Source organism: Micrasema longulum, unplaced genomic scaffold, assembly GCF_059751315.1.
Source record: "Micrasema longulum isolate JH-2025_06_02 unplaced genomic scaffold, ASM5975131v1 h1tg000340l, whole genome shotgun sequence".
In the NCBI taxonomy this organism is placed as follows: domain Eukaryota; kingdom Metazoa; phylum Arthropoda; class Insecta; order Trichoptera; family Brachycentridae; genus Micrasema; species Micrasema longulum.
This window is the reverse complement of record NW_028277543.1, coordinates 1-288358: the sequence shown is the minus strand read 5'-3', so window position 1 is coordinate 288358 and position 288358 is coordinate 1. Positions and strand designations below refer to the sequence as shown.

Here is a 288358-nt window from a genome sequence, read left to right as displayed (position 1 = left end):
AAAATCCTGCAGGTCTGCACCGAGCACGTTGGATGGCAAAGTCTATCTACTCTCTGAAAATGTTCTTGTTTCGAGAACAATTCCGACTAACAAAACAAGAGGAAAAAGGTTTGCGAGAAATCTGTATTTTTACAGTCTTAATCTATATAAAGTATTGGTTCCAAGCTCCATCCGCTTGTTCAGCCCCAAGAAACGACTTAGAACTCCTCAAAGATTTAAAGAAGTATGAGGATGTAAACCCTGTCATAGCTAGAAAAGCAATAAATAAAGTATGTGGCCATTTATGGTATGTCTCAGAGGAACTTATCGCCTTATCATTTTTTGACGACAAAGTGAGAAATGAAACTAAGAAGAAAATGGTGGAAGCTCTAAAGAAAGAAGGAGCTGATTTTTGCCCGAAAAGAATTAATGTAGACATTGATAACATTGGTAATAAAAATCTAGAAGATTTTGTCACTAGTAACACCAAACGATTCTTTTCTATTACCGGATTAAGCTCCGATTTCCTCAAGAAAAAAGTTGAAGACTGGATCAAAGACAAGGAATATATTCAAAGTAAGGAGATAGTATCCAAATTTAAGGTAGTCAATGATACAGCAGAGAGAGGGGTGTCCTTAATCCAAGAGTACAACAAAATACTGACCCTAGTTGAAGACCAGAAGCAGTATATTTTGCTTCTTGTGAAGTCCTTCAGACAAAAGTTCCCGAACTACAAAAAAGCAACTTTGCTGTCTGCATAATGAGTTTTTTACGTGTTAATTGTGCATCAAAATCTTTTTAAGGACTCTAAACAACTAATATAAGCTTATATTAATTCTGTAATAAGTTTTTTTTTAAATTGTGACAGTTAAAGACATTTTATAAAAATCTGTGTTTTTTGTCTAATTTTCCTCTTGTTTGTTCACATCCCGAAAGTAAATTGTAACACATATATGATACAAAATTAGCTTTAAGTAACATATATGGACCTTATAACCTCATTTTAGCTTTTATTATGTAAAAAAAAATAAAAAATATAATAAATTCATTTTTTTTTAAATAATCACTTTTTGGGAAAATTTTAGATTTTTTAATCTTCGGTAGCGACCTTTAAATTTTTCTCAAAAAATCTCAAAAAATTAATTTAAGTTTCTCTTATTAGGTAGAACAAAACGGGAGGGTGAATCAAGAGAAAAGAAACAAAAAAATTTTTTGGGTCTTTTAAGCATCACCCTAATGTACATACATTAATTATAAACATAAATACGTAGTGTTTAAAACTGTCTGAACATTTCGTTAATTATTTCTGTTTATTAAGTTTCCTCACTGGGAAAACCCGTGCCGAGGAAGACATTTTACAATTTTATTTTAGTGTGATATATATATTCTTTACATAATTTTTATTTATTACTTATTTATTATTATATTGAAAACATATTATACATAATTATATACAATATTCCCAAGGTGTTTTTAAAAAAAAAACTCATTTAGGGACATACAGATAATACTTTTTTTAGAGACGTTTTTAAATTTTAAACTATAATATTATTTAACAAAAGCAGAAAAATTAAAATTATGATATACTACAAATTAAAAAGGGTATGAAAAATACTTGAAAATAACAGAATAAACAGAATACTAGGCATGGAAATAAATTCAAAATAATGTTTACATTATGCAATCTGGGAAAGAAAATTGAAAAAGTTTAAAAATTACATGGATGTATATATACATACTGAACTAGTACAAAATAAAATCTTTTTTTTTAATTAACAAAATATGCGCACACCCAATACAGGTTAATTTTTTTTATCAAAAACGTTGAAAAAATTGAAATTATGTATACAAGCCAAAAAAAGTATATAAAAAGAAAAAAACACAAATAACATTTAAATAGTATTAAAAATTACATATACAAGCAAAAACGGTGAAATATTAAAAGGTATATGTTCAAGATGCGCATTCTCTATAAACTAACATTATTTATTCAAAGTACTTCTGGAAAAAATAATTCTTCAATTCGCACGTCCTGTTTCTATATTTTGAAATAGGTACTTTAAATTTTTGTGGCAATTTATTAAATTCCTTGAAACCTATGTATTGTAAAGATCTAGTACCAAACTTCGTAGACTTCACAGATCCAATATATATATTGTTTTTTGATCGAGTACTGTACCCATGGATGTCTCCAATGAAAGCTGGCTTTATGTTACTGTGCATTGAGTCGAGAGTAGTATTAATGATAGTGTCAGTTATCTCGAAATAGGAAAGCATGCTAAAAGGCATGATTTTTGTTTCAAAATAAATGTCCCAATGAATTGTTTTAGATTTTTTACATAGATATACCGAAAATAATTCATTTCAAATACAAACACATTGTTACAAGCATCAACTAAACGTAGGTAGCTGATTGGTTCCATCCGGGTTGATTCCATTTCTGTCCATTAACATAATTTTTATTTTCTCTCTGAATTTTGAATATGTTGATATGTCGCGAACAGTTTTTGGCAGACTGTTGAAGGATTTGGGCCCAAGATATAAGTCTTCTTTGTTTATTCTCTAATGTAAAAAATATTTTTAAGAAGTATATTGTTAAGTGTCTTCGGCACGAGTAACCCCAGTAAGGTCACATTATTTTTACTATTAATAACAGTTTATAATGGAAAAAAAATCTGAATAAATAAATAAGGACTACATGAATTCACTCCAAAACAAATAAACTAACCAGCTAGAAGTCAACTGTCAAACTGAAGAAACGAACTTTTCTGTTGAATGCCGTTTGCTTATAGAAACAGAAAAAAATGGAACGTACGAGTACTTAAAGATACATGTACTTTTAAAAAAAAACTCGCTGCTTTTGAATTGCGATAGGTACGTTAGTAAATACATCTTGAATTTTTTGTATATTTTAATAAATATCTGAGCTGATAGGGTTGACGAATTACATTTAAATCTTAATTCGTATTGATGTTGGTTTGAAATATATATTTCACTACTTACGTATTTAAGGAGAGAGCTGTGACTTTTTATATAGGTAAGCTACCAAAAAAAAACATACTTACATTATTTTCTAAGAGAATCGCGACCCTCGGGTTGAGGGAGATGTTTTGTGTATTTCATTTACTTTTCTCGTATTTCCTCCATTCACTCACTCTTTATAACACCCCTTTATCGCGCTGCTCGTTCATTTCCTCCATTCTTCTTCCTCCGTGCTCTTCTTTTATAACTCTTCGCGCACCATTCTTATCCTTCCCCACCACAGGTGTTGGGTTTAATGGACCGGAAGAAAGATGTTGTGGTTTGAATCCCACCGCCTCAAAAACACAATAAAACACAATTCTGACACGGCAACAGCGAGGAAACAAATATCCCCACATCTGCAATGACATCACTTGATCCATGCAAATAAACTGAATATGTATTTACTTTAAAAATTATATTTTCGTAGTAATGCGATAAATGTGACGTATTTTAATAAAGTTTTGGTGTTTCCTTAGTCCATAATAATTTTACGTTCGTAAAATTATTATAAACGTTTTATATTTTAAACTGCACAAAATCATTCTTCGGATTTTATTTTTGTGCTTGCGAAAATGGAGTACGTTTCATTGTTTTCAAATTATGTCTAAAATATTATTTTTCATTCTGCTACAGTGCGCTCTTATGTTTAATGAGCCTTTTTTTATATGTTTTGTTTGTATGTAGGCATACTAATTTATTTCCTTTAAAAAACGTTCGTTCTCTCACACATCAACAAATGTTTATTAAATATTTGGATGCACTATACCTGCATATTTTCACTAAAATGAATAAATACATAAGTACTAGCAGACCCGACAGACGTCGTCCTGTCCGAACGTTGGATAGCCTGCTATTACCTTGGGAAAATACTTTTCACTGATACCTAGGTACTTGTTTATGATTGAATTTCAAAACTAAAAATTATTAATGTTCAAATATTGAATTTAAGTAGGTACCTAGGTACTTGTTTATGGTTGAATTCCAAAACGTCAAATAATTCATTTTCAAATATAGAATTCTTCCAGCAAATGTCTAACTTGGCTTTTCTCGCCAACAGGGGTACACTTTATTCATATATGCAATTTTTAAAAACGTATTGAATATCAGTTAATATTATTTTAGTACCACCACAAATCGAGTAAAAAGAAATCAATGGGAAGAAATTATAAGGAATGTAAGGAAATAATCTGATTGGCATCCATAAAAAGCGAATGTTGTTTGTAAACATTCAAAAACAAACTTTTTTTAAACACAAAAAAACAGCATCCTTCCACTTTTTTGGGTATGCATTCTCGTCGAATGCAACCCTGGTAGGTCGATGAAAAAAAGATTTATGCTTCCAACTTTTTTGTTACAGATTCGATTGATAATTTTAATATTTACGAACACGCGCATCGCAAAGATCTACATTTCGATGAAAACCGCACGTGAATCGGTTAAGCCGTTTAGGAGTTCCGTGACATCACACGTACGGAAGAACTATATATATATAAAGATGGTTACTTTGTAAAAAAAGTTTTTGTTTATCTTGTAAACTTGTGTTTTCTCGTAATAAACCATAGCCTAAATATACAATTAATTTCAACCAAATTTATTAAAAAACAATAAAAAAAAAATTAAAAATGTTTTCACGAATTTTGTAACGAATTCGTTAGTAACATAATAAAACCTACACGCCGTTTGCGTTTCAGACAGAGAAGATAGAATGCCATAGAACTCCTCATACCTATCACTCAAACAATAAATTATCAGATTCGCTTTTCATTTCACGTTAAACGTTTTTTCCGCCTTATTCTATAGGGCACATGCCATATCTAAATGCAGAAAGTAAAACGCTTTTAAGCATCCGAAATGTGTCGAATATCTGTAAAATCAGAAAACGTAGTGCATTATAAATATATTATTGGAAATTTAATCAAGCTATTTCAGGTTTGATTTTGATTCATTAGTTCATTAGTAGATTAGGAACACGTTCAAAATTTCATGTTATTAGATGTTATAAAAAAATTCTACAACTTCTTACGAATTGCAGCTTATTTCAATAATTGGTTACATTAATGCTTTCTGTTTAAAATGAATAATATTTCATGTCGACCTTGTCAGATATCGATTCTGGAACCTCGTGCATAACAGTTAAAAGCGCTGACTCTTAAGTCACGTAGATACAAATATTTTATTTATTGCTTGTGCTTTGTATATCTACACGGTGACTCGGTATTTTTTTTTTCACTGTATCGATCTAAAATAGGCCTTCGCATGGCATTGCGATCACTCACACAATAATCGGATTCGCTTTTCATTTCCGCGAAGTATTAAAACTTTTCTTCGCTTTATTTCTACAAGGCACAGGCCAAATCTAAGTGCAGAAAGTAAAACGCTTTCGAGAATCCGTAAATGTGTCGGATGTCCGGAAAATCGAAATAATTTGGAAAGAGATACGTAGAGCGGCTCTGCTTCGCTTTAGTTTTTCGGTCGTTTGTCGTTCTACTTACCTACTCTGTAGATTTTCAAAATAAGTGTTGCATTTCAGTATGGTTTTTCTTAGTTAAATGCGGTTATTGAAACGAATGAAATGTATGCACAGACTATGGTATAGTAGACATCATGCACGGTCCGTCCATAGATTGAATGGAACCAATGCTTCCCTAAAAGTTTCACTTCTAAACTAAAACAATCGGTACCAATTTTTTTTGTATAATAAAATCTGTAAGCTGTGAGTCAACTAATCAACAAATATCTTTTGTTGATTAGTTTGTTGTTAATCGTAGCGATGTCAAATGGGTTCTATGTTTTTTATTCAATAACTTCTAAAAAAATTGCGACAAGCCCACGCACAACCATTCAAGTGCGCAGTTATGCGCGGACTGAAGTAAAATGAACTGCGCTCCATCTTATTCTACAATATGGAGCAGCGTAAGTCTTTTGGTTCCTTTAAGGCGGGCGCCTAGTACTGAATTCATAAGTCCGCACGTGCGCAAATTGAGATCTTTAGTATCTCTGTGGAAGCAATTCTAACAAACAAATCCATGATTATTTTTCATATATTGTGACGGTTTTATAACAAAATTGCCTTTTAGTTTATTTCAAAGCATTTGATTCGAATTACTGTGTAAGTAGTAGACACACATTTTACTTGTGCACCTATTACCAAGTGACTGCTTCCCTAATGGAAAACCTCACCGCACGCCCCTGGTAGACATGTTGTAACTTTTTTTTAATTTTCAGTGACAGTGTAAACCTACGCATCTGTTCAGTAACTAACGTTTGCAAATATGAAACTTTAATAATATTCAGACTACAATTACTTCTATAAATATTTCATAGAAATTCTTGATTACTATTTTTGAGTGTTAATAACAATTTTAATAAAAAAAAATAGCGGCCCTCGTATTAAAATCGCAAAGATGTTTTCCTTATTCGATTCCGTTGAAATCGCAATAATTAAATGTGATCATGCCCAAGCCTATTTTTTTTAATGATATCTACGTTTAATGTCACTGTACTCCTCCTAAACGGCTTAACCGATTAACGTGCGGTTTTCAGAGAAATATAGATCTTTGCGCTGTGCATGTTCGTAGAAATTAATATTTTCAACCTAATATGCAACAAAGAAGTTAGGAGCATAAATGTTTTATTCATCGATCTACCAGGATTGCATTCGAGGAGAATGCATTTGCAAAAAAATGGTAAAATGTTATCTATTGGGTATAAAAAAAGTTTCTTTTTAAATGTTTCCAAACAGCATTTGTTTTTTGTGGATCTCAATCAGATTCTTTCCTTAAATTCCAAATAATTTGTGCCCATTTATTTCTTTTTATCGGATGACACCAAAATAATATTAAATTCAATACATTTTTAAAAATCGTATTCCTACATAAGTACACCCCTTTGTTGGTGAGATGACCGGAGTTTGACATTTGCAAAAAGAATGCCATATTTAAAAAAATATATATATACTATGTTTTGGAATTCAACCATAAACAAGTGCCTACTTAAATTCAATACTTTTTTAATTTCAACAATTTTTAGTTTTGGAATTTAATCACAAACAAGTACCTAGATGAAAAGTATTTTTCCAAGATAATAGCAGGCAACCCAACGCTTAGGCAGGACAACGTCTGTCGGGTCCGCTAGTATTATATATGTTTCTAAAACGGTTCACGGGTATTCGTCAATTCTGTGGCCTTGAATTACTCTACCTACACGCCAAAGAATCCGAATCTTTTAAATGAATTTTACTCGAACGTGTTTTAAGAAAATATGCCTAATTTCAGCATAAATGTTTCACGTAAATTCAGCGTCTGATATTCTGTCGAATCCCAGTGTAAAAATAATAATTCTCATTCGAAATATGACCCAGTTTTTCCCGTGAAACAATTTTATACCTTAAATATTTTTAGTTATAGTAGCGTATGCCAACTGTCAGAACGTGTATAAGTGATCTTTTGTTTTTATTTGTTACTGCACTGTTACAAAACACTAAGGTTATTTTTTAAACTTGCATAAAAGCTTTAAATGCGCTTTGTCACGAAAGGACAATACAATTTAACTGCTAAGCGTTACTTTTCCTCATTATAATATGAAATAATTAGCAACATTAGTTTAAGTACATCTAAATCTTTTAGTTAAGTACTAAATTCAAATTGAAATCTTCAAAGGGATTCAAACAACTGAGATGTAGAAATACCTACTCTTACGAGTACAATGCAATTATTGGCTGTTTTAAGACATCCACGATTTTTAATGAAAATTCTTGGTCAAATTTAATTAAAATTTAATATAGAAATAAAAGACGATTGATACTTAAATCCACAAATTTGAAATAACTACCTACCGGTTTCGTCGCTTTTGAATTCTTTGTCTTTACTTATTTTGAATAAATACATTTGATAAAGATATCAGTCTCGAAGATGTCACAAATGCTAATGAAGATTTCTCGTCGTTTGATGATATTCCAATAGTTAAGTTGAGAAGATTTTGACGTCTGTTTTATCCTTTGTAATTTTCCTCATTTAATAAATATCACATTTTTATTAACTACCTATTTAATTAAACTGTATTTCATAATTATATTTCTTTCGTTTACATTTTTGTACATTGTGCAACAAAAATCCCACATAGCCTGTGCGCAGACCACATTATGAAATCAATGGTGTAGATGTAAATATTAAAAATAGAGACATATGTATAAAATTGTAAAAATCAAATGACAGCCTCCGTGATGTAGTGGTTAGTACACTTGGCTCACGCACGGAAGGTTCCAGGTTCGATTTCCCGTGAGAACTGGGCGTTCTGTGCCGTATTTAGACCTCCTGGCCTATTGTGATGAGAAAAAAAAGGAAAGTTACGTTCCGGTTTTTTTAATACAAGTAAAAAATAAGAGCATAAGAAATAGGAAAATAAAAAGTAAATGAAAAAAAAAGTCAATTAAAGTAGATAATTAAATTAAGAAAAATTACAAAAGCATAGAAAAAAATTGTCTGGAAAAGAAATCATTGATATTTATATTTGTGACCCAGTTTATAAATAAATTATTAGAAGAAGAGGGGCTTAATTTTTCATTCTCTGACGCGTCTTTAAAGTAGGAGTTATAAAGTTTAGAGGCTTTTATTTTTCTATTATACGTCTATTTTTCTTTGGTATTCATACACATTATATATCACTTTTTGGTATTGGATATATATTTTTTTGTATAAATTTGATATTTTCGAACCCTGTATGCAGTAATATTTTTATTCATACTACAAGACCGTTGAGAATATATTGTATGAGAAAAAATACTTTTTGTTCAATGAATAAAATAAAATGGGCAAATAGACAAATCGAGTAATTTAATTATTGAATTTTATAAGTAATAAGTAAGTAAACCGATCTAACATAATACATAACAACCGTTAGTAAATTTCTCCTTTCTCCACCGTAAATAAATTTATATTTACATACGATATTATTCGATACATATTATTATGTCGAACGATGCGTGAGGTCTACGAATGAGATACAGGTAACCTACCTTCACATGTTACTCGATTATTTTTATTAAATGATCTAGACAAATAAAAAATTCACGCAAGAACTCAACATTTTCACAGATTAATAAAGCAATTTTCACGCAACAAATTGATTATATAAAAATCATAGTTGTCCCGTTACTAAAACGCTAATTCGTTTATATTATTTTAATCTGAAAATACTTTATTCGAGTTTATCTACAAAACGCAGTAACTTTTTTTTTCAGTTCTGTGCCAAAATACGGTGTTTATTGGGAAAAAAATAACATAATTGCAGTACAAAATAAGTGTTAGACATGTGAAAATTGCAAAAAAAATCGTAGCCGCTTCACTAGATAAGAAATACCGGTTCTAACGCTACGTATATTATATATTAGAAATTGCAAAAATATATTACTTTAAACATTTATGAAAAAGTTAAAAAATGTAAAGCAAAGATAAAAAAATATATCACAAACTAATAAATAAAATAAATTAAAAATTAATAAACTGCATAGTCACAATAGTTTTTTTTTCTTAAGAATAAAAAATTACGAAAATCAAAGATCAAACAAATGAACTACAAACTATTAAAACTAATCAACATCGGTAAATAAATTTAGAGAATTTTCGAACCCGAGTAAAGCCAACTTTCTATTTTTATTAGTATTACTGTATTATTATTTTCTATTTTTCTTTGTATTTCGTTTTATTTTACTTTTTTTTCTCACGTTTATTCGAAATTATAAAACTTCAAATTACTAAATAAATATAACAGTGTAAGTCAAAGCCGTCCAAGCACAAGAGCTAGATTTTTTTTGGAAAGTTACAGTTAGCTAAAAGTAGATTGTAATATATAAAAACACACGTGTTGTTTATGTAACTATATTAATTGATTAAAAAAAATGTTTTTATTTTAAAACTGTCCAACCAAGTAAAGAAAATTTCAGATTATAAATATATAAGAATAAAAAAATAAATTTAAATGATATTAATTCAAAATAAACATCGATTATTAAAGACAGCATTCAATTGTTATTCTTTAGACCTCGTCCGGCTGACTTCTTCCGATTCTGAGCAGCCACTCTTTTATTTCAATTGCGAATTTTTTGGAAGAATTCGTGATTTTTTGGGGTAGTTTATTATAGCCTCGAGGTCCTATAAAACTGGCGTGTCTTTGGGCAAAAGTTGTCTTCATTTGAGGAACCGCGAGTCTACCTTTAGTTATGGCTTTGGTTCTTTTGGGGTGTATTTTGACTAGTTGAGATTTCTTATCACGGACATCTTTTAGCGGAGTAACTAAATAGTAACTAATCTCTGTTTTTCTGTCTTCCTCCAGAGAACGGGCTGCTGTCGTACGAGAACCCCAACTACCACCTGGATCCGGCGCGGCTGGACGATGCCCTGAACCGTAACTCGGCCGCCTACGGGCCACGCTCCCTGGGCATACAGCGCAAGGACGGCTACGACGATGACGACTTCACGGACAACAGGAGGTGAGTGCCTGCATTTTTCATCGTCGACCTCAGATGGCTCCTGACCAAAAACACTGGCGGTGCATTTCGATCGAGCGATTATATGCGCAAAGACAGCCCACGCATCGGAACGCTAAATACGCCATAGCCTTTGTCTGCATACTTATTTATTTATTTGTGTATTTATTTATTAACGGACATTGTCCATGTACACAATTTATAGGGTTAAAATATTACAATAAAAGCATAGTTTAAATTTTTTTTAAAAAAAAGAAGTATTGACAAACATAAGGGACATCAAGACAAGATCTGGACTATTTATTTAGTGCTCGTTTAAATCGTTGTAAACTTAAACCAAAAAAGTCCAGATCTTGTCCTGAGTTAACAATACGACAAAGACGGGTCATTGGAGAATTAAGGCCATAGTTTGTTCTATGCTGATCGATGAACAGTACTTCATTGTTTCTCAACCTACGAGTCGGAATATTGAATTTTACTTGTCCCAGTAATGATGGAACATCGATTATACCATTTAGTATGCCGAACATATATATGGAGTCAATATTAGTTCTAGGTTTTTGTAGACTAGAAATATTTAACATTGACTCTATATCAGCAAAAGAATAATTACCTCTCTCTAGTCCAAGCATCCGCGCTATTTTTTTAAGCAAGCGATGTTGGACTGATTCAATGTGATTTGTGCGATTGACATAGAATGGAGACCAGACCACGGAGGCATATTCTAGAAGAGGGCGAACAGTTAAGCAATAAAGAGTTTTGATTGTACGGACATTAGTAAAATCAGAGGATATTCTGTTAATGAAGCCAAGTAATTTCATTCATTTATTTACTATATTATCTATATGCTCGTTGTATGTCAGTTTGTAGTCCAAAACATCTCCTAAAACTCTGATGGAACTTAACTACATCAATTTAGGAGTTTTTTAATAGGTACTCGAAGGAAATCGGTTGTTTTGTTCTATGAAATGACATTATTTTGCATTGTTTAATATTTAGTTCTAATTTATTGACTTTACACCATTACTGTTTTATTCGCATATAATGGACATAGACTATTGTGATACAAGTAAATACAGTTTTTGCTACCATTCGTGTTTGCAATATGGTCCTGAAGATGAATGACAATATCCGACAAAGGCCCTCCGTGTAATTTGCCAAACACCCAGTGAAGAGGCAGTGAAAGTAGAAAAAGTTAAATTAAATTAAAATCGCGATGTATGAAATTAAATTTTTGAAAACAGTATCTGGTTTATTGACAAAAAAAACATAGCGTTTTTCATTTATCATTTGTTTTTTTATTTATCATATATGTGTACATTACAAAAAAAAAATCGTACATATAGAAATCTTCTCTTCTCTTAGTGCCCTGTCAGGTATCCCCAACGTTGGCAATCACTCTGGCAAAAGTCTTTCTTTCCTGTGCTGCCCGGAAAATCTGCTCCACAGTCCTGAGGCCAGTCAAGTCTCGTATTACATAGCCAGAACATCTGTCTTCTTCCAGCCCCTCGGTGACCCTCAATCTTGCCCTTCAAAATAATAAATTAAGCAAGTGGTACTTTTCTCCGCGCATAATATACCCCAGATACGAAATTTTACGAACTTTTATGGTGGTTAAGAGTTCTCTGTTCGTTCTAGGTCGACTTCAGACTTCTGAGTTCGTTATCAGGTATTTCCAAGATATATTAACCATTCTGCGATGCAACCACATCTCAAAAGCCTCCAGCCTGTTCACAGAGTCCAAGTCTAACAGCCATACAACAATACAGACCACATATAACACTTTACCAATCTTTACCTTTTTTTAAAGTTCAGATTATCATTTCAGAAGAGGGATTTCATTTTTTCAAAAGCAGCTATGGCTGCCTCAATTCTGAATTTAATTTCTAAATCTGTATCGAAGGTCTCTGTTAGAATGCTGCCGAGGTTCTTAAACTTGTCCACCTTTTCAATGTCACTACCCTTTAATTTGAGAGAAAATGCGAAGTAATCAAGTCGGCCATATCTGGAAATAATAAAAATATAAAGTCAGTAAAATTAGGTTTATATAAAAAAACACGTAGGTAAATATAATATCTTGAGAATAATATGTTAAAAAAGTAAGAGATCCCGTAACAAAAAACTCCCTCAGAGACGTGAAAAGTGTCGATATCCAAAGTAATATTGTTTAACATAGAGATAGTCCTTCCAACCGGCATGAGTAAAGCCAATATGGGTGTATGAGTGAAGCCAATAGAAAGACCCACGGTCTTTAAAACGAGTATGTGAAGGAATGCACTTTCAGTGTCTTATACGCGATAAGAAGAAGAAGAAGATGAACGTATTAAGCTCTCAAGAACAAAATCTATTTTCAAAAGAGGAGTTAAGTACCGGATTTTACTTGGTAGGACAGATTTGATTTTGATTTTGAAACTCCTTGATGATTTTCCGAACATTTGAATTTGCTGTTTACCACATTGATGTGCCATATATACATATATATTTTTAATTATTATAATATTTCTGATCCTGTATTATATTTGTGGTGATAAGCACGTTTGTCTGTGTTAACTAATTACTCGTCCCAACCCAACACAGGACTTTTATTCCCATGGAGTTGGGACGTATGTCTCAAAAGATGTGTAATAAACTGTTTTTAAGTAAATAAATTAATAAAATGAATAAAGTAAATAAATAACATTGTACGTAACTAAATTAAAAAATCATAAATTCTAACCAATATTCTTCTTCTTCTTCAATACGCGTGTTCAAAATTCGGTTAAAAGCAGACTACATCTACTCTTAGATATAGATATAGTCTTCTCACACCTACGCGTGATTTACCGGTATGAAGCACAGTCTATCTCGCTAAATTCACGATTTTACTAGATTCGGTATTTTTCATTCAAATTAAGGGTTAAAGCTCGTGCAAAAAAATGCATGTTAACAGGATGCATCCGTGAGATAAAATAATTACGAAGTCGTCCACCAGAGTCGCGATCTCGCTAGATCTTTTGGCGCTAGTATCAAATAAAATACACATAAATATAAATGTTATGTCGAAATGAAATCATGTTCCTTTGTATTGCATGCATATTTTTACTGTCGATTATTATTTACATATTTTATTATTTTTTTACTTGGCAGTGCACTGCACTTACTGGTGGCACTGCACTTTTTATAAGCTGGCGCGTGCGCTATACTTACACATACGCATTGTGTAGTATCCGTAAATAAGCCAATGGTGTGACATCGCTCGGTATACGCATTATGAAAATAATATCTGTCTCTGTTGCGCTCAGACGCGCTTATGAGCGTGACATAGCCAACTATTGCTTTATTAGTTGCTAATGATATGGTAATACAATACACCCAGGGTGCTTCTGCGTTCGTCTGAATTTCGCTGTGATTCTTAATAGTAAAAATATAACAAAATGTACGAGTATTATGTTAGTAATTACGTTTTTTTATTGTTATTATTATGTTAACTTTGTTAATAGCTAATCTTAGGCATGTTTCTTATTTCGTAAAATGTTTCTCTCCGCACGGGACACTCCAGTGAGGGAATAATATTCTGTATAAAAAAAAGAATACAAACAACGTAAAAGTATAAATAAATAAATAAATGCATAACAAAAAAAGTTTTTTAAAAATAAGTTATAGATATAAATTTTTCAAATCAATATGATTACTCGCATTTATCTAGTCTTAAGAATTAAAATCCTAATACATACTAACCAAGTTACATATTTTAGTATTGTTATTTATAAACCTGTTGTTTCTAAAATTAGATCATTTTATTCATATCAGCATTCTGCTCGCGCTCTGATGAGCAGATGATATGATTAAGGTCGATCGGGCCCTTTGAGGCCCACAGTAATGACGTCACAGTCTTGCACTTGTATAGAGATAGGCAGACGTGTTTAATGAAATAAAATAATCCATTAACCTATTATTGATATTTTTCAATATGTGTAAAATAATATAACTACGTTTTTCATCATCATCATTCCCTTTCCGCACCTAATGTCCAGGGGCTATGAAATATTCTAGTGTAAAAACACCCTTTTAAATAAATATTTCATATCAACCATGTCGGGAATCGAACCCGAGACCTCTTGCATGGCAGGCTTACGCGCTGACCATTACACCACGAGGCCGACGTATTAACTTTGTGTAAAATCATTATTTACATATATTTAATATTCCGACCGGTTTCAGAACATGACTATTATTTTTTAAATATATCTATATATATATATATAGATATAAAAATAACACAAATCTATGATAGGCGCGGACTTAACAGTATAACCGCATTTTTTTCATTTTACGATTTATCTGAAAAAATTTCAATGGTATAAACCATAAATTATTTTAGTCCTTAAAATGTAACATGATTAGAATGACAGTTGTCAGGAAAAGTGACGACACACGAAAAATCATTTGTATCTGGCGTGTTAATTTATTTTTTTATTACAATTCTTGAAACATAAATCAACATCAATCTACAAAATCAGCTTTAAAACTAAAATAAACCTAATTATTAACGACGTTCTTACAAGGTTACACCATTTTGCAAAAACGTTAAAGATGGGACAAATTGATCAATGTAAGTTGATCGAATAAAAAAATAATTCATTTGATGTTGTTCATAAAATAAAAATAATGTCTCGTTTTTTGGTGAATAATTGTGTTAAACACACTATAATAGGCTTGTTTTTGCGTTTTCGGAAACAGAGTATCATGATTGCATGAAATAACTGATAAAATCGATTTGATCCAGTGATCAGTAATTTCCCATCACTAATGAAATTAGTTTGACAGCTGTCATTCTAATCAAGCTATATTTTAAGGACTATAATTACATATTGCCATGTATAATTATATAACTTTTCTGTATTCCATTTTTCGACATGTATAAATTGTTATTATTTATATTTTTCTATTATTATATTGTTTTGATTATTTTGTATATTGTTTTGGTTATTTTGTATATTGTTTAATATGTTAATAAGTGTTTTTGATTTATATATAGAAGAGTTCCGACTTAACACGGAATTTTCTAACAAGTCGGGACATAAAAAAATATAATTGTGCTCTATGATAAAATTGTGTATTTTGTGCATTAAATACAATTAACTAAAACAGTACACCTACACGACCGCAGGCACGTTCCGGAGTGTCAGTGTATTATTGATTTTATACAATCATAATAGTACACACTCACATCAGTTGTGTGTAAAAATTTAAAAGAAATATGAAAAAAGATTCTAAAACATACCTACATTCCTAAAATGAGAAAGAATTTTCAAGAAATTAAAATTATATTCTGATATATGAAACATATTCCTCAGCTTTCTGTCTATTTAATGTTTACATTCATTTGAAAATGCCCTAAATAAGGCGAAGCAATTGTCTGATTTTTTTTTGTGTTTAAAAAGAAAATAAAAGATTTTAAGTAGACTCAAATCAGTGTTTAATTTGAACATCAAAATTAAAATATGGAGTTCTACAAAATTATAATATAGAGTTCTTCGATTAAGTCCATCAAATGTCAAAAGTAGGAATAATCTGCGTGCGTGCATAAGAAGATGTATTAATGTAGAGGAAGCGAGATCTGTATGCAAAGATAGAGTGATATGGCGTTCTATCCTCTCTGCCTACTCCTACGGGGAAAGGCGTGATGGTTTGTTTGTGTTTGAGTTCCACAAAATTATAATATGGAGTTCTACAAAATTATAATTTGGAGTTCTTCGATTAAGTCCATCAAATACTTGAAGATGGTCATGTTCAAAGAAGGAATAATCGGCGTGCGTGCAATGAGAAGATATATGAATGTAGAGGAAGCGAGGTATGTATGCAAAGATAGAGTGTTATGGCGTTTTATCCTCTCTGTCTACCCCTACGGGAAAACAGCGTGATGGTTTGTTTGTTTGTTTGTTTGTGTTTGAGTTCTACAAAATTATAATAAGGAGTTCTACGAAATAAACACTGAGTCAATAAATAACAATATATCATTTTTGCAATATCTTGCACCAGTTTAGGATAAATATATTTACAACAAGGTACCTATATGCAAAATGTTTAAGTTTCTTTTTCAGTATATTATATCTGGGATATAGTACTACTTGTACGAGGTAGTGTGAAGTATGTAATTTGACCATAATCCCTCGACCGCAGAAAAAAATTATGTAGCTAATCCGATTATAGGTACTGAGCCGGGCTTAATTCTGCTTTCAGTAATTTTATAATTTGTGTCTAATAACAGTAACTTTTTGCAGGGTTCTTGTGTATCAAATGTTACATTAAAAAAATACATTATTTATTCAATACATTCTACGCTCAAAAACCTCTCATGGTCATGAGGTGCATACAAATACATAGCAAAAAGCGCGACTGGGTAGATGCAGAACAAATTCGTCAAAAAACGCTACGATTAACCGTATTATAGATACGTATAACAGGAAATTTAACGAAATAGATATATTTACCAAAAATATTAAATTTATCAAAACTGCCATAGGTAATAAGTTGTCTTTGTCCGCATCCTCCTCTCCGTTGCTCTCTATCCCTGAACAAATATAAGTTTTATAGTGAGAAGATCTTTTAATATAATTATGTATCCCCGTTCTGCGGGCCAACTGTTTCTGACACCTGATTTTTATAATCCGAATCATTTCTATTAAACTTATATGTTATTCTTATTTATATATTATGTAGGTGCATATAATATGCATTTGTGTGTTCGTTTTGAATCAACGTTCGCGTATTGTCAAACCTTATTTTATTGTTGTCATTATTTCGTATTTACTGCATTTTGTGGTTACCTACTGTATTGTATAGGACTCGTCGCACATTATTCATTCGATGTGTATCAGTTAAATTTTAAAATAAAATGCTTTTTTTTTTCAGAATACGGTTTTGAAATTTATCATACTTAAAAAAAAATACAATTTATATCATTTCGTCATTTGAATTTTAACAAAAAGGTTTTTAACTTTTTACTAAGCTCTTTATTGTACCATTTTTAATACAATTTACAAGTTTTAAACAATTATTTTTTTCATATTTACGCACCCTCTCCCTCATTCATTCCCACACGCACATGTATCCTCTCCCTCGTTCATTCACGCATACACACATTCACATACACATGAATACAAACGTCACACAAATACAATTACTAAACTTCTTTTCTTATATATTATGTGTCATTATATTTACAGTGGATTTTTTTAATTGGCTTTAGTATTGTTAAGATTTTTCTAATTATTTTGTTTATGTAATAGCTGTAAAAATCCCAAATAAAATAAAATAAACAATTTGGTGTTTTCGAAGTACATATATGTATTTTACAATACGTTTGCGCGCTACATAAAAGTCTTGAACTGTTGTACCTACGTTCATCATAATATTATTTTGTATAAAGAACCTTACCGTTCTATTAAAATTGTGCTTGTATCTGACTATATTTGCACGCAGCCTAGCTATATCGCTAGCAGCTGGAAGGCGTGTCATGTGCCTGAACATCGCACGAAATACTGCCGTGCAATCCCAAAACCGCCGTAACTCAAAAATCCACTTTCGAGGAAAACGCAATAAACTATTCAAATACGTAAATCACAATGATACTGATTAAATCTTGTTTTTTGTCATCAGGCATGATGATGATGATTGGTGATTGATTGTGAGAAAAAAGTGTCATATAAGTCATTAAATTTGTTTATATTTTTTTTTATACGCATCAGTTAAGTTTTTGCTAACAAAAAGTTGCCCAAAACTATTTAAAATACAGCATTAAAAGATGATACTGTAAAAAAAAATTTTTAGTCATTATTACAGCCTAAAATGCAATATTTCAGAAGGTTTACTGCATTTTCATCGTTACTGGAACAAGTGGCATTCAATGTTCCAATCCGCCGGTTGCGAAATAATAATGTGCTGTTCCTCGATCAACACAGCACAAACTATGGCTTGCATGCACCAATGTCCCGATTGTGTCGTACTGTAAACTCGAGACAAGATCTGGACTTTTTTGGTGTAAGTCTTAATAGATTTAAAAAAATCACCAAGATAGACCGGAACTTGTCTTGAGGTAGTAATTTTTTTATTTTTTTGTCCAAGCTTTAATTTTATTTAGTCGTATTTTATTTTATAAGTGCCTGTATTTATTATAAGAAATTGTATTTACCAGCGTTAAAATGGACTGCATAAGTCCGTCAAATAAATAAATATTAAATTTTAGTTGATTTTTAGAGACAACCGATAGCAGATACTTCTTTTTCGTAAAAGCAGTTTTAATTAAAACACACATAAATCTTTAAAAATACATAGTGCTCAACATAATCAAGCTTAAAATATATTGCAAAACCCGCATTTTAGTAATAAAAAAAATATGCTCCTGACGTCACTGCGACCTATAAAGATCTAGTGTGACGGATCCCCATGAATAGTTCTCGCCCTCCAAACCCAGGTCTATAGAGCCTGACTACTGTGTGGAAGGCGAGAGTTCTCATTTTACTAAATCTCCCCCTGTAAGTCCAGATCCGTAAAGTATCACGCTATTAGGTAGGGGGTTAGCTCTTTAGCATCCTAAGGTTTATCCAGTGGTCCCCCGAGGATGAGGCTTCTTTTAGTTAGTCTTTTAATCATTTATGGGCTAAAAACTTGATACTACTGCATGGATACATGAGGTAATGCGGACATTATCCATGGCTTTATCTCACTGAGTTTCTCCAGGGTATGCTTTGTAACAGCAGTTTGAAGACCAGAAGTAATGTGTATTTAACTACGCACTTCTTTCGATTGTTGCGTGGTATTATTGACAACCCTGAAATTATGCGGAGCATTAGCTATTATGTTCCGGATAATTACCTTAGACAGCGTCAGCATAGGCTGTTTCACATTCCAATATACAGGACCAGCCTGCCAATGGTTATAAACCTGTTGTAAGGGCCATCTCTATGTTAAACAATATTACTTTGGACATTTACATTTTTCACGTCTCCGAGGGAGTTTTTCGTTACAAGATTCTCTTACTTTTTAAACACATTATTCTCTGGATATTATGTATAATTATGTGTTACTTTTATATATACCTAATTTAACCTTATTATTTTTATTATTTCTATGTCTATGAATTAAGATATTCCATTTTTTAATGTACATATATATGAATAAATAAAATTGAAATAGAATTTGAATTGAAAGATATGTATTTAATTTACAACCTTCCATCTGTAGCGAAAAAAACTTGGATACACCTATAGCTAATTAAATGCTGATTGCGAATCAACAAATAACCTAAAAACGACAAAATGTGAGTTGCGGCGGTTTAGACTGCAGAATACTAGACCGGCCAACAGAATGCTGTGTTAGAATTCTATAAAACACGACCTCACGAGATATCGTTCTATTTTCCACGCCGACAACCTCTCGACGAATATGTGACCTTGTAATCTCTAAAGCTTAGTGAAAAATGAATCTCGTGTAAATAATCTTCATTGCGAATCATTTCATAATCATGACTTACATTATTCTAAATATTTGTAATTAAATAATATCAAATCGGGATGATTTTCCGACGGATCATATCCCGACGTGTTTTAGTAAATGCCCTCTGTGTGTACTAATAAATAACATATCTAACAGTTTGCCTTAAACAGAGCTGAATCCGTGTTCTTTAATTAATAAGAAACCTCAACAAGACACTCCACTTTACGGCGCTATATTAAACGTTTTCTGTGAAAGCTCTTCAATTAATTCTACTAGACGCCGCAACGCCGACGCCCGACGCTCCACTCTGCCTAGCCCTACTCCGACGTCCTGTATATAGGTATAAAAATAAAAGACTTGAACTAGATTCTCTTGCGGGATATTCCTACTTTATATTTAAGTTTTCTTATCTAGCACGCAAAATTCAACCTCCTCTTTAATGATGTTGTCATAATTTTCTTTTATTCTTTTTAGCATCTTCTTTTCTCTATATTTTTATAAAATATTTGCATACTTATATTTTACTAGCTTTTACTCGCGGTTTCGCTCACGTGGTATTAGGGAGAAATTATTTAGGTAAATAATTAAAAGTGCCGTTTATCAATAAGAACTTTTATTTATCGATAAAATATTATATATTTATATGTTATAATTTATCGGTATTAAAAGTAGAATGGTCTTACAACTATCGCTATGAAAGAAATATGATGATACGTTAGTCTATGGTGACGTAGCATCGTTATCATGTTCACAAATCCAAAATCCTACTTCTAAACTAAAACGAAAAACAAACTAAACTAACCATAGACAATATAAATATATTCGTATGTTTATAGAGATGTAAAATAATCAAAAGATTACTTCACCCATAAAATTAATATCTTTTACATAATTATAATTGAATAATTAATATATATTTTTTTTTATTTCGTAATTTTACTACGCACAATTATACGATCAAATATAATTCCATATCACGGTGCAGCGAGATTAGAGACTTAGGAGTTATTTTTTATAGTAGATTGCTGTTTGGGTCTCACATAAATTCTATTGTTGAAAAAGCTTACCAAATGCTGGGCCTTATTTTAAGAATTTCCAAACCCTTTATTTATATTTATTTTTTATTATTTAAATTCTTTTGTGTTTCTACAACATACATAAGAGGTAAAACAGAGTATTCAAAAAATAAAGCATGATTACATAGAAATGAAATACATATTAATAGTAAAAACAGTAAACAAAGATCACACAAAGGCATGGCCTGTTCGTGGGTAAACAAGAAAATGTTAATGAATATTTGCTCCTATAATAAATAATGGACAGTTATAATATTTTTGTGTAACATAAGAAAGAGAAAATAAAGTATTCTGTAAAAGATTATATGGTATTTTTAAACATAAAAATATTCCTTATTATTAAAGGACAACAAAATATGAAAAAACAAATACATTGAAGACTTTATACAACACTTTTGTACGCAGTATCTTGGAGTTTGCATCCGTTGTGTAGAGCCCACAATACATAACAAACATTGTTAGAATTGAAAATGTTCAACGAAAACTTTTTTAAAAACCTAGATTATAAAAACAATAAAACGTTTTGCACTTACAGCCAATCTGCTAAACAAAATGGATTTTTTACCCTTGAAAATAGACGCATTATATCTAAATTACGCTATTTATATAAATTATTAAATGATACAGTAGACTATTTTAACCTACTTTCCAAAATTAAAATCTTAATGTCCCCTTTCGCGTGACAAGAAATAACTATTTATTCCGTCTGCCAGTCTGTAGCACTAACTATGCACAACCCTCTTTCCTCTATCGTTCTTGCTCAAACTATAATCCTTTTTTTTATCTATTGATATATTTAACATGCCCCTTAATTTATTTCAAAATAAATTAAGACTCATTATTTCTGGCTGCAATACGCTCCCACTTACTATTAAATGATGCTCACGCTTACACATACCTAGGATGCTATTCTGAACCACGCTCGTGGCACGAGAAAATAGTTTTTCTCGTGTATTTTGTATGTAAATACACGAGATAATACGGCCGCGAGAGCGTTTGGAATACCAGCCCTGAACACTTACTCCCTCACAAATACTCATACAAACACACCTCTACACTTACTCTTATACAAACACACACAAACACACCCTTTTGTTGTAGCACAATTTAACATGTATGATTTTTATTTAGAAACTTCGCTGGTCTGTCTTTAAACCGTATCTTTTTTATGTTATTATATCATTGTCGACTGTTTGTTTCTGTAAAATAAATAATAATACAATTCACCTGAAATAGGCTTACTGGGGAAGTTCAGTGGTTTATTATATTGTTTTATTTGTTAATAAACAATAAGACTTTTTTTATGCATCATCGATATGATTTTTTAAAGTTTTTTATTTTTAAAATTACACCACCTGTGACGTCACTAGTTGTCGTTGGTGAGTTTTCCTGAAAATCGGAAAGTGAACCCCGTACGTATGAAAACACGCTTAACTTTACTTCCTGGAAAGCGGATATATTTCAAAACACGTAGTTGATTAGCTATTCTAAACATTCACTTGTGACGTTTTAAAGTGTATTTTTATTCCTTTTTTGATTTGAATTTTGCATTGCATTTTCGAGAAACTTTACTTTCTGTTAATTAATTGATCTAATTTTTACCGCGAGTAAGAAAACTTTTTTATATCTAATTTCCCGTAGCACTGAAATCCCTCATTATCATATTTTCCCCCTTTTTCATATTTCAGCCTTCGATGTTAATATCTCTTTATGCAAAACTAAAATATGACTTTGCGACCGCAGCACTTCGCTGTACGTCAAGTGAGTACCTACTAGAGAAGGTGGTAGTCCTGTCCTATTTCTAGTGCCTACACCCTACTGTTCCACCCCCGCGGCGGGTACAGTTCACCCCTGGAGCGGGGTGATTGCCCTTTTCTAGACATGCAATATGCAAACCTATTGTTTCCGACTATCATAGATGTACATTTGAATATGGCGTACCTCAGGGGTTGATTGTTGATCCTTCCTTAAAAAATTTTTTTTGTTGATAAATATCTTTTTTTTACAAAAAAAAATGCATAAAGCGTAAGTACACATGAAGAAAACGAAACGAATACCACAGCAAAAAGAGGAAACCTCTTGTGCTTGGTGAGGGATGAATAGCTAAAGAACAATTTTATTTTTTTGTTCATGTTAAATTAACACATTTTTTATTTACGAATGACTAATATCAATACCATTTTTTATTGTAATCTGTTTACACCTGGGCCCCATTTACAATGGGATGTTTACTTTAATTGTCTATTTAGTAAAATTTTCTGCATGAAAAATTGTGTTTTCGTTTTATTTTTTAAAACTGGCGAAAATAATTCAATTTTTTGTACAGAAAATTTTATTTTACTTTTTAAACAATTGAATTAATTTTGGTAACTTCCGGCTGCTAATATCGGAGCCCTGGGCCCGTGTAACATTGGGAAGCTAACAGAATCTTCAAATTTACGCATTTTCCTACTAGAAATTCGTTTTTAGTTTACAGACAATTGAAGTTGATTTTGTCAACTTCTCATTTTAATTGGGGCCCGGTGTGGGAAGTATTTTAAGGGGAGCACTTTATTTTAGTACGCAGTTAATTAATGCTCGGTAATAATACTTTGGAATATCACGGAGACTAATTTCCAAGAGGACCTGACCGTTAGATGTGACGGCGGTCGTCCGGACAGGCAGTGGTGCTAAAAATAACCCGGTAATAACTCCAATTTGGCAACTTAAGTATCTTACGAAGACGTACTAAACAATGTTTATTTATTTAACACTTTATATACATATACAATATGTATACATATAAGGGCGGGCATTTTATTAATTTTTATTTTCTTTTATTTAGGAAACATACAGTACAGTTACTAAGTTTTAAATTTTACACAGTTAGACTTAACTCTAATGGACCAGCGAAGTTTCCATATAATAAAGTAATTATATGTAAGGTTATTAATTAAAGTACAAAAAAGAGAAGGAAAAAATAAATAAATAGAAGTTGTTTAAAAATTTAAATTAAAGTAAAAAAATAAAGAAAATTTGTAAAAGTAATTAAAAGTTAAGAATTAAAATAAAGAATGAAAAACATGCACATATGTAAAAATAAAATAAAATAATAATAACGTTTTTTTTTAAAGGAAAAACATAAATATACACATACATATTTTAAGGGATTCAAAGAAACGATGAGACGAATATTTAAAGAACCTTTAAATAAGAAAATAAATTTAAGTCAATTTAAAAACATATTGCCTTAAAGCAATTTCTTCCCACCTACCCAAACCGTTCAGTTTGAGAAAATTACAAATACATGGACATATTGAATCTTACAATTTTATACAAAAATTATAAACAAAGATTAACAAAATAAAAATATATAAAAAAATAACACTATACTATGAAGAGAGGAGAGGAAAAGAGAGGGATGGGAAGGAAAGAAGAAGGATAAAGAAACAATTTAAATATTTAGATAGTGACATTTCAATCTTGACTTTAATGTAAATAAAGAAGGGGCGTGTCTAACATTAGTGGGTAGATTATTCCACAATCGAACGGCCACTACTGTGAAAGAGAAGGCAAGAAAATTAGAGCGATGACTGGGTATTAAAAGGGTTCTCTCGTTACTAGAACGAAGAGATAGTCCATGTTGTGAAAGAGGTTGGAAGAGCTCTCTCAGATAAACAGGCGAAGTAGGATTATTTAAGATGTTGTGAAGAAGTGATATAATGTGAATGTTTCTTCTATGCCTGATACTTAGCCAGTGTAGTTGCGTGCGATACTCGGTTATGTGGTCAAATTTGCGAAAATCAAAGATATAACGTATACAAATATTCTGCAATCGTTCTAACTTATCAAGTAATTCAGAGTTAGCATCTGTATAACGTACATCCGCATAGTCAAGGAGTGGAAGAAGTAAGCTCTGGACTAATGTTTGCTTAACATTAATTGGCAAGAAATTCTGTAATCTTTTAAGTGAGTGCAAACTGCTATAAAGTTTACGACTAACTTCGTTAACCTGATCGTGCCACCCTAAATACTTATGAATAATAATATCTAAGTTTTTGACTGAAGTCATGAATGGAATTTCTTTACCATCTATTTTGAAAAGAGGAAGTGTGGAAAAATTCGCTTTTGAATACATTTGTTTACTACCAACAAGTACAATTTGGGTTTTGTTAGATTTATGAGAAGCCCATGTTTTTTTGCCTATGTTGCTACTTTTACTACTACCATCACGCCATTTCCCCGTAAGGTTAAGCAGAGAGGATGGACCGCCACACACATCCATCCTGACATACATTCCTAGCTTATTCCACGTTTATACATCTTGTCACACATGCCCTTAAGTTGTGTCCGCTTTTTACATTACCAGACTTAAGATTTTGGTTTATCTTATCATACCACGTCTTTTTTGGTCGTCATTGTCTTACGTTACCGTTCATTCTCGTCGTATATATCTGTTTTACTATTATTTCTTCATTCATTCATTCTGCATTACCAAACTATCTCAGTGACCCTTTCTTAATCTTGTCAATTCGGAGGGTTTCTGGCACAAGTTGGTAACTACAAATTTTCAAACAACGAGAATGATTCATAATCTTTGATTAAAAAGCAAATAAAAAAAATTGTTCTTTCCTGCTTGTGATTTTACTCATATTGTTGATTTGAGATGACCTTTTTACTTAAAAAGGGCAACATGTCACAATTTGTGAAATGTTAGTCCCAACCTATGCCAGAAATCCGACGAATTATATCTGTCTCAGATTGCACTCTCGCCTGATTTCATCATTCGTAAGCCTCGTTACCCTCACATATTCGCCTAAGAGATCGCATTTTGATCACGTTCACTCTGCTTCCATTCTTTCTCTGCAAATTCCATGTTTAACTTCCAATTAATAATATATAAATGCCTTTGCATACCAACAATATTTTGAGTTTGTCCAAATTTTTGTACACAAGGACTGGATTCAACTCCCTGGGGAGCTGTTTATGTTAACATATTACAACAGAGATGAAGAACATTTAAGAGATGGTAATATAGAATTCTAGGCATCTACAGGACTTATGACCTGTCAATCCAGTCGTTGAATCCAGTCCTTGTCTACAAAAATTTGGACAAACTCAGAATATTGTTGATAAATCCACCTGGTCCATAAAGAAGTATAGAAATTGAAAAAATAACATTTTCAGGCGTGGCCTAGTATGTAGGTGAAATAATTCAATTAGATGAATCTCACCCGCATAAATAAAGGTTTCAGCTCTTTAACTTCACAAACATCAACAGATGAAAGATTTGAAGGAATATAGATGTTCAAATATGGACAGAATAGTGAATGTTACACAGTGTGTATAGTGGCCACTTTAACCAGCCATTGACAGGTCATAAGCCCTGTAGATGCTTTTGCATACGTTATTACTCATTATTATGTATTTGTATTTGACACAAAACGAATATATCTTCAGGGAAGAAAAAACTATGTCATCCCGCTTGATGTGTCACGTTCTGTACAATTCATTTCGACGGGAATGTTTATCTGCGCTGGCAACCCACGTTGCTGGCTGGCGTTGTAGTAGATTGCACTTTGGGGTTGCCGGGGGGTGAAAACATGCTACGTTTCCGGGAAAATGGGAAGAAAATTCCATCAAGACAAAAGCTCTCGGTTAGATAATGACATCTTCGTTTTTCTTATGCAATTTTGTGGTGTGCCATTTCCTACATAAGTAAAACATTTGTTTTTGTGATTTTACAACTGAGGGCAATACTTGCGAACCCGGCAAAATCCAAATTCTTAAAGTGAGATATGAGTTATTATAACTTGTTCAGAATACAATTGTTTACAACAATGAGGAAGTTCAGTAGTTTTTTTAATATTTTTTTTGTTAATAGACTGTTAAACTAAGTCAATTTTTTTTTTTTTAAATTTTTATATATCGTATTATCGGCGCTACGATTTTTCAAAGTTTTGTATTTCTGAAATAACTCCGCGTGTAACGTCATAGGTTCATTCCCGCTTATTCTCATTCAGTTCTTCCTATTGGTCCAGAATCGACAAGCAGACCGGAAATCTTCCATAGCTCTCAGATCATAGGTTGATTCACATGAACCAGTGACGTCATTTAAAGTAGTGCGTTTTTATCAAAATATTTTTTATTATTTTTTCTGTACATTTTCAAGAAACTTTGTTCTACAATTTAATGCTCTAATTTTTACCCCGCGCCCGCGTAAGAAAACATTTTTTGTATCCAATTTCCCGTAGGGCTGAAGTTCCTCATTGTAACATTTTCAGTTGACTGACATGACTTTATTTGTGAGAATCTGACATTCAATTTTTTGGGTTTGTTTTAAACATGGCAACCTCTACTTGAGTATTGAAAAGTTGACAATCTCCTAAATAAAAATTATCATTTTCTTGACACACTAGTTTCACATAAAATATTAACAGGTGATAATAAAAAAGTTGAAGCTTTTATTGTATCAGTTTTTTGTGATTTGTTTAAAATAAAAAAATAATTTTGCCGGGTTTGCAAATAGTACCCTCAACTGTTTTACTATGAAATATGATTATCAAATAATTGTATATAACCTCTTACTGACTTTTTATATCTACCGATTTCTAGACGAATTCGTCTCTTCGTCAGGACACTAATTACACTAACACGCAAAACTCAAAAGCATATACATTATATGCCTCTGCGCTACTACTACTTACTACTTTATTGAAGGTCCCTTTCTTTTTCAATATATTTTAATCTTGATAACTCCCTAAGATAAGAAAATTGAATCCACGTGCCTTGTCTATAAACATTTAGGCATTATTCTTATTCTTATTTTTAGAGGTAAGAAGAATAAGGGAGTTAGTGCTATGCAAGCTCCTGACGTCACTGCGACCTGTGAAGATCTATTTTAACGGGTCCCTGTGAATAGTTCTCGCCCTCCAAGCCCAAATCTTTAAAGATCCTGGCTACTGTGTGGAAGGCGAGAGTTCTCATTTGGCTAAATCCAAGCCCAGATCCGTAAAGTATCGGACTATTAGGTAGGGGACGAGCTCCTTAACATCCTTGGGTTTAACCAGTGGTCCCTCGAGGATGAGGCTCCTTTTCTGATGTAAAGCATCATATTCACGTAGATTTTTTAAACATTTGAGCGTCCCCAAAATATTGTTGATTATTATTATTTTTTTTTTTTATTTGAGACAGGATTTGGTCCCGTGGGTAGTGTCGCGGACTCTGTTTCAGGAAATCCGAAGTTCGAACCTCGCTCTGCTACAACTTATTTCCTATTTATTGCACGGTTATTTACAACTAAAAAAAAATAGCCCAAAATGTATGGGTAAATCATAAGAACGCAAATATTTCATTAAATAATTAATTGCTAAAATAATGAAAGGTATATGTGCTTGAAATTTTCAGATAAATATTTTGTCAATGATATTTTGAGTTTGTCCAAATGTTTGTAGATGACTAGATTTAACTCTTTAGAGAGTTATAAAAAAATAACATATTACAATAGAGATGGAGAACATTTTAGAGAGGGGAAATAAAGAAGTCTAGGCATTTACTTGGCTTATGACCTGTTATTAGCTGTTTTAAGTGGTTAATCAATTCCTTATTCCCTTTTTTTATATTCTTCACATCTGTTGTAATCTCTTGGTCCTTATTAATTAAGATTTCTAATCTAAATCTTATTTAAACACAAATTAGATGATCAAAAATTGTATACGTACATCATGTGAAAAATTATTTTATTTATTGAATTACTTTAATTTATTTTTTAATAGAGGACAATAATTAAAAATAAAAATCGGTCCTATATGCTGCAATAAATACACAAAAGGATGCAAATAAAGACAATTATAAATACAAAAATTGCAAACAAATTATATTAATGGTTTAAAAAGTATTAAATTACATAAATAATGTTTTCAGTATGCTCAAGTTTGGATTTCCTCCCAAGGGAGTTATTAATATCTACATTTGTTACAACAGAGAGAGGAAAACATTTTTGAAAAGTGAATATGGAAGTCTGGGCATATACAGGGCTTATGACCTGTCATTGGCTGGTTTAAGTTGCCACTTTACAGGAAGAAAATCCAGCCTGTTTGCAAACATTTAGACATACTAAAAAAATGTTTAAATAAGTTTTTACTATCTCTATCTGAAAATCTACACAATAAACTATAGTATATAGATTTTTATAAAGAAAAAAAGTGATATGCTTTTATAAAAATAAACTCACTCACCAGTTCGTCGGTTCTAAATGAAATTATCACACTTTTTTGAAAAAAGCATCCGTTTTCATTTGCTTTGATTGTTGCTTCCTTTCGTGCAGAATCATAGCATAAACTACAAATACTTGAATATTCTTTTAATTTTAGTAATAATAAAATAAAAAATATAATCATACCTTTTTATTTTTCTTAAGAACATAACGAAAACTAACGCGGAATCAATTTCACACACACAAAAGGCTGCTCGTGTACACTTTAATAAAATAAAACAACGTGTAAAAGTGTGTCGGCTATTAGAATCGCGGCGCCTACTGTCGTCTGGTGTCGGCCGGGGAATCCCACGCCGGCACCAACCGGCGTAATTGTAAATCGGCGTAAATCGATCCGGCGCAGAACGACGTTTACCAGTATTGCAATAAATACAGAGTGGTATACCTGTGTTCGCAAGCACGTCGATTATTCGGACTTTTCACATGTCCACTCTCGAGAATTGATGGTCGTGATCGTGTTAGGTCTCTTCTATCGTCATCGAATCAAATTACAATAAATTGAATGCGTAATAAATTAAATAGGATTCATTTAAATCGAAATGCCCACAATGCGAATTCCCGTATCTCATTACTCGAACTGCAGTCGATCGAGGCTATGATTCTGAAAGCAGTTGATAAATCTTATCGTTTCCTTAAATTTTCCATGTGAACGCTCGAGTTATCTCAGTCGATACGATTTGTTGGTTACGTTCCGGATCGGAGCCGTGATTTTCGTATCCATGTCACGATTTTGGATTCATTTCTTCAACTTCGAAATCTTCGAATGCAAAATTTACCTGGAAAAGCAAATTCGCAATCCGTGATTAATCTTCTACGAAGACAAGCATTGCATTATCGATAAAGGAAAACGAGTCACGTTATTATATAATCTACTGCTTGTACATATCGCACCTCCGGAAGTATACTGTCGTATGTCTAAATCTGGCTGTTTTTTTTTTAAATTTAAATTTTTTGTTTTTTTACAATTAACATAAATGATAAAACAGAGTATTAAAAAAATAAAGCATAATTACATAACAATGAAATACATATTAACAGTAAAAATAGTAAACAAAAATCACACAAAGGCATGGCCTGTTCGTGGGTATACAAGAAAATGTTAATGAATTTTTGCTCCTATAATAAATAATGGACAGTTATAATATTTTTGTGTAACATAAGAAAGAAAAAATAAGATACTCTGTAAAAGATAATATGATATTTTTTTATAGTAATTAAAAAAGGAAATAAATAATATTTAAAAAAACACAAAAATATTCCTTATTATTTAAGGGCAACAAAATAAATCCTAGAAAAAAAGAGTTCGTATCTTTAGTTTGAATCCAGGATAGTGCATGTTTTACAATGTGTTTTTTCTAACACACGATTCCTTCTTTGACTTGATCTATTTGAATTACTTGTAAATAAATTTTGGTTCTTAAATATATATTTTAAACATTGAAAACAATATATTGGTCTTAGGTCTAAAAGTTTAGCTTCTTGGAACAATTGGAAAGAGGGAAAAGTGCGATTTTTGTGAAGCATTATTTTTAATATAAATTTTTGAACAGTTTCTAATGGTTTAATATGATTGTTGTAAGTTCCCCCTCATCCAATTATTCCATAGGAAAGCGATGAATGTACAAGTGCATAATATACCATTTTAATCGTATTTAGCTGGATTTATTTTGAGTTACTAATGCAGTTTAACTCTTTTCTTCTTGGGAGACCACTGACGAACATATCTCTAAGATTGTTAAAAGCGAGATATACCACAAACCTCGGCTGCAACTGTGATGCTACAGTGTTATTTTCAAATTTTAACAATCAAATGAGCAAACTTTAGATATCTTTACCAAAAGATAACCAGATAGCGGAGTTACCAAGAAGAATAGGGCTAAGTTGGGCTGCTTTCGGCAAACTTAAATATATTTTTGAAAATAAAGAAGTTCTTATATGCTTGACAAGACAAATATATGAATCGTGCATATTGCCGGTGACAACATACGGACTAGAAACCATGTCTATAACACAAAAAAGTAGCCAGAAACTAAAATGCACGCAACGATCCATGGAAAGACAGATGCTCGGTGTATGTCTAAGAGACCGAGTAAGAAATGAAGAAATAAGGCGCCGAACCGGAGTCGTGGATATCATGGATCGTGCAGTGAAATTGAAATGGCAGGGGGCAGGACACTCGGCGAGACAAAATGATGGCGGTGGACACCCAGAATAATAAAGTGGAGACCATGGCAAACAAAAGAAGTGTTGGAAGGCCACAGAAAAGATGGGTCGTCGACATTGCCTCTACTGCCGGTAAAAATGGATGATGAAAGCGGGTGATAGTAAGGAATGGAGACGTTTGGAAGAGGCCTTTATAGTGGAGAGAATAAGGCTGAAGAAGAAGAAGTTAGCGTCAAACTAAGGGGGCTAGTAAGGGGAGTTTTTAAATTCTATCTGTTGATTAATTTAAATTCTGTTGCTATTGTTTTTAATTCTGTTTATTTCTAAAATTTCTGATCTATTTTATTTGTTGACCTTTATGCTCTACGTGTAAATTTTTAATATATTTCGATTCACCAAAATTGTGTTTTAGTTCATTTAAATGTGATGTATAGTTTAAGACATCGTTAGTTACACTATGTGAAGTTGAATGTTCCTTAAGTCTATGTAAAAAATCAATATTTAAAAGTGCGAAAACACGTCTTTGAAAACAAGTTGTTTTGAAACAACGCCTTTTACAAAAAAACGAGAAAAACTGGTCTTAGTGCCTCGGCATTAAATGACATAACAGTTTTCTTTAATTAAACTCTGCTTACTGACATTATTTTAGAACTTTTCAAAGATTAAATCATATTTTTCCCAAGTGGAAAAATCTTGTTTTTGTTTTAATTAGTTTATTTTTCTTACGGGATGGTAGGTCCCAGTAGATACTACTGCCATATACTGGTATCACTAAATCGCCACAAGTCTCAAAACAGCTGCACCTTTAAAGCTGGTTACAAAAGGGGATGGTCACATTTGGTGCTCAATTTACAAAGAAAAAAATATTTTAATAAATAAAATTCCAAATTTTTATATTTATATTTTTACGCGTCAACTATTAAAATGCGCTGAAACTCCGGTAAACAAATACAACGTTTATAAAGTTAAATGATATTAGGGCTTTGTTTTAACAGTAAATGAATATGTCTACTTCTTATTTGTATTTCATGTCAGGTCGCCCCGACACGACTCGACTTTCATCTGAGTTTAGTTTAGTTTAGTTTGGTATATTCTTTACATAGGATTTATTGAATCACTTAAAAACGTCGATAAATTATAACTATATAAAATAATTCAACAATTAATGTCAAAACTAAATTTTTGAAACCTGACAAACGAATAAATTTCAATCAACAACACTATTCGAATCAACAAACTAAAATCAATAAACACGAATCTAATGCCAAACCGTCTTGCCCTGCAAATATGTTTCGACTCTATAGTAGCTCTTTCCAAACAGCTTGTGCTTGTTGACGAAATCTTTTTTTTTTTTTGTTGGCAAAGCCTGAATTTCAAGAGGTACCTTTTTGTAGAATCGTATACAGTTTGAAGCAAAAGAATTATCATTTTTTTGCAGTCCAGTAGTGGGCACAACGCACAACTAGCATATCTTTATTTCTCGTGTTGAACCTATTAAAATCTCTGTTCCTCTTGAAATCGTCAATATTTTTATGCACATAGATCAAGTTTTCATAAATGTATTGACATGTGACAATTATTGAATATCGATATTTTATTGAATACCACGAAATCAACGGTGTGACACAAATTCATCTCTCTGTTTCTCTATCCCGGTTCATCCAGGGTCGGGCCTCCTTATACGAAAGCGCCAGAATCTTCTGTTCTGGGTTCTCATAATGGAAACATTTTCTGCCACCAACTCCTTAGCTTGTTTCACTTTTATATTTTATCCGTACGAGGAGATTTTTGTTTGGCAAGTGTTTTTACGGCAGGTTGTCACATAACGCCAAGGCCACACCTGCTCAAGATGTGGGTGCCACAGTTGACCTTAAGAGTTCTTCCGCCGCCAACCCTGCTATGAGCTCCAGTCTAAACTCACAACGCTGTCCCAACCTTTACTCCAATTATTTTGGAGAAGCCCAAAGACACGTGTTTTATTAGGAGTGTCGGTCTCCTGCCTGTTGGTCCGCGGGAGCTTTTTTATTTTACCCCTGCCCCTCAAATGCTCAAAAAAGAAATGCCGATGGGTATTCCCCTATACGACACCTAGGGACACGCTCTCTTAACGACAGGCTCCTCCACAGACGCGTCTTGGAAATCAACGATGTGTTTTTCACAAAAATGTTCGGGAGTAACGAAAAACATTGCAGATTTAAATATATATGTCTGGTAACATCCATTTTTTTTAATGTATACTTAATTACAATATTTTAAGTTTGTCCAAATGTTTGTAGACAAAAGACTGGATTTCACCCCCTAGGGAATCATTACGATTAACAAATTACAACAGGAATGGAGAAAATTTTAGAGAAAGGAAAATGGAAGTCTAGGCCATTACAGGGCTTATGACCTGTCATGGGCTGGTTAAAGTGGCCATTTTACATTTCTTTACATACTTTTGTAATACGTCTATGAAAATTGATACGATATCATTTTAATTTTGGTTCAAATTTTTTTTTTCATTTTAGGCGTAAAAAACTTATTTAGTAAAATCAATGCACATAGCCGGTTTCCAAGGCGCAACAAATATAATGTTGCATTAAAAACAAATTAATTTCTAAATTATTTTAATTTCAGTTAAATCTCACTGTTACATTTAGTATTCATCGTATTTCTAACTTGCAAAGGTTCACGACCTCCCCCTTAAAAGGCGCCCTCTGCAATGTACAGTGTAGCCTGGTTTTATTACGGCCTGAACTACCCCCGCCCGCGCTTGTACGGAAGCCCTAACTACATATTCCGAGATTTACCATTTAGCACAAGAGATTGTCGGGGAGGGGGAGTTTTATGGGCACCGCCGCGCCGCGCCATGGCCACGGACAATATACTCTAGTTTGATTCGTTTTATTTTTTTGGAAAATTTACGGAATGCTATTGTGCATGTCAAAATTTGTATTTTGTAAAAATATTATATGAGAAAAGAGAAAAATGGAAACTAAAACTTCAATACACAAAAAAAAATGTAAAAAGATAAACTACGATGAACTAAGACTAAAGAAGATAAAGATAATCATGTTCGATTTCGAAATGTAAGCACGAAGAAAGTTACTGTCAGCAGTTATTAAGATTCTGTAAAAATCTATAAATCGTCATCTTCATTCCCTTTCCGCACCTAATGGTGCATAGGGCACTGCATTGGTACACCAATTGCAGCGTTTCTTGATCAGTTGTAAGTTACATGACGGTAAGATGATCAGTCTTAGGTTTCAGGTGCCAGTCCAGGAATTATGAAATATTCTAATGTGAAAACACCTTTTGAAAAAATATTTCATATCGACATGTAGGCAAATGCGCTGACCACTACACCACTAAGCTCTATAAATCGTGGAACCTCTAAATAGTTATAGTTAATTTTATAATTAGTCTATAATTTACACATTTAGGTACAATATGTACATCAAACTCATATCGTAAGGCTTTTACTGCATAGGTCAGGAAATGGTACAAGACTTTGTGCAAGACATGATCTAATGAATAATGTGTTGTGTAATCCACAAATTGTGTAAAATCTGTAGTCAAATTTAGAAAAAATAAAGCTCTATTATCCTATTTTTAACAAATATTTGAACCAAGATTTGCGCGCGCGTTCCACGCCTGCGATGCTATTAACTGTCAACTTCAACTGTCAACGCGTATTTGTTGCTGCTTATATCGGCTTAATTTTTCTCAATTTTAATTTTTTCACTTCTCGCTTGCCTTTCTTTTCTATAAATACTGATTTTTAATAATGTTTACGATCCGTGTTATTTTAAAAATCTGATGTTGAATGTTGTTCGCACAATTATATATTGTTAGCCATCGGTACATCGGTAGAAGCGTCATCACAATATAGCTCGTTTTACCATTTGTGAAACAGTTAATTATTTTCAAATTTCAATTTCATTTATTCATATAATAATATATACATTACAAAATAGAATATCTCAATTCATACATATATAAATAATGAAAATAAAAATGTAAAATTAGGTGTATTAAAACATAGGTATACATAATATCCTGTCGGCCTCGTGGTGTAATGGTCCGCGCGTTTGATTACCATGCGACAGGTCTCGGGTGCGATTCCCGACATGGTTGATATGAAATATTCATTTAAAAGGGTATTTTCACACCATTATATTTTATAGTCCCTGGACTGGTACCTGAAGCGCAAGACAGATCATTTTACCTTCATGTAACAAAAATGATCAAGATACGCTGCAATTGGTGTACCAATGCAGTGCCTTATGCGCCATTAGGGCGGAAGGGGATTGATGATGATACATAATATTCAGAGAATAATATGTTGAAAAAGTAAAAGAAGAGAATCTTGTAACGAAAAACTCCCTCAGAGACGTGAAAAATCTAAATCATCTGTCGTGGCAAAGAAAATATCTACGTACTGCGCATGTTCACGCGCAATTTTTAATCCCAGAAACTGCCCCATGTTGAACAGCAATTGAAATGGCCCAAGGTTTGAAAAAAAAAAAAAAATACAAGAAACTGCACAATATCTTGCGCAAGATCTTGTAACATTTTCTGATCCATGCCATACGAACTTAAATGATGAAATAGTTCAAATCAAACAAAATTATTATCACAATATTTGAGTTTATCCAAATTTTTGTAGACAAAAGACTGTATTTCACCCTCTCGGGAGTCATTAAGATTAAAAAATTACAACAGGGATGGAGAATACCTTAAATAAGGGAATATGGAAGTCTATGGAAGTCCTTGTAAATGGCTGGTTTAAGTGGCCACTTTACACACTTTGTAACATTCACCATTTTGCCTATGTTTGAACATCCAAATTTCTCAAATTCTTCCATTTGTTTATTTTAGTGAAGTTAAAGAGCTGAAACCTTTATTGTTGTGAAGAGATTCATCTGACTGAATTATTTCACATACTAGGCAACGTCTGAAAACAATTTTCAATTTTTAAACTTCTTCTTGGACCAGTTGGTTTTATTACAATATTTGAGTTTGTCCAAATGTTCGTAGACAAAAGACTGGATTTCACCCCCTCGGGAGTCATTAGGATTAACAAATTACAACAGGGATGGAGAATACCCTTAATAAGGTATTAAATAAATACTTCACTAAAATCAACAAATGGGAGAATTGAATAAATTTCGATGTTCAAACTTAGGCAAAATGGTGAATGTTACACAGTGTGTAAAGTGGCCACATAAACCAGCCAATGACAGGTCATAAGCCCTGTAAATGCCTAGACTTCCATATTCCCTTATTTAAGGTATTCTCCATCCCTGTTCTAATTTGTTAATCTTAATGACTCCCGAGGGGGTGAAATCCAGTCTTTTGTCTACGAACATTTAGACTAACTCAAATATTGTTATATATGTATGTGTTTATGTAAACAATTAAAAAAATATATATATTGTTTAATATTGTGCCTGCTTCCACTTTCCATTATGTTGTATCCCAATTCAACACAGGGCTCTTGGCCTCATAGAGTTAGGGATACGTTTTTTTTTTTTTTTGTAATATGTATGAATAAAATAAAAAAGTAAATAAAATAAAATATGGTACTGGGCGTTTAAACTAGTGAAAATTATAAAATGGATATGGAATGCATACGAAAAATAGTGAATATTTTTTTATTATTCGGGTAATCGGATTGTCCTTAATAGTTTAGAAGTGCCCAAAATAATTTAAACCAATTCACAGGTACGTTGAATATGGACTAAAGTGATAATTGGATAAATGGTTTATCCTAGCTAGGAGAATTAACAGTGAACATTGTAGACTTGTGAATTATTATCTTTGTTAATTTTTTAAAAACGATAAAATAGTTAAAATGGAAAACAAGATCAATCCAAAATAATTTTTTTTCTTCTGCATTTTCCAATAACGTTGGGGACCACGAATCCCCTCTAATGTAATAATAAGCACCTAATCACATTTCCACAAGTTGTCTTTTAAAGTGTAATTTAACGTCGCCGCTGACCTCTGCTCCACCGCAAAGGTCATTGCTTTGTGTATCGGAAAATGTTCCATGTTCCATTTTGTGTATTTTTATCGAAACGAGTTCAATTTTCATTTCTGTCTCGGTCGCTTTTTCCCAAACTCGCATTAGAGCGACAGAGGCGACGACAACGTCATACACAAAATTAATATCTGGCGTAGAATGGGGTGAACTGGATTTTTCTTTAAAATAGTAGATATTTCATTGTTACAAAAATATTAGTAATTTTTTTATATGAATAAAAGACGAGTGATGATGATTTAATCCACAAATTTGAAATATCCAGTGGCCGGTTTCATCGCTTTTGCGATATCTTCGAGACTGGTATATTTGTTAAGAAATTCTATGTATTTATACGAAACAGAGGTAAGGATAGAGGATTCAAAATTATATTAAAGTTTTTTTTTTTGTCTTAAGGATCATTAACAGTGTTTCGGGTTAAGTAATGATTTGATATAATGATATTGTAATGAGTTTAAGTACCGTATAAAATATATTATTTTTAATTTTTAATACAATACTATTTACAATATTGTATAAGTATATGTAAAAGTATTTATTTTTTGTTTTAATTCTTTACAAGTTATTTACAATTTGCTTTTTAATTCAATTACTTTTCTTATATCCACGTAATTTTTTTTTTCTTTTTTACTATGTAAAGCTTCCCTTTTTATTTTGCATAGCAGTATGCTTTTTATTGTTTCTACATGCATACAAAAAAGCGTTGTTTATCTTTTAAATTTTTACTTACTATATTTGTACTTACCTGTATATTTTTTGTAAATGCCCCTTGGGCGTATTGTAAAATTAAGTAAATAAATAAAAAATATACGAGTATATATATATAATATACACGATACCTAAACTCATTAAAATATCATTATATCAAATCATTAGCCAACCCGAAACACTTTGTTGATGACCGTTAAGACAAAAACAATTTAATTTAATTTAATATAATTTTGAATCCTCTATCTTTAATATATATAGATGTTTGATATGATAAAAATTTAATGCTATTTTTTCAGATTATTATATACCAATCTACCCACTTTGCCTTAACAAATGTTTTCAAAAATTCATCACCATCATTCCCTTTCTGCAACTTATGGTGCATAGGGCACTGCGTTGGTAAACCAATCGCAGCGTATCTTGATCATTTTTGTTACATAAATGTAAGACGATCAGTCTTACGTTTCAGGTGCCAGCCCAGGGACTATGAAGTATTCTAATGTAAAAACGCCTTTTTTCAAAATTAATATTTCCTGTTAACCTCGTCAGCCTTTTGTCGGCCGAGTGGTGTAGTGATCAGCGCATTTGCCTACCATGCAAGAGGTCTCGGGTTTGATTCCCGACATGGTTTTTATAAATTACGTACCGTTATAAGAAAATAATTTAATGTATGAATCCTACGTTAAATCTTAACTATGTCATATGATTCCATTATAGGGACGGGCATACGGCTTACCATATTTAACTCTAACAGTAGAAGTATATAAAAATACAAAATAATTAAATATTAAAGACGCTCAAACAAATTGAAAAAATATTTATTTAATTAACTTACCTACGGACACTAAATTAAACATGACAAAAAATAGTCATTTACATGAAACAAGATCAGCTGGAATGTACTATATCATCATCCTCATCAATCCCTTTCCGCACCTAATGGTGCATAAGGCACTGCATTGGTACACCAATATCAGCATATCTCGATCAATTTTGTTACATGAAGGTAAGGTGATCAGTCTTACGCTTCAGGTACCAGTCCAGGGACTATGAAATAGTCTAGTGTGAAAACACCCTTTTCAATGAATATTTCATATCAACCATGTCAGGAATCGAACCCGAGACCTCTTACATGGTAGGCAAACCTGCTGACCATTACATCACGAGGCCGACAATGTACTATATACAACTCTCAAAAACAATGCAATTGCAAACAAGATACATAAATCAACAGCTAAAACTTTACAACTATCTACTAGACGAAATAAAAAACAAGAAAAAGTCATCTTTTTCCCTTGGAGCAAAACAGTATTTATTTTATTTTATTTGGGAAATCAACAGTTCTACGTACATATTTATAGTAAGCAAACAAATATATATGTATAAACTCATAACTAATAACAGATTTCCACAAAGTATACAAAGTTAGTAAAGAAAATACATTACATATTAAATAAATACATATAAGTTTATTCATATAAAAATGTTATTTTCATGTACTTGTAAATATTTTTCAATAATCAAAACATTTTTTTTTTGTTTTTAGGAAAGTAAGTTATTGTAAATTGGGCGGGATTAGGACAAGGATGCTTGAAGAAAGGATAAGAAGGGGAAGGGAGATGTACATATTTATTATAATAATATCTACCATGTTACATAATGCATTTTTAGTGTAAATTTTAAATCTGACAGAGTAATGTTTGTGTAATACATATCTTTAAATTTTGTATTGTACACTGAAAAAGTCCTACGAAAAAAAATTTTTAACATACGATGTTTTACTTAATAAGTAAAATATATTAAGTGTGTGATATAGATAATAAAAAGATATAATTAACAAATTGCGCAATATTGTAATAATACGCAAGGGTTTTTTTGTCAAATTTATTTCAAATAAAAAAATAAAACATTCAAATGACCTTGAACTTTTTAAAACTTGACTTGTGGTTCAACTGACCCTTATATTTTTAAAGTTCATTTTTTTATTGATATTGTTTTTGCCGTGGTCAATGTGATCATGTCTACCCCGCGTTACTGTAGCAAGATACGCTTGTACCTTGTACATACTAAACTAATACATAATAATGGCGGCCATTGAGTTGTGTTTGTTCAATGGTGCATTGCGAGCGCTTACCAGAAATACCAGACCACAAGTTCATAAAATACAGAAATAATTACGAATGGTTTAAAAGCGATCCACTGTGCACTGGTGCGGTCTACTGATATCGCTTATTACGTTTTCAAAATTTGACCTCTCAAATAACAAGAGACGATTTAGGATGGGGTGAAATTTTCAATTACAACCTACTATGAGCCAGTTTTATAAACAATATAGGGTCAAAGCACCAATAAATGACCGTTTAAGGTTCAGCTTGTAGTGAAATCCCCATTAAAGGTAAAAATTTCATTATTTAAGCGTACAAAATAAAAGAAAACAATAAAAAACACATTCATTTTTCTAAGTACTTTTACTTTTTTATGGAAATACGAGTATTACAATTATAGCATTCTAGCTATTGAAAACATTCAAAAGAAATTTATAAGGAGCCTGGAATATCGTTTTGGCAACATTGAAAATGATTACGGCGCATCTTTGATCAATTTTAATATAGAATCACTACAAAAAAAGCGCCTTACATATGATTTAATTTTTCTTTTCGAAATTCTCAATAATATAGTTAATTCGCCGTATCTTTTACAAAATATTGGTTTCCGTTGTCCTCTTCGCTATACTAGATTAAATTCCCTTTTTATGTACCAACTTGTAAAAACAATTATACCTCAAATTCATTCATTAGACGTACCTGTAGAAATTATAACGGACTCAGTATTGATGTAGACATTTTTAACTGCACGTTGCATTTGTACAGAAAATTTCTTCATGGGGTCGATTATTTGGGATAGTTGCTGAATGTGCATCTTGAGTGGTTTATGCTATGTATATGTGCCGCATGTAATGTATATGTTTGTGTATGTTTTATATGTGCGTTCATGTGTGTGCGTGGATGTCTCGGAGTGTACATTCGGTATTTTTATTTATTTTTATTTATTACCTCCATGGAAAACGCAAATGTCAACAATTATTCTTTTCTCACTTAAAATTCTTATTAGTTTTTTATTTTTTGTCACATTTAATGTTTATATCTTTTTAATTTATGAAAACTGAATTGGTCTTTTTATGTTAAAAAATTGTTGTTTTTAATACTTATTTTGTATGACTGTATGTTTTCTGAATAAAATAGAATAAATAAATAAATAATAGCGGTGACTGTCAGTTGACAAAATTGGTTATTAAAAAATGCAACCGTCAGTTATCGTTAAGTGCTTGGCCATAATTGGCCATATAAAATTATGTATTGTATGGTTTCAATTAAAATAAAAAATATATACATAGAATGTTCTGTACAAATAATATTTTGAGAAAATATTGTATCTGAGTCTTGGAAAAAATGTATATATCTAGGCTTTGAAATGATTTTGCGGAATATTAATGCAGTTAGGGCAATTTTTATGGTAATTTACTATCAATATTCTTTCATTTTTATTCCCGATTTTAATAAAGAAAATCTCTGGACGATATCAATCATTAATTCCATTGTTCGCAACATGTATACCGGAAAGAAAATCGCCGTTTCTCGGGAAAATGTATGACTCGGCGGGTTTTCCACCCTCCCGCACCAGTGAGTCCCCCCACCCAGAAGCGGTATCTGTATAACATCTACGATCGTGGCTACATACATAACTGCATATCATTATCTGCGCCTCTGTAATATCTATGCATCTATGGGGGCGACGTATCTATCTGTACGTCGATGTTAGTGATGTCAATATATAAACATACCCGCCAGAACAGCTGTTCAAATGCATGAAGGTGCTACTTACTTACGTCACTGAGACCTGAGTGGATCTATTGTATTCTATTTATTTATTTAAAAAATAGCACATTACAAACTTAAAAGAGACTCATGTCAAAGTAGTAGGATAATCCTGCTCCGGAAAACCCCTTCGGATACATGGAACAGATCAACATCCAGAGTGATCTTGTTCAGCATAGCGGCAGCCCTCCCAACAAGCATTACTATCGGCAGGTTGGTCCTGTGTATCGGAATATGAAACAATCTGTGCAAACTAATGCTCATCATAATCTCAAGATTATCGTCCATACCGCGCAACAATCGATAAAAATGTGTAGTCAAATACACACTTATTTCTAGTCTCTAAACCATTGTAGCCATGCATACCTTGGAGAAATTCGGTCGGATAGAGCCAAGGATATCCGCACTCTCTCATGTAGAGATATCTCAGACACTTATTTTGGATTTTCTCTGTCATAAGAGACTACTTCAGTTCATGTGGCCCCCAAATCATCGAGCCACTCTTTAGTCTACTTTGCACCAAGGAGTTGTGAAGAGTTCTCAGTACGCGGATATTTTCGAAATCCCCGGCAGTACGCAGAACGAATTCTAGCATATTTAATGCTTTACTACTGATGTATCATGAAATGTCAGGGTGCTCACAAATCTAACACCCAGATCCTTAACATTTGATGTAATGAGTATCTGTAAGATAGTTCTCGCCTTTCAATGCTAGATCTTTAAAGAACCTGGCTGCTGAGTAGAAGGCGATTATTCTCTGAATTGCTAAATCTCCTCCTCTATTCTCAACTCCTCAAAGTATCAGACTATTGGGTAGAGGACTACTGCTCTCGCATCCTCAACCAATGGTCCACCGAAGAAGGATAAGGGATAAAGATAGATGGGCTTCCTTTGGATATAAAACATTGCATTACCCGTATGGGTGTTTCATTAACTGCACTGCAGAACCTACATCCAGAAGTTTCATATTTCAACTTGAATTGTCGCGCGTTCGTTACATATTACTACCAACCGATATGCTCACAATGTTTTATACGATCAATCCAATTTTCTTCTGGAACTTTCAAATTGTACATGAACTATTTTGGTGACCTATCTCCCGTAGCCTCGCTTATTTGTTCGGTCCATCTAGCTGGTATAATACCCTGGCTTCTACCTTCAACTCAGATAGACATTATTATCTTTTTTAGGTGGTCTTACACTAATTTTGCAATATGTCCAATGACAGTATCCTTCCCAGGTACACCACTGACAGACGAGTTGTAATTTGAAGCTCTTCTAGTATCGATACGATATTTCTTCTGGCTGTCCAAGGTACAGTAGAACTCCAATTACCCGAATCAATTAGGAATGGACCCCATTCAGATAATCAAAAATTCGAATAGTTTGATTTTTTATGAAAAAAGGCTCCATTTTAATAAATTTCTGCATGTATGTCGAAAATGGGAGGAAAAACTATTTTTTTAAAGAAAAATAGCTTTTAACTAAACAAAAGAAAAGGCAACACTTGTACATTAATTAGAGTGGGCCGATGAATGAAGTTTTTAAAAATTTTTAGACATCAAAGTGAAAGGGGTCTAAAAAGTTGCATTTTGTATCACATTAAACGTGTTTTTTTTTAAATCCATACTATTTTTGGCCCTCAACCGAGGATTTAAGTTTATAACTCTGAATATTTTGTTAATTATCTATATTGATAAAATGATTTATTTGTTAGTAAAGATATAACTTAATCACATTACAAATTCAAACAAATTTCAAAACTACCGAAATGCAAAAAGTTTACACTCCGCGGAACTGATTTTGTTGAGCGCCTGGCGAATATTGACGGAAACAATGGCTCATTAAAACAATGCTACCCATTTATTACAAAACAAAGTGCAACACACGTCCTTAAATGCTTATTTAATAAGGTTTAATGCACATTACAAAATTTAATTAGACTGATTTTCTTACGCCTTACGGTTTAGCGCAACAAATCGACTTTTTCGGAAACTTCAAGCTCTGGTTGAGGGCCAAAAGTAGTATCAAATATTTTTTACATTCTGAGTAATCCAAAAGGCAACTTTTTAGACCCCTTTCGTTTCAAAATTAGAAAGAAAAAATTTCGCCCACCCTATTGTACATGTTAAGCGTAGTTAAAAGTGCTGTACATTAGAACAGTATGTACGTGCCGTACTGTAAATGAAAGTCATTGCTTGCTGAACATCTTGGTCAAAGTAAGCTGTTCGACTATCATCGTCCGTTTTCGGGCAGCCAATCGCGCATCCGCTTGACAGTGAGTAGTTGCATGTGGTCACACTCGGGCTGACGCTCCATCCACTTCAACGCAGTTTCAATGTCGTCAATACTTCACTAGCTGAAGGTCCCGTGTCTACTTCTAAAACTTCGACATTAATGTCATCTTCTTCCTCGACACCTTTTTCTCTTACATTTTCAATGAGTTTATTATTATTTAGAATTTGAAACCCTTGGTCTGACGAATATCCAGAAATTTTCAAAATACTGTTTCTGAATTTCTCAAGTGATTCTCCTGTCTCTTCTCTTTCACTTTCTTAAGCTTGAGAATTCTAAAAGCAATTCGGATAATCAGCGATTCGGATAGTTGTAATTCGGATAATTGTAGTTCTACTGTACCTAAACGAAGCGGCCTTCTCTAACACTACATTTCGAATGCAACGTTCTTTTTCCTCTGCAAATAAATGTTAAAATAATTTATTTTTTTGAAGTGCTCTTTCTTGCTTTGAGGTGGCAGTGTTAAAAAAGGTTCAATTTTATTGTTTAACTTTACCCTTCATTCTAATTTGTCCTACCTTTCCCTAAAAGTGGTTTCTAGGCGCAGGTCGCGATCGGCGTAACAAGATTTAAAATTTCAAACTTACATTTCTAAACGAGCGGCTAGATGCTCAATAAGCCGAACTTTGGAGCAAACGAACGCGATCTTTGAATTTGAATAAAATGGAACACCCGGTTGGGAGAAATTGAAGTTTGGGTAGTTTTGTTCTATGGAAATGTTGCCCTGGATTGCCATAGAGAATGTTTTGAATTTCATATTACACTTTATTGACAGTTCCTACCAGCCTTTCCAGAGTTTTATTATCTTTTATTTAACATTTACCTTTCATCGATCTTACAAATTCTGTAAGGTTTTTGTACCTAGTTATACAAAATAGTCAATATCATACTTCACTGTTATTAGTCATGTTGGTGTTCGTATTTTATTTATTTAACACTTTGTATACATATACAGTATATATACATATAAGGGCGGGCATATTGCCTTAAGGCAATTTCTTCCTACCTACCCAAACCGTTCAGTTTGAAGAAATTACAAGTACATGGACATATTGAATCTTATGATTTTATACAAAATTAAAAACAAAGATCAACTAAAAAAAAATATAAAAAAATTGAATAACACTATACTATGAAGAGAGGAAAGAGGATGGGAAGGAAAGAAGAAGGATAAAGGAACAACTCAAATATTTAGATAGTGACATTTCAGTCTTGACTTAAATGTTAGCATCTCTATCATTAGTAGATAGATTATTCCACAATCATGTAGTGCGTTTAGAGCGAAATTAGAGCGATAAAAGGGTATTAAAAGGGTTCTCTCGTTACTAGAACGAAGTTATAGTCCGTGTTGTGATAGAGGTTGGAAGAGCTCTCTCAGATAAACAGGCGAAGTGAGATTATTTATTTTGAAAAAGTGATAGAATGTGAATGTTTCTTCTATGCCTGATATTTCAGTGCCCTATACGCCATTATAAGTGCTTTAAATAATCTTCAGTCTTTCAAGTTTTTGTTAACATTTGAATATTGTTAAAGTTTATTATACTTTTGTTTGTTTCACCATCTGTGTGCAGGTGCAAAAAAATACAGGTCTGAGCGTAATATAGAATTCGGATAGTCAGAGTTCGGATAATTGGAGTTATACTGTACGTAAACGCAGCAGCCTTCTCTAACACTACATTTCGAATGCATCGATCCTCTGAAGAACCCTGGACGAGTGTTTCCGACTCGGTGACGGTAAATATCCTGAATAAGAAAATCCAGTGGTGATAAGTCCGCCTAGTTGTGTATTGGTTGGCGCGTTCGCCTAACATTCTTGAGATCCTTGGTTTCGATTCCTGGCAGGGTGGGTGGACATGAAATATTTATTTCAAGGGTTTATCAAACTGCAATATTACATTGTTCTGGACTGCAATTTGAAGCATAAGACTGATCACCTTATCTTCATATCGAAACTTCTAGATGTAGGTTCTGCAGTGCAGATGAGAAAACACCTATACACATTCTATGTGAATGTGATGCTCTACATCACAAGAGGAGCCTCATCCTCGGGGGACCACTGGTTAAACCTAAGGATGTTAAAGAACTTGCCCCCTGCCTAATAGCCCGATACTTTACGGATCTGGGCTTGGAGGGGGAGATTTAGCAAAACGTAAACTCTAGCCTTCCTCACAGTAGCCAGGCTCTTTATAGACTTAGGCTTGGAGGGCGAGAATTATTCACGGGGACCCGTCACAACAGATCTTCACAGGTCGCAGTGTCGTCAGGAGCTTGCATAGCACTTACCCCCACGACTAAGAAAAAGAATAAGAACAAAAGTTTGATAGTCTATTAACAAATAAATCATTTTTTCAAAAACACTTACTTCTTGATTACAACAGTGTTTAACAATATGAAATAGTGCTTCTCGTACGAATTTTAGCGGAGTTCCACACGTCTGTCTAATGAGTTATCTTCCAGAAGTCCCCTAACTATTAAATACTCTTGTTATCTAATGCATTCCATGACTTCGCAGTGCGAGCGTCGACTATATTATAAATACTTAGAATGCGGACTGCCGACAGTAAGCCGGCCGCATAGTATAGACGCTGGAATACGCGAAGTTGATATCCGCACAAATATTTATGTAACAATATTAACTATTCTACAGGATTACAATTATTTAAAAAGAGTGTATTGAAAACTTTTGAATAAAACTCCGGTTGGTCCCTTTTTCTCTTATATCACTCAAATTACATACATTCATATTATTATTATAAATTAAATTTCTCTTTTGAAATTTTGTATTACTTCTAAAATCGCTTTAATGAAACTTTATCGACTTCTCTTGGTTTAAAATCTTCTCCTTTTATTGCTTTTTCAAATTTTAAATGATTACTTGCCATACTTGTTATTCCTTCTTTATTTTTTCTTTTTCTCTGCTGCCATTGGCATGTTTTTATACTTGTTATACTTTTAAACTACTTTTAATTACTTATATTATATATGTTAATAAAATCAATATATTGCTGCTCTTACTATAATGTGTCATTAATTTTGAAGATGTTTTTTAAATTGACCTAAATTTAAATTTACTGTCTTATATTTCACTTAAAGATTCTTCTCATCGTTTCTTTGAATCCCTTAAAATAAATATGTGTTTATGTTTTTCCTTTTTAAAAAAAAAATGTTATTACTATTTTATTTTATTTTTACATCTGAGTATGTTTTTCATTCTTTATTTCCATTCTTAATTCTTAATTACTCTTACAAGTTTTCTTCATTTTTAATATTATTTCCATTTGTAAATACTCACTACAAACTACAAACCTTAAAATATATTTTTTTTTCACTTAAATTTAAATTTTTAAACAACTTTCATTTATGTTTTCTTTTTCCTTCTCTTTTCTATACTTTCATAATTAACATTAGATTTAATTGCTTTTTAATATGGAAACTTCACTGGTCCATTAGAATTAAGTCCAATTGTGTAAAATATTAAACTTTGTAACTGTACTGTATGTTTCCTGAATAAAAGAAAAAAAAATATTTAAAAAAATACGTAATTGCTCAATACAGGAGTTCCTATGTGTTACTTTGTAAGTCTCTCATAGTGCATGCGACATAACTAAAACTATCTCCCTTCTTGAAGCTGCTTATTCGGCGTCCATTGAGACCTTATGTACGTTCAAACGAGCGCTAACTTTGAGATTTTATTTTTCCCATAATAAATTTATTTATTTACTTAAAGACAGTTTATTACACATTGTTTGAGCCATAAGTCCGAACTCCATGGGACTAAAAATCCTGTGTTGAGTTTGGACGAGTAATTAGTTTACACAGACACACAAGTATATCATCACAAATATTATATAGGTTTAGTGGCTCGATTATGAACGCTATCTTCATCTGTATATATCGAGACGGTATACTTAACTTCTGTACTATCTGTATCTTACCTCGGTATGTTCTACCTACTTGTCATATCGACATCATATGATCGAAACAAGCCAATGGAATGACCGCAAACAATTAGTCCGCGTTCCTTACATCTTTAACATTTAAAATAGTTCTCATTTATATTTTAAACAGGCTTCTGTAATAAAAAGTGCTCACTTCAAAGCGATTATAAACTCTAATAAATACCAATGGGCAAACTTAAAATCAAAATATTGTTAACTTAAGTGATTGAAAACTAAGCAGCTAAGCATATAGTGTTTTTGATATTATAATTTTTATATATATAATTCTTCCGTACGTGTGATGTCACGGAACTCCTCCTAAACGGCTTAACCGATTTACATGCGGTTTTCATCGAAATGTAGATCTTTGCGCTGCGCGTGTTCGTAGGTATTAAAATTTCAATCGAATTTGTAAAAGAAAATTTAGAAGCATTTTTCATCGATCTACCAAGGTTGCATTTGATGAGTATGCATATACAAACAAATGGAAGGATGTTGTTTTTTTTGTTTAAAAAGTTTGTTTTTGAACGTTTACAAACAACATTCGCTTTTTATGGATCCTAATCAGATTATTTCCTTACATTCTTTATAATTTCCACCCATTTACTTCTTTTTACTGGATATTTTTACTTTTTGGTAATACTAAAGTAATATCAAATGACATTAAATTCTTTTTAAAAAATCACATTCATGAATAAAGTGCACCTCTGTTGGCGAGAAGAGCCGAGTTGGACATTTGCAAAAAGAATTCTATATTTGAAAGTTGATTATTTTTAGTTTTGGAATTCAACCATAAACAAGTACCTAGGTACCTGCTTACCAAAAAAAAACCCAGTTAATAACAGGCAAGCCAACATTCTAGCAGGATAACGTCTGTCGGGTCCGCAAGCACTATATAAAATCTGTTTTGTACAAACTTAATTTATGGGTCCTCCTCGCTAAGGAAACCTGTTTTAAGGAGGACTGTACAATGTTTAAAATTATTCACATATCGCTCAAAAAAATCGTTTTTCTTTTGTTTTTATATTGTTTATTATCAGCTAACTTAATTTAATGGGGAGGCATATTAAACTATTTTTTAGTCACAAATAAAGTTTTTAAAATTGAGAATCGCAAATTAACTTACATTTTATTTTCTTTTCTAGGTATACCTATTTAAAAATATGTATAACTCTTTTAACCAATGGTGTAAAGTATATAAATTAGAACTGAATATTAAAAAATGCAAAATAATTTAATTTCATAGAACAAAACAACCGATTTCGTTAGAGTACCTAATAGAAAACTCCACAATTGATGTAGTTAAGTCCATCAGAGATTTAGGAGTTGTTTTGGACTATAAACTGACATACAACGAGCATATAGATAATACAGTAAATAAATCACTGAAATTGCTTGGCTTCATTAACAGAATATCCTGTGATTGTACTAATGTCCGTACAATCAAAACTCTTTATTGCTCAACGGTTCGCCCTCTTCTAGAATATGCCTCCGTGGTCTGGTCTCCGTTCTATGTCAATCGCACAAATCACATTGAATCAGTCCAACGTCGCTTGCTTCGAAAAGTAGCGTGGATGCTTGGACTAGAGAGAGGTAATTATTCTTATGCTGATATAGAGTCAATGTTAAATATTTCAAATCTACAAAAACGTAGAACTAATATTGATTCCATATATATGATCGGCATACTAAATGTTATAATCGATGTTCCATCATTACTGGGACAAGTAAAATTCAATATTTTGATTCGTAGGTTGAGAAACAATGAAGTACTGTTCATCGATCAACGTAGAATAAACTATGGCCTTAATTTCCCAATGACCCGTCTTTGTCGTATTGTTAACTCAAGACAAGTTCTGGACTTTTTTGGTTTAAGTTTACAACGATTTAAACGAGCACTAAATAAATAGTTCAGATCTTGTCTTGATGTTTCTTATGTTTGTCAATGCTTCTTTCCTTTTTTTATGTTTTAAAGTATTATTTTATTGTAATATTTAAGCCCTATAAATTGTATACATGGACAATGTTTGTTAATAAATAAATAAATTTACCATTTTATTACTAATCATGTCTGTAAACATTTACAAAGTAGAGTTTAGCGTCTCTTTAATCTGTCCCGCTATATTATTTAACTTTTTACCTGGCTTAGACTTCACATAGTCACATGTGTGTATGCCGTGAGCGCCTCTTGTACTGAGTACGGGGGTGGGTAGGCAGATGGGAGGGGTAGGCGTCTCGGCGCCCGCCTATCGATCTCCCCAGCACCGGCACCGCCGTCGGCTCACTAACTCACACAGGCAGATACTAATACACAGCTACGCACGACAGGTGGCTTCAACCGCAATTGTTAAATATAAAAGTTAATAAAAAACAACTTTTCATCACGCCTTTGATAATAAGGAAAAAACGCCACACCGCTAAATTTATATCCATATAGTCTTATATCTTATCTTCTTTGATTTTTCGATCATTTCTCATACACGCGCTCTGATTATTATTATTCCGTTTCCGCACTTAATGGCGCATAGGGCACTGCATTGGTATGTCAACCCTGGCGTGTAATAATAATTTTGGTTTTATGAAGAAAAATTATCAATCTTACGCTTCAGGTGCTATGAAATATTCGAATGCAAAAACACGTTTTTTATTAATATTTATAATGTCAACCATGTCGGGAATCGAACCCCAGACCTCTTGCGTGGCAGGCGAATTCTCCAACTAGTGCACTACGAGGCCGACTAATGCATTTATTACATACACATTCATTTGCTAATTAACACATGAAATGTTATTGCACCCTGTTTCTTTAAGATCCTAGCATTATTTCTACACTTTAAAAGGACACAACACGGCACAGTTGAATTTAAATAAGGAGTTGCGTACCGAGCGACGTCTACAAAGACACTAATGGGTCAAAACGTAAAACTACTCACTTTTGAGTAGTTTAGTCGCCTTCTGTTTGATGCTCGTATGCGGTTTCTGAACTATTCGAGTGCAGAACCTATACCTAGAAGTTTCAGAAAGGTTAATTCTAGCAAGGTGTTTTTTTTTTATCTACAGCGCCCTGTAAGGCCTCTTGTGAAAACCCTCCCTCGATTTCGGCTAAACTTCATTAGTTCGAAAGAAAGTCTTTGCGAGTTCCTGAATGCATACAATATATATATTTATTAATACTTGTGGCATTCACGAATGAGTCCATGTATTGAGCTCCGCTGAAATAAAAGTTCCACCCACTTAGTAGAGACTAGTGAATATCGCTCTTGTCAGGCGATGAAACTGTAAATCTTTAAGAATGGCTTTCTGTACACTCTAATTTACTTTTGATCGGGCCGTTTGTCATTGTATTTTACTATATTTTACTGTATAGACTTTGATACTGTACGCGCTCAGAGCTAAGGCCACATTGAATGCCTCAAAGTCTCCATTTTTACATGGCTCTAAGCCAAATATTAAGAAGCTTATTTAAAATATAGTCGTAAAAATGATTCATTGTTTAAATCTTATTTTGTTTGTTTCCGCTGAATCCATTAACCTTCTCCTTATTTCTTTCATCCACAACAAATGGTGCATAAGGCATTGAAATTAGAACATTTACTTAGTATTATTTTAGTAAATAATTATGTAAAAATAAAGTGCTCATCAAATAGCTCCTGACTTATAACTTATAACCCGAAACCTCTAAGGACTTTGAGGATTGGTTCCTCTCTAAATTTCTATGGTACAAATCGAGTTTTTTTTTATTTTCAAGAAATTCAATGATGAAATTTGTCAAATCCTTACTATCGAACATTAAACTAAAAAAAACATGAAAACTACACTTCCAAGTATCGATTAATCACAAAAATTACTATTTATTCTTCTTCTCTTCCTTCCCAATTTTCCCATCGCACTTCCTTTCCCCCTAGCGAAATGTACGTTTTGTTTTTTTTTTGTTCCTATATGAAACCCATAATTGGTCTTGTTATCTGTTGTTATTCTTTATGTATTTTTTATTACCGACTGTGTTGATTTCAAAAATAAATAAATAAGAAAAAAAATAAAAAAACAATCTCCAGAAATAAAATTATTTGACTTGATCATTTTGTGAAATTAATGATAATTATTTTTTTTAGGTTATTTTTAAATGAGGTTTTCTCTTTGTTTTTGATGTTTTCTTTTTTTTTAATGGGAGTTGCTTATTTTTGCCTTGCTTAGTATGTACAAGGTTTATATTTATTTATTTATTAAGGAAATAATAAAAAGGTACAAAAGAACATTTTAAAAAGTAAGACCAATTACAGATTTCACACTAATTTATTATGAATGCAGGAGGAGAGGGGAAAAATAATTCAATTCTAAAAAAGTAAAAATATGAATATTAAATAAAAATTACATAAAAAGGAGAAGACATTGTACAGCTCCAACTCTACTTTCCTCCCTCTCTGTCTGCTTCCTGAACATTTATATTTCTTTGTAAAAATTCACAACCACAATAATTAATTACATGCAGGTAGTAGATGTACATATGAATAAGTATAAATTAAGAGTTGAAATTAAAAATTAAAATTAAAAGTAAAAGTTTAAATTAAATACTGCAAAAAGTATGTTCTTTCTAACTGCTCTAACTATTGTGTGAGGATCTGGCGGAATAGGCTGCGGGCTTGTAAAGGAACTTCTCCGCATTTGCTTTAAGAAGGCTTTGCTTTTAAAAACTCATTCAGGAGAAACCGGACTATTGACAGACATCAACAGACCTTCCGTCCGGTGTTCGGCATTTTGTGACAATTACCTTTACTATTTTTACAATATATGATATAGCCTCATGTCATAAGTCCTTATGGCTTATTACGGTTGCGATATCTCCCAGGTCCTCATTCAGACTTCTACGTCGCGCCTCTTGCTGCATTCGCTCTTAGCTAAATAAGGGACAGCGCATCTAAAAATGAGGGACATCTTGGGGTGTCCCGTCATCATATGGACAGCTATTGATTTCTCAAAGCCTAAAGCGGTGAAGATATCTCATAAAACCACCTGGACCAGTGAGGATTTCCATCAGTTCGTAGCCAACTTGCTGCGTTTTTCCGAAATCAAAGGCATGATCAATTGTTGGGAAAAATATTTTAGTTACCAGTCCAGTAGTTTCACTTAAATACCGTTCGTTCCAGAGCGTGAGAGTTCTGCTTCTTATTTTCTTTTTTGCACAATTAATAACTGGTTTCTTGAGAGTGGCTTCGCGAGCCATTTCATCTGCTTTTTTCGTTGGCTTGGATTCCGCAGTGTTGTCTTATCCATCCGATATACACATTCTGTGAACTTAATATTAGTCTATGTATATCAGTATGAATGCTGATGATGCAGTTCTGTTAGCAAGCAGCAAGGATGATTTGCAGCAAATAGTCTCTAGAATGTATGATATATGCCTGGAGAGCGATTTGGCGATGAACGAAAGTCAAAAGTGATGGCATTGGAAAGGGATAGTGAGGTTACTGACTGCATAATAATTGTAAACAACGAGTGTCTCGAACAAGTAGAAGACTGTGTATCTGGGAAGCATGTTTTCAAGAGATGGAAGAGTAGAAAAAGATGTTGAAAGAAGAATGAATGCGGGCAACAAAATGAACGGAGCAGTAAGCACAGTAATTTATAATAAAAATATGTCAATCGAAGCTAAACTGGCAGTGCACAACGGAGTTTTAGTCCCAACACTTATGTATGGAAGTGAAACATGGAACTGATAGAGGAAGGATGAAAGCCGAGTGAACGTGCTTAAAATGCGATATCTTAGACGAATGTGTGGGAAATCAATGTATGACAGGGTTACGAATGATAAAATCAGGTCAGAGTGTAAATCTGAGTCAAGTTTTATTGATAAGATTAAGAAAGGGTCTCTGAAATGGTTTGGTGATATAGAACGAATGGACGACGAAAGAATGGTAAAACAAGTATATATGGCGAAAATGAACGGCAACGTGAGACGAGGACGACCAAGGGAGACGTGGCATGATCAGATAAACCAAAATCTTAAGTCTGGTCATGTCAAAAGCAGACAGAACCGAAGGGCATGTATGACAAGATGTATGAATGTGGAAGAAGCTAGGAATGTATGCCAGGATAGGCGTGTGTGGCGGTCTATTCTCTCTGCCTAAATGGCGTGATGGTAGTAGTAGTAGTAGTAGTATATCAGTATGAATGTCCATAACGATTGGGTTGACCGAATTTTGATCAGCTATTGCTTGCACCCTTGATTTACAATCAGTCAAAATCGTTATTTGATTCCATCTGTTTGGTGGTTTCTTTAGGACATAAACTAAAGCTCTGATTGCAAATATGTATTTCCGCCTGAAACACAGAACAGAAATCATCAAGTTTTAGCTTTCTTGCCGACAACTCTCTCATGACGTCAACGGGTACAAATGGTTTTTATTGTTTTAAAGCATGATCGTGCCACTTGCCAGTTCGCAGATGAACGCTCGAATTAGTCTGGTTCGCGGAATGCCGGATCAACAAATGATAGTGTTGTGATAGATTTCCGGTTTCCGGCAAGCGAATTCATCAATCAGCAGAACTCACCGACGTGATATTGTGACGTCACGGGCGGTGTAGTTACAAAACTTTAAAAAAAATCGAAGCGCAGATAATCCAATACATAAAAATATTTAATAAAAAAAAAATTGACTTAGTTTGATAGTCTGTCAACAAATAAAAAACTTTTTCTTCCTCATTATATCAAATTATTCTTAATAGTTTTTTGTGCTAAACTATTTTTTGAGTGAACTACCGCTCTAAAAATAATTCCAGTTAGTGTAGTAGGTACCTACCTTTGTATTTTGTTTTTTTTTCTAATCCTTCGCCGGATAAAGGGTAGCGAATTTAGGGATGGCGCACTCTGGGGTAACGTTGTGAAAATCCCATTAAGAATAAGCTAGGAATCGTGTTTGTCGGAAACTTTAATATTGTGCTGAGAGATCGTATCATAGTCGTGTTTCGCTATATAATATAATATTACGTTTATGCATCAGTATAACGCGTATTGGATCCATTTTAGATTTAATTTAATCATGAATTTTTACATATTATTAAAATTGAAACATTAAATATAATGTGTCCTCACTGGGGACACATGAGAATACACAACATATAGAACATAATATTTATTTATTTATATATACGCCCAATGGGCATTTTTAAGGACATATTTATACATAAAAAAATATTGTAAAAAAAGTAGAAAGACTCGATGGTATATAGTAGACTTTGTAAGAATGGAAGCGGGAGAGGGGTGTTTATAATTGAATTTGATTCAGTGATCGTTTGAAAGAAGACAACTTGTTATCAGAGAAATCAAGACTGGTATGTTTGTTGGCAGACCTAAGAATTCTGGGCATTGGGGAATAAAAACCATAGTTAGTTCTATGGTTATCAGTATGAAAGAGTAAGTTTTGTCTGAGGTTTCTAGTTGGGATATTTAATTTTATCGAGCTCAGCAGTTCAGACGCATCAGAGTGAGTTGAGAATTTTAAATAGAACTTGAAGGTCGGATTTATTTCGACGGTCTTAAAGAGAAGATATATTTCAGATATACTTATATCACAATCATCATCCCACCTTTCCGCACCCAGTGGTGCATAGGGCACCACACTGGTAAACCTATTGAAGCTTAGTTCGATCATCGGTCTCATGACGGTAAGGTGATCAGTCATAGATTTTAGCTGCCAGTCTAGGAACGATGAAATATTTCAGAACATCCTCATCATAAACTCGACAGCCCTTAGTGGGCCTTGGCTGAATCCAGGAGTCTCTTCCACTCTTGCCAGTCTGCTGCCCTAACTCTCTAGTTCTTCACTTCCAGCGTTGTCGTATCCGCACCGATGGAGTCCATCCATCGCATTTTGGGCCTTTCTGGTCTTCGTCGTCCTTGTGGCACAGAGTTAGACGTTTATGTGGTTTTCGTCGTCCATTCTAATTATATGGCCAGCCCACCTCAAGCGACCCACCTTGATGGAGTTAATTTTAATTTAACTATATTCAAATACCTATTCATCAAACCGCTCTTTGACTCCATATCGTCTTAAGCCACGGGAATCAAATAAATATATAAATTAACTTAAGCCTCGCGGAAAATTGGATATAAAAAATGTTTTCCTACGCGCTGTAAAAATTAGAGCATTAAATTGTACGGCGTAGTTTCTTGAAAATGTATGGGAAAAATATACATCTATAAAGTATTGAAAATAATTGAAAGTCCTTTCTCGTTTTATTGATGTAGTTATGTTTCATTTTTTTTGTTTTCTTTTGAACTTTTACACAACAATTGATGTGAAAGTATGTACAATCATGTTTAAAATAAGTAATACACTGACACTCCTGAACGTGCCTGTAGTGAAGTGGCTATATCCATAAATAAAAATAAAGTTATATTAAATTTGTACAGACATTTTCATTTGTAAACTATGTATTTGTATTTTATATTGGATTAAATAAATAAATAAAAATATTCTATTAAAATCAAACTACTTTGAACGACGTCACTAGTTCATATGAATCAACCAATGAATTGTGAAAGATTTCGATTGAAAGAAGTTGGGGCAAGTCGTTCCTGGGGTGCTATTTCAAATTTTCTCGCGGGGTTAGAGAAGAAAGAAAGGGTTGGCTGGAAGATATTTATTTTAGCAATAAGTCCGCCAAAGTACTTATTCTTTGTATTTGATGTTTTAAATAAATAAATAATAAAGAAATTTGAGGATATTTTTTTTTTGCATGCGAATACACTTTACTGCAATAAGGCCACACTGATGAATTAACGTCAAATAATTACGAATGCGTTAAACTAAACATGACGATTTTAATTTAGAACATTATTGCGACCTTAAACACATAATAAGGTTGAATTGGCCGAACCGTATTAGTTTGTTTCCGCTTTTTAAACAGCTTTATTATGTCGGACTATAAATGTCAATCATTGAACTGCTTATTTTACATCATTTGGCGTTAAATCATCAGTGTGGCCATGAAGCAAAGTGTAGTCGCATGCAAAAAATAAAAATTCACAAACAAACCATTCTCCACCCCCGCGAGAAGATTCAGAATAGCACCCCTGGTTGCGTCACTATAAGCCGGGGACGGATTCTCCTAATTAACTATTATTTGCAGCTTACCATATTATTTTGACATGAACATTTTTTGAAGGTAATGTTTTATGTTACATTTTTATTAGGAAAAAATACATCACAAGCCATCGTTTGCATTTCTTGGGTTAGTAAATTTATATCATATTCCATACAGCGAGCCAGTCCGCCTCTATGGGCCGAAATGTTTACTACTGGAGCTTGTGCGGCCAAAGATAAAACATGAATCTTATTACGTCTTAAAACCCCAAATTTTAGATTTAAGTTAAAAAAATACACTTACGATTACAGTTAAATCTTGCAGCTTTCCCAAATGCAATTTAGTATTTCAATACTTGAAGATAAGTGCTATTATTCTTTAAATAAAACTGTTTGACTTAAGACCGTGCAAGGGAGGTGGCAGTATACGTACCGGCTATATGTGAGAAAGAGATAACGAATACATTATGTCTTAACAAGGTTAGATTAGAATAATACTCGGTAAGTCCTATTCGGTGGTTTAAAATAGATTTTGTTGTAAAACAAATAATATTTCTAATTTTAATTTTAATCCTTAATATCTGCGTATCAGTAAGAATCCTTTGGTGGGTTTTGGAAAACAAAAGTAAAATATACATGAATTATAACATGTTTTTATGTAAACGATGACAGTTCAATTGTAGGTTATTCTTCAGTACCTATTTAAACTTTAAATGTTTGAGTTATTATAAAAACGTTACTAGTGAATTAATAGTGAATAGTGTTTTAAGTAAATACAAATAAAGAATTGAAAAAAGTATAACGTACACCGTTTCGTGAATATTAAAATCGATGAAAGAATGATTCTAAAATACAATTATTTATATTTTTTCAGTGAACTATCGTACTCGATGAGGAACACTTTTAAATAATTTTGCTTTTATCACTATTCACTAAGAAATTGTGTTTTATTTCAAGACAAGTTTATTGTAACTAAGAAAATCGCAAGTAAGAAAAGATGTATCGGTACGCTAATGAATAATACAATTATATAAATAGTTTTTTTGACGACCGGGTTAGTACATGAAGTAGCCTTGCGGATGAATCGTTTACTTTCTAGTTTCGAGTCCTCGCGGGTTCCGGTTTTTTTGCAATTACGTTTTTTTAAAGCATTTTTTTGTTAATCAAACGTTTGTGTTAAATTATAAAATATTTTAACCAAAAATATTAGCCGCTAGCCCATTTTTTATGGATTATTTATCAATTATAAAAAAAGCCCTTTGTTTTATGTGCCATGCTACCGCTATGGACATTTTATCTGAATTTTCGCAGCTTACCAATCTAAAAACTCACCGATCGCCACTCCTATAACTGTCTTTATACTTTTAATATAAATTTGAAAAAAATGCTAATATAATTGTTTTTTTTAGTTGAAATATTCATTTGAACGTTTTTGGTTTTCTTGACCAAATTGTTATTAAAAATTATTTTCGCCACTCAAATGTTGGCTTCCCTTCTACAATATACGAGTTCATATATTATCTCATTCAGAGTTAGAAAACAAGAAATTCAACTTGCAATTCAACGTTGACTCATTTTAAACCATTTAAGAAATTCAAGTATCTCAAGTAGGTAACATCGCAATTTTCCACTCTTACATAAAGTTAAATGCCTCTAATTAACCGCGCATACAACACGTACTACATATATGAAGGCAAATAACGAGTTTTAAAATATTTTTCATACAGTGTTAACACTTTTAAAAACGCAGACAACACTCGTTGGGCGTTTCGAAGTATGACTCAGTCGTGGAATATTCCAAAAGAAAATTAAAGTGAGGTCAGTATGCTAATTCTTAAGCTAGGGTTTCCTAGGACAGCGGTGCCCGTATTTTAACGGCTGTAGTGAACGGTGATGCGGTGGACAGCTGTCGTAACGGTGACTAGAGTGTGGTTTCCTAGGAAAACGGTGTTATCAACACCATTTAACACCGTTTCCCTAGGAAACCACTCTCTAGTCGACATTATGACGGCTGTCCACCGCATCACCGTTCACTACGGCCGTTAAGATGCGGACACCGCTGTCCTAGGAAACCCTAGCTTAAGTATTGAAGAAGTTGTAACATGAAGCTTTTGCAATAGGGCGGGGGTGCAAAAAATTGAGGTCGTATTTTCAAAGGCGCTCAAATGAAGTGGCCAATCTCGATTCTTTACTTTGAAGCTGAAAACCTATCATTATAGCTGGCCTATTGATTAATTTGCAGATTCTTGAACGGAGAATACTTTCGATTGATCAGGTTGGCTACACGAAAATAATAATAATAATAAATTACTCGTTTTCTAAGTTTTTTGTGTCCAGGCGGATGAAGAATACTATGATTTATTTAAAAAAAATATTTTTTTCAATATTTTAGGTGGTTATGTAGACAATATGTTAAAAAATACAAGAACACGAGGAAAATAGGAATAAACGTTTTCTATGAACACATTTTTATCAAATAATGATAGTTGCGGAAGAGATTTGTTTGTTTATTGTTTTAATTGTCTTAAATTATTAGTATGTTTACGTTTATTATTTTAATTATAAATGGTTTATTTTCTAATTTATATTTATGCTTCAATTTTTACTATCATCGGTATGTTTTCTAATTTATATTTATTTTCATTCTTTGATATTATTATTATAACTTGCATTTTTAAGCATCATTTCATTAAAAAAGAAATCCTGCCCAATAACAGGAATTTTCTTGCTAGTCGAAACCCGAAACAAAGAACCTCTGTACATTTTAAAACTGTGAAATAAATAAATAAAGTAAATAAATAATAAATTCAAAAATAATGCAAAAAAACACCATTTGAACATTAACTAAATTACGCTTTTGACAGAACACATGCACTAACTTTTTGTATCAAAATTTATCGAGCAATTTTACCCTGGTGGCGATTTTCGCAATAAAATAAGGATTGCGTACAATACAATGCACTAATCGCATAGTAGTAAAAAATCAAAATAACTTATATACTCCCATTATCGGTATGTAGCAGATCGTCTACATCAGGCAGTGTAGGGTTAAAACATATTGTTTACTTCCTGATATTTCGTGTCTACCAGTTGCATAAATACACAAAAAATATTTACTATAACTTACGCTTAAACCATTAACAGAAATCGCTCACGAAACGTAACTGTTTTCTTTGTTTTACTTTGTAATTGCAACGGTTGATGTGAGATCAAATTATCGGATGAAAAGGCCGAAGGGCCATTCGGGTACCCGATATTTTGTTTTCGTAGATGTCAAAATAAATCAATAAATAAATAGCGAAATAGGTTTGTTTTTCGGCGCTGTTATTTGATCCTTAAGGTGACCCGGGTAAGTAAAACATGACGCGGCCTAGCGGCGTAATTCGGCGTAATGGGACTCATAAAAGGCTTCGTTAGGGGAGGGTGGAGGGTAGGGGAACGTTACGGGCGGGGAGTCGCCGATAGAAAACTACTACGTCTAAGAAAGTATCCATTCGTCACTCAATTCTGTTTTTTATCTGTCTGTTGTCAAAATAAATACATCATCGTCATTCCTTTTCCGGTCCTGAACGTTCGCTGCATTAATACACCAATCGCAGCGTATCTAGATCATTTTTGCTACGTGAAGGTGAGATGATCAGTCTCACGCTTGAGATACCGGTCTAGGGACTATGAAATATTCTAGTGTGAAAACACCCTTTTGAATAAATATTTCGAATCAACCTTGTTCGGAATCGACCCCGAGACTTTTTGCGTGGTAGGCAACCATTACACCACGAGGTTGCCATACATAAATAAATACATGCACGGTGTTTTGTGGCCAGACTGCGAAACATCAGTGAAACATTCCGCATGGAAAACATTTTTAAAAATTCCGTTATTTTTTTCAAAATCCCAATTTTTTCAATGAAAATAATTATTAATTGTAATGAGAAAATCCTCTGTCTTGGTCTAGTATCCCTTCCACAAACCCCTACCCCTCCCCTATCTAACCGCTTTTCGAATCCAATGCGTATCGTTTCGTCGATCAAATACGTTTTAAATCCTTTTTTTTATTTTTTAAATACAGTTTTCCAAAAAATTCATTAGGATGTGAACTTCTGAAGTTTTGGCCTAAAAAACTGCGTATATCGCATTTCGGAATGCGGTTTTTATTGCCATTTCACAGACTGTGTGTTATTGACATTCTGCTTACATTAAACACGGTTTTTCATTCCTCATGGTAAGCTTAAAAAAAATACTAATATTTTTTTTCCAAAAAGTCATTTAAAAAAAAAACATCTTAAAATGTAGTAAATCTTTCATTTCTCTGACAAGCAGTCCCTCCACAAACCCCCACCCTTTTCCTACCCAGCCGCTTTACTTGTCCGCGTCTGGTCCGTATCGCTTCGTTAGTCAAATACATTTTCGTCTCAATTTTTTTGTTGTTAAGGAAGGGTAAGGGTTTGCGGAAGGGATGCTAGTTCAAAAAATTAAAGATTTACTCCATTTTGAGATCACTTTTTTTAAAATTACTTTTTGGAAAAAAACGTTTTTTTTTAAAGCTTACTGCGAGGAATGTTCCTCTGAAGTTTTGCGGTCTGTTTTTGAAAAATCGTGTATATCGTCGGTGATATTCCAATACCGCTAACTATCAATTGAGTTTTTTAGTATGGATCCTAAAAAGCCTTCTGTTAATATATTACTTACGATTTTAATCAAACTAAAATATCGTATGCATACATAGTATTAGAAAAACTGTCATCATTTACAGTAAAAATAGCAATAATTAAAAACTTTTTAAGTCGGGACTCTTCTATATATAAATCTAAAACATGTATTAACATATTTAAAAAATATACAAAACAATCAAAATAATATACAAAATAATAATAAAAAAATATAAATAATAAAAATTTATACTTGTCGAAAAATGGAATGCAGAAAAGTTTTATAATAATACATGGCAATATGTTATTAATAATTTATAGTAATATTATAATTCAATTCGGTAATTTATTGATAGTAAAAATAAATACAAAATAATACAATAAAGTAATAATTGTAACACATCTACATATATGGTAGAATATGTAATTTAATAAACATAATAATAAAGTTATTTATATATTTACAAATAATTATGCATCACTATTAAGTTTATTCAAAGATGATATACATATATATGTACGTATATGGATAATAATGAAGACAGCATCGATATTATATATTTATTCCCGAAGAAATCTCATACAGTGGTCTCTACCCCTCGATAAAATCTAGACTATCACTCCCTCTCACTTCTGTTCCATGAACTTCATAATCCTAACGCTCCTATATACCTGCGTGAAAAATTTCAACGCTTATCAGTTCATGGTTTACCTCTTCGTTTTAATTCTCAAGGCACTCTCTTAATACCCATCCACAATTCCTCTTTCTTCTCTAACTCATATATTGTCTATGCGGCTCGACTGAGGAATCATCTCCTATCCACCATCAAAGATGTTACTACATTATCTCTGTTTAAATCACGTCTGAAGAAACATCTCCTGTCTCTTCCTTAATCTCTTCTCCTTTCCTTTTTCCTCTTTCCTCTTTTTTCCATTTTCCCATTGAGTAATAATTTTGATTTAAGGTAATTTAATTTATAAACAAATACGTTTATAATAAAATAAATAAAACAACTTTGTTTTTAACCTCTAATTTTTATTTTTCACCGACCGGTTTCATTAATTATAATGAATAACCACAAAGTTAGTGCTTCAAATATAAACTTTATAAAATACGTTTATTTCTATTTTTATATATCTTTAGCTTTTTAATCTTTTTTTTGTTTTGAATATGTTCTGTAACTTGCATTATAAAAATAAAACTTTCATTTTATTGGTTGGTTGGAAGAAATTGCCATTTGGCAATAAGCCCGCCAATGTACAAATAACATTATGTTCAAAAAGTAAAATAAATAAATTAAAAAATCCAATTATGGATCTTCATCTTAAATATGGACGTTGTTTTGGAGAACTTAATATGTTCATCCAAGACGTTAAACACTCTTGGAGCTATATATGAAAAGTGTCTCCGAGCAAAAACATCATTATGTATTAATAATATGTCAATGGCATCTAAATAATGACATGGGTATTTTGATTGCGGGTCTCAGAGCTGTGCCTATTGCAGAATTTAGGCGCCTGGTCCCCTCGCCTCTAAATAATAATTATTGCATTCAAATATTACTGTTTGATTTAATTTAATTGTAACAACTCTACAAAATATTTTATTCGATTATTAGTATCTGGATAAAGTCGCCTAGCTGTGTGGTCATATCCCGCGAAGGTGTGTTTTAAGCCTCGGTCCGTCCTTGACCGTGCGCCGCGGCGCGGGACGACGCGACGCCGCCGCTCACGGCGACGCTCGTACGTCAGAATACGCATAAAATGTTTATACAGACAAATTCGGATCGGTCGGGAGGTCATAAACTCGAGTTCGAAAGTTATGGGAGCAGTAATGTCTGAATAGAGCTACGCACTGCCGTAGTCGGCAAACATTGTAAATACTTTAATCCCTGACTGTAAAATGATTTATATCTCTCGCGTCTTACCATTTTTACCTGCTATTTATTTGTATTTTAACGAAATTAGACTGCTTTTTTACGAATAAATTATTATTATGGACAATGTATATAGTGCCATTTTTGTAAAAACCACGTCAGGGGCGCTGTACAATAAGTATTTCAACACGTCTTATATGTATATATATATTTGGACAATTTATAAAGTGTCATTTTTGTGAAAATCACGTCAGGGGCGCTGTACAATAAGTATTTCAACACGTCTTATATTTAGATATATTTGGATAATTTAAATAGCGCCGTTTTTTGTGAAAATCACCTCGAGGGCGCTGTACAATAAATAAATATCCCAGCACGTCTTGCAGCTACAAAGCGCATGGATGGTTGGGATTCTAGTTCCTCGTCTCCAATTATGATATTTAGGAGCTAGATTACAGCACGTATTGCAGCTACAGAGCGCATGGACAATAAGAAATCTAGCCCCTATTTACATTTTTTATTTGTCAATGAAGTTTAGAGTTTTAGTGATATTTAAAAAAATTAAATTAAAACGAATTTATAAAAATGGAAGTTAGATTACAACAAGTCTTGCAGCTACTGAGCGCATGTACGGTTGGAATTCTAGACCCCATTTACTAATTTGGATATTTGATAGTTGATAACACTTACCTATTTAAGCTATATTACTAATCGTCTTGCAGCTACAAGGTGCATGCACGAGTGAAATTCTAGCAACTTAAAATTACCAATAAATTTACAAAAATAAACATTGAGCATAATAGTAAATTTGCAGATTAATAGCGCATAGACAGTTTGGATTCTAGTTCCTCGTTTTCAATTATGATAGAATTTAATAACAGATAGGAGCTAGATTTCAGTACATTTTGCGGCTACAGAGCGCATGAAACCAGCACCTATTTACATTATTTAAAAATTGACTTTTAACTGTTTCTATTAAAAAAAAACACTTTTCCAATAAGAGTTGGACACATTCTGCAGTTACAAAGTGCTTGGACGATCGGAATACTAGACCCTATTTATGAAACAATTTGACATTTATTGACATTTACACACTGAAGTTATGTACCTAAAAATGATTTCAATAAAAAATAAGCATTGAGTACTGATCTGAAGGAATGTCTCGATCAGATATTTTTTTTTATTTAAATCCTCTTCTTGATGCTTAGCAATCGCGATGGGAATCTTTCCCTTCGAGGTGGGTAACTTTTTTTCCCCCTCAATCCGTCGGCACTTGAGTCCTGATCACTGAACTACCCAGTCAGGTCATGGTAAATTTTATGAAAAATATTTGTTTTTAATATTGTTAATTCCCGTCTATGCTGCTGCGGCTGCTGAGGATATTCCTATCAATCTTCTGAACACATCCTGTGGTCTTGTCTCTTTCCCATTCTCTATGAGCTTCTACCGTGACTCTTACCGTGGGTCCTGTTGGATATACAAATATGGTGGCTTCCAAAAAGTTTTATTATCATTTCGACGAATTCAGCATGTCCAATAAATTTATTCCCAGGCGGAAAATTATTAGGAAGTTCGGTGTTTTTTTATTTTTTTTATTTGTTAATAGACTGTTATTTCCGTTAACAATTTAGAAGTATTCCACTCCACTTTCCAAATTTAAGTTCCTTATTAACAATTCTTGGTGAAATTCAAATGTAAAAATAAAATAACCTATATTAAAATATAGTTATAAATGATTTATTTTATAACTTACAAAAAAAATATTGTTTAATTAGTATAGTTTAATTCGTAGATAAATGGGTTTAGTCAATTATATTTGGATATTTATCGAATATTTTTGCCCAAATTTTACTTTAGTTTTTTCATAATACATAATACCTACATAAACAATTTTTTTCATGACATAATATTTATCCAATTTTTTTTTAAAGTAGGTATCAGTGTTTTATAATATTCAAAATTGTTTTAATTAGTTTTTTTCCATTTAATTTTCTTACATGACTTAATTCATATACTCCATAATATTTTTCTTTGTATTTTAAAAATATTTTACTGTGTTTATTTAATTTGTTCCCTTTGTTTTCCTTTGCATTTCATTAATATATTTTTAACACTTTTTGAGTATTTGTAAATTGTTAGATTAATTAAAATCTCCATTTACTTGTATGTAATTATTTTTTCCCTGCCTATAAATAAAATATTTTAAAAATTCGTTAGACTAAATAACCGATGACGTTCTATGTATACATTATGCATACACTGAGATACCATCCATTATTATGATGTTGCTTGATGTCATTTACGTTTCTGACGGATGAGGTTTGTTCTTAGAGTAATATACGGTAATGTACGCGTACCGTTTGAATAGTCGGTCCAGATTTGGGCATATAATATATCCGCAGTCCACGGCACCCGCGGGACCTCTCGCCTTGCGGGCGTCAATCACTGGCCGCCCGCGCCCGCGCCGGGCGTTGCGTTCGCGTGAATATTAATCGCGTGTTTAGCTTAACCGCCGCTCAAGCAGCGCCCCTAAACTCGCCCGGCGGTAACTGAACGCAGCTTAAGCGTCATTACGGAAATGGGCCGAAAATAAACCATCCCATTGAAAAACTGACATTTCTATTACAGTAAAACTAACTATCCGGATTAATGAGCGCCAGATTTTATAGCTTTTGAAAAAATACAGCGAATTGGAATCACTTTAAAAACTTGCTTAAAAATGTCCAGTAAAATTACTTGCGCACCTAGGAAGTTCATTAGTTTTTTTAAATTATTAAATTATTATTTGTTAATAGACTATTGAACTATAACTTGATTAGATAGAATGACAGTTGTCAGCAAAAGTGATGACATAACTTTGTAGTAACGTCTAAGGAGTGATTTATCCTGACACACGAAGAATCATTCGTATCTGACATGTTAATTTTTTTAAATACAATGATTGACATATAAATCAACGTAATTATATAAAATCGGCTTTAAAACAAAAATAAACTGAATTATTAACGACGTTCTCACAAGGTTACGTTATTTTGCAAAAATGTTAAGAGATGAGACAAATTGATCAACTTAAATCGATCGAATAAAAAATAATTCATTTGTTGTTATTCATGAAAAAAGTATTTAATGTCTTATTTTTTAGTAAATAATTGTCTTAAACACACTATGATAAGCTTGTTTTTGCGTTTTTATATCAATTTTCGGAAACTGAGAACAGAGTCTCATGTTTGCATGAAAAAACTGATAAAATCGATTGGACCGGTACATGATCAGTGATCAATAATTTAGCATCACTAGTGACATTAGTTTGACAGCGGTCATTTTAATCAAGCTATAGTTTAAGGACTAATCCACTTTTAAAAAAAAAAATGTATCGTATCGATTTTCGGGCCAGGAGGCCCAATTACAATGGTGATTACAACAGAGAACACCCAGGCTTAAGAAAAGTCAAATTTATTTTTTGTATTCTCACCGGGCATCGAACCTGGAACCTTCCGTGCTTAAGTCAAGTGTCTTAACCGCTACACCACAGAGGCCGCCTTTTTTCGGCCTTTTTTTTCTGAAATTACTCCGCGTGTGACGTCTTAAGTTCTCTTCCGCTTCTTCTCGGTCAGTTCTGCTGATTGGTCATTCGCTTTTATGAAAATATATTTTATGATTTTTTTGTACATTTTCAACAAACTTTGCCGTGCAATTCAATGCTCTAATTTTTACCGCGCGCAAGAAAAAAATAGAACCCAATTTCTCGTCGGACTGAACTTCCCTCATTGAATTGCAGTTTTGCAAAGTATCTTGTAAATAATAATGTACTGTTCCTCGATCAACACAGCACAAACTATGGCTTGCATGCAGCAATGTCCCGATTGTGTCGTATTGTAAACTCGAGACAAGATATTGTCTTGAGGTAGTAATTTTTTTTTTCTTAGCTTCTATTTTATTTTATTAGTGCCTGTATTTATTATAAGAAATTGTATTTACCATCGTTAGAATGGACTGCATAAGTCCGTCAAATAAATAAATGTACGAAAACAATACTAAAACATATTTTAATAAAAAACAACAACTTTGAACGACGTCGCTAGTTCATATGAATCAACCAATGATAAGAGAGTTAGTAAAGATTTTCGGTTTACGGTAAGTCAACGGAGCAATCGGCAGAACTGACCGATAAGAAGCAGAAGAGAACTTGTGACGTCACACGCGGAGTAATTTCAGAAATACTCAACTGATAATACGATACATTAAAATGAAAAAAAAATTGGCTTAGTTTTATAGTCTATTAGGAAATATTTTTATTTTTTTAAAACTGAACTTCTTAATTGAATTGCTTGGGACATGTTGCCTTTTCCACCTGAAGAAATACTGATACGCGTTCTAAAGGTAAGCGTGGCTACCTCTTCATCATGGTATACTCTGTTAGGGCGGCAATTTGAGCTGTTCGCATTAAAACTTGTGTCGGCCGATTTGATTGCCCCCGGCCGCCTTTATGGGCCACTTTAGTGTGGTACTAACGACCTTTTGGTAATTTGAAGGAAAACCCTCGGCGAAAAAACGGCCCCGTTATTCTTTAGTTTTGCCTAATTTATTCCCGCTCATTCCCCGGAATGGCGTCATTAGCTTCCAGAAACTTCTCCGAGGGAAATAATAAATTGTAAATAAAACATGATTAAGATGATAATGAGATTGTCCAACAAGTTTTTACCATAAATATTATGAATATGGCTCTTGTTACACACACTATTACTGAACAACGCTACTTTATTTTTTTAATTTTAAAAGTTATCGCTTCGGAGTTTATCACATACATTTCCATACGTTTCCTTACATTGTCGGTTTTAATTAAATGAGCGTGGGTGTGAAATTGTAGTTTTTTGTGTTATTTTGCTGTTATTATTTTTATTTACTGCCGACGTTTCGGACAGCATTGTAGTGCCATCTTCAAGGCTGATTTCATTAAGATTAAATTAAGATTAGTTAAGATTAAGTGTAAATCTCAGTCAAAATTAAGTTAGTTGACAAAATTAAGAAAGGTCTCTAAGACGGTTTGGTCATGTAGAACGAATGGACGACGAAAGAATGGTAAAACAAGTATATATTATTTAATTAATAAATTTATTTTTATATGTGTATTTGTGTAAACATTACTATACTCGTATATCCTTGGAACCCTTACCTCCGTTCAATTTATTGTTTTTTTTAAAAATATATATTTTATTCCTATTCTTTCCTTGGTTCCTCTTTCTATCTCCTTCCAAAGTCATTACTTGATTCCACATTATTTTAATATGTAAAACATAATGTACTTTTATTAATTTAGTTAATATGTGCAAGCCTTATCCCCCCATAAAAACGCAGCTCTTATTTTAATTAATTAAGTTTTTCATGTAAAGTCTCTTGATAAATATTTTATATATTTCATTACAAATTTTTTGTCCAACTGTTTTTTGACCAGCCTGTTTTTTGGTTGGCTGGATTATATTGCTTTTAGCAATAAGTCCTCCAAAGTACTTATTTTTTAATAAAATAACTTTGTTTTTAACCACTCATTTTTTTTCCACCCACCGGTTTCATAGCAAACAAGCTTCTTCGTCAAGGTTTACGTAACTAATGAATTAATTCCTATTTTATTTTTATCATGTTAACTTAATACTACACGTGGACCCAATAAATCAAGTCTTTTTTTACTTTAAAGGGTGGTAATTTGATATCAATATTTTCGAAGCTAGACAGGAGAGGACTAAAATAAATATTGTTTTTTTGGTTATTAATTATTTTTTTCTTATAATTTTTTTATTAAAGAAGGTAAAAACATGAACAGAAAATATAAAAGGAAAAATAATGAAACCCACTAAACCGCGAAACCGGCTTGTCAGCAGGTTTCTTATTTTTCCTTTACAAAGAGAAACGTTAGAGAAATTATATAAATTTAAAAAGTAATATAAACATTATTAAGAACTAAAAGCATACCTAATTTTCACACAAAATTTATTTATAAAAATTAAAATAGATGACATTAAATTATAATCAATATAAAGCTTTGTTACACATTAACCATTTAATTATTTTTTTCTTAAAAGCTCTGTCAACATTTTCTTTTAAAATCATCCTAGGAATCTTATTAAAAATTTTAATAATTTTATAATGAAGTGTTCTTTGGCCATACTTGTTTACAAACCTCGGTACTGACAAGCTTTCACGTAAATAAATCGCTTTTTTAATTTCTAAGATTTCCAAGTTATCTGTTTTTAATATTTTATTTTCAACATGAAGTACTTTTAATCCAGTGTCTGTATTGAAGCTATGATTACTTTCTATCAAATGATTTGCAAATTTAGAAAAAATATTATTATTTAAGCAACGTAAGTGTTCTTTTACTCTAATATTAAAGTTTCTTTTAGTTTTTCCAATGTAGATTGAATCGCAATCAACACAATTTAATAGGTATATCCCAGATTTATTATATTTATGGACTTTGCCTTTGTGATTTTTTAACAATGTTCCTTATATTACTAATTGTGTAGAAAGCAGGTTTAATGTTTGATGGTAGGGAATTAAATAATTAATAATAAAAAAATAGTGGTTAAAAACAAAGTTGTTTTATTTATTTTATTATAATGAACAACCACAAAGTAAGTGTTTTAAATATAAAAAAATATATACTTATTTTTTGTTTAAAAATGCGTCCCATCGAAGTCTCTAAATGAAGTGGGAAACTAAAATGACGCATAACGAAATATAATAAATAAACGCTGTCCTGCAGCACTGAAAGGAAACAATTAAAAAACTTAACGATAACGAAAAGTTTTATTCATTTGAAATTATTTGCAGTAGGCCCCCAGAGCAGTTTGGGTGGATACTGGAAACCAGTCCAAAGTTCCAGAATTGAACACAAAAAACAATTTAGCCTACCAAACAATTGAAATCGTTACGCGCTGACGTCTATGGGCTCGCGGAATGAAACACTGTTTTAATCCACTTTACTTGCTTCGAGCGTAAAATAACAATAAAACCAGATTAAAACCTTAAAATTGTTTTTGTAATTCGCGTAGTCCTCTAATGGGAATTATGGCTGAACATTTCATTCCGTAATATTATCACTCACGTTCATTTCGGGGTAACAATGAGAGTGACTCAAAACGTTCAACTCCGTTTCAGGCGGTTTGATTTTTACCTTTTTTTGCCACTGGTAAATCAAATAATATTACAATCCTCTAAATGCATTATTGCCTATTTTGAGAATAATCTATTTGAATGTTTGACTCAACTAAAGTATTTTCCGGTCTTCCTTATGCATATTTTAGACATGATACGTACGCATGAAACCACCTTAATAGGGAAATATCACGTTTTTTTATTTACATTTTCAAAGTAATAAAGGTCTATGAAATACTGTCCGATATTTTTTTTTTCTTTGTTACTTATTAGTAGCATAAAAAATATTTTTAAATTTGTAATTTTGAATTTTCGCAAAAACGGTCATTCCATTGGCCACGCCTCTAATACGTCACGATTCATGTTTATTTGTTCCTGGCCATTCAAATTTGTTTAGAACATTGTCACGACTCTTAACGTCACAACTATCGAGGCCAAAAATGTCGCGTTTTTCTACTGACGTATTTTTAAAAAATATATATAAATTTACAAATGAAAACATTTCTTCACAGTATTCATATTGATTTTGAAAATACAATTAATTATTCCAAATACATTTCATATATTTTTATCAGTATTCGTAGTATGTGATATTTCCCTATGCCTTTAAATTTTTCAATAGTTCAGAAAAAATATCTGGTAAATGGAATTAATAATTAGGAATACACCAAAATACACTTTTAAAGGACTTTTAGTAAACTTTTATACATGATAACTTTGAAGCTAAATTGAAGAATTGAAGCACAGAGAATCTATCAGTTGGTAAAGCTCAACGAATTACATATAACTTGTTAACTTGTTTTCTCAAATGTTGTCATTTAAAGGGTTTTGAAGACCTCGGTATCAAAGGCCCTTTTCACACATGCCACGCCAATCCACCCCGCGCGGTAACTTTACCGCGTTCATCCTTCAAACGCATACACAACGTGTCACCTTTTGTAGGGTCACCCGGTAAAATTACCGCGCCGGGTGGATTGGCGTGGCATGTGTGAAAAGGGCCAAAGTGTGATTATAACCACTTTCATAATTTTTCAGTAGAGATGATTTTCTGTTTCGGATGTACAAGAAACCAATGTTAAATATTTATTTATATTTACTGTTGTGCACATGTTGGTATAATACAATGATGTTATTACAAAAAAACATAAACCTAACAAAGCACCAATTACGTACACAACACAATATATAATACTATTTCTGAACAGGACAACAAAATGTGACGAGAATATGTTTAACACGTGACTCCATTTGTGTTGGTATCTCCATTGTTGCGAATAAGGAGTGTGGTTTATGGAGTGATGTGTGTAAAATGTGGTGTTTGTTATATTTTACTTTTATACTTTCATAAAATAAATGGGTGTTCACAATTTAAAAATGTCTGTCCGGTTTTAAAATCAAAACATGCAATGGCGTAATTAAATAGAGAAGATGCTGTATAGAACTATAGTTTGAAATTATTTTCTGAAAAAAGAGCTTTGTCGCGTCAACATTGCCGTGCAAAACGCGTAGTAGAGTAAAAAAGACTTAATTGTCTATGCCAGTTTATTTTTTATTTTATTTATATAATTTTACAATACGCCCAAAGGGAATTTACAAAAAATATATAGGTAAGTACAAAACATTGTAAGTAATAACTTAAAAAATAAACAACGTTTTTTTGTCTACATGTAGAAACAATAAAAAGCATACTGCTATGCAAAATAAAAAGTGAAACTTTACATGTAAAAAAGAAAAAAATATGGATATAAGAAAAGTGATTGAATTAAAAAGCAAATTGTAAATAACTTGTAAAAAAATTAAACAAATATATATATCGGTAGTCAGATGGCAGAAGGGACCATCTGTAATTTTCAAAAATGTTCATGAGAGCTGAAATACGTCTCAACTTCAAGACTTTAATCCACAAACTAAAATATTTTAGTGTTGATTTTAAATAATAAATTACCATTCTAAATGACGCTGATTTTTTTTTCCTGCGTGTATTTACTGAAATATAAATTAAAACTTTAAAAAAATTAAACATAGCCAAAAATACAGATGGTCCCTTCTGCCATCTGACTACCGCTATATATACATATATGTATACGTATAAAAAAATGGTATTAACAAATTAATGTTAAAAACAAATTATAAAAATTAGTTTACAGTAAGTATATAGAAGAAATAATTATATTATATGGTACACAAAAATGTTTGATACATTAATTTCAGAAACGTTTTACTTTTTTATTTTTACTGTGAATTTAAAGCTGTATGCCGCGCCTTTTTACGCTACTTCACATTTACTGACTACAAATTAAGTTCCGGAACTTAAGTTGAATGGAACACAAGACGGGTGCTTAGTGCTGCATCTAGTGTATGCATATATATCATTGGCAATCGTCTGTTTTTGAAACCCACGGAACCGCAAGTGTCCGTTTTTGAAAGGACGTTTACTATGGTAAAGATCATTTTATTTTATACTTATACATTTTTATTTTATACTTTTATTACATAGTAACACTCTCTAAACTCAAATGACAGAGACTCTCACTTCGGCGGTTAATTTTAAGCTGTCAAAAGATGACAAAAAAACGCCGTTATGACACTTTTTATTTATTAATTTAAAGGCAGTTTATTACACATTGTTTGAGACGAAAGTCCCAACTCGTGGGACTAAATGTTTTTTATGAGTTGGAACTAGCAATTATTCAACACAAACACATGATTATATCATCACAAATATTATATAGGATCAGAAACACAACAATAATAATAATAATTTAAAAAAACAAATATATGGCTAACATGAATATGGTAAACAGTAAACTCAAACATTCGGAAAATCATCAAGGAGTTTCCCACTCAAATCTTTCCCACTAAGAAAAATCCAGTCCTCAACTCCTCTCTTGAAAATATCTCTCACTATGGGGTCCATAATGTATGGAATGCCCGGTTTTGATACAAAGATAGTGATTAAGTGTCCGTTTTTGATATTAGGTACATATTTAATACTTAAATTTCTACGCCAAATGGCCGTTTTTGGTATCTTTAGTTTTTTGTTAAGAAAGTCGTTTTTCTATCATCCTTTTTTTTGTTTTTGTTTTTTACATTTATTCTTCAATTGTTTAAACTTTTTAATGAATATGTTGTATAATTTTTAGGTTAATTATTTTTACAAATCTTGAATAATTTTTAGGTTTAACCTTTTTATAAATCTTGGGTAAAACAAAATTTATGTTTTTAAAAAAATATTAAGCCAAATATGTTAATATTATAATTTTTTGTAAAAGACAGATTTTCCGTTTATGTTAATAAAATAAAATGAATTATCCAATAAAAAATCCGTTTAAAAAAAATGGTGATTGTCCGACTTTGATACTACGGTCCTCTTTTACCCGTATACCGACGATAATAAATATCTATGCCGTTGTATGAAAATTTAGAAATTTTAACTAACGCTATGAATTAAATTTTAATTCTCTCATCAATTATATTATGAGTTTAAAGATTTTCGCTTCAACGACTGAATTAACTATTTTTATCTACGAAATTTCGTTTGAAATATTCTTGGGCAAAGGGGGGAAAAATTGCGATTTTTAGCATTAGTGTCAATGAGGCCGAAAAGCATATTTAATCACTAAAGGGAATATCTTTTGCATTGATAAATCTCTGTATTTCAACAGTTACACATTGGTTACATTATTATCATATAGATGATTATCTAATTAGCCTAATGTATTTTGTTTCAGACGAGAAAGCATAAATGGCAATCCAGACCCTCTCCTGGGTTCCGCTAAGTCTGATCCACAAATGTAAGTATACGTAACTGCGATTTCTATACCTTTGCCATAGTTTTCCACACTTTTATATTTATTTTTTGGGCATGATTTTGTAAAAAATCTGTATTTGCGTCCTTAAGTACCTTTTTACAATATTTTCATTTTAAGGCAAAAAAAAATTTGTATATTTTTTTTCCACCACAACAGGCCAGGGGGCTCAATTACAGTGCTGAATTATAGAACAGAACATCCAGGCTTGAGAAAAATCACATTAAATTCTTGCGTTCTCACCGGGAATCGAACCTGGAACCTTCCGCTTATGAGTCAAGCGTCTTGACCATTACACCACGGAGGCTGCCATTTCCACTATACATTTTTACAGGAAGACCAATCGATGAAACAAAAAAATAATATAAACTAATGCCTCCTATTTTTTTCTACTTAAATAAAGTTAGTTGAGTGAACAAATTTAATCGATATACGATCTACTGCAGTAGTAAGTTTCTTCGTCAACACATGACAGCACTGCAGTCGCTTGTAAAATGGCCAACATCGATGTTCGTATTAGCGTTCTGTGATTTAATTCTTGAATGCAGAAGGTGAAACACCCATTCGCATTCATAAAAGACTGAAAAATGCGGACGATGATGCAACAGTGGTTTGTCGCTGTAACGAAGCCGAAAGACAAACACCGTTTGTTGACAAAAAGCGGAGCGGCAGGCCGTTGACTGCAGTGAGTGGTGGTTGGTTTTTTGAAACAGTGTTGCACAATAAATCCTGGGATTCACTTTGAAGAGGCCGTGAAAACGTCCGTGTGTCAATGGTTTAGGATTACATGCCCTTGTTAAAAGATAGACTAAATCTGTATAAATGGGCGGAGATTATATTGAAAATTGACAAATTAATAGTCAATAATGTGGCTTTCAACCTGTATAATTGCATTTTAATTTCTTTACAGTTAAAGGGAGAAAAAAATAGAAGGCATTCGTTTTTGAGTGACCCCCGTACGTGTCTCGGACACCATATTTAAATTTTACATTTTTTATAATTTTATATTTTATAACTTAACTAAGAAAGTCCGGTACGCTTTACTCGTAAGAAATATTATTTTTTTATATATCTTTATTTATATCTTGTTATTTTACCTATTCATTTGTATTTATATTTGGATAAAGAAGCCATGTTCGAATATTTACGCACATTTGAATGTGGTGGGATATTTATTATGTTCGTTTATTGGTATTTTATATTTAATTTGAATGCTAAGTACCGTTATATTTCTTATAATCAGGTAACCTAGAAAAACCCGCAAAGACTGATTGCCGTTGGAGCGTGATGGGTCAGCTCTAAGCACCCCAATCGTGTTTGAATAAATTCTTAACCACCCACGGCGGGTCAGAATTGCGCGAACGAACTCATTTGAGATCAATAGTAGAGATCGACGTGTTTTAACCCGCTTCATATTATTGAAACGGACTGCATTACCCACGCTTGATTTACAGCACGTTTGTTTATTTGACTCGGATGGGCTCTGACGTCCATCATTCCAGTTTTTCCAACTATTTCTTCCCCAGTATATCGGACAAGGAGTACGCCGCCGCGGGCGCGCCCGGCCACGATGCGGACTCGCCGCCGCCCGAGAAGACGAGCGCCGACGTGGCGGCGAGCGAGAAGGGCGGCGGCGTGCGGCACCGCGCCGCCGGGCCGCGCGGCGAGCTGTACGCCGTGCCCGTGCGGCGCCGCCAGCAGCAGCCCGCCCAGCCGCCCGACCCGCTGCCCCCCGGCTGGGAGAAGCACGAAGGTGAGAGAAACAGTTCCACTCCACCCAGCGTTGCCGAACCTAATGATAGATCTGCAGGATTTTATGCTTGCGGATGCGGGAGTTCGTACCCCAGTTGGAGAGACCGAAGAAAACGACGCTATGCGTTGATTTCTATTTATTACATCTTGAATAATATATATAATCGGTGATGGACTACTGACTAAACTGAAGCTACGGTTTCCTAGGACATCGGTGCCCGTATCTTAACGGCCGTAGTGAACGGTGATACGGTAGAAAGCCGTCGTAACGGTGACTAGAAAGTGTTTTCCTAGGAAAACGGTGTTGATAACACCGTTAAACAATAAAAGCTTAGCTTAGCCATTAGTCCACTGGGACCGCATTTTGATTTGATTAATTAAAAAAAAGTTCCGCTTGCACGTTTAGCGAAATTTTGTAATGAAAAAGGTAGCGAAAAGTTTTCTGTCGTGATCTTAACCAAAAAAAATCTTGTAAGTATTTGTTTCAATAAACATTTTATATCAATTAGAGAAAATTAAATTATTTAACCACTTTTCTTTCAATTTAGCATTTAGGCATGGTGCTGAGTATCTATTATATTTTTTTTACACACAGGGTTTTTTTTCACTCACTGTTTATTTAATTTATTTATTTACGGTTCTATGAACCTTTTACATGATTACAATAAAACCAGTGAAAACAAATACAACGAAAAATAGCATAATATTATAAAATAACAAAAATATCGATAAAAGTATAGAATGGTAAACAGTATTTAATTATAAAAAAATAAATATTACATATGTAACAAATATAAATATTTACCTATGTTAAAGAAAGGTAAATTGAAGAAAATAGCAGTTTTAAAAAAGAGGAAGAGAAGAAAAAAAAAAGAAAGAGGAAGTGTTTTAAAAGGAAAGTTAAAAAGTTTACTTCATGGTTTATATAAATATTAATACTAAACAACAATAAATTTAAAAAATAATAATACACACAAGAGTAAAGAGTTAAAACAAAAGTGAAGAACTAATCATTATTTGAATTGTTAATTGTTAATTCTTTTTCAAAACACAGGACTTGATCATCACTGTTGATTAATCTCTGTGTAGATAATGATGGTCCCTACTACTGGCACATTAAGAGTGGCACGATCCAGCGCGAGGCGCCCACTGGAGGGGCGGAGGGCGGCAGCCCGTCCCCCTCGCCCGCTCCAGCCTCCGCAGTGCCCAGGAGCACCACCAGCTCGGCACTGGATTCTGAGTGTGACGACCGCAAGAGAAGGGAAGAGTTGGCCTACAAGTGAGTCTGAATTCTATAAAATCATTTTTAACTCATTTTCTGTACTGTATATTTTTATATTTTATTGAAACTTTTTTTAATTTGTTAATCTTCGTAATTTAATGCAGATATATCCCCTCCTACGCATAATGTTGTAACCTACAATTTGTCGATTTTGAGTTTTACATGTATATCGTCTATATATTCTTACATATTTAGTTCCAACGAAGAAAATAAAACATTTTGCAATTAGTTACGCTTTTTTGGGACGCACATTGTCGTATCTCATATTTTTTTAGAAAGTATATAATTATATGAACCCTCGCGATAATTTTCGCGGGACAATAGAGATGAACGGAAGCGGCGTAAATATCAGTTACGCTGGTGTTCTCCGGACTAGATGGATGTCTGCTGCGAGTATTGGTTTTATTTTTAAATATGTTTTTGTATATTTTTCCAATAACGAATCTCGCTTACGCGAAAAAATAAAAGAATTCGTTTAACTAGAGCTCAACAATGTGAATGTAGAAACTTTTTCTACATTTTAATCTTCGAAACTTAATTCGAACTCCATTACCATATTAATCGTATAATAACCGAAGCCTATATTTCCAAAATTCTCGGTAAAACAAATCAATTAGTATTATATTATATATTTTTTATTTTAATATTTGTTAGAATATACAGAATAACTACGTATATTATTCTTAGTGCTTATTATGATTACATACACAGTTTGTGAGTATCAAAAATACATACGTTACACACATGTTAGTTTCAAATTAGCCAATTTTTATTTACGTCTTTAACGAAGTATAATATCGTATGTCATTCATAAGATTAATTTACTTAGCATCTTTTCCAAAGTTTAATATCGTATGTGCATTTTTACAAAACCGCAAAATATTTCAACCTTCTAGTAAGCTCATAAGAATAAAGATAGTATTTTGGGTTGCGATATTATACGTAGGAGATGTCGATATATTGACATAATGCCCAGTTTTTTGTTATTGCGGTATTTGCTCATTTGACTAAAAATATGGTAAGAACACTGTTGCACTTTAGTTCCTGAAGTATTCTTCTCGATGTTTTTCTTAATTTATTTCAAAGAATACTGAAGTTTTTTTTATTTATTCATATAAAGATGTGTATTACAAAAAATATAATAACGTATCCCTAACTCTATGAGGTCAAGAGTCCTATGTTGAGTTTGAGTTTGTGGTATCTCGCTTTAAAAAATCGTAGTGATACATCAGTGGTCTCTTAAGGGAAAAAAATGTGGCTAAACTGCATTCATAACTCAAAACAGCCAAATTTAGACTTGCGACAGTGTACTTTTGGGAGTGCGAATTTTATGAAAAATGAGTTGGTTTTTACTGACATTTTGGCAATTATTTTATATTTTTATTACCATTAAATTTCGACTGCTTTTACGGCAATGGCTTTAAACCACAATTTCAACCAAAGTTGTTTTATTATTGTGATTTTTAACCAATTGCTTGGGTCTTATACACACTTTTGGCAAAAGGATTTAAACCTTAAACCAATAGACATTTGCAGTTCGAATCCTTTTAGTGTAAGACCTGCGCAATTGGTTATAAACACACTTAAAATAATGAAACAACTTTTTCCAGAATTGTAGTCTAAAGCCTTTGTCCTGGACATGCTTGATTTTCTGAGCAGACACCACAATTACTAAAATCGCGCTTAATGAAGAGTCTCAGGAGCATATCTGGTAAGAGTCTCCGAGACAGAATAAGTAACTCAAAGACATGCGAGACCGAAGATATGGTCAGGTTACGGAGGCAACGGAGAAAACACTGGTATGGACATGTGATGTCACATTGCATTGACGGCCAACCCTGAGGTAAATGACTCCAGGGCAGACTACCCAAGAGATGAATCGACAGCTAGAAATCCACCTTGCAGGAGGCTAATCCCTCGTGATAAACAGGGCACAAAGCCTACACTAAGAAGAGGAATAATAATTTATCCCCTCTATCAGGATCACGAAAGGCAAAAATCATTATGGTGATTTTTTTTCTTTTACAGGCGCCGCAGTTACCCCGCTAGGCCGGACCCCGACGCTCGCGCTGTGCGCTTCTTCGTTCGCTCCTTGGGCTGGGTGGAAATCGCTGAGGAAGACCTGACTCCGGAGCGAAGCAGCCGAGCAGTCAATAAGTGCATTGTGGACTTGAGCCTCGGGAGGAATGATCTTCTGGATGTTGTCGGCCGTTGGGGAGATGTAAGACTTTAGATTATTACATTTGCTTAAAGATAGTTGAACTCCTTTAAAGCTTGTTTTGGCTTTCTTAGCTGTCCCATCTATATTATCTGTATTTATAGGGTAAGGACCTCTTCATGGACCTAGACGAAGGAGCCTTGAAGCTGATGGACCCAGAAAACTTGACTACTCTTCACACACAACCTATTCACACAATTAGAGTCTGGGGAGTGGGCAGAGATAATGGAAGGTAAACCTGGCTTTTTTATTATACCTACCATTAAGAAACTAAATTATATTTAATTTTTCCATATAACAGCTTTATAAAATGTAGAACCAACTAAATATTTTTGCAATGTTTTTGCTGCCTTGGAATAACTTCGTTACTGTCAACAGAGAAAGGTAAGATTAAGTTTATTTCATAGGAACTTTAATATGTTCTCGCTGTTTCCCGAAACATGGTATTATCTTAGCCTTTTTACATCGATCAATACTACTGTCAACTTTATCGTGAAGCTCCACCATTAGGCTTGAAATAACAGTATGTGTTATTCCGCCGAAATGTAAACATGTTTTTATTGCGTTGAACATGTCAAATTTCGTGCCAAAAAAATAGTGTTTGCGTGGAATTTCACATAGAATTCTTGTGGAAACTTACAGTGACCATGCTCTTTCGGAACATCACCGAACATCATCATTATGTCTGCTCCACACCATGATCAGGCGGGCGTAGTGTATTATGAGCTCCTAAAACCCAAAGAAACCATCACAGGAGATCGTTATCGATTACAATTGATGCGTCTTAGCCGAACATTGGAGAAAAAATGGCCGCAACACAAGGAAAGACAGGACAAAATAATTTTGCAGCATGACATCGCTCGGCCACATATTGCAAGGCCAGTCAAAACATACTTGGAAACGCTCAAATGGGAAGTCCTACCCCACCCGCTGCATTCACCGGACATCGCTCCTTCCTTTCCAGGTGGTATTTGTATGCTTCCAGAAAGATGGGGGAAAGTAGCAAAGGACAATATGCCAATGATATATTCTTTACTAATTTTTAAAAATAAAGCATTAATTTTCAGGAAAAAACAACGAAATCCCTTTCAAGTCCACAATATATGAATATTTTTTGTGTCTCGGCAGATTTAGGGCCTTACTTACAAACCTGTTATAAAGTTACACCTAGGCATAGTGGCAGATAAAGATAGAAATACCATCCTTATTACAGTGGTAGAATAAGGATGGTATTCCCATCCTAATTTTACCACTATGTCTAGGCGTAACAACATACCAGGTTTATAACTAAGGCCCAAAGCGCACAGTTCTGCGTGTAAAATAGAATCAAAACTCTGGATGAGTGTTTTCGACTCGATGGCTACTTCATGTAAAAAAATAGTACATCTTACATCTGAAGCGTAAGACTGATCCCTGTACCTTCCATGCATCTAGATATACTGCAATGAGAATGTTTAGTGCCAAGAGAATTTAAAAATTAGAGCATTTAATTGTACCTCAAAGTTTCTCAAAAACGTATAAAAAAAATAATAAAAATGAACTACGTCATGAGTTCTTAAGATTCAACCAATAATAGAGTGTTGTGATAAATTTCCGGTTTCCGGGAAGCCAACTCACCAATCAGCAGAACTCTCCGACTAGAACTTGTGACGTCACAGACGGAGTTATTTCAAAATTACAAAACAAAAAATCATGACGCTGATAATTCAATTTATAAAAAATAATTTAAAACCATTGTACTTCCTCATTAATTATATTATTGGCATTGTGGCTTTGTGATTTATTGCATCGTAGAACAAAAACATTTTTGAGAAGGGTATATGGAAGTCTAGCCATTTACAGGGCTTATGACCTGTCATTGGCTGGTTTGAGCGGACACTTTATTAATGATTTATTTTTTTAATACACTGAACTTCTTCATTTTAAACATTGCATTTATTTGTTATATAGGGATTTTGCGTACGTGGCTCGCGACCGCGTAACACGGCGTCACATGTGCCACGTGTTCCGCTGCGACATGCCGGCGCGCACCATCGCCAACACTTTGAGGGACATCTGCAAGAGGATCATGATAGAGCGCTCCCTGCAGGGCCCCCCCGCGCGCCCCACCAACCTCCCCACAGAACAGCGGAGGGCTAAGCCCATGCCGGGTGAGTATATCCCTGTTTAGGTTAGGTTAGTCACTATTCCGCAATGACATGCCGGCTCGCGTTATCGCCGACACTTTGAGGGTCAACTGCAAGAGGATCATGATAAAGTGCTCAAACGTGTGTAGCAGTTTTAACTGAATTAAACTCTGGCTAAACCAATTCGACATATGCCTCTGAAACCTGGCTTATCACAAAGAATATTGAGGGAGTCATTGCAGCTTCCGAAAGAAGAATCCTCAGAATTATCTATGGCCCTATGAAAGAAAACAACCATTGGCGTCGTCACTACAATATAGACCTATAGAAATCTACGGAGCGCCCGATGTAATCAACTCCATCAAAGTGGGACGCTTAAGGTGGGCTGGTCATATAATTAGAATGGAAGACGAAAACCCCATAAAACGTCTAACTCTCTCTGTGCCACAAAGACAACGAAGACCAGGAAAGCCCAAAATGCGATGGATGGACTGCATCAGCGCAGATATGACAATGTTGGAAGTGAGGAACTGGAGAGGAAGGGCAACAGACTGGCAAGAGTGGAGGACACTTCTGGATTCAGCCAAGGCCCACCCAGGGCTGTCGAGCCTATGATGATGATTAGTTTTAACTGAATGCTGTTGTACTCGTGTTTTAGTTCATGAGAAAAAATGAGATCAAATTAATCCTATAGGATACATTGCCAAAAAAAGGGTTACATACTTGGAACGAATTTTTATGATTCTAATGGTCGAACTATTAATCTATAAGAAACAAGTTTTCATTCATAATTTTCGGTTTAAAAACGAGTACATATTTGTACGACTCGCAGTTGGTGTCATGTCGCCCCATTTGTCATGTTTCTTTACACTAATTGTTTATTTTATATCATTATTTATTTTATTTATTATTTATACATTTAAAGATATTATTTCTCAAAATATACTCGTACTTCAAAATTTTCTTCATCGACATCAATTTATGTCATTTGAAATGTGTTATATCTCGTTGTAGCGCAATCATTTCCTACTCCGATGGAAGAACCTAAGAAAGTGCTGCGAGCACACTACCTCGGCAGTACCGAGGTCGCCAACGCCACCGGGATGGAAGTGCTGAACGACGCCATAGATCTGCTGTCGGCCACCGTTCCTCGGGAAGCTTGGGCGCCCGTCAGCGTACAAGTAGCGCCATCCATGATCTCCATACTGCAGCAGAGTGTGAGTAATACCGATAGTTAATAAATGATCCTCAAACAAAATGTCAAATAATACCCGTAATTAATTTTTTTACAAAATTTTAAATTTTAACCTGTCTTTACGGATTACAGATATTTGATTTAGGGATTTAATATTAGAAAAATACACACAGTTAAATGCGTAGGTCCTTAGTAACATTTGTGTCAGAATTTCAAATAAAAACCTATACAATCCTAGCCTAAAAAATTTTAACGTTTACAAATGTCAGAAAAATGGCCCACATCATTTCAGTGCCCGGGCCTTGAGTCTAGGTGGTGCTGGTAATAAAGATAAAATAGTCGACTATTGTTAGCAATAGAGATTTCTAATCCAATCCTACTAAACTTACATAATTTATAAATAAATAAACATTTTGTTTTTTTTTTTAAATAAATATTTGCGTTCTTATGATTTATCCAAATATTTTATTTTGAAGGCCATTTTTTAGACTTCTGGAATCACCTTAGATCTAGAAGATACATTTAGAAAAATCTTTAAATGATGTCTATCAAGTTATGTGTGTACATCACAAAAATATTTTTTTAAAGCTTATGTATAAAAACATTTTTATTATTTATACACTATATAAACAAAAACATTCACTAAAACACCCTACATCAAAAAACTTCCTTAGAGACCCAAAATTATTTGTTTCATTTATATTTTTTAAGAATTACATTGTTATAAAAATATATATGATTTTGTTTTCATGTATTCTTCACTGGGTAATACATTTTACAATGAACTGTTTTAAAAAAAAAAAAAAATTAATATGCTATAAATGCACATACAAATTTGGCACAATTATTCTGTTAACTAAACTAACTAACTAACCATCACGCCATTTCCCCAGAGGGGTAGGCAGAGAGGATAGAACGCCACACCACTCTGTCCTGGCACACTTCCTTTGCTTCCTTCACATTCATACATCTTCTCATGCACGCACGTCGATTATTCCGACTTTTCACATGACCACTTTCAAGAATTTGTTGTACTTGATCATGCCATGTCTTTCTCGGCCTTCCTCGACTTCTACAACCAGACACATTCGCATCATAAATCTTTTTAGCCGTTCTTTCATCATTCATTCGCTCCACATGACCGAACCATCGCAAAAGACCTTTCTTAATTTTGTCGATAATGCTTAACTCAGCCTTGCATTCTGCTCTAATTTCGACATTAGGGCACCTATCATACATTGTTTTTCCGCACATTCGCCTGAGGGATCGCATTTCAACAGCATTCAGTCTACTTTCGTCCCTTTTTTTCCAACTCCATGCTTCGCTTCTATACATTAGGGTTGGTACCAGAACTCCATTATGAACTGCTAATTTAGCCTCTTGCGATAGACACTTATTTGCTACGACAGACTTTAAGGCACCATTAACTCTGTTACCGGCACTAACCCTCCTTTCAATATCCTTGTCCATATTTCCATCTCTAGTAAACATACTACCCAGATATACAAATTCTTCGACCTGTTTCAAACTATCTCCATTTACTACAATCTTACATTCAGTCATAGTTACATTTCTTTCAAAGACCATGACGTTCGACTTTTGCACATTCATTAGCAAATCACTCTCCTTGCACACTTCGTAAACCTTTGTAACCAAGGATTGCAGTTCCTCTTCGCTGTCAGCTAGGAGGACTGCGTCATCGGCGTACAGAAGGCAACTGACAGTAAGATTACTCATTTTCGCTCCCACATCCATACTTTTCAATTCTCTCATACATTTATCCATGTATATGTTGAATAACTACGGTGACATTACACATCCCTGTTTGACTCCTTTAGGGATGTCAAACCAGGAAGTTAATGACCCATTTACCCTTACACACGCTACACTATCTTTGTACAAGGAAGCAATAGCGCGGACAAGGTTGTCACTCACTCCATACTCCGATAGAACCATCCATAATTTTTTCCTATCAACTCGATCAAATGCTTTTTGCAAATCAACAAAAGCGCAAAAAAGCTTCTGGTTTTTCGCCAAAAACTTTTCTGTCATATTGCGTAATGCAAATATTTGATCCATACATCCTCTACCATTCATAAATCCACTCTGTACATCCCATACTTTCTCCTTGGTCACGTTTCTTACTCTTTCTATCAGTATTCTTCCATACATTTTGCCGACAGCGCTCAGAAGACTGATAGCTCTGTAATTCCCACACTCCACCTTAGAACCCTTTCCCTTGTATAACGGCATAACAACTGCCCTCCTCCAATCAGGTGGAGTCCTTTCCTCCTTGAGACACAAGTTAAAAAGTTTATGTAGCCATGTGAGAATTAATTTGCCACCCGACTTAATAAACTCTGCTGCAATACAGTCATACCCTTGCGCTTTACCATTCCGCATACATTTGACAACGCTGATAATTTCTTTCATACTAATCTGACTTACCTCATCATTTGCGTTCAGACACACCTCGGATAATGTCGATACATCGGCACCGCCCGAGTTACCAGTGTGCGATTCATAAACTTCCTCAAAGTATTCCTTCCATCTCTCTTTTATTCCACTCTCACTAGTCACCATTTTTCCATCCTTATCTTTAACAACTGTCATGCCTCCGCTTTCACTGCTACTCCTGGAGTTTTTCACAGCTTTCCAGAAAACTTTAATGTTTTCATGGAAATTGTGTGTCATTTTCATTCCTTCTTCATCCTTCAATTTTTTCTTCCGTTCACATACACCCTGCTTAACCTTTTTCTTACTTTCACCATACACGCGTTTAGCCGATTCATATTCAATTGTATTCTTTTTTACAGCAAGCAAATTTATCCACGCATCCTTCTTTTCTTTAACGAGTTTTTTGACTTCGTCGTCCCACCACGCATCACCTTTCTTTCTCCCTAGCGTTGTCACACCGCACACTTCTTTCGCCGCCTCGCACATACTTATTTTCAAACACTCCCACATATCGTTTATACCCATACATTCTACATCTTTTTCGTTCAGTCTGTGACTCACAGATCTTTCAAAATTATCTTTTATGTCAGCATTTTGCAGTTTTTCAACTTTGACTCTAGAAGGAGCCTGAACTTTGTTTGTTTGGGACCGCCATCCCTTAAACAGAATCACCCTTGAGACCACTAAAAAATGGTCTGATTCCATCTCGGCCCCTCTGTACACACGTGTGTCGACAGTTACAGGCTTCAATCTAGAGTCAATGATGACATAATCGATAATCGACCTTTCATTTCCTCTCTCCCATGTGTATTGGTGGATTCCTTTATGTTCGAAAAATGTATTTGATACAAAAAGGTTCCATTCCAGGCATACCTCTAGCAGTCTTTTCCCATTGTCATTCACTCTTGCATCCCCAAACATACCTAGAGCTGACTCCAGCCCATCTCTCCTTGTTCCCACCCAACCATTAAGATCTCCAGCCAAAACTATCCTTTCGCTATCTTTTTTCCCATTCATCACATTCATTAGACTCGTCCAAAACTCGTCCTTCTCAGATTCACAGTCGGAGTTGACAGGAGCGTATCCTATGATAACAAGCAATCTTGTCAGTCCGACCTTAAATCTGACAAACATGAGTCTCTCACTTACAAATTCATATTCATTCATGCCCTCTATCATTCTTGGCGATAGAAACGCAGCAACACCCCGGCAAGCTCTGTCCGTCTCAGGGAGACCGGACCAGAGAACCAGAGTATCACCGTGCTCCATCGAACCACTCCCTTTCTTCCAAGTCTCAGAGACACACAATAAATCTATACATTTATTCTTCATTGTATCACACAGTTCATTCATCTTATCAGTCATACGTCCTCTTACATTCCAAGTGGCAATTCTACATTCCTGAGAATTCCTCCTCTTTGCGCCCCCCCGAGAGAAGCGACCTGATGGGTTGCGAGCCTCATCGCGGTTATTCTGTTAATTTGATAATCTGCATCAATGAGGACGTTTAGTGTCTTTTTTTATTTGTTAATAGAATATTAAACTAAGTTGAATTTTTTTTTAAATTTTTATAAATCGTATTATCAGCGCTATGGTTTTTTAAAGTTTTGTATTTCTGAAATAACTCCGCGTGTGATGTCAGAGGTTGTTATATGACAGTTCTTTCGATTGGTTCGTTTACGATGACCAAACCGGATATCCTTCAAAGCTCTCATATCATTGGATGGTTCATATGAACCAGTGACGTCATTCAAAGTAGTGCATATTTCTTAATATATTTTTTTTTTTCTTTTGTATATTTTTAAGAAATTTTATTGTACAATTTAATGCTTTAATTTTTACCGCGTGCAAGAAAACATTTTTTGTATCCAATTTCCCGTAGGGCTGAAGTTCCTCATTGCTGCAGTAATACCTTTTTGATCTCTAAATTTAGCCATTTTTCTCGACTACTTCAGAGATTTTCCAAACAGTAACTATCAACTTATACATTAATGCATATTATTGCTTTAGCTAGAGTATCTAAAAGAACCATACATTACTTATTATAATTCAGTTAAAACACACAAAATCTGAAGCAAGCTGTAAATCTATTTACATTCAGAAATAATTGCGCTAATTTATTAAATTTTAGGATGATGCTATACTAGCAGAGTGCCGAGTGCGATATCTCTCCTTCCTCGGGATCGGTCGTGACGTGAGACGCTGCGCGTTTGTGATGCACACGGCTCAAGATTTGTATGTGGCTCATGTATTCCAGTGCGAGCCATCTAGTGGAGCGCTGTGCAAAACTATCGAGGCAGCTTGCAAGGTATTTATTATGCTTATTGCATTACCTATCCAATCTTTAAAATAAATTAACATCACTAAGTTCTTTATCTTTCAACAATCTCTTGCAAAACTGTAGTGAATTAAAATCATTCAGAGCTGTTTTTGTTTGCGTAATAGACTCAGTGATTTTTTCATGCAGAGATTGTTGAAAAATATAGAACTCAATGACATAAAGTCACTCTACCATAAATCTATACTTAATGTGTTTTACCTGTCAATCGGTAATATTGTGTTTAAACTGAGAAATACTTTGTCAAAATATTGTCAGGTTTCTGGCACAAGCTGGGAACTACATTTTACTAGTTATGAGATATTGTACTTCTAATGTTTAAAGCTCATCCCAAATCAACTGCAAGTGGAACATTATTATATACTATTTTTTACATGAGGGTCTCCTGCATGACATAATATAGAGGGAATGGCTAGAGGGACAATTTACGGAGTATTTGGAGCAGGTGTGCGAGGATTTGAACTGCGCCTCCTATGTCGAGCTGAAAAGGGCTGCATAGAATAGAGACCAATGGAGGACGAGATGCAGGACTTTGCTGCTAACCAATCCCCAGGATTGAGACTGCAAAGAAGATTATTTTTTTGTATTTATCGAGTATGAAATATTTTGAGATGCCATCTATGAAGACATCTCATTTTTCGAAAATTGTAGTTACCAACTTGTGCCAGAAACCTGACGATTATATCGGTTTCTTGGTACTTTTTAACTTAAACTAATTATCAATTTATTATAATAATGAAAACACATTTTTTCTAATTAAGTCAAGTATGATTCCTTGGTAAGTATTTCACCTTAGGGGTTAATCGTTCATATAAGTATTTATGCACAGCATACCATTATATTTGACTATGGATAATAATCTTTTTTATTAACTATACTTAATAATTATTAATTGAGGTGGTCGATCGATGAATGTTGTATGTTGTTGAATCACGCAGAACCACAGAAAAAAAAGCCATAACATATAAATGTAGATACAAATATATGAACTTTTCGTATAGCTCACCTATAAAAAAAATCACAATTTGACACTTCTACATATGGGTAGGTATATTATATTTTTACTTTATCTCACGATGTGCGGTTCCCTCCAGCTCCGCTACCAGAAGTGTCTGGACGCCCACCCCGGGCAGCGGCGCGGCAGCGGGGGCTCATCCTGCGTCCCCCCTGGCCCGGGCGCTGCACCCTCTTCGGGGCTCGGGGCCACACTCAAGTCGCTGGTGGGCTCGCTCACATCGCGCAGGACCTCCTGAGACGAGGCCCTCCTCTCGGCACCCTTTATCATAAATGAGAGAGAGGTATGACAAGTGCCTTTTACATATTTGTTACAAATACAGTTAAATATACATACATGTAAGCATAAGTAATACAGAGCATTTAAAACAATATTATTAATTAACAAATTAAGAAAGTTTAAGAAATATAAACTATATAAAATAATAAAATATTACCAGTTATGGAATTATCGATAAAAAAAAGTTAATTTGGTATTAGAAATACTTTGAACCAGTTAAAAAAAAAAAAAAAAACTGAAAACAATTTTGAATAACATTAAAAAAATAATAATAATAACAAATTTATTTTTATTTAAAACTAATACTTAGGTAAATAGTATATGTTTATGTATAAAAATATAAAATGATGTAAAAAAAATGATGAAGAGAAATATTTTTTACTTATAAATTAATTCAAGAAAAGAAACGAAAAAAAAAAAAAAAAAACACTAATAAAGAAGTTTAAATTAACATTTTACATTGAGATGAAGAACATTCAAGAGAAAGTAATATGGAAGTCTAGGCATCTACAGGGCTTATGACCTGTCAATGGCTGGTTTAAGTGGCCACTTTACACACTGTGTAACATTCACCATTCTGCCTATATTTGAACATCTATATTACTTCAATTCTTTCATCTGTTGATGTTTGTGAAGTTAAAGAGCTGAAACCTTTATTTAAGCGGGTGAGATTCATCTAATTAAATTATTTCACTTACATACTAGGCACCGCCTGAAAATGTTATTTTTTCAATTTCTATACTTCTTCATGGACCAGGTGGATTGTTGATACAATTAAATGCTCTTATTTTTACCATGTGTAAGAAAATATTTTTAATATCCAATTTCCCGTAGCACTGAACTTCCTCATTGCTCCACGATATGTTTTCTAGGATTTCCTATATTTGTATTATGTTATACTGAAAATCGTCAGGAAATATGTTAAATAAAATCCATTAATCCATAAAGGAAATGTTTTAAATTCGAGTTAGCAGCGATCGCCAGCGGAGGCCGAGGGGCATATTCACAAACACCTGACACATTATCCGTCCGATCAGAATCCACTCGAACTGATTTTGTCAATAGCATATAACCCGATGCGCTATCCACCCCAACCTAATTCTTTTTTTAAAAACTGTATTCAAATACGTATTCAGATTCGAGATTTGTTTTGTTTCCAGGTGATTCCACACAGACACCTCCAGTCACCATTGACGCAGCACCACAGCGACAACCTTCGCTCCCTTCTCAGCCCAACGTTGGACATGCGTCGCACTCCACACCACCGTAGTTTCACTTAGCCTCACTCTACCGCCCAGTTTGCTACCTAGGCTGATACGTACATAATACGCTGGCCGTTATTTCTCCTATTGTTTTTACACTTCCACTAACCGCAGGCCTTGCTGATCAAATAAATGTACGGCAAGAACCACACTAACCATAAAACTTTCTTCCAAGCGATCGATTAGTCGACGAAATGATGTTTTAAGTAAGGTCGAGTTATTTTATCAGGATTTAGTAAACAGCTGTACTGTTTTAGAGGCAATGCGCAAGTATTTTTTTTTTGTAATTCTAACTCAACTTACATTCTTTAAGTTTTCGATTCTCGGTATATTATTTTAATTGATAATGTTTCAGTTTTTTTTGTAACTCAGTGGATCAAATTTAATACCCCATTATTAGCGGAATCAATTTTTTTATATATTGGCTTGTAGTCCATTTCAGAAAACTTTATGAAAATTGTAAACATTTTTTTTTTCATTGTGAAAAGCATAATTTGATTTGTACGAAGTATTAAATTAATTAGAAATTATAAAATGATTATTTAATGATCAAAAATGAATTTAATAATTATTATTTTTAATCCCAACTCCCAACTAAACACAGGGCTCTTAGCCTCATAGAGTTACAGATACGTTTTTTTTTTTTGTAATATATATCTTTGTATGAATAAATAAAAAATAAATAAATATCATTAACCATTGACAAATTGCTAATTTTTCTCTTTTTTTTATTTTTATTTTACTATTTAAGTTTTGTATTTCATGTTAACATGGAATTTCACAAAATATTAAAAATCTTTATTCAGTCAAAATAAATAGATTTGTGACATCTTGTTTATACAGTGGCATTATATTTATTTAAATTAAGTTGTTTACGTGTTACCTTTTTTAAATATGAAAATAATTTGTAAGTTTAATACTTATTTTGTGACTGTCTTATCCTTGGTATAGTGGTTACCTCATTGATCTACTAACGCATAAGGTCCTAAGATTCGGTTCGTAACAGAATTAGCATAACATATTTGATCCGACTATTTTTTTGTTTGAACTCATGTTTGACCAATATTCTTCTTTCTTTTTTTTTCTAAAAATTTTCCGATGGAATGATTTCTTTTTTTGGGATAAAAAGTACCCAATATTGATTGCCGGCCCTCAGACGATCGCCAAGAACAAAAATACGACGGTCTTTTAGTCTATGTCGACGTAGCATCATTATTCTGTTTTAATATTAATTAATTTTTGCACTAAGAATTTTCTTGAGGGAGTAAGACGTTTTTTGAGATAAAAAGTAGCTTTTGACACTTGTTATCTCTTTGGCTATCTTTGAAAAAATCACGTGAATCGGTCACTCTGTCGCAACATGAAAGAAGAATTAATTTTGCCACTAACAATTTTTCCGAGGGAGTGATATTTTTTTCTGGTTGAAAAGTAGCCTATTTTACTTCTCATTTTTTAGCTGTCCCTAGGCAAAACAATCAAGTCAATCAGTCGCTCCGTTGTGATGTAACGGAAACAAAAACAAACACACTTTCACATTTATTTGATTTATTTGTTCTTTTACAATTTATGTTTTATTATGATATTAGTATGGATTACATATTATGTTATTAGCTAGAACCTACTGCTTTGAAAAGAAACACATTCTAAGGATAAACAAGTCATATAATAATATACAAATATACCAAATTCATATATTTATCTCTACTTCAAAAAATATATCGTGAACGTTTTCTATAACTATAATTCGGCTGTATTCAAATTATATAAAATATTTGCTCATCGGTTATATTGTTAAATATACCTAAAGAAAATAAAATTTATATAGCTTGTATGAATTATGTATTTTTAATTTGTAATTTAATTTGACCACTTCTACCCAAAACCAAAACGTATTGCCAGTAGGGTGTTGACAACCACAATGAAAAATAATGTATAGTATTAGAATTTGTACTATAACCATATAATGTGTATTTATCTATTTATTTTTAATCAAATATACATAAGTATTTAGGAATTATTTAGTTATTGTGTAGAAGAACCCCTAGAATATAAAACTAAATATAACTGTGTTTATATTTTACTTATCGTTTTCATAGACTTGTACTATTTTGATATTGTCCGCTATTTTTTTGTTGTGTATCTTCTGCCTTTAAATTTCATGAATGTTAGAAAAATTATTAATGTTTTTTTATAAACTTATTCTGTGCTGTAGGATAGCAATCATTTCCCATAAAGCTGTGATTTTCATTTGACATTTTTCAATTAGTCATTCGAGCCATGAAAAAGTGTGTTAAACGAAATTTATTTTCAATTTGCATTTATTTGACTTGCAGATAAATATGTTTTATCCTTAAAGATGTTTAAAATAATTTATTTCTTAAAATACCTGAAACACTTTTTTAATTTTTTCTAATATACTATGTATTCTTTAACAATCCTTTTGTTTTTTAAAACGTATGTGTAAGTCGCTTTCATATTTTTCAAATCTTAAGCTTTGTATAATATTTTTTAATGTTATATGTATATATAACCAATGATGGAAATATAGCTCTTTAAATTGTATTTTGTCCAGTCATGGAAATAGTTGGAACTCATAAAACCCATTAGGGTTTCTGAAACAAAACTCCATTAATTTTCATTTGAACATATTCAAAATGATTGCTTTAAGTAAATTTTTAATAACTTTTAATATTTATGCATATTAAAACATTCGGGATAAAAATATTTTCATTTGGACAATTTACAATGTAAAGAGTTGTAAAAATTTAAATTCGAATATGTTATATTATATTGTATGACTTTGTAAATTATCCCCAAAACAAATTAAAATATTTGCCAATAGATATGATTAATAGCTTTTAAGTAATTGCTGGTTGCAGGGATTAAAAAAGTGGAAATAAAGATTCGTCAGAGGGAGAAACAATCTTTATGGACACTAAATATATTTGTATGACGCGGGACCCATTCAGTAGAAAATCGTATAATAATGCTTTGCACTTATTATTTCTGTACTTAACTAATTCGGGAAAACTGGACATTAATATTCGTGGTTTTCCATATATGTAATAATTACTGTGTTTTGAACCATAAAATCAATGTCATTCTCACATTTTATTTATAAAACATAATTAGATACATTACTTTAAACTCCCAAATTTAGTGTACAGATTAAACGCTAATCTACACAAAATGGTTTTATAAATCCCTCTGTATTTCAGGTTTAAACATAACTGATGTCTTTAAATTTGTCCAATTACTTCACCTTTATATTCATCCAACTTATAGTAAAACGCTTACTTACTGCTCTAAACTTGTGGCTGTATATAGAATCAGTTTATGTGTTTATGAATTCAAAATACATACTTTTAACACGTTTTCTTATGTATTTTAAAATCAAAATCTAAATCAACGGTTTAAAACACAGTAGTATAAATTCTTATAATATGCTGTTAACTCAGTTGATTGTAATGTATTTTTATGAATTATTTCAGCATTTACTTGTAATAGTTTCTAGATATTAAGTAAAAAAGAAATAATTGAACTGATAAATATTTACTGCAATTTACTCAAGTAATTTGCCATAAATATTTCTCCAGTTATTTCTATTTCTTAAAGAAATATATTTTGATCGGTGTGTTTGTTCTAGACATGAATGTGAGTCTAGTGTATTTGTTGTAGGTGTATTTTGTATGTGAAAAAATGAGATGTAGAAAGTAATATAGTGATAAATAATTATATTGGTGTTTTGCTCTAAAGGACTGTAAATATAAAAGGGGCTCTCGGTACTCATCCGTACTATTAAAGTAATGTACATTTTTAAGGATTTTATTTGAACACTAGTCAAGTGTGGTCCACTGTTAGAAATAGTCGCATAAGTGTGTGTTTCTGTATATATTACATTCCACTAACATTGCCGGCATGTTTAGTAAACGCAAATACTTTATCTGATATTGGAGATGGAGAATACATTTATATAGAAATATGTTTCACTGTTTACAATGTTGTTTTGTACACAAACTACTACGTATGGACAAGTTTGGATGGGGAGACATCGGTGTAAATTAATGATCTTAAGTGATAATTATGTATGCGGTCAACATCATGTATGTAATGTATAGATAGATGTCTCTAAGTTATAGTAAATATAACATTATATTTTTGTGTACTGATAATATGTGCGCATGTGTGATGTTTATGCGTGGGTTTTGACTTGTGTGGGTGAAAATCAATGAGCTTTCAAATGCACTATGCTACACAAATGTTAAACAAAAATAATCCCTAGAATACGTACCTATAACCACTAACCTTTGTTCCTTAGTGGTAATGTAAGATGTATTTAGTTTTGTTTTCGTAATACGTTCTTGTAGCTGTGTGAATCTTGTTATTCCAGCTAAAGTATTGCGACTTCAATATAAATGTTTGTCGTTTCAACCAATTTTACCTTAAAGAAACCGTAAAAAATATCTGGCTTCAAAATATATAACATTTCACAATTAAGGCTTTAACTATGTTTAAAAATCTACTTTATTTCTTTTCTATACACTCTTCTTACTTAACTAACATTATGTTTAATCGTAATAAAATAAATTACAACATCTTCTAAAGCTTCGTAATGATAAATACTTATATCCGCATTCTGTATTGCTTGGACAGCTTCGAAATCATCTGTTATTTGTTATCTGCCATGAATTCTATTTTTCGGTGTTCTAAGGTAAGTTCCAGATTATATTATATGGAATTCAATACCCAAATTCAGTCTTATAGAGTATTTTATACTATAACAAAAAAAACTAGATTTTGGTGTTTAAATGTTTTTCATCTTGTGTAAACCAATGCTTATTTTTATATAAGAACTTTATAATTCCACATTAGGTATATTTATTTTTAATTCTCATTTTTCTATTGTTTTGCTAATGCAATATTTGGGTCACTTTTGTGACAGGAGTTACATTTACCGGAGAGAAGATATTGGTTTACTTATAATATTCATTTGTAGCTAGACTATAAAATTAAGAAAATATGGGTATTATGTATTTATAGGTAACTAAGTGTATTGCAGAATTGCATATATTTACATACGTATAAACTTGAATGTTACATAGTTATTACACATATTTTTAGCTATTGGAGAAATGACGAATAATTCACGACCATTATTATTTTATTTACTGAAAATGACAAATAAAAACTTTTATATATTGCACTTGTAAAAATAACTTGGAGGTTGATTGTGACAAGGAACCAAAATTATTTTGGTGATAATTTCTAAAACTCAATTTATTTTCTTTGAAGTTGATTGCACTAATTTTTAAATACCTATATATTTTAACACAAAATGAGAATATGCTTGGAATTAGCAACCTCTTATTTCACACGAAATTCAAATTGTGGACATCTTTTCATAGAAAAGATACTTTTATATAATGTAGCGGGTTACAGTTTAGTACCCTTTGAAAGTAAAATTTCTAAAGAAGTTGAAATACAATCAAATGACGAGAGAAAACGATGTAATAATACATTTTACACATTTTAACAATCCAATTTGACATGATTAAACTGAAAAATATAATATGTTGGACCCGACATTTAAATTATAGCGCATGTAATTGGGCAATTAAAGCAGAGTGAAATATATGGTTTGATCAAAGCCACTTCAAAAATAATAATATTGAAGGTACAATAAATTTTCGGGAGGGTCTGATGTCTTGCAGGACACCTGTTGGCACAGCACATGCTTAAACTGTGCTGCTCGGTTAAGCTTAGACTAACCTGCCTGCGTAATCTATAAATGTGAAAGCACTACAATGAATAATATGAATCATAAACATATGAATATGTAGATCAAGGTATTGTCAAGAATTTATTATATGATACGCATACATTTGTAAATATTATTTGCATAATTCACTTCTGAAGTTTATGAATATTAAAAAAATACATTCGTACATAGAATCTGTGGCCGTGCAAACATTGCCATGGCAAGTTACAATATTATTTCCTCTTACCCCAAAAGCTATTTATAATATTCTTCTGCATTTTGCAATCATACCTCTACAATTATTATGAAATACAAGTGTCAGTATTACATTGTGTATTCAAAAGACATTTTGTTTACCTTATTTACAATCGTACATTTAGTACCTAATAAATATATTTATGTAAGATTTTAAAGAAACACAAAGATTCTAAACGTTTTCAAAATACCTTTAATATTTTGGAAAGGACATGTACTTATATATTAATAAAGTTAATGTGTTGTGTGAATAACATTATCTCATAACATATCTTATCACGGTGAAATGGTGACAGAAGTGACTCCCTTTTAGTGTCTGAATAATGGTGGAATCCTAAATACAGCTGCGAAATGTGATACTCGGGAAAAACAGTATTGTGAAATTATAATCAAACAAACATAAAATTATGTTTGGCTCCGAAATATAAATGTGAAATTTTTACCAAGTTTTAATGATAATTATCTACCTTGTTCTCATGCCCGCTTTAATTGCATTAATTTTTCTATTACGTGATTATTATTATTTTCCCTATGGGATTATTCATAAAAACTTTTATTTAATTTGAATGATTATACCTATAGATAATGCTTGCATTTTGGATTTTTTCTTTTCATTATGCAATTAAAATTGACAAACTACAATAAATAATATATAAGGGAAGATAAAAAAAACGTGAAATTTTCAACATATATTTTGTAGACTACCCAAGTATTATTTCTATTTTAAAATTTGAGTAGGTTTTTTTAAATATTTTTATGAACCGAACTCTCATTGATGTATTGAAGGGGTCAAAAGTGTCTAAATGATTCTTAATTAGACTTACAAATTATTGTAAAAATCATTTTAAATTATCAAAAGGCCTTCTTTAAATTTGTTTATAGTTATTCAATTTTAATTGCGTAAGGATGGTATACTTAATGATATTTAAACCTTTGAAATGATGTTAAAAATTTTGACCCAAAGCCGCTGGTGAAATCTTAATATTTTATTGTATACATACATGATATTGTGTACCTATGGAGAATTACTAAGATAAAGTAATTACATGATATTGAAAGAAATAATATTCATTGTGTAAAGAAATAGATCGTCTGTACAGATATTTTTATGAGAGAGTAAATAAATTTATCGGAATGAGTTGCGAAATTTGTGGGAATGTTTTGAGTTATCCATCTATAGATAATATATTCGTAACAAGAAATGGGAGTAATCGGGTCCTAGAATAGGTCGGACATTGTCTATGTGCTTTCACATACATTGAGCATTGCTTGGATGCTGTACTTATGTGTTTTGGTTCTCACTTAGAATAAGGAGACATTTTATAGAGAAAATTAATGTATATAAAATAATGTATGTCATGAGAGCTCACCCTCCGAGGTATGGAGAAGAGTTTCATAATTTGCTGTTATTGCCCGCAACGTTTTGTCTGATTCCCGTTGAGTGTCGGTACCTAATATTTCTGTGGACAAGGACCGGGTTGGACTACCGAATGGAACCTCGCTTACCGCTTGACAAACGTAATTGCCACGTGTCTTAATTAGATTGTTGTTCTTAAGGAAATAAATCTTTTATATATCCTCGATGGTTGCGAGGGGATATTATTTATAATATATATATTGACGGGGAGAAGCGTATTTCTAGTTTTGATTATGTTTTACCATATCAATAACTACATTACCTAAATCTGTTTGCTTGCACTGTCAAATGAGGTATGTCAGATTACGTTATTTGCCTATTGTGAATAAATGCATAGTCATTTCTTTCTCATGTTGTCTTTTATTTTATACCCCTCTTTTTTACCCACATCAAAAACTATAAATTGTAGTGTATTATTATTAAGCTATCTCATACACCCAGCGCGGGATCTAAGGGGCCCTAGCGCCTCATCATTTACTGAAAAGGGACTCCAGTCTTCCAACATACATTTTAGTCAATTAATTTGGGCATATTTTTCTCCCCTCTACTGAAAGCAAGTCTCTGGTTCTTTGTGCCAACAGAACCTAGGGTAGGTCTGGCTCGGCATCCACCAGAGGGTTTATTGCAATCGGAAGTTAATCTTCGACTGTCTATAGAGTAAAACAGATGTTATTGTACAAAAATATATTTGTAAGAAAATTTTAAGTGTGTCGTCGATAACCTGTAATTGAATATGTAGATAAAATTGAAAATAATGTTAACTTCCCATTGTAATAACGGGCCCAGGACCTTGGTTTGAGACCCAGAGTGTCCATTCACAAAAGAAATTTATCTTTCAAGCAGATTTCCTTGAAATTCTTAATTTATTTTTCCATTTATTTATTTATTTGACAATGAAGAACTTCAGCCCTAAGGGAAATTGTATACAATAAATGTTTTCTTGCGCGTGGTGAATATTGGAGCATTCAATTGTACGGCAAAGTTTCCTGAAAACGTACAAAAAAAAACATTTTAATAAAAACGGACTACTTTGAATGACGTCACTGGTTCATATGAATCAACCTATGATATGAGAGCTATGGAAGATTTCCAGTCAGCTTGCCATGGATGGACCAATGGGAAGAACTGGATGAGAATAAGCAGAAAAGAACCTCTGACGTCACACACGGAGTTATTTCAGAAATATAAAACTTTGAAAAATCGTATTGCTGATAGTGCAAGAAATGGAAAAAAAATTGGTTAAGTTTAATAGTCTATTAACAAATAAAAAAACCACTGAACTTCCTCATTGTAGTCTGCATTACTTTATTTTATTTTATTTTATAAACATATACGACAAATCTGCCTTTTACAAAAATTTATAATATTAACATTTTTAAATAATGGCTTAATATTTTTTTTATTTTATAAAACATGAATTTCCTTATACCCAAGATTTATAAAAAAAAAAAATTAAACCAAAAATTATACAAGATTTATATTTAAAAAATTAACCTAAATATCATACAGCATATTCAGTAGAAAGTTTAAATAATAAAACATTCTACAGTAAAACAACAAGAAAATCATAAGTACTGTTTCACAAAGCTAGGCAAAGTGAACAAAAAACTATATATATAAATATTATGAAATGCATGAATAAATAAATATAATTACCATTCACCATCTTTGAAAAAGTTCAAAAGGTTTGTTCTATAGGAACAATACCCTACACTAAATATATCAGATACGTGAGAATAACTATTGCCGAGTTCATGAAGTCTATTTAATACGGCATTACAAGTATACACTGTCCGTGAATTGTTGCTACAAAATGGTGGCACCTGTCTAGTCATTCTTCCAGGCACCCTGACATTGATGAGAGATAATAGTACAGGCTACCCATTGCGTAATGCAGACTTTAAATATAAGTTGGAAGTTAATATACAGAAAGCAGATAGCAGCTAAACTGCCGATAATTAATTGTTAATTAAATACATGAAAACTGTAAGTCCAATGATTGGGCCTGCGGGTTTTTTACAAACACCATTTTTGGATAAAAATCAACTTCATATGATTAAAAGGGTTAACTAAATTTATTGCTTTATTTTCTTATCTTTATGTCAAATAATCAGGACCTTTTAATGAAGTCGTAATTCAGTTCTTCGTGCACAATTAGCTGCAGATGAGGAAAGCGATATTGCGGTAGCTGTTTCTTTTCCCTAAAATTATTATTTTGTGGGTTAGGGTTTCACAAAAACTTATTCATCTAATAATTTTAATATTTACAAATCTTGAAAAGCATTTCCTAGTGGGTAAAATAATTTGGTATAATAATATCACCTACTTTGAAAAATATTTCAGCTCATTTACTTACAAAACTCAACAGCTGGGATTGGAGAGGCGTGGATGATCACGGCAGAATGGTTAATATTGCACTGTGTAAAAAAATATTACTTAACAGCCAATGACAAGTCATAAACTTTGTAAATGCCTAGACTTCCATATTTTCTTCTCATCTCCACCTCCAATGAATTATGCCAATAATAAAAATCAGAGATATGGAGGTACAAACATGGAGAGACAATTGCACAGTAGTAAGCACACAATTTGAAATTACATGATATGAAGGATGAATGTCATAAATAGCAGTTTTGAGACAAGGTTTTTAAAATTTAAAAGTCGATAAACTTAAGTTTTCATACCTTTTGGGCATTTAAATAAACTTATAAATATAAAAGAACATGCTTAAAGTAAATAAGTCCTTAATTATTATAAACTTGATATAAAGTTATGCCTAGGCATAGTGATAGAACTTTCTACGACTACGCCTAGGCATATAACTTTAAACCAGTTTAATGAGTAAGGCCCCAAGCCTATACTGTTTTATATCATCTAAAATGGTTTCCATAAATATATTAAATTTTCACTTTATTTCTAGTATTTAACTGACATCCATCCTTTATCCTGTGAGTTTTTAAAAAAATAAAATATTCAGGTATCTTGAAATTTTAATAAACGGAAATGTAGATCATGTGAACTGCAGTCAGATATGCCATTAGTAGTTTAAAACACATAAAAATTGTCATAAATCCATAGAAATAAGAATTCTTAATTCTATGCATAAATCCTTTATATCCTGTACCCATATCCTAAACCATTCATATTGTTACAAATACCATACCTACATGCACTGATGTATAGTAAATAGACACATTATTGCTATACTAACCACATCTTAGATATTGCAAATATTGCGTTGACTTCAACAATTTGAAAATAAACTATATGTTAAGCAAATCATCAACGATGTTGATGATTTATTTATTTACGGACATATTCAGTCCGTTTAACAATGGTACCCAAATACATTTCTTTTTTATATATACAGATACAATTGAAATAAAAGAATATTAAAGCTAGGATAAAAAAAAATATAATAATTACTTCCTCAAGACAAGATCTGGTCTATCTTAGTGATTATTTAAATCTAGAAAGACTTACACCAATGAAGTCCAGATCTTGTCTCGAGTTTACAATGCGACACAATCGGGACATTGGTGCATGCAAGCCAAAATTCGTACTGTGCTGATCAAGAAACAGTACATTATTATTTCGCAACTGGTGGATCGGAACATTAAACGCCACTTGTTCCAGTAACGATGGTACATCAACTAAGTCATTTAGTAAATTAAACATAAATTTAGAATCAACGTTATTTCTAGGTTTTTGTAGACTTCAAGTAATGAACATCTATAACTAAACTAACAAAATTCCAACCAAAATTTAAATAGGCACTAACTGAAAAAACCTCAGCAAAACCTGATAGCGCCTATTTAACAGAAAAGAGAAACTTACAGTAAAATATATAAAGGAAGTAAACCTTAATAACTGTGGAAGGGAGCTTGTCTGAAAACTAAAGATTTACTCTTTTTTCAAATTTAAAAAAAATGTGTTTTTGAAAAATAATTGTTAGGATTTTTTTAAGAAGTTTACTATGAAGAATGTTCCTCTGAAGTTTCGCGGTCTGGCCCTGAAACTCCGTGTAAAAATGTCGTCGTTTGTGATGTGAAAATGCTTTAATTACACTGTAACTGCAGAAAAACAAAACAGGTATAATATCGTTTCATTTGTAAATACAATCCCTATTTATTGAATAAATAGACAATTAGTAATACTTTTAAAGTCATTTTTGGAATTTAACTCCCTTACGATTACATCTAGAGACCGAAATTTCGATGAGGACGTAGGGATTTTTATAGATATTTCAAATTTCAACTCTCAACCCAGACGAAAAATATTTTTCAAACAATCTTTTATAGGAAAAATATTCCGACAAAAAGTCAAACTGTTTTGTTAGCGCCATCTGTGGAGGAACGATCTTTTAATTTTATAGTGATGTTCAAAAATAATATCAAATGTTAAGAAAGAGTGACATCTGTGCAAAATATATTACATTACACAATATACTTATTTCAATATGTTACGCGATGCGCGCGCAACCCAAACAATAAATTTCAATATGGAAGAAATGTGCTGGACGGTTTGAAAATGTGGACCGTGTTGTTGTGTGTCAAAATCTTATTTGCCGGTTAAAATTGTGTATAATGTCTGATCAAAAACGTGCTAATCTAATAACAGTGGATGGCTCGAAGAAGACAAAACAAAAAGTGATAAAAACAATTAGAATTTCGTTAGATTTGTTCGAGCCTAACGAAAAAGAATGCCCCGAATTCAACTATAAGGAACTAGTCAGAGCTGAAGAGGTAAGTTATCACAGAAAATGGTCACGATTTGTGCGAGAGATGTGAATTTTTCGTTCTTTAATAATGTCCGAAGTTAATTGCGGTATTGTCACCGTTGTCATTTCTAAATCGCGGGTTCCAGGGTGAATTTTAGAATCAGCGACATTGCGATGGCAGCCCTTCGGAGAAATTTCACTTTTAGGGCATGTCACCGATCGAAGGAATTTTATTTCGCGGTAATTAGGTACTAGAAGGATTATAGCGAGCGGTCGCCATGTTTGCAGCGGATAAATTCAGTTTTCGCTCTAAGCCGAGTATGCAGAGGTGTCGGATAGTTGACAGGTGCGACTATCGGATTCGGAGCGATGACAGCTTCTCGGGTTCCGCGGAGAGGATGGTCGCGTGATTGATGGACGTGTCTCGATATTCCCTTTTACGGCGAGATCGATCTCATCCGCGTACTGTGCGGGAGAACACCCCGACCTAGGCCAAGCTCGGCGCCGGCCCTAGCGTGGATCGCTTCCCGCACGTACACCTATGTCATGTACCCGCCGCCCGCTCCGCTGATCGCTCGCCAGAATACAATTAATATTTTCTTATCCTATTTGCTCAAATAAATCCTGCCCGCCTTTACAACGTCGGCACTCGGCATTGTTGTACCAGCTGTTGTATTATGTATGGAACGAAGATATACACAACTCGCATAGTGTCGTATGATAATATCTGTACAACTCGGGGGCGAGCGGTCTGAATGATTGGCGGGATTTCATTATTTGCGCTAATCAGATTAATATTCACTCTGGGAGCGATCGCTTACTTCGTGTACTTCAGCTAGGATTACTTAATTACATTATGATTAATATGTATTTGTCGATGACAGCTGTCACACGAGGAATTTGGTGTGTGCGCGTTCGTATTATGTACCGCTACACACGTCGGTGCATTTTGCGCTTACCGGCCTACTTTTTGTAGGGCGAATTGAATTGAAATTAGAAATTGATCTTAGAATCTAATTAAAGACAGTCGAGATTAGTTTTATTTTATCGGCTTTTCCGCCGACGCTGCACTTTCGGGTCAGTGAGTGGGCGGATCGGCAGGGGGGTGTTCTTATCGTGTGCCGACAATTTACAGACAAGATTTGGGAGCTTGAATGCATTTTCCTCGATTTTGTCGCCACGATTCGCGCTCAGCCATAGTTGTAGGAAACAAGTACTTGTCGGGTGGGGCAGAGCTATTATTTTTGTACAGTTGGATACTATAAATTGATGTCTAGTAGCGCGCCGCGTTTGTTATTATGTAAATAGCGAACTTTGAATTATGCGCTGATGAAATTGTACGCTAGTTTGTTTTTTATTCATCGCGTATATAACTTTGAAATTAAATGGAATCTTATCACAAATTAGTTTTGAAATTTACTTAAAAATTACAAAACAAACGGGTAATAAATTTTAGACGTTTCATTAAATCGAATATTAATTACTAAACCTCTAATAAACTAATCTTTAAAAAAAAAGAAAGTTTTTTTTAATTAGAAATACATAGTTCACAAAACAGTATTATTTGTAAATATAATTTTATTTTAAAGGTTTTTTTTTTCTACCAGATACCTATTGCCTATCTACTCGAAACAAAATATTTTGTGATTATTTTTATAAGTTCATAATATAACATTCCGTCATTAACACACTTTATTTGGTAACAAATTTTATGTTTATTTAGGTACTTGGTTCTAATGTTTTATTTTAAATTATGACAATTACATATTTTCTTTCGATTTCGAATTTTAAATGAATGATCTGCGGGATTAGAGGGGGGCTGCGCAAAAGTCCTGCGCACCCATCTCATGTTACACAATCACTTTTACCGCCAAGTTCAATGTCTTATCGGGTTTTCCATGCATTTTCGGCCGTCTAGAGCAGAGCTGAAGCATTTCCCGCGTTTTTGCAATTGCGCCCTTTTGCAACATTCCGGTTCGTCTATGCACCGAATTTGTGACTTAGTTTTCCCGCGCATAAAAAGGAGCAAATCTCTTGGACGTTTGTCCATGATGGCCGATGTATTTTGTGGTTATTTTTTCATATAATGGCGTTTATATTTGGAATGTTTCTTTCTCGAGATGTCGGACTGAATGCATTGTGTGAATGTCCTCCGCCATAATTTATTAGGTTTTCAATGCTCGTGAAGCTAATTAAATTGTATATATCTATATTAAGTCTCTTTTTAACTGTTAAAAGTTTTATTGGCCATGGAAAATTTAGCTACTGTAACTTTACCATTTCTGCCACGTAAATAATTTTCAATATTTTTGTCTGATCGTCCGTATTTTTTCGTTTAGGTAAACGGGATGTTAACCGCTAACTGTCGGTTATCGGCACGCAATTTGGACACGGTTATCCGGCGGTTCAAGTCACGGAGTCTGTAATAAATGTCTGAAAATCAGTTCATTTGCCAGGCCGTTGACCTTCTGTACCGCAGTCATTATTCTAATGCATACTTTGTATGATTTTGTTTAACTCGTGTCCAATTCAAACCAAGATTACGCATGGTCGGTTTCCGAGGAGTTACAAGCGTTCGCAAAGATGAGGTTTTCATCCAAATAAATCGCTATGATTTTTAATGTTTTGTAATTTTGAAATTACTCCGCCCGTGACGTCAATCAAAATTCACAGCGCTAATAATACGATAAGTAGGTTTTTTTTTTAATTTGCCTACTTTGATAGTCTCTTAACAAAACAAAAAAAGTATAAAAGAACCACTGAATGTCCTCAGTGTATAGTAATATAATAATAAAAAATATATCGGGTATTTTTTAATGACAGGTCATAAGCTCTGTAAATGCCTAGACTTCCATATTTCCTTCTCTAAAATGTTCTCCATCTCTAAAATGTTCTCCATCTCTATATAACAATATTATGTTAATCTTAATAACTTCCCAGGGGGCGAAATCCAATATTTGTCTATAAGCATTTGGACAGACTCAAAATATTGTTTAAAAAAATAAGTATTGACATTTTTATAACACGAAATTTTCCTTCAAATGTTCGTATTATGTTAGCGTTTTTTTAAATTTTAACACATATTCAAAAAATACTTTTTTTAAATCTTCAGCTACGCAATTCTCATATTTTTTGTAAACAAAAAAATCATTCCATATATATAAAAAGGAACATTTTATTAAAAGTATTGTGTTGTTTTTAGTTCAAATAAACTATTTTCCTTTTTTGTTCTTGTTCTAAATTTTGCTTGTTACCTCTTTCACCACTGTGCAGCCGTTGTGAATAATGAAATACGAAACCATTCTCATTCATTTATCAATGATCGTAATTTCTTTGGTGTACAATTTCCGTGTGTAGATTATCAAGTATATTAATCGAATTGGTGATATAATTTAACCCTGGGCCCATATTACAGTGGTTTGAGTAAAATAAAATTAAGATTTCTAAATGAAAAATATAATATGTGTTCATTTTTTTTCTTCTAAACATACTTAATAAAATGTTACCAACGAAGATAATTAAAATTTTACTACAAATATACACATTTTTGTACATAAATATCGACGTTTTATCAGGTAGACAGAATTATTAATTCTCCAATCGCCAGACTACACCGGCTCGGAAAAAAGGAAAATGGAGAAATTGATGTGTTTCGTTTTCCATTATCAGTTTTTACATTTAAATTTCTTACGGCCACAAAGTCAAAATAACTTACATTATCCGAATGCTGTAAAAATCACTTTGACTTTTTGTTACCTACCCTCAAATAATACCTACTGTAAACTTCATTTTTTTTCCTAAAACTCAAATTGTGAGTATCTTTGTTTATTATACAGGGTGTTCTTTAAACCCTGTCACATCCGAAACCACGATGATCAGCATGAGCAAGAAGACATATTGGCACATTAAAATAATTTTTTAGAACAAATAAAATTTCCAAAAAAAAAATATCGAATAAAACAACTGGTTGCTTACTTCGGCAGGTGAGAAACGAGGAGGGGGGAGGGGGAGTCTGATACACTGTCAACCACGCGGCTAAGCCCCCCTCGCTTCTCCCCGGCAGAAGTCAGCAACTATTTGTTTTTTATTATTTTATTTTAAAAAAAATTCTTCATTATAATATTTTTTTAAATATGCAAATATGTCTTCTTGCCCATACTGATCATCGTTGTTTCGGATGTGACAGGGTTTAAAGAACACCTGTATATATATATATCTTTAAAACGTAATATAATTCGATACTTGAAAAAAGTGTATTAACTCCATGCATATAACTTTTGAGACATACTGAAATATAATATGTTTTGAAGTGCCCTTATGATTGGATTAAATATTGTTTTATGCGTTGGGCAAATTTTTACATTAAAAAAATAATATTAAAATACGGTTTGATTCACTGTTCTTGGGATTAATGTATAGAAAGAACAAAAAACAAGAATTCACTTAAAACTAAATTATTCATATACATGGAGTTAATATACGGATCTGTGGCTCCTCATTTCTTAGACCTACATATTCTCTTGTTGTAACATGAAACGCTTGAATTTCAATTTTATACCTATCATGTTTAAAGCCCCCTGGGCGTATATAATAAACAAATAATTCAATATAATAAATAAACAAAAATCGTCTCAATATGTTCTGATAAAGATAGCGTTTGTAATCGTGCTGTGGCGAGCAACACCAACAGCCGTGAGGTTAGCAGGTCCGAACTCCGCTTTGGCCCGCAATGCGTAGTCCGCTGCAACGTCAGCCCGGATGAGATATTAATCGCTGTGCATCGGAAGAACTCACTACATTTCATCTTGGCATCTCGTGTCGCCTGCTTACAGCTCTCCGCTAGTGCTCGCTATTGAAAATTCTTATGTACAAGATAATAGGATGTAACTCATGTGAAACTAATTAATAAATAACTTAAATTGCAATCCATCTTTCTCATTTAACCTCAAATCAACTCACGCGCACCCGTCCTATAGTGCCTGAACTGTTTTTGTCTTAATTTTATGTCCTCAAATTTAAATTCATAAATAATAAAACAATAATTATATGCACCATCATCATTCCCTTTCTGCATCCAACGGCACTTCATTGGTACATCAACCCCAGTATATCTTGATAACTTTTGTTACATGATCAGTTTTACGCACTACATATTCTAGTGTAAAAAATATTTTAAAAATACGCTAGAAAATATAAAAAATAAGTGGTTAAAAAAAAAAAAAAAAACAAAGTTGTTTTATATTTATTTGATTAAATAAATAACACTGAATAATCGATTGGTTGGAAGAAATTTTCATTTGGCAATAAGCCTGCTAATGTACAAATATACATTATCTACACTAAATAAAAATATTTTTTTAATTGAGGCTTATGATCGACCCCGTGGGTTCAAAGGGGTTAACATACAAAATAATCAAATCAGTAACAAGTCATCATCTTAGTACTGTGCATAGTATTAACGTTTCCATACTACTCCTACCTAGACACTAAACATTTATACATTGTATGTATATATATATATATATATATATAATGTAAGTTAGAGGTAAACAGGTACTTTCTAAAAATAATTGCATAATCTTTCCTCCATATTACAATGAAGCAATCACCGGTTGTATCTTGCAGTTGACTGCATTTATATTTTAACTGTAAAACTCATAAAACCAATAAATATGCGTCCTTGAACTCAAATATTTTTTTCACTAATTGATTACATTATTGACTCTGTGGCTTTTTGATAATTTTCAAACATTCTTAATGTGCAAATAAACAAGCTTATCTTTAAGATGATTACTTGCAAAAACAGTACTTCTCATCCTGTTAAATATAAAAATAATTATGGACGATTATTATTCAACCTTGGCAAATAAATGTTTGTTGCACGAGGGAGAATTTGCCAATGGAGTCCTGGACTGGTATTATGAATGCATTATTAGCGTGTATTTATATACTAAATGCATTTTTAATTTTATATATTTACACGTTCATTGGGGACAGAGATGCCCTACCACGGTGGATTAAAGCACTAGTGGCGCAGTTGGTTAGACGGCAAACTGTGAAACAGGTGTCGCGGGTTCGATTCCCTCCAGTTGCAAGAAAAAAAAATCCTAGAAATATTTTTTCTCATTGGTCTGGGTGTTGTAGATATTTCATTACCTCCTTCCATATCCCCTCTTTCCTACCTGCTGACAAGCCTCTATATAGAGGTTTAGCGGGTTATTGCTTTAAAAAAAATTAAAGAACGACAGAAGAGAGGGGACTATGACTGCCCCCTGCATGAGATGTTTCAACTAAATCCCAACACAAATTTACAGGGTCATAACTGGAAGCTCTGTCCTCAATTCCACCTCAATCCTAAGAAAAACTTCCTTTCCAACAGGGTAGTTTCAGACTGGAATAAATTTCTAAGCCTTGTTGTCCATTCCATTTCAATTAACCAGTTCAAAAAGCGTTTGGATGCATTTTACAAGGAAGAAGAATGCAGACAAAAAGCAGTGCACAAGATATAGGGGTGCAATAAAGAATTCAAAACGTCAAATGGTGTTTGAAACTGCTTCAAAAATGGAAATAAAACTAATACGGTTTGGTCAATTCAACCTAATTGAGTGTTTTGGGTAATGCACAAGGTCACAAGAATGTTCTGAATGAAAAGCATCATGTTTGATTTCTAGTGTTCATATTTTTTGACGTTTAATCATCAGTGTGGCCATTATATAAAGCGAAGTGATGTCGCATTATAAAAATAAAAATCTTCAAATTAATAACTCTCTAGGGGAGAGAAGAATCATAATTGCACCCCTGCAAAGGCTGCCTGCTTATAACGAATATCAAAGGATATACTTTTGTACTTATAGAGTTGTGACATAAAGTGACAAAAAAAATTCTTACTCCTCTCATATAAAGTTAAAGAAAATCACATAAGTCGTTGTTCTACAATCACGACGAGATGATCAAGGTACGCTGCATTTAGTGTTTCAATGCAGTGCCCTGTGCACCATCGAGTGCGGATAAGGGGATGATGATGATGCCCACAGAAATATGCATTTGCAGGGTAAGACTGATCATCCAGCTCAGCCATTCTCAACCCGTGACCCGCCAAACTTTTACATGCGGCCTGAAACACAATTACTATTAATGAAATTAATCCCCGAAACATACAAGATTGCACAATAATGTGCCTTCCTGCTGCTCATGGTGTTCGCATCAACGTATCTATGTTTATTATCACATTCCGAAATAATCGGTGCGAAAAAATATACAGGATTCGACTAACAAATTCTCACCTTGATGGCGTATTGAGAGTAGCACGTAGCAATTATAAACCCGATTTGTCTAAAACAGTTAAAAAATATCTCCATATGAAAAATCACAGTAATGTTTAAATAAACACTTGGATATATGTTAGTTTTGAGTTGTGTTTTGAGGTATAATTTACCAAAATAACAAAAAAAATACCCTATTGTTTATTTATTTATTTGAAACTTCAAGTACAACAAATACGTACTTTGGTGGACTTCTTACTAAAAGCAATTTCTTCCAGCCAACCAAAAACAGACTGGTCAAATGAAGAGCTGTTCAAAATTTTGTACTAAAAAAAAAACATAAATATATATATATATATATATCAAAGATACATACATAAAATTAAAATAATTAATTAATCAAAACTAACAGCCGCTTTTTAATTGGGGGATAAGGCTTGCAGTCAGTTCAGAGCCCAACTAAAATCTCACTTTAGCTTAGTTTAAGTATACAATTGTAAAGCGCCCTTGAGGTGATTTTTCACTAAAATGGTGCTGTATAAATCAGCCAAATATTATTATTTTAGTGGGTAACTCAAAAATGCTGATTTTGAACTTACCTAGCCGTAGTAATTACCCCAAGATATAATCCTACACCAAGCATGAGAGTTTGGCCCTTTTTTAATGTGGTACTTTGTTTGTATTTTTTAATGTATTTGTTTTGCCTAAATATGAAACATATTAAATAATAAAAAAAACATAAAATAAAAAAATACAAACCATTCCATCACAAGGCCGCCAATATATTTTTTTTAATGCTCGCATATTACGATATTAATTTTGTCAATAAATTTCCCAGGGTCGCAGAAGGGTGGAGAAGGAAAAGAAAGCCGAAACTCCAAATGGGTTAAGAGATCCATTCTCAGACAACGAGGAGGATGTCCAGCGAATTGCCAAACAGTTTGAGCAGAAATATGTAAGTTAATAATAATATTTACGATTATTGCTTTTTTTCTCTTTTGAAAACATCTATGGAATATTATAAACATGATACAAATATGCATATAAAAAATTTACAATTTTATCTGTTAACCGAGTACGACAAAATATTTCGTCATTCAAAAAAGCATTTATGAAATCGAGACCTTTCTAAAAGTACTCTCTCATGGTTTATTTTGTTTGGGTATCATATGTAAACCTCGTAATCCTATAGAAATAATTACTCGCTGTATGAGCACACTCTTTAAACGAAATTCCTCAGTTAAAAGGTTAACACAACATGAAAAAAATACAATTAATATAAAGTTTTTAGTGACTACTAGGAACGGGTCATGTCGGTGAACTTTCTCTGACTTGCTAGAAAATTCAATTCAACTTTAAAGACAATCGATAATAACTCTGTTAACTTCTCATTGTAATACGGCCCCAGGATTCTGGTTCTTTTGAACACAGAATTATAACTCAAATGTTTATTTTCAATGAAGAAAAAAAACTAAAACAATGTCCCTCAGCCTCGCTCAGGTGTTAAAAATAATTCATTGCACTTTCAAACAGCTGGCGGTGATTTGCTCGGAAGAGTGGAATTGTTGTTGGGAATGTGGGCAATAAAGAAAACAGGAACAATGGTCCCTTATTATTATTTACAGACTGCGCTTTAAATACAAACCAACATATTTTTCTGGGAATCGTATGTTGTTGGTTTACTAACCACAATTTCAGTCTTCAGTTTAAAAGTTTTTTAAATATTTTTATTATAAATTTTTCTTTGCATTTTACAACAGGTATACAAATAAAATTATTACATAAACACAAAAAAAGTCCCACAAAGGCATGGCCTGCGTGTGGGTATACATTTTATTTTCAATTTAAATAAAGGCTACCGGAAGGAAGGATATGATAGATATCAAAAATAAAAAACTATTGCTTATATTAGAGCACATTTTTTGTCAAGAAAAATAAGAAAATTAATAATAAAAGTATATGCTTTCCAATTAAAAAAAGAAGCTATTCAAATTTAAACAAATTCAAATAATTCATCTCGATCATATTGTCCTTATAAAATGCATTGAACTGTTTTGGAGCTATGAAAAATGAGTGTCTTTTTTTCGAGTCTGGATTTACAATAAGGGATTTTAAGTATTATTGATTTCTAATGTACTTAAAATATAGTTTTCAACGCCATGAGAATTTTCGAGTTTTTATCATTTACCAAATATATCAATTTTGGGGCTATTTCTTTTTTAGTTAATTGCAAATTTAAAAAAATATATTTATGCTAGTGTATTTTTTTTAAATCCGGAAAAAGGAAATTGTGTGAAGTAATGTACAGTCCCGCCTCATAGTATAAAATCCCTTGAGATTCGATGAAACTGGCCCAAAAATGTGCAGTCATTAACCAAAAGACGAAATATTTTGAAATACAGATATTTAAAAACAAAATGTTAACATACATACATGTATAAACTTTGATGTCCGAGTTGAGGTTACCATTGCTCTCCACCAGAAGGACAATTGCTGACCTTACTCTATCCACAAAGTGATATGCACCCTAATAGATAGCCCAACATTACTGTCCCTGATAAACTTTCGTGTACAATAGGACAAACTTCACTCACCATTCTCCCTTCCCCTAGTGAGCATCCACAGAACTGCTAATAATTATGTTGAGCTGTTGGACTTGCACCACACCACTCCTGCTACAATCAAATCAGCTATCCTATCCATCGAATAGTCATCCTCTCAATTCCCCTCTTTTTAATGTTTCTCTACTCACTCATCTTCACTTTATTTCCCCTTTCTTCTTTTTTTAATATTTTTATTAATTACATGTTTAGTGTAATAGTTATGATTTTATTTTATCTTATCTTCTACAATGCTACTTGTACTTTTACTAATGTACTTTGAACTGTATATTGTAAGAGCCCTCTGGGCGTTTATTAAATATATTAATGTATGTATACTGTTAAATAACCTATTTTCCATAATTAAAAAAAATAATCGTATAATGAGGAAATTCATTTCTATGGGAAATTAGATATAAAAAAAGTTTTCAAGAGTTAGAGTATTTTATTTTATGGCGAAGTTTCTCAAAAATGTATCAAAAAATTAATAAAAATTAACCACGTCGCAAGTTCTAACAAATCAACCAATGATAGATTTCCGATTTACGGGAAACCAACTTACCAACCAGCAGAACTCAACAAAGAGAACTTGTGACGTCACAGGTGGAGTAATTTCAAAATTACAAAACCTTAAAAAATCATATTGCAATTACATGAAAATAAATAATATTTTTTTTGGCTTAGTTTAACAGTCTATTAACAAATAAAAAAATATTTAAAAAGCATTGAACATCCTGATTTAGGCCGGTTATAGCAAAATTCAACTTCATTATTTTTTTAAAATATATCAGAAATATCAAGTTTTTTCTGTTCTATGTAGACTCAGTTATTTATTTATATGTACGCCCGATGGGCATTTTTAAGGACATATTTATATATATAAAATCATTATAAAAAAAGTAGAACGACTCAATGGTATTTAGTAGACTTTGTGGGAGTGGAAGCGGGAGAGAGGTGTTTACAATTGAATTTGATACAGTGATCATTTGAAAGAAGACAACTTGTTATCAAAGAAATCAAGACTGGTATATTTGTTTGCAGACCTAGGAATTTTGGGCATAGGGGAATGAAAATCATAGTTAGTTCTATGGTTATCGGTATGTGACATCATAGCCTTAAAGAGTTAAAAAATAAATATTTCAACACGGATTTTATCTGTAAAATTTCCGATCCTTCTTCATCGTCTTCTTCATATTTTAGTAGATCTTAAATTTTCCATCCAAATTTAATAATCAAAAAACATGTTATTGTAAAATTAATTGGTAAATACAATTTCTAATGTTTTTTTTTTACTATTCATTATATTGTTAATGTTGTATATTTACATCTATAGGGAAGTTCGAGCACTTATGGACGTTCCAAGGGTCGCTCCAAACAGGATGACTATGCGGATATCGGAGCAGGATATGACGAGAATGACTCCTTCATCGATAACACTGATGGGGTAATAATTTTCACCTAATAAAGAACTCGAAATTTGGAACTCGACTGTTGAACGATTTGAAAATAATTGATGACAACATTACAGAATGTATGAGTATGCGTAGTCTATTCAATCAAATAAATAAAATGGTAGTTTTAGACCTCGAGGCTGACAAATTAATAATTATATAAAAAAGAGTGTATTTATTGTTGAATGTTTTTATTGACAATTTATTTATCTTTTTTTCAATAGTCTATTCAGATTAATTTTTTTATTATAATACAATATTACATGTGAGGGTAAAGTAATAGGGGTCTATTAAATACTGTCCAGTAAAAAAAATTTTTTTTTGCTACATATTTTAAAATTTGTATTTTGAATTCCCGCAAAAACAATCATTGCATTGGTCACGCCCCTAATACGTCACAATTCATGTTTATTTGTTCCCGACCTTTTAAAATTTTTTAAAACATCGTCACAAATATTGACATCACAACTATTAATGCATTTTTCTAGTGACATATTTTTTTATAATTTCTTTTTTAAAGTTATATATGAAAGCATTTCTCCACAATATCCATATTGCTTTTGAAAATACAATTAATTATTCTAAATCCACATCATATATTTTTATCGGTATTCGTAGTATGTGGCTCTCGTAGTATGTCCCTATCAATTTGTTATTTGAAGCTCATTAAATTGAAATAGCATCTTTCAATTACTGGTTTTGATTGCGTCTTCCAGTACGATGAAATGATTCCTCCCGAGTGCGACACAGTGGGCGGGGGCTTCTACATCAACAGCGGCTCTCTGGAGTTCAAGAACATTACCGGAGACTTGGGAGACTCTTCACCGCTCTCCCACCGCAAAACCCACAAGGTACAAACAAAACATCTAAAAACATCAAAAAATCTTTTGTTTTCAATCTTTTGTCTTTGAGTTTTTATTTTATTTCAAGTGAACAGATTAAAGCCCATATGCTTAATTTTTTTTTTAACAAAGGTAAGTTGCTGGCCTATATTAATTTTTCCAAACAAAATCTACCCTATTTTTTAAATTGTTATGACTGCACGTTGAGACCAGCTCTTGTGGTAATAACTTGTAGTCTGTAAATGTGAAGCAGTATTAAAAAAGTAGTGTCTATTTTTTTTTATTGTTTCAATATTTATGTGTATTATGTATTATTTTTTTCATTGTTTGTAAACCAAATAAATAAAATAAGGAATTTGGTCTGCAATGTGACGCAACAACGCTAATTTTTAAGAACATAATTTCTAACTATCGTTCTATGAAGCATCATCTCTAATTATACCTCGGTGATTTAATGTCAAATTTTGTATGCAATGTTCCAAATCTAATTTTATATCTAGATATGGTACCATAAGAATGGGTCAAGGGAAGGATAGAAATGATAGGTAATGAATGGGCCGGGAATAATATCAATAAATGCTATTTTTCTAAACTTTATATAAAAGTATAGTTTATATAAATCAATTTTTATTTATTTAGTATTAGTAAATTGTATTTAATTATTTGTAAGATGGCAAATGGTTAACATACATTTGTTAGGCTACTTACGTACTTACAATATATATTTTTTTTATTTTGCTTTCCATTTACCCTTTTCCTACTTTTTGTATATATGTGTTATATGTTTTTTGGATTGTTATTTATAACTTTAAAAAAAAAGAAACAAAACCTTTTTTCTTCCCTAATTTGGTATACTTATATTTTGTATTTTTTATTTCAATATACCTATGATTTAAGATATACCTACCTGTCCTTTTTTTATTAAAAAAAATAAATATTTTTATAACTTTTAAATTTTTATATGCCCTTTAATGATTTATTTTTTACACAATATCTTAGCGTGATAATTGTATGAAACCACTGTGTATAATATGTAAATGTATTATTTTTATGCTATTATTTTTTTTGTTTATCTGCTGTATATTATTTGAAGTGTTTGTTTTAGTAACTTTTGAAGTAACTTGTATGTGTAGTACTAACCATGTGTAAATAATTAAAAAAGTATATCTCAAACTTGACACTGGCTAGAACACCCCAGTTAGGGGAGAAAAAAGCCAATAAAAAACTAAGAAGAATAAGAAGTGTTTATTTCTACACACTATGTGTTTTTTGCATGGTAAAATGCATTACGCGCCGTGTATATTAATAAATAACACCCATATATTTGTCAGATTTGGTCATGCCATATCTTTCTTGGTCTTCCTCGTTTTCATTATAAATTCAACATTCGCATTATATTTTTTTGTTTCATTTATTATATTTTTTCTTTGCATTTATAGGTATTTTTGTTACAAATAACAAATACATAAACACATATCATACATAGTTTTACTGTGCATTCTTATAATAATATGAATTCTACATATATTTTCAGCGCGCATTGTCATCCAGCGAAAGTGAAGAAGAGTCCTCTTCCTCTGACGAAGACTCTGATGCTTCTACGGGAGAGAAGCAGTCGGAAGGAGACGCCAGGAACGGAAAGGTCAGCAGTCAGGTCACGGACTCCGATAAATCAGGAGAGGATGGCAAAAAGGTTATTCTTAACATGTTAAAAAATATTTATTTACAAATATGTTTTCATTGCAATATTTAGATCCAGTGGTGGTATTCTGAATCTTCTCTATCTCCTAGAGAGTGGTTGATTTGGAGATTTTTATTTTTGCATGCACCTAAACTTTGCTTCATTTATGGCCTCACACTGATTAATCGCCAAACAAATACGAACACATGAAACTAAATATGAACATTTTTATTTAGACCATTATTGCATTACTCAAAACACTTAATTATGTTGAATTGACCAAACCGTATCAGTTATCTTCCATTTTTTAAACAGTTTTATACATCATTTGACGTTTAATCATGAGTGTGGCCATTTTATGAAGTAAAGTGTAAATCCCCAAATTAACCGCTCTCTAGGGGGTAGAGACGATTCAGAATATCACCCTTGGTTGTGGTCCCATGGTAGTTTTGTGGACTAGCAAAGCGAAGGTCCCGAGTTTCGAGTGTAATTTATATTTTTTCCTATTATGTATTTACAGACCAAACCTGCCAAGATTAAGGAAGGTGAGAGTGGACTGCCTCGGAAGAAGAGGAAGAACTCGCAGGACGAGATGCTGGTCAGCCCGGAGCAGACCGAAGCAGCTCCACCTCCCTCCAGTAAGAAGACTGTCAAGGAACTGTTAGCCGAGGCTCGAGCCAACAGTAATTACTTTGACTCTTACAAATATCACAATAATAAAAAATTACTATATCGTTGGGTAATTGCAACAACTAGGTATCTTCTAAATCGAAATTTTGAAGTTATCTCAATTTCCTTATTCGGGACTTTTATCTGAGAGCAGCCATCGAGTCAAAAACTAAGGCTTTTTCTACTCATGAAATCACAAAAGCCATTGTATCACCACAACAAATGTATGAATTCGAGCAGATTTTACAACTCACCAAATATTTCAACATAATGTAGTGGAATTTGTGACTCATAATCGTCATATTTTGTAGAATTAAGTGAGATTTGTAAGTTCGCAATTCAACTCTAATCAAGTACGAAACAAATTAAACAGTTTTGTGAAACTGTTTCTAAAATAACAGTTTAGAGCAGCGTGGGAAAAACAGTACAACCAGCTGCTGAAATAGTTTTAAAAAAATATTGTAATGTTACTGTAACGAAAAACTAATCAGGATATTTTTTTATTTTATTAAATTATTTATTGACAATTCTTGATGGAATTGTATTTTTAAATGTACCTACACTTAAGATAATATTTAGTTTTATATAAATTATCCTTACACTGTATAATATTCACCAGTCTGAAAATGCCCATTAGAGGGTGAAAGCGCTTATTGGTCAAATAAATAAGTGGAAGTGTACCAAGTGTTTTTAAATTAATAACTTATATGTAAATATAATAATCAGGATATTATTAATTCACAACTCGCAGTCAAAGATTTCTGAAGATCCGAGATATTGAACAAAGTTTAATGTTTGTTTGTATATATTATTTTAACCTCAGCCGATTTCTTCTCTCTTTTAAGGTGGTGTGGAAAACAATATCGAAGCTAGCACCGATTCTCGATCATCAGATTCCAGCTCCAAGACTCCCGCAGTGCCGAGCTCGGATAATCCCATCAGCTCTGACAGTTCAAGGTGCATTAAAAATTGTGAAAGTTTTAGATAAGCATGACGTACGTATAAGATTTTTTGGGAAAGTAATATGGGAAAAAAAAGAAAATGGTATACTTTTATAAATATAAGCATTTTTTTAATGTATTTCATCGCCTTTTTAACTTTTATGATTGTTCATTCATCTGTTCTTCACCTGCAATCCAATAATTTTTAAAAACTTTAATTCGAAGTTAGCTCAGTTTACAGCAATACAACCGGCTGTAGGTACTCGAGTCGAAAATTGCAAGCGCAAACCGAAACCGTCCGTTACGCATTTGTTAAACTAAAAATCAAACAAAAAATTCGGAACGCTTTTGTTCTATGCAAAACAGCTAAAGGGCTTCTCTAGCGAATCATTACTCTGAGGTTTAGCCATGCTTAACCTTTTTATTTATTTTTCATCAAAATGTGAACTCTCGCCTTCCACACAGTAGCCAGGCTCTTTAGTAGACCTGGACTTGGAAGACTATTCACGGGGACCCGTCACAATAGATCTTCACAGGTCGCAGTGACATCAGGAGCTTGCATAGCACTGATCCGCACCTCTAAGATGTTTTTTTTTAAAATACTCGTGCACTCACACTCAGCGTCTGCGTGTGATTCTTAAGGTACATTTGTCCTTGAATAAACTGATGCTTAACTTTAAAATATCAATAAAAATGTCACCTTTAATTACTTCAGTAGTCCGCGCGAGTACTCTAGTGCTAATACGCTCTTTCGAAAATTCGTAATCTGGGAAAACCGCGTACGAACATTTTGCTGAAATCTATCATAATGATTATGTTTCTAGGGACGCGGTGCCTGCTAAAACGGCGGGCGCGCCTTCCGCGCCGCCCCCTCCCCCGCCCCCCCTGCCCGCCGGCCTGCCCCCCGAGGCCGCCACGCTGGCGCGCCGCCTGCGCGCGCTGGCGGAGGCTCACTTCGCCTCGCACACGGGCAAGCTGTCGGGCAGCGAGGTCAACGACATCATACTGGGGTGAGTCCCGTGTCAAGCCATAATAAAATTATAAATAATAAAATTCCAAAGAAGGCAATGTAAAAAAAAATTTAGATATAAATATTAAAATACAAATTTTGATTGATACATACTCAAATATACAAAATATTAGTATCACTGAAATCAATAGAAAAAATATATATAAAAACATAATTGATATAATAATTAAGATATGGTTTCTAGAAACTCACTCCATACAAAATCCATACGACTCCATACGAAAAAGTAAGAAATGAGAGTAATAAAAAATATGCCAAATAACAATTAGTATAATGTTAACCGATTCTTAAATATTGTAATAATCCTTCAGTTGTGATTTTTCTAAATGGGAGTGCAATATCTTTTCGATTTAGCAGAAAGAGAAACAATTAAACTTGTCGTGAAAAATTATTGGTTGTGGGAGGGAAGTAGTGCGAGGGGAAGATCCTCGCTACGGTCTTAATAGTCAAGGCTGCCACAAGAGCATCAGCGGTTGGAGTGTGGCAGGAGGGGTAGAGGACAACAATCCACACACATTGAAGGTCTCACCTTGTGGTGATGAGTATTTATGATCTGCTCACCTCTGAAAATTGTCAATATAACTAATATTTACAGGATGGAACAACACTGCCGGAGGAACGCTGTGGTACCCGCTGTTCGCCATGCGCTGTTCTCTCACGCCGCGGCTCTCCTGAGGAGAGGCAAGCCCGGGCTCATACAGCGAGCGCGCAGATTGGCGGACGAACACCTGCGTACCACCGCCGTCCGTGGCTCACTTGACAAGTAATACCATACACCAATATTCATATCCATTCTGTCGTGTCATTTACTTTTTCTTATGTAACATAAGAATTTTGACAAACAGGTATTTGAACATTGTCTTTCTGTCACTCTCTCGCCGATGCCTCCCCGGTACAGTGCGGAAAAGACAACTGCATGAAGAACTGATTTTGGCCAACTGAAATCAACAAAATTTCCCGTACCTCTTTGATGTTTGATTTTTTTTTTAAATGATTAGTACATTTTCGTTTTTCAAAATTATTTGAGGGTATTAGAAGCAAATTTAAGAAAACCTCCATTGAAGGAGTTACCGAGATATTTGCAAAAAACTTTGGAAAAAGAATTGTGAGATGTCTAATTATGCTTCACCAACTCAATGGAGAATGCTAAGTTTGCAGTGTCAAGTATAATTGAAATCTGTTTTTGCAAGATTTAGAGACGGTTTTGAATTACGCTATTATTTAAGTAGGTAGGTTTTTATGTATAGTTTATTTTGGCATCAATAACTTATTTTCCGTTTTTGGTAGAGATTTCTAAGTTTGCTTATAATACTCTCATTTCTCATATTTGTATACCGTACGTCCGAAGACAGCAGATAAAACTGGATGCCTTTTTTGAGTTTTTGGATGGTCCTAGCTCCCATAAGAAAAAAAATATCAAATAAGCAAAACGATAGACATGCCAATGGTAAATATTTACGATGTGTAAAAAAAATATTCCTCTAGTGCCTGTAAAATATTTTATAATAAAATGTCTGTAACAGGCGCACGGAGCATGACAGAAAAGGCATTTTTGTGAGTTTTTATATAAGTTCCTGCATTTATTTCTCATAAGATTTTAAAAATTTCAATTTGAGATTTCAATTACCTCATTATCTGTACAGAATTAACAGTTCAATCATCAGTACTATTGTTTCGGTTGGAATGATGCGATGGGATGTTTCTAATGTCTGACCTTTAATATGTACTTAATTTATTTATGATGTATGCAAGAAAAGCGATTTGCTTATGAATGTTGATAAATCGAAAGTGATGGTTTTTGAAAGGGATGAAAATACAACTAAATGTGAGATCAGCGTGAACGGAGATATTCTGAATCAGGTAGAAGAATTTGTGTATCTGGAAAGTATGTTTACTAGGGATGGAAAGACCGAGAAAGATATTGAAAGGAGGGCGAATGCCGGGTACAGGGTGAACTGTGCACTGAAATCTACTTTGGCAAACAAATGTTTATCGCAGGACGCTAAACTAGCAGTTCACAATGGAGTTCTAGTGCCAACTCTAATGTATGGGAGTGAAGTATGGAATTGGAAAAATGATGATGAAAGTAGGTTAAATGCTGTCGTAATGAGATCTCTCAGGCGAATGTGTGGTAAAACGATATATGATAGGTGCACAAATGTCAAGATCCGTAAACTGTGTAAGGCTGAGACATGCATTATCGACAGAATCAAGAAAGGGGTGCTACGTTGGTTTGGACATGTAGAGCGAATGGACAACGAAAGAACAGCTAAAAGGATCTACAATGCGAATGTTGATGAATGCTGAAAACGAGGAAGACCAAGAAAGACATGGCACGATCAAGTCCATCAAATACTTGAAAATGGACATGTCAAGAGTAGGAATAATCGGCGTGCGTGCATGAGAAGATGTGTGAATGTAGCGGAAGCGAGGTCAATATGCAAAGATAGAGTGATATGGCGTTCTATCCTCTCTGTCTACCCCTACGGAGAAACAGCGTGATGGTTTGTTGTCGTTGTTTATTTATCATTACTCTGCTGATGAAAGTACATTCAGATTATGGAATTCTTTATAGAGTTATTCTTTTTTTTCAGACTCAAAGGAATAATAGAAATGATGAAACCAGCACTCTTGGAAACATACAAGACAGAATCAAACAGGATTGTGGAAATGAAGTAAGTTTAAGTGATTATTTTGCCAGTCGAAAAAATACAAAAATTAATTTTAAAGTTATTAAAAAAAACCGTCTACTTTTCCCACTGTTCAATTATTAAAAAATGTAAGGCTTTAGATATAAAATTGCTGTATAAAAAGAATTGTTTGCTTCAACTACATAAAGACTAAATAAATAGTAGTGTTTCTAGGTCACAAAACGTAAGTACACGACCTAGAACAGGTGGTAATATATTAATTCCCAAATTAAAAACAACTACAGCGTATCATTATACTTACAGAGGAATATTTTTCTTTAATGAAATGAAAAAAGAAAATAAAAAGGAGTACAAAATATTTAAGAAAGAAGTGAAAAGTTACATTTTTAATTCTTCTTTGTGTAACACTGATTAAAAACACCGTTTATATTTTTTTTTGTAATTTATATGTTATCCTAAAAATTTTATAATTGAAAAAAAAAAAAAACTATTGTAAGACGTCACTTCCCATTATGTACACAAGAATTGTTTTTTCTTTTACGTAATGGGAAACGTTAATGTAAATACATGTATTTAATTAATATAAAAATTGTATTTAGTAGTAATATTGTATACTTATATTTGTTATCTGAATAAAAAATAACCGGCTCTTCGTCAGGACACTCACTGTAGTGACTTGATGTACCAACATGCAAATACTGAAATACACTTTCACCTTTACCATCGCCGAATTTTACTACATTGCTTAACTCTTTCACCGCTAAGCATAGATTATGTTTGTCGACACCCATACGCGGCGGCATATTTTCAAGCGCTAAATATCACGGATGAGATTTTTAAATCGTCTAGTTATAAGAGACCAAAGAAATGACATCAATAATCATTCAAATAAAAGCGGTCCAACCGACTTGTGAACAGAGCACTAGCATTATACTATAGGTACTCACTCATGTTTATAAATAAGTTGATGGAACACAGCGCAGAGACACTTGAGCACAGTAATTATTAGTGTTTACGTTTTAAGATTATACATACTGAACGCATTTGCTTGTAATATAACTCAACAAACAAAAATATTGTTTGTACAAAATTAATTTAATATTATGTCCTAATATTGTTTCTTTTTTTTTTTTAACATCGTATCGGTTTAAATTTCAAGATGCGCGAGGAGCAAAACTCATATTTATGTTGTTTTTATTGTTAAAATAAAAATAATTATACTTATGATTTTAGGATTCTACATATAAAATAATAAAAGTGAATTTATCGTCTGTTAATATCAGAGTTTTTCGTGGCATATATAGAAACAACAATATTTCGAATATCGTTTTCAAAATGAAAGACTATTTTAGCTTACTTTAAAATCTGTCCTTCACAAGTCTACTCATCATTTTCGTCGGTTTGACATATTGAGATTTTATGATTATTTTTTAAATAATGTATATTTTTAGAAAAACAAAACACGAACTATACAATATGAGGTTTTTAATGTAATTAATATAGTAGTTTTTGTTTAAAGTCGTTATTATTACAAATATAATTCTTACATGTTTTCAGTACAACAGTAACACAAGGTATTCAATAACACGATCAACGCACAGTTCTATAAAGATAACGAAATACGACACTCGAGATACGGCGCGAGGTCATTGCCGAGCGGGAATTTTAAAACTGCTGGGTCATTTTTTCGCCCGCTCTCATTAAAATCTTTTATAATATAAACAAATATAATACTAGGAGTTATTCAGAGATGTTACTCATCAACAAATGTTCAAGGAATATTTCGATACAAACTTTTTGGCCATCTATCGTGTATTTATGAAAGTATCAGCCTGTAAAGTCGAAAATGTCTAAAGACAGTTGCCGCGTACGGGGCACGATTTTTCAGACTGTCTAAAGATAGTTCCCGCTGGGATTGGGTTAATTAAAAATCAATCAGAATAGTGAAAAGTGTAAAATTAATTGCTTGTTCTATCATTACCGAGTTATTTTTGCTACTGTTTTTGGTTGTTCACTTCTTTTTTCTAGTTTATTCCCTTAATTACTGCTTTTTTGGAAGTTGATCCGATGACTGGTGACTTTTTATTTTTTGTTTGATTTCTTACTTGTCTTGATTTTTTTTTCTAGTAAACAGATTGTCTTCCAAAATTCTACTTTAGAGGATGATAAGAAAATTCCAGAAAAGCGGCTTCCTAAACGGAGATTCCCGTGGGACGATCAAGTGCGGTAAGTTTTTTTTTTATATCTCGAACTAGCTTTTTTTATTATATATACAAAAATATTATACCTGTCTTTTTATTAAAGGAACAAAAAATTCATAAACTTTACTTGTATACCCACAAACAGGCCATGCCTTTGTGGGATTTAAAAAATACATATTACTTTATCGGATGGGGGGGGGGGTTAATTACTACAAATAGGTAACTTCATAATTAGCATTTTTTAATTACCCACTAAAAACACATATTTGTATCTTCCTCCGTGAATGCTACAAACTGACAAGTCGTGATGCATTCAATCATATGATGATTTGAATTTTATTTTTATTAGGGGCTAGCACAGAGACACAGTTTATAGTGACACTCTCATGGACAACCCATAGGAAATCTGTGTTGATTCAGTGCACTTGTAATGCATTTATGAACATACATGCATACACATATATACAGAGTGTTCATTAAACCCTGTCACATTGAAAACCACGATGATCAGTTTGAGCAAGAAGACATATTGGCACATTAAATATTTTTTTTTAGAACGAATAAAATTTTAAAAAATAAAATATCAAAAAAGCAAATGGTCGCTTACTTCTGCAGAAGAGAAACGAGGAGGGGGGAGTCTGCTACTGCGCTGCGCTCCCCTCACTTCTCTGCAGAAGTAAGCAACCATTTGTGTTTTTAATTTTCTTGGTTCTAAATATTTTTTTAAATATGCTAATGTCTTCTTGCCCATACTGATCATTGTGGTTTCGGATGTGACAGGGTTTAAAGAACACCCTGTATTCCCCCTTATCTATTACATTTTACATTTATACATACATATTGTTCTTTCACCAGTTATTCCACATTCTATCACAGTGATCAAAAGATCAGAAGAAGATAATCAGTGATCATACCAGATTTAACTTTTGTAAATGACTCAGACCCTTTGTCACCTGATGCAGTAAATGAAAGATTCTTGGACCTACCACAGAAAAATGCTTCTTACTCAAAGTGGTTTTACCTTTGTTTGTTAGAGCTGGTTATTATTTTTTGTTGAGTTCTTTGTTTACTAATGGTCCAAAAGTAGATCAGACATGATATAATATTATGTCTTTGATGTGTGTTTTCTATTTTCAAATAAATAAATATCTGTCAAATGTTATGCGCAATTTAGGTTTTTTTAGCCCATGCATTTCAAACAGAAGAATGTTTTTTTTTTTCAGCGCCATCTTATTAGAGCTGGTGAAGGGACACGGAGTAGAGGAAGATGAGGAGGGAATGTCTCGGTACCTGCAGAGTGTTGTACTTCCTCTCTTCCCTTCTGGCTTTGTCAGGATGCCCACCCTACTGCAACAGGCTAAGTAAGATCGATCAATTCCATCTTCTAATATTCATTTTATTTTATTGGAAAGCCAACGGACAGCAGTTAAATCATAAAATTAATTTCATAAAGTTCAACTGAAGGCTTCCACGTAATTGGTTACATATAAATTGTCACATTAAAATAGTAGTTAAATAAGTACTTGTACACTTAAATGTACGTACGGTAAAACCTCGTTTTTACTTTCCTCGATTTTACGTTTTCCCGCTTTTTACACCGAAATATTTACGTCTCATTTTTTTTTCCATACATTCTCATTGAAATATTCCCCCTAGTAAAAATCGATTTTCTTATATAAATCAACAACACAGAATAAACTGCATTTTTTTTTTTTTTTATTAAATTGCAAAGTCTTTTGTACCTCCTAATCATTTTGACACATGATTCTTCCGCGGTATTAAACTTACATAGACAATAAGTTAATGCGAATATAGCTAACAGTACAGTGTACTCGTATAATGTACCTACATACAGTGCCGCACATATATAAATATATATGGCCTCCGAATTCAAGGCACAACATCATAACTTGAATTTATTTTTTAAAGTGATGTTATGTTATTAATATCAATATGATTAAATTGATGATTGCACATGTTGCAGGTTCTAATTACAAATAAGTTTCGATAAGATTTTTATTAGATTACAAATTTCACAGATTACCTATGAATCATTCTACTCTTTAATCATTACCTTGTTTTTCCCTGTTTCAGACTTGGCAAAACTCCAAAACCCAAACTGCACAAGAATGCCGAATTGAAGCAGATGGGCAACTCTCCTCAGAGTTCCCTCAACAAGTCTGGCAGCAGCAAGCTCGGCTCCGCAGAGCCCGCCAAGTTCACGCAGCCACCCGAAAAGAGCATCAGCGACCCGGAGACGCCCGCCCCCCTGCAGCCCCGCCCTCGCCCCCCTACGCACTCCATCTGCATAGGCACCGACATCAAGGACACCGATATCGAACCCTCGGAAAATAATCAGTCCCATAGTCCCGCAGACCTTGACAAAAACAAGTCCTTCAAAGTTCACGGCGACGGCTGCTCGCCGTCTCCCAAGATAGGCGACAACGTGTCCATCTCGGTGACCAGTGTCTTCCAGAAGAAAACTGAAACGGAGAAGTCTTCTTCCCCGCCAAAGACTGATAAATACATTCACCCCAATAGCAATAGTTCCCTTACTATAACTCCGGTGACGGGAAACAATAAAGACTCCAACAAACTGTCGCAAGCTCCCGCTAAAGTCAGCAACTCTGTCACCATCACGCCCAATCCTCCGGTCAAAACGGTGGAAATCAATACTTCCATTTCTCCGAACTCCCAGCAACCCGGTTCCATTAAAGTCAAGTCGGCGAATGCCTTGTTCGACAAGAACACCATCGCAAAAATTATTTCCGGGAAAAATACCCACGATTTGCCGAGTAAAGACAGTGGAAAGGATGTGCACAAGATGAAGTCGCACTCGGATCGCTCCTCAGAAAAGGGTTCCTCTGCCAAACTGCCCAACATGTCTTCGGGATTAGATCTAATCTCTAAATCCAACCATCCGTCATCACCGCTACCCATGCTCTCCAAGGCGTACTTGGGAAGTAGCGATCAAAAATTAACTAACGATGAGTACAAATCGTCCCATGTCGTCAATAATGATATATTTGTCAAACCAAAGTATAAGACTGATCACACTTCTCACCATCATAGACCTTCTAGCAATTCCCAATCAAATTATCACAAATCACCCGACGTCAAGAACCACGCAAATAAATATCATAATGAAATTTACAAATCCCCGCATCACGATAGAACCCAGGTGCCGTTAAACGTTTCCCCGGTTTCTAAACAATCGGACCACGCCCCGATGTCCAGTTCTAGCCCGCACAACTCCTATGTTCTCAAGCAACACAGGATACAAAAGAAATACGACGCAATGAAAGATAACTCCAATACTCATAGAGAAGGCTCCAGTGCTCAAAAACTTAATTTTGGAGACCCTTCGACTGCCTCCAAAGCCGGCCAACAGAATGTTTTGAGTCTAGATGACAGCAGCAGCGACGACTGCGTCGAAGTCATCGACGACCGACAATCGCACAGCAAATCCGTCCTCCGGGATGATGACGCCAGAAGAAGAGAAAACATAAGGCAAGAAGTCGAAAAGCAGTACAAGATGTTGCACGATAAATCGTTTGAATCCGCCAAAAGTGACTTCTCCATTAAAAACATAGTAAATGACTCTTACTCGGTTAAAAATATCCTCAAATCTATGCACACTAAAGACCATCCTGAAATCAATCCTCCTTCAGTTATTCACGGTAAATCTGATTCCGTTCTTATTTATCCGCGTAAAACTCCCGACCCCGAAGAACCGGAGGCCAAGAAATACAAATTGGACATGTTCGGCGACGTGGAGCCCTACCAGCCGTCGGAAGGTAGGACCGTGCCCCCCGGGGTCAAGTGCGAGGCCGTTAGTGTAATTAAAGACAACTTCTTGTCAAAGTCTGATAGGTTTACGGAGCGAATTCACGAGGCCCCCGTCAGCGACGTGAAGCCGACCTTTGATGAGAAAGAAGCGGCGTTGGAACAAGATTTGGATGTCAACACCGTTATGCAAGATCTCAAAAGTCTTCAGGTGTGTAAATGACGTATTCATTTATTTTTTACATCGAAGAATAATGACTTAGTTTTGAGTTACAGTTAACCAATAAGTTTAGTACCACCCAGAATTGCATTTTGGAAATGTTTTCTTGGACATGGTAATCTTACAAATATTTAATTGTGTAGCGAAACTTTTCTAAAATGTGCAGAATATATCACTTCGCGTAAATGAGCATTAGATAAAAACAATAATTTTCTATGGTATTTCTCGTAAAAAATACACCTTAATGTTTTATGTGCTAAAATGTAATTACTTTTCGACCGGCAGATTATGCCACTTGATATTTAGACCGAACTTTGGTACATTTGTACTCGTATAAAGACAAAGTATTAAAGTAAAATTTATTCTAATGGTTTAAGGATCAAATAAAAATTTGATGGATGCAAAATCTTAAATTTTTATTTTTTAAAAGAATCGTTTTAAATAACACAAATATCTTGGTATTTTTCTTAAATTCTAGGTTAAATTATTCCTTCAACAATTGTTTTCAAAAATTTTAGTTCAAACCCTTTTTAATGGAATTATGTATTTTTACTTTTTTTGTAAGAATAATAGTTTGGTTGTAAATATTTTAGTCCTACTGTATGTTCTTAGCAAAATTTTAATGTTCATTCACCTGTCGAATGGCTGTTATTTTTTAAATAATTTATAGTGGAGTTTGCAACAAATTACCGAGACAAATTTAAAGTTATTTTTCTCTGTAAAATTACAATCACACATAATTTTTTTTCAATTTTCGATGTAGAGGTGTTTAGAACTATTCCTCGCACATTTCAAATGCACCTCATGCATTGTCGATATAATAAACGCCCACAATCTCCGCATAATGCAACATACTTATGACCCATCTTGCATCTACCGAGCGCATGGGCAGTTAGAAATCTAGACCCTATTTTTTTATAGTTTAAATTTATGTTAGAAGTGTTAATCGTCCTTATTATGTGTATGTAGGAATGTGTGTATTAATAAAATGTATATTTCTTGCAGGATTTCCAAATGTGTTCTCCCGAAAGTCTTCCCCAGCGGTCGTACGAGGACGCCAGCAATAGTTAGTAAAATTGTAATGTTGGTTTTTTTATTTTTTATTTTCTTTATTCACTTTCTAACACTTTCTCTTGCACCGTTTTTACTATTTTATTTCTCACCGCTGAATAACCCACCATTGGATGTTTATTCATTACACTGCACCGTATTATAATATCACTTCTTCCTAATCTCTTCCTGCTGTCGAATCGCATTTAAGGGTTGTAAAATAAAAAATCGTGTCACACAGGATTTTTGTATCAAAAATTTGAATACCATTTTAATGTAGTATCTTCCCCGTGTGCGCGAAGATGAAGATTGCTGTTCTGTGTGTGAGATACAACCAGAACCCTGGTAGAGTGTTGTTGGCTCAACGGCTACTCTGTCAAAAATCCTGAAAAGGTAAATCGAAAAGAGATTAGTCCGTCTCGTAGTGTAATAATTGGCATGTTCGCCTACCGTACTTGAGGTCCCTGGTTCGGTTCCCGGTAATGCTGACATAAAATATTTGTTTCAAATGGTGGTTTTACAATGTACATAAGCCTCCTGAAGCGTAAGACCGATCTTCTTACCTTCATGTTGATGATTTAATTTACCAATGCAGAACTTCGTTCAGTTAATGTAAAAGACGATAATGAGTGTCCTGTATTACATGGGTGGCCAACTTAATCGATCCCGAGATCTACTTTTCACTGTCCGAGTCCAGAGAAACTTTACCATAAATTTCATTTTCATTTTTTTTTTTTTTTGATCATGCAATATGATTAGATTATACAGTAAAACCCCCTTTTTACGTTTTTCAAGGGAGCATGAAAAAAAGTGTAAAACTGAGGAAAACGCTAAAGTGAGGAAATGAAAAATGTATGGAAAAAATAGGAATAACATAAAAAAATATTATTTGCTATACTATAGTGTACATATTCTTTCAGAAAAATTGTAAAAACCGGCGATAAGGTGGAAATTGACAATATTATGTAATCTGTTTTTTATTTGATTTAAAAACAGCATGTTAAAATTATTTTATGTGTAAATGTAAAAAAACTAAAATCGAATTTTGAATTCACATAAAATATTTTTTCCCCTAAATGTTGGGAAATTTTATTTATACGGTGTCACTTTTTTTTCTATGGCATCACTAAAAACAACTTTCATATAGTTCGCGGCTTTTTAACCCATCTTTTTTATAACTTTAAATATTTATATTGTTATGTTTTTAAACGTTTGTCAACTGTGTATCACGATTTGTACAAGTCAATGTGACGTTTTTGTTCAAATGAAAACTAAGACTAACCCTAAAGGTTAATAGGAACTAGGAACACTTAAACAAAAAGGTCAATTACACTGCACCTGCTTTGAATTTATGTTAAGACAATAATTTATCCTTTATTAGTTGTTTACCTGTTTTTTATTCTTCATTCGCATGGCACACGCGGTGGCACGCGGGCCGCAGCATCATTATTACGACATAATTTTGGCTTTTTTGACACATCAAATAAATTCCGATTTTTTTTTAAGCGTAAGACTGGGGTAAAACCTCATTTTTACGATCTTTAATTTTACGTTTTCCCGCTTTTTACGGCGAAACATTTAGATCCCATTCTCTTCCATAAATTCTTATTCAAATATCCCCCCAATTTGAATTTTTTTCGTTTTTCATCACCCCGGTTTTATGTTGAAATTATTTCAAATCTCGTTCAATCTGTCAAAAGGCACCGAGCCGCGCACCGCCGCGTTTGTCCAAAAGGTGAATAAAATCAAGGTAAATAAAAAAATGTGTAAATTGTTGTCTCAAACTAAATTCAAAGTAGGTGCAGTGTAATTGACCATTTTGTTGAAGTGTCTATTTTGACATTTTACAAAATTGTGACATGCGGCCGACGCGTGAAGAATTTAGTCTTTACACCAATAAATTACGATGCAGAAAGTTTAAAAATTAGGTACTAGAAATATTATTTTAAGTTATAAACATAATTTGGAAAAAAGATTGTTTAAACAGTTATCATAAATGTGTGCAACAGTTTTGCCGCGATGTAAATCACAGTTGAATTTCTGTGGCACTAAAAAAAGTGATACCATATAAATAAATCTTCCCAATATTTAGGAACAAAATCTTCTTTGCAATCTCAATCTTGGGGATTGGTTTGCAGCAAAGTTCTGCATCTCGTCCTCCATTGGTCTCTATTTTCTGCAGCCCTCTTCAGCTCGACATAAGAGGCGCAGTTAAAATCTTCGCACACTTGCTCTGAATATTCCCGTCGGGGGCGCCCTCTATAATTTGTCCCCTCAGCCATTCCCTCTATGATGTCGTGTAGGAGACCCTCATGGCGCATAATGTGGCCGATCCATCGGGCTCGCCTCTCTGAGATGGTTTTGATTAGGTGCCTACCTTCTACGATTCTATTGAGAACCTCGTCATTAGTGATGTGGTCTCTCCAGCAAATTCCTAATATTTTTCTGTAGGACCACATCTTGAAGACCTCTAGTTTTTTTTTTATCTCTTTCGGTAAGGCACCATGTCTCACAACCGTACATCAATATGCTCCATACATATGTCTTGGCAAGTTGCTTGCGGAGTTTTAGTTTGATATTATTTGACTCAAAAATCTTTGATTTTTTGTTAAACGCAAGCCTCGCTCGGTGTATGCGGCAGTCGACTTCTCTTTTTGTTCTCCCTCCCCAGGTGATCCTGCTTCCAAGAAAAAATCATTGTATGCATTTTATGCAAATTCAAATTTTTATTTTTGTGTTTTTAAGACCAAGTACCTACATAAAACTATTTAAACATGTTTTTACAATTTTTTCTGCAGTTTTTCATTTCCTCGCTTTAGCGTTTTCCTCAGTTTAACTCTTTTTTGCTGCTCCCTTGAAATACGTAAAACAGGGGTTTTACTGTATAAATTATTATTGGTAATTTTTTTCCAGTTCATTTTGATCAACGTATCTAAACTTTAAATATAAATGTTATATACCACTTGAGCTAACTTTCGTTTGAACAGTTTGTTATATTTTGAATTTTTCAGCTGTTTTTCGAGGGGGCTCATTTTCCACAGAAAGTAACCCTACTCTGTTCAACAACAAACCATTTGTCTCCAATGATGCCTTGTTGTAAGTATATTTTGTTAAAATAAGTTCTGTCTATTTCTTTCCAAATTTAAAAATGAGCAACGATTTTTATTTATTTAGGATTTTTTTTGTTTACCAACAGTTGTTATATAAGAATATGACCCGTCACAATAGATCTTCACAGGTCGCGGTGACTTCAGGAGCTTACAAGATATTGTGCACAGTATCTTGTAGAGTTTCGTTACACGTCATTTCTGCTCTACAAGATATTGTGTTTGCTTTTAGGTTCTATATATTATTATTTTTTAATTCAAGCCTTCAAAATGGAATGTCAAGTAGACAAAAGTGAGCATTTTGGACACCCTGTACTATTCGCATTCAATCAAGGGAATAAAGCTGCCAAAGCTGCTCGTGATATCTGCACCGTAACTTAAATTTGACTTAAGAAAAACAAAAAAACAAAAATGCATTTTCAAATGATTTAATTTAATATATTACAAGAGAGATAAATTACATTTTATAGAAGGGAATATAGAAGTCTAGGAATTTACAGGGCTTATGACCCGTCATTGGCTGGTTTAAGTGGCCACTTTACACACTGTATAACATTCACCATTCTGCGCATGTTTAAACATCCACAATTCCTCAACTCTTCTATCTGTTGACTTTTGTGAAGTAAAAGAGCTGAAACCTATATCACGCGGGTGAGATTCATCCGACTGAACCAAATCACCTACTAGGCAACGCTTGAAAACAATTTTCCAATATACAGGATGTTTATTAAACTCCGAACACATCCGAAACCACGATGATCAGTATGAGCAAGAATACATATTATTAACTTAAAATATTTTTGAGATTCTCTCTGTTGCAATAAATTTAAATATGAATAACTCCCTAGGGAAGAAATCCACCCAGTCTGCAAGCATTTGGACATACTCAAACATTGTTCTTTGTCATAACCCAGATTTCAGAGGCATATTGCTTTAATCAGAGTTTTAAACCAGCCAATGACAGGTCATAATCCCTGTCAATGCCTAGACTTCCATATTCCCTTCTCAAAAATGTTTTCCTTCTCTGTCGCAACAAATTTAGATCTAAATAACTCCCTAGGGAGGATATCCAACCGGTCTACAAACATTTGGACATTCTCAAAACATTGTTTTTTTTTTCCCTAAAATGAATTTGTATATATTATTTTGTTGTGTATTGTTAAATGTTTATATAAAGGCATTTATGGTGTAAAGGCGTGAACACCAATAAAATAAAATATACTAATGTCTCCTGATGATTAATTTGTTGTCTATTTTCAGAAAAAAGCAATCCCACTTTATAGAAACTTCATCGTCTCACAACTTAACTACAGGTATTTCTACTTTTTCATATTAATCTAATTTAGTTTTTTTTTTTTACCCAATATTAGTGCCGGAACACGCAGGCTTGAGAAAAACCTTATTTATTTATTTCAATATCGCCAGGAATCGAACCCGGACCCCTCCCCGCGGACATGCATCTAGGTCATTACACCACGGGGCTTTTTTAAAAATTTTATTTTATTTTATATACAAGTAGACATACCGTTGGTGATGACTGTGGGGAGGACAATTAGTCTGATGAACAGCCTACCGAGAGAGGTGGATCTTTTCCCTGCCGGAATTACCAGTTCTAGGCTCTTCCTCAATAACTAAAGGGTTTTTCAATAGGGACGACGTATTTTGTTTTTGACATTTCTCGAATAGGAGTGAAGTTAGCTTCGAAATTCTTTCACAGTTTTAAATGTCAGTCTATGCCATAGAGAGAGATACACGCTTCAACAACGTTTGCTAATTATTCAATTTTTTTTATCAAAGTTCACGTTCTATCACGACTACGGCCTCGTCCATCGGCTCAAATTTATTTTTTGATGAAAACTATGATTATCGAATGAAGCTCTTCACTACTATCCGTGGCCCTGTTATAGGTCTTGTCGAATATAAAGATCTGGTGGCTTCCAAAAAAAATTCAAGGCCTTTAAAAAGTTTTTTTTTTCCTGTTCCGGATATTTATTGCTTTGCTTATACGTACAAAGCTTTTTTCCTAGTATATATATATATTGTACAACAATTATTTTTCACGGGTCTAAGTCCGTTCCTTAATTATTTTAAATAAAAAATTATTACTAAGGTCTACAGAAAGTCAATGTATCTTTCCGAAGTGGCTTCATTTTTTATTACTTCCTCTGAGTTTTCAAAAATTTGGCCATATGCGCATTTGTTTGCAGTTTAACCTCTCGGTGTCACCAACAACAAACCATCACACCGTTTCTCCGTAAGGGTAGGCAGAGAGGATAGAACGCCACATCACTCTATCTTTGCATACAGATTTCGCTTCCTCTACATTCATAAATCTTCTCATGCACGCGCGCCGATTATTCCGACTGATCGTGTAATTGGGGAAAGGGACCAGACAACAGATGTGTTATATCCGCAGCAGCACGAAGGGGAATCAACAATATCAACAGATAATTTCTAATAGTTAAATATGTATTTATATAGCAAATACTACTGAAATCAGAGTTAAATTTAAAATGTTTAAATTCTAAAATTCAATACCTGTTTCATTCCTTGTTTCAGGCTCTCTCCATTGACAGTCGCTGCCGACAATGTCGGCCCTAATGTTATCCCAATTGTACCACAACAAAGTGAAAACGCAGCGCTTCGAGTAACCGAATTGTTGGCCTCGCGTGTACATATACATATATAGAGACACATATTATATCATCATACTCCCGTAGGTTTATCTAATAAAGCCTTGCCTAGGTTTAGTATCGCTCCCGTAGTGTTCGGGCTGTGGGAAGCTCTCCATCCATCCACATTACTAGGACGCCAATTGCGATGTAATCGACAAATTGTCATCGTTCCCATCGCTTGTACGCACCCACACTTTTTACTCGTAGGATCCAGTTGGACCGTGCTTAATGGTTCGAATTAAATCTTATTTGACTAATATACTTGGGACACTTTTGTTGCTGACTGTTTTTATAGGGATGCAATATCTCCTACCATATAATTACTTCAGTTTCACGTAGGCTATAGCTGTCCTCTCACTGCCAATGTCTTTTGGACTAACGACTATAGCTGGCGTAGCCGGAAACAAATTAAAATGATCATTCTTACGCCTTAGATGCCAGTCTTGTAATCGTGACTACAAAGGCGGTCTCATACTGTGCGTGTCAGACACTAGCAACTTTCATTAGTTTAGATGTCAAACCTATTAAAATAATTTACATGTTCACAGCTCTGAAAATTGTAAAATTTTGTTTTATTCTCTGAATCACTTAAATACATACCAAAATAATATATTTACATCTTGACCAGATCACCTGTTCTTTCTTTGGGTGAGCTTAGACCATGCCCTTGTAAGCAGACATTATAGGAACTGTTCCTCAGAGAAGCCTTCTTCTTATCTTTCATCTCCCCGGTGGAGGCTGGAAATCATCGCAGCAATTCTTACTTTGTTGGCAGCTGCCTTGAACAAGGGCTGAGTGCTGCAACGGAACCAGTCACGCAAGTTCTTTAGCCCAGGGATGCGCCTTCTACCTGCACCGCGTCTTCCTTCAATCCTTCCCTGTAGAATGACTCTTAATCTCATGCCTTTATGGTAACGCCGTAAAAAAGTACTGAGAAGACCTAACATCGTACAATTCAGAGGTCTAAATTAAAGTCACGCATCCTGAAAAAGCAGTCTCACGCCATCTCTATTCTGGCTTTGATCTCTTGCGAGTGATTCCACTTATCATTCAGCCAGCATCCTAAATATTTATATTGATCGACTTTCTCAATAACCTGCGGTCCAATTTTTAAGCCATTGGGAAAGTTGGTGGCTTTTTCCGAATAACCATGCATTTGGTCTTGGAAATATCAATTTCTAGCCCTTTATCCAAACTATATAGCCGTGTGTATTTTGTCCTATAATAGCTCCAGGCTTTCTATACTTGCTAGAAGGACAGTAACAACAACTCTATATTTTTCAAATATCCTTAATTTCATTTACAACTATCGTATCTCCATTATTATTAATTATCCCGGCGTCTAGTTACTGAGGGGTGGGAAGCTTCCCGTGCTGTATTTTTAGTCACTTGTATATTTTTTGTGATAAGTATTGTTGCGCATTGCCTTTGGAAGTATCGCGTGAAGAAAAATTTGTAAAAATTATGTATGTATTAAAATTTCTTGTAACGCTAGTCATTTTATTCTAAAAAATGTTTAAATATGATCTTTGTAAGATATGTTTTTTTTTTAATATTCACGAATTGATCCGATTATTACTTTTATATAACTAAGATGTTTTTCTTTTCTTTTACTGTATTTTTTTAAACTCTTATTATATTATTCAAATTTGTATGTACCATTGTGTTCACAAATCTGCTGATTAGAACTATTTCATATTTATTAATTAAAATTTAAAACAGTGGTTTTAAAAATTGTGAATCTGTATTTGTACTATAAATTTTTGCATAGTGTGAATCTTAGAAACTTCTATTTGAATATTTAAAATATTATATAATCATTGTACCATGGAAAGCATTACCCTAATAATTGCAATGTATAACGTTGTTATTTGAATTCCATCCTGGAATACGCCGAAACCTCTTTTTACACGTTACAACAACAAAAAATAATTAAATAGTAATATAAATAAATTATACTATTCATTTTTGGAATGGAAAGGGTGATTCTAAATAATCTTTGTTGTGATTTTTTAAAGTATTTTGTTGTTATATATTTTAATAAAATTAAGGTACAATAAATAGCTAATTATTTCTTTTTTTTTTTAAAACCTATCCACCATTGTCATTGCTTGGCCATAGTGGCGAGCGTTTTGCGGTGCGGCGTGGGCGCGGTACGGTATTTAAGGAATAACCTGCTCAGCCTCTATTTTAGAGGTTTGCCAACGGGTGGAAAAGAAAGTATGTGGAAGGAAGTTGTGAAAAATTCAGCACAACACCCAGATCAATGAGGAAGTTCAGCCCCACTGGAAATTGGATATAAAAATGTTTTCTTACATTCGACCAATCGGAAGAACTGACCAAGAAGAAAAGAACTTTCTCAAGTTTCAGCACGCTCAAGATGTCTCCATCACACGCAAAGTAATTTCAGAAATACAAAATGTAAAAAAAATCATAGCACTGATAATACGATACAAAATTTTTTTGGCTTAGTTTAATGGTCTATTAACAAATCTTTTTTTTAAACACCACTAAACTTGCTCATTGAGAAAAAATCTTTCTTGGATTTCCCTGGAAACTGGCGGGAATCAAACCTATGATGACAGTTTCACAGTTAGCCATCTAAACAACTGCGCTACAGCGTCTTTCCTGACACTAGTTATTACCATTCATTTGAGTTCACCACGCCCGTGCCGCGCTGCAAAATGCTCTCCACTATGACCTAGCACTTGTTTTTTTAGTATACTTTTTTTATTCGGTACTGGGTAGAACGTATCCACTATGTAAAAAGAGATTCCGGTGTATATGTTTTGATGAATTTATGCTCCAGTAGGAGATTTTCAATTGCATACTATGAATGAAGATTCAAAAGTAATAAGAATTATTTTTTTTAGCTTTGTAAAAGGACTAAACAATAGAATAGTATTTTTGTGACAAAATACCCCTTTTCAATGATAATCACTATGATTGATTCTCATCACTCATGATCGGGCCTTAGATAAATAATGCCATAGATAAAATAAATCACTAATTTACTGCTGTCAAACAATTTAACCCTTTCAGACCAGTGTTCATTCAAATATACTTGTAATTCAAGATTTATTTACTCACCTACCTTCCGAAATCAAAAAGCAGCGAGTTTATTTTTTAATTACTGGCTGTACTTAACATATCGTTGGTGATACTGCAATACCTCGTAACTATCAATTGAATTTTTTGGTAGAGGATTCTAAAAAGCGTTCTGTTAACATATTACTTATGATTTTAATCTACCAAAAATACCGCTGGAGTATCAGAAAACCTCATTATTTAGAGTAAAAATAGCAATAATTAAAAAACTAACGGCTCTTAGTCCCTATAACGAATTTGTTTCTGAAAAACATTTTCATTAAAAAAGCAGGTTACTTGCACTTCTGCACATGTGTGCCTTAGGCCATTGATATTTTCCAGCAATATATGCACCAATATGGGCTCAAGCCCCCAGTGTTTAAAAATGTATTAAAGAATTTTTTTAAATATCGAAAATTTTCAAACAAATCCTTTAGTACATATAAAGCACAAAGTATTTTTATATCTACAGGATTCAAATCATGTCTGAAAGGGTTAACTGTTTTTAAAAAATACAGTAAATTTGGCTTAAAAATATATATACCTAATCAAATATTTCAATTTTTTAATATCTATTAAGTGATAAAAGAATACTGCCTGTTTTTATTTACCTTGTAATAAATGTAATTTTCTTAAATCACCAGATTAGTTTTTTTATCAGATGATAGTAAACAGGGCCTTATTTATTTCTGTGCTCAATGTACTAATTGAAATTTCATTCTTTGTTGTGAAATACAAACTTTGTTTTGGGTGTCTGTCAACAAAAAATATTTTTAAAGTTGTAATCAGAGATAATGTAGAACTATTACTAGTTGTTGTAATTTTCTTTGAACAGAAAAAACATTACCATTAAAGTCCTTTTCCCAATCACATTTATTGATTGTCTGGCAAATTGTAGGATCGGTTACTTTGACTTTGGATTTAAAAAAAGATTCCGTCGCTGATGCGTGAAACCGCAATGTTAACTGTAATCTGGTGGGAACATCTTGCCTTATATTTCCGTGCACATAAAAAGTTTTTAGTTAAATGATAAAATATTATTACAAAGTATTAGATTGGAGTTTTATGATTCCAATGATACAACTATCAATGCATAAAAAACTAGTTTTCATTCATAATTTTCACGTTTAAAAAAGAGCACATACAAAATGGCTTGCACATCATGCCAGCCGAGTGGGCTTCTAATAAACACTGCGTACAATGGTATGGCACGGTAATGTAATACGTGCCGTTTTTTTTGCATAGGGCGTGAGACGTCTCGTTTTCGGGTAATTCAAAATATCTGTATTTCAAACCATTGTGGAAACATCCACGGAAAAAAGTAATAATACTATTACCAACATAATTTTTTGCTAAGACAATTGTTACGTATTTGCCAAAATTAGCAAAACAATTGAAGACCTCATTTTAAATACCTCAAATGTGACAGCAATTTTTCAGGAGAGCGTTTAAACTGAATACCACAATTTTACCATTGTTTTTATGTATTTTAATGATACAAAATCATGGATATACTTTAAGTGCACTGTATGAAAATTTTATAAAAATTGTATGTATATTTAAATATGAAATGAAATGTTACATATGGTATTTGCTGGTTTTAGACAATATTTTAACCTATTAAATTAATTTAATCAAATTACAAATTTAAAGCTTCAATTAAATTAACTTAACAGTAGAATCACCATGTAAAGCGCCCTTGAGGTATTTTATTACGAAAATGGCGCTATATAAGTTATCCACAATAAATTAGTGGTTTTTAGTGCGAACTAAATGAAAACTTGTATAGTAGTTGAACTCTCCATACTCGGATTTGTAAAAATATTCAGTAAACACTGCTAAAAACCTATGTAAATGAATATCCAGAACACCTTTGAACTGTCAAACAGTGAGTGGTAGTGTAGTAGTAGTAGTATAGATTCAACAATTAGTCAATTAAACTTAACAAACGAATAAATTTAAATCAGCAAACTAAAATCAATAAAATAAAATCAATAAACACGAATCTAATGCCAAACTGTTATGTCCTGCAAATATTCTTCGACTCTATAGTAGCTCTTTCCAAACGGCCTGTGCTTGACAAAATATTTTTTAAAAATTGTGGGCAAATCCTGATTTTCAAGAGGTACCTTGTTAAAAAATTCTAAAGAATCGTATGCAGCTTAAGGCAAAATAATTATTCATTTTTTGCAGTCTAGTAGTGGGCACAACTAGCATATCTTTATTTCTCGTGTTAAACCTGTGGAAATCTCTCTTCCTCTTAAAATCACGAATATTTTTATGCACATAGATCAAGTTTTCATAAATATGTTGACATGTGACTGACAATATATTATTTTTTTTAATCTTGTCTCTAAGCGATTCTCTGATATTCATATTGTAAATTGCTCAAACAGCTCTCTTCTACAGCACAAAAACAGAATGAATATCTGCAGAACTTCCCCACAGCAGTATACCATGAGACATAACGCTGTGGAAGTAACTGAAATAGACCAATCTAGCTGTTTCTAAATCAGTAAGATGTCGTACCTTTTTGACAGCGTACGCTGCAGAACTAATACTGTTTGATAAATCTGCTATATGTGGACTCCATTGAAGCTTAAAATCTAATTTTATGCCCAAAAATTCAGTAGTATCCACAAGATCCAGTTCCTTGTCCTTAAGTTTTACACTAAACATAGTTTGTTTGACATTACGTGTCACAAATCTTATACATTTAGTATTTTTTTCATTTAATAATAAATTATTGGAATTAAACCAATTCAGCACCATGAAGAGGGCATTGTTTATGTCGTCAATAGCCGATTGGTGTCGTTTTACTTTGAATATAATCGATGTATCATCTGCAAATAATACAATCTCCTGATTTTTATTTACAAGATGAGGTAAGTCATTAATATAGACGAGGAATGGGAAAGGTGGAAATATGGAACCTTGTGGTACACCCATTGTAACAGTTGATCCTTGAGATCGTGTACCAGCTACATCCACCCTCTGGATTCTATCACTTAAGTGAGAAGAAAGAAGATTTAATGCAGAACCTCTAATTCCATAGTGGTAATGTTTCCTGACCAACGTATCATGCCGAATACATTCAAATCACAAAATATGCCAATGGCATTGTGTGACTCTTCCCAGGCATTGAAGATATGTTTAATTATCGCAACACCAGCATCGGTTGTCGATCGACCCTGTGTAAAGCCGAATAGTTTTTTATGTAATCGATGTTTTTGAAAGGTGTTTTTGAAGATGATTTAAAATATTTTTTTTGTAGATTTTACTAAATGTGGGTAAAACAGAGGTTCGTCTAAAATTAGAAGGGTCAGAGGCACTACCAGATTTAAATAAGGACGTTATTTTACTTTGTTTCAAAAGGTCAGGGAACACGCCATGATCAATATTCTTATTAAAAATTATTAACTAATTCTGGAGCGATGATCAAATGACGCCCGACCACAATGACCGTGCCGTCGTAATTTTGACGATAGTTTAGCTGGGTTAAAGGATATTTTTTGCTCATTCATACAAATTGCTGTTTTCACAAAAACACCGTATTTTTAACAGTGAATTTGAGGTGCCTACGATTTTTTTATAAGCATTTGGAAAAAAATAAATAAGTATGGACGCATAGACAGAATAATCAAATCCAATATATCATTTAGGAAAATTTTGAACATTTGATGTTTTTAGAAAGAGGTCTTCAATTATCTAACTTCGACTAAGCTTAACTTTTTTCGCTGCATCTGGTCCTTGGTGTAACACTTTTTACAAAGGTTTTTATTTCACAAGAATTGCTTTCATCGATACACCATATGTATTACGAAAAATTACAATGTTAGTGATATGAATTTTCGTTTTGAGATTTAAGCCAAAAACAATCTAATTGGCTTTATCTTCTTTCTGATACTCAAACATTTGTGCTATGCATCATTTTGTACTGATAAACATACAAATTAGATAATATTACATTTAGAAGTTACACATAGTCTCGCGATAATCTAGAAACACAATGCATACAGTAAAACCCCTTTTTTACGTTCTTCAAGGGAGCAACAAAAAAAAATGTAATACTGAAGAATGAAAAATGTATGGAAAGAAATTTAAAAATAACAAAAATAAAATCAATGTTCTAAACTATAGTGTAAATATACCATCAGAAAAAAAAATATGGTGAAAACTGGTGTCTTTGGGGATCTTGAATATTTTTACCTATTTTCATAATTTCATTTAATTATTTTGTATTTTTTCAAGCAATATTTTTTTTATTATTAATTTTACAAACAACCAGTTAAATAATTTTATATATGTAAATATTTAAATTTTACACTTAAATAAAAATATATATTTGCACGCAATACATACATATGTACAATGGTTTTCTCCTTAATGCGGGGAAATTTTATCTATATGGTATTACTTTTTTTACTATGTTATCACTTAACCTCTGCATGCATGAATTAACAATTTAGATGAAAATAAATTGTTTTTGGCTTATTTATCAGTTACTTACTTTATAAACACTGAAACGCTAAAAACCGTTAGACTAAATGAATCCTTTCAAAAATTATTTCTGTTACCGCCATTTAGTTGATGTTTTTTAATGTTCATAGTGTTCAATCATATGATACCACTATGCATTTACAACACTTCAAACTTTATAGGACTTGAGGAAAAAAGAGAATGAAGAGGTTAAAATCGCTGGAATTTCGACTGTCATTTACATTTGATTACGGAAAAACTGTATCATACTTTTATCATTTTGTTTATAACTTTTACTATTTCTATAGCTACATTTTTAAATTTGGCTTTATTGACACAAAATAATTTTTGGTAATTTTTAAATGCCGGGCCGGGGTGAGGAAAAATGTAAAAAATGTTGATTGGGGGGGAATATTTGTACGAGAATGTATTAAGAAAAATGGGACCTGAACATTTCGGTGAAAAAATGGGAAAATATCAAATTGAAGAACGTAAAAACAAGGTTTTACTGTATTTAGTTAAGTGCGACACCGTTTTATGTGCACTTATTTAATAGTTAGTCGTCTCAAGTGGTCGAATAGTTCCTCTAAATATTGCCTATCCACTAAACATAAATTATATAAATATTTGCAGATATGTCAGTTTATTAAGAAACCTCATCCATTTGAAGTAAAATTCCATTGTAATAAACTTTTTACCTGATTTTAATTATAACTTTTCTATTTACATTTCGAAGAATTAGGCTGACAGCTTTTTAACAGATATTTAATTTTTTTTAAATATACCTACGTATTTAGTTTTTGTAAAATCAGTTTCAGAACATGACTGTTCCTTTGTCAAGGCTTAAAAAGAAATATTTTTAATCTTATGAAATAATGTAAAGCACTAAACTTAATACACGTTAGCAGATTATGTATTTTAGGTATTTTTGTATCATTTGGTTCTGTTCTGAAACTGTTCCGCAAATAATTTTTTGATACTTTATTTTAGTGATTTTACACGAATTAAATACGTAGTTATACTATTTTAAAATATATTTTCAGACATCTGATTTAAATAACTGTACAATCTTTCAATATCTGTAAGGTGAGAAAATTGCAAATTGGTCTAAATAAAAAACTTCTAGAAAAATTACAAATAAAGTATTATCATAAACTGTTTCGTGCAAATATTGTAATTCCCAGCTATTTTTTAAGGCACACAAATGCTTAGATTCGTGCTGAAAATAATCAAAGCAGATGTGCTGTCTTTGGTAACCATATTTTTTATTTGAAGAGAAAAACCGTATGTACAAACAAAGAAAAGCATAAATTTGTATTTTCCGTTTGTTGCCATTTAAATATTGTTATTTCACAGCCATTTCGGCTCTTGCATTGCTGACCGGTGGCATACGTCAGCTGCTATACTAATTTGAAATATTGTGTTCTATTAACCCTTTCAACTCTATTTTGCACTCACTGTTTAAGCTAGCCCTGAATTAAATTCTTGCAAAAGAATATCAATTTACAAAGAAAACTAATTTATCAATGGATTTATTTTTGAAATAAACCTTTCTCTGTGTGGTATTTTTCAAAGCACAATCCTAGATGCAGACCAGGTTTCCGTGAACATATTTTACAAAACCACACTGTTTCTTTTCTCCCTCCCTTTTTATTTCAGTCACTCCGCAGTCTTTGGATCCACTTTTCTCTCTCTTGGCTAAGAAATGTGACTTCCGTTTTATTTTGCCATTTTTTAAACATTAAATGACAGTTGTAAAGTTTTGAAATATAAATCTGTTTTATCGAGTATTTTTTTCTTTATCGATGAAAAGGGTTTATTTTTCTCCAATAGATGTATAATTTTATGTCAAAAAATAAGAAATTTACCACGTTTCTTACGTGACAATTGCTTGAGCCAGTGACTTCTGCCATATGAGCTGTAGCATATTTTTATTTCGGGCAGGTAGCTCCCGCCAAAGGAGTCTTGTAATTTTGTAGAGGCATCAACACGGTCATTGTCGTTACTATGCAGACTTAATTCAATTGATACTTATTAGTGTCAGTTGAAATTTAATTAAACATGTATCCTTTTTTCTGTAAAATAGGACTGAGAAAATATAAATGAAAAGTGTTTTGAACGCTGATTTCAAAGACTGAATCAATTGGATCGCTTAGAATATAGATATATCCATGTTTTATTTGTGCTGTATACAGTTCACAGAATAAAAATTACCATGTAAATGTTGGAACACCTTACATAAAATGTAAAACCATCGGAACACTATGGTGTATGCATAAATATAAAAATGTAGAAATTTTTGCTGATGCTTTGCATTTGAATGAAAAATATGAAATCCTAAAAATCAAAGAGTCATCTTTGAATATCTCGTGAAATCAACTATAAGATATTCAAATATGGCTTGGTCAATAATTATTACTGCACATACAATTTGCATTATAATTACTGCAAAGCTATGTTTATGATTTTGTTCATCTCACTATTATAAAGTTTATTTTCGCATAAAATTATTATACATAAGTTTTTTCTTAAAAATGATTTTTTGTACGGTGTTTTTGCCAAAATGTGTTTTGTTATTTTTAGAACGAAAAAACAAAATATTTCTTTTTTTTCCTTACTTGTTTATGTGATTCATGCTTGTGTTTTGTTTTGATATAATTATTACAGTACTATTTAAAAATGCATTTTTTCACATTGAAACAAATTAATGTTCATTTTATCATCTATTTTTAGATAGGGAAAAACTATGATTCAAATGTACTATACATATGAAATTTATACATTGTAGATTGTATCAAAAAATATTTTTTGGATTTATAAGCTGCCGCATTATTTTGCATAATATACATAGCAACTAGCGCTGGTTTTGTTAAATCAAAAATATCATTTAATCATGAATTAAAGTGGTTTTATTTTTGCTTGGTAGAATCCACCATTGCTGCTAATTTATGGATTTAATTTTTCCACTAAGATTATTTATTTTCTATCTTTTGATTTTATTGAAATTTGTACTAAAAAAACACGGGATTTTAAAATGTTGGAAGATATTTTTACCCAAGATGAAATAGTAAAAATCTTTTCATATTAAAACTGTTAATTCAATCAATAATTTAGGAGCAAACATTAAAAATGTGCTTACAATCGTTTTATAAAAAACTGAGGTAAACATCGCTACGTTTCTTTTTCACTTAGTCAAACTACATTGAATCAGATAAGATAAAAATAATAATAAGAAATATTTAACAATAGTAATTAACATCATAAAATATAACAGTTATCCAAACATTGTTTTCTTTAATACATTTTTATAATTTTTTTATTTTTGTGAGAAAATAATATATTCGCGTTTGCTCCTTAATTCTTCAAACTCCTATTCATAATGTCTCTATATTTAAATATAACATGTGCTTCGTGTTCAATGGTGATATCTTCCATAAATTAATCATATTAACTTATAATAAAAAAAATAAATATAAAATAAAATAAAATACTTATTTTGTAATAAAAATATTCCACCATGTGGTTTTCTTGATGGGATTTCTTCCATGAGTTTCTCTTGATGGAATTTCCTCTAATTTAGTTTTAAAATAAAAGCCAGTTGCGTGACAAATAGGGGGCAATAGCCAGTGGTAATACAATCGTTAAGTCAAAGTGTTTTTTCTATAATCGAAATATAGTAGTCTTACGCTTCAGGTGCCAGTCCAGGAACAATGAAATATTACAGTTTAAACAACCTTTAAAATTCACATTTCACATCCATTCTGCCAGGAATCGAACCTAAGACCTGAACAATGGCAGGCGAATGCGCCAAACCACTTCACAATGAGGCGGACTTATCTCCGCTGGATTTCCTTATTCAGGATTTTTACCTGAGAGTAACCGTCGCATCAAAATACTCATCCAGGGTTCTGGTTATATTTCACACACAGAACTCTATTCTTTATCCGCCTGGACCAGAAAAAAACAAATTATTTAAGCGTAATGAAGTGGTTTTATTTTTGATTTATAAATGATTTTAGTATTGTAAGAGATGATTCAAGCACGTTTGCATACCATGCAAGAGGTCTCGGGTTCGATTTCCGACATGGCTGACTTGAAATATTTACTTAAAAGGGTGTTTTTCTTCTGTCAAACTAAGTCATCGAAAGGGTCGAGAGTTTCAAATACCTAGGAGTATATATTACAGAAAAAGGCAGCTTTCAAAAGGAATTGTGAGTGCGGCTATGCAGGCAGGCCCCACATTCAGCAATATGGAGGCTGTCTGGAGATTGGATAAAAACAGTGAAACCCAAATGCCGCCTGCATAACATCGATTCTTCTCTACGGATGCGAAACCTGGCACCTCACTAGGGCCCAAAACAGCAAAATACCGAGTTTTGAGAATAGGTGTCTCGGAAAAATCTTGGGTGCGCGTTGTTTGACTTTATAAGGAATAAGAAAACGGATGCAGCAAACTCCGGTGACAACTGTCATTAAGCGGAGGCGATACAGTTGGCTTGACCATGTACTGCAGATGCCCCCTGAGAGCATTAACCCCGCTCATTTACTTTACAAGGCATTTATCGGCAGTTCATGTCAGAACTACAGGACGCGAACCTGACTTGAGAAGATGCACAGGAGCCGGCACCCGACAGAGATGCGTGGAGGATCTTTATGGACATCATATGCTACAACTAGGAAGCGGACATGGAATGATGATGATATTTCATAGTCTCCATCTGAAGCGTAAGACAGATCTGATCATCTTACCTTCTTGCAATAAAAATGATCAAGATACGCTGCGATTAGCTTACCAATTGGTACACCGAATTCGGTGCTCTATGCACCATTTGGTGCAGAAAGGGAATGATGATGATGAAAAGAAATTCTAAGTACCAAATTTTACACTTGCACGCCAAATAACAGTAATCTTATATTAATCCCATGAATTTTCAAACTTTTATGTAAACTGTCACATTAACAATAATTCCCTGATATAGTATGTTTCCAGCAATTTTATTACATACACATAATTACAAATCACGATGTTTCAAAATGGGAAAAGTGGTGTAAAAAAAAAACAAATCAAACAATTTTTTGTTATCACCTCACTGTCAAATTCTGAAAGAACCTAATCCTGTTTAAGGTTTTTTTGGCCCTCTTGAAAATTTTTACAAATGGTTCATAGACAATATGTTTGTACAAAATAGATATCGTCTTACTGTTTTGAAACATATTTAACTCAAGTTATTCTGTAAAAAGCCTACTTTGCACTTAACTCGAATCATTACCAGTGGTTATTATCATCTTTAGTATGAATTGGAAATGGTGTTTTATTGTTAGAATCAATTCATGTCAAATTTAGATTTATCATTATTTAATCGAAGGAAATATTTAGTGGAGATTCTACGTAAGCATATTTAAATAAACGTATTACTCAAATAATGTTCTAGTTTAATAGAACTTACAAACAAAAATAGTTTTAAACGGATACATAGTAAATCATGGTAAAATACAAAACACATGAAAACAAAACATAAAAAAATCCTGTAGATTAAAAAAAAAAATTAACAACAATGTACATAGTTTAAATGACATTTTAAAAATATTATTTTGTTATTTTTTGTAGTGATGTTTTTAGAACCATGATATTTTAGGAAAACATTTAGAATTTGTATTATATATTTCGTCAATTATAATTTGTTGAATATTGACTGCAGTTTTTATAAATATTTATCGGATCAAAACATTTTTGTAGTATACTTTTTTTATTTCATGAGATCAACTGCGGCTATTTTATCAAGGCTGAAAAAAACTTTAAAAGTGCATCACCCTTTTTTGCAAAATTTGTTTGTTGGACAATTTTTTTAGTACTTTTTTGTTACCTTGCACCTGTTGCGAGAGTGCCCATGTCAAGATTTACTAGATGATTATGTGAATTATAAAAAAAGTAGTTTATAAAAAAATTGTAAGTCACATTTTCTTTAAGTTATCAAAAAAATATATATTCTACCAAAATTACTTACAAAATTCAGAAATCTCTTATTGGAGACTTTACTGGTATAGAAATCTCTGATTATTTCATTTATAATAATTTTTCTAAACAAATTGCGCATTAATTTCATAAACTTTTGTTTAATGTTTAATTCTACGCTAGTAAAGGTTTATTATTGACTGAATCGTTGTACAAGATATTAAAAAAATATATCTTTCTTTTTACAATTTGTTATGTTTTAAAGTTTTTTTTTAAACAGAAAATCAACAGTTGTTTTGTGTTTTTGTATTTAGTATTTATTATAATAATATGTATAGCTATTTTGTTGATTTTCATAGCCGTAAAACTTCCACATATATAATATATTGTTTTTAACTATCCAACAGCTGGATTATCAAATAGCATTTTGTACAATGTTCAATTTGGAATAAACGGTAACCCAATCTGTCGCATGACAATCTGAGGTCAACTTATATTTTGTTATTTGTAATAAACAATTGCTTTTGTATAAATTGCTTTAATAAACATTTTAAAATAAAAATATCCCCATTCTTTTATTTTTACATAGTTCATAAATAAATAAACAATTTTTAAAAATCACAAATAAAAATGTCATCATCATTCCCTTTCTGCACCTAATGGTGCATAGGGCACTGCATTGGTACACCAATCGCCGTGTATCTTGATCATTTTTTTTTTACATGACGGTAAGATGATCAGTTTTACGCTCCAGGTAACCAGTCCAGGGTGACTATGAAATATTCTGGTGTGAAAATACCCTTTTAAATAAATATTTTATATCCATGTCTTGAATGGTAGATAAACGCGCTGACCAATACACCACGAGGCCACAGTAATGTTACACGGCTAATTACTACAACAGCGTGTGTGAGTTACCCGCATGAAGTACATTTTTTATTCTCCATGAATGCTACAAATAGACGAGGCATGCATTCAAATTATATTATTTTAATGAATCACGAGGTAGATACAAGTGTGTTTTTAGTGGGTAACTCAAAAATGCTGATTACCCCACGATATAATGTGGTAATATAATTTTCTGTGTCCAGGCGGATGAAGAATACAGTTCTTAATATAACATAGAACCAGAATCCTGGATGAGATATTTTTACTCAATCCCCATTCTCAGGTAAAAATCGGGTAGAGAAAAGTCTGCCCCGTAATTTAGTGGTTGGCACATATGCCTACCAATCATGAGGTCCTGGGAAGATCGACATGAAATACAATGAATCGACTGGATCTGAATCGGGGTGTGGTCCTGTGTCTCGGACTCATGGATCAAAGGTCCGTGGTTCGAATCCCACTCTACCCCAACTTGATTTCCATTTTCTAATAGTGAGTTATTTTACAACTCGTTGAAAATGGCTCTTAAAATGAAATATTTGGGTAAATCATAAGAATGCAAATATTATTTTTTTTATTAAAAAAAATAACAGCAATATTTAACTGTCCCCTGACATCTAACCTTCCTGTAACAGATGATCAAGATATGCTGCATTTGCTTTAGCAATGCACTGCCCTATGCACCATCAGATGTAGATAGGGGTTTAATGATTGATGAATCATAATTATAACATGGGCACATACTTTGTCTGAATAACTGCTCTCTGCTATCAAAAATAAAGTTGAGTCATTCAGAAATGTTTTGGAAAAAAATAAAGATATTAGCCGGAGAATTCTAAACATTTTCTATTATAAAATCAACATAATTGTAAAAAATTGTTTTAATTATAACAAATAAGTCCACACTAATCCAGCCTCTGGTGTATATTTCATCATACACCCAAAGACTCTGATTTAGTCAAAACTTAATTTCCGCTAATTGTGGAATATTCTTCCTCAAACAAGCCACCATGTGATTGGCCGCTTCACATTCATTATCTGATGACATTGCTATCTGCAAACAAAATAAATAAACATTATATGCATCGAACATTCAAATAGATTTAAACTTTTCAGTAAAGCTGTGGTTTCCTAAGAGCGGTGCTGTCACCTAGCAGTCGTCATGTGGCGGTGGACGACGTCATTGAAATGTCATCCGTTCAAACCAGATAGCGCAGGTTTCCTAGAGAGCGTCGATTGTGAGCAGAACGTCAAACAGCAGTGCCATCCTTTGCCGGATAGTTGTCATAGCGGTATGAACATTTAGGAAAGCATTTTTTTCTCATGTAGTGGTGAACATTTTTGTGTCTAAAAATGGGTACAAATGTAATTTGGACTAGCAAAAATATAGAAATTTTTATTGATTTTGTAAAAAAATCACGAAAAATTTGCACTTAACCTTGAAATATGTACTGTAGCATGATTTTTAAACATTTCACTCTCCTTTGAATAATAGTTTTCGACTTCTGATGACTTTTCATCTTCCAAATATATTTTACTTACAATGCTGTATGTCTAGATTGGCATTTTCCGCCACAATATGTCTCAGTTATATAAATTAATAAAATTAGGTAATAACCGTCTCGTTAGGAAACCGTAGCTTAAGTAAATTTACGTACATGTTTTAACTTACTTCTGAATCACATTCTACAGAGATCTCCCGCATCCTTCTGATTTTCTTGGGGTCCATAAAAATGAAAGGTGTGACGGCAAACATAAAGCCTTGTTTAGAAAACTTTTTCTTTTCCATTATTCCAGCCTATATGAGTGAAAAATTAATAATAACAATATAAAAATCAAAAAGTACTATTGAAATAATGTTTTCGTACAAATTGTCATTTTAACAATGTTTAAACAGTTGTATTTAAAAGTTTGCATACAAAATTTGTTTTGAGTGATTTAAAAAAATAATGATCCCTTAAAATTATATGACAATGATTATTATAAATACAACTTTGATTAGAATATAAAATATAAGTGAAAATAAAGTTATAATGGTGAATAAATGTAAAATTTCAAAGAAGAAGTGTCCACAATTAATTCCACTACTGTGTGTATAACGCCATATAAAATGCAATCTTTAAACATAAAAACCAAGCATTGTGGATTTTATACAGATACATAAAGTATTTTATTTGAAATGTATGGATTACCTTTTCAAACATACAAGCCAACACGCAAGCGGCTTTTCCTTCATACGGAGGACCCTCTCTCAATTTGTTGACTTCTTCAATAGTGGCTCCTACACTCTTCATACAGGCCTGGCCTAATTTAGCAATCCCTTTCTTCATTTTATCCGTTAGGAGATCTTGGAAATTAGCAAAATACTTAACATATTTCATAATATTTATGTAGATTTATCAATCATTATTTTCTCTAGCAACAAAATATTAACAACAATAATTAAAGTTTGTAGACGAGGACTGGGTTTCACCCCCAGGGAGTTATTAAGATGATCAGTCTTAACGCTTCAGGTCTGCTGGTGGTTTCACTGTAGTATGAAATACTACAGTGAAACCACCTTTTTAAACCATTATTTGACGTCTACTCTGCCAGAAATCGAACCTAGGACTTCAAGCATGGTAAACAAATGCGCCAGCACTACACGATAAGGCGGACTTATCTCCACTCGATTTCCCTTTTCAGGATTTTAGCAATGGAGTTGAAAAGACTCTTCCAGGATTTTGGTTCATTTACAAACAGAACTGTAATCTTCATCCTACAACTATAATAGGGAAATATCACATACTATGAATACCGATAAAAATATTCAAAATTAATTTAGAAAAATTAATTGTACTTTCAAAATCAATGTGGGAAAATGCTTTCATCTTAGAGTATATACATATATACTCTAAGGTTTTCATTCATAATTTTTAAAATAAAATTGTTAAAAAATTTGTCTCCACAAAAATGACGACGTTCTATTTCAATTTAAATAGTCCCAAAGGTCAAAATTTAACCGAATCGTGTAAAAATGGTATATCTCTGTTGAAATATCTATCGATGAGAAAGTTCAGTGATTTTTTAATATTTTTTTATTTGTTAATAAACTATCAAACTAAGCTAAAAAATATTTTTATATTTATGTATGTATATAAGTGCTATAATTGTTTTGTAGTTTTTAAATGACTCCACCTGTGACGTCACCAGTTCTAGTCGGAGAGTTCTGCTGATTGGTAAGTTAGCTTCCCGAAAACCGGAAATCTATCACAATACTCTATCATTGGTTGATTCTTAGATTCTTAAGAACTTGTGTCTTAATTCGAAGCAGTTCATTTTTATTCATTTTTTCTAGACGTTTTTGAAAAACTTTGCAATAAAATGAAGTCCCCCAATTTTTAAATCCAATTTCACATAGCACTGAACTTCCTCATTATGGAACAGACTATCTCAAAGAACGAAGAGCTGGAATTGACAATTAAATTAATCTTATTTTGCCTAATATTTAGCATTTTTTTTTTTAATTGCGCGGTTTTTTAAAAAAACATTGCTTTAAAATGGCAAAATTGTGTGATTTCCTAATTTTTCGTGCGTTTTACTAGACTACAGCCTTAATCTATACCTATATGTACTTACTTGGTTGATTTCCATCAATTGAATACATGAAATGAACCACAATAAAAATAATAACGACAAAATACTTCATTCCTGAAATAAAGTTTTTGAAAAAATTATAAACAAAATAATATAAACCCCGTGGTTCGAGCGATCCAACCGAACTGTTTCAGTACATTTGGAAATGTTTACAATCTGATAACCATAATTTGGTTTCATAAATACATCCACATTGTTCTAATCTCAATTTTATCTCATGATTATATCCTAATGTACAATGTCATTAAATTTAACTTTGTGCAGCCTCATTAGATTCTAATACATTTTTTAGTAATATTAAATAATTAAGTATGAATTCTTACTGCGACAATCGGAAAAGCTTTAAAAGAATAATGATGAATAAATAATTCATGCTTTTTTTGTCATTATTTTTAATTAATTTAATTACATATTGGGTATTTTATTGGAAGGTCACCTTTACTTCACCACATTGGGATCAAACATTACATATGTTTTGTTATTTATTACATTAAAAGATCCAAGAAATTTGATGTAATGTTACATGTGAACTCTGAAACTATAAAAAAATATGCATTTTTCGAAATTGATTGATGTTTGAAATTCAAAACCAGATTTATAATTATTTGTTATTTTTTATATTATCAATGTTTTTCATTGATAAATACCTGGTCCATGGAGAAGTATAGAAATTGAAAAAATAACATTTTCAGGCGTTGCCTAGTATGTAGGTGAAATAATTCAATTAGATGAATCTCACCCGCATAAATAAAGGTTTCAGCTCTTTAACTTCACAAACATCAACAGATGAAAGAATTGAAGGTATATAGATGTTCAAATGTGGGCAGAATGGTGAATGTTACAGTGTGTAAAGTGGCCACTTAAACCAGCCATTGACAGGTCATAAGCCCTGTAGATGCCTAGACTTCTATTTCTTTTAAATGTTCCTTCATCTCTTTTGTAATATGTTCATATAAAAATCTCCCCGGGGAGTTCAATCCAGTCCTTGTCCACAAAAATTTGGACAAACCCAAAATATTGTTGATTAAGTACCATGTTAATTAAGTAAGTTGGCTTGGTTGACATGAAATATTTATTTTAAAAAATGTGTTTTTACGCTAGAGTATTTCATAGTCCCTGGACTGGTACCTCTTATCTGATCATTTTACCTTCATGTGACAAAAAAATATGATCAAGATACACTGCGATTGGTGTACCAATGCAGTGCCTTATGCACCATTAGGTGCGAAAAGGGGATGATGACGAATTATGTACCTACTCCTAGTAATACTCAATAAATTAAAGCCAGTTAATTTAATACACAATATATGTGTATAATTTATTTTAAAATATCTTTGAATTCATTACACTGCCTTTTATTTTACACATAAACATATTTATAAATATATGTTTTTTATATCACAATAATACTGTGCCTCGGACCTAAAAGGGTCAATGTCAGATTCCTTTTTTTATTGACATTTTGTCACAAGGTAGATTTTTATAATGTGTGTTCGGAATATTAAAAAAAAAATGCTTACAACGCCCTTTTTCCGAAATTTACGTAAAATAACTCTTTTGTAAAATTAAGATTTATGGCATCGGCCCTTTTAAATCAAAGGCGCAGAATAAATTAATAAAGCCAAATATACAAAATTCAAAATAATGGAATTTTGGCTTGCATAAATACATTTATTTTTAATATTTAAAAAAAATTCATTGATTTAATTATAATAACGTCGATGTCATTGCAAACATAAAAAAATAAATAGAATACAGACATTTTATTTTAAAGATTCGTTAAAATCTTTTTAATCAATAATCATCAAGGTGTCAATATTTTAATTACATGGGAATGGTTTAAAATTTTTTTTTAACCTAAGTTTAATTGTCTAATACTGGCCAATGTATATCGTCATTGCGCCTTGGAAATCGTCTGTATTTCACAAAAATGTTTAGGAGAAACAAAAACATCGCAGATATTAGTACAAATGTCTGAAAATTTTTTTTAGTGAATACTTAATTGAACGTAGTTATGCAGAAAGCAGCCAGCCATAGAAAAGTGAAACTGAGATAATAGCGCTTTTGTGGAAAGACTGAATAATCAAATCTACACAACCGTTGGAATGTTTTTGACTTTAAGAAATGATAAACAATGAAAACATTAGTTTTTTATATAACAAACAAGAATCAAATTATGTATTTGACCAGTTTCAATGATTTTCAAAGAACCATAAGATTTTTCTAATGCTATGCGTGTTTTTAGCAAATTGAAAAATGTCGTTTTTGCAATCGACACCATTTTCAGAAGGTGATCAATACAGTTTTTTGTATGAAAGCGGTCTGGCTGTTTTTAGCAGAACATCGAATTGATAACATTAATATCTCATTTTTTCAAAATTGTAAACTGGCTGCTTTCTGCATAACTACGTTCAACTGTAGTACGTTTATGAAAATTTGTACATTATCATTTTATGTGTAAAACGTATTTAGTACAATGAATGCCCATACCTGGCTTTCAAGGCGTAACAACGATATGTAATTAACATATTGCTATGGCCAAAGACACTCAGCTCCTCATATAAGAGTTGCGGGGTCGATTCCGGGTGAGATCATAATATTATTCAGTGCTATTTCTTTCTAAGCCTGACCAACAAAACAAGCAACAACTCTGAATTTTCAGCAATTTGGCGAAAGATAAATAATATAAAATCACAAAGTGTTTTAAATAATTATCATTCTTATCTCCACACGATGGTGCATAGGGCACTGCATTTATACTCCAATCGCAGCTTATCAACGATAATTAGTTATATAAATTAAGATAAAGTAGTAAACAAGCCCAATATGGCATTAAAATACTACCTATGTTCAAGGCGATGAAAGCCATCAGAGCTTAAATGACATTTTGTTTTTTTTTCTTTGTGTTTGATGGCAATTTAATTTGAGTGCAGTTAGAAGAAAAAATAAGTAAGAAATGGATACATATTTTTGTTCTGATTTCACTTTTTACATGTAATATTACTTTTGAGATAAGGTTTGAACATATTTTTTGCAGTTAAAATTTCATTTTCTAATCTTTGCTTTTCCCATTTTTTGCATTAAATGTATAAAAAATGAGAGAATACAATAAAGAAATCTGATTTTGTAAAATACAAGCAATTAACTTTAAAAAAATATTTTGTCACAAAATGAATTTTACCTGGCACATGTTTGTTAGTAAAATGAATGGTGGGTTGCTTGGAGATTATAATAATAATTTGAAGTCATTATTACTAAATATTCTTCAAAAACAAAAATTGCAGGATTATTTTATTTTGATTTAAAGGTTCTTTTCAATTGTGTATCATAATTATGACAAAACAAACAATCACGCTGTTTCGCTGTAGGTGTAGTCAGAGAGGATAGAAGCCATTTAACTTTTAACATTATCAAAGAATGTGGATTGTGGTCGCACTGCTATGCAGATGATACGCAGATTTATTTTTATTGCAAACCAGGCGAGAGAAGTGTGCTTGTCAATTTAATTGATGGATGCATCAAGAAAATAGGAAACTGGATGGCTGAAAACAGACTAACATTAAACCCATCAAAAACTGAACAACTGTGGGTGGCTTCAGCCAGACGACAGAATTTGATCCAGGATACGGCTCTACCCAATGTAGGGAGTGCCGTTCTACCCACCGTTAAACTACTGGGAGTTTTACTCAATTCTGACCTATCTCTTGACGCTCAAATTAGTAGAACGATAAGTTCATGCTTCTACTAGCTGAGACAAATTAAATGCATACGCAAAAATTTGCCGGTTGATGCCGCCCGTCAATTAATAAATGCGTTTGTAGTGTCTAGAGTCGATTATTGTAATGGTATCTATGCAGGTCTACCAATGAACAAAATGACTCGCCTACAATCTGTATTGAATGCCGCAGCGAGACTTATTTTCGGAATCTCTAAGTTCAGTCATATCACTCCACTACTTCGGGAACTACACTGGCTACGTTTTCCACAGAGGGTCGAATACAAACTCTGTTAGCTTATGTATAAGTCACTGCACAACTCGGCTCCGGAATATCTAAGGGAACTATGCATTCCAGATGAACTAGCTGACAGGCGTCTCACGCTTAGATCAGCTACGTCTACGGCGAGAGGAAAAGTTATTATACCTCTACGCAAACAGCGCACTAAATTTGGTGAGCGCGCATTTGCGGTCGCAGGCCCTATGGCATGGAATGCTCTCCCAGCAGAGGTGCGAGGCTGTGAAAGTGAAGTGATGTTTCGGAAAAAACTTAAAACCCACTTGTTCTCTAAATCATTTGAATAAATCCGTAGCACGTGACAACAAAATAAATTATTTTAATCAAATTACAAATTTAAAGCTTCAATTAAATTAACTTAACAGTAGAATCACCATGTAAAGCGCCCTTGAGGTATTTTATTACGAAAATGGCGCTATATAAGTTATCCACAATAAATAAATAAATAAAAACTGCCTTTGCTCTACAGACCTCAGTTCCCCTACATTCGTACATCTTCTCGTGCACGCGCACCAATTATTCTGACCTTTGACACGTCCATCTTTAAGTATTTATTGGATTTGGTCTTGCAATGTCTTTCTTAGTTTTCCTCGTTTTCTGCAGCCATAAAATTCGCATCACATTTTTTTTAGCCCTTCTTTCTTTGTCTTTTCGCTCTACATGTCCAAACCAATGCAGAACTCCTTTTTTTATTTTGTCAATAATGCTTATCGAAGTTTTGAAATAATATTAATTTGATACATACATACTTAAATTTGTGTGTGCGTGTGTAAATGCACGCTGACGTTTCACAAGCCCATCATCGGAATTGATCGACGAAAATTTTTCGAATGCCAGTTTCAAGAGTTCTTCTGGCTCTCAGCACCTACGTAATTTCACTCACTTATTCATGCTTATTAATTATTAGATTATTTCTCCACTAAATATTCATTCTGCAATTAATTTAAACAAGCAATCGTGTAAATTCAATAATTAATAAATATATAATATACTAAATAACACAGTTATTTTTTTGGAAAATTTAAATATTAAGTTCATTTTGATACATTCTAAATTTTTAAAATAAATAGTTTCCTAAAATTTGGTCATAAATCACATTTTATATCGAGGGCTTAGAACTAGAATGACCTGAGAAAATTATTATATATATATATAAGCCCTGTATACACTTCCATATCCCCTTCTCTAATATGTTCTACATTTTATGTTGATTACTTTTATTTCATTCATTACATATTAATGTTAAACTTAATAACTCCCTAGAAAGTTTAATCCAGTCCTTTTCTGCAAACATTTGGACAAACTCAAAATATTGCTGACTGAACTGAAGCCAACTGGTCCAAATAGTTTATACTATGTGAAATAATCCGAAAAGATGAATCTCGCCCACACCAGATTCAATCTAAATCCACGGAAGCATTTCCTAAGCAATAGGGTTGTTGATGATTTGAATAAGCTGCCACAAGCGCTGATCTCAATGTACAGTCTCAATAAGTTCAAAAATGGACTACATTTGTTTTGGAAAAGTTGAAGTGCGCCAACAACTAACTTTCATTAAAATAGATTTAAGCATTTCAGCTTTATGCTGCTCGCTTCAAATTAAAATAATAATATAATACTTTAACACCAATGCAGATATGTCGTTTTAGCTCCGAAAATAAAGGTGAAAGGAAATTGTATTTTGGTAATCAAATGTCAGTTTTACCTAATTTTATGATATGTCATTCTAATTTTAAATCCTCGATATGTAATAAGTTAAAACATATTTTTATATTCTAACAAGTGAGTATTAATTTGTTAAGAATATAATAATAAAATTTGTTACAATTTAAGATACAAATTATAAGAACACAAATATTTATTTTAACTTAAATATATTCTCATATTTTTAAGCTAATTTATAAAATTAGAATAACTAATAAAGCGCCATTTTAGTCTAAAAGGGCTATAAAACATTAAATATTTTGTTAAAGGAAAAAACCACCGTACAAAAAATAATTGACGAGATAAAATAAAAAACACTCTAATCCACAAATTTCAATTAACCATTGATCGGGTTTCATCGCTTTTGTGACATCTTAGTAATTTTTTGCCATTTGAAAAAATAACTCTCAAGTTTAGTTAAAACAATTATAAAATCCTCAACCCGTGGGCCCGATTTCAATTTCAGGTTCAGTGATATATTTTGAAACATGCTAAATCTCATTTAATTCATTAATAGATGAAAACTCAATAGTTAACCGAGATACAAAAAATATTTTTTGCACATTCTATGCAAAGTAGGCTGGAATTAAAATGGTTTGATTCATTTTTTTTAATAAAAAAAAAAAACATCAACAACATTGATCATTTTACTATCTCTTAATTTACTTATATTATATTAATTAATTTTTTCAAAATTCATTATATTTCTGTTCATACTTTCAATGTTTTTGAGTTCAGCTCTTTCACATTTTTACTATATGTCACTCAAACATCTTATAAATAAACCTATTTCTTAGGTTCAACAATTATTTAACAACAAATACATCATTATAATTTCAAGATATTTGGTTTTCATATTGTTTAACTACCTTCTATTCAGATATTGAACATTGTTTTAATTAGATGCATCAAAATATATTACAACCAATTTATCTTTAAATAAACTCAAAATCAACAAAAAGAAAGCCTAGCGCTAAAAACTCTTTCTAAATCACTCGGTTATCATTTTTTGACCTCAACCCTTAGTATTTTTTTCGGATAAAATATCATTCTTTAACCTTCTAAAAACAAAAGTTGACATCTGCACGAAAGTCGCAACTTAGTAACTAATAATGCCTTTCTGTATAATAATTATTCAAATAACATTATATCTCTGCAGTTTTCAATCTACAACATTCAATGTAGTTATCTTTATGTAACTAGGCCGAAGGCGGTGGTGTGACCATGTAACTGGGTTGCAGGCAAGCCTTTAGAAAGTGCAGCATGGTCACATCCAGCAGGTTAAAAACAATGTCCCTGTTGATGAGTGGGTTCTCTATAGAAGATATCAACAGTTGGATTGCGGCCGATGTCTCTTCCTTGCCAAAGAGTTTGAAAATAACATCTGGAAGAAAAATTTTATATTAAAGTTTAAAATATAATTATAAAAATATTTGGTATAAAAACAAGGCATATAATATGATTCCGCAGTTAACATTTACACAGTAAAAAATAGAGAGTAATAAAGTGTAGGTACCTATATAAATGAGGTATGAGTTTGTCTATGGTGAATGTGTACACCTATAGAAGTTTGCACAAAAGAATGGTACGTGTTAGTGTAAAATCATGATGTGAAATGAAATGAAATGTGGAGATTTGACCATTCATTGATTTGACCATCATTCATAAACTTAAAACATCGAACATGTGAACTGTTTTTTTTTTTCATAATACCTAAACTAGGAAAAATTCACCCATGCCTGACCTAGAAAAATAATACTATCAGCGAGCTTGAGGTGAATTTTAACAAAAACTATTCTTCATAAATTATCTTTAAAAGATACACAGCTTTTAACTAAAGATTTTTATATGGGCAAACACACAAGATAAACAAGTATTTAGTCAAATGTTTGACCACAAAGTTAATGCTTTAAATATTAATAGTATTTACTATATTAACAGAGATAAAGGTTATTAGATGCAATGTGTACTGGCTACACATCACCGAGAAGTGAGAGTCAATGGAGGTTTTCAGTATAATTGGAATCATCTTACCCGGTAATTTCTGCAGCACCAGGTCACCAAGTTGCTGAACAGAAATATGGTCTTGCTGCGCTTCTGCCGAGTCCACCTTGGCAGGGACCTTATCGGAATTCTTGGAAAGCTCCCGGAAATTATTAATAATTAAGTCTCTCAACCAGGAATTGAATATATTCAGTTTGTCTCGTAAAATTTCTTCCACCATGTCTGAAAGAAACCAAGTTATACTTTTTATCTTATGTTTAACCCCTGAAACCTGAGTTGAATCTAGCAACTGTAAAAAAGTTTTGACATAAGAGAATTATTTGTTTTTTATTTTTTTATTGACATTGTTAACATACTAATCAATACAAATATGCCTAATCTTCCATGTTTCATTATTATTATTATGATTATAGTTGAATAATTTATACAGTGCCAATTTTGTGAAAATCACTTCAAGGTCGCTGTACAATAAATAAAGATCCCAGAACGTCTTGCAGAGTGCATGGACGATTAGGATTCTAGTTCCTCATTTCCAATTATGATCTACAGTAAAACCTCATTTTTACATTCCTAGATTTTGCGTTTTCCCGCTTTTTACACCGAAATATTTAGGTCCCATTTTTTTCCATACATTCTCATTCAAATATTCCCCCCAATTAACGTTTTTCATAACCCGTCATTTTTCGTCAATTTTTTTTCATAACTCATTCAATCTGTCAAAAGACGAGCCGCGTGCCGCTGCGTGAATGGAGAATAAAATCGAGGTAAATAAAAAAATGTGTAAATTATTGTCTCAAACTAAATTCAAAGTAGGTGCAGTGTAATTGACCATTTTGTTTAAGTATCTAATTTTGTCATTTTACTATTTAGTTACTATTAGTCAACTAAATAGTGACATGCCATTGCGCATGTTTATGAAGAATAATGTCTTTACATCAATAAATTACGATGCAGAAAGTAAAAAAATTGGCAAGAGGAATATTATTTGACGTTATAAACATCATGTGAAAAGGAGATAGTTTAAACAGTTACCATAAAAGTCTGCAACAATTTTGCTGCGATGTAAATGACAGTTGAAATTTGTGGTGCCATATTAAAAAAAGTGATACCATATAAATAAATCTTCCCAATATTTAGGAAAAAAATCAGTAATCGTATGTATTTTGTGCAAATTCAATTATTTTTTTCGGGTTAAGTACCTAGATAAAATTATAAAAACATGTATTTTTTTTAATTCAATAAAAATTACACATTGCTTGAAAAAATACAAAATATTTTTAATTGAATAATCGATAAATATGAAAAATCCCCAATTATGACAGTTCTTATAATTTTTCTGCAGTATATTTATTATATTTAAATAAACATTGAGCAGCGAAGATAATACTAAAATGTAAACGATAAAAAACTAAATAAATAAAGCACTTTTAAATAAATAAATAAAATAAATAAGGAAAAATATCCGAAGGATAGATTTTGTAAATTGTAGCTAGTTATTGCTGGGCATGTGGCTAACAGGCTGCTTACTGATTCCTGGAAGATGGTGGATGCACATATGTGCAGTTACCGAGAGATGGTGCGTACTGTTCTAATGACTTGGAATTCCTTCTTAATTATAAATTATACCTTATAATTCTGCACCTAATGGTGCATTACTTCAGTTAACCGATAGTTAAATGTAAAATATGAATTAATATTTACCAGCCAGTGCGACACTTGTACATTTGATAACAGCATCCTTCTGTAGGGATCCTCCCAAGATAACAGAAACCAGCTCCATACAAATGTAATACAGTGGACACTCACTAATTATTTCAGACTCATCTAGAAAAAAAAATAACCTTGTAAATGGTTTATCCTGAAAATGCCTACATTAGGCGAAAGCGGTTTCTGGGCAAATATAAACAGGTTTTTCAACTATGCATTTTTTAATATATTTTTTTAAATATATTTATTTTTTCACTAAAACAGGTTCTGGTTCTATTTCACACTCAGAACTGTATTCTTCATCTTCCCGGATATGGAGAGTCCTAATTTTCATTTCAATGAGGAAGTTCAGTGCTACGGGAAATTAGATTTTAAAAATCTTATGCGTGGTAAAAATTAGAGGATGTGTAAAGTTTCTTGAAAATGTATGAAAAAAATTATAAAAACAAACTACTTTGAACGATGTCGCTGATGTGTTGTGATAGATTTCCGGTTTACGGGAAGCCAATTCACCAATCAGCAGAACTAACCGAAGAGAACTTATGACATCACATGCGGAGTAATTTCAAAATTGCACAACTTTAATAAATTATAGTGCTGATGCATAATTTTTTTTTTAAATTTGTCTTAGTTTGATAGTCTATTAACAAAGTGAAAATATAAAAAAAGCCACTGAAATTCCTAATTAGGGCATATTAATATATGTATTAACATATGAATAAAATTCCTAATTAATCCTAATTAACTATTTTTAAGTAATTTATGCAATAGCTATTACCCAAGTCATCGGGAACTGTGGAGCCAGTGACATCGGGCTGATTACCGGCCTGGGAAGAATTGGTAGCCACCAGCACTTCCAGAGAGTCTTGAGCGGCTTCTACCTCGACAACGCAGAATCCGCGCCGCTCCACGAGCAACTTGCTGACAAGAATGCTAACCTGAAAATGTACAAATAAATCAACTCCTAAGAGTTCTAAAACAGTCAACATAAATCACCTGTGAACAAGGTTTTTTATTTTAAAAAGTATATCGATTATAATAATATAAATACTGTAGTTTTTATTTTTTTCACCACAACAGGCCAGGGCCACGATTACAATAAGAAGTTAAAATTTATCTTCAATTTTATCTAAAAAATAAAATTAAGTTTTCTATATAAAAAATAATACATCTAAGTCTTAATGGTCTTAAAATTAATACATCTAAGACTAAATATATGTTCGCAAGAAAGTCACAAATAAACTATGTACAACAGGCAATTGACGTTGGGTCACACCACATAGACAATGTCAATTCCTTTAAATATTTAGGTACTGTAATGACTAATGATAACAATTATAGTACCGAGATTAGAGCACGGCTATCAGCAGCAAACAGATGTTATTATGGCTTGTTTATAACAGATGAGAAAAACTGAGGTTATTATTTACAAAACTCTCCTCAGACCGGTCATTACATATGGTACCGAATGCTGGGTTATGACTAAAAGAGATAAAAATATGGTATTAGTATTCGAAAGAAAAGTACTTAGGAAGATATTTGGTGCTGTCAACCAAAACGGAGTGTGGAGGAGACGGATTGGAGGCACTGTATGGCGAACCCAACATTGCACAATTCATCAAAATAAGAAGATTACAATGGTTGGGCCACGTGCACAGAATGAATGATAACCGCACCCCAAAAAAGATTATTTATACCACTCCGGAAGGCAGACGAAGCAGAGGCAGACCAAAATTAAGATGGCTGGATAATGTGGAAAGTGACACAAGAGCGATTGGCCTAACGAACTGGAGAAGAGCCGCGGGGTGCAGGGACGAATGGAGACAAATTCTGGAGGAGGCCAGGGCCCACAACGGGCTGTAGCGCCACTGATGATGATATAAAAAATAGAATATGTTTACAATTTTTTTTTCTAAACATGTTGTACTTTAAATGTTCATGCAAATATACTCATTTTCGTACACAAATATCGGTTTTTCTAACTCTGTTAACTTCCCATTGTAATAGGGGCCCAGAAGGCCCAATTACAGTGGTGAATTACACCACAGGACACCCAGGCTTGAGAAAAATCACATTTAATTTTTGTGTTCTCACTGGGAATCGAACCCGGAACCTTCCGTGTGTGGGTCAAGCGTCTTGACCACTACATCACGGAGGCCGCCAATTCAGTTTATTCCACTTTTATTCATAATTTTCGCCAGCGACCAGGTTTTGTCGTGACCTAAACAAATTCTTATGTTATTTACTAGTAAAGGAAGGGGTTGTCGAACACTATTACGCATGACAAACATGTTTCTGACTAATTGTGTGGCTAATTTGTGCAATAAAAGAATGGTTATTTTGGAGTACTTTCTTATACCTAACTCATTTTATTTAGCAAGCATTAACAAAGACGCCTGGCATTAACACCCAGGTTTTTAATAGCCTAAATAACTTACATCGACATCACCTTCTACGAAAATCCAATCATCTTTATGCTGGTGAGCTCTGACGACATTTTGTTTGTCCATGTTAGAAGCAGACACTTCTGCATGACCCGAGACAGCATCGGCAAGAGAATCCCCACCGACGGCAGTTTTAATCGTGTTAAAAACTCCGGTAACAGTTCTTGTAAACAGTTTATCCAATCTTTGCATGTTATTTCCATTTCCATGGGTATTATTATTGATTACAGCAGACCCCACTTTGTGATTTAGCGCTTCCTCCGCTTCGAAGAGTTCTCCAGATAGAATTGTGAAGCCGTTTTCTGATTCGAAGCTCGGTATGGAAGCTATCTCGTCTGGCTTTTGCGTACGCTCGGGGATTTTTTGATTCGTTGTTGGTTTGTGGACCGGGGAGTTATTGGGTTGGGTCGCCGACGTCGGTTTGGGAAGGGTGGATTTGTCATTTTGGGAAAGAATCAGTGCACCGTCATCTTGAGAACTAAAACAAAAAAAAAAGAAATAATAAGAAAATTGTCATTTTCTACTCGACAGTAAAATTGAGTTGAGTCTTCCGTTGGGGTAATTTTTCTATGCACGTCGATTTGGAATGTTCCAGATTTTGCCGATTTGGCCCAGTGTGTTTTTAATTAAGGATCGTTTTTTTTCAAAACACGACCTTCGCTTGAAATGTAATTTTTCACGAGAGGGTTTTTTGTGGTCTGCATCAAATCGCTTTAACAATCTTTGTTAAAAAAATTACACCTTATTTATTTAATATAGGCCAAGAGGGCTCTTACAATATACAGTGAAAAGTACATAAAGCATTATAAAAAATAACTACAAAATAATTACACTAAACGTGTAATAGATTCTAAAAAACAAGAAAGAAGAAACAAAAAGGAAGTAAAGTGAAGATGAGTAGAGAAACATATTAAAAAGAGGAGAATTGAGAGGATGGGCATTCGATGGATAGGATAGCTGATTTGATTGCAGCATTGTCCTGTAACAAAATATTGTTTTTTCAAAACACGATATGGTATCATGTAAGACATTGTTTTTTTTTATTTTTTAAGACGGTTTTTAACATGTTTTGGTGCGTTTTTTTCCAGGTAAATGATGCATCTCAATACTGACTTTATTTTTTTTTTTTAAATACAAAAACGCCATGTAGGGCGAATATCACGTTTTCAAAAAATGATCCTCAATTACTAATTACAGAATGTGTAATGCATGTCACAGTTTAACGAAATAAGACGTACTGCATATCTAAGGTCACCGGAAGACTCTTATCAATTTTACTCTACACGATTGAAAAGCATCACTTTCGTAAAAAATCCGTGTTTTGAATTCGACAACTAATCTCAGGAAAAAAATCCTTAGAAAGGAAATTGGGTATGGATCAGTCCGCCTTAAGTTGTACTGGTTAAAAATAGTAATAGTAAAAAATATTATGGGAGCTTACTTGGGAGTAATATCTCCGGTCTTCTGCTGAAGCAGACTTCTCAATTTAGCTATGGTGGAAGCGAAATCTGCTGGTTCTTCATACTCGTAGTCAGGAGACTCGGTTCCTTGGACGAGTGCCTCGAGAGCAATAGAGACGGGTCGTTCCTTCTGCAACAATCAATAAACAAACATGACTATGCATATTGAAAATTTTTTTAATTCAGTGTAAAACCACTTTGTAAAGGGGAATCGTACCAAAGAGCATAACCCGTGAGGCAAAACATTTGGGAATATTTTTAATTCTGTGGTGCCCTGCCGGCAAAACAGCTTTTTTTTTTAAAAAAAATAAATATTTGCGTTCTTATGATTTACCCAAATATTTCATTTTGAGGGCCATTTTCAACGAGTTGTAAATAACTCACTATTAGAAAATGGGAATTGAGTTGGGGTAGAGTGGGATTCAAACCACAGACCTTTGGTCCGTGAGTCCCAGACACTAGCCACAGGACCACACCCGATCTTTGAGACTTTAAATTGATTATAGATCACTTTGTTGATCTGGAATATAAAAAGAGTTTACCACACTCATAACACACAATAAAAAAACAGGTTCCCCGGTCTTACAAATTACTTTAGAGAACAAACATTAAATTTCATTAAAATTGGGTTGGCGTTCAATGCGTATGTATTTATTCAATAGTGAATAAAATGCAACACTTGGTTATGGAGCGCGGAGTAACTGCGATAACGACCGACTTGGAACTGACTGACTGATGTTACTATGCCCTGCGGTCCTCTTATAGGCCGTGTTCCTTTGGGCTTCATGTCTCCATAGCGGGAATGAAGTTAATGTACTCCAAGATGTAGCACTGGATATGTCATCCGATTTCGTTATTGAGCTAACGTCCTGCGTGCAATACTGTTGGTCTTGCACAATATAATGTATTGTATTCAATAGGAAATGCTGAGTTGCTTCTTGGGTCGTTTGCTCTACATTTCAGGTAAATTCATTTGGCGAGTGTGTGCGTCATCGATCAATGGACTTTGATCTTGACCCCCAATAATTATTGACTGTATTATTATATATGTATGTGTGTAAAACAACTTCTAAAAAAAAAATAGTATCCCACCGAAAACTCTCTATAATTAGGGGTAACTAAAATTATAACATGGTTTAAATATAACGAATAAACGCCATAGTTAAAAGATGACTATAACCTACGTGAAACAGAAGTAATTACTATGGTAGGAGATATTGAGTCTCTATAAAAAAAAAAACAGCCAGCAATAAGTGTCTCAGTATGTTAGTCAATAAGATTTACTTCAAATCATCAACTACGGTCTAATCGAACGTGAAATATGTATTACAAAAAATAAGAAAGTAATGATGTGTCGCCAAAAGAGTGGATCCTATGAGAAAGAAAATATCCACGAACACGTTAAAAAAAACAAAAAAAAACTGCGTAGCGCAGAGATGTCGAAAAACATTATCACGGCCGTTCAGATGCACCGAAATGTCAGCAAAGAGTGTGAATGACACAGCAGGTTGACCTAGAAAAACTAAATGTGTGGTTAAGATATTTCTCTGGTTTGTGAAATAATTAGATAAGTACCTGCTCCCTATCTTGTGTGTTGCTGGTGAGGATAGTACTGTCCTGACTAGTAACATGATGCTGTTTCACCAGCGGAGTTGCTTGTTGGATTCCATGGTGATTCTTCCCGGGCTCAGTTGTTTCATTATCTGAAAAAGAAAACGCTCCTCTGTTATTGGTGGCGTCCGTCTACTCCCAACTGAAGGAATGTCTCAATCGGATATAAAAATAGTCTTTAAATACTATTCTTGATGCTTGGCAATCGGGATGGGAATCCTCGCGTTCAGGGAGCTTTACCTTTCTAATTTTTCATTCAATCTGTCAGCGCTGAAAATTTTCTCGGGTTATCCCATGAGCATGTCCTAAATGCTCTAGCAAGAGCCAAGAGAGGTTCCCTGTCCATAAACACAAAAAAAAAATATATTTATATATCGCAGGGCAATTACTAAAGCTAACTTCAAAATCAGCATTTGTGAGTTACCCACTAAAAACATATTTTTTCATCCTCCTCTAAACGATACAAATAGACAAATCATGCATTCAAATCATCATAATATGATTTTGATGAATCACGACTTGCCTATTTGTAGCATTCATTTATTTATTGTATTAATTTTTATTTAAGAAGGTAAACATGAACAGAAAAATATAAAAGGAAAAATAATGAAACCCACTAAACCGGAAAAATACATTAAATACATTGAGGAAAATACAAATGTGTTTTAGTGGCCTAGAAGTTACCTAGCTGTAGAAATTACTTCACGATAGGTTCTTCTACTTGCTGAAGACATTCATTGTTTATATTTTATTGCATTTGACTTGTTTTCATTCAGAGACTATTTGTATATTCTACCTAAGCCATTCAAGATTTTTTTTTGTTTTTGGGATCAACAAAGTATTTTTGTACCTTGTGCTACTTTGGCCGCGTCACTCTTCGCTGAGCTCTCGTCTGATTGGCTATTCTTCCTGCTAGAAATAACTTGTCCAATGGATGAAACCAAACTAGCAGAGACATTCTCAGCTGCCGACTTGGAACTCTGCACCGCAGTCCCCTTTTCCTGCAAAAACACGCAAATGAGTAATTTAATACACAACATATTTTAGAAACATTATGAATATCTCCCTGAGCAAGAAGAAGTAATATCAATATGCAGTAGCCGGCATTAAATAAAGTACATTGGGCTTAAGAAAGAGACTGCCGGCGTAATCGGCAAACTGTGGCTTTGTAGAGCGTCGTCTTTGTCATACATACATACATACATACAGATACCGAACTCCTGGGACAGAGATGACGCTCTACAAAGTTGGCAGTCTCATTCTTAAGCCCGATATATTTTAATTACTGCCGGGTACTGTACATATATCTTTACATCATGTTTACTTTTAAGCAATTTGTATATTCAATTAAAAACCCAATGGATGTTACTGGCAAAGTATGAAATGTGCTCAATTATTTAATACTGAAGTATTTGGATACCTGTAATGATTCCTGAAGTCCTGTCAGCCTTAAGCCTTTTCTTAGCCCCGCCATCCCAAAGTCCAAAATTCCCTCCATCATACCAGCCGCTTCGTCCTTGAAAACAAACCAAATAAATGAGTTCAAAAATAAAACAATAGCGATGAGACCACACCGTGCGTAGCACACAATTGTAGAACTACAGTGCGTTTAAGTGAGCGTTTTATTGAGTTATCGGCCACACCCACACGATTATAGCCTTCACGCAGTGTGGCATATGATGATCGCCCCAAGGTGTAAATTCGCAGTATCAACCTAATCATTATGTTTTGTGCCATAATAAATAATATGATGAAATACTGGAGAAGAGGATTCGGCGACAAATTTTGCAATTACATTGTAAATAAGGGCGTGTGTGCACTGAAATGTCAAAAAATCATTTTGATTAAAATACATTGAAAATTATCAGTACTGAAGTAATAAACTCAAAATATTGTAACAAACATAAGGTTTGAATGTAAAATTCCAATTTATTGTCAAACGGTACCTAGATGTTCTATTCTATTCTTATGTTAAGGTGGTATCACTGATTACCATGATTAACACCTCGCAATAACTTCATACAGTACATTTGCTAACTACACCCTGAGGCTAACTTCACTCAATACAATTTTAGTTATAACCATGATAAGTACAAATTTGCTCCCGCACACTGAATCTAAACACAGTACATTGTTAGTAAAACACCCGCTAGGTAGCGCTGAACATTACACATTTGCAGCGCTCAATTGTGCACTACAAATTAGTGTGTGGGGTGATGTGTGTGTAATTAATTGTATGATTTTCCATCGCCATCAAACAATATTTAAATATTCTAAAGCAATACTTGACACCAAATAAAAGTACTTAATTAACTCACTAGTATTTGACTGTTTTGTAATGCACTTAACAACTTACCTTGTATCACATTGTTTATAATTTGCAAAAAAAAAAAGTAGGAAGAAAGGAAAATGGAAGGAAGATAAAGCAGCAGGATCAGCTCACTTAAATACAACAATCATCAAAGTTCATCTTCTATCTTGTTCTTTTAACACGTGCTAAAGAATTGGGAGAAGAACAGAACTAATATTTTTCAACTGTGCAATTTAAACGTGACAAAACAGTGAAATCGAAAAATGAAAAGTACATATAAAGCACATTTTCTGAAGCAAGATGGAGAGATGGCAATTAAAGAAGATTAAAAGAAACAACGTTTCATTTTTCAATGTCAAGTTGTAACAATTTTTTATGAAAATAGAGTGTGAAAAAGATAAAACATTTAAGGGTGTCATCAATTAAATTTGTTGTGTGATGTGAGTGTAATATTGTGGGGTAATAATTGCTACAACTAGGTAACATCGAAATCAGAATTTTTGAGTTAACCACTTAAAACACATCTTTGTATCTTCCTCCACGGATGCTACTTTAGTGGTTTGAAAGTCACTTATTGAAAACACACAGTGAAATTGCGTAGGTATAATAATTTATTATCAAATAGAGGACCGTGAAATGCGCGACAATAGGGACACAGAGAGATAAGGCAAAGTAATGATTTGTTACTGACTGAGCTTTTTTAGTAAGGGCTTCACGGCTTTTATAGTAGCCTTTACTATCGTTCCCTCTTCTTCCGAGTGGGGGTAGTCTGCGTCTAGAGAAGAGTGTAGCTAGAAATTGAAGTCACCTTTTATTTGCCTTTTCGTCAGCAATTTGGCATACGTACCAGGTAAGCAGTATTTTGGATTTCTTTTTCTATTGTTGTCTACATATGGAAATGCACAATTGACCTTCAGCGCTGTCCTCCGGCTGATCGTAGTTCAGACAACAGCGAGCATTGTTTTACAAGGTAAACTTAAAGTCCTATACTACATATTGACACCTCCTATGTATAATATTGTAACCCACAAAATGCGATTTTTCAGGAGAAGGATTTAAAGATATTTTTGTCCAGTATAAATCTAAGTATTGACTGATTTTGGAAAAATTGGTATACATATTTTTATTTCTTTTTTCATATAAACTTACAAAAAACATAAAATACACATACAATATTATTATAAACATTTAAGTTTGTTAGTGAAAATTCTTGATGGAAGTTCATTGTAATTTATTGTAGAAATATCCGGTTTTGTATTTTTTTTTTTATCTTATAATTGCGATGTCATATACTTATTTTTTGCATTTTTCTAAATATTATTTGAAAACATAAATTACATGTATTTTTTTTTCGCTTCTTATATTTCAGTTAGTAATAATTATTATTATACAACTATGTAGTGTTATCATGTTTTCATGCAAAGGATCTTTACCGACAAGCCATATTAGTCAAAGAAAAAAAAAATGTTTTAAAAAATAATAAAAATGTAATATTGTATGTAAATAATAAATAAATCAAATAAATGACCTTTTACTTATCTACTCTGTTGTGTCAATCAATATTTCCGCATGCACAGTAAAATTTTAGAGAAATTAAAAACAAAAAAAAAAGACAAGTGATACTTTAATCCACAAATTTGGAATATCCACCAATGCTAATAATTTTACTATGTAATTACTTTTTACCCTTTGCTTTTCAGAAATCATAATTGACAGAAATCAAACTCACGAAGAATGGGACTTAAAAATAAAATATATACAATACTTAAACTCATTAGAAATATCATTAGTTAACCTGAAACACTTTGTTAATGATCCTTAAGACAAAAATAATTTAATTTAATTTTGAATTTTCTATCCTTACCTCTGTTTTGTATAAATACATTGAATTCCTTAATAAAGATACCAGTCTCGAAGATGTCGCGAAAGCGTTGAAACTGGTCACTGGATATTCCAAATTTGTGGATTAAAGTATCACTCGTCTTTTATTTCTATAATAAATTACAATATTATACTTCAGAAAAGACATAAAGTCAAATATTGTATGATTGACATATTATACTTTGTAAAAGACAAAGTAAAATATAGTATGAATGACATACAACATTTTACATTGGGGTTAATATGAGAAAAACATTGTTTGTGTAACATACGATAATTATTTGATACTCACAAACAGTGTAGATAATCATTAGAAGCACGAACGATAACATACATTGTTATTCTGTATATTATAACAAATATGATAGATTATTACTAAAATCAAACAAATCAAATTTAAAAAAAAAAGTATTTTGCTGTTTTTCACGCAAATATAGGTTTTGGTTATTATACGATGAATCTGTTGTTGGAGTTTCTATTGTGGAATGAATATTTAGTTTCTAAGGCTACATCACATGTTTGTGCTCTAATTGGCTTAATTATTTTATTTTGGAAAAAGATATCAAAACTGCTGTTTTAAAATAAAAAAAACAGCGCACGCGGTGGACATCCTCCAGTCCGAGGGACACAATCATAACTGATATTTACGCCACTTCCGGTCATCTCTTTCGCCCGTTGAAAATGATCGCGAGGGTTCATACAATAGTTTACTGTCTAAAAAATAAAAGATATGACAATATGCATACCAAAAAAAACGTAACTAATTGCAACAATATTTTGAGTTTGTCCAAATTTTTGTAGACAAGGACTGGATTCAACTCCCTGGGGAGTTGTTAATATTAACATATTACAAAAGAGATGAAGAAAGTTTTAGAGAAGGTAATATAGATCTACAGGGCTTATGACCTGCCATTGGTTAGTTTAAGTGGCCATTTTACACACTGTGTAACATTCACCATTCTGCCTATATGAACATCTATATTCCTTCAATTCTTTCATGTGTTGATGTTTGTAAAGTTAAAGAGCTGAAACCTTTATTTATGCGGGTGAGATTCATCTCATTGAATTATTTCACCTACATACTAGTAAAGATGTTCAAATGTGGGCAGAATGGTGAATGTAACAGTGTGTGTGGCCACCTAAACCAGCCAATGACAGGTCATAAGCCCTGTTGGCGCCTAGACTTCTATATTACCTTCTCTAAAATGTTCTTCATCTCTGTTGTAATATTTTAATAGTAACTAATTGCAAAATATTTATTTTTATTCGTTGGAACTAACGATATTATTTTTATCATTAATAATACACTAGCAGCTATTAAGCTGATGCGTGTATATCAAGTGTACATGGTTATTAAACATTATAAATTGCTGTGTGCATCTAGTTGACATTAACTGAACTAGCACCGATCACTTTCTCGGGAAGGCCATTCCATTTCTCCACAAACCGGTTTGTTAGGAAGTTCTTCCCGGGGTTGGATGAGAAGGAGGCAGTGTTTAGTTTCAATGAATGACCTCTGAGATGGCGGTTTTCATTCATAGTGAACATTGATTTCAACTTGGGTACATCATATAGCTCAGTTAAGACACCATGCTGCCTCCGCTCTTTCAGTGAACTTAACCCATATATTAACGAAATACATTAAAAACTCAAAGTCGACCAATTGTGGGTTAATTAATTATTTGTAGCATTCACGAAGAAGGATATAAATATGTGTTTCAAGTGATTAACTCAAAAATAAAGATTTTGAAGTTATCTAGTTGTAGTTGCAGTGATATGCGAGTGTCGCTTGTACGTATAATAATATTTTCAGTACGATGGCAAAAAATGAACAGCGAAAAGAGTTGTATTGAGTGAGCTTCTCAAATTATATGTATATTTTTGTAAGCAGTACTAAAATAAAAGTGACGGCTGCTTTTTCCATTGACATTAACATTATTTTTACAAATTTTCCATTATGTGTGCTCATGCAATAAGTTTGCAGCCATTTTGGTTTTATTTGATACAATTCCTCCCTCATGCTTGATACGCGGCTGCAATACACCAAAGGAGATAGAGTTAGAAGAGAGGAAATACACTAACAAACATTCACATTTCTAATTTGCACATTCAACAGATACGCGAATGCTAATTGACAAACCTGCAGGTCCCCTATCTTATGCTTTGCCTGATTGACCGTGTTTATGGATATATTTTGCAGTTCCTTCATGTTGTGAATGCTGAGAGGTTTTGTTATGTTAAAGTTAGAAATGGAATGTGAAGTGTTTGTTTGTACCATGTTTTTAGGGGGACTTTCTTCTGTCAATTCCATATCCAATGTGTCTTCTTCGCCTGCGGACAAAAAGATAATTCTACATGAAAGACAACACATTATGCGTCAAATTGCCATCGACCAATACGACATAGACGCACCCTACAGAGTTAAATGTTTTTGTTTAAAGTAGTGACATGAAAATATATCCATAGTTATTGAGTTTGTTAATTTTTATACCAGGATCCATATTCTAATGGAAAATTAATATTTATCATAAATTTTATCTACAAAGTAATAAAATAAAGTTTTCTGTATGAAAAATGGAATATGTTAATAATTTTTTTTTCTAAAAATGTTCAATTACAGGTTACCCACGAAGACAGTTTGAATTTTCACACAAATATCCACATTTTTGTACATATATATCGATGTTACTTTATACCGTCTCAATATCTACCGATGAAGATAGCGTTTATAATTGCGGCCCAGGGCTACATTCAAGAAGCATGCATAGATTACCAAATATTGGAGTTTGTATTTCAATGTTTACAACAAATTTTTATAAGCTTTTATGACACAAACAGGCATTTTGGTCTCGATGATTCTAAACGTCACGCCTGGCTGGCGGTCGAAGAACGACTAACTACGCGTTGGGCACCACTGGGGGTTTGGGCATTAGTTAAGTGCCAACATTTTTGAGGGCTCAGGGCACATTTATGCCAGAGATAATGTAGAACTATAACAAGTTGTGATGTGCCTCTTAGAACGACGGTACCGAAATAAAGTTTTGACATTTAGGTATATAATAATATATACCTAAATGTTGCATTTCGAAAATACTGTGATATAAATTTTCGGTAATTGATTATCAACACATGAAATATAATAAAATAATGTTAGTTGAATATTTTTTCTAAATAATTCAGAGAATACACCACGTTTAACATGGACCTTCTTAAAATCAAATTAAAATGCCCTAACATTAATCATCAATGGCGGCGAGGCTTTTATTATATCCGAGACAAAATAAAAAAGACGCTCTTCAGGTGGGACACTCTTTTTTTTTAAATTTGAAAAAAAATCACTAACAAGTGAGCTGTCATGGCGTCTTAGTGTTGTTTGTACAAGCACAATACCAAATAATAGCATGTTTACGCAACAATAATTTATAAATCTATATTTCAAGTTAAAAACATGTTCAATTTGAAACAGACGCTTCAAAAGAATAAAAATATATTTTGGTTTTTAAAAAACGTAACAAATTCATTTTCAGCTACAAGTTCACACTTATAGACTTATTCTGTCAAATAACAAAGTCTTAGACATGGATACAAAAAACATGAAATATGAAAACACATAATGAGATTGTTAGATTTTTAAATGTTTCAATTGTAAAACTCTGAAATTAGGTAGTAACATGGCAAAACTGATGCAAATTGACGAAAAATTTACACAATTGTTTGGTCATTGTTCTAACAACAAAAAACAAAAAGATGCCATGACATTTCTAATCAAAAATTCTGGCGACAGCGGCGCCAAGTGAATTCAAAATGATTTTACGGCAGTTTACTCCCACTCCTCTCTGGGAGAGTATTGAGGGGCAGCATCGCCATACTACTTTATATTTCTGAGAATTTGTAGCCAGGACGACATTAAACACATGTTAACAGATATCTACTTCGCTTATTGAATTATACGAGTACAAATGAAAATTACCAAACCACAGGCCATACGGCGTTTTGGTTGAAGATCCAGTTGACGGAGGGTTCGGACTCCAGGCCTCACTGCTCTCTGCTCCATCCGCCTCCCACAGTCGTCCCAGCCGAGACTCGAACCCCACCTCCCCATCCAGCGAGGCCAGGAGGTCCCGCCCTAGACTGACACACTCCAAATCTACGTCGCTATTCCATGTCTTAACACTACCGTCGACAACTTTATCGTAGATTTTAACTTCGTTAGAATTCTTGCCCGTGACACCTGAGACAGCATCTCCGTTTAGACTGTGAGAAGGTGATGATTTGATGTCAATCGGCAGTGTTGGTTTCTTTACGATTGCAACGCCGCTGCTTTTAAGCAAATCCTGGTTATTAATTACTATATTTTGCAAGGAATGCTTCGACGGATTTCTTTCTAACTCGGCCCTTTGTAAAATAGAAGCTGTACTATTAGAAATCATGTTTGACAATGCTGATTCTATTGAAGTTTTTTTTACAGTCTCTTCGATGCTTTTATCTAACGCACTGTCATAAAAATCTTTTCTTACGGCGATCGGCGTATGCGAAGGAATGTGCTTTGGCGAGGCATCATTTGGTTTTAAAGGATCCTCGCAGATTTTAGGGGTTTCGACAACGTGAGGAACGGTTTTATCATTTTTCATCTCTAATAATTGAGACAGTTTGTGTTTCAGCCAGTTGGGATTCGAAAGATCAGTTGAAAGAAATATGTGTAGTCGTTTTGCTAGGATTGAAGCTAACAGCAAAGCATGGGGAGTACCCCACAGTTCCCAGGGAAGAAGTTCTTTCAAGAACGCTCTAGTTAGGTACAAACAGTGGCTCTGTGTTGACTTTGCTTTAGGGGATATTGTGAGGGAGTTTCTTTGAGCTGAAGTTGGATGAGAGTTTCGATAATACTCCTCAATTCTGCCTTTTCCTGTTCTTTCTAGTCTCTTGGATGCCCTTTTGTATTCCTTGCAATGGCGCAGAATTATTCTAAGTGAATCAGAGCAGAATCCTACAGTGTCGACGTTTGGCGAAACCTGAAATTAAATTGTATGATTGGAATGACAAAAAAATTATCTTATTATAGGCAACAGTAAAATTGACACATTTAGAATAATTCAATAATAATTGTCAGTCAATAAAGGTCAACTTTAAAAAAATTTGTTCCCAAAAACAATACTTTTCAAACATTAAAAGGGAAAAATAGGGCAAATTTATTAAACTGTTAATTCCTTTTGTAATATAATTTAATGATAATTAATTATAATTTAAATTATAATGGAATTTTATTTTAATAATTCATACAAACATATGTCAAATACTTACCAAATAACATCTATATTAAAATGATTTATGAAAATGTTAACTAAATGACAAATTAATATTGAATGAAAAATTGACAGATTTTCGGTTATTAGAAGTAATACATTCTTTATTTCAAAAAGTCGAGAAGAAAAAGAAAAACCAATCTTTAGTTATTTCAAATCCAGATATTGAAAATTCTTATTTTAAACTAACATATAAAAACACAAATTTACTTAGTTAGAAATTAAAAATACCAGTAAATAATGAACAAAACAATTCTGCGATGAGGAATATGATACAAAAAATGTTTTCTTGCGCGCGGTAAAAATTAGAGCATTTAATTGTACTATCCCATAATTTTCGAAATAATAAACTAAGTAATAAAATTCAAATGGAAGACTAACTTATTACCGATGCCACTGGGCGTTGGGATCGGTTTATATTTATGACACTATGTAAGTGTCCAAGTACCTAATTGGTGTTTTCGCCGACAGCATTGACAAAGTATCACACATATGGCTGAAATTGCGTGTAAAAAATCCAAGCTTTGTGAACTTAGTAAGCACAGGCTCGGCACCTCATTACAATTTACAACGTCTTTTGTAGTTTATGAATGACATCCTTGTTTCGGGGATTTTTACATTGTTTTTTTTTTAATATTCTATAATCAATGCATATGGAAAATTACAAGTGCATAATTTCAGATAAGTTAAAACCTAACCCTCGAATTGTAAACATGACTACTAACAAGCAGAAGTGTTTAAATTTGCGAAAAAGTGTCCATTATTTATAAAATAGAATGTGGCGCGAAACATATTGAAGTGTGTAAAAAGTTTTTTCTATCGTTATCACATTGTCAACATTGTGAAAAAATAATAGCTATTTATCTGAATTTGAAATTTAGAAACTGGAATGTTTGTAAGCATTTATTATAATTATCAATAGTGACAATATGTAATGGCAATTGGATTTAAAAACCTTTCTCTGGTATAACGAGTAATGCTTATAACGAGCAAATTCCCGTCTTCCTCATGATAACCAAGTTCGACTGTATTTAGAAAAGGACTCACCTGAAATATTTTATTAACCATTTGATCCAACAGCTCCTTGCAAGCGAATGGAAATGCAATTTCATTTGAGACATATTGAGAATACCATGCCCAAACGAATTTCCTCTCGATAACACTCGCAATTGTGCTAATATCAGCGCACGAAGAAATATTTATTGGTTTCTTTTTTGGTTCAACGTCTCTTTCCGTTTTCTTGAGATCGGGAGAAAAGGTTCTTTTCAAAAGTGGAATGAAAGAACTGATGAAATTAAATTTAGAATGCTCAGCAAGTCCCGGAGCGCCCTTCAGCGGAGTGTTGTGCTCCAAAAGAAACTGTATGTCGCGACATGTAGCCCATATGGAAAACACAATTAGCGAAACTGTATAAATAAAGATCCAAATGTTGTAAGACACGCTCTCAAAAAAAACGTTAAAAACCAGCAAGAACAAAATAACCCCCAGCGATATTAAGATTACTCTTTCGCACCAATTACTACGATTCCACATTTTAGAAATTTGCGTTCTCAATGCATTTTAAAACTGACAATTCGACCCACAATATAATTTTAAACACCGTGTCTCATACAAAACAAAGTTCATATTGATACCACTCAATGCACAAATATATTTTAATCGTTTTATGCGTTTCGGTCGATCGAATTACGCTTTATCAGTTACTTATCGGCAAAACAAGCGCAAATCTCAATGACAGTTGACGGATGAATCGACGATATTGCCATTAACTACACTCAAACTCAAAAAGTAAAATTTACGAAGAAGAAGTAAACAAATCTGAAATTATAAACGGGGCTTGTTTTCATTATTACTAATTAAATATATTAGTTACCATCATCATTATCATTATTCGCTTATCCACAACTAATGGTGCATAAGGCATTGCATTGTTACTCAAATCGCATTGGATAAGCGACTGTTTTTTGCAATACACTTGGCTTCACTTCAGACGCCAGTATAGAAACCAGTATATTGTAGATTAATCATCTACCAAATATGTATACATTTCACGTCGACCTTGGCGAAAATCAAACCCGGGACCTCAAACGTAATGGATAAACGCTTACCAGTAGACCAAAAGATGTAATTATCTTCTTTCGATTATTTTTTTTCAATTTTCCTGTTTATTTTACACGCTAATGAAAATATATATGCATACAAATACGACTCATGATCCTAATTCTTATAGAAATGCAAGAATATGTGTATAATCAATGACGTATACGTCAGTGCGTATAACAATAAAGTACTCATTGTTCTGAATTAATACATTAGCATCAGGGTACCATGAGAAAAATTTCGGGAGGGGCAGCATTGAGTAATTATGTCCTTGTGCGACAATGGCACGGCTTGGAGTAAACCAGCTTTTGCTATAGCCGACATGATGGCTCTTGCTTATATGCTTAGAGATGTATATACTCTAATAAGCTTATTTGTATATTTTTTTAGCGTGACAAACAAAGTAAGTAGGTACTAGTAATGATAATTAATTTTGGAATTTGATATAGCATTGTTAAATTCGAACTTTTTTAATTTCGATTCTTTTTTTGAACTCTCCAAATCCTGTATTCGTTTTTATGATCTTTCTCTTTTTGTTTTTCTTATGTTTATAAATGTAACTTGTTTTTGGCCGATGTTATCAAGTTTTGGTAGTAGGCCCTAATAAAGGAAAAAAAATAACGTTTTTCTTTCACATGCTTTATAAAAAATATGTTTTGAAAAATTATTATTTAATAATATCAATTTTCCTGAGGAAGTGATTTTTTTCGGGATGAAAAGTAGTTTATGATACTTCTCGTGAGAAGGAAACACAATAAAAATTTCAGATTTTTTATATTAGTATGGAATCGGACCGAAAGATGCACTTTTTTACTCTGAAAATTCAACCAAAAATTGGGGTGCGTCTTTTTTTTTCTTAATAATGATATTCATTTTGGAGTGCGTTTTATGGTCTGATGCGGCTGGTTCATCTAGTCGGTGTTGGGCTTGTCGTCCGCAAAATACGGTATGATGACAAATGAGTTGATAAAGATCAAACACCAGTATATTTTTTTTTTAGTAAAAAAAGAAGATAATTTCACTACTATTTAAATTAAAACATGTCTTCATTATTACAATGAAATAAATGAAAACCCTGTCAAAAAATTCCATTTCAATTCAGAAGCTAGTAGACATGGACATTGTGGTGGATTGTTGTGGACATACTGGCGTTTAATATTCATCAACTCAAAACTCAAATGGCATCAAAAGAGCTATACCAACATTAGGATCAGCCGGTGTTGGCTATACCACAGATTACCTATATAGTACAAGGGCTATACCAACAGGTAGAATCAAAGAATATTGATGAGCTGTTTCCCGGACATTAAAATGTAAATCTATGGTTTTCAAAATTTCGCCATATTGTCTTTGCATTAGCTTAGATGATTTAATTTAGCAAAAAAGCGCCTATGCCTATATTAGCGTCGATTCTCGATTTGTCAATTAGCGCTGTATGTTGTATTTTGTATTATAATTTATAATCTGTGTTAGCGTCGTAGTTCCTTGATCAATTTATCAATTAACTGCGAGTGCGAATGCTATCATAATGTGTGTGAAAGCTGATAGCCCGGTGTTTAAAATTTAAACTAAGTTTGAATTTGGGATTTGGTTGTAAACAAAACAAAACTGGTTCTAGACAATTTTAGTGTGATAGTGTTTAGGAAGTGCGTGTGGAAAATTTCTTTAAATTTTATTAATTGTGGTAAATAGTTGACGATGGCTTCGAAGTCCTCAACTTTAGCCATTTGGGATTACTTTTCCAAGGTGGATGGTCCCGATAAGATGGCCAGTTGTACCCATTGCTCAAAATCATTCTCATATCGGACATCCATAACAAACTTGAAAACGCATCTTAAGCTAAAGCATCTTGAACAGTTTCACAGTTATATAAACGAAACCAAGACTACTAATAAGCGATCTTACCAGTATACTGTAGTGGGGTCAAGCGGTTCTACCTCAACTCACTCCGCAACAGTAAACGAACATCAGGATTACGAATCTGAAGTTCCATCAAAGAAACGGAGGGGAACTTACAAGACAAGTGGCACCAAAAGAGCGATGCGCTCAGAGGAATCAAAGAATATTGATGCGATGCTCTTAAAATTGTTTGCACGTACATATCAACCTTGCTCTATCGTGGAAGAGCAAGACTTTATCGAATTCGTTCAAGCCTTGAATCCAAAATATGAACTCCCTGCATATAAGAAGATATCGGAAAAACTAATCCCTTCTCTGTACAACAACTGTTTGGAAGAACAAAAAAGGCGCGTTGCCGACGAAGCTGTTTCTATATGTTTAACCACCGATTGCTGGACTTCGTACACGATGGATCATTTTATCGCAGTAACTGCGCATTATATCAATAACGACTTTGAGTTTAAAACCGTGTTACTCAAATGTTCCAAGATAGAAAGCTCCAATACAGCCAATAGTCTGGCATCAATTTTACTCGACACAGCGAATGAATGGGACATTAGGCACAAAATAAATCTGTGCGTAACTGACAATACTCCGAATATTATTAATGCTGTGCATGGATTAAACTGGCAACATTTCGGGTGCATCGCGTACAAACTCAACCAATGCATGCAAAGTGCCCTCGATCTTTTTGATTTCACATTAAAAAAAGTAACAAAAATTGTGAACCATTATAAAGCAAGCTACGAAGGGAAGAAAAAACTAACGGAGTATCAAGTCAAGGTTTTGGAAATCAAGACTCCATTGGTACTTTTGAATGCTGTGCCCAGTAGGTGGGATTCCACTTTTTACATGTTGGATCGTTTCATAACATTACAAGACGCCTTAAGAGCAACTATGCCAAATGTCGACGCTAGCCTGCCTATAATTACAACAGAGGAATGGTCGGCGATCAAACAGCTATGTAAGGCTTTGAAGCCTTTCGAGCATGCTACGAGGATCTTGAGCACCGAAACATACGTATGTGCGTCAAAAAGCATAGCCGTGATTAATGGCTTATTCGACGTGATCTCCGAGTTGAATAAAATACCTGACACTTTTGATTTAGTTATAGATTTGATCAACCATCTTGAAATTGAATTGACCCGGAGTTTTAAAGACATTGAACACAACCATAATTTAGCATTATGTACCGTCCTCGACCCGCGGTATAAATTAAGCGTATTCTTGGATGATTCAGTAATAGCATCTACTAAGAAGATACTGAAATCGAAAATTGAAGTGTTGTTATTGGAAGAACACCGGCGAGGCACATCTACGCCCTTTGACAATAAAGCACTCAACGTCGCGTCTGAAGTGGCCGATGACGAAATTTATCTTTTCAAGAGACGAGACACGTTGATTTGGAAGAGCAAAACTGAGACCAGCCATTATAGCTCGGTGGTATTTTCAAATGATATAGAAAAAGAGGTTGAGATTTATCTCAACGACGAATATCCCGAAGATACAACTGATCCTTGTCAGTGGTGGAAGCTTCATCAATATAAGTATCCTCATTTAGCCAAACTATTTGTGGGGAACTGTAATATTGTTACCACATCGGTTCCCGGGGAGAGGCTGTTCTCGAAAGCTGGCTCTACTCTTTCTGACAGGCGAACCAGACTTTCAGCTGGAAAAGTTGCGCAGCTTGTATTTCTAAATGCAAATTTAAAAAGTACAGATTATTCTAAATCAAGGTACTAACTCAAACGCGTCTAAGTAGGTTACAAGTATACACCTGTTAATAAAATGTAAAAAATCTAACCCTGTTTCATATGTAAGTACACGGGACTCCCGTTTTACACAGTGGATTAGTTCCATCAAGAAAAAAAAAGTATTTGTAAAGAATGATGCTTGCATAAAAATCAATTTGGAATATCAACAAATACTATTTTAATAAGAGGTATATTCAGGAAGTAAGTTCCATTTGACGGGTTAACCCTTTATAGGACACATATTTTGTGTTGATTTACGTCTTGAGAACCAAATAAAAAATGATATTTTTTAAAATAATAAACCTATAGCATTTGAAAAAGTTGAGTGGAAGACGGATCCACCAGTGTACCACGCAGATTGGATGGAACCAATGCTTCCTAAAAATTTGACTTCTAAACGATCAGTACCTAATTTTTTTTCATATATTAAAATCAGCTGTAAGTTAACTAATCTTTTTAGTAACTACAACAAATATTTTAAAAATTAGTTGGTTAATCGTAGCGATCTGCGATAGGTTCGATGTTCATTCATTAATAACTTTTTAAAAATTGTAACAAACCCCCACACAACCTTTCGCCTGCGCAGTTATGCGAGGACTGAATCAAAATTCACTGCGCTCCATCTAATTCTGAAAAAGGGAACTTCATAAATCTGTTCCTAAGAGCCAGTCGCCCTCTACTAAATTCGCAAGTCCGCGCACGTGCTTTAGTAGCTCTGTGGAAGCAATTCTAACAAACCAATCCATGTTTATTTTCCGTATGATGTGACCGTTTTATAACAAATTTAGCACTTCAATCCGTTGACAGGATAGTACAATAATAATAAAATATAAATGTTTTATGCTGAAATTATGGCAAAAAATTGCCTAGTTTATTTCAAAGCACTTAATTTGAATTACTGTGTTAGTAGCAAGCACATATTTTACCTATGTACCTAAGTGAGTGCTTCCCTTATTAAAAAACCTTACCCCACAGCCCTGCTATGTACGTTATCACGATACTGTTGCAACATGAAGCTTATTATTAACATGAAATATAAAATACATGCCTCAATTTTGGTGGTATATTTATGGACCACTTTGTTCTAGTTGTCCTATAAAAGAAGATATATAATAATATACATATTCAGAAAAAAATCTATTTTCCTACATAACTCCAACCATTTTGTAGGCACTAGTCATAGCACGGCACAAGCTTTTGTATCGCCTCTTCATAAAAGGATGTCAGCCTCTTGAATTGTCCCACCATCTCCTTACCATTAAATCACTGATCACCGATCGCATGTTCTCCACACAACTCACTGATCTGTTGTGGAATGTGGACTGTTTTAATGTTCTTCGCATTAAGGAAACAAACTACAGATCTTATCTCACGCGTGGCGGGTTTTTTAATTTTAATTTTATTCAGCATTTCACAAGCACCAAATAAGCACCATGAAGCGTACGCAACAGTCAGCTCATAAGGGCATCGACTCCTTCTCAATAGGTCAGGGTAAATATCACGCATGCGCGGAACTGCGATTACGGCACTGCGATGACAAGAAATACAAACAGGACTTACTTTCTGGATATACCTTATATCGTAATTGTATTTTAAAAATTCATTTTTTAAAAATAGCTTTAAAGATTATTTAGTATCACTATTAGACAGTACCTGTTTATGCATATTTTGTACAACACCGTTTTCATCGCTTGAGATATCAAAAGCCTCCGCATAACTATGTACACCTGCTGAGATAGTACTGAGTGCATGCCAAATAGCTAAATCAGCCACTCAACTGAGTGGCTAGGCTGTTCATTAAATGACAGCATCCAACTGAATGGCTTGGCTGTTGTTGAATGACCGTTTCACAAAAGGGTTGAACGTTGCTAAGCCCTTTAATTTCAATACGACAATAATAATTGTTTTATTTTTTTAATTGATTTATGTAAATTTTGGCTAGGTTAGGATAGGTTGGGTTTATAGTGAAAAATCGTTTTTTACTTAACTTAATCCTTAATTCAACTCGATCATTTATCACTTCAACCAGGCCAACACATTGAATGTTGAGTTATCTTAATTCATTTAACAAACAGTCTAGCTATTCAGTTGAATGCTGGCATTTAATGAATTGGAAAAAAATTGCATAATGTTATTTCTAAATTGTGTAAAACAAGACCGGTGTAATCACGTAATCCCTTATTCCGCAGATAAATGTAATATCTGAAAATATGTGAATTAATATTGATATTTGCACAATGGGCTAAGTAACCAATTATTGCAGTGGTGAATTACAGCACAAAAGACCCATTGAGAAAAATTGCATTACTATTGTAATCTCACTAGGAATCTAACTTGGCCTCCGATCACAACTGCAAGGTAAAAGCTTCACCAATAGTCAACGTAGACTACTCAAATTTTCTATACAGAAATGATAATATTTGTACAATATTTTGTCAGTAAACATGATTTATAGCAACCGAAGAAGGTAATTAAATGGATATAAATATGAATACTTTGGTATACATCAGGTATGGGCAACCTTTTTCTATTCTGGCCCAGATTGCCAATTTTTCTCGGAGTTGCGGGCTCGAATATCAAAATAACCAGTCACACATAAAACATGTATCGGCTCTAGTAGTCAGCGAACACCACACAAAATACTGTTATGACATAAAAGTAAATGTAGAAAACGAGGAAGACCAAGAAAGACATGGTATGACCAAATTCAACGAATACTCATTTGTTTTTAAATGGCTGTTCTTCATCTTTTCTAGTATCAGTTTCAGTTTTTTCCGCGAATAAAAATTTCCCGGATAAAAAACGCTTGTGTGTAATGCCCCTTAGTGAAAAGATGTATCTTGTTACTAATGAATATGACGTGGTATCTTTAATGATGATGATAATTTATTATAAACCATTTACATGAAAAATCACCTCAGTTCGTTGATAATAATATTTATCTAGATATTGTGAAAAAAAACTTCAATATATCACAAATTTGAGTTTATAAATGAATTTTGGCATGATCAAAACTCCACATTTAGTATAGATGTTTAAATTTGACTTAACCGAAAAGCTTTGGTGTGTTTCGTGCCTTTCCATTGTATTAGGGTGGCCGATAACCCCGTGTGTGAAGCAAGCGTCTTCGCAATTATACAACGTTCTATAATTTTTTTTAAATACGCCAGTTTTGTATTGTACAAACTGCTAGATTTGTAATTCGTTTTTAACAACTGCCAGTCCTAAGCCTGGATAAAGTATGAAGGGGAGTTGATCTATCAAGTCCAAAATAAATTTGTTTGGTTCTTAACCAATTGCATATTCCTATAGACAGTAATTATGTATCTAGTTTTTATATTTAAAATATGAGACAGTCAGAAAATATATTCACTAATTGATTTTAAAATACCAACCTGGCAAACCTGTCAACAAAACATTTACAGTGCATATTTTTAAAATCAAAATATATAGTAACACATTGATTGTCTTATAAGATTTCCTATTATGTAAAAGAAAATAATTTGTGAACAATAATGGGGAGTGACATCTTATCATACTTTAAATTAATTAATATAAAATTAAATTCTTAGAATTAAAATTCATAAAAATAAACAGTGTTCCAAAATAAAAAGTGGCCTTACTAAAAAAAGTTATTGTAACAGTACCTAACCATCACGTATTATTAAAGTACCTACCCATCTCATGTTTGTTCTCCCATACCAAGAATGTCAAAGACAATACAACAATGAATATGGGCCATCTATTGAAAAATTTGGATGCATTATTTAAAAAATATATATATTTATGTTTGGATACTAAGAATTTGAGACTTTGGTACATTATGTTTTTAATATTAACCAGGGCCCCAATTACAATGGGAAGTTAACAGAGTTATCTTCAATTGTACAAATTAAAAGCTAATTTTCTGTATGAAAAATTATATATTCATGCTATTTTATTTTAAATCATCTTTGTTTACAGTTTACTCTGATGAAAATACATTAAATTTTTATACAAATATACACGTTTTTGTACAGAAAACTCGATTTTATTTTATAGACAGTTGAAGATATTTTTATTAATTTCGCATTGTAATGGCCCAGGTACTATTATTTATGTTTAAAAAATAGTTATGGTATTTTTATAGCATTGATATAAGTAAACATAAATGCATGCAGTAGCAGAGACACCAACTCACTATAATAATAGATAATAGTGATAAATTTCACTTAGAACTTTATTATTTTTTTTATTTTCTTTTCTAAATTAGTTATAAGAGTCTCATTAATTTTATTTTGGCAATATAGTAATAGCAATAGTTTTTCACATGCTAAATAAATAAATTTGCACGCTAATTATATCTTACAACTACATGCACATTTGAAATATTATAGAATTAAGTAACTTTCATTACATTTAATATATGTATTACTATTATTTAATGTTTAAGAAATTTTAAGTATAACTAATAAACAATATGGTATCTTTCTAGAAATATTTGACTGGCAATTGAACTACCCAAAAATATATTTAAAAAATTATATTAATATCCGCATACAAATTTTAAAAATGAGAAATTATTTTATTTAAGTCCTAATTATGGCAATATCCGCCATGTTTTCTGTAACAAATTCAACCAATATAAATAAAACATAATTGTTTATGCAATGATGTTGATTTTTTAAACTAATTTTCTTAATTTAACTGTGTTTTTTTTCTTACTCATTTAGTATTTATTACTAAAATATTGAAACAATATTCAATTAGGGTAGTATAAATTTTATTTTGAACATAAGATAGTTCTTAGTTTAAATATATTTGATAGTTGGTTTATTTGGATTTTTTTATATCTTAAGTTTTTCAAATTAATTATTGTTTACATAAATTCTTAGAGTGGGGAATATCTAAGACTTATGACCAAGCTTGTTTTAGTCACAGTTGACACACAATCCAATAAATTCCTTTTCTTTATTATCTTATCTACAACGAGTGGTACATAGGGCACTACATATATGCACCAATTGCAGCATATTTTAATAAGTTAAATCCAAGATAATGAAATAAGCTAACCGCTGCATCACAATGTAGCCAAATGAATATGATTTTAATTTTTTTACTAACAGTTTTAGTGCCATCCTGTACAATTATTATTTTTAAAATAATTATTATAAATCAATACAATTTAGTGGTTTAGAATAATCGTAGACAATTTTATAATATTAGAAATTGATGTTATGATTTGTAATGGTGGTGAAATACAGCAGAGAACACCCAGGCTTAAAAAAATCATATTGAATTATTGTGATCTCACCGGGAATCGAACCTGGAATCCGCTGTTCTAAAGTAAAGCATCTTAGCCATTACACCATGGAGGTAGCAGTGATTAACTATAATCATGTTAGAATTTAAGACTTTATTATTAATTATGAAACACGCAGAATAAGGCAATGATATAGAAGGAAAATCTTCTTTAACTCTTCGTATCCTAATAAGGCTTACTGACTGATGCGTCACTATGGCCAAAATTAAGTTGTATATGTCACAGCCGGATTGTCATACCAGCCGAAATATATATTAAAAAATGTTTTGAGTATCTCCAAATGTTTGTAGACAGGCTGGATTTCACCCCCTAGGGAGTTATTTATATCTAAATTTATTGCAACAAAGAGGGAAAACTTTTTTGAGAAGGCATATGTAAGTCTAGGCACTTACAGGGAGAAGTATAAAAATTAAAAGTGTTTTCACGCGTTGCCTAATAGGTGAAATAATTCATTTTTTAATTTTCCTTTTAAGTTAAATATGTTATTTTCACTTCACTTCTTTCGGCGCTTTATTTCACAATGGTTGACCTATAACTTTAATATTTTAGCATCAATAAGATTGTTAAAAATCATTTAGCAGTACTAATTCATTTCTATTGATTAATTCTGCTAACTAGTTTTAAGAACTTTTATGAAGAGTTAACTTATTAAACATGTAGTTTCAGAAAGCATCCCAGTTGTTTTTAATTATCTTGCCTACATATTTCCAAATTTATTTGCTTATTCCATATCCTTCCAACTCCTACACGTCCTTCCATATCAAGTCCCCATAGTTATGACATAAACTGTTAGCAGTGGAAGTCTATGGCTAGAGAAAACGGCTTTTAAAATAGGCACTTCTGTTTCGATGGCGCTATAGCCCAAATCAAGCCTTGGCCTTCTTTAACTTTCGCCTCCAACTCCACCTGTCCTCAGCAGCCATTTTCCGATTTGCAACTTGTAGAAGCTGTGCTGCATCTTTTTTTGCTTCATCCTCCCACCTCAGTCTAGGCCTTCCAATCCTTTTACCCCCTGGATGTCCAGTCATGACAGACATTCTTTAAACATATCTAGCCCATCTCGACCTGAGTAGTTTTATGTGCGTCAAGATACTAGGGGCTTCATATATGCTGTAAAATTCGGTGTAAAAGAGGCACACATAGCATCAATTTATTTTTAGTATACGTCATTTGATTAGTACGGATCCCATTTTTTTTTTCTTATAATTATTGATATTATAAGAAAAAATATCAAGGCAAGTTGTGATTCATTAAAATCATATTATGATGATTTGAATGCATGACTTCTCTATTTGTAGCATTCGTGGAGGAGGATAAAAATTTGTTTTAGTGGGTAACTCACAAATGCTGATTTTGGAGTTACCTAGTTGTAGTAATTACCCCGTGATATATTATCTTTATTTTCTCTATCATGTATATAGTATTAGTAAATGCCCACTAGGCGTATGAATAAATAGTCAAACCATCTTTCAATGTAATACATGCACTTCCACAATGTTATATATCCACTTCCACTATTTTCACAAATCTTAATAAATGCACTTCTGAAAATACATTGTACTTTGTTTAGTTTAGTATAGACTCAACAAACGAATAAATTAGAATCAAAGACACAATTAAAATTAACAAACTAAAATTAATAAACAAGAATTTAATGCCAAGCTGTCTTGTCCTACGCATATTCTTCAGCTCTATAATAGCTCTTTCAAAACAGCCTGTGCTCGACAAAATCTTTTTTTTTTTTTGTTGGCAAAGCCTGAATTTCAAAAGGTACCTTGTAGAATCGTATGCAGTTTGAGGCCAAAGAATTATTCTTTTTTTTGCAGTCTAGTAGTGGACACAACTAGCATATCTTTATTTCTCGTGTTGAACCTATGGAAATCTCTATTCCTCTTCAAATTATCAATATTTTTAAGTACATAGATCAAGTTTTCATAAATATATTAACATGTGACTTATATTGATTGATTTGGTGTTTATTTTGTAGAACTCCATATTTAAACTTATAATATTAGAAATCAAACACTGATTTGAGTCTACTGAACACTTTATTTTATTTTTACAAATATAAAAATAAAAACTTCGTGACAATTGTTTCGCCTTATTAGGGTATTTTCAAACGAATGTGAAGATTATATGGATTGAACGTCCTTATATAGTTATATAATTCAAGGTACTTAAGTAGAAAATAAAAAAATAATCTTATGAACTATAGCATGTACATTAATCATATTATATTATATAATAGCTATAGTTCATAAGATTATTTTTTTATTTTCTACTTAAGTACCTTGAATTATATAACTATATAAGGACGTTCAATCCATATAATCTTCACATTCGTTTGAAAATACCCTAATAAGGCAAAACAATTGTCACAAAGTTTTTATTTTTATATTAAAAAAAAAAAAAGTGTTCAGTAGACTCAAATCAGTGTTTAATTTCTAATATTATAAGTTTATGTGACTTATACATTGATTCGTTTTGTAAATGGCTTGAACAGCTCTCTTCCGCAGCACAAAAACACAGTCAATATTAATACACCGTAAGACAAAACGCTGCGAAGTAACTAAAATAGGCCAACCTAGCTGTTTCTACATCAGAAAGATGTCGAAGTTGTATATGAGGTGTAATACATTATTATTAGGTATACAAGAAAAAACAATACAATGAGGCGTAAGCACAAATACAAATTATGAGAGCTGACATTCGCACATGGCAGAATCCCAGAAATGGATTCTGTACAATTGAGAACCATTGCAGCAGTATCCAATGTGCATTGTACATAAATATAGAGGTTGTCTCGACTTTGTTCAGAATCACTTTGGAGAACCAAGGTTTTCTGTAACATTATTTTTATATTTCTTAATTAGCTTATATCGAGCCATAATCGGCAGAACAACGTAAGCGTCATTTTTGGAAAATTGCGTTTTTTTAAGAAAAAGTGTTTCTTATTCCCACTACACAAGTGTTAAAAAATCATAGCTCTATAAAATTTACCTGACACATTTAAGGATCATTATTTTTATTTATTAAAAGAAAACAACAGCCATTATATAAAAAAAAAAAACAATATTTACAAATAAACCAAAATTATTGGCCAATTATAGTTTTCTATGTATTACTCCGCATCATTCCGCTCTTAAAAAAATATGTTGACATATTTTTTTTAAGCTAAACAAAACAACGTAACCGACGACAATGTAGGCGGTTACGCTAGCTCGCACCACTGCCAGAGTTATAGGCAAAACAACTTTACCGCAACTATCTTAAAAGCGGAAGGTATTCAAACAATTTGGCTGTCATTTCAGTAGCAGCAGTAACCAACCATTATAAATCCCATTTACCAAATTATTAAAAAAATATGAATGGAACAAAATTTAAAAAAAACTCCTACACAATTCACTATTTGTCGCTTACATTGTTCTTTCGATTATGGCTCGATATGTATAAACTTATATTTACACTTACTATAATTACATATCTATTTGCATCATCTTACAGTAAACACATAGAATTAAGAATAGTCCAGAAACCGCATCCGCGCATCAAACAGAAGGCGACTAAACTACTCTTAAAAGAGTAGTTTTACGTTTTAACCCATCAGTTTTTTTTGTAGACGTCGCTCAGTACGCAACTCCCGATTTAAATCCAACTATGCCGTGTTGTGTCATTTAAAAGTGTAGAAATACTGCTGGGATCTTTAAGAAACAAAATGAGATCACAATTCATGAGTAATTAGCAAATGAATGTGTAAGTAGCAAATGCATTACTTAAAAATTGAATTATTTTCCATCTGTCAGATTGTCATAGAAAACAAAATGGATATTTCATTAGTGTTGCCAAGGTAATATTTTTTTTACCCTACTTTGCTCATCTAATGAGAGATCTTATGAAAATTGGATCTCGGATTAAACAACACCGTGGTGGACATAGAACCAACATTACCTTTAAAACATCTGTTTAAAATGATATAAAAATATCCGTTTCATTTAAAATAAAGTTTGTTTTATATTTTAAGTTCCAAGTTCATTAATTTAATTACTCTTATTAAATGACCCTTTATTTATCTACTCTGTTGTGACAATCAATGTTTCCGCGCGCACAATTAAATTTCAGAGAAATTAACAAATTGCTTTTTTTTAACCTTACATTTGTGTTATGATTACTTTTTTTCCCATCTGGCGACATTACGCGGCGACTTCACGAATGCGCGCGGCGAAAGTGGGGGGATTTTTGGACACAGTCCGATGTATTCAAATATGATTCTACGCTCCTTCGGACTATTCTTAATTCTATGATTAAACATTACATTTCTTTTTAAATTCATTTAAACTTTTTTCATTCTTCATACTATTAGGCATCTCTTCATACATTTGCTTTAGGATGGAAAAGATGTTTAATGTTTACCCTTGGCATAGAAGGAGGCTACCCAATATTATCGCCCTGTATGAAGTTGCTTCTCCTTAATTGTAATGAGAAAATCGCCTAGGGGTAAAGAGATATTTCATTGAAAAAAAACAAATATTATTAGTAAAAATAGATTGTATTATAAAATGTTACACACAGAACTTTTAATGTACACCAAATAATAATGCATCAAAAATATCACTTAATTTAATGACTAAATAATAAAAATCACATGGAATCAAAACTCACACAAAATAAAATATTTTAATAAACTATAAGCCAATGGAAACCGTGCAAAGAAAAAAAAAATCTGTGGAATATTATAAAATTATTATTGTTCATTTTGAGATCTCCCCATCTTTTTACCTAGAAATAAAATATTATTGTTACGACATTGATTTAAAATTTAGGAATGCAATTAAAAAATTAATTTAACGTTTTAAATATAACTACCCACCTCTGCATTATCATATAAATTCCGAACGGGCCATTTTCCTAGAATACGATCCTAGGCATGCCAAAACTCCAGTTACGCTGATAAATAAACCAAGACACAAGGCCAAAAAATCGCCAAAATCAAAGCCCTGTGACGCTTCAGCCATTCCAACGCCGAACATTGAAATAATAAAAAGAATAATAAAATACATTTTGCTTTTGGATAGACTTTAAAACAATGATATTGAAAAATAATTAGGCACTAGACGATTGACAGTGACAGATGATAGGAATCAAACGTCAGATCACAAAGACAAATCGTCAACAATAAATTTATAAACAAAGGCATAGATGTCCTAAATAAGTTTTAGTGTTGCGCAATACCTTTTTTTTAGATTGAGATTACCAAATGAATAAGTCATCAAGGAAACGTAATTTATTTATTTATATATACGCCCAATGGGCATTATTAAGGACATATTTATAGATAGAAAATTATTATAAAGGAAAGTAGTAATACACAATGGTAGGTACATAGTAGACTTGGTGGGAGTGGAAGCGGGAGAGAGGTGTTTATAATTGAATTTGATCGTTTGAAAGAAAACAACTTGCTATTTAAAAAATCAAGATCTAAAAATTCTGGGCATAATAAATTAATTTATATTTAAGTAGTTTTAGTCTTTTTGTTATTCTTATATTAGTATAGAACTACTTGTGCTTTAAAAGATAAAGAATCTCCATTTTAGAACAGGCTGAGCCATGTTAGATGGAGACTATCCTAAACAGAGAATACTCCGTTTTAATTTTCTATTTGCTAGTTTTATATAGATTCCCTGTTATTAGATATGTATACTCATTTGATGGAATCAATTTATAAAATAAATAAATAAGGGAATGAAAACCATATAGTTAATTCTATGGTTATCGGTATGAAAGAGTAAGTTTTGTCTGATGTTTCTAATTGGGAATTTAATTTATTACGTTAACTGAATTGTTTTTTTCTTTTAAAAATCCACTTTTTGTTATCATTTCTAAGATATTTAATTGATGTTATTTCTAAGATATTTGAAAAAAAAAATCTTAGACTGAGAGGGCACTGAGTATGCATTGATGTGTTCTGCACATTCCTACCATTTCAACAGTGAAGTTCATTATTTCAAACTAAATTGACTAAAATACGTGTTACCACTCCCCCCCTATCCCTCGCGTTAATTTCAAAGATACTTTCATCTCACATCTCTATTATCTACGGAATAACAGAATCAATGATTCATTGGGTTTATTCATCTATTCAATTACTAATCTTTCTATGAAAAAAAAATTTCGATTATTTTCATCTCTTATTACTAATAATCCCTACTCGGTTTCTATGTTCAAAAAAAATATATCATTTTTAACTTCACTAATTTGTACCATAAACCAAAATATTTTTCGGTTTCTGTAGTTAAATTTTGTTGGTAGAATTGTTTTCATCTGAGTCATGTTTTTACATGTTAGATAAGTTACGCAAATATAGGTCTTATAAATAATTAGAATACCGGTGTTTATTGCAAAATGTTAGCTAAATTACGTGACATTTGATTCGAAGTTCCGAGATTTCGATTATATTTTTTTCGCTGACGAAAAATATTATGTTTACCGCCGTGTGCAGTGCTGCTAAAATGGCATCGGCTTCGGAAACTGTGACAAATAAGAACGAAGAACGAAGAAAACGCGTAAGTACCGTAAAACTGCATTACATTTCTTTATTTCCTGTGTAAATAATGAAAATCTTTTTTATTCTGCCTACGAATGACGTACAAATGTTTTTGTTTTGATGTCTCAGAATTTAGCAATATTTTAGCACAAGATACAAGATAAAACATTATTGTACAAATACGTTTATGCTCATATATCTTTTTTTGCTATAAACACCATTCAATCGATTTAAAGATGCACTGTATTCTAGAAATATATCGCGTATTTCCATTTTAAAGATGAACATTTCGTTTGACAGCAATATGATTATATTTATGCAGATATTATATTGTTTACAACAATTTTGATAAAAAATCTAGAAAATTTGAACAAATATATTCTTAATAATTACATTCATTTTAATAAAATAGTCCATAATTTGCATCGTCATGGTTTTTGATCAGTTTTTGTTTGCCTTACAAAAAACATATTGTATTCTTAACTCCCAAAATACTGCAAAAAAAGCATCTGCTTTTACTCAAAATAAGTATCTGCTATCAGTTTCTTCAAAAAACCAACTAAAACACAGTAAACCTTATGAAATACTGCATTTTCGGCTGTAATAATGACTAAAAGTACCTTTTTTCCATTATCAAGTTTTAATACTGCATTTTAACTAGTTTAGGGCAACTTTTTGTGTGCTGTAACTGATGCTAATTTAAAAAACGTTTAATTTCCTAAATGGCTTATATGACTCGCTTTTCTCTCACAATGAGGAACTTCAGCCCTTTGGGAAATTGGATACAATAAATGTTTTCTTGCGCGCGGTAAAAATTGGAGCATTAAATATTACTGTAAAGTTTCCTGAAAATGTACAAAAAAAAGAATAAAAAACATTTCAATAAAAACAAACTAGGTACTTTGAATGACTTCACTGGTTCATATGAATCAACCTATTGGGCCTGCCTTACACTTGACGAGTGGCATGGGAAGTAGCGAGGAAAGGAGGCAGAGACGTAGTGTGGCAACATTAGTCGTCATGCCGCACGTCATGATCCTCGTCGTGCCCACCGCTTCATATTTTATCGGGTTTTTGAGCGCGATTCAAAGGACAGGCAATATGAACGCGAGTGGGTGGCCACATAATCGCGCGCTTGCAGTACGCATGGAGCGCTCACACAAGACGCACGCGTCATTTTTGAATGATGTATATTTCTTTGTATGACTTTTTTTTTACAGTATACTTAAGAGGTAAAACAGAATATTAAGAAAGTAAAGGATAATTACATAGCAATGAAATACATATTAACAGTAAAAATAATAAGCAAAAATCCCACAAAGGCATGGCCTGTTTGTGGGTATACAAGAAATGTTTATGAATTTTTGCTCCTGTAATAAATAGACAGGTATAATATTTATTATATAAATAAAAGACGAGTGATACTTTAATCCACAAATTTGGAATATCCAGTGACCGGTTTCATCGCTTTCGCGACATCTTCGAGACTGGTATCTTTATTAAAGAGTTCAATGTATTTATACAAAACAGAGGTAAGGGTGGATAATTCAAAGTTATATGAAAGTAAATTAAATAAAGTTATTTTTATCTTAAGGATCGTTATCGAATTTTTTTCTTTTTCGGGTTAACTAATGAGTTGATATAATGCTATTGTAATGAGTTTAAGTATTTTATTTTATTTTTAGTGTCCCATCCTTCGTGAGTGGTTTTGTAAATAATAATTTCTGAAAAACAAAGGGTAAAAAGTCATTAGTAAAATTATATTACTTTATTGTATTATAATATAGTAATATAAAAAAAAAACTTCTAACGGTAGCATCTAGCTGTGATGACGACAAATCTTACATGACGGCAAATCAATTTACGAAACAAATTAGTTACAGAATAAGGCCCTCAAACTTCCTCATTGGGTTTCTTTAAGTAGTGCAGCTAGTTCTGTCTCCTTCAGTTCGACATTAGGTACATTATTTATTTTCCATACCTTTCATTTTGCGTTTTACTAAATGAGCCAGGGGGGCAAGCGCCCTACTCTGCCCCACCGTCGCTACGCTTATGCCCACCACTGAAATAATAGGGAATCCAGAGATTTATTCCTTTATGGCATATGTTTATTTTACTCGCAAATTTAAATTATCTCCACATTTCCGTACTTATAAAATTAATATGTTTTTTAAAAATATGATAAATAATGCTCTAATATTTTTTAAATGATAAGCATGTAATCACAATTATCTCTTTTTGATACATATTAATGAAATGTCTTAGATATGAAATACTAAAATATTTATCTGTGCATTTATCAGTTTTTGTTTGATACATAATTTATAATTTTACTATCTACACATGGATATCATCAATCATTTGTTTTATTTTATAATTTGTACATGTCGTCTTTGTGGCCTTAAAAGATTTGCAATGCGAATTTTGATGGATATAAAAAATGAGGAAGAAAAACATGGCATGACCAAATCATTGGCAAATATTGAATTAGCACTTAGGGTGGTATTCTGGATCTTCTCTACTCCCTAGAGAGTGGTTAATTTGTGGATTTTTATTTTTTGTATGCAAATACACTTTGCTTCATATATAAAATCATAAATAAATTTATTGCATATAATTAGTATACATATTAAATAACAGGGAATCTATATAAAACTAATTAATATAAAATGAAAACGGAGTGTTCTCTGTTTATGATAGTCTCCATCTAACATGTCTCAGCCTGTTCTAAGATGGAGATCTTTAATCTTTTAAAGCATAAGTAGTTCTATACTAATAAAACATTAACATTAAAAAAAAAAAAACTAAAACTACTTAATTATAAATGCCTAGCTAATCAAATGTAAGAAATCTAAAATCATTATTATACAAATATAATGTATATACACCGCAAGACAAATAAATTTACGAGTTCTCAAAAAAAACTAAAATTGACATATAATGAATTATTCTTGATATTTAATTAGTTTTTTTTATATTGTTTGACATATGTGATGACTACTTGTTATTTCAAGGTTAAAATAAAAAATCTTACTCATGAATTGTACTTATAAATTGCCATTATATATCAGGTATCAGATTACCCGAACCTTAGAGACCCATAACGGTTCATTTATGGTTGAGTGTTTGTGATGGAATAATAAAAGACATGTTATTTTTTAATTCATATTTAAGAAGTAGGTTCTGATCGCTTTATTTTAAATTAAAGTATTTTACATTTAAACATATTTATAACATTTAAAAATATTTAGTACTTAGTGAATTCACCTTTATTTTTTATAACATGTAAAATTCTATTATTTAGAGAAGCGTAAAGCGAATCTAAAATTTCTGATGTTATTTCTTCTTCCCAAACTTGAATTAAGTTTTTTTTTAATTCCTCAATGTTTTTTGATTTTTTTTTCCCGACTTTTTTTTTCATAATCGCCCATAAATTTTCTATCGGGTTCAAATCAGGGCTATTCCCGGGCCACATCAACGATTTTAAGCCAATTTTCTCCTTGAATTCATTGATCTATAAAAAAACAATAAATTATTTATCATGTGGTCACAAAATGCATTTAAAAATATATATATTTGTACTCACAGTGCGGGCTCTATGGCACGGCGCAGAATCGTCCTGAAAAATTGGGTCCGCGGTATACTGCGTAATGTCCTCGATTGTTGGAATAATATGTTTTTTTAACACTTTTTTGTACTGAATGGCATTCATCGTACCCTGTACAAAATTTAGAGGTCCTAAACCGTATGCTGTCATGCACCCCCAAATCATCACGTAGGGTGAATGTTTAACGGTTCGAGTGACGCACGACGGATGATATCTTTCCCCACGTTTTCGTCGAACTATCTTTCTGCCGTCTGGACCAAAAAGGTTGAATTTTGATTCATCAGAGAAAACAACATTTTGCCAATCCTCCAAGGTCCAATTCTGGTGCTCTTTCGCCCAATCCAGTCTAGCCTTCTTCATTTTGTCCGTGAGTAATGATTTCTTTGCGGGACTCCGTGCTTGGAAACCATGCTCCAACAGCCGCCTGGACACTGTTTTTACTGAAAATGTTGATGTGCTGGTAGACTGCACCTCTGCGTGTATTTCAGGTGCCGTTAAAAATCGATCGCGCATAACAATTTTTTTTATTAAGCGATCATCTCGGGCAGATGTCACGCGCCCCCGTCCGCTTCCTTTTTTCCGTTCTATGGATCCAGTTTCTTGGATTTTTTTAAATAAAAACCTCACTGCACCTTCTGAATACCCAACTCGACGAGATATTTCACAATTAGATATGTTTTCTTGCGACAATGTGATTATTTTGGATTTTATCGCAATCGACATTTGCTTTGCACTTTCCATGATTGTTGTGTTATGTTCACTCAAACGCGGGTAAAACAAGACTGTTGAGACATTTTAAAATGTAAATATTGTAGAAAGGTGACACATAGTGTCCTTAATTTATTAAACAAAAGAAAGAGGTATCGATAAAGGATTTCTTAGAAAAAGGGTTCAGTAAAGTCAAGGGGCGCGGTAGCAGGTAAACTCGTAATTTTTTTTGTCTTGCGGTGTATATGTGCCAAGAATACATGTTACTTAAACATAAATAATATAGTATAATATATAATAAAAAACAAATATAAAGCAATGAAATACATAAAAATATATGGCCTCACTGATGATTCATTAACCCCCTCAACCAATATTATTTTCATTGAGCACAAAAAAATGAATACATTTTTATATAGACACAACATGAACGTACTCAGAAGTCTAAATGAGGATTTACACGATGTGCATGTAGTGATTAGTCATAGGGACTTGTCAAGAGAGGTAACATTATACATGACAGATATAGTGAAGGCAATAAAAGGTATCAATGATAGCAGGACACCAAATGCCGAACACTATTCAAGTGGATCGGAAGATCTGTTGACGAATTACAACGATCCGCCTTCTTCTGACGAGTTTTCTGTGGTTTCCTCTTGAAACAGGTCACAGCCGAAACATCTTACCGATCCTTACATAAAATAACGAAATAAAGTTTTTCATTGAAGTAAATTTAATATAAATTTAAAAGAAAAAAAAAACAAATTTTTAAGTAAACAAATAAATAACTATCGCTTTGAAGTATATATTAACCTTGTACATTACAAGCAAGGTAAAAGAATAATGCAACTAACATATAAAAATTTAAAAAAACATGAACTTACTTACGACCTAAACTAACCCCGTTATTTTACCTTCCCAGGTATTGCTGGGTCCCCTCCCCGGCGACTTCCTCCAGGTGGGCGGCCCCCCGCGGGGCCCCGAGAGCCAGGAGGCGGCGGACCGCCAGGCGGCCCTGGCCCTGCAGCACCAGCTGGCCCCCCAGCTGACCCTGCCCCCGGTGGGTCGGCTCAGCATCACCCTCGGCCAGGCCAAGCTGGTTAAGAACTATGGTGATTGCTTTTTTTTTGCACTTACTGTTCTGTAATAAGGATGCTCCTTTTTTTTATTGTTTTCAACTTCAGAATTTCAAATTTGAAACAACAGTATTTTAATTTACTGCTCAATTTATTTTATTTTTACCTATGCCTAAAAGTCCCTTTTAAAACAAAATAAATTGATGTACAGTCTAACCTCTATCTATCGTTTTTAAAGGGACCTTTTTATTTTTATATTATTTATTTATTATCATATCATGTACATAAAATATTAATTTATACAAAGTTGCTTTGACTATCTAACTAGGGTATTTTACCCCATTCTAAGACAGTCAAAAAATATATAAAAAACAATAACCAATATGCAGAAACATTAATAAAAGTATCGGACATAGTGAAAAACATAGTATAAAATGTCATAAAAAAGAGTAAAAAAATATTTGAAAACTCAGTAAAATACGAGTAAAAACAAAATACATGGTAAGCAACATAGTAAAAAACATATTTAAATACCCAGTAAAATACATAGTAAGAAACATATTCATAGCCATAGTAAAAAAATAAATATATTAGGTTAGGGAAAAGGTAATTTCGTATCTTTTGCTTTATTTCAATGCTTTATAAAAAGTGTTACAATCATCTGATTTAAGTCAAATATGCGCTGTTCTGTTTGATAACTTGTTTTCAACGAGAATCCAACTTCATAATGCCCCTCTCGTAGAAGCCCTTGTCCCTATAGATGTTCAAATGGTGAATGTTACACAGTGTGTAAAGTGGCCACTTAAACCAGCCAATGACAGGTCATAAGTCCTGTAGATGCTTAGACTTCTATATTACCTTCTCTTAAATGTTCTGAAGAATGAATCTGAGATGAATCTCTGTTGTAAAAAAAAATATATATATTTATAAATTTTGTAAAAACATGCTATATTCATTTAAATATTACAACAGAGATTTAGAGAAGGAAATATTATGGAAGTAGAGGCATTTACAGAGCTTATAACCTATCTTTGGCCGGTTTAAGTGGCCACTTTACACACTGTAATGTTCACCATTGTGCCTATGTTTTTTAACATCCACATTTCTTCAATTCTTCCATGTGTTGATTTTCGTGAGGTTATGTTATCCGTCTCTGTTACAATAAATTTCAACCTTAATAACTTCCTAGGGAGTGAAATCTAGCCTTTTTTATAAACATTTGGACATAGTCAAAATATTGCTGTTGAATATTAGCAGTAATATTACATTATATAACATACTGGCATGTGATCTCGTAAGGCGCATGAATCGTTAATAAAATACATAATAATAATGACACCATGTTTTTAGGTATGACAAGAATGGACCCTTATGTTCGCCTCCGTGTTGGTCACTGCTTATATGAATCCCACACAGACCCAAATGGAGGGAAAAATCCACGCTGGAATAAAATTATCAACTCGTTAGTAAACACTCATTGTCAAATTTATTTCAGCTCAGTGCCAAAATCGGCATTTATTATAGTAAATTATACAAGTATACAATATGAATTGTTTGCAAAACAGTGACAAAGGTATCGATACTATTAATAATTTGTATGCAAACATATTAGACACTGTCCTATCCTTGCTATGTATTTGTAAATACATACATGTTCTGAGGTAGGCAGCGTTTACTTATAATAATAATAATAACATTTTTATTAATATTTAAAGCATTAACTTTGTGGTCAAACATTTTACTAAATGTTTTTGAATATTTGTATATAACCACTTACCGATTTTTCTATGTCTACCGGTTTCGAGACGTGCCCGTCTCTTTGCCAGGACACCAATTAAACCAATGTGAAAACCAACATGCAAATCCCACTATACACCTTCACCATAGTTGTTGCACAAAAATATAAAACTAACACAACATGCATTTAATAAGCACATGCACATATGTCCTAATCAGTGTGTCAAAAAATGAAATATTTAAACATTTTAAAAACTTACAAAAATGATAGAACTCAAAAATCAGAACTGGCAATGTGTATGAATCTGATGAAAATACATAGAAAAAAAAACTCCAAAAAGGTGTAAGCTGATAGGAAATAAAAAAATCGAGTGAAATAATATGTAAAATTTTAAAAATTACAAAACACTTACAAAAAAATGTTCACAAACTAACTCTTTTTTGCTGCCCTTCCCATTTTTAAAAGTCACTTTTTTGTACGAATTTTGAATTTAATTCCAGCTAAACACAATATTTCTTGTGGGACCATATTGTATACAAGAAAGCCTTTGCCCAAAAGAAGCTTTCACCTGAGGAATATTTATTTAGCCTCCAGTTTTAGATCTGGTGCTTCTAGTATGTGTGATGTTTTGTTTTTAGTCTTCTAAAAATGTCTTTATAAACACTTGTTAGTGTCTTAGGTTATAATATATTACGGCTTATTATTGGCTTTACAAAATAAAGGTTCTGATTCAAAATGGAAAGGCTTTTTGAATGTTAGTGTGTTAACATTTTTAAGTCAACTTGTAAGTGGCCCTCAAAAACATAATGTTTATCTTCGTAATGTTCAATCGGTATTTTTGGTTTGTTTTTCAGGCTTTTACCAGCGGGAGTAAGCACTGTATATTTGGAAATCTTCGATGAATGTTCCTTCACCCCCGATGAACTCATTGCCTGGGCACATGTTACAATTCCTCCCAGCGTCATGCAGGTAAATTCTTTTTATAACTCTTTGAAATGTGCTGCTAAAAATTAACAATTGTTTTATTTTGACAATGGTTTTTTTATGTTCAATATAAAGACGTATTTTATGCATTTTTAAACAGCAAATTTAGTCAGCAAAATTGTATTGTTTATTCACCCCCTTTTCAACTAGAGTTGAAGAACAAGTTGGATAACATTGAAAATTATTTACAAAGTAAGTACCGGCCCTATTCTTGCTTGTTGCTTTTTTAGAATTGATTTAGTAAATCTTTTCTAGCAATGCTATTTTTTTTTTCATTTTGTCGGGTTCACTGCGAGCAAACTTTATACCATAAATAAACTGCCGTATTTCAAAATTATGTCATCCGAGGAAACTGTTTTAAAAAAACTGTTAAGATACTTTCTTACTGTAAAATAAATAAAAATAACTTAATACATTAAAATAAAATCACTTTGTTTATTTTTTATAATTTGACAACTAACTAGTTTCGGCAATACCATGCCTTCTTCAGGGTTAATTACAAACTAACATAACATATAAATTTTTCACAGTGAAGGTAGAGTGGCGTGGCTACGGGGGTAGAGAAGAGAGGGGGTTTGTGTGTGGATTTAGGGAGAGGTAACATATTAAAAATAGGACTATTACTAAGATTTATTTGATTATTAATAATATTTAAATTTTTATTTTCTAATCTCCAATATTTCAAAATAATCAATTTCATATCCTTTTTTGTTTGTATGTAGAATTTCGATGCCATAGTTGGTTGTCAAATTATAAGAATATAAGTGGTACATAAAAACAAAGTGATTTTATTTTATTTTAATGTATTAGATAATAATGTTCCACAAAGTAAGTGCTTTAAACATCAAAAATAAAAATAACTTAGTTTTTAACCACTTATTTTTTCTACCGACCGGTTTCAAAGCTTTACAAGCTTCTTTATCGAGGTATACTTAACTAATAATTTCTATCCTATTTTATTTTATCAATGTTTACTAAATATTCAAATATATCATTTATATTTTCTTACATTTAATTATATTTTTTGTTAGTAAATGTATCAATAATAATATTTGTTTACTTCTTTTTTTTCATTGTATTATGTTAATATAATATAATATATTTATATGGTTACAAAAATGTTTCACTTATCTTCATACTATTTTTTTTCAACAAGTTTTTTACCCCTCACACTCACAGTTGTTTTAAACAGCGCTGTATTACTCCTAAATTATTCATTTGAAAGAAATATTCAGAAATTTTTCTAATAACGCCAGTAAAATAATGATTATTTTTATAAATGCATGTTAAAATACTGTATCTGGGCTACTGATGTTTTTTTTGCATTAAAACAATGTGGACTTCTGATTTTTATTTCAACTTTAAAAAACATTTTTACAACGAGAGTAGACAGCATTTTATTTCTGCATTTTTATAAGGTACAGATATTTTTTATCTTTTTGATAATAATTATTGAATTATTTTTTTTACCTTACAGGGAGAAACTCACGAAGATTGGTATCAACTAAATGGGAAACAGGGGGACGGAATGGAGGGCATGATCAACCTTGTATTCAGCTATTCTGTAAGTTTTTTATTCATTTGTAAAATTTAATATTTCAATTATACAGTAAAACCTCGTTTTTATGTTCCTCGATTTTACGTTTTCCCGCTTTTTACACCGAAATGTTCGGGACGGAAGAGTTTTACAAGTAGGGTGACGATCTGAACTTTCTTTCAGCAAAATGAGTCAAAAGCACTTGTCCAAGATTCTAGTTCTACTTCCCACAGAAAACTGTATTCTTGATTTGCACGGACACTTCCAACCTAACCTAACATCACTTATTGAAAATTGTCTTCATTCACAGTTGGCGCCGCCGCCCATGCCATTCCAGCAGCCGATGATGATGATGATGCCAGCCCCGGTGATGGGCTATGCCCCCGTGTATCCGACACACGTGCCCATGGCGGCCGTGCCCCCCGCAGGCCCTGTCCCCCAGCAACTCACGCCTACTCTCACGGAGGAGGAACTCAAACAGGTGACTGAAAATGGGAATTGTAGAAATACCACAAGACAAGAATATGGGACATTTTTTTATTTCTTTGTACCTTAACTTTATTTTATGTCCTGCTTCTTCTATAATGTTTTTTAAAATCACATATTTAGCATCTCTATATTCTTCTTTATCGATGTTATGCTTTAACTTTATTAATTATTAAAGTTAGTGATACCCTACTACTTAGGAGTTGCAGTTCAATAAATATATCATGTAAATCAGCCAAAGGCGTACTATTTATTGCTTGAAATAGCTTTAACATATTTTTTTATTAAATTAGTTTTTTTCTTCGTAATAAAAGCTACTTTTATTCATTTTAACTAATATTATTTTGTCTAGACAAGAATTAGTGTCATGTAGGAAATCGTATTAAGTTACGGGAATTTTGAACTTTATTTGACTATTTACCAAGAACAAGGAATGATTTTTAAAATGGTAAATTTTATACACCTTTATTCTAGGCAAACTATCAAACAAAACAAAACAAAACAAAAAAAGGAGGCAGAAAGGATAGAATGCCATACCTTATCTTTGCATACAGATCTCGCTTCTTCTGCTTTCAAACATGTCTTTTTTGGTCTTCCTCAATTTCTGCATCAGTCATCCTTGAAACAAAATGCAATCGTAAATTTTACACTGCGTGTATTCTAGGGAATGGCGAATTGTGTAGTCTGCCTAACTGGGTATCCACTTTACAGCTGTCATTTTTTTTATAGAGTGCATAATAATAATAATACTTACTAGTGTAATTATTATACAAGTTTAATTATCTGTACTATTATTTATCTGTACTATTAATTATCTGTACTATTATTTATCTGTACTATTATTTATCAATATGCGTAGCTCTTTTGACTTCTCTCTAACCGAGAACACTAGCCATTTCTTTACAAATTTATCTACTAAAAGTCGGACATACTCAAAATTTATAATCTGTTGTAATGTTCTCTTTTTCAGATCCACGAAATGTTTCCGAGTGTAGAGAAAGAAGTTATAAAATCCGTATCAGAAGCCAACAGGGGTAATAAGGACGCCACTGTCAACTCTCTCCTGCAAATGTCCGAAGGCTAAATATCATACTATAATATTCATCCATACGTCATATTCTATATAGTGGTGTTCTTCAACCCGCGGGTTGCAAGCAAGATGGTGTAAGGATTTTAGGCTCAGAGTAATCATTCACTGGAGAAGCCCTTTAGCTCTATTGCATAGAACTAAAACTATCAAACTAGGCCAAAATATTTATTATTTTTATGTATCAATCATTTTATCATCCTTATGATTTTTTGTAATTTTGAAATTACTCCTCCCGTGATGTCACAAGTTTTATTCGAGTTCTGCTGATAGGTGAGTTGGCTTCCCGAAAGCCGGCAATCTATTACAACACTCTATCATTGGTTTATCCAAGTGAACTTGTGACGTAGTTTAAAGTAGAGTAGAATTCCGTTTATCCGAACTCCAGTCGTCCGGTTTGCCAAATATCCAAATCTTTGTCAGGAAATAAAAAATAATGGAAAAGCTTTTAATTTCATTTCAATTTTGCAATTAACTATGCTGGACATATTTAAGTAAGTTTTTAATGTGATTCCAATTCTCTGTATTATTTCAAAAGCAATGAAATCTGGTGTAATTAAAAGCTCTAATTTTGTACCGCATGTAAAAAAACATGTTTCATATCTAATTTTCCGTAGCATTGAACTTTATCAATGAAGTCGTCTATTCTACGTTTTTATGTCCATCATTGAAGAAAACCTTAGTTCACACAGGTAGAATGCAAAAAATGGCACTAAAGCAAAATTAAAAAAATCCTTTAACAGCTCTGTCCAGAGACACCAATCTTAAGCCAAATCAATTCCATTTCAAATATGCCATCAACAGATCTGTAAGATTTATTGATCTTACTGCTCGATCAATAATAACGTGGTCTTAAAATGGCGGCCTCTAAGGCAACTTGATTTATGCATGAAAGGTTACTGGTTCGATTCCCGATGAGAACACAAAAATTCAATGTGATTTTTCTCAAGCCTGGGTGTTCTGTGTTGTAATTCACCTCTGTAATTGGGCCTCCTGGCCTGTTGCGGTGCAAAAAAAATTGTCGTCGTTAAAATCACTAATGAACGAGTAATATAGTAAAATTAAGGTCCTTGGGGGTTGGGGGTGGTTTTTTTTTACTCGTAAAGGGGTCGCCATATTTTTTTACTTGTAAAGGGGTCGCGACATTTTTTTACTCGTAAAGGGGTTGCATATTCAAAAAGGTTGAAAAACACTGCTCTATAGTCTAATAATTAAAAAATTTATTGAAAAAAATTATCCGTGTCTTCTAAATTATCATCAGTGGTCAATTTTCCAAATTGTACTAAACTTTTGTTCTCCGCTAACCACTATTTTTTTACCATTGAAATAAATAGCCATATCGTTTTTTATCTTTTTATAACATCAAAACATAACTGATACTGTCCATTCCATTATATTATTATGTATCTCTTTAAATAATATATTGAATTTCTTACTTTTGTTGTCATTTACTTGCTAAGTCATTCAATGGCACGTAGTTTAAAGTAGGCATATATTTTGTGTCTTAAATGTGCTTTGCTTTGTAATATTTTATACCTTTATATATTTACTATGAATAATTTTATTGAAAAAGTGGCTTTGGTTTCAACTGAAATAATTGTAAAATATCTTAACGAAAACTGTGCAATTTATTATTTTTATTTGTTTTTTTTTTTAAAAACGAGTGTGCATTCCTTTTTCCATCTAAACATAAAGGAGAAATGCACTTAAATAAATAAGTAAATATTTTTTTATGTATTAATGGTAAGTTCATCATTATTTTTTTACTTTAAATTTTCTATGATTTTTTCATAAAAAATATACAATGAAGTTTGCACTGTTAGAAGTTTACTGAAAATCTTGTAATTTTTGTTATTTTTTTTTTTGTGTTTGCTCAGCATGATGATATGGTTATTGTTAAATATGAAATGATTATGTTAATTAGAATTTTTTATTATAGTTTCTGCTGTGTATAAACTTAATCACCTTGAGCTAAAGTGAGCTATATACGTATTTGACTTGTCAACATTTCAATCATAGTATGAAAATTCATTTCTAACGTCATAAGTCAAACTAAATGTGGCTTTTTTATTGATTCACATTTTATTTATTTTTTTAATTACTTGTTATTGTGTAAGAACAATTTATTTACTGGCTCAAAAAAAACTTTCATTATTTTCCTTACAGACTGAAAATAGCATTGCTAATGAGCAATTATTTTGCGAATTAATTTTTTTTGAGACAGATTTCCCATTATGCTAATTAATATATTTTTTAAATCAATTTCAATATTGAGTTTTTAGAAAATATGCAATTTCCATTTACAAAATGTTTTGTTTTTACTAACTTGTAAATGAATTTGACTAATTTGTATGTGCCAAATTTTGTACAAATGTTTAAATATTTGTAATTTTTATGGCACGTTTTTTATTTATTTATTAGAAAAAACATTATAACTGTGGTAAAATTGTAATTATGAAATTTCTGTCTTGTCAAAATTATTACACGCTTGTGTCGAGTAAATGCCACAAAAGAAGTCCCACAGAGTCAGCGCAGCGATCGCCAGATAAAATGTTGCCATATCAAAAAAAAAAAAATTCACACATGACACATGTGAATAAATTTTGAAGTTGTATTTTTATGTTATTTCCACTGAGTTACTGAAATCCAATAAAATCATTGACTTTTCTGGAGGTGTTTTTTTCAGAACCACCTGTAATAAATTCAGGGCGAATGTTTTGATTTTTTAGGTGATAATGACCACAATATTTCATGTTCGTGGACGGGCACCTGAAGCGTAAGACTGTAACACAATTTACTCACAATAAGTTGTAAAATGCTTAAAATTGACCGGTCCTTTGGATTCAAACCTACGAATTCCCGCATGGAGGCCTGCGGCACTACCAACCGCATTATGCACGAACTCAAATATGTATGACAATAATATTTTTTAATGGAAAATTTTTGGATATGTACTCAAATAAAAATCTCTTTTTTATTTAAGTCAGCTAATGTTTTTTAAACTGACAACACTAAATATACCTGTCAGCACAACAAACTTTGTGTGATGGAATTAAAACGTCCATCATTTCTGACTCACAAAACTCTTACTGTAAGAATTATTTCACATATGAAACAAATATGGCTGACAAACGGTATCTGTCTCTTTTAGTTCTTCAATTTGCCACCATGGGACTTTTTTCATGGCGCCAACTCTAGATAAAAATTTTGATTTTTTTTTTTTCATTATAAAAAATTTAAAATCTCATAAACAAATGCCATCTGTGTTTGTGGCATGTCAACTCATCTATTATAACTTGTAAATCAAATAACAGGTGTTGTCAGCGTGCTTTTGTTTTATTTCCCTCGCTTGTGTCAAAACTTGCTATGCTTCATTGTGTTTGTTAATTGAGTTAAATATTAAGATGTATGAAATACAGAACATTTTCTGTATTTCAAAATAACTATCCACTAGCTTATTATTATTGTTTTACTTTTACTTTAAGATGAGAGCTAATATTAAATGTTACGCTATTAAGCCAATTTAGTTGTTAATTATGTGCCATTAGATAGTTCTATTTGATAACACAGGAAAATTGGCACTCGTTTATTTTATTTTGAAGGTGGCCTCATTTTTGGAACAAGAACTTGAATATACTTACATTGTGTAACAAAATTAGTTTAAATATTCTATTTTGTTTATTAAATGATGTTTTAATTCATTTGTCTTTGGTACTATGTAATTTGTATATTTTTCCTAGTCTGACTAGTTTTACTAAAAACAAATGAAATGTAATTTTATACAAATTTAATATATTTATATAATAACGTTTCCCATTATGTAAAATAAAAATACATATAATATTGTATTGAAATATTTTATTTAGTTTTGCCATGCATCAGAGCTCAGTTATCATGCATTTTTAAAGTTTATTTGTGGGGTCAATAAAAAATACGTGCATTGTTTTAAACAATACAATTTTAAGTGGTTATCCCGAAATTATAATGAACCGTGCAAGTCATTTTACCTACTTAATATCAGAGGTCTGAGGTTCAAACCCCACTCTACCCCAACTTGATTCCAATTTTCTTATAGTGAGTTATTTACAACTCATTGAAAACAATCCCGAAAATTGAAAATGCAAATATTTAAAATTAAAAAAAAACTTCAAAATCAGCATTTGTGAGTTGCCCACTAAAAGCATTATTTTATCCTTCGTAAATGCTAAAAATATACAAGTCATGTATTCTTATAAAACACGATATATACATTTTAAAATTGTATATGATAAAATTAATAGTCCAATCGTCGGGATCGTAAAACAACAACGCATGTGATTTTCTTCAACTTTACGTGAGAGCAGTTTAATTTTATTTTTATAGTCACAACTTGATAAGTACAAAAATATACCATTTGATACTTGGGTTAGTTATATACATATGTATATATATATATATATATTTCTACTTACTTTATATAACTTTTGTTAATATCAAATATAAAATAAAGTCAATGTCGCATTTTTCGCACATCTGTCGTTGTTCTACGATTGCAATGAAATAAATTATATTGATAATAATTGAATTATTCTTTAAAATTTAGACTAACTTAAAGACATTACTTTTTTTTTTTTTAAATAGAGAGTTTTGAATCACACCCTCTGTGATTTTCAATACATTGAGACATGGTGATATTAATTTATCCCATAAAAAGACACTGTCTATCCGGATTTATAACATTATAATTGCTTTTATCAAGAACTTGCAATAGTTTTTTTTTGAGACATGGCAACAATATTTTGCTCTTTTATTTTTTTAATAATAATCTATGAAAGTTTTCAAAGGATTATAGTTTTGAGTCAAAGAAAAAGTTACATTAACCCTTTTGCTCCTGAGATATTTAAAAAAAAATGTTTACCCTCCTTTTTTTTGGACCATCCCATCACTTCGGATACTGGAGCTATCATATAAAAAATATTTTATGTTCTAAGTGGCCAGTAACATGAACCATTTTTGTGGTCAGGATCTAACAGAATATGGAAGGCTTTTAATAAAAATAATGTTTGTTTGTACCCACATAAACGTCTTGGCCAGGAGCGAAAGGGCTATGGATCTACAGATAAAAAAAATATATGTATAAATAAATCATCAGTCTGTTCATATTATTATTGATTTCATTTTATGAAATAATGTTCGTACTACACTACATTTCTAACGTACTTTAGAAGATTTACTTATTACTTACTGCTTAAATGTTTACATAAAAAAATATAACTATACTGTAACTATTATGTACATTAAATATTATGTAAGCTTTAACATTGTCATTGTAATAAAATAAAATTTATACACTGGGTTTTATTTCTTTTTATTACAAAAATAATATATGTAAATAATGGAATAGGAAACCAAGAAGTCAAGAAATTTAAAAATCAATGGTAATGTCATTGTTCTTTGATCTGAGCACATTTTGCGTCAAAAACATTTGGAAGTCTCCTCTGACAGCTATCTTTTTTATGTATGTAGGGCGTGTGTGCTTGTAGATTGGAGTAATTTGTACCAATTGCTCCAAACAGTCAATTGTCATTGCTTTTCCGAAGCTCGGTCGGGTAAGGTTGGCCTAATGTAAAATCTAGCGACGATACAAGTCATTTAGAAGATTTTTTTGAAAAAAGGCTTTTGTGCATATATAAGCTTTATGTCATTGAAAGATAACTTTCAGTTTATGAGTATTATTTATATCTATTAATAATAGCAATAAAAACTGCTAAAAGAACTTGGTAACTTTATTGAAATTTCATTACGATGATTTTGGCATGTCGATATAATTTCATAGGCTAAAAAAAATATCGCATGCTATTTTCTTTTTTTTTAAATAGCTGTAATTACCATTACTTATGACTTTTGAATAGATGTTATGGAAAAAATTGGGGGCAAATGAAATAAAAAAGAAAACATTTTTGATAAAAAAATGTGATTATTGTCTATTTTTCCATAGACAATTATAAATGTGACCACAGATGAGTGATGATTGACGGCTGTCAAAGATATTTATTATTAAGGTTTAAGATGTGTTTTCACTATTTTCATTGAAGAATAGTTTTATCACTCTTTGCTTTAAAAGATATTGATCACCTCACCCTATCACGTTTAATCTGTTTTCAAGTACCGGTTTATGTCACCGGTAGTTTCGGGTCGTTATTTTTATAAATTGAGTTATCCAAGACACAATATTTCATCATGCTTTCAACGAATATTTTAAGGACGGGCTTCCGAAACGCAAATCTTCGATTCTTATCAACTAAAGTCAATATTGTAAATGAAATCGTAAATAAATTTAATGTCGAAATAAGATCTGGTAAGTATTTAATTCATTTTTCAATTGTGGTTGAACGATATTTCAAATCGATGTCATAAAAAATGTATCGTCGCATCGTCGGCGATACTGTAATACCGCGTATCCTTTTTTTTACTGAAATATATTCGTCATAGGGACTACGGGCCGTTTCTTTTGCATTATTGCTATTTTTAATCTAAATAATGATAGTTTTTCTGACCCTCCAGCGATATTTTTAGTTGATTAAAATACTAAGTAATATATTACTAGAACTCTTTAGGATCCCTTGCTAAAAAAATCTGTTGATAGTTACGCGTTATTGCAGCATCGCCAACGGTATGTTACCTTATTAACTATTTAAATTAACATTTGATGGTATCATGTCTCCTTCGTTTTAATTCATATGTAAAATCTTTATAACTTCTTCGCACTTAAATATCAGTTTTTAATTTCCAGGTGGCGTGGTTCCAGTTTTTAAACTAGCAGCAATATTTGATGATCGTGTGGCCGTACAAGACCATACGGGAGAATTTACTTACAGAGGACTGTTCAATGCCGCTAAAGTATTGTCAAATCAAATCAATGACCTTCTGGGTAAATTTTCACACATTTTTTTACAATACTATTTTTATTATTATTAGGTAAACTAGCAGCATTAAACTTATGCGTGTACATCTAAAATATGTATAGGTACTGAAAAAAAAACAATACACATAATATTATATTACAAAATATATATACAGTCGAACTTGGTTATTACGAGAAAGATGGGACCGACTGAATTTGCTCGTTATACCGGAGAAAGGTTTTTTCAAAATTGAATCGCTATTGTATGTTGTCACTAAGTAAACAAATAAATATGCACAGATAACAATGTTTTGAGTATGTCCGAATGCTTGCAGACTGGCTGGATTTCCTCCCTAGGGAGTTATTTAGATCTAAATTTGTCGAAACAGAGAGGGAAAACATTTTTGAGAAGGGATATGGAAGTCTTGGCATTTACGGGGCTTATGGACTCTCATTGGCTGGTTTAAGTGGCCGCTTTACACACTTTAACATTCACCATTCTTCCTATGTTTCACATTTTCCTATCCACATTTCCTCAACTCTTCCATATCTTGACTTTTGTGAAATAAATCCTGTAAATGCCTAGACTTCAATATTCCCTTCTTAAAAATGTTTTCCCTCTCTGTTGCTATAAATTTAGATATACAGATAATTTTGAAACAAAACTGTTGAGGAAAACTATATCAGAAGAAGTAGAATGGACTGTCTAATTCGCCCAAACCAATATTGAATCCGAGATTTCCGGGAGTAGCTCATTATAAACATAAAAATGAATAAATATATGGAGAAAACCACAAACTAATGTCAACTAGTGTTTCCTCATTGTATCTGAGATCTCACTATTTCCGTGATCGTTATAACCATGTTTGACTAAGCGCTATTTCGTAATATAATAGCCCAAAATTTTCATTTGGCTTGAAATTTGTAATTTAAATAAAACTTTTTTGTAAAACAATTTATTCTGTCATCACATGCTACGTTTGGAATTCTTATTAAATGCGCCAACTTTCGAAGTCACTTGCCAAATTAGCGTAGTACTTTTTTTTTTCAGTACAGCCAGTTAAAATTGGGAGTAGTGTTGATTTTGAATACTTGGTTGGGCAAAAAGTAACATTTTCTTCCAAGCTGGAGCAGTTAGCTTTAAACTTTGGACCACAGTTTAAAGAAACATTATTCAGAATTACATTATAAAAAAAAACTGAAATAAAATTTGTAGTAACGGGAGTTAAAAGACTATCACAGGGTGTCGATTTTCTGGATTTTTTTCAAATGCCTATAATTAAAAAAATACAAGACCTTTTTTTACATTTTTCTTACAACTAGCATGACTTGTTCTATCATCCGTTTCCGGCTTGACGTCGACTTCTGGGACCCTGTATATTGTATTATCATCACTACGATTTTTTTAAGTTTTGTAAACTTGAAATTACTCCGCATTATGTCACAAGTTGTTATCGGCGAGTCATTTGAAAGTAGAACACCATAGCTGTCAACACACATTAAAATGGAAAAAAATGGCTACCCGTAAACTGTAAATCTATCACAACACACGACACTATAATTGATTGTTCACAAGAACCTCTGACGTTTCAAAATAGTTCATTTTTATTAATTTTTTCATACATTTTTGAGTATCTTCGCCGTACAATTAAATGTTCTAATTTTTACCACGTGTAAGAAAACATTTTTCATAACCAATTTTTTTTAGCACTGGACTTCCTCATTGGAGTAAGGTTGATACGGAAAAGATGATTATAAAATACCACAGCAATTAATTGTGTAAAATTCCATTTTTAGGTGGTAAAACGCAAAAAACTGTGGCATATCTGTGCAATGGTGACTCTTCGCATGTTTGCACGCAGTGGGCAATATGGATGACTGGCAATATTGGTAATTTGTTAAACAATTAAATCAAATTAATAAATGAAATCGAAAGCCTTGAAATATTTCAAATTAATTTGAAAAAACATGTTCTTGAGAATTTTTTTGTAAAAAATTGTAATGTTGTCAAATGTTTATATTAGTTCTTAAAATGTTATGAACTAACTGAATAAAGCGAAAAAGAAATAAATATCTGATTATATTTATTTATTTTTACTTTTATTTGATTAATAATTATAAAAAAAAACATTATCATTTAATTTTTTTATCAATACATTAGTAGTTTAACAATGTTTTGATTATGTCCAAATGTTTGTAGACAGGCTGGATTTTACTCCCTAAGGAGTTATTAAGATCTAAATTTATTGCAACCGAGAAGGAAAACATTTTTGAGAAGGAAATATGGAAGTCTAGGCATTTACAGGGCTTATGACCTGTCATTGGCTGGTTTAAGTGGCCACTTTATTTTTATACATCGAGTGGCCACTTGATCCAATTAATGATGTAATCCTACCTGCTTCACCTTTGTATATATGTAAAACTATTCATTTGTAATGTATAAAAGGAATTGATTTTAGCCGTGCCCCTTAGTCCGCACCACCCCACCCCCTTGCTGGAGTACTACCTGCAGGACAGCGGAGCCTCCCTGGTGATCTGTGATCAGTCCCTGGCTGGGAAACTTCCGGAACAACAAGCCCCTACCTTGATGCTCCCACCCGAGTTGAGATCTCATGCTCTGCTCGATCCCCTACAAGAAGCCGCAGGTCTGAACGCCGTATAAATGAAAATATATAATTTTTTTTATACCGCTCATCTCCCCGGCCAAATTTAACAAACTTTGGGTTCCTTTTGAGAAATAAAAATGTTTTATGAATTACAACGTTAAGTTCTACCTAAAAATGTTGTTATGGCTAAAGCCATCAAAACCTTGTCTCTTATTTATGAAATGATGGCTGTAGCCATCAAAATTGTGTCTCTCATTTAGCAAATGATGTCTATAGCCGTCTAAACTATATCTCTCATTTATGAAATTACTGCCATTAAGTCCAAAAGGCATTGGTAGTAAAAATATGTCTATAGCCTATGTTAAACTAAAGTATTTATATGGTAGGAGGAGATATTGTGTCCCTATAAAAAACAGTCAGGAACTAAAGTGTCCCAGTATGTTAGTCGAACAAGATTTACTTAAAACCGTAAACTATGGCCAAATCAGAAGTGAAATATTCCATAAAATAAGAAAGTTATGATATTTGTCCATATGAGTGGATCCTACGAGAAAAAAATGTCTGTGGCATATTAAAAACTTTTATTTGCTCGGCGTCTTAGAGGTGGTAGTCAGTGCTATGCAAGCTCCTGATGTCACTGCGACCTTTAAAGATCTATTTTGACGGATGCCCGTGAATAGTTCTCGCCCTCCAAGCTCAGGTCTATAAAGAGCCTGGCTACTGTGTGGAAGGCGAGAGTTTACATTTTGCTAGATCTCCCCTTCCAAGCCCAGATCTGTAAAGTATCAGGCTATTAGGTAGGGGGCAAGCTCTTTAACATCTTCAGGTTTAACCAGTGGTCCCCCGAGGATGAGGCTCCTTTTATGATGTAAAGCATCACATTCACATATAATGTGTACAGGTGTTTCCTCATCTGCACTGCAGAACCTACATCTAGAATTTTTGAAAAGGATCGTTCTAGGAATGTGTTTGTTCAATCTGCAGTGCCCTGGGCGGGCTCTATTGATAACCCTCACTTGATGAGGCTGAGCTTTATTAGGTCAAAAACAAAACTTTGCGAGTACCTACCCTTTTATCAGTTCCTTCGCATGGTGCTGACTAGGTACTTTTTGCCAGAGCATGACGCTCTGCTTCCTGGCCCATGACCTAAGTTCGTTACAAGGCGCACATTTGGGCATACCCACAGTAGGGCTCGGGGCCTATTGGGGCTGTCTCAGCTCCTAGCCTTGCCGATTCATCAGCTGCCTCGTCACCGTCGATGTTTGGGAGTCCAGGTACCCAAATCAATGTCACACTGTTATACTCACCGACACAATTCAGCACCCTAACGCATTCCAAGGTCAATTTAGAATTGATCTCAACGGAGCTCGGTGCTTTAAGAGCAGCCTGACTGTCTGAGAGAATAAAAAAAAAACAGCAAAATTACTACTATTATTAAACATTAATCCGTTCATTTCAGATTCGTCCGAAAACGCTGTCAACTTAGATGGATTATACGATGGGATGTTTTACGCATCTAGTGATGCCATCATAATGTACACTAGTGGAACCACCTCCAAACCTAAAGGTTTGTCATATGTACATGGTCTATGAAAAGACGCTATTTATGAATATTACAATAGAGAATTTTTTTTTTTTTTTTTCATTGCGATTTGGCAATTCGCTAGGTTATTTGTGCGTTGATAACCAAATATTTTTCTGCGAAGTCCATAGTGATTGGAATCTATTTATTTATTAGGTCTGTTTATGTCGGCCTCGTGGTGTAGTGACCAGCGCACCAGCGCACAGCCTGCCATGCAAGAGATCTCGGGTTCGATTCCCAGCATGGTTGACACGAAATATTTATTTAAAAAAAATGTTTTTGCACTAGAATATTTCATAGTCCCTGGACTGGCACCTGAAGCGCAAGACTGATCATCTTACCTCCGTGTAACAAAAATGATCGAGATACGCTACGTTTGGTTTACCAATGCAGTGCCCTATGCACCATTAGATGCAGAAGGGGAATGATGATGATGATTAGTATTTATGCCCAATAGACATTTTCACATTAGGGGAATATGGTTAATCCATAATATAAAATGATAGTATTAAGGCTGTAGTCTGATAAAAAGTATGCAATTCATACAATATTATCATTTTAAAATGCCATTCTTACCAATCGCCAAAATAATAAGATAAATAAATGTTCGATAAAAACAATAGTTTTCTAATGTATTTCTGATAAAAAATATGCTTAAAAGTTTTATCTTACAAAAAAGTATAATTCCTTTTTGACCGGCAGATTACGCCTCTTAAAATTTACACTAAACTCAAGTACTTTGGTACTCATATAATGATAGGTATTTAAGTCAAATTTGTTCTCATGATTTAAAAAAAAAAAATTGAAGCAAAGCGATTTTTATAATTATTAATATATTTAGTGAAATAATCATGATCCTATTTTATGTCATCATCATTCCCTTTCCACACCTAATGGTGCATAGGGCACTGCATTATTACACCAATTGCAGCATATCTTGATTTAAAAAAATTGTTACATGAAGGTAAGATGATCAGTTTTACGCTTCAAGTACCAGTCCCGGGACTATGAAGGTACGATACCTCTAGCATGGTAGGCAAACGCGATGACCATTACACTACGAGGCCGACAATTTTATGTCAATTGCTACGATACTCTATGTACTATTTAACTATATATTGTAGAAGCCCTCTGGCCATTTATAAAATAAATAAAAAAATATGAATGTTTTGTTTTTGAAAATAAATACAATCATTTTAAATCAGGCAAATTTTGTGGTATTCTTAAATTCTAGGTTGAATTATGCCTATAATAATCATGTAAAACATGAAAATAGTTGAAATATTAAAACATAGAAATATGTAAACCCTTTTTAATAAGGTTTTGTTATTTTTAATGAATATTTCGGTTGTAAATATTACATTTTTACGCTGTTTTTAGCAAAAAAAAAATATGTCAACATTGGACGTGGAATGGCAAGTTGTGGCTGAGTGGTATTCAAACCTCTTACTTCTGATCCATGAGTCCAAAATACTACCAAGGGACCGAAACCCGCTTCAGTTTTTAACTTGATAATTCGTTTTTGGTTCGCCAAAGACTGCTCATATTTCAAGACTCATTGTTTCTTGGCAGGTGTTGTGCACGGTTTTGACCAGCTGTCTGCCCAGGTGAGTTCCCTCCACGCGGCGTGGAGATACCACTGTACGGACACCTTCCTGCACTGCCTACCCCTGCACCACATCCACGGTCTGGTCAACAGTGTCCTGGCAGGACTCAGCGCCGGCGCCAAGATCAGGATGATGCTGGGATTCAGTTCCCCCGCGGTAATTTATTCAAACTACAAAACACACCGTACTTTGGTAGGTTTGTAACTGACTGCAGTCACATGCAGTCTAAATGTAACGCGTATCAGCTGTGAGTCGTGGACCTGAACATCGAGAACGCTGTCAAAATTTTATAAAATAAAGAATACCAGATGGATAACTTTCAATCTAGAATATGTGCCGTTTTATCCCTAAAGCTCTTTGATTATAAATTATTGTTACCGTGATGACCATAGAGTGAGAGACGAGAATGTGTTTTTATCTATGCGCGCAATGCGCAATGGACCTATATAAGGACGCACAACACATCACTCGTCCTTTTCTGCTTCCACCAGCATTTAGATCTACTTTATAGTATTCTTTCTTAGTTTAATTTGTGAAATTACTGCATTTTCGTGTGTAAACCTAAATTGTAAGTAACTTCAAATATTTTATTTGCTTATTCCTTGAGGTTAAATTCATTAAATCCTATTTTAAACATAAACAAAAAACTAAATTCAGCGCTCTACAAACTGTTAGATTATTTATACTACGCTACATTACCATTGTAAACTCCGCGAAAAATAAATCTCTTGTGAGTAATCTTCACCGCATATCATATACTAATCATGATCTACATAATCCTAAATAACTGAAATAAACTAATATCAAATCGGGTTTATTTTCCGACGAATCTTATTCGAACAGGTTTAATTTATCACTTTAACCACTTCCCTTAAGGAAAGGTAGATTTAATTACAATAAGAGATAAAAAATATATTATTAAACAGGATGGATTTTATACCTTTATCATAATAAATTATCCATTATTACTACATGGCCAAAGTTGTTTCATTAATCATTATTACTTCGAGTAACTCATTGCACAATTTCAAACCCTTATATAGTGAGTTTTGAAACTGTCATTCTTCTCATTGGTAATCTTATATTTTTTTATCTCTGCTTTTTAATATACATATGAATGGCATTGTTGGTTAAAAAATGTGGCTTAGCAAAAGTCATTCAGGTTCTTTATACTAAATGAGTGTGTTTTTTTAGGTGTGGGCGCACCTTTTGGGAATGAAAAAAAGGGACAACTCGAGAATAACAGTGTTCATGGGAGTTCCGACAATGTATGCTAAACTGATTGAAGAATATGACAAAGTGTTTGCTACCAATAGTAGACACAGGGAATATATTAAGTAAGAATGGATATATTTGTTGATTTTGCAAATGAAAAAGAACCTTTGTTTTGTGTAAATAGAGTTGACATTGAGCCAAAATGTTTATCAAAAAATTACATTATTTTATAATGAAATTAAGGCTAAGTTTGCACTGACTAGGTACTCGTCATTAATACTAATCGGTCAGTAATAACCTGCTTAGTGACGAGTGAGAAATAACCGTTAACACATTGGTATTAAAGGTATTACTGACCCGGCATCTGTTCAAAATAAAACACCACCGCTGCCTTATTTTGCAGTGTATTCAAACTGAGAATCAAATATTACAACAGAGATGAAGAACATTTAAGAGAAGGTAATATAGAATTGAAGGAATACAGATGTTCAAATATAGGCAGAATGGTGAATGTTACAGTGTGTAAAGTGGCCACTTAAACCAGCCATTGACAGGTCATAAGCCCTGTAGATGCCTAGACTTCTATATTACCTTCTCTTAAATGTTCCTCATCTCTGTTGTAATATGTTAATATAAACAGCTCCCCAGGGAGTTGAATCCAGTCCTTGTCTACAAAAATTTGGACAAACTCAAAATATTGTTGATAAATTACCTGGTCCATGAAGAAGTATAGAAATTGAAAAAATAACATTTTCAGGCGTTGCCTAGTATGTAGGTGAAATAATTCAATTAGATGAATCTCATCAGCATAAATGAAGGTTTCAGCTCTTTATCTTCACAAACATCAACAGATGGAAGAATTGAAGGAATAAAGTTGTTCAAATATAGGCAGAATGGTGAATGTTACAGTGTGTAAAGTGGCCACTTAAACCAGCCATTGACAGGTCATAAGCCCTGTAGATGCCTAGACTTCTATATTATCTTCTCTTAAATGTTCTTCATCTCTGTTGTAATATGTTAATATAAACAGCTCCCCAGGGAGTTGAATCCAGTTCTTGTCTACAAAAATTTGGACAAACTCAAAATATTGTTGAGATTCAAACATTATTTTATCAATGGCGGTAGACAATTTAATAATTTTAACCCTTGTATGGATGGCTATGATGTCACATAAGCATACGTAGAATACAAAACTTGATATATGTATATCTCTCTTATTTGTCTAAATTATTAAGTCATATTTGGCAATATCAGACCAAAATCATATGATTATTTTTATAAATTATGTAAAATAGATTGTTAAACAGTATATAAAAATATATGTGCCAAATTTTTGTTTTTGAATACCTGTATTTTAAAATATCCCATTATGCTTAATGTAACTCGCTATTACAGCACTGTTTGCAAAGGGATTTTTTTAGCACAGTCTTTTGGGCACAATAATCCTTTTTAAAAAATAAAATTTGATTACAGGAGTGTGTTGAAGACGCGAATGAGATTAATGATCTGTGGCTCGGCGCCACTCCCCAGTCCAGTTTTTGAAAGATGGGAGGACATTTCAGGGCACAGATTGCTTGAAAGGTAAAATAAATTATGTTTTTTATTTAAGTTAAACAAATCCAATATGCAAATCCAATATATGTACATATGACCTCAGTAAAATATCTTTAGTAATTGAGATATTAACACTTTTATGAATTTTTTGAAAATCTACACCGTAGATCAGTTTTTTTAGTGCCACAACTACATATTCTAGTATTTTAATGAGGAAGTATTTTTTTAATTTTATTTGTTAGACTAGTTAGATAGACTATTGACGAAGAAAAAATATTTTTATATATCGCATTATTAGCGCTATGATTTTTCAAAGTTTTGTTTTTTTTAAATAACTGTTGTTTTTTTTAAATAACTCCGCGTGTGACGTCAGAGATTTTTCTCTGTCAGTTCTCCCGATTGGTTCGTTTACGGTAAGCAAACCGGATATCCTTCACAGCTCTTATATCATTGTTCATATGAACCAGTGATGTCCTTCAAAGTAGTGCGTTTTTATTAAAATATTTTTCATAGTTTTTTTTGTACATTTTCAAGAAACTTTGCTGTACAATTTAATGCTCTAGTTTTTACCGCACGCAAGAAAACATTTTTTGTATCCATTTTCCCATAGGGCTGAAGTTCCCTATTTATTTATTTTGAATAACCCTGCCGATTATAATTAAATATGGTTCATCTTGGTTTTAACTTGATTTGAATAGGTACGGGATGACAGAGATCGGTATGGCGCTCAGTAACCCATACGAGTCCATGGCAGAACGCACCCCCGGATGTGTTGGCTTCCCTCTTCCCGGAGTTACCGTGAAGTTAGAGGACAAGGGGACCCTCGTTACGCTAGAGTCACCGCTGCCAAATCAAGAAGTATGTGCGCTGACTCCGTAACAACAATAATTACAGCACTTACGCAATGATTTTTCTATGAAAAGTCCCATGGCATTTTAGCGACTGTGAAGGAAACCATTTAACCTCTTGAAACCTGAAACAAACCTGGCCACCAGAAAAACTTATTTTTTCTTTATAAATAATAAGGGTGGTAAAAATAAAACAAATTATAAAAAAAAATATATATCGACTCTGGAAAGGAAAAAGTTACCAAGCAACATGTAGCAGCTTTACAGAACAGCCAGTTAAATTTTTTGTTTTTTTTTATTTAATTAAAATATTGCGTATGTACATATTATTTTGGCGTGATTCCTATGTAATTTATATATAAATTTAGAATACGAGATTCTTTGTTAATTTTTAAAAAATACTCTTGGCTCTCCTGTAAAGTTCCTACATGTTGCTTGGTCACTTTTTCCTTTCCAGTGTCAATATGAATAAATATTTATTAAATTGATCAATACATTAAAAGGCGTTTGTTAAATGCATTGATTTGTCAAAAGTTTTGTAGACAAAAGACTGGATTTACCCCCTAGGGAGCCATTAAGATTAACAAAAAACAACCGTTTGGACTACAAAAAACATATTTGGCGGCCTTAATCAAGACATGGCTTAAGAAATTTTACCTTATGCTCACAGAATTACATAATAGAGTATCCTAGTACATTTTGTGTCGAAAACATTGCATATTTATATGACCTTTTGGCAGTCATCTTTTTTTAATATATGTAAGCATGTATGTAGATTAGTGCTGAGATAGGTACCTAACTGAAATTAATTTACAAAAAGTACCTGATCAATTAGAAGTACTCAGGTTTCAATTAATGGAGTATGCTGTGGTTTTTTTCTTATGATTTCTCTCTCTCTCTTGATTTGATTAAAATCCTATGTTATTCCTAAATATTTTATTTATTACATTTTTGTGTGAATTAATTTCACGCTGCCAAAATTTGTATCAATGTTCTCAACATTTTGTTTCAGATAAATCTGTCTCAGCTCCAATTCAATCCCGACAATGAATCTACAGTGAAAAATTTATTTGTTGAAAAGGAGGAGTACATTCCATTCAATAAAAAGGTTAATATTTCAATCTTATAAAAATGATTTGTTCCTAATTTAAACTCTAACATAACTAATAAATCAATGTTTATAGGTACATGATGTTATTTCTGGTCTAAATAACTACAGAAGTTAAGTTTTTAAGTTCTCATTGAAAAATTAAATTTGCCTTGCGCAATAAATTTTATACTTACATACCTTTGTGTATGTTTAAAAATTGTTTTTATTTTACTTTTCCATGTTAAACAATTTGATGATTACCAATTTACATTGAACAGAAATAAAATTACTTATGAATGTTAATAGGGGGAACATAAAAAAATCGTGTATTTTTCCTAAATTCACATTTTATTTGTTTTGCCGATACGTTGTAAATAAACTGCACGGTTGACCATGGGGATTCGAGTCTGTGCGATAATTCCTTAATGGTTAATCGAGTATCTAACTCGACCAGGTATTTTAATATGTCAAATAATATATCAGACTGACTGTCCATATTTAAATGCGGCTGACATTATCATATTTGAGTGAAATACCGCATTCAAGGGGAAAAAAGAGGACATAAGAATAAATACACTAAAAATCTATAAATCGTAGGATAAAGTAATAGATGTGTAAAGTAAGATTTATATGTTTATTTTTATTTAGTGCAAAATCCACTATGGAAATGACCAGAAGAAGACAAGCCTACAGGGGGAGATACAGGTCCGCGGTCCCGGAGTGTTCCGAAGATATTGGCAGAGACCCGAGCAGACTAAAGCTGAATTTACGGAAGATGGATGGTTCAAAACTGGTTAGATATACAATATATAGGAATATAAATAGCGAGACCCTAGTCAGATAAGTTTAAGCGACATTTAAAAATGTTTGGTAAAATTAGTTTTTTTTCGACATTTCATAACCAAGTCTAAAATTTACATATAAATGTCACTTCTCTCCTATCCTCACTTAGCCCCGAAGTGATTCATCAGATTAAGAAGAAGATTTCTGAGTGAGAATGGTGTAAACTTTTGCGAGGCTGCTATTCCTCCCAAAAGTTCAAGTATATTAATCACCAAATAACCGCTCTTTGGTGGGGTAAAAAATATCAACATTCAAAATTATCATGATTTTTCAAACGTAATAAAATTATTAAGCATAGAATTAAGAGTAGTCCAGAAACCCCATACGCACATCAAACAGAAGGCGACTAAACTACTCATAAATGAGTAGGTTTACGTTTTGACCCATTAGTTTCTTTGTGGACGTCGCTCAGTACGCAACTCCTGAACAGTAACAAATGCATTACTTAAAATTTGAATTATTTTTCCATCTGTCAGATTGTCGAAGAAACAAAATGGAAATTTCGTTAGTGTTGCCAGGGTAGTAAATTTTTTTATCCTACTTTGCTCATCTAATGAGAGATCTTATGAAAATTGGATCTCGGATTAAACAACGCCGTGGTGGACATTAGACCAACATTACCTTTAAAACATATGTGTTTAATGTGTATGTAAAAAATGCATTACATAAAAATTGAATTATTTTTCCATCTGTCAGATTGTCGAAGAAACCAAATGGAAATTTCGTTAGTGTTGCCAGGGTCGTAATCTTTTTTACCCTATTTTGCTCATCTAATGAGAGAATTAATGAAAATTGGATCTCTGATTAAACAACTCTATCGTGGACATTTGACCGACATTATCTTTAAAACATCAAATATTATTTAACATGATATAAAAATATTATGTAAAATAAAATTTGTTTTATATTTTGAGTTTAAAGTTCATTAATGAGGAACTTCAGCCCTACGGGAAATTGGATACAAAAAATGTTTTCTTACGCGGGGTAAAAATTAGAGCATTAAATTGTACCCCAAAGTTTCTTGAAAATGTACAGAAAAAATAATAAAAAATATTTTGATAAAAACGCACTACTTTAAATGACGTCACTGGTTCATGTGAATCAACCTATGATCTGAGAGCTATGGAAGATTTCCGGTCTGCTTGTCGCTTCTGGACCAATGGGAAGAACTGAATGAGAATAAGCGGAAATGAACCTCTGACGTTACACACGGAGTTATTTCAGAAATACAAAACATTGAAAAATCGTAGAGCCGATAATGTGATATATAAAAAAAAAAAATTAAAAATTTTGACTTAGTTTAACAGTCTATTAACAAATAAAAAAAATAAAAAAAACCACTGAACTTCCTCATTCAATTACTCTTATTAAATGACCCTTTACTTATCTACTCTGTTGTGTCAATCAATATTTCCGCGTGCGCAGTAAAATTTTAGAGAAATTAACAGATTGCTTTTTTTTACCTTACATTTGTGTTATAATTATATTTTTTCCCATCGTGCTACATTACGCGGCGGCATCACGAACGCGCGCGGCGAAAGTGAGGCATAGTGGGGGAATTATTGGACACAGTCCGATGTATTCAAATATGATTCTACGCTCCTTCTGGACTATTTTTAATTCTATATTATTAAGGATATAATTAGTTTTTTATTTATAACGCGTATTGGTAGGTAGTTTTATCTTTTTTTTTTCATATTCCTTGAGCTATAATGTATTTATTATTTGTTATCAACCATGTTTGACGACAGAACTTCCAGAGCTGTGTACTTCCGGAAGCAGAAGGGGAATGACAATAGTATATGCAATGTTGACAATTTTAAATTGTTGTACTATTCAGGTGATACAGGATTATTAGACGATGGAAAGATGCGAATTCAGGGCAGAACTTCCGTCGACATTATCAAGTCCGGTGGATACAAGATCTCGGCTCTGGAAGTGGAAACTCTCATCCTTGGTCACCCCTCCATAGCTGACGTGGCCGTACTCGGCCTTCCGGACCCCACGTGGGGAGAGAAGGTATAGACAATAGCTTCTCTATTTAAAATAGTTTTAATGTTAATGAAGGAAAATAGATGATGATAATGATAAGAGATCACTCTAGCCGAGCCGATGATTAAGGCTGTACTCTGGTAAAACGAACGCAAAATTAGGAAATCATACGATTTTGCCATTTTAAACCGAATTTTTTTTTAAATCGCGCAATAATAAAAAAACAATAATTTTTAAAGGTATTTCTGTTAAAAAATATACTTAAAAGTTTTATGTAACTAAAATATAATTACTTTTAGACCGGCAGATTACGCCATTTCAAATTTAGACTGAACTTAGGTGTCTGGGATCTCAATAAAGACTAAGTATTGAACTAAAATTTGTTATAATTATTTGAAGATAATAAATTCAACATGAAAGTGGCCGAAGCCAAATTTTATTTTTTGTTTTTGTTTTTGAAAAGAAATACAAGCATTTTAAATCACATACATTTTTGTGACATTTTACTTTATTTCTACATAAAATCATGCCTTCGGTATAATACTTTTAAAAAATATATATTATTGAAATACTTTAGTTGAAACCTTTTTTATAGAATTGTTTTCTCTTTTTTTAAAAAAAGAAGATAATTCTGGTTGTAATATTTAATTCAATTCAAAATCTTACTTATGTTTTTATGACCTTTATACCTGCCCTTACCGAAAACAATAAGAGTTTTACACTTTTTTTTCTTGCTCCCTTGAAAAACGTAAAAAGGGGTTTTACTGTATATATATTTTTTTTAATGACCAACTTTTACGTAAATAATAATACTCTACTCTAGTGTTTTTCAATCTTGCTGTTGATGGCTTGCTTTAAATAATATGTAATTGGCATAAGATGCACGTTGCAGCTCAGAAACCGGTCAGTAATTAAATAAATAATAAGTGGTCAAAACAGTGTTTTTATTTTCATATAAATTTTTAAATAGCGATTTCTTCGTTAATAATTAAAAATCATAATAGTAGTTAATTAATTTTACACATAAAATCAAATAGGTTGCAGCAGCCGTCGAAGTCAAATCGGGGATTACAATTACAGTCAACGAGCTCCAGGAATGGGGAAGTCAATTTGCTCCAAGATACCAGTTACCTTCTGCTCTCTTCATTGTTCCAAAGTAAGTGCTTTAATTCTATAATAACTTAGAACTATATTTTATTCTCAATTTTTAAAAAAAATTGAATTTATGTTATCTTTAAAAGTTAAAATTAGGTTTGGTCTTAAAAATACTGTTTCAACTAAAACCTACATTCTATTAACACTTATTTATGACTAACTGAAAATTTCCTCCAAATTGTTAATATATACTTATAACTTTTACGAAAACTATTTATATGCAATATTGTTATGACAAACTATAAACTTTTTATAATTTTGAAAACTTACAATATTTTACAAATATGTACTAAGGATAGGTCAAACAATATGCTTCAAATTGTACACTATGCTATAATTATATTTTGTTTCTACATTAAAAGTTGTATAATAGTGTTATTTACTAAACTATTTATTTTTATATTGGAATAATATTAAGACCCCAAACAGATAAATGTTTTTTTTTTTTTTACAGATTGCCACGCAATGCTATGGGCAAGGTAAACAAAAAAGATCTTCGCAAGGCATTACTTAACCCGATCAAAGAAGAAATCGTCGAGTCTTAAATAACTTAACAGGCTTAATCGAGATAACAGTGTTATCAAATCATATCTCTGTTTATAATTTATGTACATATAAACATTATCGGGAATAATTTGTTAAATATACGAGGGATTGAAAACTGATACAACACAGCAGCTTTATGCTTAAATTTGTCCCTCTGCAAAAATAGACTGGACGATTTTTCATGCTTTGCCGTATTTTAAACTGTAAATTATAAAATTGGTTTTAAGAAAAGGATAGAAATGTATATACAGGTGCATTTTATGTTCCGGGTCTATGTCTTTTTTTAATAACTTAAATGAAAAACAATTTCCTAATTTATATTTTATCGATTAATTATACGACTATTAGCGATGTTTTGCGGCCCGCTCCTTCTTGCCGTTGAGCAAATGCATATTTTTCATAACATTTTTGTTGACTTTTGGCGTTATTTCGGCAATTTCTTTTCAAATGTTGCCCTTAAGCATCAGGAATGTGGTCGGTTTACTGCTTTGTACCTTTCCTGGAACATAAAACACACCCTGTACTTATGTAGCCAGAAAATAAACTATGTAGATACATATCAATGTCTCATAAGATCCCATTATACACAGTGTTTCAGAGCCAGACTGTGAAACTTCAGAGGAATATTCTTCGTGGTAAACATTAAAAAAAATCTTGATAACTTTTTTTCAAAGTATATTTTTTGAAATGAAAATTAATCATAATTTGAAAATGGAGAAAATCCTTTGTCTTGGTATTCCTTCCACAAACCCCTACCCCCTCCCCTAGCCAATCGTTTCCCTAGACTGTGTCCGGCGTTTATCGTTTAGTTGGTCAAATACGTTTTTAGTCTCTAAATTAAAAAAGCAATTTTCCATCAAATTCATTAGTATATTCTAAAAATTACATCATAAAAATGTTGCTCTGAAGTTTCACAGTATGGCCCTGAAAAACTGTATATAAGTGGATATGTTTTTGCTTTTTTTTATTGTACAGTTAGGCTTGGAATTATTATAAAATATATACATTATTTACAAGCAAAAGGGCCATTGTCAAATCAAAGAGACTGTAATATTTATAAAACAGTGTTTAAATAATTGTCAAATGTTTTTAATCTAGTTAATAAATTATATAAGATACCTGTACTTTCTTAAGGCCATTTCAAAACTTAATTATGTTTAAAAGTATAATATCTTATGCATGTGTGCGTGGGTAATTATAGTGTTGGTTGATTTTATTTTGTGAAGTGGTTGATAGTATTTATGTGAATTATTTATGAGGTTAAACTGTGGACTTGCAGCGTTAGTAAAAATGCAATATGCACCAAATAAAATAAACATTATCTCTTTTTATACCAGAGTTTAAAGGTCAATTGTTATTTTAATAATTTTTACTATGGTTAATGAGATTTGCATATTTTAATGTCTAATTTCAGACTAAGGTGAACTTTGTCAACAATTAAACTCAACACTAATATCTATTAGGCCTATTCTAGGAAATGCGATTAGCAAATGTAATTAATTTGTAAAATTATTTTTTCTATGTAAGGTTATTGTTGTCGAAGTAAAAAAGAAACATGATTCCTCACAATAATATCATGTAATAATGTTGGTTATATATTTTAAATAAAAACTCGATTTATTTTGTTAAATATTTATTGTTTGTTAATAATTAAAATAAACATGCTTTCATAATAGATATATAATAATATGTGATAAGGAACTCAATTAAAAAGGGGTTTTAAATCCTTTATAAATTGGACTTCGGATAATTAATTATTCAACAAAATCATTGCATAGGTTATTTGACAGTCCTGATGATATTAATTAACAATAGTGAATAAATGTGAAAATTTAAAGTATTTTTTACAAAGTTAAATTATTAAGAATTTGCATGAAAATAAACTCCACTCATATAATTTTAGCATTAGGATGTTAATAGACATGCACATATTTATGCATATGCAAATCAAAAATATTTTTAGACATTTTATATTGAAAAACCATATTTCAAACATTGAGTTTCAATCAACTCAAGATCCTACTTTTTAAGCACTTAAGCTAGGGTTTCCTAAAACAGCGGTGCCCGTATCTTAACGGCCGTAGCGAACGGTGATGCGGTGGACAGCCGTCATAACGGCGACTAGAGAATGGTTTTATTTTTTGACGGTGTTGTCAACACCGTTTTCCTAGGAAACCACTCTCTAGCCATTGTTACAATGGCTGTCCGGCACATCACCGTTCTTTATGGCCGTTCAGATACAGGCACCGCTGTCCTAGGAAACCCTAGCTTTATGTGTCTAATTGTGACAAAATTCAATGTACCAAGTCCTTAATACGATAAATGATCAAATTGTTTTTAAATATTTTAACTAGATATATAAAAATTGAAGATTTACAAATTCACAACAACTAATCATTTTACACATGGTAAAGTTTTATTGAATTTGGATTTTAACATCACAGTGGCAATATGTGATTTGATTTAATAAAATGTAAAATTATTTTATTTTTTTTTTTCATGTGAAAAATACATTCATTATATTTTCAACATCCCAATTACTTTTAAAGTGTGGTGCATATTTATAATCATGTAAATATTCTTAAACAATACATATATATTTTTAAAACTTATTGAATGAACATATTTATTTAGAATCTATTGTCCTTCAATGATTGATTATTTTCACAATAAATAATTACTAAGATAAAAATGCACATGAGCATAATAAATAAAATAATAATAATAATATTATACTTTTGTAATATCAATCGTGAATTTGAAAACTTTTGAAATTCAACAAGAGAATAATGAACATTTACAAACTGTCAGGAATCACATTTGCGTGTAGAACATTGGAGCTACAAATGATCAAGATTCATACAAAAATTCAACACACAAATTCAAACAATTCAATAAATAACATGATTTGAAAACATCCAACAGACAATATTAGAATAATTACAAATAAATACAAAATGTACCAAATAATTATACCCTAAAGGAAAAGCTTATATTGAAAAATCTACAACATTTATAAGTAAAATTATAAACCAAATCCTAGTATAACAAGCAACGTACGATTAAACTATTTTTTATATTAGAAACCAGTGTTTTGCCTTGTAAGAGTATTTTGAAACCTTACGTGGAGGAAAAGAGCTAGGATTTTATTAGGGAAAATAACTTAAGTGACAAATTGAAATGCGAATACGTCATTTGCCGTTCACAAGTATTTTTATTTAAAGAAATATTTAAATTTTTAGGCCATTTTTGAGTTGTAAATAATGCATTATCAGAAAATGGGAACCAAGTTATGGTAGAGCAGGATTCAGACCTCCGATCGATCAATTGGACCATCTAAAGATTCAATTTATTTGCCGCTTGAATCACATTTCGTAGTAAGGGCCATATAGTACGAATACATAGCTAGCTAAATAACAATAAATTTGAGCATTGTAACTTCGTCACACAATTAAAATTGACTCGATTAAAAATCAATAAATATTATACTTGCTAGTGTTCACTTTATACAGTTATAGATCAAACATAAATCCCATGTCTATGAAAACTGTTCATATTATAGCCTTGATCATTGCATAGTATCTAGTATTTCCCAACATCCTACAGCATGGCTGAAATGGTTTGTATTTATGTAATTATTGAATCATAATAAACACTTATCAGTTATTGTGCTTCTTCAAATATTTTTCATGGATTTTACGTAAAAGTGTTTTGTAAAAGCAAAACATGCTGTGTTTTAGAAATTGTTTGTCATTCTTAATCATATGGCGAAGATTAAAAGTAAGAAAAATTCACAATAAAACAATAAAATTTTTAATATTATTTCGTAATTTCAAACTGGAATCAATCCTTGATTAAAAATATGTAACTATGGCACTCCATTAGTTTAACAATTTTGTATAGGGGACCAAATTTTCCCGTATTTAAAGAAGCGGGTCCTCTGCGTCCTCTCGGAAAAACTTCGCAAACTGGTCAACGATATCCATCAAATTGATTCATAAATAATTTTGTTTGACTTCATTTTTGATTTAAACTTCTAACTTTGGTAACTAATCTTTTGAAAAATTATGCGTAAATTTTGATTCAACGTTGTAAAAGATTTTTTAATTATTCATCATTTTTCAAAGAAGGATCCATTACAATTTATTCTATCACATACACAATTAATTTGTAATGTCCCTTTCACAAAATTACGCTTAAATGTATTTTTTTCTCTTTTTCACTTATAATAGGGAACTGCAATCAACATAACAATTGCAGTAATATTTTGATTACTTATTTTGTACATTAAGGTTGATCGGTCTTATATTCCAGGTACATTATTTCCCTTTCAAATTGTGCATTTGAAAAGTTAAAATCATAGATATTGATACGTTGAGGATAGTTTATCAAAATAGTGAAGTTGCTTGTTGCGGAAATTATTTATGAATCAACGGAATAACAAATAAATATTAAAATGTGTAGTATAAAAATTGGCAAATATAAAAAAAAAAAATCAAGGCAAAACATTTCCTACTGCGATATGTCGATCTTCTAAATTAAGGATTCTGAATAAGTCAGAATCAAACTACATACTTCGTACATCAAAATATTGTAGAAAAAGTTACCAATAAAACAATTCTACTAGCATCCATAGATTATTCTGCCCTGTTTCTAAGCTTAATCTTAACTCATTTTAACCTCAGGTGGAGTCAAAAATTTAACCCAGAACATTGTTCATATTAGTGCATTACACCACTGGTATACGCATAGAGTATGGGAGAAAGTTGAGATCGAATATTATTAAGTATGATCTGTTTACAAAAATCTAATAGTGATGTTTAAAATATGCAAAAAAAAAACAAATTTACTATTCTTTTAATTAGTAATATTTAAGCAACAAATATATTAGTACATAATATAATAATATTATCATATTATGAAAGGAGAATTCAATGTGTTACATTTTTTATTTAAACTTAGATATATTTGTTTATATTAAATACAAGTTACAGTATTATTTAAACCAAAATTTTCAACTACTAGAGTGATTTTTAAGTCATGGAGCTTATTACTGGAATTTTTTGAGATCAATATTGGGAAATTAAGGTAAGTTTTTATAAGTATCATTGTTTTACTTGTCATGAAATCCTTATTGGTATTTTGATGGTTAAAATCAAAACTATATAAAATATTCTAGTTTTGCCTCCAAAATAAACTCGTGCTTGTTATTATCATCATTGGACAGAAAATGTTATTTATATTACACTTAAGGCATATCATATACTAAATTACTCGTATAGCTACCTCTTTTCAAAAAGAAACATCGAGGCAATCGAAAAAGACTCAATATTTTAGAAGATCAATTCGCACATTTTGTTAAAATTATATTTATTAATTTTGTAACGTGTAATTGCAGTTTATTTTTTGAATAAATAAACGTGTCTTTTTGACATATAAATAAGTTACACCCTTTCTCCTTTTTTAAATATAGGATTACATCTTTAGATTCAGTACTTGCATCTTTTTGCAGTCCATCTAAAATAAAAGCCTTTTTCATTTGCAAGACAAAATATTATGTTTTAAATATATTTTTATACGAAACAACTATATCCTCCATTATTTTTACAACATCCTGTTGCAAACGAGTCAAAATATAGATATTAATAATTTAATGTTTCGATTGATTTCTAATTAACACACTGACAAAACTTTCAAAGGAAAGTAAGGCAACTGTCGAAAACAAACATCTCGCAATGAGTTCATTTATTATCAAACACTTTGTGACATTTTATGGGTTAAAATTTTAACTTCTGCAAAGCAGAATTTATTCAACAAACCGAATGTTTTATTTTGATTGAAAAAAAACTGACAATTCAAATAACACGCAGCATTATCTTCTCTGTGCAGATTGAATAATATTTTCTAGAACTAGAAATGAGAGTATTCATTTCTTTAAGCTCGTAATGAGTCAGAAAATGGTACAAGATTCTGCGCAGTTTCTTGTACAATAATTCTTGTGCCAAATCTTGGACCATTTTATACGCGGTTTTACACTGGGCAGTTTTTGGGATTGAAAATTGGGTGCAAGCATGATGTTTTCCACACCATACAGGCAGCTTCAGGGTTGATAAAACAAGCTATCTTGTGATGATGCGACTACTGACAACTAACAACATATTATTCTGCGAACAAAAATCAACCTTATCAAAAATCAGTATTTCCAGAAAAAAAAAGGCACACGTGAAGAAGTGCAGTGAATCAAATAAAACCGAGGATAAATAAATAAAGTGACACAAGCAACAACAAATATGTGTTGACAATTGAAGTTGACAGTCAACAGTATCACAGGCATTTTTTTTTATGTACGTGCAGATTTCCTTTTAGATATTTGTTGTCAGGGTATGTTCTAACTTTTCTGAATTTGACAACATAATTAACCCAAGATGTATATTACACGACACAATACTCATTCGGTAAGGATCTTGTTCCATTTTCTGACCTACGTTTACACAAACATTTGCCCCCGAAAATATAGCATTTAGACCGCGATTTTTTACATTAAATGAATCACGTATGATACGATAATATGAAAAAATTTAATTACCACATTCGATTACTCAAGTTCTTATGTAAATATTATTTCTTATTATTAATAAAATAATGAAATTTCAAATTTTACTGTCATTGATTTAAATCTTTATGGGGTTAGATATTTTTTTTATATTTAACTGCTGTTATACTTTCCTGTTGTACTACGATAGAATTTGTAGAAACATATCAAAAGATTAGATTATTTTTAAGTGCTATATTTTCGTAGCAGAAAACAAAACTTGGTAAATTTCTCATACAACATTTGCAGTTTGTCTGCACATTTGTTTTTGACATATCCAAATACTTAAAATGCGTACACTGTTATATCACATCAATATAAATTTAAATTAACCATAGATTCCAATAAATGCTTTATAACTTCATATTTTTATAATATAAACAAGAGTAACTTATGTTTAATTAATAATACATAGTCATATTTTTTGGGATACTGGCCCATTTTTAGTATAACGGGCACACACAGAGTACTGAACAAATCCAACTGTAATGAAAATTAATAATATTTTTTTAAATCAAATAAGTATGAAACACAATCAACTATTTGACATAAATGGAATTAAAGTTTTCTTTATGATTTGATAAGTAAATAATTCTTATGCATCTTAAACTCGTATATAAGATCCTAAATGGTCTCTATAATTGCCCTCTGCAATAAATGTGTAAACTTATTCCAAGCGCCCATTTGGGGGTCATCACTGGAAGCTCTACACTCCTCAATTTCAAAAAAAAACTCCAACCGAGTGGTTTTGAAGTGAGAAAGTTCAACAAGCATAATTGTCTATCCGAGTACACAGAACCAATTAAAAAACCACTGGCACACATTTCTTTTCACGTCCGCTCTTAAGTGGAGCATGTGGACACATCACCAGATGCCTCCAGAAGACCCTATCGCCACTCGGTCCCTTAGTTGGCGGCCTCCGTGGTGTAGTGGTCAAGACGCTTGACTCACGCACGGAAGGTTCCGGGTTCGATTCCCGGTGAGAACACAAAAATTAAAATGTGATTTTTCTCAAGCCTGGGTGCTCTGTGATGTAATTCACCACTGTAATTAGGCCTCCTGGCCTGTTGTGGTGCAAAAGAAAATGTAAAAAGTTCCGCCGAATAAAGCCGAAAGATCGTCATCGACGGCCTTCCAGGACGGTGGGAGCCCTCAGGTGTAAAGAAGCAACTTGTGTTTAGGTTCTCCTGAAGAATGCGCATCACGTTTCCAAGCCAAGTCCACCACTGTACCCTCAGAACGCTTATTATAGGAGGCTGATGTGTCCGTTCTCAGACTTCAAAACAAAATGTGTACTAGACATAGGGACAGGCCAACAACGGCTGCTTGCCTATAATCTAATAATATATATTTTTAAACAATATATTATATTGATATAGTTAATTGGACGTCTGCATCTCACCAAGAAGTAACAAATTACTCTTTAAACATGGAAAAATCGTGTTCAATCGAGTTCTTATACTGTTTTATATTTTTATACTGCTGTTAATATTGCTTGCATAAAAAATCATAAAAAATTATATGATTTTGCAGTAATTATTTTTATAATAAAAACTAATAAAGTATAATAAATTACCCTCATTCAAAATTTTACTATGGTAAAATACTTTTAAAAAATAGAAGTTTAAATTGTAATCAATTTAAAAATAACCTGTAAATGCCTAGACTTCCATATCCCTTCTGTAAGGTATTCTCCATCCCTGTTGTAATTTGTTAATCTTAATGACTTCCTCCGAGGGGGTGAAATCCGGTATTTTGTCTACAAACATTTGGACAGACTCAAAAATTGCAATTTAAAAATCTTTAGAGTGAAGAATAGAGTACTTAGTGCAGAAGTCGAACAAACAATTATAACTATATTCGTCTTTGAACATTACTTGACACTGAATACATTTTGGTTTGAGTAGATTAAACATAAAAATATTCACAACAATCCGTCGCCAATTTGCTTATCAAATTATTTTTTGAATAATCAGCGAGACGACTTTAATGATCCCATTATAACAACCGTATTTGGATTTGTCCAGTACATAAAAATATACAACTCGAGGGATTACAGTTAGATTATAATTATAAGATATTTTTAATGCGTGTATTGTGTTAATTATCTACCTGTTGTTAAGGAGTTTTGGAATATCATATATAGAGTTAAACCATGTAGAATGTTCCACAGTCCATATTGTACATCTAACACTAAGGGGAGGCTGGCACTGGAGGTACTGTGTGTGAAGGGATTCTCACTAAACCGTGCAGAAGATGTTTTATCTGTTAGCGCTCTTGATCTGTTGTAGTTTCTGCTTCAGCATGTCCATCTGCGGTTCGCTGCGACTTGTCGTTTGGTGTAGAGACGGTAACTGAAAACGTTCACATTCTTATATTACATAGACCCGTGAGGATAGATAGAGATGCAGGTGTTTACTGCAAACCAAACCATGGTTTACCTCTTCATTCTTATTCTCGAAGCATCCTCTACATACTTATCCACAATTCCTCCTTCTTCTCTAACTCATATATTGTCCATGCAGCTTGACTTGACTGTGGAATCATCTCCCAAACATCTTTCTTAATCTCTCCTCTTTTCCTATCTTTTTATTCCCTTTTCCCATTGAAGACTAGTATGAAGATTAATTTATTTATTTACATATATTGCTAGTTCTTTTTTGTTTTTTCTCACATGCGTTCTGAAACTTTATCGGTTGGTTGGAAAAAAATTACCATTTGGCAATAAGGCCAGCCAATGTACAAATCGTCGTGACCGTAGAACAACGACGGATGTGCAAAAATGCAACATTTCCTTTATTAAATATTTGATCTTAAAAGGGTTTTATGAGGACTTGAAAAGCTTAAAAGGCTTTCCAGGTTTGAAAAACAATAAAATATTTATTTATTTTGAATCTTGAAATAGGGCACACATAAACATATCCTTACGTGTGCTCTAATAATAACAATGTACATGTATTTAATTTATAAGTTATTTAACACATATTTCTTAACCTTCTATATATCCCCAAGTATCAAATTATATACTCAGGTGCTTATCAAGTTATGACATTTAAAGTTGAAAAAAATCACATGTGTTGTTGTTCTACGATCACGACGAAATATGTATGTACAAGAAGTTAAATAAATAAAAGCATCCAAACCGGAAGCAAATATTCAGTGGCCTTATTCTGTAAGTAAATAGTTTCTTAAATTCATTCGTATCGTATGAGAGTGAGAATGATATATGACGAATGAACAAACTTACAAAACAAAATTGTGACAGAATATAATAGATCCGCCATATATGTATGTTTCCCTGAAATCAGACGTGATTTTTTTGCTTTGATACTTGCTCAATCTTGCAGCACGTTTCATATCATTACAGTAAGAATGCACGTTTGCTGGGTCACAGATATATAATACAATCGGCCATCAAAGCTACTGTGCATACACCGGAACTTCTTTTTACATATTTTCAAAATAACATTGTACATAAAATTAAATTAAAAAATAATTTGAACATTAACTTAATGCGTAATTACTCATAATAATATTAATGGTCGCTTAATAGTTGATAAAATAGTAGCTTACGTCAAATTTGGGGTCTATGTTTTGCTTTCCATTATCATCTAAAGTGTCCGCTAGAGTTCGGTTGTCTATGACGGGGGTGCGAGGTTGAGAATTTGAAGCTGAATTGCCCTCTGAACCCATTCCCAACTTTGCCTGAAAATAAACAATCAATTTTAAGTATCTAAGAAAAAATTTATCTACGTGATTCTTATATTATTTCTGTTATTCATTACAATGAACTTCCACCAAGAATTTTCACAAACATACTTGAATCTTATTATTTGAAGAGGTTTCAGTAAGATGATAGAATGGCATAGTAAGATAAATTATAGAAAACAAAAAAGAAATAAATACAAAAAAAATACAATATTTGAGTTTGTCCAAATGTTCGTAGACAAAAGACTGGATTTCACCCCCTCGGGGGACATTAAGATTAACAAATTACAACAGGGATGGAGAATACCTTAAATAAGGGAACATGGAAGTCAAGGCATTTACAGGGCTTATGACCTGTCATTGGCTGGTTTAAGTGGCCACTTTACACACTGTGTAACATTCACCATTTTGCCTATGTTTGACCATCCATATTTCTTCAATTCTTCCATTTGTTGATTTTAGTAAAGTTAAAGAGCTGAAACCTTTATTGTTGCGAAGAGATTCATCTGACTGAATTATTTCACATACTAGGCAACGCCTGAAAACAATTTTTCAATTTTAATATTAAAAAAAAAATAGTTTTCGAAAATTCATTAATTTTAACCGTTTCAGACCTGAATTCATTCCTGTGGATATAAATAATATTTTTTATTTTGTGTGTCCTAAAAGAAATATTTTTTTTTGGCATTATTAAGGTTTTTAAAAAAAAAAAATTTATACTTCAATGTTAATTTTTAAAAACAATGGATGTCAAACTGATAGTCAAGCGACAAAATTAATTTAAAATGTGTTATATCTTAAAATATGATTTTTTTCAATAGTATTAATTTTATTTTACTGAAACATGTTTAAAACTTGCCTTACATATCATTTATAAGGACGACAGGATTTCACTCCAAAACAAAAAACCAGCCAGCTGTCAGTAAAAAATGAACTTATCTGGGTTGCGCTGATTACCGACGTACACAAAAAAAACAGAGACGTAATTAGGGGTTCCAGTAAATAAAAAATAAACTCGCGGCTTTTGAATGAAAAAATCTTAAAATTTGTGTCCAAAAAATGACGCAAAAGTACAATTATTTTTTAAAAAAAGGTTTAAAAAACATACCCGCAGTGTCTTTAATCTCTCAGAGTAATATATGTGGCCTTTTCCCGATGGATCATTTGGGTCTGAAAGAAAATGTTAAAATATTGAATTGAAATGAACAATGTAAGTCGGAAGGGTAGTAAATAAAGTTTTTTTCTTGTTACTAAACTAACGAACTATCACACCATTCCACCAGGTAGGCGGAGAAGATAGAATGCCATATTACTGTTTTTTTTATACAGGCCTCGCTTCCTCTACATTCGGTACATCCTCTCATGCACGCATGCCGATTATTCTAACATTTTACATGTCCAATATCTTTGAATATAAAAAAAAAAATATATTTCTTTGAAGTATTTGGTCATGCCATGTCTTTCTCGGTCTTCCTCGATTTCTGCATCCATCAACATTTGCATGGTAAATCTTTTTAGCCTTTCTTTCGCCGCTCTACATGTCCAAACTCCTTAACAGAACTCCTTTCTCGATTTTGTCAATAGAGCTTATCTCCGCCGTACATAATGTACGGATCTCAACATTTGTGCACCTATCGTACATAGTTTTACTACAAATTTGCCTGAGAGACAGCATTCAGCCTAATTTCATTCTTGTTTTTTCAATTCCATACTTCGCTTCCATATGTAAGGGCCGGGTCATTGTGAATGCCTAATTTCGTCTCCTGCGCAAACATTTATTACTCAAAGTTGATTTTATTGAACTGTTCACTCTATTCCCGGCAATTACCCTCCTTTCATTATCGTTCACAGTATTTCCATCCCCAGAAAATATACTTACTGGATACACAAATTCCTCTACCTGTTTTAGGAAAATCTGTGAGTGATTCACAATGATCTCACATTTAGACATACTTTCATTTTTCTTAAAAAATAAACTACAGTAAAACCCTTGTTTTACGTTTTTCAAGGGAGCAACAAAAAAAGTGTAAAACTGAGGAAAACTTTAAAGTGAGGAAATGAAAAATGTATGGAAAAAAATCAATTTCATTAAAATATAATTATTGTACAAGACTTTACTAAATTTACTTCGGAAAAATTGTAAGAACTGTCATGATTGGGGATTATTCATATTTATCAATAATATAATAAAAATATATTTTATTTTTAAACAAAACTGCAATGTGTCATTTTTTTATTGAATTTAAAAAAATACATGCATAAATAATTTTATCTAGGTACTTAATTTTAAAAACACGAAAAAAAAGTTTTGAATTTTTTCCCTAAATATTGGGAAATTTTATTTATATGGTATAACTTTTTTTAGTATGGCACCACAAAATTTCAACTGTCGTTTACATCGTGGACTGTTTCACACTTTTATGATAACTGTTTAAACTATCTCCTTTTCACATTATGTGTGTATAACATCAAATAATATTTATATTGCCAATTTTTTTAACTTTCTGCATCGTAATTTATTGATGTAAAGACTTTATTCTTCCTAAACATGCGTCAACTGCATGTCACTATTTAGTAAAACGTCAAAATTAGACACAAACAAAATGGTCAATTACACTGCACCTACTTTGAATTTAGTTTGAGACAATAATTTACACATTTTTTTATTTACCTCAATTTTACTATCCATTCATACGGCGGCGCGCGGCTTGTCTTTTGACAGATCGAATGAGTTATGAAAAAAATTTCGACGTAAAACCGGGGTTTTGAAAAACGTGAATTGGGGAGAAAATTTAATGAGAATGTATGGAAAAAAAATGGGACCTAAATATTTCGGTGTAAAAAGTGGGAAAACGTAAAATCGAGGAATGTAAAAATGAGGTTTTACTGTACTTTAAATGACATCACAAGTTCTTCTAAATCAACCAATGAAAGAGTGTTGTGATAGATTTCCAGTTTTTGGAAAGCCAACCAACCAACCAGAACAACTCGTGTACAACCTTAATTAAGTTTTATAAATAAATATTCTGTAAATGTCACTCTCCAAGCAAAAGAGCTTACTCTCTTTTTTGGACAGGGACAGCGAAAATATTTGTAGTTTGATAAATTAAAGTGCAATCAATTATAAGTATTTTTTTAAAAACCACCGAGCTTCCTCATTTGTCTTACTGTTACTTATTATATAAATCACTATTCACCTGTGGGGATGTTATTGTTGTACGCCGCCATGGCGGACAGCGGCAAGGGCAGGGGCAGGGTGAGCGGCTGCGGGGGGCAGGCGGGGGGCGGCGCCCCCCCTCCCCCGCCCCTCTCGCGCCTCTCCTCCATCACGCCGCGCAGCCCGCGCTCGATATACTTCCGGAAGAAGTTGGACTTGTCCTTGAGGCAAGACCAGATGTCCACTGCGGGATGCCGCTCCTGGTGCAACAGACGCAATTAGTTCCATGTAAGTGGTACCAGTAGACACATAAAATTTTTAATTATTTGAAATATATTTTTTGCGTAATTTTTTCAAACTCAATTGTAACACACAATTCGCACACCGCGTAACATTCACCATTCTGCCTATGTTGAAACATCCACATTTCCTGAACTCTTCCATATGTTAACTTTTGTGAAGTAAAAGAGCTAAAACCTTTATCATGTAGGGCAGATTCATCCGACTGAACCAATTCACCTACTAGGTAATGCCTGAAAATAATTTTCCAATTTTTATACTTTTTCTTATACCAGTCAACATTGTTTTGAGTATGTCCAAATGTTTGTAGACAGGCTGGATTTCCTCCCTAGGGAGTTATTTAGATCAAAATTTGTTGCAACAGGGTGAGGAAAACATTTTGAGAAATGAATATGAAAGTCTATAGACTGCCCTTTGCGAAGAATTCAGTACTATGAAGAAAAGTAATTTCGCCTGAGTTCGATAGGGATCGTGTTAGGATCTTTAGGATTTTGCCGGTAGTGTCTTGATGATTTGATTTTCCACTGTGATTTGTTATAGATCTGTTGATTGAGTGCATGTTGTATAGGGCAAATTATTCTAATGTTTCCTATATGTATTTGGGTTTCGTGTCGTTTGATTGATTTGTTTGTATTACTACGTTCTTCTTACTTTCCGATGCGGGATCTGGAGCGTACGGCCGCGGTCTCAATTTAGAACTAACACTGTATTCCTCCACTGTAATACTGGGAAATTAGAAAAGGGTGATTGTGCTGACCATGTGTATTTGATTGATCACAAACTGACAAAACTGCAGTGAGGGGTACAATGAAAGTTTTTAAAGTTTATTTGTTTTGTTATTTTCGCGGTTTGATTGTAAAGAAATATTAAATTTTCGCTTAATTAGTTTAAAAAAAAAAAAAAAATTGATATTGATATGCGAAACTGAAGAAAGACTCAAGTCTTTATGAACAGTTTCGGGAAAGGGGTGGATGCTTTCATTGTATAGACTGCCCTAAAAAAACTGCCAGTATTATTCTATAAGGGTAATTGCTATTTTTATGAAAAACACTTCAAAGGTGATGTGTGCATGCCGTAGTTAATGAAAATGAATATGCAATCTTGTATAAAAATAAATGAGTAATAACTGCTTTACTAATAATTACAATAACACATACCCTGAAGTCATACAGTTGGCTGAGTGCCTCCGTCGAGTGCTCCTTCTCCCCGATCCTCTTGAAGATTTGTGCCAATTCCTCCTGAACCATTTTCATGGGACTGCCATCGCCGATGGCGCTACCGACTGGAGCAGATTCGACGTCTATCTTCAGAGACTGTAATAGAATACCACTGTATTAATATGCGAGTGCATTGCCCCAAAAATAGTATCAATTAACAAATAAAATTTAATTAGAGATTAGACAAGGAATCGGAAAACGAGTGATCAAAAATCTTGCAACTGTAGGTCATTTTTACTTACATTATACAGCACGAATTTCTGTTAACCTTTTCAACCCGTGTGTTCATTAAAATACATGCGATATTTATGATTTATTTACTTAAGTACCGACCTAAATTAAAAACTGGTATTCCTAAATACTTTTATACTGTTTACTGCTTACGTTGGTAGTCGGAATTACACACAAATGTTAATTTTAACAGTAAGTATCTGGCTGGTTTCTGAGTGAATTCCTGTCTTGTTGCTTGTTGAATAGCTTGAATCTTATACAAACTTTTGACAAAAAGATTTAAACCAACCAATTTAATAAACATATATTGCAAGATACGTGAATTATGATCATGGTCAATTTATTATCAGTTTGAGAGCCACATTAAAAATTAATATTAAATATATATTTTTAGAAATATAAAATACCTAAATTTTTCAAATAATTCATCAGCACATATGAAAAGAAAAATTATTTTCATATCCGGAGGAATTACAAATTTTAGGTCTGAAAGGGTTGTCTTGGTGTTCTTTTTTCAAATAAGCGTGTGCAGAATCTGACCAAAATGAAAATGTGTTAATTAAGCGTTCACATGCGAGACTTCAAACAAATTTATGTATTGTAAGGGTCAAAATGTATGGTAAAACCGCATGTAATGCAGATGATACGTTCCAACACTGCGTGCGAAATTCAATACTACAGCATAATACTGAAACGGCGTTAAGTAGGATCTTACTGTAATCATAATCTTACTGAAATCAAATAATAATGAACAAAGATAAAATCATACCTTGAATAGCTTCATAAGGTAGGCATGAAGCTCCGACTCGTTTACATCAGGGATAAGAGTGAGATGGTTGATGATGCTTCCTCCTTTCTTCTTCACCAGTGTGTGTACCATTGTCTTGACAGTCCTGTAAAGTGCTTAATTCATTCAAATACACAAATTATGTTTTTACAGGGTAAATACATAGTTACAGTAAAACCCCTAAATTATGTTTTTTGAGGGACCGACAAAAAATGACAATACATCGTAGTGAAAAAAAAATAATCCAGCAAAATATTTATAATTAAAAAATTTATGCAGCAATGTTTGAACCATTTTTTTTGCAACATTTTGAATATCATATTCATCAATAATAAATGTCTGTAAAACACAAAAAACTATCTTTAAAATTACAACTAAAACTCGAAAATGGAGGCAATAAATGTTCGTAAAACACAATAAACTGTTTGCAAAATTACAATAAAAAAAAAAAAACACAAAAATGGCGGCAATAATTTTGATTATCGATTTAACTTACCAACAAGTTGGTATAGTGATAGAGATTAACTTCAGACTCTTGTGCTGTCAGTTTTCAGTGGGGATCGCAATTTTTTGCGACCAACAAGTTGGTATTATCATTAAAACTAACTTCAGACTCTTGAGTTGTCAAAAACACGAAAATGGCGGCAATAAATGCTTGCAAAACACATTAAACTGTCTTTAAAATTACAAATTTCTATTAAAAAGTTGGTATAATGATAGAAACTAAATTTTGACCTAGAGCTGTCAGTTTTCAGTACGGATTGCAAATTTCTCCATCGTTAATTGCGGGTAAAAAACATAAAACCGGGTTTTTAATGTACTAAAAAATTCAAAATTCAATGGGACTACAAAAATTACATGTAAATCGCAAATTGCGGGGACGTAATTTCGGGGTTTCACTGTATTATGTTCCACGGAATATATAAAAATAAAAAACTGTAAAGGGAAAATACAGTCAAATAATTTTGTCACGTTCACAGACACAGTTTTCTCATAGGATCCATTTATATGGACACGTCATAACTTTCTTATTTTTAGGAATATTTCACATTCAATTGGACCGTGATGGAGACTGCGATGGGCAGGGCACACAGAAAGAATGAGTAAAGAAAGAGTGCCCGATAAGATACTTCACACAAAGGTAGAGTAGCGTTGGTCGACCCAAACTCTAATGGCTGGATGAAGTGCAGTGGGGTGTGGATGCTATTGGAACCAGGGACTGGAGGAGTACATGTCAGGATAGAGGGACATGGCGACCAATGTTGGAGGAGGCTAAGACCCACAGCAGGTGATGTTATTGTCATCATGGCTTCGGTATCTAAAATAAAAATTTGTTTCTTCTAGTTATTCGATGACGCTACAGCCCAAATCGAGCCTTGACCTCCTTCAACATTTGTAGAAGCTGCGCTGCATCTCCGTCACCCTCTCACCTCAGCCTGGGTCTTCCGATCCTACCTCCTAGATGTTCAGTCATGATTCTCTTAGTTCCTCGCGATTTGTCATTTTTTGTACATGTCCAGCCCATCTCAATCTGAGCAGTCTACTGTGTTGAGTTACTAGGGGCTTCATAAATGCTGCACAGTTCATAATTTCCCCTAATGCACCACTCTTCTCCATCTTTCACAAGACCACAGATTTGGCAAATTCAAAATATTAGTTTAATATGCGGTTGATGAATGCAATATTTCATTTCTGACTGATCATGTTTCCGGGGTGCTGATTCTGTACCTAGTGATAATGACGATTAAAAGTGAATGATTTAGTACAGACCTGAAAGGTGTATCGCTGATGTTAGTATTCCTCTTCCAGTAGCTGCTGGGGTAGGCCTTAAAGAACAGGTGCAGCTGCAGCATCAGGCGGTCATAGTCGAGACGTTCTGTGTCCCAAGACGGGATCAGCTTCATGACTTTCCACAGACACTTCATCTCCAGCTCCTGGTAGCGTGTGGAGGGCGGCTCCCCGGACACTGACTTGTCCAGCAAGCTAATCAGTGCCCTGGCAACAAAACATCGTGTCTTATTACTATTTAACATTTTATTTTATAATCAAACAGCGAATTAATATGAAATAAAAAAAAAACAAGTTTATCACAAATAAAAGATGGGTGATCTATAAATTTAGAATAACAGAGACCAGTTCCATCGCTTTTTTTCTCAAGTAACATCTTCCACTGGTATCTGTATTATAAAATTAAATCTATTTATACCCAAGTAAAAAGGATAAAGAATCCAAAATTACGGGCACCACGCCACATTCCTGCCCCCCGAGATAACCTCCGAATGGTTGTTGATTAGACTTACACAATTAGGGCAGTGTGGTCACTCCTCTCGAGCACCTTGACACACACGTTGTTAGTGACGCGCACGAGCTTGTCCTCTCCCTCTGTGCAATTGCGCTCTAGGGCGCGGCTGACCAGCAGACGGAGTAGCTGGTCTACCAAGGCGCTCACCGTACTCCACGATACGTTCCTCCCAGCGATTTTGCCATCGTAAAACTAAAACAGTCAAAAACAAAACATTTTATCAACAACAATATTTTTAATACTCCACCCCCAAAAGAGTTATCAACAGAGGGAAAACATTTTTGAGAAGGCTGGAGACTATTGACCCTCAAAACTCCTATGGCGGGGACTACCTCGTCTGAGTATCAAATTTATAAAATGATACTATCATTTGTTTGAGAAAAAATTGAACTTTCTCATATGAGATATGTATATACAAAGAAAAATAAACTTGATAAACTAGATTTCTATTCGAAAATTCGGAACAAAGTAAATAAAATTTTTGCAATTTATTTTCATTCAATGTTTAAAAATTACCAGCCGGTCACATATTATTTTTGAAGATGAAATAAGATGGAAAGTCACACTTCTTAGCCAAGAGTGAGAAAATTGGATCCAAGGACTGTGCAGTGTGCAGTGACCGAAATAAAAAGGGAGGGAGAAAAGAATCACTGAACTTTTTTTTTTAAATAAAAAAACAAATTTTAGCATTCTTATGATTTACCAAATACTTCGACTTTTGGGGCCATTTTCAATGAGTCGTAGATAACTCACTATTAAAAAACGGGAATCAAGTGAAGTAGAGTGGGGTTTGAACGTCAGACCTCTAATCCATGAGTCCGGAACACTAGCTACAACCCGGTTTTTGTGGTTTTGCGAAATATGTTCACAGAAACACACAGATATTTTTTCAATAGTCATAAAAAGGTTTTATTTTTAAATAAATCTGTTGATAAATAAATTTGTTTTTTTTTTGTGAAATTCTTATCCTTCGTTTTGCAAGAATTTAATTCAGAGTGTAAAATAGAGTTTAAAGGATTAACATTATTACAAGGGTGTTGTGACAGAAATTCCTGAGTAATTTGGTTTATTTTTTAACTGAAGAGTTCCTTTGTTGTGAAACATGTTGCCTCGAAGCATCAAGGCAACCAATCACCAATTTAAAGATTAAACCTCCATATGAGCGATCTTTGTTATAATATTATAGAGGTGCAGATAATTAATTAATTTTATTATTTTATACATCTTTTTCATTTCTTATCTTCAACATAATTTGAATTATTGTCTTAAGTGTAAACATTTTTTTGATGTGGGCATGGGTGTCTTACACTAATTTACGAAGAAGTTGTCAATATATTTTGTACATACTGTTTGCTTACCCAATAAAATAAATAATTATAAAGACCTCGTAGCCCAAAATTAAAATGTGGAAATGGGTTGTCACAAAAATTTGCTATAATGATTGTAATTACCGCGCTAAGAACAGTCATCACAAATCGGTAGGCATCGAAGATATCGGAATGGTTGGCTGCCTGAGTTGGCCTCTGCAAAATCTGCAGTTGTTCCACGATGGCCAACAGGAGTGGCTCCTCAAAGGGGGCCATCAGGTTAGCTCGGTTTGAGCTCAATATGCCGCTTATTTGGGACAGGGCACTTATAGCCACCTGGAAAAAAACAAAATTATTAACTTTCTTACAAAGAGGAGAGAAGTTTAAGATCTAGTTGAAACAGAGTTTGATTCTCAAAGTGTGTTCCTTGTTAATTGAGAGAAAGAAGTAGTGTTCTCCTGTAAAATGTTATGTTTTTAGCTATGATGTTTTGATGATCATGGCTCGAGATCTAAATCTAATATCGGGACATTCAAAGAGTCACATTTCATTATATTACAAATATCAGGACATTCCAAAAGTCATAATCATATTATCTAATGTTGCAAATATCTGGACATTCAAAAACCCATATTATAAAATATTACAAATATCGGGACATTCAATGAGTCACATTTTATTATGTGTTCTGAATTGATTTCTGGAGTCCATATTATGAGAGAAGCGTTCATTTTCTTTCCCGTTGTCTGTGGTTTCGTATCGTCTATTCCTGGGTCAATGTCTTAATCTATGGTCGCTCTGTCCGTTTCCGCCAATTTGGTATCCCGGTCATCCATGGATTTTGTTTTACCATAAAGCGTCATTTTCCAACGTGTTAAGACGTTCGTTGATTTTGTCCGATCATTTCGAAAAAATCTCATATATTCCTGGGAAAAACAGCGTTACCATCGATAAAAACTTTTAAGGACGGTTATATTATACAATTTAAATTACGAAAGTTCCGCATTCTCACGTATAACGATCAGTAATCATCGTGTTTTGGGGTTTGTTTACAAAACACCATGTTGATAAGCACGGCTATCGTTTAAAAAACATTGTGAGAGTTTAATATTGTTAAGTGTTGACGCTTGAAGTTGTTCCTGTCTTACTATAAAAACTATAAAATACGTGAACAAACGATCTTCATCTACCCGGCATTGTCGCTTATTTACCTAAAAAATATTATTTTTCACCGTCGTAAACAAACGACGCCATCTTGAAAATCACCTGTTGTGTGTTTACAAACATCGCGCGAGTGAATATTTTAAGTGTGACGGATAATTGATCTATTTATGTGACGGATAACTCATTTACTAAGAATTTGGTGCTTCGAGTCAAATTTTGAAATATGTATTTCGTGTAAATTTCAATTTCGTCCTAATTGTCGGTAAACATCGGTCGTCATTTTGAATACTCCGACCTCTTTAGTCTTCAGTACTAAGTTTACTCGACTTTTTAAATAAATCTGCAGACTTTTTGAGATAACAATGAGTGATGCAGAAAATGTTCAACCTCACTCATTATCGCCGGTGGCTGGGCCCTCTCGATGCAGCGAATCGCCAAAAAGATCTCACAAATCGCCCGGTCCTTCATCGTCAGACACAGAGTCTCCCGAGCCGCGACAGCAAAAGCGGCTAAAAGTGTTGATGGACCCGAGAATAGACTATCTAGTCCAACAGATCGGAATTCTGACTGACGCGGTATTCCAAAGTCAAACCGGCACCAATGTCGCAGCGCCAGGTAATACTTCTCCCGTAGAGTCGGAACTGCAAGAGGACGAAGATTTTCTCCAACAACCTCCCGGACTAGAGGAACACGTGGATGCTCAAGAAGAGCTGCAGCTGGATTTCCAGGAACCCAGCACGACAGTCAAGGAACCGGTCCATCCAAAAGCTAATCCAAACAGGATTCGAGCATTGGAAAAGCTCCAACACTTCGACAGTGATAACTGGGCCGGCGTGCGATACGCGGAGGTCCAGAAGAAATTTCTGGCAGAACCGTCGTTTGTTGAACTCAAAGTCAACGACGAGCTCAGACGCTGTGATGTCAGCTCTTCTACTCAAGCTTCACTTGAAAAGTCTTTTGCTGCTCTATCGCACGCCCTCCTCATACAGAAAGAGGAGTTTCAGTCAGGGCTCCAAGCATTGGTGAATTGGGCCGCCGGCGAGAGCACGGCTCTTAACAAAAAGACCTTATTTGATAAGGTCAAATTTTTGTTTGCTCCCGACTCCGCATACCAAAGGGTTTCTGAGGACATTCTTCAGATGGTATGTGGCAGGCGAACGGAGGCGGTACAATTTCGCAGGAAAGCCATCCTCGGAGAAGTTAAAGATGAGCACGTCAGAGAGGGACTTAGCAGAATTCCTCCTAGCTCGGAACACCTGTTTAGCAAGGGAAATCTGACGTCTTTCCTATCTAGGGTAGGTACTTCCGACAGGTTGACGGTAAAACCGGTGATACCTCAACCTTCATTGAGACCTCAGGTACCTATCAGGAAAAAGCCAGACAACCAGTTTTTTCGTGAGCAGCGAAGGCCTCTCACTAGCAAAAATCATGGTTTTCCCAAAGGAGGAGCTGGTCCCAGCAAGTTTTCTACAAAGAAAAAAGGGGGAGGCAAGCCCACCTCTGCTGGTTCAAAAGAGAACAAGCCTAGAGGAAGGCACACCCGTAATTGACGCCAGAAGGAATCCATTTCGTGGGGGGTGTTTAAAGTTATTCCAGGCAGCTTGGTCGACACTGGGAGCACCAACATTTATGCTGGAAATGATCAGGGGGACACGGATACCCTTCGTGTCAAAACCTACTTTGATAATGCCACACAAAAATACTTTAAACCAATTTTGCACACCGCCCTCTGCCGAGATGGACTTCCAAATAAAGGAACTTACCGAGACCGGTGTTCTGGAAGCTGCGGACTTATCTCCCAGCTTCCTATCAAAAATGTTCCTAACACCAAAATCGGACGGCTCCCTACGTGTAATCTTCAACTTGAAGTCTCTGAATCTGTTTTTAGACCCTGCTCCCTTCAAACTAATAAGCCACTACAAAGTTCCGGAATTTTTGCAACCAAAAGATTGGTTGACAAAAATAGACCTCTCACAAGCCTATTATCATCTCCCGATCGCACCAAAGCATCGGAGATTCTTGCGCTTGGTCTACCGAGGAAATTTACTTCAGATGACAAGTCTGCCCTTTGGCCTTTCATCTGCTCCCAGAATGTTCGCGACCCTTACAAATTGGGTAGCCGAGTTACTGCGTCGGAAGGGTATACGGACAATCGTGTATCTCGACGACTTCCTCCTTGCGAGCCAATCCAAGGAGGATCTAGGCCAACAGACACGGCTAGCAGTAGATACTCTACAATTTCTGGGGTGGAATGTAAATTTCCAAAAGTCAGTGCTCTCCCCAACACAAAACACAGAATACCTGGGGATCGTATGGGACATGCGCAACAATCGCAAGTCCCTGTCAGAACGGAAGTGTACGGCATTCCACCAATCACTTCGAGCGATACTGTCTTGCCGGCAATGGTCTCTAAAGCAAGCGGAAAGTCTCCTGGGAAGGTTAAACTTTGCCAACTTCGTGGTAAAAAGAGGACGAATGCACTGCCGACAGTTGCAGATAGCGAGCAAATCGCTAAAGCACCTTCCACCAAGAAGGTTAGTCCCGATGACCGAGGAGTGCTTGCAGGAGGTAGAATGGTGGACAGAAAACTTGCACTCGTCAAACACCATTCACAAGGAAATGTTCAGCCATTTCCTGACAACAGACGCCTCAGACCTGGCTTGGGGAGCAACATTGGACGATTTAACTTTATCAGGTCAGTGGACCGACCTACAGAAAAAGTGGCATTCAAACCGGAAAGAGTTGTTCGCAGTGCTTGCAACCCTTCAACACTCAGCACACAATCTCTCCGGTTCAGAAGTCTTAGTGCAATCGGACAACAAATCAGTAGTCGCATATATCTCCAAGGAAGGAGGCACCAAATCCATAACACTCTTAAATCTGACCCAAGACCTCCTGACCCTTGCAGACGAGTGGGATATCTCGCTGACAGCGCAGTTTATTCCCGGAAAATACAACGGCGACGCAGATCACCTGTCCCGGGGAAAAACATCTCCGGAATGGCACCTTTTACCAGCAGCAACCGAACTAATTTTCAATCACTTCGGACAACCCGATATAGACCTGTTCGCTTCCAAAACGGCACACGTGACTTCAACATATGTTTCAAGAGATTGCACAGACTCGTGCGCAATCTTTCAGAACGCTTTCAGTCAATGTTGGGATTACAATCTTGCCTGGATTTTTCCCCCGCCAAACTTAATACCACGAATTCTAGCACACCTGAACAAGGCAACCGGAACCTTTCTCCTTGCAGTCCCGAGGTGGCCGAGGGCGTTCTGGCGACCAGACTTAATACGCCGATCATTAGCACCGCCATTGAAAATAGCCAACTTGGAATCTGTACTAATCGACACATCAACCAGCAAACCTCCACCCAAAATCCAAGAACTGGAAATAGAAGTATGGAAAATTGGGGGTGGGACAGCGTTTTGAACAGATGGAATCCAGAAGAGAAGAATTTACTTCTATCAGGATGGCGAACTTCGACACTAAATACTTATAAGCCAGCTTGGGACAGATGGTGCCGCTGGGCATCAAAGAACAATTTCCATCCTAACAAACCTACTGCAAACCAGGTGGCCAGGTACTTGGCACAGTTGTTTATTGATGAGAAATTGTCATATAACACTATACTAGTGCATAAGTCAGCAATAGCAACGTTCTGTAACCCAACGGCTGAAGAAAGTCTTAGTTCAAATTTTTTAGTAAAACATACCCTGAAAGCGATAGCTATGGCAAAATCTACTCTTCCAAAATCTCCAATCTGGAATCCACAGATTGTAAAAGACTGGCTATGTAAAAATAGTCCTAAATTAAACTCCCTATACGAGATCTCCTGTAGAGTGGCAACACTATTACTGCTCTCATCGGGACGGAGAGTACACGACCTGATGTTGCTAAATATCTCGGAAGGGAACCTGCAGGACGAAGGTACTTCCATTATCCTACATCCGTCTTTCGGATCAAAGACAGACACCCGGTCACACCAGCAATCCAGCTGGAAACTTTTAGAATCACCGGAACCCAACATAAACCCGGTCTTTTGGATAAGAAAACTAGTAGAATTGTCAAAGGATCGGAGATCGGAAGTAGATAACCTCAAAAGCCTGTTTATAAGCACTAGGGGCCCCGTAAAAGCTGCTACAAGAACCATTATAGGAGGATGGATAAAGACCACACTGAAAATGGCTGGAGTGGAAGCTACTCCCGGCAGTACACGTTCAGCGGTCGCATCCCTCAATTGGTTAGAAAACTACCCAATTGATAATATATTAGAGAGAGGAAACTGGAAAACTGAAAATACCTTCAGAAAATATTACCAAAGAAAGTTGCTAAATCATACAGTCTCAAAAGGTTCCTCTCTAGCAAGCCTGTTTCAACCGGTTAATATCAAATAAAGGCGTCACCCGGTCACCAGGAGATAACAGACAGATCTCTCATAATATGGACTCCAGAAATCAATTCAGAACACATAATATTGGAGTTTTACCTACCATTAAAACTCTTATTATGTTTCTATTGATTTCTGGAGTCCAGGTAACACCTACCTGGTGCATTATGAGCTTTATGAAAAAACAAAATCCATGGATGACCGGGATACCAAATTGGCGGAAACGGACAGAGCGACCATAGATTAAGACATTGACCCAGGAATAGACGATACGAAACCACAGACAACGGGAAAGAAAATGAACGCTTCTCTCATAATATGGACTCCAGAAATCAATAGAAACATAATAAGAGTTTTAATGGTAGGTAAAACTCCAATATTATGTTGCTTATGTTGGCACATTCTAAATGAATGTTATAAATATGGAACAGTGCAAATACCGATAGATTGGGGCTGGCGATGGCCTGAATATTCCTGGTGAGAGTGTTATCCTGCTCGTACATCGGGGGAGCAGGCTGCGTAGGGGATTGGTGCAACGCGCGCATGGCCGCACGGGCCTCCATAATCCCAGCGTTGGGCCGCGACGGCGGAGACAGGGGCAAGGAACTGAAAAAAAGACATGATATTAAAAAGATTCATATTTTAAATAAAAAAGATTCGTTTTTTCTTTGATGATTTACCTAATTTTAAAATAATTTTCACCATCATTATTTTATTCAAATAACAGCGTGTCTGGATCTGTTTTAAGACATGGAAGGTGAGGTGACTTTATGGTTTAGGTGCCAGTCCAATGTTGCCATGAAGATCTAACTTTTAAACTAATATTTCACACCCCCCCGCCAGGAATCTAACTCGGGAACTCAAGCATGATAGGAAAATGCGCTACTTTTGGTAATAATATTATTGTGTAAGTACAGCTATTCGTCGGCTTACGACTGTTCGACTTTAGGACCATAATCCGCGATCAGTTGTTCGCCTGCACTGAATACATTAAATCGAGATTTCCAAATAAGGTAATGATTATTCAACCACAGAGATACGCAAAATAATATAAAAAGAAACATAAAAACCCGATAAATGACAGTGATACACTATTTCATTATCGTTGTATAATAATCAGACTTACGACCTATTTTCCAGAACCGATCGCGGTCGTAAGTTGAAGAATAGCTGTAATAGGTACCTATTATCTATGTTACTGCTTCCCTAATTCAAAACCTCACCTAGGTAGGGGCGGCTGGACTGGCTCGTCCAGGAAGCTGAGATCCATCTCCTGCAGCACGGGACGCCGGGTCATTGCGCGAATATCTTCCTGTAGCCCGTCTTCGATGGCGGCCATTACGTTAGGATCGAGCCCGAAGGGACCGCTCACAGGCCGCGCCTGCTCTCGCCTCACTGCAGATTGGGGCCTGGTGGGAAATCCACATTCACATATTATTTACTAATCATTAATAACAAGAATAACTAAACCAAACATAGTTGTCCATTCCACTACAATCACAACATACAGTAAAATGAAATAAACAATGTTTACTAATAAATACACAACCCAATAATGATAATTATTACATAATATATTAATCTACGATATTTATTTGACAAAGGACAGTTTTTGTATGTTCGATACAATATTTCATTAACTACACCGGAACCTCTTTTTACATGGTGGATTTGTTCCACGCAGTTCTGCATAAAAAAAGAAGTATACTAAAAAAATAACAACAATGGATAGATTTCATTGTATGAAATTCAATTTGGGATAATTTTTTTACTACAATAAATTCCTTATAGGGACTAAGAGTCATTAGTTTTAAATTATTACTATTTTTACTCTTAAAAATGTATTTTTGGTTAATTAAAATCGTAAGTAATATATTAACCCTTATGATACGGTGTGAAAAAACTTCCTCGAGTCACTGTGTGGGTAACCTGGGGTTAGGAAATGACTGCCCGATAATAATCACCTCAAATGAATGTAGTCTCTTTCTCTCAAATGAATGTTTTATCTATTTGTCTAGGAGTACTCGATATTTTGTCATTTTCGGAGATCCTGATGGATAAAATATTTAATTTATAATTATCTAATATACCTAAAATGTTTTTTTTCTGCCAAAAAAATTCATGGTAGTTGCCAAGATATTAATTTAATTTAGCGCAATTTGCAACACCGGTTACTTCACAGGAACGGGCGGGTTAACAGAACGCTTTTTGGGTTCCCCTGCCAAAAAAAATATTTGATAGTTGCGTGGTATTACAGTAACACCAACGATATACATCGCACATTGAGTGTAAAATCGTAATACGTAATAATATGACGGTTTGAAAAATTTTGTGTGTTTTTTTTAAATTTTTTATGCGTTAATGTTTCATTTAAACTTACTTCCCTTTACACTTGTGACAAATGTGATGAAACGAAATTAGCCTTACCTTGGTTTTACACTCACGGTGCGACAGATATTCAATATTTATACTACCATAGACTATATTTATAATCCATTGCTAAATCCATACAAACAATTTATTTTCTAAATTTAAAATCTAAAGCCATATTTAAACAGCACATTTTTAATTTTATTAATTCATCCGTGAACAATTGAAATGACCAACTGCAAAAGAAACGAGGATTGGCAAGAATTTTCGAATAATGTTAATTTTTAAATCAAATTTTAAAATGGCTAAAGACTTTCATTTAAACTATTTATTACACCTACTTAAAATAAGGTTTTACAAAACAAACATTAAATTACTTTTAAAAAAAAACCTTTCAAAATTATTGACTGGTCAAATTATAATTGGACAGAGATGAATTTTTTATTACAAATATTAAATTCTTTATGGACATCAGAGTACAAAACGAAAATGACAGCACAGTCTAAATTTCAGATTCAAAAATAAAATACCCCAGAAAAAGAAATATAACAAAAATTACGCTCCGTTCAGTCGACCTCCGTTCGGCAGTTGCCCTCTGAAGTTGGCGGGTATATCTAGATCCAAGAGTGATGGGGTCTTTATTAAATTTCCCTTCAGAGAGTTCTTATCTTCCTGGCTTAATCGCCTGCCCTTTATTTCCGCCATTTTCTGTTTCATACTGGCAATCTTGTTCCGTCTATGGCAACATTGGTTCGCCAAGGTTTGAAATTTCAAATTAAAAAGGGAATAAAAGCAAGTATGAAGAAGTATAGTATAAAAGTTTGTATTTATATAACTGTTTTGATATAAATTGGTCAATTTTGAAGAAGCTTTTCAAGGAGTTTAATTAAATATGTTTTAAAATGAAAAAATTACATTTTACAGGGAATTGGATATTTCTATGGAAATTCGGAATGTACTTTGTAATAAGAATGAAAATTTTTAATTTTATTTTTGGCTTTACAAAGCTAACAGCCATACATATTATCATCCATTTATTGATTAACGCTCAAAGGGCTTTTACATATACAGAGGAAATATAATTTTAATTTTATAAAACAAGTTATTTAATTTTAAAAAACAATTGAAAATACTAGAAAGTTACAGCAAATACATCTATTTTTTGGTTATCAGTGTGTTCCCAAGAGAGTGAATTCTCGGAAACAGAGAACCAATGTGCGAATTTAACTTAGATATTATGATACGGGCTTGGTAAGAGAAAGAGACAAATAGAATAAAGGGGAAATGTAATTAGTTTGGATGTAATAACAGTGCAATATCCTGCTGAGCCACAAGGTAATTCATTCTAAATCAATGATAAATAAACAACCTTTTTCATAGTTTATCCAGTAATATTTTCAAAATCTTCTAGCATGACTCTATAAAGTGATACATCTTTTAATATTGTCATATTTTAATAGGAGATAAAGAATATAATAATGAAGACAAAATAAAAATAGGAGCCAGGTAGTAATAATTTGCGAATAAATAACATCCATTATGCGATAGAAAAAAGCAAAGATAAAATGGAAGAAAAGAAGAATGATTTAATCACCTCATCTGTGGTGGAGGGTAATTGGGAATTGCTTCTTCCTCTTCGTCTTCGTAATCGTTTGATGGTTGGTTCTGGTCCGTGATGATCTGTTTTTGAATGTTAGACTGAAAAATATTTTAAAATACAAAATAATTCCACTATGTTCAACCGATTTAACCCTTCCGGACGTAAGGGGGATATCTAGGGTCAATTTTTTGTTAATCGTCATATAGATTTAATTTTTTTGCATAAACCAATATCATATTAAGAGTGCTTCAAAATTTAAAACCGATTAAATAAATTCCTAAAATACAATTAATTCAAATCAGTTGAGATTTTCCGTAACCAATCCACAAGTCCCTTTGCCCGAAAAGAGTATAAGTTTATATCAGTTTAAGTTGTCTTTGTGTCGAGGATCTTGTGATTATATTAGTGGTATGTGGTGTATTGTTGAGGTTATGCCTGTCATTTGACTGTTGCATGTACAAAGTAAGTTTACTTTTTGAATGCATAAATGAGAAATGTTTTAGAGTATAATTGTTTCGGTGTCTTAAGTTCTGATTTGTGAAATATTTTTTCAGTAGATGTCTGTATCGGGACCCAGAGTATTATTTTAATAATGGATTTTCATGCAACCAATACTCTAGTCAACAGTTTATATTTAACTGACCTCTTGTTGAATGGGTCTTCCGGTGGAACTTAGTGGAAGGAGCATGGATTTTCTGTTAGTGGTGTCTTTTCCTTTAGCGGCACGTTTAATTCTCTCTTCTAACAATGAATGGTCTTTGTCGGATATCTGAAACATTGAACATAGTTAATTGATTTATTTTTTTAATTATCAAAAGTGCTACAAATTAATATAGATGGGTGCAGAAAGCAAAAGAGACATAACCAAATCCAAAATATGAAGTACCTGTCCAATCATCTTGTAGACTTTCTCCCCCTCTAGGAAGTAGGCCTGCACCACGCAGTTGAGGGCACCGTTGCGCACCGAGTTGTCACGGTCCGAGATCTGGCGAGCGATCTCCTTGAGGGCCGCGGCCGGTGAGGGGCCACAGATGCTCACCCCGTAGCTCTCGATCAGCAGTCCCAGCACCTCCAGACACTCTATAAGAAAGGAAAGTGCATCAGACAAGGAGTATGACATTTAAGAATTGTTTTTACAAAACTTTTATTTACACTAATAGGGTATGTTTTAGCTACATTGTCTTTTCTATCGTTAATGATAATTATATCTGTTTCTCAGAGGCAAAAGGATGCAAATCAGACGTCAAATGTTCAACAAAAGTCTAAAGAATCTATTTTTAACATTTATACTTTTAAGTTTGTTAGTGAAAATTCTTGATGGATGTTCATTGTAATTTATTATTTTTATTTTTTTTTATTTTTTTTATTATTTTTTCACGCCCATAAGGCTTTTACATACATGAAAATTTTACAAAATATAAGTATATAAACAACATTAAATTTAAAAAATACAATATAAAGCAACAAAAGATAGAACGGTGTTAAGAAGTAAAGTTGGTATAAAAAAAGAAGATGAGTATATAAACAGCATAGATTTAAAAAAAACACAATATAAAGAAATAAAATAAAGGAACAAAATAAAGGAACAGTGTTAAGAAGTATAGTTGGTATAAAAATAAAAAGATGAGTGTATTAACAACATAAATTTAAAAAAAAAAAAATACAATATACTGTAATAAAATATAGAACTGTGTTTTAAAGTTAAGTTGGTTTTTAAAAAATTAAAGCAATATATATATATTTCTATTTTTTTAATAAGCTAAAGAAATACAATTAAAGGTTTAAAGCAGCTAGGTACATAATGTTATAAAATACAATATGAACAGAATATTAAGTTCTATTTGATAAGGAACATATACATTGATATTTAAAATTTACAAGACTCACGCTAAAGATATCGATGTTGTTAGCATATTGGTTCGCGAGTACATGCATCCGCATTACTGGCGAATTCGCGCTGTAATTGGTCGATGTTGGACCGCAGTAGAACAAAGTATTACATCGGGTAACTCGACCAGGCACTCGCACATTAATCAAATTGATAAGTTCACAACAATCGAACATCGACATTATTATTTTAAACAAAAAAAGCAAGTCATTTAATTTTCGTCTGTTTTCTAATGTTTGGATGTTTAAATAATCATTTAAGTATGAGTAATTTATGTATTCAATCGGTATACTTAATTTAAAATTGATGAAACGCAAAAATTTATGCTGAACTCTTTCGATGTCCTTAACATGCACCCTGTAATGCGGTGACCATATAACTGAGTTATACTCGAGTTGACTTCGCACTAGGGCAATATACAATGTTTTCATTATGTTTATAGACTCAAAATCCCGTATCGTTCGCAGCAAAAATCCCAAGGTTCTCATGCTCTTATTTGTAATGTTTTGTAAATGTTTAATAAAACTCAGTTTTTCGTCAAAAAGAATACCTAAGTCTGTCATCTCTGTAACTTTTTCTAAAGGTGAAGAATTTATTTTATACGTGAAAACGATGGGATTCCTGTTGCGGCAGAATGTCATAATTTTGCATTTTTGAATATTAAGAAATAAATTATTTTTTTTACACCAATTATACAAATTATTAATATTTGATTGCAGAGTTTCACAATGATTAATGTCCGATATTTTTTTAAATATTTTAATATCGTCCGCAAAAAGCAAAACTTCGACATCATGGAAACAGGATGTAATGTCATTTACGAACATTAGAAAAAGAACAGGCCCTAGGTGACTGCCTTGTGGAAGACCACTAGAGGCAGAAAAACAGTCTGATTTTACATTTTTGATTTTTACATATAGATACCTGTCAGATAGATAGGCTCGAAACCAATCAAGGATAGCTCCACGAAAACCCAAACCATACAGCTTACTTAGTAATATTTTGTGAGAGACTTTGTCAAACGCCTTAGTAAAATCGGTGTATATACTATCAACTTGATTTTTATCATTAAAGGCTTCCGATATGTAATTATGGTAAAGCATTAGGTTTGTGGCAGTTGACCGCGCCTTTATAAAACCGTGTTGTTTAGTGTCTATTATATTTGAGACATCATGTTGAATTTGGTCAAGTATGAGTGACTCAAAAAGTTTGGGTATGACTGATTGGATGCATATAGGACGGTAGTTTTTAATATCTGAGTCGTCCCCCTTTTTAAAAATTGGAGTTATATAGCTAGATTTCCATTTGGAGGGAAAACATCCCATTGATAATAGTTTATTGAAAAACGTGGTGAGAGGTTCAGCTATAACTGAGGCACATTTTTTGAGAAAAATAGGCGGAACATTATCAGGACCTGCTGATTTATTTTCATCTAAAGAGAGTAGTCTCTTCTTACAAGACAACATATTAATTTGACAGTTTGAAAGCGTAATTGTTTTATCAAAAGTAAAGGTTGGAATCTTATCATCTGGAATAGGTTCATCATACACTTCCTTAAAGAAATTTGCAAAAAGGTTTACAATATTTTCAGTGCCATTCACTAATTTTCCATCTAGATGCATAGCACTTGGATATTCGAAATGAGAATTGTTTAGTTTTTTTATGTAGTTCCAAAGATTGTTTGAGTTTAACGCCGAATTTTCCATACTTTTTACATACGATTTAAAGCATATCTTGGAAAGCGTTTTACATTCGTTTCTTGTTTTGGAAAATTCCTGATAATCATGAATACTCCGACTTTGCTTAAATTTTTTGTGTAGTACTTTTTTTGAATTTAGTAAAATTTTAAGTTCAGCGGTAAACCACTTTGGATAGTTTATTTTAAGTTGATACTTGGGGACAAATTTATCTATAGAATTAAAAATTATGTCATACATATTGCAAATAGATATTTCTGTATTATCATTATTTAAAAAAGTCCAGTCAGTTTTAGAAAGTTGATTAATAATTGAATCAAAATCAGCCTTTTTGTAATTTAAAGAAATATCAGTGTATTTTGAACAGGTTTCGTGTAAATATAATGTTAATTCAAGAGGAGGGTGGTAATCATCAATTGGCAAGATCGGATCAACGCTCTTTTCAACATTAAGGTTAGCATAATTTGACAAAACTAAATCTAGCAACTTATTTTTCACGTTATAAATAAAATTATGTTGATAAAAATTTAAAAAGTTAATCATGTCCAGTATTGGTCGCGCCCGATCGTTCTCACTTTCACTATGAATATAGCCACTCTCACTATTTCCCCACGACAAGTTGGGAAGGTTGTAGTCACCAAATATAATTAGTTTGTTGTTAGGGTATTTTGAACACAAAAACTCGATGTCTTCACAATGCCTCTGATAATTTTCTGAATCTGTAAGTGGTGGTATTATAGAAAATAAAAGACGAGTGATACTTTAATTCACAAATTTGGAATATCCAGTGATCAGTTTCATCGCTTTCGCGACTTTCATTATATCAACTCATTAGTTAACCTGAAACACTTTGTAAATGATCCTTAAGACAAAAATAATTTAGTTTAATTTACTACCATATAATTTTGAATTCTCTATCCTTACCTATGTTTTGTATACATACATTTAATTTCTTAATAAAGTTACCAGTCTCGAAGATGTCGCGAAAGCGATGAAACCGGTCACTGGATATTCCAAATTTGTGGATTAAAGTATCACTTGTCTTTTATTTTCTATAATGAATCTACTTTATCTTAGTGATTTCTAATAATTTATTTTTATTTAACTTTTTGTACATAATGTTATTTGTACATTGGCGGGCTTATTGCCAAATGGCTATTTCTTCCAACCAACCAATAAAATAAAAGTTTTATTTTTATAATTCAAGTCACAGAACATATTCAATAGAAAAAAATAATTAAAAAGCTAAAGATATATAAAAATAGAAATAAACATATTTGTTTATAAATTACCTTAAATCGAAACTATTACTTAATGGGAAAAAGGTAAAAGAGGAAAGAGGAAAAGGGAAAGGAGGAGAGATTAAGGAAGAGAAAGGAGGTGTTTCTTCAGACTAGATTTAAACAGAGATAATGTAGTAACATCTTTGATGGTGGATGGGAGATGATTCCACAGTCGAGATACCATTAATTTTACCATTAATTTGTATTTTCAGTAACTTAATACATTGGTTCTTTCATTATAAGACGAACATTTCTTCAAAATCAGTGGACATGGATCATAAACTGAAGAATATCGAAATGTCATTTCATCAAATTCTGGATTTGTATCCGTCTGCCTCTGAGGTACAGATATATTATCAATGAATTTGGGGGTTTATATGATATATAAAATATGGTTTTGTGATAAACACAAATACAGATTTTGATCATATGAAACTCTTGAAATATGATTATGGCATTACTGAAATTAAGCTTAACCACATTCAAATTTTTGTAGTTACCCAACTGTGATCCTAAACGCCCGAATAAGATGTACGCACACTGTTTTTTATTATTTTTTTAAATACATATAAAAATTTATTCAGCAAAAGATATTTTGTATCATTTAGTTTTGGAATTTAAAAGGTTTAAAAAAAAACGCCTAGTGGTCATACCATGCAAGAGGTTTCTATAATTTCTATAATTTCTCATAGTCTCAGAACTGGCACCTGAAGCTAAAGACTGATCATCTTACCTTCATGTAACAAAAAATATCAAGATCAATGTCATGATTGGTGTACCAGTGCATTTCCCTATGCACCACTAGGTGTGTATAGGGAATAATGAATCAATAAAAAAAAACTGTCCATTTTGTAGAAATTAAGATCCATTGCAAATTGTGTTGACATTTCTCTCAGTGAGCATTTTTTTTGTCCAAATAATTTGAACAAAAAAATGGTTTCTGACATAAAATCATTGCATAAGACATTATGTAGTATATTATTACTAAAAGATTTTATCATTATCATAAAAAACGTGAATATTAAAACTTTTTCACTTACAAACATGAGATCAATTCACATTAACTATTTTACAATTCTGTGTTTTTAAACTGTTATAATGATATTGAACACAGCATTTTAGGGCAATTTATCAAGGCAATAATGTAAATGAAAAACCAAACATCAATTCTACTCAATAAACTAAATGATACGATTGATAAAAGTATAATACACTCGATAAACTAATAAACTGAAATGATTACAGAAATGTCAGTGCTGTCTTTAGACTTACAGCATACAGTACACTAACAATGACAACAATAATATTATTCTAGATAAATTAATCTACCCTCATAGATAAAATATCACACATTTTCTTTGTAATCCTCTCAAAGATAATATTACATAATAGACTTTAACCTTTTCAGCCCGGGTGTTCATTAAAATACAGTAAAACTTCAATTATCTAGATTAATGACTGCCAGATTTTACAGCTTTTGAAATAATACGGGGAATTGGAATCACATTAAAAACTTACTTAAAAATGTCCAGCAACGTTAATTCCATAATGAAATTAAAATTAAAAACTTCTCCTTTTTTATATTTTCTGTCAACAATCCGGATGACCGGAGTTCGGATAAACGGAGTTCTACTGTATACATAAAATTTGAGATTTATTTACTCACGTACCAACCGAATTTTTTTTTTTTTTAAATTACTGGTATCCTCAAGTATGTCTGTATTTTTTTCTGCATAAGCTGATAGTAGGCATTACACAGAAATCTTTTTTTTTTATTTGAAAGCTAGGCTGCTTTGTTTGTTTTAGAGTGAATTTCTGCCGTCTTTCTAAATAATATTTAGTGCTGAATATATTTAACTTTTTTTTTACTTATTTGATTGAATATTGTAAGATAATAACACATGTTTCATGAATTTTGTTGATTTATTATCAGTTTGAGACCTGGTGTTCGTTAAAGTATATGTCGAGTTGTGGTCCTGTGGCTAGTGTCTCGGACTCACAGATCAAAGGTCCGTGGTTCGAACCCCACTCTACCCCAACTTGATTTCCATTTTCTAATAGTGAGTTATTTACAACTCGTTGAAAATGTCCCTCATAATGAAATATTTGGGTAAATTACAAGAACGCAAATATTTCTTTAAAAAAATATTATTTTTTTTAATTTACGTTGATTAATTTCTAAAATACAAAGTATAAATTTTTAATTTTTTTTTTGTACTTTTTGATTTAATCAGTGAACAATTTTTTATATCCCAACATATATTTTTTTAATTAGCTTACCTGTTCTCTGCCTGGCATTTTTGGACTTAAGTCCCTCCATTAGGTAGCCAAACAGCTTAGTAACTGAATATACAACGCAGATCTGCTTGAGGAGAGCCTTTACGCCATTTCTAACCGTGTCTTTTGGGTCACCCACCTAAGGAATAAAACATTATAACTGTACTATATGGATCATAAAACTGGTCGGAAAACTGATCAGATTTTCACTCAGAAAATATGGTCACGCAATACACAAATTTGTATGGGAGTGCAAAATTTTAGAACACATCTCACTTTTGATTCAAATTTCACTTAGATTTTGAGTGTTCATAAAAGTACTAAATAAAAATCTGAAAAAAGCCCATTGTTACATTTTTAAGATAACAGTTTAGTGAGAATATTTTACAATTGAACGTAGTTATGCAGAAAGCAGCCAGTCCACAATTTTGGAAAAATTAGATATTGATGTTATCGGGTGCAGTAAGGTTGATTCTATGTTCTGCTAAAAACAGCCAGACCGCTTTCATATACAAAACTGTATTAATCCCCTCTGGAAAAAGGTGTCGATCACAAAAACGGCATTTCTCAATTTGCAGAAAACACCCACAAAACTAGAGAAATCTTATGTAATTTGTAATATATAAAAGATTCTTGTTTGTAATATATAAAAAAACTTAGGTATTCATTGTTTATCATTTCTTAAAGTCAAAAACATTCAAACTATTGTGTAGATTTTATAATTCACTCTTTTCACAAAATGGCTATTATTTCAGTTTCACTTTTCTATGGCTGGCTGCTTTCTGTATAACTACGTTCAATTCTAGCATTGATACATGTTTTGATTTAGTATCTGCGCATAAAGCGTATTTAGTAAAGCGTACATAAGCGTATGTATTACGTATTACTTATTACACATGGCCGTAGACTAACTCCAAATCAGAAAATGAACCATGCATGAAGCAAAAACTGCAAAACCTGCTGGTTGTGCCACATTTACTATATGCATCGTGTATTGCACATTTACAAGGTTGCGGCGTTGAATTTATTGCTACCTACTGAGCCCTAGCGTCAGAAGATCCGATTATGCTTCTGTGGGTACAATCTTTTTCTCTCCGGCCCAATAACAACTGAACTGTCATCGAACGTGCACGTGATCTTCGATATTCTCAGCGCGATCACTAATAAAATATTTTAGTTATCAATAAGCCATTTTAATCCACTGTGTTGTGTTATCGCATGAATAAATAATCAAGAAAGCGACGAGTGCCGATCAGACCACAGGACATCTGGTAGAGCCTGCCGCGAGATAAGTTCGAACGTTATGGTCGGAAGAATCCCATTACAAGGTAGGTAATTGCATAAATTTGTATTGGGGTTCGGTGGAAAAGTGAATAAAGATAACGCAATAGCAACGCCAAAATCCGCAAACCAGCCAAACCCGCAAAACTCGAGCGTCTACCTGCTATCTGGCGAGTGGCGCGATCACCTGCTGGTAATGAAAGCAAAAAGTGCTCGCTTGAACACTACACCTTCTTCAAAATCATTAGAGAGAATTTATCTTCAACTATACCTTCATCGCGAAGACGATTGTAATCGCCCCTCAGATAGTTTTGCTCTTTTCTCACCTTTAATACCAAATACGGTATGAAGCAGGTGGCTTCATATTCAGCCATGTGGTAATCCTCGTTGATCAAGTAGTTGAACACCACGTTGAGGTACTCCAGACCCTTGAGGAGTACAGAGGGGTTGGTGTCGAAGAACCGCAGTGTCAGCCATTTGAAGATCAGATCCAGGTTGGCAACCAGGGCCGGGCCATTGTCAGCAAGGTCCTCGATGAGGGACTCGATGGCCTTTATGTGGTACCTGAGATAGACAAGATCTATTTTAATTAAAATAAAACACTGTTTTTAACCACTTATTTTCTATCGTATTACCAACTGGTTTCGTAGCCACAGAAATATAAATTTAATTCATATTTAAAGCATTAACTTTGTAGTCAAACATTTTACTAATTGTTATTGAATATTTGTATATAACCACTTAACGACTTTTCTATGTCTACCGGTTTCGAGACGTAATATTTCACATTAGGACAGCTTTGAAAAAGAATTTTCCTTTGATCAATAATCAAACAACCTTTCAATATAGCCTATAGTACGATGTACTATTGTAATGGTCTATTAAACTACGCCCCTCCCTTAATCCCCTCCCTCTTTTTCAAACTACTTCTCCTACAATATAAAATATTTTCATAACCTATTCAGTGCGGTATTAAATGCATGGCATGTTGGTTTCAAATATTTGTGCAACAACAATGGTGAAGGTGTATAGTGGGTTTTGCATGTTGGTTTAATTGGTGTCCTGATGAAGAGACGGGTACTTCTCGAAACCGGTAGACATAGAAAGGTCGGTAAGTGGTTATACCAATATTTTATAACATTTAGTAAATAATATCATCATTTTTTAAAATTTAAACAGTGTCTACTAAATATTAAATCTAAACAAGAGATAATAAAAGTCAAGTCGTTTCATATAGCATTTTGTTTTTGTGAAGATCATGCACATAGCATATTTATATAAGAAGAGCTACTTAATGTAAATATTTATTTTACTAGCATGAAATACGCATCACCAATGAGAGGAAGTTCAGTGGTTTTTTCATATTTGTTAATAGACTATTAAACTAAGCAAAAAAAATTTTTTTTAATTTTTATGTATTAAGTTATGCATTTTTTTTTTTCATTTTCTCAGTGAGTTCTGTCGATTGGTCAGTTGACTTACCGTAAACTGGAAATCTATCACAACTCTCTTATCATTGGTTGATTCGGAGTAACTAATGACCTTGTTCGAAGTTTTTACTGCAAGTAAGAATACATTTTTTATATCCAGTTTCTTGTAGGGCTGAATTTCCTTATATAAATCCTTGAAAAATCATCAGTTTCCAACTCATATCCCATTCCTTATGGAAAATCCAGTCTTAAACCACACTCTTAAAAAAATATTTAGTTCTTGAGAGCTTAGTATGCAAAATATTACACACTCTCGGTGCAAAAAAGGTGTGGTGCCTTTGAGCAAAAGTTGTGCGTCTTAACAGTGTGTGTGTGTGTGTGCGTCTTTACATAGTACTTAAACTAACCAATGAGAGGCCATAAGCCCGTCTTGTAAATGTCTATAGTTGCGAATGTACTTCATCTCTGTCGCAATAAACATCTATGATAAAACAGTTTAAACTTATGTCACAGTACCTGAAGTCAGCGTGGAACATATTGGAGATGAGAGATTTGTTCAGGCCGGCCGTAGCCATTTGATCTTTCAGCAAATCGAAGAATTCCTCGCGCGGGGTGAGGAAGTTCCATTTTAGAACTGCAAGAAAATAAATTTTAATTAATTTGATAAATGAGAAATATCATCATTATTTTGAGAATATTCAAATGTTTGCGTAGAAACATTGTCCGAGGAGAAGTGTAAAAACTTTAATATTTTTAGAGAAAAATTTGTATTTATGGTTGTCAAACAAACCATCATGACGCCTTATTACTGTCTTTGCATACAGACCTCGCTTCCTCTACATTCATACATACGCTCAGATTATTCAGACTTTTGACAATCTTTAAGTATTTGTTGAATATAGTAATGACATGTCTTTCTCGATTTTTCCATCCATCAACATTCGCTTCAGAAATATTTTTAGCCATTCTTCAGCTGTCCATTCGCTCCACATGTCCAACCCAGCGCAGAACTCCGTTCTTGATTTTGTTAATGCTCGTCTCAGCCTTACATAATGTACAGATCTCGACATTTGTGCAACTATCGTACACACTTCCGCATGAGAGATGCATTTTGACAGCATTCAGCCTACTTTCATCCTTGTTTTACCAATTCAATAGTTTATGGATGTAATATATCAAATATATGAATTGTGAATTTCTTTAGCAGTTACCTTTTAATTTCTGATCGTCGATGATTCTCTGGTGTTTGATGTTGTTGACGGAGAGTAAGGGAACAAAGGCCTCTGCGTCATCATCTTTCTTGGAGCGAGCAGATGAAGCCGAGGCTGATTTTACGATTCCCTGGAAAAATTTACACCAAAAATTACCACTTGGCACCAATCTTCTAATACCTAACATTTTGAACAGACATTTGAATAAATTTTTGAACATGGGCTATGGAAGTCCAGGTTTAAACAGGGTTTTCAACCTGTCATTTATCATTTACTACTTTATTTATTTTTGTTTGTGTCCAAGTGGACAAAGAATACAGTTCTGCATGTTAAATAGAACCAGAATCGAGTTGAGAAAAGTCCGCCATGTAGTGTGTAGTGGCTGGCGCTTTCGCCGAGATGAACCTTTGCTTGAGGTCCTGGGTTTGATTCCTGGGAAGGATGACATGAAATCCTTCCGAGTTTCTCCAGAGTATGCATGGCTACAACAGTTTAGAGACTAGAAGGAATGTGTATTTGACTACACATTTTTATTTTCCTGATCACAACCCGCCTCGTCGTATATTATAAATTGATTTAACATGGAAGATTTATGTGTCTAACTTTATTTTATAAATTATTATATTTTAGACTCACTTTAGTTTATTAATTAGCAGTACATTAATACCGATAAAAGGGTGTAGGAAAGTCCAAAAACGAATACATAGTACTGCTGTTATGCATTATTTAAATAGTGTTTAAAAAAATATATATTCTACTTTAAATATATTCCAAAATTCCATACGACTCATGGTCAAAATAGCTTTGTCTTCAAAGGTGTAAAAAATTGTAATAATCTTCCTAATGAACTAAAAACTATTAAAAATTATATATCGATAAATAAATTTAAAGTTAATCTAAAGAAATTTTTTGAACTCGTGTAAAAACAACATTAAATTTTAATTAGTATGAATGTATTATTGTTTTATGTTTATTCTTTATATATCCTATGTTTTTATTTTTCTTTTTAAATAAACAACTAAAACAGTGTAAGTCACTCTCCAAGCACAAAAGTTAGCCTCTTTTTTTGGAGAGTTACAGTGATAACATTTACTAGATGTGTAAAAGTAGTTATGTTTAGAATTTTACAAAAAACTTATACTTTTTATGAAATTTAAGAATAAAAAAATAAAAAACTGTGTTATTGTAAAACTGTGTGAAGCAGGACTTGCTACCACCACACCATTTCCAGAGAGGATGGAACGCCACACGCCTCTATCCTGACATACATTTCTAGCTTTTTCCACATGCAGTGTCTGCAATAAAGAAACAAAGTATTTACAATACCTTGGTAGGTTTGGCCTGACCAGGCTTGACAGCCTGCTGGGCCTTGGACTGCGCCCCACCAGACTTGATGGCCTTTGAGTCTGCGGCCTTTGGAAGAGGCTGTACAGGCATGTTGGGTTTGGCCTTCTCTATGGCCGCCTGCACCACGCTCTTAGAACCCGGCTGGAAAAAACAAACAATACTTTATTAGGCAGAATATTAGACAGGCCAGTTGGTTAAACGGCTAACAACAATGATCACATCACTATCAATCATGAAATAATATCAATATGTATCTTCTTTTATGGGTGATCCCGTGTAGTTTGCATCTATTCCGAAGCTTCAACTACTATTACAGGAGCAGTATCCTGCAACAATAGTATGCCCTTAAGATGGCTCCTACAATGGTATCCTGCAACTATAGTTTACCCTGAAAATGGCTCCAGCAACAGTAGCTAAAACGTCGGACCGAATCCAAATTACACGGGATCACCCATAAAGAAGATACATATTGATAACACTGAACGATAAAATCTACGCACATGAAATAATATGTAATTCATTTGTTCTAAATTGGAATTCGATTAATAATATCGTCGACAGCAATCCGAGTCATCCAGATATGTTCTTGCATTAACGGAAACTTGGCATGAAGACCATAATTCTGTTACCATTAATCTACTTCGTAGTAAGGGTTTCAATGTTATTGAAGAGGCACGGAAACCATCCATTGAAACCGTTCATAAGAAAAATAATATAACATGGACCAACCACGGTGGAATTATTGTACTAACAAAAAATCAGCTTAAATTAACAAAAATTAAAATACCACTCTACACAACTTTTGAATGCATTGGCTGTAGGGTTAGCGCAGGCAGCAACCATTTTACCTTAATCACAATTTATAGACCAGGTTCTAAAGCACCACCTCGGAAATTTTATTCGGAAATAAAATCTTTACTTGAATGGGCCATCACTCGTACAGAAGTAACATACGTAACTGGAGATCTGAACATTCGTTTCGACCGCAAGACGGATTCAGAATCGGTTCGTTTTAATGCACTTTTAAGTGATTTCGATTGTTCACAAGAAGTAAATACCCCTACACATGATGCGGGAGGTACACTTGATGTTATAATACGACGGAATTGTGATAAAAAAATCACAGTTTTTGTAACAGACATCGGACTTTCAGACCACAGATTAGTGCACTGTAAAATTAATATCCAAAAACCAACACCAACTTACAAAACACTCGCATCAAGGCCATGGAGAAAATTAAATTTAGAACATTTTAAATCCGAACTTCTGACATCGTTGATTGGTCCGGACATTGACCGTCGCTCAAACAACGTCGATCAATTGGTTGGGTTGTACAATGAGGTACTATCTAACCTGATAGACAAACATGCACCATTTACTACGAAAACTATTCGAAAAAGGAAATCTGATGCATGGTTTGACGAAAATTGTCGACTCAAAAAGAAAGAGCTAAGACGTCTAGAACGCAAATACAGAAACACACTGTCAACTTTGGACCGATCAATATGGTTAGATATGCAAGCCTCTTATAGGACATTTATAAAAGAAATAAAATCTAGTTTCTGGTGTACAAAAATCACTGAACAGAAAAAGTCTCCAAAACAACTCTGGCGAAGCCTTCAATCTGTTCGTGGTGACTGTATAGCAGAGACATCTAACACAAGCGCTACTGCCACTGATTTTGCCGACTTTTTTACAAATAAAGTCGAAAAAATCAGACTGGCGTGTAGTTCAGCGAAAAAACCTGTAATTTTAGATAATGCCCTTCAAAAATTCAGTAAATTTGAACCAACGTCTATAAATGAGGTTAAAAAAATTGTTGCGGCATTACCCAACAAACAATGTATATTAGATCCGATGCCAACATGGCTTTTGAAAAAATGCATTAACGTATTAGCTCCATTTTTAACAGATTTATTTAATACATCCATGGAGCGCAGCATTGTTCCGAGAGCCATAAAAAAAGCAAATGTAACTCCACTTTTAAAAAATTCCCAACTAGATGTGGAAGATCTTTCCAGTTTTCGCCCTATTTCAAATCTTCCCATCGTATCAAAAATACTAGAAAAAATAGTTTCTCACAGGCTCGTTAACTATATCGAGCGGAATTCTTTATTTTCGGTAAGGCAATCGGCATACCGACGTTTTCATTCCACGGAGACGGGAGTGATAAGAGTACTGTCTGACATTATAACGTCGGTGGACTCTGGTAATCTGGTGTTGATGGCTCTTCTGGACATGAGTGCTGCATTTGATACTGTAGACCATAATATTTTGCTTGAACGTCTGGAGAAAACTTATGGTATCCGTGATCAGGCACATATGTGGTTCAGTTCATATCTTAATAAAAGAGAATATGCAGTCGTGTTCCAGGGTAAAAGCTCAACCAACTTTCGGGTGTCTACAGGAGTGCCTCAAGGGTCAGTACTCGGACCACTTCTCTATCTCCTTTACACTAAAGATATAGAGAACATTATCAAAGAATGTGGATTGTGGTCGCACTGCTATGCAGATGATACGCAGATTTATTTTTATTGCAAACCAGGCGAGAGAAGTGTGCTTGTCAATTTAATTGATGGATGCATCAAGAAAATAGGAAACTGGATGGCTGAAAACAGACTAACATTAAACCCATCAAAAACTGAACAACTGTGGGTGGCTTCAGCCAGACGACAGAATTTGATCCAGGATACGGCTCTACCCAATGTAGGGAGTGCCGTTTTACCCACCGTTAAACTACTGGGAGTTTTACTCAATTCTGACCTATCTCTTGACGCTCAAATTAGTAGAACGATAAGTTCATGCTTCTACCAGCTGAGACAAATTAAATGCATACGCAAAAATTTGCCGGTTGATGCCGCCCGTCAATTAATAAATGCGTTTGTAGTGTCTAGAGTCGATTATTGTAATGGTATCTATGCAGGTCTACCAATGAACAAAATGACTCGCCTACAATCTGTATTGAATGCCGCAGCGAGACTTATTTTCGGAATCTCTAAGTTCAGTCATATCACTCCACTACTTCGGGAACTACACTGGCTACGTTTTCCACAGAGGGTCGAATACAAACTCTGTTGGCTTATGTATAAGTCACTGCACAACTCGGCTCCGGAATATCTAAGGGAACTATGCATTCCAGATGAACTAGCTGACAGGCGTCTCACGCTTAGATCAGCTACGTCTACGGCGAGAGGAAAAGTTATTATACCTCTACGCAAACAGCGCACTAAATTTGGTGAGCGCGCATTTGCGGTCGCAGGCCCTATGGCATGGAATGCTCTCCCAGCAGAGGTGCGAGGCTGTGAAAGTGAAGTGATGTTTCGGAAAAAAACTTAAAACCCACTTGTTCTCTAAATCATTTGAATAAATCCGTAGCACGTGACAACAAAATAAATTATTTTAATCAAATTACAAATTTAAAGCTTCAATTAAATTAACTTAACAGTAGAATCACCATGTAAAGCGCCCTTGAGGTATTTTATTACGAAAATGGCGCTATATAAGTTATCCACAATAAATAAATAAATAAATAAATAAATGTCATTCAGCAATAAATATATTCAAACAATGCTTATTAATGCAATTTGACTACACTAACCATATGAGACAAAATATTATTTGACCTTATAATATGTTAATGTAACCCTAATGGCTTTATTAAAATTATAAATAAAAAAATTCAAAAATTGGCTCCAAAATGGAAATATTTCAAACAGAACAATTATACTAATATACAAATGGTTTTACCTTGAGTTTCTCTGCTTGTCGCACCATGGCCTCCGGTCCTAGGTGCATCATGAAACCCAGCACCGCCTCCCCGGCCCCCTTCCTCACCTCCAGCCCACGGTCCTCCAAGGCAGAGTACAGCACCGGGATGCACACAGACAGCTCCTCACGAGGGATGGACTTCATCGGAGCTGTCACACAAAGTACACCCATCATGACACATCTCGGCAAAGAAGAGTATGAATAATTAACAAAACCAAAATCAATGAGGATTTTTTTCAAAGTAATCATACAATCATCATCGTCATTCCCTTTCCGCACCTAATTGTGCATGGGGCACTGCATTGACACACCAATTGCAGCATATCTTGATTTTTTTTGTTACAGGGAGGTGTAACCCCCCACCCTTAAGAATAAGAATAATAAAACATTACAACAATAACCAATGAAAAAAAAATTCAATATGTTTATAAATATGTAAAATTCAATTTATAATAATGTGCCTATGTGTACATCATAATATGTATGTAAGATTTATAAACATAATACGTATCTTATATTTTATTACTTTTCTAATGATGTTTTACTGTTTTATCACAAATCTTATGCTCTTTTTATTAACTGTGTTTTAACTTTATTATGTTTAACCATTTACTATTTTAACCATGCTTTCCCTTTACTACGTTCCACTTTATCTTTGAACTATTTTTACAATTTGTACAAATTGGCTATGGCCGTTTATAAATAAATTCAAAAAAATTTTTACACAATTCAAATTACAAGAGTTTTTTGCAACAATTTTTGTCTTGCTTCAATAGTCGTTATAAATAATAAATCCATCGATAAATTATTTAACATAGAAATCAAAGAGTTATATAAAAAAAATATTACATCAACACCTTCATCTCCAAATAATTCAATTTCTGGCTTATTAAATAGTAGATTGAAATACAAAAATTATAAAAACTCTAATTTTTTCAATTTTTCTAGAGATTGATCCAGTTACTTACCATTAGGCAGTTTTTCGGAGAGCCACGACCACAACTCTGCTTTCAGAATGGGTCCACCAGACTTCAAGGCGTCAAAGACTATTTCCCCCTCAAATATGGAGGGCACACCGCACTGTGCAGTCCACACATTGATGCACTGAAGAGCAGCAGCACGGATCCAAGATTTTGAGTCACCGAGACCTTAGAAATAGGAAGAGATTGAAAATCAATGATAGTGACTCCCTTCAAAATAATTCTCATATCTTTGGCAATGTCTGCAGAATTAAAGCTATCGTATTTTACAGCTACCTATGTTAATTTTTAAAAAGACATTAAACAATTTATAAAAACACAGTGACAATTTTCATATTTTTTGTTTAAAAAGGCTATAAAAAAATGGATAATGGAGCTAGGTAGATGTAAAATGGATTGTCTCATTCGTCCAAACCAATATTGAATCAACTGCTCCACAAGTGAATAACTTATGTTAGGTTTTTGTTATTTTCATTGTGCGTTTTGTAATATAAATAATACAAATGTACATATATACCTAGTTTTTAAAACAGTCTGAATATTTTGTTGATTATCTCTGTTTATTAAGTTAGTCTTCTTTGTTTATTCTCAAATGTAAAAACATTTCAAAAAAGTATATTGTTAAGTGTCCTCGGCACGGGTAACCCCAATAAGGTTACATTATTTTTATTATTGTTTATAGTTTGTAAGAGTAAAATATGAATAAATAAATTAAATAAATAAAAACGTGAGGAAAGAAAAGGTAACACTAGTCTTTGTTTACTAGATGTTATTACATGAACTATTCTTGCAGATTCTGTTTATGCCATCAGCTTTTTTTTTTATATATTTTTTTTATAATCATTTCTTTTACTCCCGAATTATCTTGCCTCTCATATAAAATTTTTAGAATTTATAATTTTTAAAAAGCGAATTAGACTGGGTACATCTGATTTTGAGTAACAATAGGAAGATTATATATTTTTCGACAATGAGTAATTAATTGCAGGGTTTTAAGCGTGCTCGGGAATGACACGCATTATGTTCTGAATCATTCATTTTTTATGGTTGTTTGTAAAGTGAATATTATACTCTAATTTACTAGTATCACACTTTAATTAAGTGAATTTGTGAACCCCTTAAACATATAATATATTGTTTAGCGTTATAATGCAATGTAACCGTGTGAATAGTCCTGACAACTTTTGTTACGTGTGGGGTTAAGTGACTTTCAAGCAACAAAAAGAAATACAAACCTACAATTTCAAAGATAGTTATAAGCAGTACTGTAGTAACATTTCAATGTAAAGTTGAAGGTCCAGAATAAGGTTTGCTCCCAACATATTGAATTTCTGAAATTTCATGTTTTACTCTACTCTTACTTACTACCTTGAGTGCTGGAAAATTACAAAAGCAGATTTGCAATTAGCAGGAATAATTCTACAAAAATCAACTTTCTGATTGCTACATTAAAAAAATGGAATTTTGTATATCAGTGTTATCAGCCAGGAATACAAAACATGGTAAACTACGACCCCACAGCACGTACCTTGGAAGAAGCCCGGGAAGAGTATCCTGATGTGCTGTTTGGCCTTGGGCCCAACGGCCGTGGCCAGGATCTCGCACACCTGCAGCGCCAGCTGGGCAATCTTGGAGTTGGAATCCACAAGGCGGGGGGCCAATGCGGGGCAAAGTTCTCCCACACCCGGCTTAACTAACTGAGCCTCGTTTAGGATGCTGCGCACTTTCTCCAGGGCTTCGTTACGGACCTGACAAAAAAAACATTAGAAATCATTCATTTATTTACGCTCTTAATAAGTTAATTTAACCCTTGACAAAGTAGAAGGAGAATCCTGCTTCGGAAAACCCCTTCGGATACATGGAACAGATCAACATCAAGAGCGATGTTCTTCAGCATAGCGGTAGCCCTTCCAAGAGGCATAACCATGGGCAGATATAACTATCACTTATCTTTGTTTTGAAAAGTAAAAAATTTTTTGTAGTCCGAAAGACATGGTTATAATTTTTGATTAATTAAATCTATGATTGTAAATATACCTAAATAAATCCAACGGTGATTATATCTTTATAGTTAGTTTAATCTATATATATTAATTTTGTCTCATTTTTTTTATCTATGAGACATAAACTAAAAAAACACTGTACTACTAACCTTCCAATTTTTGTCATTCATCTCTTGGATGAGGGCCTCAGTGATTTGCGGAGCTATATCTACCCTCAGGCGAACATCTGAAGAGGAAGCTCCTGGGGGAGAAGAGTCTTCCGCACCGTAGTCATCATCCACGTTGTTCTCCTCCAACTCGTCCCCCATGGAACCTTTACTGGCAGACTAGAAAACAAACATAGTTTTTGATACATGCATAAGTAAGTTTATTTTTTAAAAGGCCTAAGTCAAGACCATTATTCTTGTTATTGAAATGGATGACGTTAGTATTATGTGTATCGAGCTTATAAATTATATGTCGTCCACAATAGTAGAAGACAGGCACGTGGATCGCTAGCTCTCTGACTAGTATAAGGTGCAAATGCAGTATTAAATTTATCGCTAGTACAGCAGCTTTCTTTTCAGTACAGAAGTTTACAGCAGCTTTCTTGCTAGAACAGCAGCTCTCTTATAAGTACAGCCAGATGAAGAATTAGCTCTTTCTCTACTACAGCAGCTCTCGTTTGAGTACAGCAACATGCAGTACTAGCTCTTTTACAAGTACAGCAGCTCTTTTATTAGTATAATCAGACACCGTATTAGGTCTTTTACTTGTACAACAGTTCTCTTCCTAGAACAGCAGCTCTCTTATTAGTACAACAAGATTTAGAATCAGCTATTTCACTAGTACAGCAGCTCTCTTGCTAGGACCGCAACTCTCTTATTAGTACAACAAGATTGAGTATAGCAGTTTTCTCACTAGTACAAATGAATGCAACTCTCAAACTATTAGTTCTCTCACTACTTTAACCAGACACATTATTAGCTCTTTCAATAGTACAGCAGCTATTTCACTAGCGTATAAGCGAATACAGCTCTCAAACTTGCAGTGCCAGTTCTCTCACTCTACAACTAAGTGCAGCATTAGTTCTCTCGCTAGTAAAGCAGCCCTCTGCGACGGCCGTGTCTCACCTTGCTCATGCCCCTGACGGGCGTGGGAGCCTCGTCGTCCTGCAGCCGGTCCAGCTCCTGCTGGATCTGCGCTCGGACGGCGGGCTTCTCCCCCTCAAGGAAGGCAGCGAGCGCGGGGCCCGCGTACAGATGCAGCACCCCCAGGAAGCTGACGGCGGCGCCGCGCACCGCCGGATTATTGGCTGCGAGCGCCTTCTTCACGTGGATGAGTATCACCTTGGTGTTAAACCTGTAAAATATCAATAACATTTTTAAAAAAAAAAAAAAACATTTTTGTTCGAATGATTTACCCAATATATCAATTTTGAGATAATTTTCTTTTAGTCGTAAATAACCACGTTGGAAAATAATGACACCAGATGCCTCCAAAAGATTATATTGCTAGCCACGTCAATCCTGCGGCTCTAAATTCCGCCACATACATAAAAAAAAAACTGTCAAACAGGACGGCGGAAGCCTTGACTTAAAGAATCTTATATATTAAAATAATTGTGATCCGGTAAATGATTAACAAACTCACGTCAATCCAAAGTCTCTCAGCGCCCCAGACAGCCAAGTGAAGATCTCCGTCTGCACGCGAGGGCTCTTTTGCTTGTCGAGCGCGTACTCCAGCCCCTGTGAGGCCACGTACTCGAAGCGGCAAGCCTCGGCCAGACCCGTGAGGGCGTCCGCAGCGGCCCCCGAACACTTGGGGTCTGACAGCTTCTCCACCACGTCGGATATTATACAGTCCACACAGGTGCTGGTGAAGAGACAGTGAAAATTTGTGTTGTATTGAATTAAGATATGAAGTTTGTAAAACAAAAAAAAATATGAATGGCTCTTTCTACTACATGGTTTTGAAATAACACGGCACAAAAATTAAATAAAAATACACTTTTGAACATTAATTTTTGTGCATAAAGGTTTTTTATTCAGAATTCTTTTAATTGTAGACAATCCACCTGGGCACGATGACAATGCACATTGGAACACCCAAATGTGAAAAAATTATTCTCCCACGTTACACAACAGTCCTGATCAGCCTCAATATTTTTTTAAAATTGGATGGAAATATTACACATGCTCTGGATATTTCAAGTGAAGTCGTATGAAATGTGATGTTAAAAAAAAAACATGGCTATTTCTAGTCACCATCATTTTGAGTTTTTTGGTTGATATGACTGCTTATGTTGTTTTATATAATAATATTCAGTTTAAACATAGCCATCTCTTTTATTTCTGCTAAGAAAACAATAAAATAAAAAAAACAGAAACTCATATGGTTACATGGATTGATCACAGACAAAAAGTCGATATACTCAGTTTGGCTTACAATGGTGATGATAGCCACATTTGTTTTTTAGCATCACTAATGTGCATAAACGGGTACGTCAATTATGAGATAGTGATTGTGTTTTGTTGTCATGTAAAACAATTTAATTTTTTTGAAATCCTTAGTTGATTTTTATTCAAGGAAACCATAAACCATTTTTGTAAACCATTCTTTTTTAGTATACTTTTTTATACAATACCACCGTGTAAAAAAAAGGTTACGTTGTTCAACAGAAAACATTTTAAACCCAGTGGAGTGAACCTATTGACTGAACATGCACTAATCACTTTCCTAAAAAATGGAAAGCTATTTCATTATTCTCATCAGATTCTAGATCCTCTTTTCCAATTATGATAAATATTAATTACAGATGGGAACTAGATTGCACATCTTGCAGTTACAGAGCGCATGTACAGTTAGAATTCTAGCTTGCATTTAAATTATTTTTATTCAAATTAAATTACATCAGGACAACATATGGCCAGGAACCCTCAAGCAATGGCTCGATATTATGAAAGAATAATACTCTCCAATAGCAAGAGTATTTGAGTTTTAAATGTAGTTTTACTGATGTGAAAGATGTTGATCTCAAAAGTGATCATGTTCAGCTGCCTGGCTACTCGTCCAATCAGAATAAGAGGCAGGATGGTTCTGGTTTCAGATTATTATGAATAAATTTATTAATGTGACAACACTTACACAGATACAGGGAATTTTTCCGTGACTGCCTTCACAGCTTCGAGTTTCATCTTCAGGGCCTGGAAGTTGGTGTCTTTCAGTCCCGGCTTCTTGTTGAGGATCTTCACCAGCAGTTGGCCACTCACTTCAGAGGGGTTCAAGTCGTTCAGGGCGTGTTTGAAGCCTTCTACTCCCTCGATTCTCATCTTCCAATTTATATCTGAGAGCGCTGGAATAAGATCAGTAATATAAGGCAAAGTCCCTGGAAAAATGGGAGCAAATATTTTAATAGTTTATACATTCATTCTAATTCTTGTTAATGGAGGTCAGTGAAATAGGATAGTCTACTTTACGCTATACCAAAGTATAATAGAGTATGGGATCATAAGTTAGGGATCGGCATCTAAAACCGCACTCAATCTCCTAAAAGCAGCTCAAAAAACATCCTTAAGACAGTGGCAATAGTCACAAATTCGGTGTATGTGTTTCATTCAGCGGCTGTTATATTTATTTATTTTACTATTTTATTGGTACAAACACAAGAACAAACCCACAGCTTAAAATATGGGAACCCAGGAAGCCGTAGATATATAAAAAAAAATATATATACTTAACAGAAATTAACTAAATATCTACACTTTTCTATGAAGAGAGGAGGTTGTAAAAGTTGGAAGGAAAGAAGGAGTAGAAAGGGAAAACTGAAATATTCAGAAAGCGACATTTTAATTGTAATTTAAATGTGAATAAAAAGAGGGCGTCTCTTGACATTTAGTGGGTAGATTATTCCACAACTGAGCAGCTACTACTGTACAAAAGGGGGGCAAAAAAATTAAAGCGGTGAATGGGTATTGAAAGGGTTCTCTCGTTGCTAGAACGAAGAGATAGCTTATGTTGTGATAGAGGTTGGAAGAACTCTCTCAGATAAAAAGGCGAAGCCGGATTATTCTGAATATTGTGAAGAAACGATAGAATGTGAATGTTTCTTCTATGCCTGATACAGAGTCAGTGTAGTTGCGTGCAGTATTAGGTTATGTCAAATTTGCAAAGAAAGATATAACATATACGGACATTCTGCAATCGTTACAACTTATCAAGCAGTTCAGAATTAGCGTCTGGGTAACATGCATCTGCATAATCAAGGAGTGGAAGTAGTAAGCTTAGGACTAATGTTTGGCGAGTACGTTGGCGAGCTTTTTTTTTTCTAACCAATAAAATCTTACCACTAAGGACGGAAGATTCCAGCAGCTCCTCAGCCCTGGAGTCCACCTCATCGGGTGATAGTTCCCTCTCGGGAATGTCTCGTGGTGGAGCAGGTTTGGTAGCAGCTTTGGCAGGTGCGCCGGGTTTTTTCACAGCTGCCGCTGGTTTCTTCGGAGCTCCGGCTAGAAATTGAATAAGGTATTTTTACATATCAGGAATAACAGTTTGAATTCATAAAATATTTTGAGCAAATTTTAACTATATTATATGTAGCATAAAAAACTCTAATTCATAATTTTCAGGTACATACAAAACAGCTTGCAGTTTCTTTGACATCACACATCATCCCTGCTGAGTACGCTTCTAACAAACATTGCATACAGATATGATGCGGAAATTTTATATTGGATGTTTGTCCTATAGGGTGCAAAATGTCTCTTTTTAAGGTAATTTGAAATATGCATATTTTAAACCATTGTAGACAATTTAACCAACTTTGCACAGAAAAAATGACACCACAGTAATTTAATGCTTGTTTAAAGAAAAATAAGGAAAAAACGTGAAGAAACCAAACCAAAAACTTTTTTACATAATTGTGTTTTGCAATTTTTTTCTTAGACATATCAAACAAAAATGAACCGTATTTTAAATACTGCTTTTTTTTAATAACATATATTTATATTTTTAGGATTCAGTGATTTGCCAAAAAAATTTTATGTCTTTCAAATGAAATAAATTAGAAATTTAAATTAAGCTACCGGGGGCTTCATACGGTATCAAAAAAATTAGAAATCATTTGTCAACCTATAGGATCAAAAAGCTATATTCAAGATGTTATATCATCTGGAATACATAGTTATTTTAGACATTCGAGAGCAGAGATGTGCAGTGACTTATACATAAGCCAATAGAGTTTGTATTCCACCTTCTGTGGAAAACGTAGCCAGTGTAATTCCCGAAATACTGAAATGAAACGACAGAGCTTTGAAATTCCATAATTATTAGTTGATACAAAAGTAACTGAAAAACTTAGTAGCCAAAATATTTACACAGAAAAATATTCATGTCATTCAAACGGGAAGCAGGTATATTTTTTTAATCAGTTCGTCAGTTTTGGATTTAAAAAATATTTAATAATAAAAACCTTATAATATGCCTAAAACTGTGGTTAATGTGCAAAAAATTATGTCATCGTGACGAATTATCCATTTTCGTTCTTAAAAGGAAAGGAAAATCGACAAGAGAGTTTTCCTTGAATTTATTATCCACTTTCCCCGGTGCACCTGTATAGATACTTTGCTTCTTCTTATAAATAATTTAGAATTATTTAAGGGTGCATACCAGTGGTAGGTCTTTTAACAGGTTTTGCTTGTGTTGATCCACCTTTGGTTACAGGGGCAGTCTTCGGTCTAGCCTCTTTTTTTGTTCCAGCCACTTTAACAACGATAACAGCCTGAAAACAAGTAACATTATAAACATTTTACATTTTTTAATTTTAAAATCCTGAATAAGGTAATCGAGTGGAGATAACAGTATAACAGTGTGGCATTAATTTGGGTACCCGGACACTCAAACATCGACGGTAACGAGGCAGCTGATGAATCGACAAGTCTGGGAGCTGAGACAGCCCCAATAGGCCCCGAGCCCTACTGTGGGTTGCCCAAATGTGCACCTCGTAATGAGCTTAGGTCATGGGCCAGGAAGCAGAGCATAATGCATAGGAACAGGGCACTGCAGATTGAACAAACACCTTGCTAGAATGAACTTTTCCCAAACTTCTAAATGTAGGTTCTGCAGTTCAGATGAGGAAACACCTCTAGACATTCTATGTGAATGTGATGCTATGCATCATTAAAGAAGCCTCATCCTCAGGGGAACACCGGTTAAACCTGAGGATGTTTAAGAGCTCGCCCCCTACCTAATAGCTCTCGCCTTCCACACAGAAGCCAGGCTCTTTATGGACCTGGGCTTGGAAGGCCAGAACTATTCACTTCATGCGAGCCCGTCACAATAGATTTTCACAGGTCACATTGACGTCAGGAGCTTGCATAGCACTGACCTCCACCTTGAAGTGTAGTGGTTGGCGCTAGTAAGATCTAACATTAAAAAATTAAAAACAATTCAGTACCCTGTGTGCAAATAGGGAAATGATAATAATATCATAATATGGGACAGAAACAAACAAACCATCGCGCAGTTTCGCTGTAGAAGTAAGCAGAGATGATATGATTGAGTGTCCAAAGATCAAACCCCGCTTTACCACAATTTGTTTCCCATTTTCTGAAATGGTTATTTACGATTAAAAGAAAATCAACCCAAAATTGAAATATTTAGGTATTTTGTAAAAAGGCAAACATAAAATGACATGTATTACCTTTTCACAACATTCTTGAATCTTCTGTTCCTTCAAGTTATCCAACTTGCCGATAAACGGAGATATGTTCTTCTCCCCGACCAACTTCATGGCAGTTCCCAAGGCTTCGGCAGCCTGGTCCCTCACAACAGGATCTAGGCATAGAATACTATCGTAAAACCTACATTTTAAATCCAGACATTGGAATTCAAATACAGAGAATATTTTGATATTCCAAATGTTTATTTATGCTATTTTAAGTTAGTTCATATATGAGGCGTGTTAAAACAACGATGGCATTATCCATCATTGGTCTGAAATGAGTCAGATATGGCGAAGGACAGAGAAACAAAACTAAAACAAGGACTCCAGCCCTACGGGCAAATGTATACAAAAAATGTTTCCTTACGCACTAAAAATTGTACGAAAAAATAATAAAATACGTTTTGGTAAAAATTATCAACCTCCGTAGTCACTTTTATCTTGCGAACAATAATGATGTAATAACTTATATTTACGTAAAGGTTATTAATTTTTAAATACTTGGTACACTTCCACTTATTTATTTGACCTATTAGCGCTTTCACCCTCTAATGGGCATCTCCACATTAATTAATAGTAAAGATCAGGTCGACAAATTTGAAAAAAGTGGAATATATGAATTGACATGTACTTGTCCTGGTTCATATATAGGACAAAGCGTGAGAGCAATTAAATACAGACTTAAAGAACATTTAGCTTCACATAGATTAAATAACGATATATCAAACTATGCATCACATTTAAATAATTTAAAACATAATTTTGATGAATCAAAAAACATAAAACTTTTACATGTAGGACATAAAGGTCAAAAGTTAGATAGATTAGAAATTTTAGAAATAAATAGGATAAAAAATAATAGCGATAGAATTTTAATAAATCAGCCAATAGAATTCAAAAACTCACAATTATAAGCCCCCTTAGTTGGACCCTGTACATTGTAATAAAACAATAAATGTTTTTCATATAATAGAATCTTCTCTTAAAGTACACCGCCAACACATGTTTCAAAAATTTATCTCACTATGTTCCATTGAAATATTGCGTATTGTATATTTTTCAACTTATTTTTAAATGTACCTACACTTAAGATAATATTTAGTTTTATATAAATTATCCTTACACTGTATAATATTCACCAGTCTGAAGATGTCCATTAGAGGGTGAAAGCGCTAATTGTTCAAATAAATAAGTGGAAGTGTACCATGTATTTTAAAATTAATAACTTATATGTTATCTGTAAATTTAAGTTATGGGGGCTAGGCTTCATACCGTCCATGCGCTCTGTAGCCGCAAGACATGATGTAATTCAGCTCCTATTTGTTATTAAATTAAATTATAATTGGAAATGAGGAACTTGAATCCCAACCATTAATGCGCTATGTAGCTGCAAGACGTGTTGGGATATTGTACAGCGCGAGGTGATTTTCACAAAAATGGCGCTATATAAATTATCCACAATAATAATAAAATATTTTATGATTTATTGCCAAATATAAAAGACTCAAAATGTAAAATAAAAATAACTGCTCATATAAATAGTGTAGTGAGAGATTTTTTGAAAACTATATGTAGATCAAAAAACATACTATTTTATATAATTGGTACACATATTATTTATATTTTTATGTATTTCATTACTTTATGTTTGTTTTTTATTATATGTTATACTATATTATTTATGTTTGAGTAACATGTATTCTTGCCACATATATATACTTTATATTTGTATAATAACCATGTTTAATTTCTTACATTTGATTAGCTAGGCATTTAAATAGTTTCAGTTTTTTTTGTTTTGTTATTGTTATATTAGTATAAAGCTACTTATGCTCTAAAAGAAAAAAAATCTCCATCTTAAAACAGGCTGAGCCATGTTAGATGAAGACAATCATAAACAGAGAACACTCCGTTTTCATTTTCTATTCATTAGTTTTATATAGATTCCCTGTTATTAAATATGTAAACTAATTTCTATGCAATAAATTTATAAAATAAAATAATTAAAAAAATAATAACCAATGATAAGAGAGCTGTGAGATATCCGGTTTACTTTCCGTCAACGGACCAATCGGCAGAACTGACCGAGAATAAGCGCAAGAGAACCTCTGACATCACAGCACGAGCAATTTTAGAAATACAAAATGTAAAAAAATCATAGCGCTGATAATACGGTATGTAGAAATTAAAATATTTTTTTTTTTTGGCATAGTTTAATAGTCATTAACAAATAAGGAAAAATTAAAAAAACAACTGAACTTCTTCACTGACAGCTGCAAAGGTTTCGGAGCATAAATGGCAGTACCTCGTACATTTTTGACTTGATGTATTTACTTCCGCAACAACAATGGCAGTCTTCTTTACATTACAGAAAAAAAACCAAAAACATATATTTATTTAAGATAAGGAAACAAATTACTTATGAATCGCAATAAAATATAAACAGAGAGTAACTTCTGGCAACAATATTATTAACTAAAATAATAAATTATCCTTGTAGACTGGTAAAAATATTTATTGAATATTACTCAAAATGAAAAAAAAGTGGAGAGTGCCGTCTTTGTTTTAATACGCCTTTATGTTTGTAACATCTTAAGAACTAATATAACCGTTTAATAACATTACATGTAATATAAAAATGAAAACAGTGAAATCTTTAACATCACAAGAAGTTTTCCAACATTTTTTATTTATTTAAGAAACCCCCATTTAAAAATCTGTATCAAGATGTAACTGCTAACTCCATAAACATTTCAGAAAATGTTTAGAAATATTTGTATACATCTAAAAATAATTACCTGCACTCTCGAGCACTTTCAGCAATGCTCCCACATAAGTCTTCATGAGTTTCTTGGTAAGAGCAGCGGGCTGTGTATTGGAGAAGGCTCGCGAGAGAAAAGATGCTGTTTCCGCCTTTACAGAGGGATTCTTGTTGTTCAATGCTTCTACAATGTCTTCTGCGATGGCTTCTATTGTCGTCTGCGGAAGGTATATTTATATTAGTAAAATATGGTTTACTGAAGGCCGTTTGTTATACATGGACCAGAAAACAAATGAGAAATGAATAGATTATCTGTGTCAATTATACACAAATTGGTTGAAATCTTGAATGAAAATGGGTAAATCCACATCCTAAATTTAATCCTGTATTCTACTAAAATTCTAGACTCACATATAAATTATTAATGGAAACTTTTCTCTTTGATACATACAGGATTTAAAAAAAGAAATACTAAATGAACAGTTAAAATATACAAGGGTTTATTGATCCATAACTTTTTTCATGTTGTATGTATGAGATGTGTATGTATATGTTTTATAAAAATAAAATTAATAAATAAAAACTGATACATACACAGGGATACATGGTGTCCATAGCTTCCCTGAGAGCTGAAACCACATTGGGTTTCTTCTCCTTGAACTTCTCCAGAGCGCACGGGATCAGGGCTGTCGTGTATGTGCCAAACTTCTTCTTCAAGCCAGCGGCCATCATAGCTACACATTTACCAGCCAATGCAACAAGCATCACATTGGAATCTTTTCCAATCACCTAAATACAAAATTACATAATTAACCATAAATTTTCAACAAAGCAGAAGGAATTATGCGCACATTAAAATTGCTCGTATTAAAACATTTTTAGCAACAAAAAAATCTTTATAAATATAATACATATTTAAAACGTTTTATTAAATTTATACTATTTTTATGGTGAGTGCGTATAAATTTCTTTGTAAATAAAATAACATTTAAAAATAAATTTAAAAACAGTTCAATAATTAACTTGTTTTCCATTTTCTAACACAGTTATTTAGGACTAAAAAAAATGGTCGCAAAATTAAAATATTTGGGTAAACAGTAAGACTGCAAAAATCTCTTTTACCAAATATAACAAATACTCAAAGATGAACATGTCAAATGTCGGAATAATCGGTGTGTGTGTGCATGAGAAGACCTATAAATGTTTGAGGAAATTAAGTACGTATGTATATCCTCTCTGTTTGCCTCTACGGTAAAATGATGTACTGGTTTAATTTGTTTAACTGTTTTTGACGATTGTGGCATTTTGGCGATCGTGGCTCAATATATACAAAAATATATTTTTTATTATTATAATAAATATTGGCATTCTTATAATTTAACCGAAATATTTCAATTTCAGGGCCATTTTCAACGTCTTGTAAATAACTCGCAACTAAAATGTGAAAATCAAGTTGGGTTAAAATGGGGGTTCGAACCTCGGACCTCTGATTCGTGAGTCCGCCAACACTAGACCACAACAACGTAATATAGTAATTACCAATTTTAAAATACATCCATAAAATCTGCAAGGGTATTTTTAATTTTTCAAATGCGGGCAGTTTTTTTAAATATTACAATGTTTTAAAATTTTTATATAAAATTATCAAAACATTTTAATGCATTGAATTTGGGCATGGTAAAAACATTGTTTCTAAAATTAAATTAGAAATTTCCTACCTTTTTTAAAGCCCGCACCACATCTCCATAGTCTCCAGACTCCAGCTTGGGTGCCCCTTTCAACAGTGTTTCCAAAGCATCGAGAGCGTCTTTTCTATCCTGCCACTTCTTGGCTTCCAGCTTCTCATAAAAGTCTTTGGGCAATTTACTAAGGATGTCCACAGGGTCTAATTGTTCGTAGGTGTCAATATCCGCATCACGACCGCCATCTTCTTCATCTTCGTTTTCTTCGTCGCCACCATCTGCGAAACAAGATAAAATCTTCCTATTAATTTGGAATAGAATACGAAAAGACCTAAAAATATATTTTTATTGAATTTCGTCTATGTAAGTCAATACCGCAGAAGAACCATTTGTCAAAATTCTCAGAAGGGACAAAAAACCTTGCGATTTCTTAAAAAAAAGTTTAAAAATAAATTTAAATGCTGATTTATAAAAGAAAAACAATTTTTACTATCTTATACATGTATACAAAGTTAATTGCGGCAGTTACGCATGTCGTATTCGCGGTATTGCCTTTAAGCGAATTGGATTTAGGAATATACGCTTTATTGCTTA

The 288358-nt window shown here is 33.0% G+C and overlaps 8 protein-coding genes and 2 long non-coding RNA genes across 13 annotated transcripts in view; 5 read left to right on the top strand and 5 right to left on the bottom strand.

Annotated features, from left to right (window-relative positions):
* Window positions 1-98578, top strand: part of LOC148282313 (protein Fe65 homolog) — a 311928-nt gene extending 213350 nt beyond the window's left edge. For both annotated transcript variants that reach the window (XM_088225234.1, XM_088225236.1), the window contains exons 3-13: window positions 10333-10489; window positions 74796-74858; window positions 76400-76626; window positions 77715-77904; window positions 79936-80128; window positions 80230-80357; window positions 82076-82275; window positions 83266-83468; window positions 88035-88211; window positions 89336-89539; window positions 90696-98578. In XM_088225234.1, coding sequence (XP_088081360.1) covers window positions 10333-10489; window positions 74796-74858; window positions 76400-76626; window positions 77715-77904; window positions 79936-80128; window positions 80230-80357; window positions 82076-82275; window positions 83266-83468; window positions 88035-88211; window positions 89336-89494 — 1697 coding nt within the window. In that variant the 3' untranslated portion in view covers window positions 89495-89539; window positions 90696-98578. The remainder of the gene's footprint in view (window positions 1-10332; window positions 10490-74795; window positions 74859-76399; window positions 76627-77714; window positions 77905-79935; window positions 80129-80229; window positions 80358-82075; window positions 82276-83265; window positions 83469-88034; window positions 88212-89335; window positions 89540-90695) is intronic.
* A 4143-nt stretch (window positions 98579-102721) lies between these two features.
* On the top strand, window positions 102722-136626 carry yem (yemanuclein). Of its 2 annotated transcripts, none has more exons than XR_015822115.1 (17): window positions 102722-102972; window positions 111048-111164; window positions 114143-114253; window positions 114977-115111; window positions 116637-116795; window positions 117304-117466; window positions 118298-118409; window positions 119218-119403; window positions 120019-120186; window positions 122018-122098; window positions 124202-124300; window positions 125499-125636; window positions 126370-128272; window positions 129287-129359; window positions 132343-132427; window positions 133699-133751; window positions 134998-136626. XR_015822115.1 is itself a non-coding variant. In XM_088225230.1 (17 exons), the coding sequence occupies exons 1-17, from the start codon at window positions 102814-102816 to the stop codon at window positions 135009-135011; spliced, it is 3744 nt and encodes a 1247-aa protein (XP_088081356.1). In that variant the 5' UTR covers window positions 102722-102813; the 3' UTR covers window positions 135012-135149. The 2 variants fall into 2 exon arrangements, 1 of the variants encoding a protein (XP_088081356.1); XM_088225230.1 differs by having other exon boundaries at window positions 129287-129347; window positions 134998-135149.
* A 9267-nt stretch (window positions 136627-145893) lies between these two features.
* On the bottom strand, window positions 145894-148203 carry LOC148282311 (uncharacterized). Its single transcript, XR_015822116.1, has 2 exons — window positions 146171-148203; window positions 145894-146130 (listed from the first exon to the last, which is right to left on the bottom strand). It is a non-coding gene; the product is annotated as an uncharacterized LOC148282311 (long non-coding RNA).
* A 2139-nt stretch (window positions 148204-150342) lies between these two features.
* Window positions 150343-153351, bottom strand: LOC148282310 (uncharacterized). Its single transcript, XM_088225233.1, has 4 exons — window positions 153136-153351; window positions 151710-151864; window positions 151190-151315; window positions 150343-150571 (listed from the first exon to the last, which is right to left on the bottom strand). The coding sequence occupies exons 1-4, from the start codon at window positions 153203-153205 to the stop codon at window positions 150476-150478; spliced, it is 447 nt and encodes a 148-aa protein (XP_088081359.1). The 5' UTR covers window positions 153206-153351; the 3' UTR covers window positions 150343-150475.
* A 6435-nt stretch (window positions 153352-159786) lies between these two features.
* On the bottom strand, window positions 159787-179349 carry LOC148282309 (uncharacterized). Of its 2 annotated transcripts, none has more exons than XM_088225232.1 (12): window positions 178636-179349; window positions 176259-177297; window positions 174564-174619; window positions 169517-169612; window positions 168947-169097; window positions 168061-168188; window positions 166467-166615; window positions 165020-165503; window positions 163360-163519; window positions 162576-162698; window positions 160905-161096; window positions 159787-160254 (listed from the first exon to the last, which is right to left on the bottom strand). In XM_088225232.1, exons 1-12 carry the CDS (start codon window positions 179119-179121, stop codon window positions 160070-160072), a joined length of 3249 nt encoding a protein of 1082 aa, XP_088081358.1. In that variant the 5' UTR covers window positions 179122-179349; the 3' UTR covers window positions 159787-160069. The 2 variants fall into 2 exon arrangements, with proteins under 2 accessions (XP_088081358.1, XP_088081357.1); XM_088225231.1 differs by having other exon boundaries at window positions 174429-174619; window positions 178636-179340.
* A 1756-nt stretch (window positions 179350-181105) lies between these two features.
* Window positions 181106-189315, top strand: LOC148282308 (zinc finger BED domain-containing protein 4-like). Its single transcript, XM_088225229.1, has one exon. The coding sequence runs from the start codon at window positions 181387-181389 to the stop codon at window positions 183328-183330; it is 1944 nt and encodes a 647-aa protein (XP_088081355.1). The 5' UTR covers window positions 181106-181386; the 3' UTR covers window positions 183331-189315.
* Window positions 189316-193170: 3855 nt separating this feature from the next.
* On the bottom strand, window positions 193171-193817 carry LOC148282307 (uncharacterized). The gene is made up of 2 exons (XR_015822118.1): window positions 193511-193817; window positions 193171-193419 (listed from the first exon to the last, which is right to left on the bottom strand). It is a non-coding gene; the product is annotated as an uncharacterized LOC148282307 (long non-coding RNA).
* Window positions 193818-194968: 1151 nt separating this feature from the next.
* Window positions 194969-207468, top strand: LOC148282306 (toll-interacting protein-like). Its single transcript, XM_088225227.1, has 7 exons — window positions 194969-195203; window positions 200422-200611; window positions 201926-202037; window positions 203168-203282; window positions 204775-204861; window positions 205145-205315; window positions 206291-207468. Exons 1-7 carry the CDS (start codon window positions 195120-195122, stop codon window positions 206402-206404), a joined length of 873 nt encoding a protein of 290 aa, XP_088081353.1. The 5' UTR covers window positions 194969-195119; the 3' UTR covers window positions 206405-207468.
* A 4934-nt stretch (window positions 207469-212402) lies between these two features.
* Window positions 212403-230800, top strand: Acsf3 (Acyl-CoA synthetase family member 3). The gene is made up of 14 exons (XM_088225228.1): window positions 212403-212744; window positions 213180-213317; window positions 215088-215180; window positions 215750-215935; window positions 217356-217463; window positions 219051-219241; window positions 220280-220422; window positions 221774-221881; window positions 222553-222712; window positions 223715-223810; window positions 224441-224585; window positions 226476-226654; window positions 227665-227783; window positions 228237-230800. The coding sequence occupies exons 1-14, from the start codon at window positions 212627-212629 to the stop codon at window positions 228325-228327; spliced, it is 1875 nt and encodes a 624-aa protein (XP_088081354.1). The 5' UTR covers window positions 212403-212626; the 3' UTR covers window positions 228328-230800.
* msps (msps cytoskeleton-associated protein 5) lies at window positions 228357-288042 on the bottom strand (the record flags this gene model as incomplete). Its single annotated transcript, XM_088225280.1, has 33 exons — window positions 228357-228827; window positions 237033-237274; window positions 238494-238625; window positions 239737-239798; window positions 241826-242045; window positions 243243-243398; window positions 244303-244426; window positions 246091-246315; window positions 246621-246814; window positions 248074-248265; window positions 253927-254092; window positions 254710-254895; window positions 257451-257554; window positions 258100-258225; window positions 258343-258536; window positions 264605-264740; window positions 266209-266446; window positions 267829-267946; window positions 268524-268653; window positions 269850-270011; window positions 273618-273787; window positions 274607-274786; window positions 276147-276366; window positions 276771-276947; window positions 277734-277962; window positions 278254-278475; window positions 279748-279955; window positions 280947-281108; window positions 282268-282379; window positions 283301-283434; window positions 286120-286300; window positions 286677-286871; window positions 287801-288042. Coding segments are annotated over 32 exons (5390 nt in total), but the record flags the coding sequence as incomplete, so codon positions are not given.
* Between the last annotated feature and the right edge of the window lie 316 nt (window positions 288043-288358).

Coding starts and splice junctions, on each gene's coding strand:
- LOC148282306 (XM_088225227.1), top strand. CDS start 195,120: ATGTTTACCGCCGTGTGCAGTGCTGCTAAAATGGCATCGGCTTCGGAA. Junction 195,204..200,421: donor ACGAAGAACGAAGAAAACGC/GTAAGTACCGTA, acceptor TTACCTTCCCAG/GTATTGCTGGGTCCCCTCCC. Junction 204,862..205,144: donor ACCTTGTATTCAGCTATTCT/GTAAGTTTTTTA, acceptor CTTCATTCACAG/TTGGCGCCGCCGCCCATGCC.
- LOC148282308 (XM_088225229.1), top strand. CDS start 181,387: ATGGCTTCGAAGTCCTCAACTTTAGCCATTTGGGATTACTTTTCCAAG.
- yem (XM_088225230.1), top strand. CDS start 102,814: ATGTCTGATCAAAAACGTGCTAATCTAATAACAGTGGATGGCTCGAAG. Junction 114,254..114,976: donor TCATCGATAACACTGATGGG/GTAATAATTTTC, acceptor TGCGTCTTCCAG/TACGATGAAATGATTCCTCC. Junction 132,428..133,698: donor GTCTCCAATGATGCCTTGTT/GTAAGTATATTT, acceptor GTCTATTTTCAG/AAAAAAGCAATCCCACTTTA.
- Acsf3 (XM_088225228.1), top strand. CDS start 212,627: ATGCTTTCAACGAATATTTTAAGGACGGGCTTCCGAAACGCAAATCTT. Junction 213,318..215,087: donor TCAAATCAATGACCTTCTGG/GTAAATTTTCAC, acceptor TTCCATTTTTAG/GTGGTAAAACGCAAAAAACT. Junction 227,784..228,236: donor GCTCTCTTCATTGTTCCAAA/GTAAGTGCTTTA, acceptor TTTTTTTTACAG/ATTGCCACGCAATGCTATGG.
- LOC148282310 (XM_088225233.1), bottom strand. CDS start 153,205: ATGAAGTATTTTGTCGTTATTATTTTTATTGTGGTTCATTTCATGTAT. Junction 151,865..153,135: donor AATTGATGGAAATCAACCAA/GTAAGTACATAT, acceptor CTAATTTCCAAG/ATCTCCTAACGGATAAAATG. Junction 150,572..151,189: donor CTGTAGAATGTGATTCAGAA/GTAAGTTAAAAC, acceptor TTTTGTTTGCAG/ATAGCAATGTCATCAGATAA.
- LOC148282309 (XM_088225231.1), bottom strand. CDS start 179,121: ATGTGGAATCGTAGTAATTGGTGCGAAAGAGTAATCTTAATATCGCTG. Junction 166,616..168,060: donor ACACACAAGATAGGGAGCAG/GTACTTATCTAA, acceptor TGATTGTTGCAG/AAGGAACGACCCGTCTCTAT. Junction 162,699..163,359: donor CACAGTTCCCGATGACTTGG/GTAATAGCTATT, acceptor TTTTTTTTCTAG/ATGAGTCTGAAATAATTAGT.